Source organism: Bubalus kerabau, chromosome 2, assembly GCF_029407905.1.
Source record: "Bubalus kerabau isolate K-KA32 ecotype Philippines breed swamp buffalo chromosome 2, PCC_UOA_SB_1v2, whole genome shotgun sequence".
Lineage (NCBI taxonomy): Eukaryota > Metazoa > Chordata > Mammalia > Artiodactyla > Bovidae > Bubalus > Bubalus kerabau.
The window spans coordinates 37,354,786-37,643,143 of NC_073625.1; the positions used below are offsets into that span (position 1 = coordinate 37,354,786).

General features: G+C 38.3%; 1 protein-coding gene and 1 long non-coding RNA gene across 5 annotated transcripts; one reads left to right on the forward strand and one right to left on the reverse strand.

Annotated features, from left to right (window-relative positions):
* Positions 1–46,518: 46,518 nt before the first annotated feature.
* LOC129643219 (uncharacterized) lies at positions 46,519–142,413 on the reverse strand. Of its 3 annotated transcripts, XR_008710165.1 has the most exons (6): positions 142,252–142,413; positions 141,159–141,272; positions 139,308–139,441; positions 83,471–83,547; positions 50,502–50,585; positions 46,519–46,965 (listed from the first exon to the last, which is right to left on the reverse strand). It is a non-coding gene; the product is annotated as an uncharacterized LOC129643219 (long non-coding RNA). The 3 variants fall into 3 exon arrangements; XR_008710164.1 differs by lacking the exon at positions 142,252–142,413 and having other exon boundaries at positions 141,159–142,140; XR_008710166.1 differs by lacking the exons at positions 83,471–83,547; positions 142,252–142,413 and having other exon boundaries at positions 141,159–142,121.
* Positions 142,414–143,058: 645 nt separating this feature from the next.
* Positions 143,059–230,295, forward strand: VEGFC (vascular endothelial growth factor C). Of its 2 annotated transcripts, none has more exons than XM_055567468.1 (7): positions 143,059–143,622; positions 200,645–200,858; positions 202,404–202,594; positions 217,739–217,890; positions 225,983–226,089; positions 226,376–226,709; positions 229,941–230,295. In XM_055567468.1, exons 1-7 carry the CDS (start codon positions 143,476–143,478, stop codon positions 230,014–230,016), a joined length of 1,221 nt encoding a protein of 406 aa, XP_055423443.1. In that variant the 5' UTR covers positions 143,059–143,475; the 3' UTR covers positions 230,017–230,295. The 2 variants fall into 2 exon arrangements, with proteins under 2 accessions (XP_055423443.1, XP_055423442.1); XM_055567467.1 differs by having other exon boundaries at positions 143,062–143,622; positions 229,809–230,295.
* The last annotated feature ends 58,063 nt before the right edge of the window (positions 230,296–288,358 follow it).

The window sequence follows — 288,358 nt, forward strand, 5'->3', positions numbered from 1 at the left end:
ATTTATATGATTAGTCACATCAGCACTTTTACGCCTTACCCCTTTGTGTTTCATTTATAACCTGATTTTACTCAGCTTCCTTCTCAAATCTCACAAAAAGTCCTGAGTATTTCTTGGTCTCCCATGATGCTGTGCATCTGCCCTGGCAATTCTCAGGTGGATGACTGGAGTCCAGGGAGATTGGCTGACTAGCCAGAGATCACACTCAAGCTACTGAAATTTAGGAGTAGAGTCTGAGAATCTTTTGACCCTGAATTTCCTCTCCCCCAACAACCATTAAGATTAATTACTTCAAAAAAAGGTAAAACAACCACAAAACCTAGTATTAGTTCATTCTTCTCATGACTGAGGACCTGCATTACAGACCCAACAGATTTCAAGGATCACAGTTCAATAATCAAAGGAACGAAAGGCACACAGCACTTTGCCTTGAAAATGTAGAACTGAAATAGAGGCTTAGATGGGAAAACTAATGTTTTACCTTAGTGTCTTCAGTCTTTCCCATCTTGTTCTTCATATTCCAGAGAGACTACTCTTCATTTTGTACTTTTCCTAAAACATGGTATCCTTGAAAGAAAAAATGAAAAAGTATACTGTGATATGTTTCTTTTACTTTAAGTTACTCTAATTTAATTTGATGTAGTACCTGTAATTAAGCATGTAGGAAGCTTTTCTTTAACAAGCAATAGTTAAGTCCCAAATTTTTAAGAATATCTACAAAAGAGCCTCACACCAACCTTCTGGCAAAGAGTAAATAAAGGACCAAAGTGAAAGGGAAAGTGAAAGTTGCTCAGTTGTATCCAACTCTTTGCAACCCCGTGGACTATACTGTCCATAGAATTCTCCAAGCCAGAATACTGCAGTGGGTAGCCTTTCCCTTCTCCAGGGCATCTTCCCAACCCAGGGATTGAACCCAGGTCTCTGGCATTGTAGGAAGATTCTTTACCAGCTGAGCCACCTGGGAAGCCCAAGAATACTGGAATGGGTAGCCTATTCCTTCTCCAGGGGATCCTTACTACCCAGGAATTGAAGTGGGGTCTCCTGCATTGCAGGTGGATTCTTGACCAACTTAGCTATCAGGGAAGCCCCAAATAAAGGACCAAACCAACTATCCAATACTTAGACAATGGAATGCTTGACTGAAAAGACATGCGTGTATAAGAAAGAGAAAGGATAACTTCAAATTACTTGGAGTACACATGTCACATGGTTACAGGGGAATTTTACCCACTTACATATCATTAATTAACAAGTGGTCTAGACAAACATTTCACATGTGCTCAATTATGACCCACTGATATAATACCAGGGAACGTGATATTTTTAATTTAGCCTAGAATGGGCATTTTACAATGACAGTGGAACATATATTTTACAGAAATATCAAATTTTGTTTACACATTTGTTCACTGCTGTTGTTTAGTCTCTAAGTCATGTCTGACTCATTAAGACCCCATGGACTGTCCCCACCAGGCTCCTCTGTCCATAGGATTTCACAGGCAAGATTACTGGAATGGGTTGCCATTTCTCCCCCACAGAAGGGACAGAACCCACATTTCCTGAACTGACAGGTGGATTTTTTTTTACCAATGAGCCAACAGGGAAGCCCTTATACATATATAGACAATTTATAATTTACTAACAATTTAAGAATACAAACAAAAACTTTTGAAACCTTTAATTTATAAAGTAAAATGATTGGAATTATCATTTTCATTTCTTTCAAGGAGGACACAGGTTATGGTAAATGTGAGATGTTTTCTGTGAGTCTGATTCCTGTACCACATCAATGCAAACTCTTTTTCAGTCATAAAGGATGTGAGTCAGGTATATTAGTATTTTTGTCATTGTTTTTTCTTGCAGTTGAGGGAAAGGGAGGATAAGATAAGGATTTTCATCAAATACATTAGTTTGAAGGAAAATATAAAGAGAATCTAAATATTTTAGGTATTCAAAAATTTTCCAGCTTGGCATTACAATTTGTTTTAATTTTCTCTCACTTCTCTCCTTTCCCCCCCTTGCTATGTATATTATCTTGTACAAATTGAAAACAATTGTATTGAAAGAATTTCAAGTTCCAAAAAAATTTGTGACTGACTTTAGTTGAGAATATACAATAGATTACTGACTTAGTCATATTCCAGGAAGCCTGTCTAAAATGACAGTTTAAAGAAATTTAAATACATTGTTACCACTTTTTTCACTACATCTTGAATAGTGTAGAGATCTCTATCCCAGTTATCTTAAATGCTTCTTAACTTTTTCACCCATATCAAAATATCTTCTCTCATTTCCCTTTCCACAAATAGAAAAACAGGAAATGAAAATCAGAAGTTCTTAACATTATACATATTTTCAAAACAAAGCTTTTAACTATGCTGATAAAGCAGTCAAATAATAAAACTATTAACTCCAATTTAAAAATAAATATTATATTCAGAGCATATATTTATTATGTCTAAGCAGACAATTGATGTAATGTTTTTGATTAAATGTGGTATTATATTTATAATAAAAACTTCTGTTTGCATTTTAAAGGACACACTTTGGGATGTACATTTTTATAGTAAAAATAATTAACATGTTTAAATTTTATTTTTTAATATACTGTCAAATGTAAGTTTTATATTAATTTAAACTTTAAAAAGGTACAGTTTTAAAAAGCATATTACAATCTTTTCATATACAGTCATGAAAATAACTTTCTTTGAATGGTCAAAAAGACTGATATTTAGTGTCTTTTTATTTCAGGTTGAAACTTTGATTATTTTTCTATAGGCTTCTCCATTTTTTTCTTCATTTTTTAAAAGGTATGCACCTTGGTAAAACTGCAACATTTTAATGGATGACCATTAGATAAAGTATATATTTGATAATTATATGTTTTAAAATATACTATCATGTCATTTAAGCTTTTAATCATGTCTAACATACTTTTTTTTTATTGTCCTTAAAAGTCCCCATGTCTCTCCTTTATAGTTTAGCCTTTTAAGTACAAGAAATTTCCATGTATCCTCTCAGCCTGTGGTGGAATATGTGACTCAGCCTGAATTCAATAATTGTTTTGCGGTTGTTGAATAAGTGGAGTCCAAATGGTTTACTATGTACATAAACTACATTGTACATATTATTTCTATTCATTTCTTTCAGAACATATTTAATCATGTCTTCAATGTTGTTCATTTGTTAATTTATTCAACAAATATTTCTAAAATATTTGGATAAGGAATCAACTCTTCCTTAATGAAGTAACAACAGCTGTCCAATCTTCTGTGTCTATGTTCATCTTCCTAAATATGGCTAAGCCCTTGCATTCCTGAATTTTAAGCATATGTCAGATCCACTCACTGGGATCTGAGCTGTGGTCTTTCTTGAGCTTGTACTATCATCTTGTCATCATGCTCTGGTATGACAAAGTTCATAATGAAGTGGAAAGAAAATTTTATTAATTAAATAATACATAAATGTTGGCTTTCAGAGTGGCTTACGTTATGAGGCAGCAGATACCAGAAGCATCTGTCACAGAGCCTGGAGACATGAGTCTCATTTACTTTGATTTGTACGTGCAAGCTGTTTAAGCTCTGTTTTACTCATCTGCAAAAAGCAAATATGAGTAGCTAGGTAACCCAAGACTGCTGTGTTTAATTCATTTGTGAATATGTGAAAGCACTGAAAAACTATAAAATGATATTCATACATGGACTGGTAAGCTATCACCCATGGGCCAGTCACCTGCTATTTTATTGATCCAATAAAATAAAATTTTATTGGATCACAGGCATACCTCTGTTGATTTGTTTTTTCTATGGTAGACTTCAGCTATAACAGCAGAATTGAGTAGTTGCAATAAAGGCCTTGGGTTTGCAAAGCCTGAAATATTTACTGTTTGGTCCTTTATGGAAAAACGTTGACCCCTCCTAATGATATTAACACTTACCACTAATAATAATATCAACAAAAGTCAATTTGTACAAGTCTAATGAAAAATATTTAAAATATTTCAAGTGGTGATGTACTGTTTATTTCTTTAGGAAACTAGTATAGTTGATTTGTTAACTGATCAATAATATCTAACAGTAAATTTTTATATCAATATGCCCAAGCTTAAATTTAACATTCACATATATGTTAATCTCTATAATGACGAGTTTATTAAACTCTTAATATCACACTTATGCATTTAATATTTATACTAAATACCATATAATACTGATTATAAAAACTAGAATGCTGACACTAGTGTATAATCATAAATACATTTATGATATTTAAATTGTGGTACACTGAACAAATATCATCTACATTTACTTAATTAAAAGACTATAGATTAACATTCCCTAGTTTTATTTTTTTAATTTAAATTTATTTATTTTAATCGGAGGCTAATTACTTTACAATATTGTATTGGTTCTGCCACACATCAACATGAATCTGCCACGGGGTACATGTGTTCCCCATCCTGAACCCCCCTCCCACCTCCCTCCCCGTACCATCCCTCCGGGTCATCCCAGTGGACCAGCCCCAAGGATCCTGTATCGAACCTGGACTGGCGATTCGTTTCTTATATGATATTATATATGTTTCCATGACATTCCCCCAAATAATCCCAACCTCTCCCTCTCCCACAGAGTCCAAAAGACTGTTCTATACATCTGTGTCTCTTGTGCTGTCTCGCATACAGGGTTATCGTTACCATCTTTCTAAATTCCATATATATGCGTTAGTATACTGTATTGGTGTTTTTCTTTCTGGCTTACTTCACTCTGTATAATAGGCTCTAGTTTCATCCACCTCATTAGAACTGATTCAAATGTATTCTTTTTAAAGGCTGAGTAATACTCCATTGTGTATATGTACCACAGCTTTCTTATCCATTCATCTGCTGATGGACATCTAGGTTGCTTCCATGACCTGGCTATTATAAACAGTGCTGCGATGAACATTGGGGTACATGTGTCTAGTTTTAAAATATCAAAAGTGAAAATCAATCAGACCACTTGATCTAAGGTAATTAGAGAAATATATTCACTTTATTAAAACTTTGGATTAGAGGCAATTGAAGCCATCAGTGACCAAGCAAGAAACCATATAAAAAACAATCTGTTGGACATCAATAATACTATAAAATCATCCTTTGTAAAATGAAGAGGCAGAAGACACTTTACTATATATAAAAGTTAGTCATATAACTGATAAGTACAGAAATGCAATGGACTTATCTGAGCGGGAAGGGAGGCAGTGCAGTACAGCTTAGAAGATGATGTACTTGGTCTTGATACTGTTTGTTATTTGAAGAGACTTATTCTTTAAAGGCATTTCATTTGCTGATAGATCAGTTGTGATATATCACAGTTTGAATATGATATTTATTTGAATAAATTAATATGTTATTTCCTTTTGGGGCATATGACAAAAAGACAGACTTTTAAAGATTCTAACAGTAACTATAGCTTATAGTCATTAATTGAAATAATAAAACTAACTCTACATGATGTTTAGAAATAAAACATAACCTATAAAACAGATACCCAAATGACAGAGGACTTAACATACAGGTTACCTAGTTTTAGAAGCTTATATGTAAATCATCTTGGTCTTTTGATACAACTCAAAAATGGTCCCTCCTTGGATCTGCACTCAGTGTAGAATGAATCTACTGTAATTCTAGTCTGTTTTCATGAAGTTGACATGTATTGATGAGCTATCAGAAAGAGTCTCCTCAGAAGGAAAAACCATCCATATTCTTTGATTAGAAATTCAATTATTTCTTAAGATGCCATATGACCATACAACAGGGATCTAACTTCTAAACTAGTGTCCTACAGACACAGCCTTAGCATCAAGCCAGGGTAAACAGGTATTACTTAGTAATGGAGTACTATCACTACACACAAAAATTACAAAACACTGATTATCTTTGAAGCATACAGCATATATGAGACTGCAAAATCTGTGCTGCAAATCTGTTGAACTGTAATCTTCCGCTTTCTCAGCTATGTGGTTGCTTCAAAATATTCAGTCTACAATTTTCTCTTTCATTTTCCTTTCAGACACTGACTAAGTGTGACAAATAGCTTTATGTCATATCTCATTTCATTTCCATGATGTGATCTTCAAAACCACAAATGCATCAAGAGCAGAAATGACTTTATACCACTAATTCTGGTTGTTTTCATAGGCCTAATCCTAGAGGCAGGAGCTGCTTGACCGGCAAGTCATGGCCTTGTTAGCCCACAAGAATATTTTGCTTAACCAGCATAGTATTTTAGAAATTGGGAAATTTTGTGAATCACTCCTAATCTTTGACTTCTCTTGAAAATAAAAAAAAAAACTTTCAATATGGGTCCACAGCTCCATACAGTAACAAGCAGTTGGATGTGATTCGTGTCTGCCACAGCCTAGACCAATTCTACTGCTTCACATCTGGGGCTTTTCATTGATTCAAAATGCCTGCAGAGTATCTACATTTTCTGACTTTCTGAGTTTTTCAGTGATTTGGCCCCTAGCACAATTAGAACATAGCAATTAACCTTTCCCTGCATATTTGATTGGCATTTCCTATTCACTTACCAATTTTGAATCAACTAACTAGATTCATACAGCATGTGGTATTGAAGAGTACAGGACTATAAAGGAGGAGAATGAAATCTCACTTGATGAATAACAGAAACTGAAAAAGCTAGAGTTTAAGTTAGGATGTGCCCTCTGGTCACTTGTCCCTGAAGCCTGACACTTCCAGTATGCCTCTGGATCAGTCCACGTACAACCTGACCTATGTAGATAATTTATTGGACAAAACTGACTCAGACTTTTCTGCAATCTTAAATTATAAGTACTAAATCCCTCTGAACTTCTTCAATGTCCAGAGTTTAAGTTGAAGTATCATCACTAGAAATTACAATAATCAGTTCAAATCCTATAATAATACCTTTCAATGGACACTAAATTATTATCTTAAGCTTTTTAAATGCATATAATGCTAAAACTGGCATTTATCTGAAGATGGTAAAACTTCTTATAATAAATATATACAATATGTGAAAATAACATATGCCTGCCTTTCTTACCTCTACTATCCTTAATCTACTCCTGTTCACTTTTTATATTTCTTATATTATTTGAGATGACAAACAGAAACAGTGCTGTAAGATTATTTGTCTAAATTTTACAAAACCAAAGAACTGTAACAAGCTTGACTGCACTCTCCTTAGCATACAATAGTTTCTTTTATCACATGGCATGATAATTAAATGCATTAAAAAATGCTTTTTGGTCTGTGTTTTTTAATTTATTACTTTAGTTTTCTTAGTTGAGCATAAATGAGCTTTATTTCATTTTTAAATTTCATTTCTGACACATTATCCATCATTCAATCATGTTGCGACTGTATGGAAATCATTTCAATAATGAGTAGATGTAAATCTTAAAGAAAAATTAAAATTTTTAAAGAATTATTAAGAAATATAAATTTATCATAAAAATCCAAACCAGACACAATTATGTGTAAGTTGCTTTTCCCCAAACGAACACATAAACAAACACATACTCACATGCAAACTCCATTTTTCAAAGATAATATTTGTAATTTTTTATATTCTCACTACATATATTAAAGTGTTTTTGACACTCAATAATATGTCTTATCCATCTCTCTCTCCATACTAAAATATGTAGATCTAGGTTATACTTCATGACTATGGAGCATTTAATTACATTATAAACCTAAATTTATAAAACTACCTCTGGTAAAATGTGGGTTATTTGTTGCTTTCTTGTTTTTTTGACTATTAAAAAATTTAATAAATATATTTTTATATGCATCTTTTCACATCTACATTAGCTAAAACAAGGATACATTTTTAGATGTAGAATGGCTGGATCATACTGTCAGCAAATAAGCAATTTTAAAATGACCTCTGAAAATACTACCTTAGGTACAACTTTTATCTCAGCACTAACAACAGAGAATGTTTGTCTCTCCATACTTTTGTGGACACTGAGTATTATCAATTATTTAAAATTTTGGGACCTTATTTAATCAGCCAATTTGTATCATTTGTATTTTTATCTATAAAATCTTTTTAGATTTTAGTAGATTTTTTTTCTCATATAGGACATACTAAAATAAACAAATGTGAGCATCATTACTAAACACAACATCTTAAAAGGCAATAAATACTAATAAAGAAAAATGCTACTGTCTAATTTAACTATTCTGACCAAATCATTGCCTATTTTATCTCATTTCATAACTCATTCCCCACCACTTTAGATGTGATAGTTTAAGTGTCCTTTCAAACACACTGGTTGATACTAGTATGTGAAGACCATTTTGAATAAACTCAAATGGTGTCAAGGACCTGGGAGAGTTTGTTTCCTGTGACTTCACAAAATACATGATTAACTTCCATTTTTCAGTCGCTCTCTTGCAATCCACCAGAAATGTTAGTCATTTATGTGTGTGGTTTCTGGTGAAAAAAAATGGAATTTCCTTTTTTGTTCATGGATAATTGATTTTCTCATTTTTTAGGAGAGGTTTTATCTATTGAATATTATATATTTTTATATTTACACCAAATCTAAATGAACTAGAACTATATAGTGAATAATTTTCTATATTCTTTTTAAGGACTTTACAGTAAAAACCTCTCTTAGATATAGAATCTTGGTAAATGAATTCTTTACAATTACTTCAGAAGGCTTTCCATACCAAAAATGATGATATTAAAAATGTTTGATGACATAAAGAAAATAACTACAAAACAAAATCAAAAGCTGCTAAACATGGCATTTACCCTTGGGGTCAAGATGTGTTAAGTAGCATCAGGCATTGGGGAAAAACTGTTTAAGCAGAAAGCACTGTTTCACAGAGCAATTTCTAGACATGGAAATAATTCAGTGATACAGGAGCCTGAAGAAGAATCAGACAGAAAAACAGAACATGACTTTGAAATAAAGTCAGGGAATTGGTATAGGACTTCTGATCCTCATGTCCCTAAATATAGATTATGTGTCTTAAATTGGTGTGCATTCTTTGACACATCATCCCAAATGTTTTTCATCATATTAATGTAGGTTTTCCTCAAATCATCTTTGTCTCTTGATTGTTGTTAATATTTGCTCCTAAATATATATCACTTTAAAAAATCCTTAAGTCACCTTTTAGTAAAAAAAAAAAAATTATTTACAAGCATAATTAATTAAACTTTGCTTCTTTTTTCTAACATCTGTGAGTTTTTCAAATCTAAACTATTTAACAGGAAAAATGAGATACTTTTTGTGAATAATTGAAGGCCAACTTTTCATAAATTACAAGTTCTTTCAAAAATCATTTTATGACACATTGCAGAGAATTTCTGAAGCCACATCAGAAGTGCTAAGAAACATAAAAAAAAATACTATGCAAGAAGACAAAGAAGGAAACTTATTGCCACTATATACATTTCCATAAAATAGAATAGTTTATTTACTACAGCAGATATAAATTTCTTATTACGCAGAATAATTTCATAAAAACTTCTCAATCACCTCATCTTTCAACAAAAACATTTATTTTCAGAAGTAACTATTTTTCCAAATAAAAATGACTGAATAAAAATAGGGGTTCAACATATGCAACAATGGATAAGTTCAATTAAGTCACCAGTCGTGTCTGACTGTTTGCAACCCCATGGACTGCAGCACACCAGGCTTCCCTGTCCATCACCAACTCCCGGAGCTTGCTCAAACTCATGTCCATTGAGTTGGTGATGCCATCCAACCATCTCATCCTTTGTTGTCCCCTTCTCTTCCTACCTTCAATCTTTCCCAGCATCAGGGTCTTTTCAAATGAGTCAGTTCTTCACATGAGGTGGCCAAAATATTGGAGTTTCAGCTTCAACATCAGTCCTTTCAAGAATATTCAGGACTAATCTCCTTTAGGATGGACTGCTTGGATCTCCTTGCAGTCCAAGGGACTCTCAAGAGTCTTCTCCAACACCACAGTTCAAAAGCATCAATTCTTCGGTGCTCAGCTTTCTTTATTATCCAACTCTCACATCCATACAGGACTACAGGAAAAACCATAGCTCTGACTAGACAGACCTTTGCTAGCAAAGTAATGTCTCTGCTTTTTAATATGCTGTCTAGGTTGGTCAGAGCTTTTCTTCCAAAGAGCAAGTGTCGTTTAATTTCATTGCCACAGTCACCATCTGCAGTGATTTTGGAGCCCAGGAAAATAAAGTCTCTCACTGTTTCCCCATCTATTTGCCATGAAGTGATGGGACCAGATGCCATGATCTTCATTTTCTGAATGTTGAGTTTTAAGCTAACTTTTTCACTCTCCTTTTTTACTTTCAAGAGGCTCTTTAGTTCTTCTTCACTTTCTGCCATTAGGGTGGTGTCATCTGCATATCTGAGGTTACTGATATTTCTCCCAGCAATTTGATTCCAGCTTCATCCAGCCTGGCATTTCGCATGATGTACTCTGCACAGAAGTTAAATAAGCAGGGTGACAATATACAGCCTTGCCATACTCCTTTCCCATTTGGAACCAGTCTATTATTCCATGTACAGTTCTAACTGTTGCTTCTTGACCTGCATAAAGGTTTCTCAGGATAGACCTCAATTTTTCCCTATTTTTAATATTATGTTATTCTTCCCCTGTTAAAAACTCCTGGGGACATTCTCAACAAATGTTGAGTATATGTTCAAACGTGTTATGTAAATGCCAGAGCATATCCTTACAAATCAAACTCCAAATCATCAAGATACTGAGTAATGGACACCCCAGGGCTTCCCTGGTAGCTCAGTTGGTAAAGAATCTGCCCGCAATGCAGGAGACCCCGGTTCAATTCCTGGGTTAGAAGATCCCCTGGAGAAGGAATAGTCTACCCACTCCAGTATTCTTGGGCTTCCCTTGTGGCTCAGCTGGGAAAGAATCCACCTGCAATGAGGGAGACCTGGGTTCAATCCCTGGGCTGGGAAGATCCCCTGGAGAAGGGAAAGGCTACCCACTCCAGTATTCTGGCCTGGAGAATTTCATGGACTGTATGTATAGTCCATGGGGTCACAAAGAGTCAGATGCAACTGAGTGACTTTCACTTTCACAGTGCTTTCTGAGTCATCCAAAGAGGGTAATGGATGTTTTCTTGGAACAATACCTACCATGAAGCCACCCCCATCCTACACTTGGCTTTGCTTCTCTCATTTATACCCTTACTCACTTTAGGTGGGTGTTTATGTTTCGTTTTAGCATTTGGTTCTTGGCAAACACTCAGGATTTCAGCTGAGGTTAAATAAATTTCACTGATACAATCACAGAAAATTCAGCAGGGTGGGTAAAAGCCCAGGCTCAACTCAAACAGATCTAAATTTACATTCTAGGCATGTTATTTACTATACAATCTTTGGCACTATATACAGTTGATCTGAGTAAAGCTTCTTCATGTAGACTATGTTTCATGATAGAATGGTTTAAATATTAAATGAGAAACACATGTGAACTGATTGGCTTAGTGCTGAGAATATGTTAAGTGCTCAATAAATATGGCTATTCTATTAGTCTTGTTGTTTTTATGATCTATCCTGAGTAGAAGACCTTAACTGTGGCTCCACTGGACCCCATATCTCAGGTGGAGCCCCCTTGCTTGCACAGGACATTTCATTCTCTCCCCACTCTCTGAATGAGGAGAGAAGGAATCAAGTCTTACAAACCTTTTGTGTATTCCACAGATCCAGCACTATTTGGCACACATAATAGGCACTCATCTAATATGTATAAAGTGAGGATCATGATATTCCTTCATTAATTGACTTTGAATGTGCTCTTGGAAGGAATAACAAAAATTATTCCCTTGGCACTTTATTTAGTTCCTTCAAAATACAAACCATTGGATAAATTGTATGCAGGGTCATCTTTCTACCACACAAATAAATGGCATGAGTTCATACAGGAGGCCACGTTTTCCTTCAAGAACGTCTGTAGTTGGCTGTAAACTATAGAAGAATATGTCATGAGTGCTAATTCCTGGCTACAAGCACAAAAGAAAATCCAGAATGTTTCATACTGCTGCTCGGTAATCTTAAAAGTCATTGTCTACACTTCAGAGTAAAGTAAAAAAAGTTAAGCCAACCCAATACATTGACACTAGATAATTCATCTTCCAAAGGATTTGAAAAAAAAATTTTAGTCTCTGACTTAATATGGGCAATGACTAACAGTTTTTAAGACACAGAGAATGACTGTCTTATATTTTCAGAGAGTTCAGATTGCCTTTGACTGACTTCTAAAAATAAATCTTGGACCTTTTGGAAAAAGGAAAAGTTGGATCAATTCCTGACCTCATGTACCACAATAAATTCCAAGTAGATAAAATAATTACATGTAAAAAATACAACTTAAAATATACCAGGAGTAACAACATGTGTGAAAATCTCTGTAACTTATGAATGGCCTATCTATGATTCAAAAATCAACCAAGATTTATACTTTGATGCTATAAAAATAACAGTATTTATTTGGCATGCCAAATACAACCATACATAAAACAAAAAGACAAACATAAAACTGAAAAAATTTTGCAATGTGTGTAACAGACGATGCTAATATGCCTAATACATAAAGATCCTGTGGTAAGAAGAGAAAAAATAATCAATGTCTTTATAACAATTAACCAGAATATAATTAGTTCACAATAAAAATGCAAATTGTTCTAAGACATTAAAAATTATATAGGCATGAATCTTTTGACTAAAATATTCCATTTTTGTAAAACTACTGCAACTATACATGGGAAAATAAGAGATTTATATTTATGACTAGTTACTAAATGAAAAATTTTAATAGCAGAAGATGATAACAATCCAACTATCCATCAGCAGGAGAGTGAATAAACTATGGATTATTTAATCCCAGAAGGAATAATCCTGTGGGATTATTTTAAACAGGAAGCAATAGAGAAATAGATATATAATAATAAGCTACCATTTCTCTAAGTGAGGGGAAAACATGACTGGATGTGTGTCTGGATTTTTAATTAAACAAATAATGAAAGAATAGATAATAACTTTTTTAAATGCTTAGCTTTTAAATTCTCTGGCTTTAGTCAGAGGCAAAGACTAGAGAAGATATGACAAGGTGAGATACTAGACTTTTTTGACCATATCTTGTTTTATAGATTTGACTTTGTAATGATACAAAGTTTTCTAAAAAGCCATATGACAATTAAAACAAAAACTCTAAAATAATCTAAAATAAAATGAGACAAAGAAAACTAAATACGTATTTAGTTAATGGCAGATGATAATAAATGATGTTAAAACACATGATCTGACTGGACGCTGACCAAGGTATATAACCTAAAGACTTAAAGCAAAAAAGGGAAAAAACATTTAAACTACTTTAAGCAATTAATTTTTGCAAGTGGTGTTGGTATTGTTAAGATTTTTGTACATACACTGTAGAATAAAAAAGATGTGTACTTATGTGGTATGATAAGGATAAAAGATCAAGTATTATTGAGAACTAGAATTCTTTGAGAAAAAAGAAAATGCAAAATAGGAGTTAAACAAAATTCTCATGGTCTTTGTTTTGACTGCAGATATCAATATACACTACAGATGTATTTTATATTAAAATTATAAGCTCCTTCCACAGGGAAAAAAAAATCTCAAAACAATGACCCATTTACTTACAAGGAGCCCTGGTAGCACCGATATTTAATTTCAAGCTCTAAGATCTGTTTTTACTAAAAGGAACTAGAAATACAAACTGAATGATTCCAGGTCTTAGTCAAGAAATAATTAAGAAATCCTAGGACATCTTTCAGGACCGTTATGAAGAAAATTACGAAAGTGTGAAAGGGTCATGCCAAAAGGCCTCAGCAATTATTTTAAAGAGGTTCCCCTGGCCCATTATGGGAAATTAAATATAAAAGCCATGAAATTAAAAGACATTTGTTCCTTGGAAGAAAAGCTATGACAAACCTAGACAGCATATTAAAAAGCAAAGACATTACTTTGCCAACGAAGGTCCATCTAGTCAGAGCTATGGTTTTTCCAGTAGTCCGATATGGATGTGAGAGTTGAACGATAAAGAAAGCTGAGATCCGAAGATTGATGCTTTTGAACTGTGGTGTTGGTGAAGACTCTTGAGAGTCCCTTGGACTGCAAGGAGATCCAACCAGTCCATCCTAAAGGAAATCAGTCCTGAATATTCATTGGAAGAACTGATGCTGAAGCTGAAGCTCCAGTACTTTGGCCATGTGAAACAAAGAACTGACTCATTTGTAAAGACCCTGATGCTGGGAAAGATTGAAGGTGGGAGAATACGGGGACGACAGAGGATGAGGTGGTTGGATGGCATCACCAACTCGATGGACATGAGTTTGAGGAAGCTCCAGGAGTTGTTGATGGATAAGGAAGCCTGGCATGCTACAGTCCATTGGGTTGCAAAGAGTCAGATATCACTAAGTGACTGAACTGAACTGAGCTATGCACTCAGTGAACATCGACATTTTAGGAATCAGTGAACTAAAATGGACTAGAATGGGTGAATTTAACTGAGATGACCGTTATATCTACTACTGTGGGCAAGAATCCCTTAGAAGAAATGGAGTGGCCATCATAGTCAACAAGAGTCCAAAATACAGTACTTGTATGCGAGCTCAAAAACAACAGAATGATCTCTGTTCATTTCCAAGGCAAACCATTCAATATCACAGTAATTCAAATCTATGCCCCAACCAGGAATGCTGAAGAAGCTAAAGTTGAAAAGTTCTATGAAGACCTACAAGACCTTCTAGAACTAACTCCCCCAAAAGATATCCTTTTCATTATAGGGGACAGGAATGTAAAAGTAGGAAGTCAAGAAATATCTGGAGTAACAGGTAAATTTGGCCTTGGAGCACAAAACAAAGCAGGTCAAAGGTTACCAGAGGTTTGTCAAGAGAACACACTGGTCATAGCAAACACCCTCTTCCAACACACAAGAGAAGACTCTACACATGGACATCACAAGATGGCCAACACAGAAACAGATTGATTATATTCTTTGCAGCCAAAGATGGAGAAGCTCTATACAGCCAGCAAAAACAAGACTGGGAGCTGACTACGGCTCAGATCATGAACTCCTTATTGCCAAATTCAGACTTAAATTGAAGAAAGTAGGGAAAATCACTAGACCATACAGGTATGATCTAAATCATATCTCTTTCCATTATACAGTGGAAGTGAGAAATAGATTCAAGAGATTAGATCTGATAGACCGAGTGCCTGAAGAACTACTGACAGAAGTTCATGACATTGTACAGGAGGCAGGGACCAAGACCATCCCAAGGAAAAGAAATGCAAAAAGGCAAAATGGTTGTCTGAGGAGGCCTTACAAATAGCTGAGAAAAGAAGAGAATCTAAAGGAAATGGAGAAAAAGAAAGATATATCCATCTGAATTGAACTGAAGCATAAATTGATCAAAAATATTAAACACATATTCAAATGTTTATAAGTGACTTAAAGTAACATACAACAAACTAACCTAATTGGTCACCTCCAGATGACAGGGAATAGCTGATACATAAATGTCTGATGTAACTGAACATTTATCCAGCCTTTCCTACACATACTGTGCCACCAGATAACCAAATAACAAATTTGGTGAAGCTTCTATTTTTAGAAGTATTTCAATTAATAAATGAAGAAAGAATAATAGAATGAAAATAGTTTCACTATACAATATTAATACATGTTGAAACATTTCGGCATTGAGAATAAATATTTCTAAAATCACAAAATAATTAATTTATAAGCCTCATGGGACTCTTGAAAAATCACATTACCACCTGGCATTATGAAAGAATGGAAAAAACACATCTAAGTGTGATCCCTCTCTAGATCAGTGGATTGGAAGCCATGTTAAACTATAGCATAGGGATATGATCAGCAATGGGAAGCTTTGCAGGATAACCTCCTGGCTTCTTCAGCAATAAATTATGTGACTGGGGGGAAAAAGGCTGAGAGAGACAGAGAGATGAAAGAGAACTTACAGATTAAAAGAGACTTCAGAGACATTTGAATCATTATGAAATATTGACAGCATTTGAAACATCCTCCAAACAAATGTAGAAAAATTACTATATTCATGAGGTACTGGAAATTTGAATGTTGACCTGAAATGTAATAAAAAGTAATTATTACACATTTTAATTAAATTAATTATATTGTGATAGATGCAAAAATAATTCTTATCTTTTAGAGCTGCATATGGAAATATGTATGGGTGTGATTATATAATCTGGGCTTTGCTTTAAATAATAGGGCTATGAGGAACTAATGGGTGGAATAGATGAAACAAGACTGGTTGTAAATTCATCATTGTTGAAGCTGGATGAAGAGTACATGTGTCATGGTGAACTGCTGACTAATCTAAGAGACACAGTTTGATCTTACTGACGCTTCATTAATAATACAGGAGTAGTGGTAAGTGACTGAAAGAGAGGGTCATCTGGCAACTGTTTCTGGGAAGATGTCACATGGTTCTGCCTCCTGGTGTCTAATTTTAGAGAATTTACATTTGCATTACAAAGCTGTTTTAAGGGGTGAAAATACATACTGTAGTTTATAAAACTGGATATACAAATAATGTCATCATGTCTTTGGTGTATCTATGCATTTGCCATACATGCAGCATGATAAACTGAAAATGAAAATTACATAACTCAAGTTTTCTTTGACAGCAAACAAATTACTATGGTAACAATAATCAAAGTTCATCATATTCCAAATAATAATATAACTTGATGAACTAGCTGAAAATTGTTTACATGCAAATTATAAGTGACAAATTAAAAACAAATCACATTGCACAAAGGAGAAAATTTAATAGAAATAAACATATACTGAAATTATGCACCAACAATATATTAGATAAAGTGATCCAAAACCTTTAAGTACAGATTCAAACCTTAATTTTTTAGGATAAACTTAATTTGAAGTGTGACATTTTTTGGCTATTGTGTGAGGAAGGAGTCTGGAGGCTTGAAACTTGCTTCTTGATTATAGAAGCTGTCAATCTAATTTAAACCGGCAGATGTGCTTTTATTGCTGAAGCCATATTGAGATCGTCATATTTGGGCCTTTGCGAGAAATACAGTACATAAAACAGCAAGCACCTTTGTGAGGTTGCTTTGCAGCAAAGACAGATAAAAGTTACAGTATTGTCTTAACACACTTCTAGAATTCACCGCTCCTCTTCCCTTAACCCCAATAAACCACATTGATTTTATGAGTGACTATGTCATTAAAGTTAACAAGAAAGGAAATAAAAAAAACAGAGTTTTTTCACATAGCCTATCTCATGCTATAGGAAATTTTTAAAACTTTACTTTGCAAGTTAACTTATAAAATTAATTATTATTATAAAAATATCCAATGACATAAATCATTCTGCAATTTAAGATACTTTAACACAAACTCTCAACTTAAAACACTGAAAGATTTTCTTCAACTTTTCGTATTTACAGACTAGGTACCTGGAGACCATATTAGTGAATGTGAGTACAGTAAATGTACAGATTTAATCAGAAATTTAAAGTTTAAAATGTTTTATCAACTATCCAGCTTTATCAACTGGAGTTTGATATTTCATTTTTATGTTTTCTTTTTTTTCTTTTTTATATTTTATTTTATTTTTTATATTTTATTTTATTTTTTAACTTGTCAATATTGTATTGGATTTTTATTTTTTCTGATAGATTTCTATTGATCATTGTCGACTTTTTAGAAAATTCATGAGGATCTCTGAGTCATTTCTAAATGATGTATATATTCCCTTCCCTATGACCATCATTCACAGAAAGGTACATGATAAAGCATGCTACTGTCCTCTCTATGAATTAGCACTGCAGTCTCCTGAGATAATACCCAGATAACATCCCAAGGTTTGTTTGGAGAAAAGGTGAACTGAGGTCACTTTTAACCTGAAAGGTTAAAGTTTAGGAATTTCCTGGAAAGATTGTGCTTTGTCTAGCATTTCTTTAAAGTTATCAAAGGACTCAATTAGCGATAGTAAAACTGTCTTAATCAAAGATGTTAAAAAGATGTGAGTTTAACAAAATACACTGAGAATTAGAAAGGAAGGAAAAGGAATAGTAGTGGTGAGAGTGGGCACCCTTGTCTTGTTCCTGACTTTAGGGGACATGCTTTCAATTTTTCACCATTGAAGATAATGTTTGCTGTGGGTTTGTCATATACAGCTTCTATTATGTTCTATTCCTGCTTTCTGGAGGGTTTTTGTCATAAATGGATGTTGAATTTTGTCAAAGGCTTTCTCTCCATCTATTGAGATAATCATATGGTTTTTATTTTTCAATTTGTTAAAAGGAAGACAGCAATTAGGAATCATAAGCAAAGGAAAAATGCTTAGACAGAGAAAGACAAATATCATATGATATTGCTTATATGTGGAAAGTAAAACAAAGGTACATATAAACTCATCTACAAAACAGAAATAGAGCCACAGATGTAGAAAACAAACTTATGGTTACCACGGGGCAAGGGGATGGACAGATAAATTGGGAGACTAAGATTGACATATGCACATTACTTATATTAAACAGATAACTACTGTATTGCACAGGAAATTCTATTCAATACTCTGTAATGGCGTCTATGGAAAAAGAATCTAAAAAAGTGAATATATGGAATATATGTATACATATAACTGATTCACTTTGCTGTACACATGAAACTACACAAAACTGAAAATCAGCTATACTTCAATAGAAATTGCTTTTTAAAAAGAAAGAAAAATGCTTACGTTTATGCAAAACAAAAGTCATATATATGGAATTTAGAAAGATGGTAACAATAACCCTGTGTACGAGACAGCAAAAGAGACACTGATGTATAGAACAGTCTTATGGACTCTGTGGGAGAGGGAGAGGGTGGGAAGATTTGGGAGAATGGCATTGAAACATGTAAAATATCATGTATGAAACGAGTTGCCAGGCCAGGTTCGATGCACGATACTGGATGCTTGGGGCTGGTGCACTGGGACGACCCAGAGGGATGGAATGGGGAGGGAGGAGGGAGGAGGGTTCAGGATGGAGAACACATGTATACCTGTGGCGGATTCATTTTGATATTTGGCAAAACTAATACAATTATGTAAAGTTTAAAAATAACATAAAATTAAAAAAAAAGTCAAGCAGTTTATGTGGTTCTGTTTATTGTACTGCTTCTTTTTATTTGCGATAATTTATTTTTCAATTATATTACAATGGCTTTGGGTAAAATATACATAAATGATATTCCTGCCACAAACTAACACTTCTCTCCTGAATTTACTGTAACTGCACAAAATGGAATCAAGATTGCTGGGAGAAGTATCAATAATCTCAGATATGCAGATGACACCACCCTAATGGCAGAAAATGAAGAGGAACTAAAGAGTCTCTTGATGAGGGTGAAAGAGGAGAGTGAAAATGCTGGCTTAAAACTCAATGTTCAGAAAACTAAGATTATGGCATCATTTCATGGCAAATAGATGTGGAAACAATGGAAACAGTGATAGACTTTATTTTTGGAGGCTCCAAAATCACTGCAGATGGCAACTGCAGCCATGAAATTAAAAGACACTTGCTCCTTGGAAGAAAAGCTACGACCAACCTAGACAGCATATTAAAAAGCAGAGACATTACCAAAGAGACCAAAGAGACCTTTGCCAACAAATGTCCAACTAGTCAAGGCTATGGTATTTCCAGTAGTCATGTATGGATGTGAGAGTTGGACCATAAAGAAAGTTGAGTGCCGAAGAATTGATGCTTTTGAACTGTGGTGCTAGATAAGACTCTTGAGAGTCCCTTGAACTTCAAGGAGATCAGGCCAGTCAGTCCTAAAGGAAATCAGTCCTGAATATTCATTGGAAGGACTGATGCTGAAGCTCCAATACTTTGGCCACCTGATGTGAAGAGGTGACTCCCTGATGTTGGTAAAGATTGAGGTCAGGAGGAGAAGGGGCCAACAGAGGATGAGATGGTTGGATGGTATCATCAACTCAGTAGACATGAGTTTGAACAAACTCATGAGATACTGAAGGACAAGGAAGCCTGGCATGCTACAGTCCATGGGGTGACAAAGTGTTGGACACAACTGAGCGACTTAACAGCAACAACAAATTGGTAATATCTGTGCTTGATAATACTTGTGTATATCACATATCAGTTGGTACTGGTGATTCAGTCGCTAAGTCATGTCCAACTCTTGTTGATACCATGGACTATAGCCAAGGAGGTTCCTCTGTCCATGGGATTCTCCAGGCAAGAATACTAGAGTGGGTTGCCATTTCCATCTCTAGGGGATCTTCCCGACCCAGGAATCAAACCCAGGTCTCTTGCATTGCAGGCAGATTCTTTACTGACTGAGTTCCAAGGCTTGGTAATACTTGTCTATATCATCAGTTGAGTGAATTCAAATCCCCCAATCCAATATAATGCCATAGCAATGCCACAGCAAGGTTTCCACTGCAAGCACTTTTTTCTTTTTCAGTAGTAATTTCTATGTGTTGAAACAGACCTGCCTGGGGATGACTGTCTGACCAAATTATCTCTTTAGCTCCCTTCTAATCTTACATTTTAATCAATAACTAAACTGCACAATGTAGAATATAAAACATAAATAGTTTTTATTAGCAATTTCTATATCCAATATAAGTACTTGAACAAATCATGTGTGCAAAATACATATTCAAATTAAGTCCATTTTCTGCAAACATACTCTAGAAACTGCCCTGAATTTTTCGACTCTGTGTTCCAAAATCTCAGGTGATGGGTCAAACTCATCACTCAACTAAACTATTTGTATAACGAGGACTTTGTTCCAACTGAGCCTCATATTCATGTTACTCTTGGATATATACCATGAAATTTAAGATAATACATACTCCCAGTTTTTATTGGGGTCATGATGAATCTGGCAAGCAATACCACTGTGAGTACTTAATCACTGAATTGTACTGTGAAGTTAAAATGCCTGTGAATACACAATAGATGTTCTAAATGGGTGCATGATGATAATAAAGGTCAAGAAATGTCAAGTGGACCAGGTAGAAACAATATCATTATGGCTTTTGGAGGGAATTAGCTAAATATTCTTGTTTTAAATGCTACATATACCTTAAAAATATGAATAATTTGCTATAATTTCTAAAAACACAAGGTCAAATACTTTAGTCAAATATGAATTGTACTTACATATTCTGAAAAAATTTAAAACTCCAGTCATTAAAGAAAAGTGTTTTGGGTCACTTATATGAAGGTCAGGCATGAAGGTAAGGCTATAAATAATAAATCATGTTGCCAGACACTTTAAGGCTTAGTTTTATAGTATTGGATCTATGGTTTTTTGTATAAGGGAAATATACTTTCTAAAGAAGGTCTTTTCTCCATACTCTGTAACAGAGAAATGGGCCAACAAAATGGAAATATTGCCTATATTGGACAAATAATGCCAGAATGCATGTAAGGACGATGGGGGCAAGTAGGGTGTAAAGAAGTCTTCCATTCCTCCACTAGAGTCTTCTCTCTTTTTCCTATTTTCCCTCTTACCAGTACCTGAAGTATGACGAAGACTGTAAATCTCATAAATGAGGTTTTATCTTTAAATGGTTGTTAGGGATAGAACAGAAGCAAAATCATAGCCCAGTTCTAATAAGTACTTAAAGCAGCACTTTTTTTGTACTTGAACACCATCTTATTTCCCTATTCAAATCTCCCTGTAACCAAATTTCATAATCCATCTTACTTGAAGTACTATTGAGGTGGCAGATAAATAGATGACTGAGAAATAGATGGCAGATTAATATTTATACCCTCAGGAAGACTGTGTAGCATCTAGACTGCATGTAAAGTCAGGATAGGAGGGACAGAAGGAGCAACAGCAATCTTAGGGTGATGGAAAGAGGTTTTTCCTTCCATCTCTTCCTTCTTCCTCCCCTTTATGTGTCTTCTCCTAATCCAATATCACACAGTGAAAAACAGAGGGGTCTAGAGGTGAAGGAAGATGAACAAACTAACACTGAGAGAAGCTAGGAGAAAAATACTTAACAGGAACAGTAAATGTAGGTATATAAGTCAAAAATTGTGTGTATGTTACACAGATTTTCCTTGACTATTTATATAAACAACATATAATATATACTGATTATATATTATGTATAATGCATACACATAAACACTTCAAAAGTTCAGAAAGCAAAACATTTTTATGATACTAGGACAGGGAAAATAAAGCCAGGAAAGGGCTTTCTGGACATCTTTCAAACCTAATCTTGATTAGTTGGCATATACGTTATAAATAATTTGTATCTCTCCCCAAAGCATTTGAGTCTTAAATTAATTCTGTGCCTTATAGGTAAAAATGAGGCATAACCAATGACATTCTTTTCCAGCCTCAAGCTCAGATTCTTGTTTGGGTAATTAATAGGACTTATTTATAGAAAAATTTAAATTTCTCTTTATTTTTTGGAGCTCCAAATTCACTGCAGATGGTGATTGCAGCCATGAAATTAAAAGACACTTACTCCTTGGAAGGAAAGTTATGACCAACCTAGATGGCATATTGAAAAGCAGAGACACTACTTTGCCAACAAAGGTCCATCTAGTCAAGGCTATGGTTTTTCCAGTGGTCATGTATGGATATGAGAGTTGGACTGTGAAAAAGGCTGAGCGCCGAAGAATTGATGCTTTTGAACTGTGGTGTTGGAGAAGACTCTTGAGAGTCCCTTGGACTGCAAGGAGATCCAACCAGTCCATTCTGAAGGAGATCAGCCCTGGGATTTCTTTGGAAGGAATGATGCTAAAGCTGAAACTGCAGTACTTTGGCCACCTCATGCGAAGAGTTGACTCATTGGAAAAGACTCTGATGCTGGGAGGGATTGGGGGCAGGAGGAGAAGGGGACGACAGAGGATGAGATGGCTGGATGGCATCACCGACTTGATGGATGTGAGTTTGAGTGAACTCCAGGAGCTGGTGATGGCCAGGGAGGCCTGGCGTGCTGTGATTCATGGGGTCACAAAGAGTCTGAAACGACTGAGTGACTGAACTGAACTGAACTGATGATAAACTTTATAATAAAAATTTAAACTTTATGATAAAATTTAAACTCTATGACAAAATAGAGAAAGGTCTATTGGTAGTAATTATTATATTTTAGCATTAATCTGGAATTTGATACATTATAGACAAACAAATCCACCAGATATTCCAAGGAAAAAAATTAGGAATGCAATTCTTGGCAATATAGCCTGAATTTAAAACTATAAAAGTCTCAGTACAAATTACCATCAAATATCACAATTAAAATGATTAAAATTCAATAATTATTTTCCTTAAAAGCAAATAGGCTATTGTTTAATAAATCAAGATTGAAATCATTGATCTGAAGGATGATTTTACTTGAATGCTTTTGGTAAACCAAGTCATAGAAAAGAGTAGGAAAATCCAGGTTACTCAAAATTAGTTTTCAAAATTATTGTAAAATTAATGACTACAAAATACAGTTTTCATTTGGATTATTCATTTATTACATCTTTCTAGACTTGGCTCTAATATTATAAGATCTAATTTAAAGATGTTATCACTTAGTGAACTTTACTAGACTCAGTAAGAATCTTTCAAAAGTCTAGTTTTGTGTTGAAAATTACAGGAATACAGAATTAGAAAACACAACTTCTGCCCGTCTTACTTTTAGTGACAATTATGATGCTTTGAATGCATAGGCTAATCCAATATAAGTTGTAATCAAAACAATTTAGGTTAAATAATATGTACTAATCAGCTTCTCTCTGGCAATCAATCTGTAGTTAAATAATCAATTCACAAAGACACATATTATTATTAGAATCTCTTCAAACATAAAGGTAATAAATCAGGATGGGGAATTTCCATAGAATAAAATAGATAAGTAAGAGGGAGAGCTTCAAGTCCAGTGATCTTTGTACTACATTTATATTGCCTTCAAGAGCAGAAAAAAATTAATTTACATATGGGTTTAATGTTAAAAAGAGTTGGCACTGATATTTGTAACATAATTTCCTTATTCCTTTGCCTAGGATCTATGGCAGTGCTCACAATACTCACTAAAACATAAACGCTATTCCTTTTCTGCAAAAGAAAATGTAAGATACTTGCCTCAATGTGGGTAGAGATTCCCCAAAAGAACTAAATGCAAGCAGAGCTTAGAGTGACAGTGACAAGTTTCTGACATGACAATTTGCTGAGGATCTGCACTGTACCTTTCAACTTCCCTGCTTAAAAATACTCTTATTCGTAATGATGAAATTTAATTTAATAAAATAAATATACATCAGGAACTGTTAGTATAGCCCAAATATAATTTTAAACTTGCCTGTATAAACCCATTGATTTATTTTACAAAACAAACGTCATAATTCAAATAAAACTTTAAAATTAAACTAATATTTAAAAAAAATACTCAACCAATAAGCAGTTAAGCATATTCCTTGGGAATGTAAGAATTCAGGCAGGATAACTAATGTTTTCTTAGTGAAGCTAAAACAGCACCAGGCACAAGCAGGATTTTAAAGGACAGTAACAGAATGGAGGCTTTTCCCAGCCTGACAGCTCTTTTCTGCTGAATGCCAATTTTTTTTGTGGTTTAGATCTAATTCTCTAAGTCTATCTGTCAAAGCCTATATTAAAGATGTGTTGGTTTGTTTTACATGTAAAAAGAGAAAAACCAGGGGACAGGCTGCGTCCTACTCCATTCATCATTGATCAGAAGAGGGGTCTTTCCACACATCACAAGAATTTGAGGTAATCATAGTAAAACTAATCTTTTTTACATACTGCATGAAATTGTCCTTTCTCGTAGAATCAGGATCCAAAATGTTCTTACTCCAGGGAATTGAACTAAACAAAATGATGAGCTTTCATCCGGTGTCTCTCATCATGGACACTAGTCATTTCTGAAAGCATGAGGCATAATACCTTATTGCATTATTTATATCCTGAAGCACATGGCGGTTAAAATTTCCCACAAGTCATTATTCAGTACACTTCATAAAAGAGAATTACAATCAATGAGATCATAACAAAGAAAATATAATTGTTTCACTTTCTTCCACTGTGGCTTTTACAAGATTGAAGCATCTTGAGTCTCCAGTAAGGACAATTGAGACATGAAGCTCGTGTTAACAGTGTCTTTTCTTAAATATCCCCAAAGTATGTATGTATGTTCTACAGCCAATTATCTTTGCGGGATTCTATATTAGCAGCAAGTCTACAGTTGCTGCTGTTGTTCAGCCATTCAGTCATGTCCGATTCTTTACGACCCCATGAACTGCAGCACGCCAGGCTTCCCTGTCCATCACCAACTCCCGGAGCTTGTTCAAACTCATATCCATTGAGTTGATAATGCCACACAACCATCTCATCCTCTGTTGCCCCCTTCTTCTGCCTTCAATCTTTCCCAGCATCAGGGTGTTTTCTAATGAGTCAGCTCTTCGCATCAGGTGCCCAAAGTATTAGAGCTTCAGCTTCAGCATCAGTCCTTCAATCTACAGTTAGGGAAATACATTTTCCCATAAATAACCTAAAGTAGATTCTTATGCCTTTTGGTGTAAAACTAAATTAATGGGGTGCAATAAATGAAAGAAAGTAAATCTATATTTCCTTCCTTTATAGCATTTCTGATTTTCACCTAAGGACTTGTTCAATATCAATTTCCTCCATTCTCCTCTGAATAACTGATTTTTTTTGTTCTGTTTTCTTTACATCCAATTTTTTAGCAGAGCCTGAAACCTAGACAGTATAAAAATACATTCTGACAAATGACAAATGAATACGATCTCACTTACACTCAGTCCTCTGAGTTGTATCTTATTGTAAGAAAACTGCCTAAACATGTGACATAACATAATCCTGTGAGAGCACTGACTGAGGAACTACAAGTCAGGCATGATGGTGAGCCTTCCATTCACTCTTGCACAAGTGAGATGCTGAGCCTTCCATTCACTCTTGTACTTAGTTTTGCCCAACCATTCTATGAGACCACTGCTATAATTGCCTCATTTAGTAGATGAAAAAAGAAAGAACTGAGAAGTTAATGGCCTCCAACTCGCAGGGTGTATCAGAGCCAATGCTCATACCTAAGTACGAATTGTCTAAAACCCACTTTTGCTTGAGTAGGGAACAGTCTTTCTACCATCAAAATAAAATTATGTTTGATGTGAAGACTAGTTTTACTACTAACCACCCAATGGCATCAAAGTAGGCAAACTCGATAATCTTTCTCAGAAATTCATTAAATTTGCAAATTAAATTATTTAATTATAAAATAACACAAATTAGTTTACAACTTCATAAATCCTCACAAATGATGAACTAGTCTGAGATTTTAGAAGACATAATTCAGAAACTGGAAATTTCTAATAGTAGAGAAATTAGAAACTTCTAATGGTAGGTATCTCACTCAATTTCTGAACACAGAACATTCTGTGAAATAGATATTATTATTACTATTATTATTATACTTTATGTATGAAACCATATGTTATAATCAAGAGCACAACCACTTTCAATTCAGATGTGTTCAAAGGATGGTATGAAATAGAAACTGGAGAGAAAATTTACATAATCAGATACTAAATATAGATTCTAGCTCGTGAGGGATGTCAGATCTATTTCTATATCGTGTAAACAAATCTAGGCACCCTACCTCAGGTCCCTGTTGTGTCCTAAACACAATGCTCCTGCTGCAAATGGAGGGCACATTGGCTTAAACACGCTGGTGAGATTAAGGTTTACAAGGAGCTGTAACTGCGCTGCCCATCATCTGGGGCAGCCCCGAGCACCATGGCCAGTCTTTCTTGCTGTGTCCTTATCCCAGGACATACAAGCTGTGAATATCATAGGAATCACTCCCTTTGACGGCAGATTAAAAGGAAGAGGAATATAGTAACTGCTGAATGCAGCCATTCAAGGTGCTGTTGTGAAGCTGCCATCTTGCCCTCTTCCACGTCAGAGGATTGTTCACTCTCTCTAAATCATGAAACTCTTAATCACTAAATCATTACATCGTTTGGGTTTGAAAACATTCTAGTTTTTGCTAAACATCATAAATCCACTTATAACAACTGCTATAACTTCTCCTGGGGTTGTGAGGAAAGAGATACTCAACTGGAAGAAATTATTCCAAGTGCTATTTAACAGACTTGTGTTACAGTGCCATAAATTACATGATTTCATGTAAAGTCAAGTCTTTTTTAAATGCTCTTTTAGAGGCTTAGCATTGAAAACATTGACCTAAGTGTGAGATCATATCACATGCTTTCTTGGTAACAAGTGTTTAGGATATCTTCTTGAATAATGTAAAAACTAATTTATATGACATTTCTGAGAAAATTAGCTCATTTCCCATGAATCTGTAAAATAGCCTCCAGTTGATCAACAATTATCTATACTGTGCACCTTGCATGTGCCACCCACCCACAGACCCAGCACTGGACTTGACACAGAATGAATTAATCTTAATTTAAGAAAGGATAAAGTCTGGAGAAACTTTCTTCTCCATCTAAATAAATGCTTAATAAGTATCTAGGAACTTCTTGGAATGCACATAGGAATACCAAAGGGACATCTAAAGAAATATCCAAAGGAACAAGAGGCCTGTTTTAGAAACATAATTTGGCTGGACCCGCAAGAGATAAAGTGCTGAAATGCAAGGTACTTACAGACAGAAGAAAAACAACAATATATTATTGCTCTGTCAACCTGAACAGAATAAGCTACGCCTTATTTCCATGTTGATTTTGGCATAAACCACAATACTGTTGAATATTTTGAAAGATAGTAATAGGAGAATTTGTATTGGCAACAAGCCAAATAAAAGCTAAGGATATAAAGCAGTAGCCAGAACTGTTCCCTATTGTCTATAGAGGCTTTGCTATCCGAGAGCAACAGGCAATTCACATTGGAAAAAAAAAATACTCTGTTAACAAGTGGCAAAAGCTAGAAAAATCTAGGGAAAGCATGAAGTGGTAACATAGCTTCACACACAAAATTTAAAAGCAAGATTGGAGATAAACCCTTCTGGGTGGTTCCTTCTTTGGCTTCAGGGACACCTGCCATATGGAATCTGCACAGCCTTTGATGACTGGCTTGGGAAGCAAATGTTTTTAAGGGTGCTTTCCAAAGGAGTCCACAAGTGTGGCTTCAAGAGAGGGTTTCTCTCCAAGCTGAGACTTTGCTCTCTTACATCTAAATTCAGTCTCAGTGAAACTGAGACTTTTCTTAGTGATTCAGAGGCCATCATGTTAATATTAAGAATAAATATACATTCTCCAGGGCTTCCCTTGTGGCTCAGCTGGTAAAGAATCTGCCCGCAATGTGGGAGACCTAGGTTTGATCTCTGGGTTGGGAAGATCCCCTAGAAAAGGGAAAGGCTACCCACTCCAGTATTCTGGCCTGGAGAATTCCATGGACTGTATAGTCCACAAGGTTGCAAAGAGTCGGACATGACTGAACGACTTTCATACTCACTCATACATTCTCCTACATAATCATGACTGACAACAATCCATTCCAAAAGGATCACTGCATGCTGCTGCTGCTGCTGCTAAGTCGCTTCAGTCGTGTCCGACTCTGCGCGACCCCATAGACGGCAGCCCACCAGGCTCCCCCGTCCCTGGGATTCTCCAGGCAAGAATACTGGAGTGGGTTGCCATTTCCTTCTCCAATGCATGAAAGTGAAAAGTGAAAGTGAAGTTGCTCAGTCGTGTCCGACTCTTCGCGACCCCATGGACTGCAGCCTACCAGGCTCCTCCATCCATGGGATTTTCCAGGCACAACATTCCATTCCAAAAGGATCACTGCATGAGTGCATGCTAAATCACTTCAGTCATGTCTGACTCTTTGTAACCCCACAGACTGTAGCCCACCAGGCACCTCTGTTCATGGGATTCTCCAGGCAAGAATACTAGAGTGAGTTGCTGTGTCCTTCTCCAGGGGATCTTCCCAACCCAGGAATTGAATCCTAGGTCTCTTACATCTCCTGCATTGGCAGGTGAGTTCTTTACCACTAGCACCAGCTGCAAAGCCCAAAGTATCATTAGATAATACTTATAACACCTAAAAGAAAGCAGTCACCTCCAAAACAGACAGACCTCTCTGTCACCTCCCTGACAGACCTCTCAAGCAGCCTACCTCCGTGAGAAAGAGGCCTGCTGGACATAATCATTACCAATCTGAAGAAAACCACTAACCACCAATGAAATTTTCAATTCTCTGTCAAAGGATAAGAAAAACAAAAATAATTACAGTAATCCAACCCAGAGATCGAACCCAGGTCTTCCACATTGCAGGCAGATTTATTTACCAGCTGAGCCACAAGGGAAGCCTAAGAATACTGGAGTGGGTAGCCTATCCCTTCTTCAAGGGATCTTCAAACCCAGGAATCAAACTTGGGTCTCCTGCATTGCAGGCAGATTCTTTATCAACTGAGCTATCAGGGAGTTACTTTGTTATGACCGCCCTCGGAAACTTACACACTAGGTAACACATTCAAAAAAGCACAAAAAGCATAAATGTACAGCTTGGTGTATTAGTGAAGAGCAGGTACCTACATGAATACACTAGAAATGGCCCACATTGGGTGGGAGGCTTCCCAGGTGGCTCAAGTGCTAAAGAATCTGCCTGTCAATGTAGGAGGCACAGAAGACATGGTTCAATCCCTAGGCTGGGAAGATACCTTGGAGGAGGAAATGGCAAACCACTCCAGCATTCTTGCCTGGGAAACCCCATGGACACAGTAGCCTGCTGCAGTCCATTGGGTTGCAAACAGTTGGACAGGACTGAGCACACACGCACTTAATCCCCATCTCTTTCTTCTTTCCCAAAGGTAACTACTATCAAGGCTTCCAACCCTCTAGCTTCTGTTGAAAATACATTCATAAATAGACCCAGACAGTATGCATTCTCGTGTGTATGGCTCCTTTCGTTCAATATTATGTTTCGAGCCTGGCAGGCTGCAGTCCGTGGGGTGGCTAAGAGTCGGACCCGACTGAGCAACTTCACTTTCACTTTTCACTTTCATGCATTGGAGAAGGAAATGGCAACCCACTCCAGTGTTCTTGCCTGGAGAATCCCAGGGACGGGGGAGCCTGGTGGGCTGCTGTCTATGGGGTCGCACAGAGTCGGACACGACTGAAGTGACTTAGCAGCAGCAGCAGCAGCAGCATACCACATTTTATGCATCTATTGATCCTTGATATTTGGCATTGTTTGCAAATAATGCTCCAATAACCTGCTGGTGTATGTCTTTGGTATATATGCACCCACTGCTGGTTATTTAACTGGGAGTGAATTGCTCAGTCACAAAGTAGGCATGTTCACAGCTTTCCCAAACAAGTACAAGTAACTTTATAAAATATTTGCATCAATATGGGGCTTGTACCAAACGAGGGGCTTCCCTCAAACAAGAGGCTTCCCTTGTGCTCAGCAGTAAAGAGCCTGCCTGCCAGTGTAGGAGATGTGGGTTGGGAGGATCCCCTGGAGAAGGAAATAGCAACATACTCCAGTATTCTTGCCTGGCAAATCCCAAGGACAAAGGAGCCTTGTGGGCTACATTACATGGGGTCACAAAAAAGTCAGACATGACATAGCAACTGAACAACACACACACCAAGAGGCAGTAAGTGAAAACTCATATTCTTGGTACTGACAGTCTTTTTGAATCATTATCATTCTTGAGGGAGTGTAGTAGCATCTTATTATCTTTTATTTTGCACTTCCTTGACAGTAATTAGTACTTTTTCATGTTTTTATTGGCCATTTTGATATCTATTTTGTGAGTGCACAGTGGTAAAACTGCACAGGTAAAGAATTTGAAAGAATAAGTAATTTGACAACAAGAAAAGTATAAAATATAATATTATTAGAAAATAATATCACTGGTAACACACATTAGTAAATGGTTTTTGCAATATTTACTGAGATTAATAAAATGCATTGCTACGTATAAGCAAAATAAATCTTTAGAAATGAGGTGAGACACACACTACCTCATCTGTCTATAAGAAGTAGCTTTGTGAAGCACATTTTTTCAAAATATGTAAAGGCCCATTGAAAATAGGCTGTTTATTACCTAATATAACAATTTCAGAGCAGCATGATTCCAGTACTCATTAAGTCAGTGTTCACTGAACATTACTGGACCATTCTCTACGTTCAGCTCCACAACAAAATAACTCAGCAGGGTGATGGGAGTGGCTCTCCGTGGGTACAGACAGTAAGGAGGTGTCTTTCAAATTTATAGGGAAAAGTTGGTATAATAACATTGGCTATTCTCTCCTGTCCAATAATCTAACTGATTTGTTATCTGATGATATGCTTTTACAGTTGGAAAACTAAGTCAATGTCCTGAACCAGATTTCCTGATTACAGTGTAATAAGTGAGGAGGAAATCAAAATAATAAGCATTTTGCATTAATGCCCAATTAAATGAAAATTCTAAGTTTAAATTCCAGATGTAACAGTGAGCAAGTTTTCCTCAAACCCAAGTGGGTTGTTACACAAATCTGTAATCGAATGATCATGCTTAAAATGTTATTCTATACCTTAATATATGACACTGATTAATGCTATGGTCGCACAGGGACGATCTTATTTCAAACTAGAAATACTCCTTGAAATGAGAGTTCAATTCAGTATGAGAAAAATTCCAAGATGACAGAAAGGTTTATTAAAATATTTTTGGTGAAAGCTATATGGAAATATCTAGAAACTGACTTTTTTCATTAGAATTTAACAATTTTTTTTAATAAGATGCAAAATAAAGCCTTCACCTGCAAAGATTTTTTGTGCCAGAATTTACTCCCAGGTAAAGTTCCCCCTGGGCTCACAAATATTAATTATCACCCACACCAGGATTTTAAACCCACAGTTGGAAGCTTCTGTGGACACACCCAAACACACTAAGAAAATAAGTAAAAGCATGTATAACACACACAGACACACACACACACACACACACACACACACACACACCCCACACACTCTTACAAAAACAATCTCCCCAGAGATTCACTTGGCAGCTGAACTTCCCTTTTCTCTTCAAGTTAGCTTGATGAATGCTTCATTTCCCTGACTTCATCTCTTGCTTTCCTTAAATCTAGATATTCCTCTCGTTTGGATGTTCCACTCAACTGCTGCCTCACTGGGAGCATCTTTCGTCTCCCAGTGATTCTCTGGCCCTCACTTGGGCGGCAGGATCTCCCCCAGTGCCTATTTGGGGAGAAGGGAGTGACAAAGCGCGGGTGCAAGTAACAGCGCCTCAGAACCAGCACTTAGCACAGAACTCCCCGCACCTTTCACAACTGCCTCATGCTCTTCTTTCTCCCAAAAGATGGCAACTCAAAGATGTGGCTGTGTCATCCACCCTGGTCCTGTTACTCAGTCACAGATGAAGATTCGCTCAGTTAACTGGAGGTTAAGACTGACTGGCAGTTAACATCTCACTGGAAGCCCAGAAATGATCCATCCTAAACTAAACAAGTGTGTTTCACCCCTCTATCTAGGATGCTTATCACATGGCCAAAACAGCAGCTTTAGATCCATGAGAAGGAACACTGATAAGAGCTCCTGTGTGGGAAAGAAGACACTTGATAAATCTTAGTTCTGAGCCAAACCGGCCAGGTCTACTACAGTTCTTGCTGTGCTGAACTGAAGAAGCCAGCCGTATCATCACTCCTCCTCCACAGACAAAGAAGCAGAACTCTGTCGAGTGTGTCTGCATAAATTTAGGATTCAAATTCTCTTGTGCTTGTGGGGTCTGCCTCTAACATTTTTAAAGATGCAGGTGAAGAATACAAGTTAAGTTTCACGTAACATACATCTAAATATCTAACAAATTAAGTTAACCAATTTTAAATTAAATTGCTCTTACTCTAACAAATACTGCTTCAGAGAACCCAGATGATCAGGTTCAAATTTGGATCTCTAGATATCCTGGTTACCCTCAGGGACAAAGCCTACCTCTTCTCACTGCTGACTCTGTCCTGTGTCACAAGCAGTCACATGCATCCATCCCTGGGGGTCCCAGCTGTCACATCCACCACACTGTCTACACACACCACAGTCACCCTTGGCTAGTTCAGAGCTTGAAGAGCTCACAGCAGTGGTGTGACCCATGCTAAAAGGACTGGGTTGAAGAAGAAACCAAACTGGGTCCCAGTAGCAGGTTAAGAGCTGTTAAGAGTATAGAATTTAGGGTCCGGGTGTACAAAGTCACACAAAGAGAGGATTTGGCTCCTTCCTTGAAGCTACGGCCACCTTGCCTCCAGAAAGCATCTCAGCCCCTGGGTAGCATCTAAGAGCCAGAGTGGGACTTTCTAAAGCAGTGCTTCTCACACTTTAATTTTATTTGGATCATAAAAGCCTGGAGCCGTGAGCAGAGAGCCTATTCCTGACGTCTGATGGCAGTTGATTCCTGCCAGATTCTAAAGGTTAAACTTCTATCTCTACTGCTACCCACTGCCCAAAAAAGTTCAAAAGGAAAATAATACACAAAAGATAAACTAATTAAGGCTATACAAGCATACTTAGAAAAAACAATACATATAGAAGTTTCCTGGGAAGCAGCTCAAATTATGAGGTCAATCTAAGAGAGTTTGTTTCTTTCTCCAAAACTATCCAAGCCCAGTTTTCTCTCTGCAGAGTACACTGCTTTATCGCCTTATGTAAATCATTATTTGTTGGCTCTCAATGACATGGAGTGAGTGGAAATACTAAAAATACTTTGCAACTTGGCTCTAAAGAACTATGGAGAAAATTCTGGCTTGTAAGCTGGGTTTTGGCTCTAGTTATATTGCTAAGAAGCCACTGTGGGTAAGTCACTCAACCTCCCATTTGATTGTCCTTGTCTAGAAGAGCATGGCAACAGGGAAGGCACTGCAGATCCCCCAAAATGAAATATGAATCAAATATAACAATAAATATAAAATATGTATTTTGGAAAGCATACAATGGATTTATCTAGAAACCTACACATATGTAAGATGACAAAATTTACTGTTCATGTAAAGAAAAACAATCTTTTTAACTTTTAAATACTGAAAATATTATGTTTGAGGGCATTATTTACAAAAAAAACATTTCCAGGATTTATGAAGTAAGAAACAAAGAGAAGTACTTTAGAAAAACCATTTTTTGGGGGGAAACATTAATGTTAGTTTCTGTCTTGCAAAGTTTTATGCTAAAGCCATGACTTGAAATAACTAGGTAACGTTATAAGAGGCAAATTCAAAACTGAATTACAGGCAATTTCTACCACGGAAAATTCAAAACAGCTAGTTGAAAAATTTCTGCCATTCAATAGTTAAAGCACATTACGTGTGAGAGAACTGAAAATAACTTGCTTATCACAAACTTGCCCAGAAATATATTTTTAAAAGTCAACATACAAGATATCATTTATTAAGGATTTGATTATATATTTTCCAAATTTAAAGGCAGAATGAAATATTTTCCCTTCTAACAAAGTTAATCATCAAACAGCTTCTTCTAAACAGAACAATATAAAATAAACGTACAATTTTACATTTAAGACATCATCTTTTACTGTCCCCTTGAAGTTAGTTCCCCCCGCAAAAAATGAAACAGCTGTAGACCTTCTGAATAATTACATCAAATAATGCACATTCTCTACAATTTTCTTTTGTAGAGAAGATATATCTTGCTTCACTATCACCTGACATTTATCACCTATATTAACATCTTCTGCATCAAGTCATATGGGCAATATGTCTTAAAGTAATGAAATTTATATAAAATTAAAACATTTCTTTAAAAATGTAAATGATTTTGTACAGAAAAAGTAATCCTTCATTCACTGAACTGTGAGCATATTATAGGTCCTTAATAAATATATCTAATTCTTCCAACTTTGAATTCTTAGTATTGATATTGCATTTTTACTTGGGCTTTAGAATCTCACCCAGACATCCATATGGGCCAGCACCTTCCAATCCTGTAACCAAGAGCTGCATGTAGTGAGTGAGCTGATGAAATGTGGCTAGGACAACTAAACAGATCATGAACTAAACAGCTCAGATCATGAACTCCTTATTACCAAATTCAGACTTAAATTGAAGAAAGAAGGGAAAACCACTAGACCATTCAGGTATGACCTAAATCAAATCCCTTACCATTATACAGTGGAAGTGACGAATAGATTCAAGGGATTAGATCTGATAGACAGAGTACCTGAAGAACTATGGATGGAGGTTCGTGACATTGTACAGGAGACAGGGATCAAGACCATCCCCAAGAAAAAGAAATACAAAAAGGCAGAATGGTTGTCTGAGGAGGAGAAAAAAAGAGAAGCTAAAGGAAAAGGAAAAAGTAAAGATATACCCAACTGAATGCAGAGTTCTGAAGGATAGCAAGGAGAGAGAGATAAGAAAGCTTTCCTCAATGATCAGTGCAAAGAAATAGAGGAAAACAATAGAATGAGAAAGACTAGAGATCTTTTCAAGAAAATTAGAGATACCAAGGGAACATTTCATGCAAAGATGGGCACAATAAAGGACAGAAATGGTATGGACCTAACAGAAGCAGAAGACATTAAGAAGACATGGCAAGAATACACAGAAGAACTATACAAAAAAGATCTTCATGACCCAGATAACCACAATGATGTGATCACTCATCTAGAGCCAGATATCCTAGAATGCGAACTCAAGTGGGCCTTAGGAAGCATCACTACGAACAAAGCTAGTGGAGGTGATGGAATTCCAGATGAGCTATTTCAAATCCTGAAAGATGATGCTGTGAAAGTGCTGCACTCAATATGCCAGCAAATTTGGAAAACTCAGCAGTAGCCCCAGGACTGGGAAAGGACAAGGTTTCATTCCAATCTCAAAGAAAGGCAATGCAAAGAATGTTTAAACTACTGCACAATTGCTCTCATCTCACACACTAGCAAACTAATGCTCAAAATTCTCCAAGCCAGGCTTCAACAATACATGAAACATGAACTTCCAGATGTTAAAGCTGGATTTAGAAAAGTCAGAAGAACCAGAGATCAAATTGCCAACATCCCTTGGATCATGGAAAAAGCAAGAGAGCTCCAGAAAAACATCTACTTCTGCTTTATTGACTATGCCAAAGCCTCTGACTGTGTGGATCACAACAAAATGGAAAATTCTTCAAGAGATGGGAATACCAGACCACCTGACCTGCCTCCTGAGAAATCTGTATGCAGGTCAAGAAGCAACAGTTAGAACTGAAAATGAAACAACAGACTGGTTCCAAATCGGGAAAGGAGTACATCAAGGCTGTATATAGTCACCCTGCTTATTTAACTTATGCGTCATATTTAACTTGTACGTCATGTGAAATGTCAGGATGGATAAAGCTCAAGCTGGAATCGACATTGCTGGGAGAAATATCAATAACCTCAGATATGTAGATGACACCAACCTTTGGAAGAAAGTGAAGAAGAACTAGAGCCTCTTGATGAAAGAAAAAGAGGAGAGTGAAAAAGTTGGCTTAAAGCTCAACATTCACAAAATGAAGATCATGGCATCCAGTCCCATCACTTCATGGCAAATAGATGGGGAAACAGTGGAAACAGTGACAGACTTTATTTTGGGGGGCTCCAAAATCACTGCAGATGGTGACTGCAGCCATGAAATTAAAAGATGTTTGCTCCTTGGAAGAAAAGCTATGACAAACCTAGATAGCATAGTAAAAAGCAGAGACGTTACTTTGCCAACAAAGGTTCGTCTAGTCAAGGCTATGGTTTTTCCAGTAGTTATGTATGGATATGAGAGTTGAACTATAAAGAAAACTGAGCACCGAGGAATTGATGCTTTTGAACTGTGGTGTTGGAGAAGACTCTTGAGAGTCCCTTGGACTGCAAGGAGACCCAACCAGTCCACCCTAAATGAAATCAGTCCTGAAAATTCATTGAAAGGACTGATGTTAAAGCTGAAACTCCAATACTTTGGCTAGCTGATATGAATAACTGACTCACTAGAAAAGACCCTGATGCTGAGAAAGATTGAAGGCGGAAGGAGAAGGGGACGACAGAGGATGAGATGGTTGGATGGCATCACCAACTCAACGGAAGTGAGTTTGAGAAAGCCTCAGGAGTTGGTGATGGACAGGGAAGACTGGCGAGCTGCATTCCATGGGGTCGCCAAGAGTCAGACATGACTGAGCAACTGAACTGAACTGATATATCGAAATGATAGTATTTTGGAATATATAGACTAAATAAAATATATTACTGAAAGCAATTTCACTTATTCTATTTATTTTAATGTGACTACCAGACCTTTTAAATTACATACATGCTTACATTGTTTTATCCTGGATAGCATTGACATGAAGTATACATGGCTGACCTTAGAGAAAATCTAATCTGTCTATCAAGTTGGCTATTTGCATTAAGGATAGGCTGGCTCTCAGTACACGAATCATTTTCATTAATTATTTCTCTTTGGCTTAAATAGAAACACTGAATATGATTAAATTTTAGTGTGAACTAAGAACATCTCTGTGGCATATATTTTTATTCTATGTTATTTTCAGTGCCACTGGCATGTTTTTAAGCTATATTAAGTAGTCCGAAACTGTTTTGGTTTTGTGGTTCTTAGATGTATTTCTTGCTTTTTATAAAATTTTTTTCTCATTTTTCCCCTTGTTCTCAGGCTATGAATTTTTCTCCCTTCCCCAGCCGCACTATAGACATGTCTCTCTAGCAGACCCTTCTTCCCTAGTCTCCTTAAACGCCTTTGGAGTTCATTTTCTGTGGACTAGGAGGTCAACTGAAGGGTCCCTTAGCATCAGTTATAAAGTATCATCAGTTCGGCACCTGCAAAACATGTGCTGTTATCCAAACCATGTGTTCAAAAGATTCTCACAGAAAAGCAGGAAGATGCAATAAAATGGCTTTCTAATGAATATTTTGTCTGCTTACAGAATTCTTTTTTCTGTTTAAGTTCCATTTTTGGCATTGTTCTAAATATCTCATTTGGCTAAATAAGTGAATAGAGGTGTTATTATTTCCACATTTTCATTTCAAGTGTTATTTGGCTCAAAGGTGACTGCACATTAATTAATTCCATAGCTGCCACTCTCTACTAAAAATGGTAAAGAAATCATAGCAACAAAACTCCTGAAATATGGTATATTAAATAAAGAATGAAAATATTCTTTCTGCCAAATCATTTACTTCTCAATGAAAATCCATTAGAGAACGTTCAGAAAAAGAGCTCTGAGGGCTCATCATTATAAATGACTTCAAGACAGTACCAAGGTGGGTGAATTTCTTTTTCATGTATTTCTATTTTGTAAGACTGTTGTTCATATTACAAAACAAGGTAGCTTTAGATTATGGCATGCACTCCAAGGTCCACTTAAAGGGTTAACCTGTGGTTCTCACACTGGTTATTAGTAGTCAAGATTAATACACTATTTTATCAATGACATTTGTTCTTTAAATATTTTAAGTTCTTTGTATTCTATGTATGTGTTTATTTCCATGTCAGAATATCCATCAATCCCAATGGTTAAGAAACAAAATTTCCACAGCTAAATTTATTCATGAAGTTTTGAGTTTTAAAAGCCTTAGATTATAAAGAAATGAAATAAAATAAAAATTATACAGAACTTGCAAAGAGTATAGTCAAATTTAGTGCTTAAAAAAAAAAAAAACCTGGATTGTTAAAAGTGACTAATTTTATAAAAGACTGAAAACACAGAGGTCTTCAAAGACAGCATCTCAAGCCTGTCTACTGAATGTGAAGTCACTCAGTCATGTCCGACTCTTTGTGACCCCATGGACTGTAGCCTACCAGGCTTCTCTGTCCATAGGATTCTCCAGGCAAGAGTACTGGAGTGGGTTGCCATTTCCTTCTCCAGGGGATCTTCCCAACCCAGGGATCGAACCCAGGTCTCTCACACTGCGGGCAGACACTTTAACCTCTGAGCCACCAGGGAAGTCTACTGAAGCAGCTAGCTCATTGTTATGAAAGCTAGTAAGCAGCAGGCTCAGGGGACAGTCCACGCTGTACTGCTGTGAAATATACAAGTTCCAGTGCTCTAGTCACTGGGTTCAGAGATTTCTAAAACTGGGATTTTTTTCTTTTAATGATGTGAGTCAGACATAACTGTCTTCCAAAAGAGCAAAACAGCATAAAGTTAGAATGCGTTTTCCAAAAAGAATACCTATTTGAAGTTGTGCTTATCATGTGCAATTTTTGATGAAATTCTGAAAACACTGGCAATAAATATCTACATAGCAGAAGACTCCCCTGAGTGCAAAGCACATAACAAATATCCATGTTAAAGCAGGATGGACCAATCATGCAGAGACATAGGCATTATGTTTCTGTCCTATCCACTTTTTGATCTCTGGGTCAGGACTTAAACTCTCCATTCAAGCTCAAGCTGTCCCCCTACCCTTCAATGTGGGCATTGTTAAGATGAATCAAGCAACGTTTTTTAGACCCTGGAGCATTTTGTAGAGTATATTATTTTTCAAAACAATTTCTCACATTCTACCATATTTACTGGGGATGCTCTCCTAAAATCAACTAAAGAAAAACTTAAGCCCTTTTTAAAAATGAAAAACAAAGTGGTTACACACAAAATACCAGGGCTTATGTTGTGCTCACCTTCATGTGGAATCTAATCTTTTATTCCCCACGCTTCTTTCAAAATATATCTGCTGTTGAAATTCAGTAAGGATCGGATTCTTAGCCTTTTTTTAACCCTTATCCTCAATGTCTACTGAATATAAAACTGACTTTCTAAAGCTTCCAGGGGCCTATACCTGGAAGAAATGTAGAATTTAAAATGGCTTATGTTTTAGAGTTTAGGGTTTTCTTTAAGAGTATGAAGAAACTATGTAGGCCTTCTGTGCTGAAAAAATGCCATTAAACACAAAATATTGCATACAATTTCAATGAATTCATCGATTTATTGAAAAGGATCTCCCAGTGGTGGTAGATTTTAAGTAAAAAATCATGAGTTGTACTATTCTCATGAGTATACTTCACTAGTACTGCACAACTTTCACCTACTGTGTAAAGTGTATCAGTTGGGAATGGACCATCAGTGTCTGCATGGATATCTATTTTATGCACAATATTTTTCCCCAATATTGAAGATTTAGAATTTTCCCCTCAAATTTACCTGTTTTATAAATATTAAGCCAAGTATTTAGATTTAATTATATCATTAATAGTTATTGGAAAAGAAATTTTAAAAATCATGTTAATAAATAAACAGAAGGCAATTAATTACTATATAAATTCAAGGATAATTCATTCTGATTACTAATTAGGAATTTGAAGAAAGACATCAACAGGGATAATACCCAGAAATTCACCATACCCATGATGAGAAAGAAAATAAGTAATATCAATAAGTAAGTCAAGGGAGATAAGGAAATAATATCTGTGTACCTTACCCCTCATCTTTCCAAATTCTGGACAGTGGAGTACCCCAGGATTAATTTCTTACCTCTTCTCGTATCCATCCATATTTAGGCTCTAGGTGATTGTATCCAGTTTCAGTTTCAAATGCTACCTGTACATTTGGCACCTCATAAGTTGTTATCTGAAGTCCTTGTATCTCTTCTGAATTCTAGAATCATATAAGTATCTACTAGACTTCTCCACTTAAAAGTCTAAAAGACATCTCCTGTCTGAAATCCAAACCTTATTTTCTCTCTCAAACCCTGTTGCTCCCAAGGTTTTCTCCATCTCAGTAAATAGGCATTTCCAGTTGCTCAGACCAAGAGCCTTGCTGTTCCACTACACTTCTCCTAGAAAATATATACTCACTCAGACAAGTTGTATCCCTACCACATTAGCCATGTAGTCAAAACCACCATTATCCCTCATTTGGATTATGGCCTGATGCTTTACCCTTTCCCTTTATTCTTCATACAGCACTCCACTCTCCACTCTCCATTTTGTAAAGTCAAAATGCATTACAATGACTTATAAGAACCCACATGACATGTCCCCCAAATCCTTCTCTAAGTCTGTCTTCTGCTAGAGGTACTATACCCTCTGCCCACTCTGCTCCAACCACAACCACCTCCTTCAGTCCCCTCACCCAGCTGCTTCCACCTCCAGGCCTCTGCTCTGGATGCTCTTCTGCCTGGATGGTTCTTTCCCCAAGTATTTGCATAACTAACTCCTCCTATTCTTTCAGGATAAAATATAACCTCATGAATTAATCCTTTCTTCATTTTCCTGGATAAAATAATAGGTTTTTATTCCACTTCACCCTTTCACACTTAATTTTCTCTGTCTTACTTTATTTTTAATCACTATCTGAAATACTACATATCTATTTGTATGTCTGTTCACTATCTGAGCCCTGCAAAAGATAACTGGAAAGAGAGCAGAGATTTGGGACTTGTTTTGTTCTGTATGCTGCTTTCTATGCAGTGTTTAGGACACTGCCTAAGGCCTGGTAAATTCTTGATAAATAGTTAGTTAGTGATGGAGACTTTGTCTTTAGTTTGAAGAATATAATTCAGGGAGGTGAAAGCACAAGAAATGGCTGAGGAAGTGCTCGTGGTGATGGATAACAGCTGCTTGGACTGGTGTGGCAGAAAGGATATCGGAATTTCCAATAATTAAGATGCACATTTGAAATAGAATCAATTGCATTTTCTCATAGATTAGATTTAGAAGTAAAAGGAAGAAAGCAAATCTCATCTGATTTCTAGATTAATGACTAGAGTTAAGTGTGTAAACATCCACTGGATCATCAAAAAAGCAAGAGAGTTCCAGAAAAACATCTATTTCTGCTTTATTGACTATGCCAAAGCCTTTGACTGTGTGGATCACAACAAACTGTGGAAAATTCTGAAAGAGATGGGAATACCAGACCACCTGACCTGCCTCTTGAGAAATCTGTATGCAGGTCAGGATGCAACAGTTAGAACTAGACATGGAACAACAGACTGGTTCCAAATAGGAAAAGGGGTAGGTCAAGGCTGTATATTGCCACCCTGCTTATTTAACTTATATGCAGAGTACATCATGAGAAATGCTGGGCTGGATGAAGCACAAGCTGGAATCAAGATTGCTGGGAGAAATATCAATAACCTCAGATATGTAGATGACACCACCCTTATGGCAGAAAGTGAAGAACAGCTAAAGAGCCTCTTGATGAAAGTGAAAGTGGAGAGTGAAAAAGTTGGCTTAAAGCTCAACATTCAGAAAACTAAGATCATGGCATCTGGTCCTATCACTTCATGGAAAATAGATGGTGAAACTGTGGAAACAGTGGAAACAGTGGCTGACTTTATTTTTCTGGGCTCCAAAACCACTGCAGATGGTGAGTGCAGCCATGAACTTAAAAGATGCTTACTCCTTGGAAGGAAAGTTATGACCAACCTAGATGGCATATTCAAAAGCAGAGACATTACTTTGCCAACAAAGGTCTGTCTAGTCAAGGCTATGGTTTTTCCAGTGGTCATGGATGGATGTGAGAGTTGGACTATAAAGAAAGCTGAGCGCCGAAGGATTGATGCTTTTGAACTGTGGTGTTGGAGAAGACTCTTCAGAGTCCCTTAGATCTCCAGGAGATCCAACCAGTCCACCCTAAAGGAGATCAGTCCTGGGTGTTCCTTGGAAGGACTGATGTTGAAGCTGAAACTCCAATACTTTGGCAACCTGATGCGAAGAACTGACTCATTTGAAAAGACCCTGATGCTGGGAAAGATTGAGGGCAGGAGGAGAAGGGGACAACAGAGGGTGAGATAACTGGATGGCATCACCAACTCAATGGACATGAGTTTGGGTAAACTCCAGGAGTTGGTGATGGACAGGGAGGCCTGGCATGCTGTGGTTCACGGGGTTGCAAAGAGTCGGACACGACTGAGCAACTGAACTGAACTGAAGTGTGTAAATGATGATGCCATAAATACAGCTGAGTAATTAACAGAGGAAGAAGCATCTGTCAGGAGTTGGTGGGGTCACAACTCCTGTTTTGGATGTTTTAGATGTTGGTCATACATTGAAATGGAAGTGTCAAGTACGCAGTCTGATATCTAAGCCTGGACTTGAAGTAGTACTGAGGGCTGGAGATTTCACTGGGTATAAATCCACACACACTGATTTTAAAGCCATGGATGAGATTTTCTAAGAAATAAGTTTATCTAGAGAAAGAGGACCAAGAATGCACCATGGGGCCATCCAATATTTATCACTAGGGCAGTAGAAAAGAAGGCAACCAAATGGATGAAGAGTGAGTGAGGGAGGAGGTGATTTTACAAAAGCTAAGGGAACACTGTCTCAAGAAGATGAAACCGTCAAAAAAAAAAAACAAAAACAGAATTAATGTCTCTAACTTCATAAAGTTGAAGGCAGATGCAGGCTGATTAGCAGATTTGGTGTTGGGGATACTAGAAAATAATTGTCTGATAGCCTCTGTTTTCCCAGGAAAATATGAACTGTGATCAACAGCAAGGACTTGCGGGGGTGAATAGAAGCTACTGGGGGAAATAAAACATTCTTATTACAGGAAATGAAAAAGAAAATGTACTAGCAAAACAGAAAATGTCATATCTCTTCTAGTTCTAGAATTCAATTTACTCATTTTCCAAGGAATTCCATAAATACTAAATCATAAAAAAGATGAACAAAGGGCACAGAGGATTTTTAGGGCAGTGAAAACACTCTGTATGATATTATAATGATGGATATATGCAATTATACATTTATTCAAACCATAGACCATACAACTCCAAGAGTGAACCCTAAGGCAAGCTATGGACTTTGAGTGATTGTGGTGTGTCAATGTAGGTTCATCCTTGTTAAAAAAAAAAAAAGTACCGTCTGGAAAGTGATGCTGATAATGGAGGAGGTTGTGCTTGTATGGGAGCAGGGAGCACATGGAAAATCTCTGTTACTTCCTCTCAATTCTGTTATAAACCTCAGACAACTGTTGAAAAATAAAAACTCTAAAAAGAGATTAATAAAAGGAGGAAACGCTTTGAGGAGACTAGGGAAATCTTTATGACAGAGTGAGGATCCAAGGGGTTCTTTGTGGTTTAGTTAGGACTTGAGAGAGAGGAAATGAGAAAAGAATATGCATGGAATAGAGACACAGGTGTCCGCAAAGAGGCGAAGGTAGAAACGTACAAGGTGTCAATGTTTGAGTCGCCTGCTAAAACATTCCACAAGCTACAAAACCACTTTATAGAGATATACAAATTGCCAAACTTTCTCACTTGTATCATTCCACCACTTGCTCTTTCTAACAAGAAGTCTTACTAACTCAAAGGATTATATTGCAAAGCAGATTCACTTCCCCTCCATAAATCAGCTTCTGTCCCCTACATTGCCCTAAAATCTAGAAATGAGACCACAATCACTTCGTCCCGCAGCGTCATAACACGTGTGACCTCAGGTGGGTCCTTCATCTACCACAGGCGGCCTCGCGCTCAGTGGCTCATCTGCTCCTTCTTTCTCCCTCTCACTGTCATCATCCATCATCTAAAGCTCACACGATGGCAAGCATCTTCCACCTAATCTAGATTTCTCACGTGTCTCACAGTCCAAATGGATCTTATTAGTACTCGTGAATCACAACTCTCTTCATATTCTCCCCTCAAATCTAAAACCTCTGATTTCTCCTTAGTATCTCTTAATTAAAATCTGAACTCTTCCACCTTGTATTTAAGGCAGTATGGAATCTAAACCGAATTTTTCTTTAAAACTCAATTCATCAATACAAGCTCAGTATTCCCTAGTACAAGCTGTAGATTGTGTCTCTGCAAAGTTGCCATGTCTATTACCCACTCACTCGCTTATGCTGTTCCTTTTAGTTTGAGTGTGCCTCCATCAAAAAAAAAAAAAAAAAGACACACACACACACATGCACACATAGGTACTGTTCTTGCCACTTGAAATCCTACTCATCAATTTAAATACTGCCACTTTCTTCACAAACTCCCCTCATAGGTACATCACAAAATATTCTCTTGCTTCTCTGAAGTCAAACAATATTCCTTTATTATTCCAATGTTATTCTAAACTTACAGTGAGAAAATCCACACTTATATGCATTCCCTGTCCATTAATAATTACATGACCTTGGACAACTCATTTGACCTCTCTGTGCCTCAGTTTTCACATCTGTAAAATGTAAGAGCTTTAAAATTAGTAAAATATCGCACAAGCTAAGTCTCCATTCATGTAACTGGTACTTGGTGAATCATTGCTAATTTATAAAATAAAGTATTTCTCTATAAGAGGCAGAAGACAGACTTTATTTATTTAGGAATCTGGAAAGCAATTTTAACATATATAATCCAGCATTTTAAAGTTTATAATGGATAAAAGCAGCAAAAAGGCATATCATTATTACCTTAATAAATAGTAAGTATCTATTATGTGCTACACTGGAGAAGGAAATGGCAACCCACTCCAGTGTTCTTGCCTGGAGAATCCCAGGGACGGGGGAGCCTGGTGGGCTGCCGTCTATGGGGTCGCACAGAGTCGGACATGACTGAAGTGACTTAGCAGCAGCATTATGTGCTAAGCTACTTGAAAACAGTTATAAGAAATAGAAGCACTACAAGCACATTGTACAACATCTAAAGAAATTCTGTAAAAGCTAGAACATTGCTACATTGCTTAAAATGTCTTTTGTTATAGCAAAAGTAAACATTACACATATCTTTGATATAAATATTACACCCAGCATCTTGACTAAAAAATGAAAAGGCCCATCAATAAATTATTTTGTTTTCATGACATGAACAAATCCATCAGAGGAATTCTTTAATGGATTGACCAGTTGGTTGGCAACGTGAAAACACAGGCTTGCCTAGATCATAAAATAATTTGCCAAATCAATCAACTTAGTAGAAACAAAATCAAACAACGCTAGCAAAAATTTCCAAATGGATGGGTGGAACTCCCACTTTTCAATCTGTTGTTTTGGAACTACAGGCGCATACTGTAAAACTTTTAACATTCTGAAGGATTTCTTACTTCCACTTAATTAGGGAATACTTTAGAGAAGGCAGATTTTACTTTTATGATGGAATTTTCTTTGATGCACTAAACTTAGAGGAAAAGAAAAGTGTGCAGCAGATATGAGGATGACTGGAAAACTGGAAAGACAGAAAGGAATTGAAGGAAATAATTTTTTGTTGTAAAGTATACCTAATTGATATTCAGTGGGAGCAGAAGCAGCAGCTAAGCATATAAGCATAAACCAAAGATGGAAAGAAAGTTCGAGATGAGATTGTTAGGTTTATTGGGTAGGCTGAATAGGGATCAAGGAAGAGTCCTGAGGGGAGAGAGGTGGTCAGATTTTTCAATAATGATTTAATCTACTGGACAAGCCTAAGTCACGCTCAGAAGTTAATTTTCTACCCCTTTTCTTAGCTTAGTATCTAAAAAGTGCCACTTCTCAAGTTATAAGCTTTGCCAATTCCTTTTTACACTGTTGCTAAAAACTTTACAAACAACAAAAAGAAGCTTGGTTAAAATGGATTTATTATAGTTAAAGATCCAATTATTTAGATGAAAAGAAAATCAAAGTAGAGACTAGTGAAGAGAGTGTAAGACAAACATAACCTGAACTGTCAGTAATTCTAGAAAAACTCATGAGGAGAGACCAAACAAAAGAGATTAAAAGAAACTAGATCTCCCTGTGAAAAGGTCTTTCTCTTTTAACTAATAAAAACAGTCTTTCAAACAACCTTATTTAAAACTTGAGCTTCCAGGGCTGAGCAGTTTGCCTTTACATCACCTTACAGTCATTAACTTTATAAGATCTGGGGAAAGGCATGCCAAGGAAACAGTTTACACACCACTAAACAGAAGGTGGATGAGCTAACACAATCTCAGTCACTGAAAACAGATCTTGGGCTAAAGTTGATTGTTGTTTTCTTCTGTTTTTCTGTGACAAACTTTTTTTTTTTCCTGAAAAAAAATTCATAAAAAGTATGAATTTTATAGTTTTCCAAAATCTACACACTTGGCATGTTCATAAAGGACACTGGATTTATTTCCCTGTTAAAACTAACAGTAAATAGTGATTTCAAAATCTCAAGGAATTAGGATCGTTCTCTAAAGTGCTGAATGAATCTACCGAGGGAGACTTCAATTTCAAGCCAATTTCAATTTACTTTTTGCCTTGGGCAGGTCTCTGCTAATTTTTCTATACTTATAAGCACTGTTGACTTCATATAAGACACCAGTTTTTTGACAATGTTTGAAGATTTATGAAAAGTGATCTGGCATCATTATACAGAATACCCTTTCAAAATACACTTGTGGAAATAAGCTATGATTCCTAATCAGGAGGTTCACTTAGTTTAAGATGAACTGAAACCCAGGATTCCACATCTGTTTACGGTAATTCACTGACACATGCCTTAGAACTCAGTTACTGAGACACCATTCCTGATCCCAGGGGAACGCTGAACCTATTCCTGCAGCCACCATAAACAGAATTCTTGGTACATGAGGGAAAATAAACTACTACTTCTTTAAGCCACAGTAATTTAACTTTTTCTTACCTGAAGAAGAAATCATCTAACTGGTATTTCTTACCGGGGGAATGAACTAAGTTATATAAACAAACAAACAAAACAAATAGAAGAAAAATAAGCCACTTGCTCAAACAGTTGTCACAATAGATTTATGGACTCTAAGGTCACTTGGGTGTTCGATACAGCCCAGCAATCCTGACCCTCCTCTTCTCAGCATGTTTTCAGGTCTCCAGAAGGGCTATTTCCATCCTCCATTCTGTTAACCCTGTCACTTAGTAATTTCCCTTCCTAATGTGTAGAGAAAACAGATCTCAGTCTCTCACCCACCACAGCCCATCTTCTGTTCCTACCACTCTGTCCATCCCAATCTCACCAACCATGTTTGTGGACTCTTCTTGTTTGACCTTCATAAAGTTCCTCAAGTCCTCCTTTTTCACATTTTCTTCAACCTCTCCTCCCTTTAATCTCAGAGTCCTTTTCCAGAACACTCCTCAAAGTCTCCACATCCTGTGTTTACCCCTGTAATGTCAGTATTTTCCAGGAGTCTGTCATTTGCCCTCTATGAACTCACTCTTCCACCCAGATTTTTCTTCTCATGTGTATCTGATTGCTTACTAGAAATTCCCACTTTGATGTCTCAAAGACACCATGTTCAAATTTGAAATCATGTCCTTTTGCCCCACAAACCTCCTACTCATCACAGAAGTCTCAGTGGAAGACGTCATCAGTAGTAACTCAGGCCAGAGATCTGGCATTATCTTCTGTCCCTTAACCTCCTTCAAACTCCATCATCATCTCATCTTATCTGTTCTTCCACCAGATAGGTTCCAGACACTTTTCTCCGAACTCCTTGACACTTTTCTCCAATACACCATCATCTGTCTCCTAGAATATGACCACAGACTCTTAACTGGGCATCATCCCTGCTCAGCTCACCTCTACCCCACCTCCCACCATCAGCTCTCCTCTGGCAACCAGCCACATGTTCTCTGTATCAGTAAGTCTGCTTTCATTTTGCTTTGTTTGCCCCCTTGCTTGTTTTTAGATCTCACATATATGTGAGATCACACCACATTTGTTTTTCCTTAACTTGTTTCACTTAGCACAACACCCTCCAAGTCCATCCATGTTATAAATTTTGATAGTTTTTACTTGCTATATAGTAAGATTTATTATCCCATTTAGATACCATGCATGATGTAAGAGATCCAACATTAAGATTTAAGCACTGAAACAGTGTGAAAGAGAGGGAAGTATTTGCATAAACTTAAAAAGTAATAAATCTGGAGTCTACCACTGCCCCCAGCCTCCCTCCTCACCTACTCCTCAGGTTTAAATCATTCAAAGAGATTCTATACATCTATGTATCAGAAAGCTTGATTCTTTATCTCTTATGTTTTCACATTTTGAGCTTAGCAAGAAAGGAGGTTAGGAAATAGGAGACAAAATACAATTTCTCAAAAATACCAACCACAGTCACTTTCAAAATGAGAAATTTCTAAATGACCTGGAGTAAAATGATATAATGTCATTTAAGGCAGAAAATGTGAAGCCTTGGAAGCTATGCTTTAATGCATTCAGCTGCATTCTATTATCTCATGCTTGCGAGTCAGCCCCATGAACTCCTCCATTATATTCTTCATTAAATCTATCATTAAAGCCTTGAAAAGAAGCATCCTTGCTATGCTTTTAAATGAATACATTAAATATGTTCAATGACCCACGGAAAGTGTTCAGGAATGTCTGGAGTAGAATGGAATTAATCTTTCACTTAAATAGCACTAGCAACTCTTCAAAGTATCTGTATGTTTCAGTAGAGGCTGATTCATTGGTTGTAGGTTTATATACTAAATAAACCAATAAGTAGGTCTTGACTGATGTATGCTCAGCACTATTTGGCACAGGAAACTATACAAGAAAAGTAATCAATATAGTGCCTAGTTTTGGAGAAAGAATGAGACTCACGTGACACTACTAGAGAATGACCCAGGCCACATATATTTAAGTCTAAAATGATCCAAGATTACAAATATTTATAGTGCTTCTCTGAAAACCTCAGAGAAGGGAGAGGTCATTCCAAGTATATGCACAGAATCAGAAAACTTTAGGGCTTAGAGATAATCTATTAATAATTTGACTTGCTTATTTTACAGATAAAATGAGGCCAACAGAAATAAAAGAATAGAAGAAAAGAAAGGAAATAACTGTTTTACAAAAAAATATTACATATTCTTTGTATGTGTTATTTCAGTTACTCCTGGCACCAAGTCTACAAATATGGTGCTACTATACCCATTTTCATAGGAAGTCTATGATGTTGAGAGACAGGTTGTTTTTGTGTAAGTTTTCAAAACTCAATTCATATTTGGTTTCCTTAATTCTAAATCTTATTTTTCATAGCATGAAAAATAAGCAGATTTTATGTGCAAGGTGCATTCATATATTTTACCTGAATTAATTTTAAAATAATATAATACCTCCAATAATATAAAATTCCCTCCTGCCCCGTTCTGTGATGACTTTTGGGTGAAATTTTATGCAAGTCAGAAAGATCTAAAATAAATATTAAGTAGTTCTGAAATAGCAAATATTTTTTATCACCCATTTTATAGTTGTTTTGCATATATTTACTCATTTAATTAGCCATCATAACAATGCTGGAAAGCCTGTCACTTGAGCCCGTGTAGGTAGTCACTGTGTACTGCTACCATTCACTGAGAAGGAAGGAAATAAGAGATTTAGCAAGAGAGTCAAGGGATTTGGCTGCTGCACCAACAATAATAAAGGGTGCCCTGGTGAGCAAAAGGACTGAGATTCTGGAGGAAAGAAACAGCCGAAGAAGAGCAGGCATGAGCAGCTTTACAAGGATCAGGCATCCGTAAGAGCAGAGTAGAGCTCTTGGCAATTTTCTCATTGAAATATTTCCCTTTCTCTTTACAAGAACAGTGACTAGTATATACTTACTTGTGTTCTAATTATGTTGAAGATGAAGATTGGGTTAATGATGATACATTTCTCTGTAGCATTACCACAACAAAGCTTTCTGCCCTGTTTGAAAAAAAGTCTTTTAAAATATTTACAGCAGAAAATTTAAGATTATTGCCTTCACTTGGATTGCTTATTTTTTCTTACTCTCTTCTTGAATTTCCTATTTCACACAATCACTTGGGAAAAAATTACCAATAAAACTTGGATACAGCAATGGAGCAAAGGAATAATTAAACTGGATCTTGTGGTTAAAAACTGAATTTCTATCCATATTTCCCTTCACTATATACCAGTTAATTGCCAGTGTATTTTGCTATTTATTTGACTATTTGAATAATTAATTTAATAATAGTGTTTAATTATTAAAACAATTTAATAATTAAAGTTCTTAATGATTAATTTGTATATAAAATTAGCAGCTTTCATAATCCTTACTTATTATGGATGTTACTTCAATAACGTTATACATATATCACTTAAAATTCCAATATATAAGCTGCTCTTAAGCTACATTTAGAATGAGTACCTAAATTTGAAAGTGTGTAGTCAGATATTGGGAGAAGGCGATGGCATCCCACTCCAGTACTCTTGCCTGGCAAATCCCATGGACAGAGGAGCCTGGTGGGCTGCAGTCCATGGGGTCACTAGGAGTCGGACATGACTGAGCGACTTCCCTTTCATTTTTCACTTTCATGCATTGGAGAAGGAAATGGCAACCCACTCCAGTGTTCTTGCTGGAGAATCCCAGAGACAGGGGAGCCTGGTGGGCTGCCGTCTATGGGGTCACCCAGAGTCAGACACGACTGAAGTGACTTAGCAGCAGCAGCAGCAGCAGTTAGATATTAATGATAAATCTGCATGACATGCCTTGTTCTTGTTCCTTAGATTTAATCTAATGGCACATGTAATAGCTCACAATCATTGATCACGTGGAGTAAGTTCAGCTAAATAAGGGGGAAAAGGACACTTAAAAAGGCATTTGGCTTATCAGTTCCAAATGTCAAGCGAAAGTCAAAGGCAAATAGTTTTCACCTCTTAACTAGACTAAGCCACATTTTGGTACAGACCAAGCTATTACATTTCTTTTTACTCTGAAGAGTCTAAGAATCTGTTCAGGAGAAAGAAAAATAGAAAATCCAGGGGTTGAACCAAAAAAAGCATTATTTTTATGAACAATGTTTTAAAGTTAAAATTGAAATGCAATAAATGGCATCTGTTAGGTGCATGATATGACACATTAGTATAAATATATGACCAAGAGGAAAATAAGCCATGTGTCACTTAGCAAATCTTCCTGCGCCTCGTGAATTCATACCTCCTGCCCATCTCCACTCCACCACTACCCCTCCCTGGCCCCAGAAAACCTCTAATCTGTTGTTTCTCACTATACGTTACCTTGCATTTCCTAGGATTTAATATTAATTAAATTTTAAAATGTGTACGTTTTGTGGACAAGGTTCTTTCACTCAGGATAATTATTTTGAGATTAATTTGTTAGAGGGGTTTATCAACAGTTCATTCTTTTTGTTGCTAAGAAGTAATCTGTTGTATGGAGTGATAACTGTGGATTTAAGCATTCACAAGATGATGGACATTTGGGTTGTAGCCAGTTTGGGGTTATTATATAAAGTTGCTAGAAACATTCATGTGCAATTCTTAGTAAGAAGATATGCTTTACTTTGTCTCCAGTAAATACTTAGGGATGAAATTGTTGGATCACATAATAGCTATTCAGTTCAGTTCAGTTGTGTCCAACTCTTTGAAACCCCATAGACTGCAGTTCACCAGGATTCCCTATGCATCACCATTGAGTCGGTGATGCCATCCAACCATCTCATCCTCTGTCATCCCCTTCTCCTCCCACCTTGAATCATTCCCAGCATCAGGGTCTTTTCAAATGAGTTAGTTCTTCCCATCAGGTGGCCAAAGTATTGGAGTTTCAGCTTCAGCATCAGTCCTTCCCAGGGATATTCAGGACCGATTTCCTTTAGGATGCACTGATTGGATCTCCTTGAAGTCCAAGGGACTCTCAAGAGTCTTCTCCAACACCACATTTCAAAAGCATCAATTCTTCATTTCTCAGTTTTCTTTATACTGCTCAATCTGATTAGAGTTTTATCAATTTTCTTGATCTTGTAAAAAAACTTTTAGTTCCAATAATTTTCTCTTTTCTGAAGGGACAGAGAAGAATGTGATTTATGTAACTCCTTTTACATCAGTCCAACTCTCACATCCATACATGACTACTGGAAAAACAATAGCTTTGACTAGATGGATCTTTGTTGGCAAAGTAATGTCTCTGCTTTTTAATATGCTGTCTATGTTGGTAATAGGTTTTCTTCCAAAAAGCATGCATGGCTGCAGTCACCATCTGTAGTGATTTTGGAGCCCCCCAAAATAAAGTCTGTCACTGTTTCCATTGTTTCCCCATCTTTTTGCTCTGAAGTGATGGGACCCGATGCCATGATATTAGTTTTCTGAATGTTGAGTTTTAAGCCATCTTTTAATGTTGAGTTTTAAGCCAACTTTTAAGTATCACTGTAAAGTGTTTCACAAACATGTTGTACCATTTCACATCCTCACCAAGGGCACGTAAGAGTATCAACTCCTGTTTGAAAAACACTATTTCTTGAAGCTGTAGAACTGAAGACAATCCTCCAGCTATTTTTCAGCCAGAAAATTCTCAGCTCAAGGAGAATACCAGTAGGTCTCTGTCACATGGCTCCCTCCACTGACTCACCGCTACATGTCAACTTACCTTCCCATGGCCAGCAGTGTAATCCTTCTCACGTTTTGAACCTCAGACTAAGGTTGGACTAAGGTTGGACTATTGTTTTTAAGTCTCACCTGATTAGGTCACACCTATCCAGGGTAATTTCCTTATGATTACCTCAAAGTCACCTGATTTGAGATCTTAACTACATCTGTAAAATGTCTTCACCTATGTCATATAATGCAAACTAGTAAAAGGAGTTACATAAATCACATTCTTCTCTGTCCCTTCAGAAAAGAGAAAATCATTGGAACTAAAAGTTTTTTGACAAGATCAATAAAATTGATAAAACTCTAATCAGATTGATCAGTAAAAAAGATAGGAAAGAGACAAAATTACAAATGTCAAGAATGAGAGAGATAATATCATTGCATAGCCTACTTATAATACAGCATTAGAATGGTAGAGAAATATTATGAATAACAGGTCTAGCTTTTTAATCCAATCTGACAAATTCTGACTTTGTAGTATTAGACCAATTGTAGTCAGTGTGACTATTAATATGATTAAATTTAAATCTATCATCTTGCTATCTTTTTTCTATTTGTCCTTTATTCCTTCTTCCTGTCTTTCTTGCCTTCTTTCAGGTTAAATATTTGTTTTATGATACCATTTTACCTCTCATGTTTGGTTACTTTAGGGATCGTTTTAGGATTTATAGTGTACAACTGTAACGTATCATAGTCTACTTTATCAGATATTATACCACTTCACATTTAGCTTAAAGATCTTAGTATTTTCTCGTTTAACTTTTGTGCTATTGTAGGCATATGTTTTAATTCTTTGTGTGTATCAGTATTTTTATCTATTCATTTGTTGACAGATACTTAGAATGTTTCCATATCTTGGCTATTATGAATAATGCTGCAACAAACATGGAAATGATGATATTTCTTTGAGATGTTGATTTCTTTTTGACACATACCCAAGAGTGAGACTGCAAGATCATATGGTAGCTCTGTTCTTATGAAGGACTTTCAAACTATTTTCCATACTTGGGGCTAAGCCAAATTCTTGGGTATATGAGTTTATAGTTTTATCAAATTTGGAAGATTTTCAACCAGTAATTCTTCAAATAGTTTTTTGCCCCACACTCTTCTTTAGGAACTCTAATCATGTTTATATGAAATTGTCCTACAGCTACTGATGCTGCTTTTTTTTTCTTTTTTAGCTCTCTTTCTCTATGTATTTGTTTTGGGTAGTTTCTATAGCTATGCCTTCAAGTTTACTAATCTTTCATTCTGAAAAGTTTAATCTGCCCTTAATCCTCTGCAGAGTAATTCTGATCTCATTGTAGCTTTCTGTATCTTCTATTTTTATACTTAACTTTCAAATACAGTATATATGAATATACTGTACAAATATAAACAAAACTGTTTGATATCCTTGTACTAATTATATAACATCTCTGTCAGTTCTCAGTCATTTTTGATCAAGTGATTCTTCTCTTGTGTTACACTTTCCTACACTGAACACACCAGGTAATTTTTTTTATTGCCAGAGATTGTGATTTTATCTTACTGGGATCTGGACACTTTTGTAATCCTGTAAATATACTTATGCTTTGTTATGGAACACAGCTAGTTACTTGGAAACAGTTTGATCATTTTAGGTTTTCAGGATTTCTTTCTAGTGGAATAGAGCTGTGCTTAGTTCAGGACTAAATTATTCACCACACAGGTGCAAGGCTCCTTATTCTTCCCAGTGCCCCATAAAGTTTTCAGTTTGCTTGGTGCACCAGTTTCTATTCCAGCCCCTGTAGTTCTTCCTTCTCCCAGACTCCAGAAATCTGGTCACATGGAGGCACACTCGGATCAGTAGTCTGTTGAATACTCAAGGAAGAACTACCCAGGTTTCCAGAGTTCTTTATCTGCTTAGTCCTCTTCTTCCTATAAATACTCTGTCTGGAAACTCAAGTTGCCTTGGTTTCCATGGTCTCTCAGCTTGGTCTCCTCATTGCAGGGTCTCCACAGTGTTCTGCCTGGGTTTCCCCTCTCTGCACTGCAGCTGGAAACTCAATCACAGCTATACACTGAGTTAACTACAAGACTGTTTTGTTTGCTTCCTGTCTCTCAGAAATTGCTGTTTCTTGTCTGATGGCCAGTAACTTGCAAAGCATTTTTTCATACATTTTCTCCATTTAATGGTTGTTTTTGGCAGGAGGGAAAATTCAGTCCTTGCTATTACATCTTGGCCAGAAGTGGAACTCAACAATTTGCAAGTGTTATTGTTTTTAAAGAAATGAGCATCCCAGTAGGAGCCAAGCAAAATGGTCCATCATCAACCATTTTCTTCAAATAGAAAAAGGAGTATATGGTGTCTAACTTAGTTTTAATTTCTATAGACTGCATCTAGAAGGAATAAAAAATATGTATGTGTTTGCATTTATTAATTTTATATCCCCAGTGTCATATAAATATGGTCTACATATTCTAACTCCCCAGGGAAATCTCTGGGAAACGTAATAATTGGCAGGATACAATTATCCTGAAACCCTGGCCACCACTGTTTAAATGCCTTTGAAATCCCATTTCACAAATCTTACATTATAACATGCATTTTTTTATCCCTCCTAATTATTCTGAAGAGCACGGGAGGCTGCAACGGCACACAGACCCCACAATTGCACTCATCTCACACGCTAGTGAAGTAACGCTCAAAATTCTCCAAGCCAGGCTTCAGCAATACATGAACCGTGAACTTCCTGATGTTCAAGCTGGTTTTAGAAAAGGCAGAGGAACCAGAGATCAAATTGCCAACATCTGCTGGATCATGGAAAAAGCAAGAGAGTTCCAGAGAAACATCTATTTCTGCTTTATTGACTATGCCAAAGCCTTTGACTGTGTGGATCACAGCAAAGTCTGGAAACTTCTGAAAGAGATGGGAATATCAGACCACCTGACCTGCCTCTTGAGAAACTTATATGCAAGTCAGGAAGCAACAGTTAGATCTGGACATGGAACAACAGACTGGTTCCAAATAGGAAAAGGAGTATGTCAAGGCTGTATATTGTCACCCTGCTTATTTAACTTATATACAGAGTACATCATGAGAAACGCTGGGCTGGAAGAAGCACAAGCTGGAATCAAGATTGCCGGGAGAAATATCAATAAACTCAGATATGCAGATGACACCACCCTTATGGAAGAAAGTGAAGAGGAACTAAAAAGCCTCTTGATGAAAGTGAAAGTGGAGAGTGAAAAAGTTGGTTTAAAGCTCAACATTCAGAAAACGAAGATCACGGCATCTGGTCCTATCACTTCATGGGAAATAGATGGGGAAACAGTGGAAACAGTGTCAGACTTTATTTTTCTGGGCTCCAAAATCACTGCAGATGGTGACTGCAGCCATGAAATTAAAAGACACTTACTCCTTGGAAGAAAAGTTATGACCAACCTAGATAGCATATTCAGAAGCAGAGACATTACTTTGCCAACAAAGGTCCATCTAGTCAAGCCTATGGTTTTTCCAGTGGTCATGTATGGATGTGAGAGTTGGACTGTGAAGAAGGCTGAGTGCCGAAGAATTGATGCTTTTGAACTGTGGTGTTGGAGAAGACTCTTGAGAGTCTCTTGGACTGCAAGGAGATCCAACCAGTCCATTCTGAAGGAGATCAGTCCTGGGATTTCTTTGGAAGGAATGATGCTGAAGCTGAAACTCCAGTACTTTGGCCACCTCATGCAAAGAGTTGACTCACTGGAAAAAACTCTGATGCTGGGAGGGATTGGGGGCAGGAGGAGAAGGGGACGACAGAGAATGAGATGGCTGGATGGCATCACTGACTCCATGGACGTGAGTCTGAGTGAACTCCGGGACTTGGTGATGGACAGGGAGGCCTGGCGTGCTGTGATTCATGGGGTCGCAAAGAGTCGGACACAACTGAACGACTGAACTGAACTGAATTATTCTGAGTGGAAGAACAAAGAGAAGTGAAAAGTAAGCTAAGGAGGGAAAGATACATCCAATTAAAAGCAGAGTTCCAAAGAACAGTTAGAAGAGACAATAAGGCTTTCTTCAATGAACCATGCTTAATAATAGAAGAAAACAACAAAAGGGGAAAGACTATAGATTTCTTCCAGAAAATTGGAAACATCAAGGAAGCATTCCACCCAAAGATGGGCACAATAAAGGATAAAAATGGTAAAGACCTAGAAGATGCTGAAGAGATAAAGAAGAGACAGAAAGAATATATGGAAGAACTATATAAAAAAAAATCTTAATGAACTGGATTACTACAATGGTGTGGTTAGTCACCCAGAACCAGGCATTTTGGAGTGTGAAATCAAGTGGGCCTTAAGAAGCTCTGCTGTTAATAAAGGTAGTGGATGAGATGAAACACCAGCAGAACTATTCAAACAGTTCATCATCCCTAAAGGATGATGCCATGCCATAAAAGTTTTGCATTCACTGTGTCAGCAAAACAGGAAGACTTAGCAGTGGCCATAGAACTGGAAAAGGTCAATCATCATCCCAATTCCCAAGAAGGGTAGTACTAAAGAGTATGCTAACCATTGAACAATCATACTCATCTCCTATGCAAGTGAGGTCATGCTTAAAATCTTGCATTCTAGGCCTTAGCATTATGTGAACCAAGAGCTTCCAGATGCCCAAGATGGGTTTAGAAAAGGAAGAGGAACTAGAGATCAAATTGCCAATTCACTGGATTATAGAGAAAGTAAGGGAATTTTGGAAAAACATTTATTTTTGTTTCATCAACTATGCTAAAGCCTCTGACTGTATATGACAAACTGTAGAAAGCTCTTAGAGAGATGGGAATACCAGACCATCTGACCTGTCTCCTGAGGAGCCTGTAAGTGGGTCAAGAAGCAACAGTTAGAACCCTGTATGGAACAGCTGATTGGTTCAAGATCGAGAAAGGAGTACGACAGGGCTGTCTGCTGTCACCCTGTTGGTTTAACCTATACATTGAGCACATGATGAGATATGCCAGGCTGGATGAGTTACAAGCTGGAATCAAAATAGGTGGGAGAAATATCAACAACCTCAGACATGTGGATGACACCACTCTAATGGAAGAAAACAAAGAGGAATTAAAGAGCCTCTTGATGAGGGTGAAGGAGGACAGTGAAAGAGCCAGCTTAAAACTACATATTAAAAACACTAAGATCATGGCATCCAGCCCCATTACTGCATGGCAAATAAAAGTGGAAAAGGTGGAAGTAGTGACAGATTTCCTCTTCTTGGGCTCCAAAATCACTGTGGATGGTGACTGCAGCCATAAAATCAGAACACGATTGCTTCCTGGCAGGAAAGTGATGACAGATCTAGACAGTGTGTTGAAAAGCAGATACATTACTCTGCCGACAAAGGTCCATATAGTCAAGACTGTAGTCTTCCCAGTGGTCATGTATGGTTTTGAGAGCTGATCACAAGGAAGACAGAAGGCCAAAGAATTGATGCCTTCAAACTGTGGTGCTGGAGAAGACTCCTGAAAGTCCCTTGGACTTTCAAACCAGTCAATCTTAAGGGAGATCAACTCTGAATATTCACTAGAAAGACTGATGCTGATGCTGAAGCTGAAGCTTCAGTATTTTGGTCACCTGATGCAAGCAGACAACTCTTTGGAAAAGTCCCTGATGATGGAAAAGATTGCGGGCAGAAGGAGAAGAGGGTGTGAGTGAATGAGATGGCTGGACGGCATCCCAGATGCAATGAACATGAACTCAGGCAAACTCCAAGAAATGGTGAGGGACAGGGAGGCCTTGCGTGCTGCAGCCCATGGGGTTGCAAAGAGTCGGATATGACTGGCTGACTGAACAACAACAACAATTATTCTGAGAGTTTGAATTCCACCTTTACACGTATGTATATGAGATGACATGTTTCTTAATCTCTTTAATTCTCACTTCACTCACTTATAAAAAATAGCAAACACATAGCAGTATAACATGTTATGCATTCAGTGATACAGTAAAATGTCACATACATTGTGTGAAATTGATATGACAACTATTTAATACTATTATTTCCTGATTGTAATTTACCCCAAGAACAAATTGTTAATATTAGCAGAAGTCACAATATTTATGCCTATTTTGTTCCCTATACCAGGAAAGCTTTTAGATTCAATTTTATTAAGGTTTCACACCCTTGCTTTTGTCGATTTTCAATATAACTTATGATGGTTTCTAGTTTGTTGCCTGCAACTCAAACAATGTTGCATGGAGATTCAGCTTAATTATCTTTTAGGGTAATTAGAAAAGACATATAAAATAAAATTATGTGTGCAAAGCATTTTAAATAAATTACATCCTAAATACCAAGATGGAATAATCTATGTTTAACACAACTGATAACAAGTAGATCATAAAATTCTGATGGCATGTGTTTAACAAATACATATTTCACTTTGCAAATAAACTACTGAGAAGATTCTATAGGGCAAAGTAGCTCTATGTTAACTTCAACATTTCTAAGTATCTGATTACTAATATTTATCTTCCTCTCATGCTAGACTACAATTAGGATAAAGCCTTCATATGATACTTAGGTCTTGACTGGTTAAAATCTGATTCACTGGCATGGTCTCTAATTAATATCTTAATGGGAATTAAAACTTACACCCTGAGAACACTTTATCTCTTGTTCTCTCAAGTTAGAAGTCTTTTTCTCTCATATTCACATATCATAGGATCTGAAGGTGTGGAAGATACCTCCTGGCTGCTTGTTGCCCTGCAGACTCTCTAGCATCCTTCCTGTATTAAAAGTCTCAATGGTTTTGCAGCAATTCTGCCACACTGTGTCACTCAATTCTCCTTTCCATGGATAGCTGCAGATATTGATCATCACTGTCTCTGCTTTATCATATCATTGATAACTTCAGTTTGGAGAATATCAATACATGTAGATGATTCACCAAAATTTCTGGCCTCTGTCTCACGCGACTTCCTCAGTTTTGATGACCATTTTCCCAGTTGATATTTCACAGACCGCTATAATTATTTGTATGCATAACCACCAAATTTTACCTTATCACCCTCAGTCATAATCATCTAGAAAACTGCTACCTTGCACGAATTCAAAACACTTCTCCACTTGTTCTGTGCCTAGATCCAAAACCCAAAACCAAATGTACTGACTGATTAATGATCACAGATCTTAACTGGATTCAGCACTGTCTGAAATTCACTTTCCTTAGTTAATTAATTCTTTCACTCTCTAAGATGACCCTATCATACCTTCTCTTTTTCCCCCTCAAACATTTAATATCCCTCCTCATACTAATAGTTGTAGATCTTCATCCTTGAACAAACAGCACTATTTATAAAGTAAGTGCTTTGGTTTCATACTAACTCTTTCTGTAATCAGTCTCCAAATTCTCTCCTGTTATTCTACCTGGCAAAATATACTCTGGCAACATGCAATACTTATATAGCATTTAATGCATATTAATACTGATTCAAGTATTTTACATACATTCCTTTACTTAAGCCTACAACAATAGTATGAGCTGATTGATATAATTATACTTATTGTACAGATAAGGAAACTGAGGAACATAGGGATTAAGTAACCTGCCCAAGGTTACACAGTTAATGAGCCAAGGAACTGGAATTTAAAATAATTAACAATTTTTAGAGCAGTTTTAGGCTTATAGAAAATTAAGCAGAAAGTACAGAAAGCACCCACATTCCTCCTTCCCCTTTAACTCTCTCTCTCTCTCTCTCTTTCACACACACACACACACACACACAGAGTCCCCTAATAATTTTCATTCAAACTTATGAGCCAATTCAGTTCAGTTCAGTTGCTCAGTTGTGTCTGACTCTTTGCAACCCCATGAACTTCAGCACACCAGGCCTCCCTGTCCATCACCACCTCCCGGAGTCCACCCAAACCCATGTCCATGGAGTCGATGATGCCATCCAACCATCTCATCCTCTGTCATCCCCTTCTCCTCCTGCCCTCAATCTTTCCCAGCATCAGGGTCTTTTCAAATGAGTCAGCTCTTCACATCAGGTGGCCAAAATATTGGAGTTTCAGCTTCAACATCAGTCCTTCCAAGGAACACCCAGGACTGATCTCCTTTAGGGTGGACTGGTTGGATCTCCTGGAGATCTAAGGGACTCTGAAGAGTCTTCTCCAACACCACAGTTCAAAAGCATCAATTTTTCGGTGCTCAGCTTTCTTCACAGTCCAACTCTCACATCCATACATGACCACAGGAAAACCATAGCCTTGACTAGACAGACCTTTGTTGGCAAAGCAATGTCTCTGCTTTTGAATATGCTCTCTAGACTGGTCATAACTTTCCTTCCAAGGAGTAAACGTCTTTTAATTTCATGGCTGCAGCCACCATCTGCAGTGATTTTGGAGCCCAGAAAAATAGTCTGACACTGTTTCCACTGTTTCCCCATCTATGAAGTGACGGGACCAGATGCCATGATCTTAGTTTTCTGAATGTTGAGCTCTAAGCCAACTTCTTCACTCTCCACTTTCACTTTCATCAAGAGGCTCTTTAGTTCTTCTTCACTTTCTGCCATAAGGGTGGTGTCATCTGCATATCTGAGGTTATTGATATTTCTCCCAGCAATCTTGATTCCAGATTGTGCTTCTTCCAGCCCAGTGTTTTTCATGATGTACTCTGCATATAAGTTAAATAAGCAGGGTGACAATATACAGCCTTGACATACTCCTTTTCCTATTTGGAACCAGTCTCTTGTTTCATGCCCATTCTAATTGTTGCTTCCTGACCATACAGATTTCTCAAGAGGCAGATCAGGTGATCTGGTATTCCCATCTCTTTCAGAATTTTCCACAGTTTATTGTGATCCACACAGTCAATATTGATATATTATTATCAACTGCACAGTGGATAAACAAACTCTGTAGTTTAGAGTAATTGTGTTATATGGTTCTATGTGTGTACCTGCTAAGTCATTTCAGTTGTGTTCAGCTCTGCAACCCTGTGGACTGTAGTCTACTAGGCTCCTCTGTCCAAGGATTCTCCAGGCGAGAATACTGGAGTGGGTTGCCATGCCCTCCTTCAGGGGATCTTTATAACCCATGGATCGAACCCACATTTCTTATGTCTCCTGCATTGAAAGGAGGGTTCTTTACCACTAGTGCCACCTGGGAAGCCCATATACAGTTGAATAGGCTTTGACAAATGAATAATGACATATATTCACTATTTCTGTATCCTACAGAATAGTTTCACTGCCCTAAAAATTCCTTATTCTGTACCTATTCATCCCTCCCTCCCCATGCCCCAAATCCCCTTCATCTCTGTAGTTTTGCCCTCTCCAGGATGTCATATAGTTGCAATCACAGTATATAGACTTTCAAACTGGTTTCTTTTACTTAACAATATGCTTTCAAGGTTCTGCTATATCTTTTCATGGCTTGGTAGTTCAATACCTTCTTTTCTGAATAATATTCAATATTGTACTATATAAACATAGCACAGTTTATTTTCTCATTCAGCTGCTGAAGAGTGTCTTGGTTGCTTCCAAGTTTTGGCAATTCTGAATAAAACTACCACAAAAATCTGTGTACATAAAACTTTTGCTTTTATGCAGACATAAGCTTTCAACTCCTTTGGGTAAATACTAAGGACTTTGACTGCCAGACTGCACATCAAGAGTTCACTTAGTTTTGTAAAAAATTACCAGACTGTCCTTCAAAGAGGCTGCATCATTTTGCCTTCCCACCAACAATGAATGAGATGTTCCACATCCTCGCCAGCATTTGGTATTGTCAGTGCTTTGGATTTTAGCCATTCTAGTAGAAAAGTACTGGTACCTCATTGTTGTTTTAAGAAACTGGGATTTTAAAGTAGGCCATCTGATACCAGAATCTGTGGTTTTTAGCTACACTCTACCATTCCCAGTTAAGATCCAATCCCTAACCTGCGGACTAGATCCCGTGCTTTCCAGTCAAATCAAGGACTTTGCTTCACCCTGCAGCATCATTTTCTCCCTTTTTATTGGAACAGTCCCTTCTGAATATAAACCTGCCTTAACTTCTTTTATCTTAAAAAGAAAACCCTTAAGCTCATTATCTTCATGGCAACCATCTCAAAATATTTACTCTTCTTTGCTATTTATATCTCTTCACTCAATTCTCTTGATATTCTGTATCCCATTTGTATCATTTCTCTGTTAATGCTCTTGATTTCCATTTAAATCTCAACATAATCTGACATACTGGATTCCCCATATATCCTGTAACACTTTTCCATTTGCTTTCTGGGATGCCATACTTTATAATTCATTCCTACTATGTTGGTCTATCGCAACCAAATTTTTAAAAAATATATTTATTTATTTGACTGAGCTGGGTCTTATTTGCAGCACATGGGTTCTACAATCTTTGTTGAGGTACACGGGATCTTTAGTTGGGGCATGGGAACTCTTAGTTGAGGCTTGTGGGATCAAATTCCCTGACCAGGGATTGAACCTGGGCCCCCAGCATTGGGAGCACAGAGCCACTGGACCACCTGGGAAGTCCTAACTTGCTTTTATTAATTTTTCTCATGTCTTATATTTAACTGTTTGAGAGTCCCGAGCCACGACCCTTGGCTCAGTCTTCATTTGTATGCTCTACCACCTAGGTGATGATATCCATTTCCATGGCTTTAAATACTACCTGTAATCTGATAATTCACAAGTATATATTTCCAACCTTTCCACGGGCCCTCAGATCAGAGTCTTACATCAAACCGAACAGTTGGCATGTTTACCTGGACTGAATCTAATACTTTCTAAGCCCCAAACTGAATTTTATTTCTTGTCCCTGTCAAAACTTGCTTCTCGTATAGTGTTCCTCATTTCAATGCATGAACCACCTTTCACCCTGATGCTTCTGCCAAACGTACATCATCCTTTATTCCTCTCTTTCTTTTTCTCACATTCAGAATCCAAGTTGAAACAAATTCTGTTGGCTTAGCCTTCAAAATATGTCTTATATCCAACAACGTCTCACCATACCTACTACTTTTGCCTCAGATGTGGTATGCGCCATGACTTCCAGGACACCATTCACCGGAATACAGTGAAAAATTTCCCCTAGAGTTTATGCAATGCAATGGCATTGGCAGCTCATGCCACCCTCACTCTTGGGTTGATAGTGCAATAGTTTCTCCATAATGTTTGCTTCTTGAGGGAATTACATTGCAGAGTAAGAAGAAATGGCAAACCCCTCCAGTGTTCTTGCCTGGGGAATTATTTAATCTATATTATTGGGCTTCTCAGGTGTCTCTATTTGTAAATAACCCGCCTGCAAACACAGGAGATGAGATGCAAGGTCGATCCATGGGTGAGAAGATCCCCTGGAGGAGAGCATGGCAACCCACTTCAGTATCCTTGCCTGGAGAAGCCCATGCACAGAGGAGCCTGGTGGTCTACAGCACACAGGGTCACAAAGAGTCAGACACAACTTACACAACTTAGCAACTGAACAACAAGAAGCTTAGGAAATACTGTTATTATATTACAGTTAATACCCTAGTATCAGATATTACGTTTCATCATAAATTTAATTCACTATTAACTACTTTTCTCTGACATGTTAACATTTAAACTCTGTATTCAAAGAAGAAAATGATGTGTTCCTGATTAAAAGACTCTCAAGCAGTTTGGTATAATAAATAAGAGAATGAAGGCCAGAACATGGAATTTAAACAATATTGCCAAAAACACAGGTGATTCATGCTAGTTCTGATTTCAAACATATCTTAGTCTTCAGGAACTAGTGATAGTTTTGTAGCATCCTAGGGGAGAAGAGAGAACATGATAAATTGTACTTGCCCAAAAGATTAACATTAGCAAAGAAAAAGCAAAAAAAAAAAAACCCTTCCTTCACCTAAGTAAGATGCAATCAACATAAATTCCTGTACACATCTATTTAGAAAATTGTGTATTAGATAATTAAAATGGGATTTGGAGTTGTAAGTGTGGAATGTTACAGTCAATTCTATTTTCATTCAGAAATTTTCAATTAAGCCTTTAAATATAAGGCTGAAGACATAAATCTTCATGTCTTCTTCCTGCCCCAAACTGGAATACGGAATGAAGCAGGGCAAAGGATAATAGAGTTTTGCCAAGAGAATGCACTGGTCATAGCAAACACCCTCTTCCAAGAACACAAGAGAAGACTCTACACATGGATATCACCAGATGGTCAACACTGAAATCAGATTGATTACATTCTTTGCAGCCAAAGATGGAGAAGCTCTATACAGTCAGCAAAAACAAGACCGGGAGCTGACTGTGGCTCAGATCATGAGCTCCTTATTGCCAAATTCAGACTTAAATTGAAGAAAGTAGGGAAAACCACTAGACCATTCAGGTATGACCTAAATCAAATCCCTTATGACTATACAGTGGAAGTGAGAAATAGATTTAAGGGACTAGATCTGATAGATAGAGTGCCTGATGAACTGTGGACGGAGGTTCGTGACATTGTACAGGAAACTGAAAGACCTACACCACTTAAAATACTACTTTCTTTTCTACTCTAGAAAAAGAAGTTTAGTCATTTGCAGTACAAGTGAATCACATTGTATAAATTATTTGCTGCTTAAAATACCTGCATTTTAAAAATAATAATTAAATTATTCTCTTCCCTTCTGCTATGTTAGTTATAGTATCTTCATTGTAATTCTTGGTTGAATCAAGTAATGTAGTCCTCATGTGATTTTCTCAGACTTTCTAACAAGATCCTGTTAGTCCTTATTTTCAGATATCCTGGGACTCTGAGTAACAGGGAGTTTGGTCGCACCCAGCCTTATCTTTCCCATCCATTCACTGTGCAACTTCTAGTAAGCCGTCACAAATCTAGTTGGGTCAATGGGTTCATCAATAAAATTGTAATACTATTCTCTCATAATCTCTTATGAGATATTTAGGTGTCACAGGTTAATTGAGGAAGGTGTGTGAGATGAGACGCTCAACATAGTAGCTTCTTTCTTTCTTCCCTTTCCTGCCCGCCTCATCAAATGCAATATTAAAACAAAGTATACATCTCTCCTGATTGTTCCTTGATGGACTCATCCTATCTTTTTCTAAGTCTTCTCTTTTTATGACAAAACAACAATAAAGGAAACATTTTTTTCTAATAGTTTTCTTTTCCTTTACATCAATAATTCACCCATTATGAGTTGAAAGAATACTCTTAGTTCCCATTCAATTAAAATTTGAAAGAGACACGTGTACCCCAGTGTTCATCACAGCACTGTTTACAATAGCTAGGATATGGAAGCAACCTAGATGTCCATCAGCTAATGAATGGGTAAGAAAGCTGTGGTACATATACATAATGGAATATTACTCAGCCATTAAAAAGAATACATTTGAATCAGTTCTAATGAGGTGGATGAAACTGGAGCCTATTATACAGAGTGAAGTAAGTCAGAAAGAAAAACACCAATACAGTATACTAACACATATATATGGAATTTAGAAATATGGTAACAATGACCGTATATGCAAGACAGCAAAAGAGATACAGATGTCAATAACAGACTTTTGGACTCTGTGGGAGAAGGCGAGGGTGGGATGATTTGAGAGAATAGCATTGAAACATGTATATTATCATATGTGAAATAGACTGCCAGTCCAGGTTCAATGTATGAGACAAGGTGCTCAGGGCCGGTGCACTGGGATGACCCTGAAGGATGGGATGGGAAGGGAGGCGGGAGGGGGCTTCAGGATGGGGACACATGTACACCCATGGCTGATTCATGTCAATGTAGGTAAAAACCACTACAATACTGTAAAGTAATTAGCCTCCAATTAAAAAAATAAATTTATTAAAATAAATAAATAAAATTTCTTTAAAAAGTATAGCTGATTGATCCTGAATTTTAAGCACAATATTTCTGGTGATTTTATCACTGAGAATTGTATATTGACTGCATTTTAATAAAATGGCTCTTAAATTAGGGAAAGAACTTGAAAACAGGAATTTCACTAAAACATTTTTGGTGTTCTTTGTGCTACGGTTTTAGCACATGAGATGCAGATGACTTCTTAAGCATTATCTGAACTGGTAAATAAAGTTTCCCTTAAAGTTCAATTCCCATTTAAATCAAACCCAGAACAACATCATGTTACCTTATTTGTAAGGTATGGTAGGAACTTTAAAGCTTTTGGTGTCTATAGTATCTCCTCTGTAAGTCATTTGCCTGAAGGAGTTATCTATCGCCTAGAACACAAAAGTCCTGAGGCCTCTTAACCCAGGAAAAAAGAAATATTTTCCCCAAGAAATAATTTAATGCTCACGTGGGCAATTAATGTACACAAAGGAAGCAAGAATATACAATGGAAGAAAGACAGTCTCTTCAATAGATAATGTTGGAAAACTGGACAGCTACATGCAAAGGAATCAAACTGGATCACTTTCTCCATTATACACAAAAATTAACTCAAAATGGATTAAAGATTTATATGTAAGACCTGAAACCATAAAATTCTTAGGAGAAAATATAGGCAGTAATTTATCTGACATTGGTCTTAGCAATATTTTGGAGGATATGTCTCCTTGGGCAAAGGCAACAAAAGCAAAAATGAACAAGTACGACATCATCAAACTAAAAACCTTTTGCACAGCAGAGGAAACGATCAACAAAATGGGAAGGCAAACTACTTAATGGGAGATGTTTATACTTGGTATATCCAATAAAAGGTTTATATCCAAAATATATAGCAAATATATACAACTTGATATTAAAAAAAAAAACCTGATTAAAAAAGGACTATAAAAAGAGGAACTAAATATACATTTTTCCAAAGAAGACATACAGATGGTCACAGATGCTTGAAAAGATGTTCAATATCACAAATCATCAGAGAAATGCAAGTTAAAAGCACAATGAAATAACAACTCACACTTGTCAGAACGCCTATTATCAAAGAGACAGGAAACACCAAGTGTTGGTGAAGATGTGGAAAAAAGGGAAGCCTCGTACACTGTTGGTAGGAATATAAACTGGCAGAGCCACTATGGAGAACAGTATGAAGTTCCCCAAAAAATTACAAATAGAATTATACAATCCAGCAATTCTACTTCAGGGTATTTATTCAAAGAACATGAAAACACTAATTCAAAAAGATATCTGTACCCCTATGTTCACTGCAACACTATTTACACTAGTCAAGATGTGGAAAAAAGCTAAATGCCCACCAATAGATGAATGGATAAACAAAATGTGGTATATACATACAATGGAATATTAGCCACAAAAATGAATGAAATTTCCATTTGTATAAACATGGATGTGCCTGGAAATTATGCTCAGTGTAATAAGTTAGAGAAAAACAAATATTGTATGATTTAACTTATATGTGTGACCCATAAAACAAAACACAATGGGAACAGACTCACAGATACAGAACAAACACAGATGGTTGCCAGAGGGGAGAGAAGGAGGGACAGACTAAATAGGTGAAGGGGATTAAGAGGTCACAAACTTTCAGCTGTAAAATAAATATGTCATAGGACTGTAATGTACAACATGGGAATACAGTCAATAATACTGTAACAACTTTGTATGGTGACAGATGGTAACTAGACTGATTGTGGTAATTTTTTCATAATGTATAGAATTATAGAATCACTAAATTGTAACATAAAACTAATATAATATTGTGTGTTCATTATACTTCAATAAAAAATAAATGTTTTCTTTTCTATTACATAAAATGTGGTATCAATAAATTTTAATAATAAAATAATGATTTCAGCTATTACTATGTTTTATTTCATATATTTTTGATTTTTTTCTTCCCCTTAAAATATCTTGGTTATTTTTTATGTTAAATCAAAATATTCGACATTGAAGATTTAACACCAGAGATTTAGCAGTAAATATAATATTTTTGGTTTAAGATTTGGAATTCCTTCACCAAAAGAAAATTTTCCTTATCTAAGTTTGGCTAGTGTACATAGAAACATGAGAAAAAGGTGGCTGGGAAAGTTTTAATCAAATTAGGACTGAATTTGAAGACAGCTAAGGCTGGAGGAATATATAAGGAACGAGAATGAGCAGGAAATGATAAAACCATTTCATGAAGTTATTGGCTGGTGCATATCTTAAGATAAATAAATGTGCTCATTAGTATCAATTTAGTCATACTAAGTACTCTTCATTAAGAAGACATTTTCTAAAAAAAAAAAGGGGAATACTGCCATTGCTGATATGATTAACAAGGTTGTTTTGCAGCTCACAAGAATAATGTTTTGGTATATATTCACATATATAATGCTGTGCATGTGTGCTCAATTGTGTCCAACTCTTTGTGACCTCATGGGCTGTAGCCTGCCAGGTTCTTCTGTCCATGGGATTTCCTAAACAAGAATACTGAAATGGGCTGCCATTTCCTCCTTCAGGAGATTTTCCCAACCCAGGGATCAAACCTGCATCTCCTGCATTGGCAGGTGAATTCTTCACCTGCTAAGCCATCAGGAGGGCCATACATACACTGTATATGTATATATAGTAACATTATGTATTAGGACATCTGTGAATACATGGTATGTGACCACTGCAGAGATTACACAAAATGTACTCTACTCATTAGTATACACAAGTGATCTTTGTTTAACGCCAGCGTTGTCCACTTCTTTCAAATATTAAAAATCTAGAGCTTTTTTGTAATGAAATACAAAGCAAGAAAAAGCTATGATGATTAAGTTTTAATTTAATAATCTTGAGCTACATTTCAAGCACCCTGAATCAGGAAACAAAAATAATAACAAGTGAATAAAACAAAATAAAGATCAGGAAAAAAAGTTCAGCACAAGTCAGTGTGATGTCACTATCTGAGAGGAAGATTAAAAGTAGACACAGTAGACAAATCTGTACCAGAATAACATTTCCCTGGTAGCTCAGACAGTAAAGCGTCTGCCTGCAATCCGGGAGACCCAGGTTCGATTCCTGGGTCGGGAAGATCCCCTGGAGAAGGAAATAGCAATCCACTCCAGCACTCTTGCCTGGAAAATCCCATGGATAGAGGAGCCTGATAGGCTACAGTCCATGGGGTCCCAAAGAGTCGGACACGACTGAGCGACTTTACTTTCACTTTCAAGAAGCACAGGCATTTTGCCTTAAAGATGATACAGACTTGTTCCCACGACAGATGATTCCACAGAACTCACTAGCCTTGCATCCATTGATCTTAAATACAGATGTAAAACTAGCAAATCACAGTAATTAGGGTAAGAAACTAGGTTAAAAGTTACTGTTATTAAGTACTGATCACATATCTTATCTCATCAATTCTCACAACCACACCTTGAGAGAGGTGCCATTAGCCCCATTTTATAGATGAGGAAACTGAGACTCAAAGTGACCAACCAATCACCTTCAGTTCAGTTCAGTCACTCAGTCGTGTCCGACTCTTTGCGACCCCATGAATCACAGCACGCCAGGCCTCCCTGTCCATCACCAACTCCCAGAGTTCACTCAAACTCACGTCCATCGAGTCAGTGATGCCATCCAGCCATCTCATCCTCTGTCGTCCCCTTCTCCTCCTGCCCCCAATCCTTCCCAGCATCAGAGTCTTTTCCAATGAGTCAACTCTTCGCATGAGGTGGCCAAAGTACTGGAGTTTCAGCTTTAGCATCATTCCTTCCAAAGAAACCCCAGGGCTGATCTCCTCCAGAATGGATTGGTTGGATCTCCAATCACCTTAGTTTACCCAAATGGAAAGCAGCAACATGGAATTCAAACCCAAACTCATTCAATTTCAAAACATTGTCTCATGCTCATATACAGAGCAACCAAGAAAGGCAGCCTATATGGTATTTTATGATTTGTGTTGAACTCTAAAGAACAGTCAAGCTAAATAGAAGACTTTTGGAAACTAGGCTACTTGAAAAAATGTGTTTCGCTCTTCTTTGCCTAGAACTAATTATAACAATGTTTACATCATTTGGATGCTGGGCCAGTGCAATGCTACATACCTGCACTGACTGTTTCACTTTATATAGATGTGTGGCATTATATACATACAACCAGCAACTCGAGTTTCCAGTTTCTGTCTCCATTTAAAAAGGAGCAAATGTAACTAAAGCAATGTTCTGTATTTGGCAGATAAATTTTAATTGAACAAGTCCCAAATAATCATATTCAGCCATCAAAATGAGTAATACATCAACTTTTTTTTTAGGTCCCTGTAGCACAGCACCTGGAGAAGGCAATGGCACCCCACTCCAGTACTCGTGCCTGGAGAATCCCATGGATGGAGGAGCCTGGTAGGCTGCAGTCCATGGGGTCGCTAAGAGTCGGACACGACTGAGCGACTTCCCTTTCACTTTTCACTTTCATGCATTGGAGAAGGAAATGGCAACCCACTCCAGTGTTCTTGCCTGAGGAATCCCAGGGATGGGGAAGCCTGGTGGGCTGCCGTCTATGGAGTCGCACAGAGTCGGACATGACTGAAGCGACTTAGCAGCAGTAGCAGCAACAGCACAGCACCACTGACTCACTGGACACGAAACTGAGCAAATTCCAGGAGACAGTAGAGGACAGAGGAGCCTGGTGTGCTACGCTACACCATCCATGAGGTTGCAAAGAGTTGGACACAACTTGGTGACTGAACAACAATTGCTTTTTCAATACAAATATAAGGTATTAATCTACAATTATGGAAGACTGAGAATGGTTCAATAGCCATTTGAACTGTCTATACATTTCCCAAATAGGACATATAATACAGTGATTGCAGTGATATGAGCCAGGGTTCTCCAGGAGAAACAGAATTAAAGAATTGGCTCATGGAATCATGAGGGCTTGCTTGCAGAAGTGAAATTTGCAGGGCAAGACAGTATGCTGGAAACTCAGGCAAGAGCTGTTGCTGCAGGACTGAGGTAGAATTTCTTCTTCATGAAAGAAAGTTCAATTTTTACTCTCAAGGTTTTCAACTGTTTGAATGAAGATTTCCCAAATTATCTAGTCATCTTCTTTACTTAAAGATAGTAGATGCTAACCACATGGGCAAAATACTTTTGGAGCAACACCTAGATTAGCATCTGATTTAATCACTGAGCACCACGGTCTAGCCAAGTTGACACATAAAACTAACCATCACACTGATACAGCACAATATTTCTCAAAAGTACATGTTAAGACATTCCTAGGAGGCTATAAGGAAACTTTTTAGGAGTCTGTGAGTCACCAAGTTAAGGAAATGATGGATATTAATTACAACTCTCTTTTTTTTTTTTTTTTGGTAAAATCTCTCTTCAGATAGACTGACGTCCTCTATTTTGCTTATTTGTGTTGATTTATTCCCACAAACATTTGACGTTCATTCTCTTTTTATACCAGTCCAATATCCTCATAAACAACAATGTACTTCGTGTTTTCTACTCTCTAGAGTGATACAGTAAGATGTCCTGACAAGAACGGAAACACTCAGAGCACAGGTAGTGACATTCTTTCCCAGGATGTAAAATGCCATTGTCTGATTTTCACCATATTCAGTTCAGTTCAGTACAGTTGCTCAGTTGTGTCCGACTCTGCAACCACGTGAACTGCAGCACACGAGGCCTCCCTGTCCATCACCAACTCCTGTAGTCCACCCAAACCCATGTCCATTGAGTCAGTGATGCCATCCAATCATCTCATCCTCTTGTCATACCCTTCTCCTTCTGCCATCAATCTTTCCCAGCATCAGGGTCTTTTCTAATGAGTCAGCTCTTCACATCAGGTGGCCAAAGTATTGGAGTTTCAGCTCCAGCATCAGTCTTTCCAATGAACACCCAGGACTGTTCTCCTTTAGGATGGACTGGTTGGATCTCCTTGCAGTCCAAGGGACTCTCAAGAGTCTTCTCCAACACCACAGTTCAAAAGCATCAATTCTTCGGTACTCAGCTTTCTTTATAGTCCAACTCTCACATCCATACATGACTGATGAAAAAAACCATAGCCTTGACTAGATGGACCTTTGTTGGCAAAGTAATGTCTCTGCTTTTGAATATGCTGTCCAGGTTGGTCATAACTTTCCTTCCAAGGAGTAAGTGTCTTTTAATTTCATGGCTGCACTCACCATCTGCAGTGATTCTGGAGCCCAGAAAAATAAAGTCTGACACTGTTTCCACTGTTTCCCCATCTATTTGCCATGAAGTGATAGGACTGGACACCATGATCTTAGTTTTCTGAATGTTGAGCTTTAAGCCAACTTCTTCACTCTCCTCTTTCACTTTCATTAAGAGGCTCTTTAGTTCTTCTTCACTTTCTGCCATAGGGTGGTGTCATCTGCATATCTGAGGTTATTGATATTTCTCCTGGCAATCTTGATTCCAGCTTGTGTTTCCTCCAGCCCAGCGTTTCTCATGATGTACTCTGCATATAAGTTAAATAAGTAGGGTGACAATATACAGCCTTGACATATTCCTTTTCCTATTTGGAACCAGTCTGTTGTTCCATGTCCAGTTTTAACTGTTGCTTCTTGACCTGCATGCAGATTTCTCAAGAGGCAGGTCAGGTGGTCTGGTATTCCCATCTCTTTAAGAATTTTCCACAGTTTAGTGTGATCCACACAGTCAAAAACTTGTTAATATTCCTCTGGTTGAATTATTTGTTCAAGTCAATGTTGCTAAAAGAGAGGGAGATCTTTTTAACACTTGAATATAATCTTTAACGAAAGTCTCATGTATCAAACATAATATTTCATCTCCTTTCTGGGGAAAGATAAAAAATCTACATGCCCCATTTCTTGACAGTATGAATTTTTCTACATTGATTTTTCTGGTCCTCTTCTTGAATGTTTGTTAGCCAAACACTAATACTACTGACATGATTGCTATATTCCATAGTGTATTTGAAGATACAGACTTCTCAGAAAATACTTTTAAATTTCCTTGCTAAGTTTATCTGTACATTTTTAACCTATCACTCAGTAACCCCAATGATGAAGAAAACATTGCTCACTAACTGCTATTACTGCTTCATTATGTAGCTTCAGAAAAATTGGTTCTGACTTCAGCATTTAGAGCCTCATATGAATAAGGCAATAGCCAAGACATACTTGGAAAATGGTCACTTTCGCAAACAAAATGATAAATGGTCTTATTGTCACTTTGAACTGGTAGACTAGAATAACACTTCTTTGAGTATTTAGTACTAAGTAGTCTTCTTACTGATCTTGGTTTAGATGTTGTCCAAATACATGTCCTTTGCCTATTCTCTTTATCAATTCTTTAAAATCAAACAGACAGCTGGAATATTTAGGCATTCCTTCTAAATAATTTCTCCTATTTTTACTGGGTTTCTTTTTTTTTGGAATTATTTCCAGTTATTTCCCACTGGTCTTCCTATATACATTGGTCAAAATACAAGGCATATTCTGAGTATCCAGTAAGGCAAGGCAGTAAGAAATCATCCCTGGCATAAACATTTTAAAATTAATTTTTAATTAGGGGATAATTGCTTTACAATGTTGTGTTGGCTTCTGCTGTATGGCAACGTAAATCAGCTGTAAGCATTCATATATCTCTCCTTCTTGAACCTCCCTCCCACCCTCCCCTCATCCTACCCCTTTAGGTTGTCATAGAGCACTGAGCTGAGTGCACTGTGTTATATATGCAGCAACTACCCATTAGCTATCTATTTCACAAATGGTACTGTATTAATATATGTTTCAATGCTACTCTCAATTTGTCCTACACAGCCATAAAGTTTTTAAAAATTATAATATTGTGGTAGAAGCATTCTAAAATTAATGACTATAGTTCCTTTGCTACATTTTACAGATCTGAACTGGAATTACCCTTTTGTAATGAGGTCATCACAATTTTATTGGGGGGATAAGGAGAGAAATGAATTGTCTCATGTGAATGTAATTTTGCAGAAGATATGTTTCTGTGAAGGAAGAGGGGAAAGTATCTGTAGCATACCTACTTTGTCCAGGCATTATTAATCAGTATTCATTGGTTTTTTTTTACTCAGCATATCAACACACACAGTTGTTATTGCAAGTACATAATCCCTTATAATGAAGTCATTCAGGCTAAATATGTCTCAAAGTTAAGAATTATTCAAGTTTTAGAATCTGAGGTATCTCCTAGCAATCAATAATATTAATTTTACCTCAGTGAAATGTATAAATTACTGCACAGAATGAAATAAGGAAGAACCATAAATAACCTCTTGTCAGTTCTGGTCAGATTTGCTGAAAATGGGCTCAGGTCAGGCCTGGTTTTGCTGCCAGAAAAAAAAATTATTTTCAATGATGTTTGGATTCCAGAATTATGAATAAGGGCTGCCTGTATATGGGCTTCACAGGTGGCACTAGTGGTAAAGAACCCTCCTGTCAATGGAGGAGATCTAAGAGACTGGGTTCAATCCTCAGGTCAGGAAGATCTCCTGGAGAAGGGCATGGCAATCCACTCTAGTATTCTTGCCTGGAGAAACCCATGGTCAGAGGAGCCTGGCGGGCTACAGAAGATCTCTTTTGTATAGTTCTTCTGTGTATAGTTCTTCTGCCACCTCTTCTTAATATCTTCTGCTTCTGTTAGGTCCATACCATTTCTGTAATTTGTTGTTCCCATCTTTGCATGAAATATTCCTTTGGTATCTCTAATTTTCTTGAAGAGATCCCTAGTCTTTTCCAATCTATTGTTTTCCTCTATTTCTTTGCATTGATCACTGAGGAAGTCTTTCTTATCTCTCCTTGCTATTCTTTGGAACTCTGCATTCAGATGGATATATCTTTCCTTTTCTCCTTTGCCTTTCACTTCTCTTCTTTTCTCAGCTACTAGTAAGGCCTCCCCAGACAACCATTTTGCTTTTTTGCATTTCTTCTTGGGGACGGTTTTCATCATCACCTCCTATACAATGTTCTGAACCTCAGTCCATAGTTCTTCATGCATTTGTCTTTCAGATATAATTCCTTGAATCTATTTGTAACTTCTACTGTAAAGTCATAAAAGATTTGATTTAGGTCATACCTGAATGGTCTAGTGGTTTTCCCCACTTTCTTCAATTTAAGTCTGAATTTGGCAATAAGGAGTTCATGATCTGAGCCACAGTCAGCTCCCAATCTTGTTTTTGCTGACTGTATAGAGGTTCTCCATCTTTGTCTGAAAAGAATATAATCAATCTGATTTCAGTATTGACCATCTAGTAATGTCCAAGTGTAGAATCTTCTCCTGTATTGTTGGAAGAGGGTGTTTGCTATGACCAGTGTGTTCTCTTGACAAAACTCTGTTATCCTTTTCCCTGCTTCGTTTTGTACTCCAAGGCCAAACTTGCCTGTTACTCCAGGTATCTCTTGACTTCCTACTTTTGCATTCCAGTCCCCTACAATGAAAAGGACATCTTTTTTGGTGTTAGGTCTAGAAGGTCTTATAGGTCTTCATAGAACCATTCAACTTCAGCTTCTTCGGCATTAGTGGTTGGGGTATAGACTTGGATTACTGTGATATTGAATGGTTTGCCTTGGAAACAAACAGAGATCATTATTTTGTTTTTTAAGATTGCACCCAGGTACTGCATTCTGGACTCTTTTGTTGACTGTGAGGGTACTCCATTTCTTCTAAGGGATTCTTGCCCACAGTAGTAGATATAATGGTCATCTGAATTAAATTCGCCCATTCCAGTCCATTTTAATTCACTGATTCCTAAAGTGTTGATGTTCACTCTTGCCATCTCCTCTTTGACCACTTCCAATTTATTTATTCATGGACCTAACATTCCAGGTTCCTATGCAATATTGTTCTTATAGCACTGTACTTTACTTCCATCAACAGTCACACCCACAACTGGGCATTGTGTTCACTTTGGCTCAGCCTTTTCATTCTTTCTGGAGCTATTTCTCCACTCTTCTCCAGTAGCATATTGGGCACCTACCAACCTGGGGAGTTCATCTTTCAGTGTCATATCGTTTTGCCTTTTCATACTGTTCATGGAGTTTTCAAGGCAAGAATATGAAGCGGTTTGTCATTCCCTTCTCCAGTGGACCACGTTTTTTCAGAACTCTCCACCATTACCCATCCCATCTTGGGTGGCCCTATACCACATAGCTCATAATTTCATTGAGTAAGACAAGGCTGTGACCCAAGTGATCAGTTTGGCTAGCTTTATGTAATTGTGGTTTCCATTGTGTCTGCCCTCTGATGGGTAAGGATAAGAGGTTTGTGGAAGCTTCCTGATGCGTGGGACTGGCTCTGGGGTAATCTGGGTCCTTCTCTGATGGCCGGGGCCATGTTCAGTAAAGTTAGGGATACAGAATTTAAACATAGACCTGTCTTGATTCAGAGAACATTTTTGTTGTTGTTGCACCTAAATTAAAGATTTACGTATGTATAGTCTTTAAGAATCAGTGCAAAATTGGATTCTCCAATGGGCACAAAAAATAAAGCTTTCAAAGATTATCCATCACTGAATCAGTATTTTAAATATGAGTGAACAGTTTTCCATTGTGATCACCAATCACAACACCATGGGGAAAGCTATTTTTTCCAAGTTTTAGTAGTTAATTTGTATTCAATAAAAGGAAAGCTTATGTGTGCTCCTTACTCATCTAATTTCAGATTAACTCATGGGCTATCAAGAGGCTGTTCTGATGCTGAAAGTTTGATGTTAGATTAGATTTGAAGGCCCCATGAAGCTATTATTTTCATGGCAATACATGTGGGCTGTTTAATTAATTATGGTCTATGTTCACATCTATTCCCAAGCTACAAAAAAGGCCTCACTTTTTCAAGCCTACAAGAGTATGTAGGCTATGAACAGGTATTAACTGGATACCACTGGTGTGTTGACAGTGCAGATTTGCCTGGGCAAGAAAAGCTGGCAGTGTACTGCAAATACTCTAGGATGCTACTCAGCCAGAACTTTGACAAGGGTTTTTAGAAAAACATGATGTTATCCTGAATACCAGATGCTGCATGCTAAAACTTTTGGACCAAGTAATCCTTTACTGGAAGGCCAAATGTTGTCCCCAAGTGTTGCAATCAGCCAGAATTTTCTACACTTACCACTCTACCTTAGGTGAACTTCCCATGATTACACCACAAACAAAGAAACAGAGTAATTCTAGTGGAATGTGTTAAGCTGGGTTTAAGTGACATGATTATTACAAGTGAAAGCTTAGGTTCAATTCATAAGTTCTAAGACATGGGTTCTAAAAATCATTGTCATTGCTGTTGTTTTTGGTTATGGGAAGCCATATTACAAGATAACCCTTTATAACAAAATTTTACACTATGGTCAAGTTAATTAGAGATTTGGCAAGCAAAGTTTTATTGCATCCACAATTTTGATATTAGTATTTTAATGACTAAAAACAAACTTTAATTAATTATATTTAAATCTTTACTAATAAATTTTGGAAACACAAGTAATAAAGCAATTAGAAATGCAACATTGTGATCGACATTCAGAAAGGTAGAGTTATTATGAAAAGATGTCAAATGTATCAGGTCTATTTTCTTTTTTTTCTAATGTAGAAAGTTACAATTGGCAATGATGCAAAGGTAATTTAAAACTGAGTTGAATTTATCTACATGAGAGAACTAGCAGATAAAAAAATTAAGCAGTCAATAATATAGATTTACTTTTGATCTCTTTTTGAGCTATTTGTAATATACACAGTATGGTGGACTAAAATTATAACACGTTGGTATACTTAAGCTTGCAAAATTCCACAATGAGTTTGAAATGAAAATAAACAATCCTCTCCTTATATTGGTGATTCAAGCTTCTAAAATGATATCATTCCTTAGATCCAATGGTTTTTTTTTAATGTGCTGGAAAAATTTCTTTAGTCACAAATCATTGGAGGCCTTCTCTTATGAACAATGCAATTGTATTCATACAACTCAGCATAGTTTACCCTTGACTCCTTTTCTAAAATCTGGAATAATCTATATTTCTACTATTGTTAAACAATCCCTGATATTCTCCAGAAAGGTGTTCAGTATCTTTAACACTATGTTTTCATGGCCATTTATGGATACTTACATAAATACCTGTAGTCTGTTTAGATCATTTTCTCACTAAGCAACAATAATTTCATTTATAATATCACAAAATGCATTCACAGGGAAACTGTTTCATTGACTTTAGATATGGATGTCCTTCAAACTGCTCATGTTTATAGCTGAGATGGAAAATACATAATTATATTGTCCATTATGATAGTTATTCAGGTATAGGAATCAAAATATTCCCAGAAAAGAAATCAAAATACACAAAAAGAAATTGGAAAATGACAACTGTCTTTTTGTTTGTTTCTGACTAAAGATAAAAATAAAGAGAACTGAATAAAATAAAAACAGATTAACTATACTAGCATTTCATTTCCTTTCAATTTAATCATGACATAAAACAACTGGATAGCCCAGAAAAGGAAATCTCAACATACAGTAAAATATGATCAAAGTAGATTGAGATAAAGATTTGTTGCTTCTCTTTATTGAGTCATATCCTAACTAAAAGACCAAATTAGAGCGGTAAGAAATGACATGTAGAAAGGAGGAAGAGTTGGCCCTTTTTTTAATACCATTCCAGTGGTTTGTGACACATTTATACCTATTCTTTCAAAGTATATAAATTCATAAAATGGCTTTTTCCTCTATGTTTGACTCATAATTTATTGAACATTATTTATTTGAGGCAATTTGAAAGCCTCAAATATCAAAGATCCAAGGGCCAGGTTGTAAAACAGATAAACATTATACATTAGCAATAGTTATGAACTAACAAGCAGAATACTTGCATTAATATATTAGTCAAGGTTCTCCATAGAAACAGAACCAATAAAGTAAACTTCCACATTTATTTATTATAGGAATTGGCTGAAGCCTGGCATGCTGCAGTCCACGGGGTCACAAACAGTCAGACACGACTGAGCGACTGAAGAACAACAAAAACAACATGTATTATGGAGGCTGAGGAACCCCAGCATCTGCTGGCTGCAGCTAGAGACCCAGGGAAGCCAGTGTTCTGATTCAGCCTGAGCTTTAAGACCTGGGAACTAGGAGCTCCTCCATTTGAGGGCAGTAGAAGATGGACTTACCAGCTCAAGGAGAGAGAGAAAGAAATTTGCTCTTCCTCTGCCTTTTTGCTCTACTGGAGTCCCCAGTTGGTTGGATGATGTCCACCCAGATTGGTGAGGGTAGATCTTCTTTACCCATTCTACAGATTCAAACACTAATATCATATGGAAACACCCTCAGACGACACCGAGAAATAATGTTTTACCAGCTGCATGCACACCTCTTAGCCCAGTCAAGTATACACAAAAATTTAATCATTAGTATTGTAAGAAAAAAAATCTGGTTAGAAACATCTCCATTAGAAGACTTGTTAACTATTATAGAGAAGATAGAGGAATTTCAATTCACTATTTTTGGAGTATTTAAATCTTGGCAAGTTTAACATGGAGTCAGTATCCAGTCCTTGGTTTTGCAGGGTGAGAACCTGATTACTTGAGTTACTCTGGTTTGACAGGTGGAGGGGATCCAGCGCTGGAAAACCTATTTATACTATTCAAACAATCTCACTTCAAAGAGAAGACAGAGACAAGAAGGTCAATTTGTTATTTTTCCAAAGGAAAATTACAGAGAGAGAATAGCTCTAATTGACCAATTATACATTAGACTGTCATTTCCTTAGTCAGTGATTCTCTATACTCCTAAATGAGCTTATTCAATGTTTCTATCATCACTAACTTACTTAAGGCTAGACAACACATTTTACTTCTTTATCAAGGGCTGAAACCATTCAATATGCCAGCAAATTTGGAAAACTCAGCAGTGGCCACAGGACTAGAAAAGGTCAGTTTTCATTCCAATCCCAAAGAAAGGCAATGCCAAAGAATGCTTAAACTACCGCACAATTGCACTCATCTCACACACTAGTAAAGTAATGCTCAAAATTCTCCAAGCCAGGCTTCAGCAATATGTGAACCATGAACTTCCAGTTGTTCAAGCTGGTTTTAGAAAAGGCAGAGGAACCAGAGATCAAATTGCCAACATCCGCTGGATCATGGAAAAAGCAAGAGAGTTCCAGAAAAACATCTATTTCTGCTTTATTGACTATGCCAAAGCCTTTGACTGTGTGGATCACAATAAACTGTGGAAAATTCTTAAAGAGATAGCAATACCAGACCACCTGACCTGCCTCTTGAGAAACCTATATGCAGTTCATGAAGCAACAGTTAGAACTGGACATGGAACAACAGACTGGTTCCAAATAGGAAAAGGAGTACGTCAAGGCTGTCTATTGTCACCCTGCTTATTTAACTTCTATGCAGAGTACATCATGAGAAATGCTGGACTGGAAGAAACACAAGCTGGAATCAAGATTGCCGGGAGAAATATCAATAACCTCAGATGACACCACCCTTATGACAGAAAGTAAAGAGGAACTACAAAACCTCTTGATGAAAGTGGATAGTGAAAAAGTTGGCTTAAAGCTCAACATTCAGAAAACGAAGATCATGGCATCTGGTCCCATCACTTCATGGCAAATAGATGGGGAAACAGTGGAAACAGTGTCAGACTTTATTTTTCTGGGCTCCAAAATCACTACACATGGTGACTGCAGCCATGAAATTAAAAGATGCTTACTCCTTGGAAGGAAAGTTATGACCAACCTAGATAGCATATTCAAAAGCAGAGACATTACTTTGCCAACAAAGGTTCATCTAGTTGGGGCTATGGTTTTTCCTGTGGTCATGTATGGATGTGAGAGTTGGACTGTGAAGAAGGCTGAGCACTGAAGAATTGATGCTTTTGAACTGTGGTGTTGGAGAAGACTCTTGAGAGTCCCTTGGACTGCAAGGAGATCCAACCAGTCCATTCTGAAGGAGATCAGCCCTGGCATTTCTTTGGAAGGAATGATGCTAAAGCTGAAACTCCAGTACTTTGGCCACCTCATGCGAAGAGTTGACTCATTGGAAAAGACTCTGATGCTGGGAGGGATTGGGGGCAAGAGGAGAAGGGGACGACAGAGGATGAGATGGCTGGATGGCATCATTGACTTGATGGACGTGAGTCTGAGTGAACTCCAGGAGTTGGTGATGGACAGGGAGGCCTGGCGTGCTGCGATCCATGGGTTGGCAAAGAGTCGGACATGACTGAGTGACTGATCTGATCTGATCTGAAACCCTTGGAAATGACTCAAACATCTTTGTTCACTGGATTCACCAAATCCAAATTACTCTTTCCTACCTGATTAACTCCATTGCCTGGGGCATATACTTGTTCAGTAAGAAGTCTGACACAATACAGTCTATGCTTAACTTAAATGATTTCTGCTGCTGCTGCTAAGTCACGTCAGTCGTGTCCGACTCTGTGTGACCTCACAGACGGCAGCCTACCAGGCTCCGCCGTCCCTGGGATTCTCCAGGCAAGAACACTGGAGTGGGTTGCCATTTCCTTCTCCAGTGCATGAAAGTGAAAAGTGAAAGTACCTTGGGCGTTTTCCTGCAGTTTAATTCAAATAAATACGTTTGCTGCAACTCCATTATGCACAGCAAAAGAATATAATCTGGTGTGTCATTCCTAAATGTAGTGGAAAGAGCAGTGAGTTTTTAAATGAGCCTTTCTAGGCTGTTTCTACTCCTCAGTGTCTGTCAGACCTTGCACAGTTTACTCACTCTCTACATCTTTTTTTCAGCTATACATTGGATAGTTATATGTTACAGATTTTTTTAAAATGTACATTCACCACATTTATAGATATGTTGCAACTAAAGGTAAACTACCTTATTAAAATATAATGGGAAACCAGTGCAATTCCTGGAACTCATTAGGTGATTAATAAAGTTTAATTAACTCATTCTTCTTATCCTCAATTTTTTCAATTAAATTTTTTTAATTGGAGGATAATTACTTGAGAAAATCATAATTCAAAAAAACACATGTACACCAACGTTCACTGCAGCACTACACTATTTACAATAGCCAGGACATGGAAGCAACCTAGACATCCATCAACAGATGAATGAATAAAGAAGTTGTGGTACCTACACACACATGTGTTTTAAGGAAAAGGTCATATGATAAAATTGTATTCAAATGCTTTTTAAAATATAAATTGTTTCAATGAAAGATACTGTAAGAAAAGACACAGGCAGAGCTTGATCTGAACACCCATCTAAGAGACTCTGAGCATCTGCCAGAGGCAATTTTTTTCTGGATGTCCTGAGCCCTTCTTCAGAATGGTCACAGGAAATGGAGATCTGCTACTCACACATCATGTAGCCAGCTGTGCTCATCAGTGGGAAGGCACCTCATCAAATGTGAAACTAGGGAATTAGAGGCTTCCTCCTAATAGTAAAATAGGAAAGTGGAAAAATAAGAAAATGATTTCAATTTCTTTAATGGCAAATTATGAGCTCTGTATTAGTTTGCTAGGGCAGTCAAAACAAAATACACATCCAGGGTGGCATAAGCAACAGGAATGTGCTGTCGTAGTTCTGGAGGCTGGAAGCCCAAGAGGAAGGTGAGGGCAGGTGCGGTTTCTCCTGCGGCCTCTGCCCTTGGCTTGCAGACAGCCCCCTCTCACCATTTCCTCACACAGCCTTTTCTCTGGGTATGTGCTTCCCTGATGTCTCCTTCTCTTTTTATAAGGATACATGTCACACTGGATTAGATCAATATGGTCTCATGATCTCACTTAAACTTTAACTCTTTAAATATCCTACTTCCAAATGTAGTCACTTTGGGAATCAGAGCTTTAACACACAGATTTTGTGGAGATAAAATTCAGTTTATAACAAGGATCCATACAAATAAAGTGGTGATGGAAATAAAGTAAAATAACATCTGAAAGACATTTCTGAGATAGAATCAAGAGCATCATTTGATCAGCTGAATGTAGGAAGTGAGAAGAATAAGAAAAGAGTTAAAAAGGCTTCACCAGGCATTTGGTCCATGTCAGATGTTTTGCTAATGTGCTGAAGTTACAAGGATGAACACGAAAGACACAATCCTGCCCTCAAAAACCATGCTAATTTTGAAGTGGCAAAATGAAATCCTACATTCTAATACTACATTAGCTACTCTGCTTCATACATAAGCCTCAAAATATATAAATTCAAAGATTTATTTTTGAGAGAATATAGGCATTGGGATTTGGTAGACTTTGTTTTAATTTATGAAATTATAATTCACCAGCTTTGTAATCCTGAAGAAGCTAATCTATCTGAACCTCAGTTTCTTCATGTGCAACATGTGAATAATAGTATATACGTTACATGGCTGATATAAGAATAAAAGGAAAGGATGTATGTAGGGTGTGTAGTACATGGCCAGGTCTACAATAGACATTCTAGAAATATTTTAATTAAAAAATTCAGATAACTTTCGATAATAAAAATAATGTTTGTTTGTTTTCCATGTGGGAGAAAGAAGGAAGATAGACAAGGAGTAGGGGTGTGACATATGAGGACAGAAGCTGAGGTGAATGAGAAATCAAAGAAGCTCTGCTTCTTCACAATTATGATTAGGATCAGTCCTTTCCTTCTCCTCAAATTTATTGCAGCCCAGAGACCCCAGCCATAATTTAGTACAGTGGTTTCCAGCATCTTTTTTGGTATGAAGATTCCTACTTAAAATCCAAAAGGATCCAAATAGTCTGGCAATTATTTTATGTTTAGTAATTACTTTTTAAGAAATACATAATAATACAAATGTACTTTAAATCCAATAAAATTTTAAAATAAATTTGTATTTTATTTATCATATTGAAAAATACTCATAAAGATATCACTGTAATATGTATTTAATGTACAGATATGTATGTGTGGACATGAGCCTCTTTGAAATAAGTTTAAAGGACTCCAAACATCTGTGGCCCATACATTTATATCTACTGGCTATTCATAGATCACAAACAGCAAAATCAGCAGATATCTACAACTAACCTAGTAAACTTGATCAAGTAATTCATTTAACCTCTTAGAAACTCCATTGAAATATCACTGATATTACCTGCTATACCTCTATCATTAAGCAATTGTGAAGTACAAATGAGAAGCATTTAAAAGTTCACAAGGAAATGTCTGTTTCTCTTTCGTTACCACACTGGAAGTAACAGAAGCTATGGAAAGAGAAACTGCCACGAAAATGCGACACTATACTAGCAGTAGTGGTAGCAGTGCTATTTAATAGTAGGTGCAATCTTCCAGGGAGATTACCAGGTTATTTTTCTTCCAGGTATTAATCTTCCAGGGAGATTACCAGGTTATTTTTCTATACTCTAGTTTCTTTAGGACCTACACTCTGCACAGCATATGTGATATCTCCAAAATTCATGTATTCTTCAGCTACTAAATGGAAAAAAAAATTCTTAAATTAGTGAAAAACTTCTATCATACTACATGACATTTTTTATTAGGGGAAATCACACAATAATATTGGCTAAATGAAGTTTTATATAGACTTTCTCACCTTCTTGCTTCCCTGGTGGCTCAGACAGTAAAGCGTTTGCCTGCAATGTGGGAGACCCAGGTTCGATCCCTGGGTCAGGAAGAGTCTCTGGAGAAGGAAATGGCAACCCACTCCAGCACTCTTGTCTGGAAAATCCCATGGACAGAGGAGTCTGATACGCTACAGTCCATGGGGTCACAAAGAGTCAGACACGACTGAGCAACTTCACTTCACTCTCACCTTCTTACAGAAAAATAAAACCCACAAGTGTTTTCTAGAGGAAGATTGTCTGATAATGTGAAGTTACTGCTAATACTGCCCCTTTGGTAGCATCAGGAAAACAACTCAACATTTGATGGTGGCAAAGGATGGAAAGGAATAGGTATGAGAAATAAATTTAGAGGATTGCTTAGAATGAACCAGTGAATCTATCTGGAATGGGAATTCCACTTGCATTTATACATAAGTTAATGACCAGTAAGTAATTCATGTCCTCTCAAGGAGTTGAAGAATATAGATATAGAGAGCCAAGAGATTTAAAGTTGGATGAGAAGCTATAGAAAAATAAACAAGTCTTGTCACTTATTTTCTATTATAAATTTTACCCTAAGCAAAAAAATTCTATCTTGGGTAAATGTATTCTCCAAGGACAAAAATCAATGCTCAGTAAGGCACAGCCTTGCAAAGCTTTCCAATAATGAAGACTATTTATTCAAAAGTTAATAGCTTTTCAAATTAAAGGATCTAAAGCAGCTACAGAAGCTATTTGAAACTGTCCACAGGAAGTGCCAGAAGATTAAAAGACTATAAACTATTAGACACCTTATAACAGAAGAGCAAGTGGAAGAGACAGCCTGACTGATCCCAAAGAGAGATAAGAAGACCAGGGACACACTCCCAGCAGGACAGAAGAGTTGGGGGTGGGAGGGAGGCAATGATAAGACTGCAGGGGGAGAGGAAACCAGAGGAGACTCCATGAATGCAAACATCTTTCTCAATACCTTCACTTGCTCGGTCCAAAGCCTAAGCTGACACATCCAAGTGAATTTCATATCTGATTTGCCTACTTTCTAGCTTGATATTATATTTCGCTTACAACATCTTATCAAAATTATCTTTTCAATCAATCTAGAGAGCTTTGTTTTCTAAAGATTTACTCAGTATTTTCCTCAGAGACACATTTCCAGATGACCTGTTTCTCATTAGCTGGAATAAATGGGAGTGTGTTTACAGCACAGCACCAGACTTAAAAGAGTTCTTTCCTGGGGAAGCTGGTCAAGGATCAACAGCTCTGTCACCTAAAGGAGCTAATTTCAGTGCTCCGCTATAACATAAAACAGAGTATTGGTTCATTAACATAGTCTTCAAAAAGCAAACTGCAAAACTCTTCATGATATACAGTTTTGCTTTGAACACAATTTAAGCAGTTCTAACATACTAAAATCTATTTATGCCAAACAGACATAATATGTAGTGACCATAAAGTATTTAACCTGTGTTCAGCATACAGTGATGGCCCGCTGAGGACAACATGGAGACTATGAAGATAAGACATTCTTAAATTGTTTACACTGTGGTAACTAATCCAACTTTCTGTATAAATAAAACCTTCAGAAATCAATCTTTGATACCATGGGCATGCCGAGAAAAAAATGTCAGTTTAGTCAATTACAAATAATAGGGATTTTCAGTGGAAGTCAACAATATTATCAGAAGATGTAATTAAGAATATTTACAAATATATTGATGTAAGAGAATATTTGCACATATTTTTATCATTGTAAACTATTTCTCAAATGTCTTAGCCAGCAAAACCAATAATCATAAGCAAGACAAAACCCACTTACATGAAGTCACTCTATTATCTGACCTATCTTCTTGTCATGGAGCTAATTTCACTGCCACGGTGGTCCAGGCTTACTAAGACCATTAGTACAGTGAGAGTGAGAAACTCAGACCAAAGATAATGTAGATAATTTACACATAAGTAATTGCAAGTGTGGTATCTGATAAAGAGCCAGTAGAATACTATTCAGAACTGAATACATATATTTTGCTCTCTTTGGGTTTACACATAACTATTAATATAATATTCCTATAATAGCAGTAGTAAGAATAAAATATTAGAAATAAGCATGCAACTCAGTCCTTTAAATAAAAAAACATATACAGAATGTATGTTTTTTTAAAGAATGTAGTTTTATTACTGTTTAATATTAAGCAAAAATTTAGCCTCAGATGTTTTCAGCAAAATTCTAGGATGCTTCTCCTTCAGTTATTAAAAGGTGATATTAAATTACTACCAGAAGAGAATATTCAGTTTAAAGACATTATTTATTTCTCAAACAGCTCATTAATTACTTGACTATAGGCTAGTAGCCATATGACATTCACATATATAGTCGCATGACATTTAATTTTGTTATTCTTACTACTACAATATAAATTAAACTTCAAAAAATTTTTTCATAAAATTATTTTGTAAAGAAATTTACATTAACACTATATTTTTCTTGGTAAGGTAAAGTAAGTCCAAGTTCAATTTTATAAAATATAATCTGATTCTTGAGGTCTCAATAAATTTCTTTGTTGGATACAAAACACAATATACTTTTTAAGAGGGCCATATGTAGGGTAAAAATAATTCCAATGGCTGTTTGGTATAAAGAGAAAAAAGTATGTATATGGTGATCAAAATATTTTACACTAATTATTATAATCATTACTTCTAACTATTGAGAAAAATATATTATGAATGTACACTATTCATAAATCTCTACTTCAAATAGTGTTAATTGTGTCTCAAGATAGAAAAAATTCTGCAGAATATTTTCACATATTCCCAAGAGGGTATAAAGAGACTAGATAAATAAAAGTGAGAAGCGAAAGATTAACATAGTAATTCACTCCATTAGAATGGGAGCTAAAACAGATTCAGCTCAGTGAACTGGAGATATGATCATCTGAAAGTCACCCAGGGTAAATTGCTCAGAGAACCACAGTGAAGTCACAGGACAGGTTCTACTGTGACCACCCACTGGGAATGCAGCTTTTGCCTAGAGGCCCCAGAGGATGACAAGATCCCATTGACACTGCAGAGGAAGGTGTTCTGGAGAAGGCATCAACACACTCATTTTGTGACTGTTTGTCAACTGAAGTCCTTTGATCAGAAATTGGAAACAAAACAGTGTTGTTGTTGTTTTTTTTTTTAATAAAAGAAACTTTGAGGTTATGGTGCAGAACTGGCTAGTCTGGCAACTTCCACAAAGGTAATTTATACTGATCCAAATTTAGTTCATGATTTTGCCACACTTAGCTAACAATGGGCTTCCCTTGTGGCTCAGCTGGTAAAGAATCCACCTGTAATGCAGGAGACCTGGGTTCGATCCCTGGGATGGGAAGATGCCCTGGAGAAGGGAAAGGCTACCCACTCCAGTATTCTGGCCTGGAGAATTCCATGGACTACAGTCCATGGGGTCGCAAAGAGTCGGACACGACTGAGCAACTTTCACTTTGACTTTTCACTTAACCAACAATAAGGTAATGTAAGATAATGATCTTACAGCTATTTTTTCAGAATTATTCAAATTTACTTCATTTTCATAAATTGTACCTCAAACTGATTCAAAGAAAAACAGGAAACCTATACCCTTGAATTTTAGCAGAATGACTTTTGGAAAAAGAATTTGTCTCTCAGAAGTTATTCACAGGAAAATGTAAAATATTGAGAGGAGGAGTCTGTGGGGGCCTTGAACCTAGGAAGAAGATGGAAGGCCTGAAGTAAAGGTTTTCCTTCCAAGCAACCTAGATGTCCATCAGCAGACGAGTGGATAAGAAAGCTGTGGTACATATACACAATGGAATCAGTTCAGTTCAGTTCAGTCGCTCAGTCGCGTCTGACTCTTTGCGACCCCATGAATTGCAGCACTCTAGGCATCCCTGTCCATCACCAACTCCCGGAGTTCACTCAAACTCACGTTCATCGAGTCAGTGATGCCATCCAGCCATCTCATCCTCTGTCGTCCCCTTTTCCTCCTGCCCCCAATCCCTCCCAGCATCAGAGTCTTTTCCAATGAGTCAACTCTTCGCATGAGGTGGCCAAAGTACTGGAGTTTCAGCTTTAGCATCATTCCTTCCAAAGAACACTCAGGACTGATCTCCTTTAGAATGGACTGGTTGGATCTCCTTGCAGTCCAAGCGACTCTCAAGAGTCTTCTCCAACACCACAGTTCAAAAGCATCAATTCTTTGGTGCTCAGCTTTCTTCACAGTCCAACTCTCACATCCATACATGACTACTGGAAAAACCATAGCCTTGACTAGATGGACAATGGAATATTACTCAGCTATTAAAAAGAATTCATTTGAATCAGTTCTAATGAGGTGGATGAAACTGGAGCCTATCCTACAGAGTGAAGTAAGCAGAAAGAAAAACATGAATACAGTATATTAATGCATATATATGGAATTTAGAAAGATGGTAACGATGACCCTATATGCGAGACAGCGAAAGAGATACAGATGTAAAGAAAAGACTTTTGGACTCTATGGGAGAAGGTGAGGGTGGGATGATTTAAGAGAATAGCATTGAAACGTGTATATTATCATATGTGAAATAGACTGCCAGTCCAGGTTTGATGCATGAGACAGGGTGCTCAGGGCTGGTGCACTGGGATGACCCTGAGGGATGGGATGGGGAGGGAGGAAGGTAGGGGGTTCAGGATGGGGACACATGTACACCCGTGGCTGATTCATGTCAATGTATGGCAAAAACCACTACAATACTGTAAAGTAATTAGCCTCCAATTCAAATTTAAAAAATAAAAATTAAAAATTAAAAAAAAGGTTTTTTTTTCCAAGCAGAATAATTTAGTTTTATTTTTAAATTGAGATAAAATTCACATAGCTTAAACTTACCATTTTAACACATACCATTTCAGCAGCTTATATAGTATATTCAAAATGTTGTACAAACATCACCACTACCCAATTCTGGATAATTTCCATCATCCAAAAAAGAAACCACATATCCATTAAGCTGCCATTCCTCATTCCCTCCTCCCCTGGCACTGAGCAACCACTTTTTGTCTCATGACTTCCTTGTCTCTAAATTTCCTCATTCTGGATGTTTCACACAAACAAAATCTAATACACGAGGTCTGGTGTACCTGCCTTCTTTCACTTATTAAAAGTAAAAGCTTTCAGGTTTGCCCATATTTTATCATGTAGCAGTAATTCAATCTTTTTTGATGGCTAAATATATTTCATTGCATGGATATTACACATTTTTTGATCCATACATCAACTGATAAAATTTGGGTTGTTTCTACCTTTTGGAGATCGTTAGTAATATTGCTATAAATCCTCATATATAACTATTTGCTTGAACATGTTTTCACTTCTCTTGGGTATATACCTAGTTTTGAGGAACAGCCAAATTGTTCCCCACCGTGGTAGCATTTTACCTCCCACCAGAAATATATGAGGGCTCCAAATTCTCAATATCCTCAACAATACTTATTAATTTTTTTTTACTACACCCATCATATTGGTGTGAAATAGTACCTCAATGTGGGTTTGATCTGTATTTCCCTAAAGACTACTAATGTTAAGCATCTTTCATATGCTATTGGCTATTTGTAAAACTTCTTAAGGGAAATGTCTGTTTGAATCCTTTGCTCATTTTGTAATTTTGTTGTTGAGTTGTAAGAGTTCTTTATGTAGTTTGGATACTGAATCCTTAGAAGATATGCTTCAGTCCAGCCATTACATGACAATGGCTGTGGGCCTTTCAGGAATGCCCTTTGTCAGGTTGAGAAGGTTCAGTCTGAAGGACTTTTTATTTCTGCACTTTCTGTAGGGTAGGCCTACTAGCAATGAACTCTTATGTATCTGGAAATGTATTACTTTCTCCTTCAATTTAAAAGGCAATTTTTTCCTTTCAGAAATTCAAATGTGTCAGCCCACTGTCTCCTGGCCTCACAGTTTCCAAGGCATTACCAGATGTTATTCTCTTATTGAGGATTCCTTCCTTGTATGTGACAAGATGCTCCTGTTTTCAGGATTGCCTTTGGTTTTTGAGAATTTGAGTATGATGTGTCTTTGCTTTTATTACCTCTTCAAATATTTATTCTGCCCCCTTTCTCTCTCCCCTTCTGAGCCTCCCATTATACCTATATCAATAAGCTTGATGGTACCTCACATGACTTTTAGTCTCTGTTCATTTTTCTTAATTCTTTTTTTATATTTCTATTATTCAAACTTGACAGTCTCAATTGACCCATTGTCAGGCTCACTGATTCTTTCCTCTCCATATTCAATTCTGCAGTTGAGCCCTTCTATTGAATTTTTCATTCCAGTTTTTGTAGTTTTCAGTGCCAGAATTTCTGTTTGGTTTCATTTCATAATTTTAATCTCTTCATTGATATTCTTTATTTGGTAAAACATAATTCTCATGTCCTCCTTTAGTTCTTTGGCCATGGTTTCCTTTATCTGTTTGAGCTGATTTTAAATAGCTGATTTAAAGTCTTTAGGTGTTAAACTCCATATCTTGGCTCCCATAGAGACAGTTTTTATTAACTATACTCTATCTTCTTCTATAGATGTCTTTCTTCTGAAAATTGGATATTTAAAATACTATAACATGGCTACTCTATAAATCTATTCTTTCCCTTTCCCAGGGCTTGTTTTCTGCTACTTAGATTTGTTTGCCCAGCTATTTTTCTGAATTTATTTTGTAAAATCTGTATCTTCTGTCATATTTAGCCACTAAAATCTGTTAGCTTACTGTCAGCTAGTGATTGGATGGTGTTTGTAGACCCACACTGTGTGTTTGAGGCATGCCTTTACCACTCAACTAGTTTGAACTCTGCCTTAGCTCTCACTTCCTGTTTGTGCAGAACTTGAAGGTCAGCCTGAAGTGAAAGAGTAGGGCCTTCTCATGTCTTTCCTGAACAAGTGCACAGCCTGGGGCGTCACCATGACCTTGAAGATATCCAGGAATATGTCAGAGATTTTTAAAGTTCTTATTCCCTCAAAAATCTCAATCCCCAGACGTTCTTCCTAAGCTTTTTCGGTTAGTCTATTTTTTGCTCCAACTTTCATCTGCTGCCCCAGGCAGCAGCAACTAATATGTTGTCTGTAAATGCTTTTAACAAACATTGCCCTTTTGTCCAGGTACTACACTAATCAAAACCAAAGAACAACAATCCTTTGCAAATGAGATCCAATCTGCTGCCTCCAGAACTGGCATCTGTAGAGGGAATGTGGGCTATTATCTTCAAGGCCACTACCAAAGTGGCGAGTAGGAAATGGGACCTGACTAAGTTAAAACACCACCACACTCTGCAGTCTTACTGAGATTCAGCTTCACCCCCTCTTTTTTAAATAAAAGCATTTCACTGGTTGCTGCAAGCCATTAGTTAGATTCCAGATTTCCAACAATGCTGATCCTGGCAGTGTTTTCCTGGATTGTGTTGCTTTTATGGAGGGATTGATGTAAAGGTTTCAGTGAGCTAGTTAAGGCTCTTTTCTTCCTTTTTTTTTTTTTTTGGATAACATTTTTTTGTTTACTTTTTATTTAATCAGGAGAGGATGCTGAAATGATTTTACAGAACACTTTACAGAAAATAAAAATTGGTAGAGCAATTCACCTATTTTTTTCTAAAATCAGTCACCTACATATTCTGAAAATTATTAAAAATATATGATGTAAAATATATTATTCTAGTATTAATGCATGTGAATTATGCAACTGACTCTTGTCTCAAAAACATGCCAAAGATAGTTAATGGCCCAGTTACATTACTGATCAGATTGCTGACTACAGTAGCTCATCATGGACAAACTCTTTTGGGTAGAATATAAACGAAATATGTTGGTATGAAAGCATAAAAGTGATTTTCAAGCCAATTTTAGAATTCTAATAATTCAGTTCTTATTTTTCCATTATGTCATTATATAGTAAGCTATAAAATTATTTGTAATGAAGGAGTTTAAAACTATGATCAGACCCAGTATTAGAGGTATTCTTTTTTTTTTTTTTTTTTTCATTTTTTTGAAAATTGTACATTGTGAAACTTACTTTAGTGGTTCTCTGCCTCTGGATGTTTGGTTCACAGCTTTGACTATAAGCATTTTTGGTAAAGGTTTAAGCACATTTTGGTACAGAATGTGACAAAATTAAAAACACTAAATTCACAGTAACATACACTAAGTGAGTTTCCTAAAGGCTAAATCAACTATTTCATTGCATTTGCACTATGTACTTGGTCCATTATAGAAGTGTCTTTTGACACAATAATAATAATATATTGCCTTCTATGGTCTATACTCATGAAACAAATTGTTTACACTTTCTAGTAAGAATTACTTTTCCTTTATGAGACCTTGAACTGTCAAATTAACTATGTCTCATATCTGTAGCTGGATATGACTTAGTCTAGACATTGTTACAGAACCTGAAGTCTCACTTTCTGTTGACATTCTCCTGGCTAAATATCACACTAAAATTATACACATATATAATTTATATATACAATGTTTACAATAGAAAACATATCCTATACACATATTGATCAAGATACATGTGTTCATGCCTTGGCAGAATGCACCTTGAGAAACATTACCCTCCTATGCCTATACAATTGGCAGAATTTTGCCATTTTCTCCAAGTCCTGAGCCTGATTTCTTGAGCTCTAACAAACACCCACTGATTTTCACTATCTTCTTTCAAGTCTAGAAATTCCTTAATTACACCGAAATTGGCCTACTTTTCCTCTTGTTTCTTTTCAAACTAAGCTACCAGACCAAAGTTTCAGCAGAATTTGAGCTCATTTCACATGCCAGAAAGATGTTGCTCAAAATCCTTTAAGCCAGGCTTCAGCAATACATGAACTGAGAACTTTCAGATGTGTAAGCTGGACTTAAAAGGCAGAGGAATCAGAGATCAGATTGCCAACATACGATGGATCATAGAAAAGGCTAGGGGATTCCAAAAATCATCAACTTCTGCTTCACTGACTATGCTAAAGACTTTGACTGTGTGGATGACAATAAGCTGTGTAATATTTTTATAGAGATGGTAATATCAGACAACCTTACCTGCTTCCTGAGAAACCTGTACGCAGGTCAAGAAGCAACAGTTAGAACCAGACATCGAACAATGGACTGGTTCCAAATTGGGAAATTAGTACATCAAGGCTGTATATTGTCACCCTGGTTATTTAACTTATATGCAGAGTTCAGTTCAGTTGCTCAGTCATGTCCAACGCTTTGTGACCCCATGAACTGCAGCACACCAGGCTTCCCTGTCCATCACCAACTCCCAGAGCTTACTCAAACTCATGTTCATCTAGTTGGGGATGCCATCCAACTATCTCATCCTCTGTCATCCCCTTCTCCTCCTGCTTTCAATCTTTCCCAGCATCAGGGTATTTTTTTAATGAGTCTGTTCTTCACGTCAGGTGGCCAAAGTATTGAAGCTTCAGCTTCAGCATCAGTCATTACAATTAATATTCAGGTCTGATTCCCATTAGGATTGACAGGTTTGATCTCCTTGCTGTCCAAGGGACTCTCAAGAGTCTTCTCCAACATCACAGATCAAAAGCATCAACTCATCAGCCCTCAGCTTTCTTTATGGTCCAACTCTCACATCCATATATAACTACTGGAAAGTCCATAGCTTTGACTAGACAGACCTTTGTCCGTAAAGTAACGTCTTTTTTTTTTCCTAATATGCTATCTAGGTTTGTCATAGCTTTTCTCCCAAGGAGCAAGCGTCTTTTAATTTCATGGCTGCAGTCACCATCTGCAGTGATTTTGGAGCCCTCCAAATAAAGTCTGTCACTGTTACCATTGTTTCACCATCTATTTGCCATGAAGTAATGGGACCATATGCAGATGCATCCTAAGTACGTCATGTGAAATGCTAGGCTAATGAATCACAAGCTGGAATCAAGACTGTCAAGAAAAATATCAACAACCTCAGATATGCAGATGATACCACTTTAATGGCAGAAAGTGAAGAGGAACTAAAGAGCTTCTTGATGAAAGTGAAAGAAGAGAATGAAAAAGCTGGCTTAAAACTCAACATTCACAAAACTAAGATCACAGCATCCAGTCCTATCACTTCATGGCAAATAGATAGGAAAAATGTGGAAACAGTGTCAGATTTCATTTTCTTGGGCTCCAAAATCACTACAGATGGTGACTGCAGCCACAAAATTAAAAGACATTTCTTTCTTGGAAGAACAGCTATGTCAAACCTAGATAGTGTTTTAAAAAAGAGACATCACATTGCCAACAAAGGTCCATATAGTCAAAGCTATCATTTTTACAGTAGTCGTGTATGGATGTGAGAGCTGGACCATAAAGAAGGCTGAGTGCCAAAGAAGTGATGCTTTGAACTGTGGTGTTGGAGAAGACTCTTGAGAGTCCCTTGGACAGCAAGGAGATCAAACTAGTCAATTATAAAGGAAAATCAACCCTGAAATTCATTGGAAGGACTGATGCTGAAGCTGAAGCTCCAATACTTTGGCCACCTGATGCGAAGAGCTAACTCATTGGAAAAGACTGTTGCTGGGAAGTATTGAGGGCAAGAGGAGAAGGGGATGACAGAGAATGAGATAGCTGGATGGCATCACTGACTCAGTGGAAATGAATTTGAGGAAATTCATGGAGATAGTGATGGACAGAGAAGTCTGGCGTGCTGCAGTACATGGGGTCACAAAGAATCTGACATGACTTAGTGACTGAACAGCAGCAGCAACAACCTTCTTCACTGTAAGTTTAATTTGTAATCTGTTTATTCCTAAAAGGAGAGAACATGTTGCAACGTTAACAGATGCGAGAAGTAACTGAGAGTGGAAGTACTTACTTAATCTATTCTCTGAAACCTGCAAACTCTACTTTGTTTTTTGTTAGTGGGAAAGAAACATGAATATTGCTCTCTCCCCATAAACATTCACATTCAATAAGGAGCACACATACACCACAGCACTCTCACCATAGAGCCTTTCGAAAGAAAAAGGGTGTAAACTTTCAGCGGCATCAAAGAAGAAAGAAAATTCTGTAAATTCATTTTCTCACTAAGGTTATAACCTTATGTTTCCACCCCAGACCTCTAATCTATCCATATACCTTAAATCTAAGCCCCTAAATTATTTTTCCTCCTTTATATAAGTGTGTATTTTACTTCTATTATTTTTGTTAATTTATATTGAATAAAGTACATCTAATTCTGAAAGTTATAATTTCTCTGAGAATAAGTTGTTCCTAAAAGTTCAAGGCAGTTAATCTTCAACAGACTTTCCCTGTAGTTTTAGCCTTTAAAGACAGTAATTATCTATAAATCAGCATATGGTACTGTACATAGGATACCCCCAGATAACACTGATAAATCTAATACCTACTAAAAAAAGAAATATTCTACAGGTGGTCTACTTGGTCCATGATAAGTTACTTAGCTTTCTATGTCTCAGGCTAATCACCTGCAAAATAGAGTGGTGTAGGGGCAGAGTGTTAATTATCTAACCCAGAACTTATTTCACTTTGTGCCTGAGTAACAGAAACAGTTTTATTTGGATTAGTCATGCACCCAAATACAGATTACTGTTCCAAGTCTCTTGGCAACAGCTGACTCCTCAAATATCACTGACACAAAAATCAAAGATACATAGAACAATGTTGAGTCTATTGCTTATGTGGTGAGGGGGAATACCACCTTAATAAACTTTGGCAGTGAGAGCTGAAAGTTTGATTTAAGGCAGGTCTTGAAAAGCAGGAGTTTGATTAAGACTGGTTACAAATCAAGACACAATCATACAGGATTGGTGAAAACAATAAAGCCAGGATTTTTAAAGAGAAAGATCCAAATAATCTTAAGGTGTAAACTGTCTCTGGATGCTTCCACTGAAAAACTGAAAGGTTTTTAGGAAAGTCCCTGTAAAAACAATCAAGCTATTTGTTCGAGGAATTCTAGGAAAGTAAAGAAGTGCTAATGAAGACAATCGCATAGAAAAATCCTGTTAACATAGTCAGCAAAAAAATTTCTGTTGCCATTGTTCAGGCTGAGTGTGTCAATAGATTAGATTGTCATTCCTTTGTGACAGCTATGGTGGTGTAACTATTCTTTTGTATAACAGAGGTACTCAAAGTGCTCTATGCACCCTCAGAGAATTTTTTTTTTTAATGGAGAAATCACTATATCTTCCTACCTGATGCCTAGAATTCAGCGGTAATGTCTGAAACTGGAGCAGCCACCTTGGCCTGCATGGTGAAGCACAATGCGAAGAATATGTTGTCTGCTGCTGCTAAGTCGCTTCAGTCATGTCCGACTCTGTGCAACCCCATAGACGTCAGCCCACCAGGCTCTCCCGCCCCTGGGATTCTCCAGGCAAGAACACTGGAGTGGGTTGCCATTTCCTTCTCCAAGGCATGAAAGTGGAAAGTGAAAGTGAAGTCGCTCAGTCGTGTCTGACTCTTCGCAACCCCATGGACTATGTTGTCTACCCAAGAGTTACTCACTCTCCCAGTTTTAGATGACCTACCTCTGCATCTTCTATATGAAAAAATAAACTCTCATATGTATAGGTCATTCTTATTACTGTTAATTAGTTTCATTTTAATTTTCTGATGTATATATCAAACCTGATGGTAACTGATACAGGGGTGGTAACACACTTATATCTTTGCACAGTTGTGATGATTAACAGATGGATATATGTGGGGCCCTTAGAATGGCATCTAATTTTCAGTAAGTGTAACACTATTGTGTTATCTAATTCCCTCCTTAGTTTCGGAGTTTAGGAGTTAGGAAACAAGTTAGATTTAACTCTTAAGAAACCTAGAAGAGAAAGGATAAGTCAGAAAGAAAGGAAATTATTAACAGATATAAACAAGAAAAAACCATTAAATGTTGAACTCATTTTTTCAGAAACTCAAGAGATTTTTAATTGTATGGTTGTTTGCATTGCTAAACTGTGTCCTACTCTTTGTGACCCCATGGACTGTCACCCACCAGACTCCTCTGTCCATGCGATTTCCCAGGCATGGGAGTGGGTTACATTTACTTCTCCAGGGGATCATCCTAGCCCAGGGATTGAACCCACATCTACCCACATCTCCTGCACTGCATGTAGATTCTTTCCCGCTGAGCTACTGGGCATGTACATCATGTGAAATGCCAGGCCGGATGAACTACAAGCTGGAATCAAGATTACAGAGAGAAGTAACAACCTCAGATATGCAGATGATACCACTCTATCGGAAGAGTGTGTAATTTCCTTGGTTCTGTCTCGCTGCAACAAAGATTTGAAAGAGCGGACCAGTGTTACAGCTTGGTTACAGCTTGTTTACAAGGCATGAGGCCAGGCTGACCTCAATGGAGAGGCCCCGAACAATCCTGGCTCCCTCTTTTTATAAGTTTTGCCTCCTCCCCACTGAGCCAACCCTATGCAAATTAGGGCTGGCCAGGTAGGGGCGTGTTTGTTTCACCTGAGTTTCTCACTCCAACAGGCAGATTTTTCCTTTATTCCCTTTTCTTGGGCTTTTCCCTTTCTTTGTTTTTTAGCCACTGCCATTTTGGACTCCTTTTTTCTACTCTAACTGCCTAACAACTCTAATGGCAGAAAGTGAAGAGGAACTAAAGAGTCTCTTGAGGGTGAAAGAGGAGAGTCAAAGAGCTGGCTTAAAACTCAACATTAAAAAAACTAAGAAATAGCATCAGGTCCCATTACTTCATGGCAAATAGAAGGGAAAAAGTGAAAGCAGGGACAGATTTTATTTTCTTGGGCTCCAAAATCACTGCAGACAGTGATGGCACCCATGAAATTAAGAGGCTTGTTCCTTGGAAGGAAAGCTATGATAAACCTGCTGCTGCTGCTGCTAAGTCACTTCAGTCGTGTCCAACTCTGTGTGACCCCATAGATGGCAACTCACCAGGCTCCCCAGTCCCTGGGATTCTCCAGGCAAGAACACTGGAGTGGGTTGCCATTTCCTTCTCCAATGCATGAAAGTGAAAAGTGAAAGTGAATTCGCTCAGTCGTGTCCGACTCTTAGCGACCCCACGGACTACAGCCTACCAGGCTCCTCTGTCCATGGGGTTTTCCAGGCAAGAGTACTGGAGTGGGGTGCCATTGTGGAGTGTCTGTTATTCAAGCTGGGTCTCTCAGCCCATACCCTTAGGCCATATTTGATAGTTGACACTAACAAGGTGACTCATGATGGACACTTAAGACAGTTCATGTTAATAAGATGCCTCAGGAACAAAGAGCCAAAAAGATCCACCTCATGGTTAGAAGGTTGAGGTATTGTAATGGGGTCGCAAAGAGTTGGACACAACTGCATGACTGGGCAGGCAGACAGACAGACAGACAAACACATATCACACACACTCATGCAGACACACTGTGATTTCCACCTCACGGGGGAAGGGAGGAAGGCTGGAGACTGATTCCATCAGTCATGTCCAGGTAAGGCAGCCCCAGTAGGAGGTGTGGGTGCTGAGCTTAGGTGAACCTCCCTAGGTAGCACCCTCTTGAGTACTGTCACCAGTTAACAGGAGGTTATGCCATCGGGGCCCCACAGAGAGATGAGGAGGCGTCATGTTTGCTCACCCTCACCTCCCAGATTTCACCGTGACTCTCCCCCTTTGGCGGGCTCTGATTTGTAATTCTGCTCTAATAAAACTGTAATAGTAAGTACAGCACTTTCCCAAGTTCTATGAGTCATTCTAGTGAATCATTAAGTCTAAAAGGCCAGTGGAAACCCCCAAATTGGTTGCCATCTTGTTAGAAGTGAGGACAGTATAGTGGCTGGTGTCCAAAGTGAGAGTGGCTCTGTGGAGGGCTGTGTTCTTAACCTGTGGAGTGTGACTCAGAAGTCACTGCAAAGACAGAGGAAGCTGAACTGCCCATTAGGCAATTTTGGGAGGATGAGTTTTGCTCTGGACTCAAGTCCTTCCTGTCCTTGGCCCCACTGCGCCCAGCTGGCCCCATACCTGTGCATCTCTTCATCTCTCAGGCATTGTGGACTCACACTAAACAAGATAATTGTAATAAATACCAAGAATTTAACATTTAAAACTGAAGAGGAAATACAGCAGTACTTAATGTGACTTGGGATTATACTACTTTACAGAAGATAAAGATAACAAGCTCCTTATTTTAAAGAGCCAACATCTAAAACAGCAATGTGAATTATCAATGAAAATTCTTAATCAGAATAGAAATCGTGCCAATTTGGAAATAGTTCTTTTTGTAACATAGCTCAAAACATCTGAATCAAGAGTAATTTTAACCAAAGGAAAAAAGTAACTTGTATTACTTTTTAACCAAATTTTGGCTAAGGACTTAATTTAGGTCTATTTTACTGGAGAATAAAATCCTTACAAGGAACTAAGACACTTGTTTGTGGGTTTTAGTTTTGACACAGTAAATAGCAATCAGCTAAGTTATTTTTCACAGATGGTCATTTTAATTAATTATATTTTCCATTTTCATGTATCCATTTTCTCTGACAGTACGTCTCCATGAGAACTTTCTGCGACTTTCAGAAAATAAAATTATTTACATAGGAATTTAGCAAATGTTTATTAAACTGATGGCAAAAAATAACTAAGCAGTGTGTCTCCCAGCATGTCAGTATTTATATACTCTACTCCAGACAGCCTGTTCATCAGCCATCCTATTTTATTTCCAAATATTCTCAAACATGCTTAACACAAAAACTCGTTGTTCTGACAAAATTTTGGCAAAAGTAAGATAGACAAGTTCCCTAGAGGTGAGGTGTCATCAGTGATGCTGAGCAGGCATAGACCAACTCCCTAATCCAAGAAATTTGGGATTCTTCTTAAATTTTCCCTTATTCCATGGGTCCAGGCCAGCAAACTTGATAGTGTGGTTGGTGTCCGATCCACAGGTGAGGGGTCATTTAAATCAAACAGGAAATCACAGGAGTGAGGAGCAGGGTGTGAAGTGTGAGCTGCAGACTAAGTCAGACCAAACGCAGTGGTTCCTGAGCTATGATGGGACTTTCTCCCTGCTCCGTTAACCTAGGCTCAGATGATGGTCAGTAGTATGCATGGTCTGAAAAAACATCTGGTGAAAGTTATACACTCTTTCCCTTCCTTAGTTTCAGTGGTACCACTCTGCATCTTTCCTGATCCTAAATTTCTCACTAATCAGCTCAAAACTGTCCCCAAAACCAACCCTACCTCTCTATACTACACTCAGAGTTTGGGGTTAACCCACTTACAACACTGCTCTGATCACAATCATATCATTTCAGACACAGTGCTAAAACAGCATCATTAAGATTTGGGAGAATGGCATTGAAACATGTAAAATATCATGTATGAAACGAGTTGCCAGTCCAGGTTTGATGCACGATACTGGAGGCTTGGGGCTGGTGCACTGGGACGACCCAGAGGGATGGAATGGGGAGGGAAGAGGGAGGAGGGTTCAGGATGGGAAACACATATATACCTGTGGTGGATTCATTTTGATATTTGGCAAAACTAATACAATTATGTAAAGTTTAAAAATGAAATAAAATTTAAAAAAAAATTTAAAAAAATAAGATTTAAGTGTACTACTTGGCTGATTTCTAGACACTCCAAAGTTGATTTTTTTTTTTGGTGGTGGGGGGGGGGTTATCTAACACTTATAAAGTTCCTACTATGTGCCAGGCATTATATTAAGTGTTTTACAATTAATAACACATAAGATTATTTTCACATAATCATTCCTAATTTACAGATGAGACAACTGGTGCACAAAAATGGTTAAATACTTGTTCCATGTGATCCAGCAGCAACTGGTAGAGTAGGAATTCAAAACCGGCTTCCAAGCCCCAGACTTCTGAGTTGGTTTCTTCTGCTATGTAATCATCCTGGACTTGAACAGATTGGGCTTTTTTAAGGCAAGGAATATGGGTCTACTAGTTATCTTGGTAACAGTAACTTCAGTTCAGTTCAGTTCAGTCGCTCAGTCATGTCCAACTCTTTGTGACCCCATGAACCGCAGCACGCCAGGCCTCCCTGTCCATCACCAACTCCTGGAGTTTACTCAAACTCACGTCCACTGAGTCGGTGATGCCATCCAACCATCTCATCCTCTGTCGTCCCCTTCTCCTTCTGCCCTCAATCTTTCCCAGCATCAGGGTCTTTTCAAATGAGCCAGTTCTTCGTATCTTTGGCATTGGCCAAAGTATTGGAGTTTTGGCTTCAACATCAGTCCTTCCAAGAATATTCAGGACTGATTTCTTTTAGGATGGACTGATTGGATCTCCTTGCAGTCCAAGGCACTCTCAAGAGTCTTCTCCAACACCACAGTTCAAAAGCATCAATTCTTCGGTGCTCAGCTTTCTTTATAGTCCAACTCTCACATCCATACATGACCACTGGAAAAACCATACCCTTGACTAGGTGGACTTTGTTGACAAAGTAACATCTCTTTTTAATATGCTGTCTAGGTTGGTCATAACTTTCCTTCCGAGGAGTAAGCATCTTTTAATTTCATGGCTGCATTCACCATCTGCAGTGATTGACCATCTTTACACTTACACAAACTATTTTTAAACAGTAGTTTTATAAACTATAGAATTATTATGCCAAGTAAAATGTTTTATCTGACAGAGCATTATTAACTATTTTAATGTTGAAAAAAAAATAACAACAGCACACTAGCATTGCACATGATCACTGGTCAACAGTGATTGATGTCTGAGTCTCTATCTTTGGAAGAATAAGTAGATTTTTTTTTCTTGTGGGATTCATTTGGTAAGAAATAATAGAAGTATAAATGAATTCTTAAAACCATATTTTTCTTATATGTCACAATGTATGTGTATTCCTATATATTCCTATACTGAGATATAATCTATGTATAAATGTATCACCAATTCTCAAGCTCACCTTACTTTTTTGGTCTCTTAAAATTTCACACACATTGTACTATCACCAGAAGAATACCAATACCTATCCTTAAAACTTAAATCTTGCTTCATAAAAGCATTTTTCTGGTTAACTCAGCCTCAAATGTATGTCCCCTATAACATTATGCTCTGCCCATTTACTCTGATTTCAAGGCAGGTACGAAAACCATAATTTGAAATTTAATTTGTCATTTAAATTTTTACACTTTTGTTACTATTGTTATTGACTTCTCATTATATTGCAAATTTCTGAACTTAGGGACTTTATGGCAGAGTTTTCCACTTCCTAAAACAACATTTCATTTTGTTTATAGTAGATATTCAATCAATGACATGAGAGAAAAGGATTTACCTTTACTGAAGACTAACCTTGAATGTGGCAATGCCAGGCACCGGAGCACATACTGTTTGATATAAAAAGTCCCTGCCCTCACACAGGTTGGTAGGTGCAGAATATGCTACTGGATCAGTGGAGAAATAGCTCCAGAAAGAATGAAGAGATGGAGCCAAAGCAACAACAATACCCAGCTGTGGATGTGACTGGTGATAGAAGTAAAGTCTGATGGTGTAAAGAGCAACATTGCATAGGAACCTGAAATGTTAGGTCCATGAATCAAGGCAAATTGGCAGTGGTCAAATAGGAGATGGCAAGAGTGAACATCCACATTTTAGGAATTAGTGAAATAAAATGGACTGGAATGGGTGCATTTAAATCAGAAGACCATTGTATCTACTACTGTGGGCAAGAATCCCTTAGAAGGAATGGAGTAGCCATCATAGTCAACAAAAGAATCTGAAATGCAGTACTTGGATGCAACCTCGAAAATGACAGAATGATCTCTATTCATTTCCAAGGCAAACCATTCCATATCACAGTAATCAAGTCTATGCCCGACCAGTAATGCTGAAGAAGCTGAACTTGAGTGGTTCTATGAAGACCTACAAGACCTTCTAGAAATAACATCCAAAAAAGATGTCCTTTTCATTATAGGGGACTGGAATGCAAAAATAGGAAGTCAAGAAACACCTGGAGTAACAGGCAAATTTGACCTTGAGTACAGAATGAAACAGGGTAACGACTAACAGAGTTTTGCCAAGAGAACGTACTGGTCATAGCAAACACCCTCTTCCAACAACACAAGAGAAGACTATACACATGGACATCACCAGATAGTCAATACCAAAATCAGATTGATTATATTATTTCCAGCCAAAGATGCAGAAGCTCTATATAGTCAGCAAAAGCAAGACTGGGAGCTGACTGTGGCTCAGATCATTAACTCCTTATTGCCAAATTCTGACTTAAATTGAAAAATGTGGAGAAAGCCACTAGACCATTCAGGTACGACCTAAATCAAATCCCTTACCATTATAAAGTGGAAGTGAGAAATAGATTCAAGGCATTAGATCTGATAGGCAGAGTGCTTGAAGAACTATGGATGGAGGTTCGTGACATTTTACAGGAGGCAGGGATCAAGACCATCCCCAATAAAGAGAAATGCAAAGAGGCAAAATGGTTGTCGAAGGAGGCCTTAAAAATCTCAAAATTTAAAAAAAAACAAAAAAAAAAACAGAGAGAGAGAAGTGAAAAGCAAAGGAGAAAACGAAAGATATATCCATCTGAATGCAGAGTTCCAAAGAATAGCAAGAAGAGATAAGAAAGCCTTCCGCAGTGATCATACAAAGAAATAGAGGAAAACAATAGAATGGGAAGGATTAGAGATCTCTTCAAGAAAATTAGAGATACCAAGGGAACATTTCATGCAAAGATGGGCTCAATAAAGGACAGAAATGGTATGACCTAACAGCAGCAGAAGATATTAAGAAGAGGTGGCAAGAATACACAGAAGAACTGTACAAAAAAGATCTTCATAACCCATATCATCATGATGGTATGATAATGCCAAAGAATGTTCAAACTACTGCACAATTACACTCATCTCACATGCTAGTAAAGTAATGCTCAAAATTCTCCAAGCCAGGCTTCAACAGTACATCAACTTCCAGTTGTTCAAGCTGGATTTAGAAAAGGCAGAGGAACCAGAGATCAAACTGTCAATATCCACTGGATCATGGAAAAAGCAAGAGAGTTCCAGAAAAACATCTATTTCTGCTTTATTGACTATGCCAAAGCCTTTGACTATGTGGATCACAACAAACTGGAAAATTCTAAAAGAGATTGGAATACCAGACCACCTGACCTGCCTCCTTAAAAATCTATATGCACGTTAAGAAGCAACAGTTAAGAACCGAATATGGAACAACAGACTGGTTCCAAATTGGGAAAGGAGTACATCAAGGCTGTATATAGTCACCCTGCTTATTTAACTTATATTCAGAGTACATTATGAGAAATGCTGGGCTGGATGAAGCACAAGCTGGAATCAAGAGTGCCAGGAGAAATATCAATAACCTCAGATATGCAGATGACACCACCTTTATGGCAGAAAGTGAAAAACTAAAGAGCCTCTTGATGAAAGAAAAAGAGGAGAGTGAAAAAGTTGGCTTAAAACTCAACATTCAGAAAACTAAGATCATGGCATCTGGTCCGATCACTTCATGGCAAATATATGGAGAAACAATGGAAACAGTGACAGACTTCATTGGGGGGGGGGGGGGCTCCAAATTCACTGCAGATGGTGCCTACAGCCATGAAATTAAAAGACATTTGGTCTTTGGAAGAAAAGTTATGACCAACCTAGAGAGCATATTAAAAACCAGAGACATTACTTTGCCATCAAAGGTCCATCTAGTCAAAGCTATGGTTTTTCCAGTAGTCATGTATGGATGTGAGAGTTGGACTATAAAGAAAGCTGAGCACCAAAGAATTGATGCTTTTGAACTGTGGTGTTGGAGAAGACTCTTGAGAGTCCCTTGAACTGCAAGGAGATCAACCAGTTCATCCTAAATGAAATTAGTCCTGAATACTCATTGGAAGTACTCATGGTGAGGCTGAAACTCCAATCCTTTGGCCACCTGATGCAAAGAACTAACTCATTTGAAAAGACCCTGATGCTAGGAAAGATTGAAGGCGGGAGGAGAAGGGGATGACAGAGGATGAGATGGTTGAATAACATCACCAATTCAATGGGCATGAGTTTGAGTATACTCCAGGAGTTGGTGATGTACAGGGAGGCCTCGCATGCTGCATTCCAGGGTGTTGCAGAGTCGGACATGACTGAGCGACTGAACTGAACTCTCACATAGGCTTTCCTGGTGGCTCAGCAATAAAGAAGTCACCTGCAAGGCAGGAGATGTTTGTTCGATCCCTGAGTTAGAAAGATCATCTGGAGGAGGGCATGGCAACCCACTCCAGTATTCTTACCTGGAAAATCCCATGGACAGAGGAGCCTTGTGGATACGGTCCATGGGCTCACAAAAAGAACATGACTGAAGTGACTGAGTATGCAGGTTCTCACACAGCTTACAGTTTAGTGGCAAGGGACAGTTAGTGATCTTTGTATTAACCCTATAGTTGAAACTGAATTTCAACTAGACAGTGCAGGTTGTATTGCCATGGAGATCCAGGTTGGTTTAGCTGTCACTGTGGCCCTAGAAGGGCAGCAGGAGGACTTGAGAAGTAGGATACAAGAAGGCAGCAGACACACAGGAAGCCTCTGAAGGGAGCTCCTCAACCAGGCAAGGCGGCATGGGCCTTGTTTAGCTGCCGAGTGATGCAAAGAGGTCAGAAATCTAGGGCCTGATCCATGAGCGGGAGAGGGATGGACAAGGAGTCTAGATGGTACTGAGTCAGATCAGAGGGTTCTGGGGATCCAGAAAGAGTTTCAATAGTTTCTAAGTGTGACGGGGTATTTTAAACAAGCCAATACCAATGTCATTTTCCTTATAAATGCACCTTGGCTGCAATGTGTCGAAAATCTTGCATGTGGTTTTCTTAGACCTGTCGGGTAAATAAGTTCCGGAGACTGGAAAGTCCAGGGTGCAGACACAGTACCTGGTGATGCACACCTTCCTAGCTCACAGGTGGCTTCTCTTCTCTTTGTCCTCACATGGAGGAAGAGGCCAGATCTCTGTGGGGTCTCTTTTATAATAACATTCATCCCACTCACAAGGGCTTCACTTTCATGACCGAATCACCTCCCCAACATCATCTTCCCATCATCACCCTGAGGAACAGAATCCCAACACACAATCTTTGAGGGCAGACATTCAGTCCACACCAGTGGTGATTTACACTGGCCTCAAAGTGTAGTGTTTTCCTTCCATTTTCTCAAGAGAGGAAACAAATAACACCCTTAAATTCACAGAACCAGTGACAGGCAGAGCTCTGATTCAAGTTCAGGGATGTATAATCCAAAGCATCTAATCTGTGATGAGAGAGGTCTCAATACTCTCTTAAACTTATCACTTACCTCCATGTTATCAGTCAACTTTAAGGGAAGATGGGGTTTATTTTTAAAATGCTCTTAATCCACACTGTGTAGACAGACACAAGGCTCAGAGGAGAAAATGTAGCTCTGTAAAGTGTGAGCTCCAGGCTGGGCTAACTGACCTTTCAGAAGCCTCCTGGCAGGTACCTGGCAGCTCAGAAGCAGAAGCCCCCAATCTATGACCCCCAATGAGGTGCTTACCCCTGGATCATATATTTAACTAAAGCGAAAGTGAGCCAAACCTAAATTTCAATAGAGTATCTCTAATGCTTCTAAAAGAAAAGACTACATTTCCTATTTTATTCTTGACATATCTTATCATATTTCCATTTAACATGGCTGTTCTGTGATAGTTCCTATAGATAAAATATCAGTGAGTTTGTCACCAAAATTATGTGCCTTAGGCCACTTGGGGGAAAGGCATTCAGTGCATGCTGTGTAGTGTTGAACTCGTCTCAACTTCTGAACACAATTACTGTGACACTGATGTATCCGAGACTATTGTGTCTGTATCACTCAAGAGTCCCTTTAAAATACAATTTTCTCTTTAAGAGACTCTAAGGCAAAATGGGAAGTAAAGATCCTCAGTAAAATGAGAGCTAAGAGTCTAGAAAATAAGATTAGCCTTCCTCACGTAATATTCAGTGAAGAGAACTGAGCTGTTATGGTGCTGACAGGTTTAGGGAATTCCACTTTTTCTTTGCCTTTACAAACTCGAGGATCACAGTCCACCAGGATTTCTGCTCCTTCCTTGTCTTATGATTCCACTGTATTTCTACTTCTGTGCAAAGTGACCTAATGTGACTGTAACTGGTAAACCCAGCATCACTAATCTTGATCAAGGTTCAGGGGGAAATGCCCTATATTCTTTCCTGGAGCCATTAGATAAAATCCATCCTTACGATTAACCTCAGGTAACATTTTATCCAATTCTTCAGTGTACATAAGCATGAAAAGTAAAATGTAATAGTCATTTAGAAGGCAAGTACATCACATTGACATATTTTGCTGTTTGAATTATCCCATGGCATGGGTACTAATGGCTGGTGTAATGTGTCCAAACAGTTACAGGAAGATTTAGGGGCCAACATTAAAACTATTGCTGCTTTCTCAGTCCCACAGTTACTTTGAAAAGCAAGGTGTAGTCGATGCTTTTGTTAGGATTCATTTCCTGTAAGATAAGACCTCATTTCTTATTTTAGAATATTTATTTAAGATCAATATGAAAAACCAAAAGTGAAAGTATTAGTCTCTCAGTCGTGTCAAGACTCTTTGCAACCCCATGGACTGTAGCCCATCAGGCTCCTCTGTCCATGGAATTCTCCAGGCCAGAATACTGGAATGGGTAGCCATTCCCGTCTCCAGGGGATCTTCCTGACCCAGGGATTGAACAGGGGGCTCCTGCATTGCAGCCTGATTCTTTACCTTCTGAGACAGCAGAGAAGCCCAAGAAAAACCAAATGTCGTACTTAATACTCAAACTTTTTTAATAGAAAAGCACTGCCCGCCTACAGACTAAAAAGTATACACTATATAGTACATAGTCTCCAAGCATCATGCGTCAATAAATTATTTTAATCAGTTGCAGTTAAATGAACATTGTTAAATAATTTTTTGAATTTCCTATATCATTCCCTAATCATTAATAAAATTTATCCTTAAACATGATATAGATTTAATTATTAATCATATTTGTCAGCTCAAGTTTGGATTTAATCTGTCTATGTAAATGAAAAAACTATATCTGGTATTTCTCTTTAGCATGTCCAACTGGGTAAAGCAGGTTCGCTCTTCTTTGATAAATTCATAATAAACATCATGGCCCCACACAGGGATAAAGCCCATAATATAAGAACATGTACATAAACCTTTATGCTCTGCTTCATCACATGGAAAGCCAAAAAGATCATAATTCTTTCACTAATGAAAATAACATGATTGCACTTTCTAGGATAATCCCACTAACTTGGGAGTGATCATCATATAATTCAGACACCACTGCTCCTGAATTAGAAGTGTTAGAATTCAGGAACACCATGTTGATGCTGGAGGACATTATGGAACTATCAGGTGCTTGTTGGTTACTTTGGATCAGATACTGCCAAACTAGACACCAGAAGACGATTGTTGCCAAGTCCAGCTTTCGGTTCCGCTTACTCACAGCAAGGAAGCCTTAAGAAGCTCCTGACATTGCCACAGAAATCTGATGCACAGAGCAGTACTGGTTACACAGTCCTCAGGAGAAAGATCTGGAGAAAGAGTCACCATTGCAGTACCAAGTATTGCATGTGGATACCCCGCAATGCTGTGCAGTTACGGTCATCTCCCTGCTGGTCTAGAAAGACCTCTGAAAGGTAACTCTGGGAGAAGAGAGAGGTAAGTGGATCCCCTTGCTCTGCCCCCTTCCAAAGTTACACTTGGCGATGATCATGCTATATTTTTAGATATCTGGAGTCCTACCTTTATATTTTAAAAAAATAATAATTTGTTCATGGCTGTTAAGCACAAAGCAAACTCTTAACCTCAGGCAGGTAGATAAAGACTGGACCCAGAGAGATTTCTAACTTCAGGACTACTGATTCCACAATCTGCCTTTCCCCACAACAATCTAGGTCTTGAATCTGTGCCAGTTTGCCAGGTTCAACTCCCTCTCTATCAGGCTGGGATCACCAATGAGAAAACTCAAAGCGCTCTTTCCTGTCTACTAGTCTCTGAGGCTATTTCCTTAAAAGCAAGAAGAAATAGGATCTTGATTCCAGCTTGTGTTTCTTCCAGTCCAGCGTTTCTCATGATATACTCTGCATAGAAGTTAAATAAGCAGGGTGACAATAGACAGCCTTGACGAACTCCTTTTCCTATTTGGAACTAGTCTGTTGTTCATGTCCAGTTCTAGCTGTTGCTTCCTGACCTGCATACAGATTTCTCAAGAGGCAGGTCAGGTGGTCTGGTATTCCCATCTCTTTCAGAATTTCCCACAGTTTATTGTGATCCACACAGTCAAAGGCTTTGGCATAGTCAATAAAGCAGAAACAGATGTTTTTCTGGAACTCTCTTGCTTTTTTGATGATCCAGCGGATGTTGGCAATTTGATCTCTGGTTCTTCTGCCTTTTCTAAAACCAGCTTGAACATCAGGAAGTTCATGATTCACATATTGCTGAAGCCTGGCTTGGAGAATTTTGAGCGTTACTTTACTAGCATGTGAGATGAGTGCAATTGTGCAGTAGTTTGAGCATTCTTTGGCATTGCCTTTCTTTGGGATTGGGATGAAAACTGACCTTTTCCAGTCCTGTGGCCACTGCTGAGTTTTCCAAATTTGCTGGCATATTGAGTGCAGCACTTTCACAGCATCATCTTTCAGGATTTGAAATAGCTCATCTGGAATTCCATCACCTCCACTAGCTTTGTTCGAAGTGATGCTTTATAAGGCCCACTTGACTTCACATTCCAGGATGTCTGGCTCTAGGTCAGTGATCACACCATCGTGATTATCTGGGATGTGATGCTTCTCAAAATCTTTTCAAAGTCTAAACAAACCTGAAATATTCTTAAACTATGAGGAGATAAAATAATTTCAATATTTACTAAAAATAAGTATGAATTATTTTTTTTAAAGTTTAACATTACACGTGTTTCACCAATACTTTCCTAGGATAGCAGGATGGCCTCCTGAGGGTGGGGTCAGAATTCCTTCAGGATCTGCTTCTTACAGGGTAAGCTTTCATAGCCCTCTTAGCTCCCAGCAGTTCATTTAGGAGATTCATATTTTCCTTTTAAACGAAAAAATTACAGAAGACCTAAAATTACATTTCCAGGAAAAGTAGGCTCAATTGTCCTGCATTCATCCCTCTGAGTGAAATTTCCTTCACTGATTCTAGGGTCCCTGTATTTCCCTCTTTCCAAAGCATCAGTGGAAGTTTTCAGTGAATCACAGTCATTTTCAGGTACAATCCTTCTGAAAAAAATGGAACAAGGCTAGATTCTGACAAATTCAGTCTCTCATGAGGCTCCTTGATAAATTTATTTTCCTTTGTATATTGAGAATAACTGCTAATTTCTAAAAATGTTTCTAAAATGTGTTCTACTTTAAAATAATGCCTGTGAAAATTTTATATAGGCAATGGAGAGCTAATAAACTGCTTCCACCATGAGGATAACAGAATCAGTTTTATAATTTACAAAGAGGTGTGTTCACGGCAGCCTGGCAAGTGGTCTGTCATCTGGACCCACAACAACCAGTACTGATGTCATTTGTAATAGTCTACAGGTCAGGACCTGAACCAAGACACTGCCTATGAATGGAGAGAACAGAGGAAAAATTCAAGAGAGATTTCTGAAGTAGAAGTACCAGAACTTGGTGACTGATAGGTCACTTCATTTAAGAGCTGTCTTACTGTTGTCATAGCTGTAATCTGCCCACAGGAGCAAACTGCGGGTGTTGACAGAGGTTGCTGGCTGCCCACTCTTTGGTATCCAGAGCAAGCTGACATTTTCTGGGAAAGAGCTGGGACACTCTGCTAAAGAGCAAGGAGCTGCCTGTGAAAGAAACAATCAAGATTCTATTTCCTCTTCCTTTAGAGGAAATCCCCAGAGATTAGTAGGCAAGACCGATCACTGAGATTTCCTCTTGGGAGATCCCAGACTGAAAGTCAGAGAGTTGAAACTAGCAAGGAGGCATAAGATCAAGGGTGAAGGGACACAGTTGTCAAAGGATAACTCCCAGTTTTCTATTTGGGGAGCCTGATAGGAAAGACATTAAGCCAGAGAGAAAATGCAAGACAAGGAACAGAAAGAAGGCAATAATAACTAGAAAAATCAAGGAGGACACAAAACTATGTGGGCTAAATAAATAAGATAGGACTGGAAACAATGACACTCGAGCTAGCAGAAAGTGTGATATTTAAAACCTTGGAGCTGATGAAATCACCCCGAAAGGGTTATGGAGGCATGTGGCAGCTTGAAAGGAAGCTGAGCTAATCCTAGCATGTGGAGATATCTGAGCACCTTTGAAGTAAAACAGTGTAGACAGGTCTATTAAGGGTCTGTCAGTAAAGAGGAAACAAGAGAATACAGGCAAAGCACACATTCTGAGGGAATGCCACATTAAGAGAGGCAATTCTCAGTCCTGTGAGACATCTGTTCCTTAGACCATCCTCAGACCTGGCTCTTTGAACTTGGACCACCCAGGCTCAATAAATAAATGTGATGAGGCAGAAGAGAGGGACTAAAAGGAGGAACTGGAGGGTTTGAGGGGCTGTATTCTTCATGTGGTCAAAGAACAAAGACAAGGCACCAGCCAAGTGGAAAAGATGGGCCTGAGAAGAGCATAGCCAAGCGTGACCTCAGAGGAGTGAAGTCTCAGTGAATGTAGTCCACCACACAGCCCTCAGGGAGAACTGAAAAGCTGAGGAGAGATGAAATGAGTGGATTTGAAGAAACCAAGGAACTGAAAATTGGAATGTGAGTTGCTCAAGAACAGAAACATTGAAATCTTGTAGCTACTTCAGAGTTAAAGTGAGGGATGAAAAATGTGAATTGGGTTAGGGGAGCCACATGGCTACTGAATACTTGAAACGCAGCCACTCCAAATTGAGATGTGCTGTAACTGTAAAATACACACCAGATGCTGAAGACTTAGTACAATACAAGGAGAAGGAAATGGCACCCCACTCCAGTACTATTGCCTGGAAAACCCCATGGACAGAGGAGCCTGGTAGGCTACAGTCCATGGGGTCACAAAGAGTCAGACATGACTGAGCAACTCCACTTCACTTCAGTGTGATACAAAGCCTGTAAAATAAGCATCTGATTTATAACTTTTTAAAGATTTCAGGTTGAAATGAGAATATTTTAGATGTGTTGAATAAAGTAAAATGTATTATTAAAATTAATTTCACATACTTTGGCTTTTTTAATAAGATGGCTATGAGAAAAATCTAAAATTATCCTTGTGGCTTACATTATATTTCTAAGGACAAGGGTTGATATAGAATTTTAATGACTTATGGTAATCATTTTATTCTTTATTCTCACTGAGTGCTGATACGTGAAAAAGCCAGGGTTAGTTTATTTACACAATTTTGATATGTAGCCTTACAATTTATTAAGAAAATAAAAAGTTATTAAAAGTAGATGAGGGCTGGCTAGGACAGCATGTTGGGGATAAATTTCAGGCCCACTCTGTCCCAGATTCAGGGTTTGGATTGGAGTAGTATTATAAAATCAGAGAGTAAAACTATAATTAACATTATTGTACCGATTCCTGTTCCTGCTTCTCCATTCCCAAATAAGGTCCTACTTCGATTATTTCTTACCTAGAAAGAGGATGTCAACCTGGGTCATACAACATGTTACAGATAATTTTAATATTGATATATCCATTAAAAAAAACTAAACTTTTAAGTACTATATATTACTAAGTATCAGATCAGATCAGATCAGTCGCTCAGTCGTGTCCAACTCTTTGCGACCCAATGAATCACAGCTCACCAGGCCTCCCTGTCCATCACCAAGTCCCAGAGTTCACTCAGACTCACGTCCATCGAGTCAGTGATGCCATCCAGCCATCTCATCCTCTGTCATCCCCTTCTCCTCTTGCCCTAATCCCTCCCAGCATCAGAGTCTTTTCCAATGAGTCAACTCGTCGCATGAGGTGGCCAAAGTACTGGAGTTTCAGCTTTAGCATCATTCCTTCCAAAGAAATGCCAGGGCTGATCTCCTTCAGAATGGACTGGTTGGATCTCCTTGCAGTCCAAGGGACTCTCAAGAGTCTTCTCCAACACCACAGTTCAAAAGCATCAATTCTTCGGCACTCAGCCTTCTCCACAGTCCAACTCTCACATCCATACATGACCACAGGAAAAACCATAGCCCTGACTAGACGAACCTTTGTTGGCAAAGTAACGTCTCTGCTTTTGAATATGCTATCTAGGTTGGTCATAACTTTCCTTCCAAGGAGTAAGCGTCTTTTAATTTCATGGCTGCAGTCACCATCTGTAGTGATTTTGGAGCCCAGAAATATAAAGTCTGACACTGTTTCCACTGTTTCCCCATCTATTTCCCATGAAGTGGTGGGACTGGATGCCATGATCTTCGTTTTCTGAATGTTGAGCTTTAAGCCAACTTTTTCACTCTCCACTTTCACTTTCATCAAGAGGCTTTTGAGTTCCTCTTCAATACATCCCCTAATTAATCTGATGCAATAGAATTCCCATGTGTCTGATTTGTGATATGAGCTGATTTTTTAAGTTTGCTATCTCCAATACAACCAGTGTTTTAAAACAACTCCTACAATTACTATGCTGTACTGTGCTTAGCCACTCACTTGTGTCTGAATCTTTGCATCCCCATGGACTGCAGCCCGCCAGGCTCCTCTGTGCATGAGGATTCTCCAGGCAAGAATACTGGAGTGCATTGCCATGCCCTCCTCCAAGGGCTCTTCCCAACCCAGGGGTTGAACCCTGGGATCAAATCCACATTGCAGACAGATTTTTTACCATCTGAGCCACCCAAGTCACAAAGGATAGAAACTGTTCCCTTTTTTAACTGCACAAACTTCTTTTTTTGTTGCGTATCTTTTCCCATTTTAGAAACAAAAGTATCAGATCAGATCAGATCAGTCCTTCAGTCGTGTCCGACTCTTTGCGACCCCATGAATCGCAGCATGCCAGGCCTCCCTGTCCATCACCAACTCCCGGAGTTCACTCAGACTCACGTCCATTGAGTCAGTGATGCCATCCAGCCATCTCATCCTCTGTCATCCCCTTCTCCTCTTGCCCCCAATCCCTCCCAGCATCAGAGTCTTTTCCAATGAGTCAACTCGTCGCATGAGGTGGCCAAAGTACTGGAGTGTCAGCTTTAGCAACATTCCTTCCAAAGAAATCCCAGGGCTGATCTCCTTCAGAATGGATTGGTTGGATGTCCTTGCAGTCCAAGGGACTCTCAAGAGTCTTCTCCAACACCACAGTTCAAAAGCATCAATTCTTCGGTGCTCAGCCTTCTTCACAGTCCAACTCTCACATCCATACATGACCACAGGAAAAACCATAGTCTTGACTAGACGAACCTTTGTTGGCAAAGTAATGTCTCTGCTTTTAAATATGCTATCTAGGTTGGTCATAACTTTCCTTCCAAGGAGTAAGTGTCTTTTTTTTTTTATTTTATTTTATTTTTAAACTTTACATGGCTGCAGTCACCATCTGTAGTGATTTTGGAGCCCAGAAAAATAAAGTCTGACACCGTTTCCCCATCTATTTCCCATGAAGTGGTGGGACCGGATGCCATGATCTTCGTTTTCTGAATGTTGAGCTTTAAGCCAATTTCTTCACTCTACTCTTTCACTTTCATCAAGAGGCTTTTTAGTCCCTCTTCACTTTCTGCCATAAGGGTGGTGTCATCTGCATATCTGAGGTTATTGGTATTTCTCCCAGCAATCTTGAGTCCAGCTTGCGTTTCTTCCAGTCCAGCATTCCTCATGATGTACTCTGCATAGAAGTTAAATAAGCAGGGTGACAATAGACAGCCTTGACGAACTCCTTTTCCTATTTGGAACCAGTCTGTTGTTCCATGTCCAGTTCTAACTGTTGCTTCCTACCTGCATACAAATTTCTCAAGAGGCAGATCAGGTGGTCTGGTATTCCCATCTCTTTCAGAATTTCCCACAGTTTATTGTGATCCACACAGTCAAAGGCTTTGGCATAGTCAATAAAGCAGAAATAGATGTTTTTCTGGAACTCTCTTGCTTTTTCCATGATCCAGCAGATGTTGGCAATTTGATCTCTGGTTCCTCTGCCTTTTCTAAAACCAGCTTGAACATCAGGAAGTTCACAGTTTACATATTGCTGAAGCCCGGCTTGGAGAATTTTGAGCATTACTTTACTAGCATGTGAGATTAGTGCAATTGTGCGGTAGTTTGAGCATTCTTTGGCATTGCCTTTCTTTGGGATTGGGATGAAAACTGACCTTTTCTAGTTCTGTGGCCACTGCCGAGTTTTCCAAATTTGCTGGCATATTGAATGCAGCACTTTCACAGCATCATCTTTCAGGATTTGGAATAGCTCAACTGGAATTCCATCACCTCCACTAGCTTTGTTCGTAGTGATGCTTTCTAAGGCCCACTTGACTTCACATTCCAGGATGTCTGGCTCTAGGTCAATGTTCACACCATTGTGATTATCTAGGTCATGATGATCTTTTTTGTACAGTTCTTCTGTGTATTCTTGCCATCTCTTCTTAATATCTTCTGCTTCTGTTAGGTCCATACCATTTCTGTCCTTTATCGAGCCCATCTTGCATGAAGTATAGTTTGTAAAAATAATAATTTCACAGAATATTTTCTTAGAAGCAGTCACCTTTTAAAAAAAAAAACTTTTAGACATAATTACTCTTTAGAGACAAATATTGACAAAAATAAGACATGGTAAAAATCTAAAGTAACATATAGTGTGACTTTGAGAGCAGGTCAAGAAGGACCAGTGACCACAGAGAAAAACAATAATAATGAAATAATATGCAGTTAAGGAAAAGCTGAGTCAATACTACTTAATTTACTTCATCATTGCGGGAGGTAGACCAAACATTTGGCAATGAGCTTTATGGTAGACAGAGAAAAGGGAGAAAGATAATCTGATGAACTAGTCATAGTGACCAAAGGATAAGAATGAGCCAGTTACTTTGGCAAACCATGTCTGTTAGTAAGAGTGAGCCTGAAGAAAACTTCCGGCTGTGATTCTCTAAAAGGAACATACTATGTGATGTCGTTTATTGAGTCCAAGAGGAAATTTAGTTTTTAAAAATTCTGTAATGGAATCTCTGTATTTATGTGTACACACAGACACACACACGTCTCCCTTAACCTTTTCCTTATCTTACCTGGCCCCATAGATAATTCTCTGATGGTTCAGGTTTCTCTACTACATATCAGAGTTGGGCCAGTCTTATCATGGTTTTTCCTATTAAAAATTAACTTTCTAAACTAATTTTTCAGCACCCTGATCTCTCTAAGAGGTGAATCTGAAAAACTGACTATTTCCTGGAAGCAATAAGGGATAATAGGTTAATATGTTACCTCTCATGAGAACTCTATGTAATTTAACAGCTTTTGGTTACTTGCCACACTAGAGGTTTTTAACCTTTTCTTTTATTTAGCAGAAACTGGTATTTTTCCCCCCAAAAAAGCATAAGTGGAACTCTAATATATCAGATGGGCACAGAAGGAGCTGCCCAGGGTGAAGCAGGGAGCCGCCTGCCTCAGCTGTGCCTGTGACCCTCAGTAGGACACCAGCACCTACAGAGCACGGTTTCAACACCACTGTTTAAATATAAGGGATGCCAAGCTCCTATAATGGTAGTGGGGACATCTGGGGCTTATTAACCCCTCAATCCCCTCCACTTGAGAGCTGTTCCTCTGCCTCTGACTAGAAGCACCCCTAATTCCAATGCTGTATAAAGTATCTCAGACATATGAACTCAATGCCATCACTGGAAGGTATCATGTTGGTGAGGATACATAAGGATGATGAAGGGGAGAGAGGGGTGTGCGTCACAGGGGAGCCAGGCACCTCATCAAGAGCTCTCACGATTCTCTAGGGGGCTTTTAAGAAACAGTTAACAAGGTATGAATCACCTGGGGGATCTGGTTAAAATGCAGATTTAGACTGAGTGAGTCTGCAGTTGGGCCCTGGACCCCAAAATTCTAGTAAGTTTCCAGTGATGCTCAGGTTATTGGTTGGAAGACCACCCTTTGACTAGCAAGGCACCTCCTGATAATGCCTTATCTAGTGGTAAGAAGTTTACTGAAACATACTCTTATAATACAATCTATAATCACACTTCTTGGTATTTACCCAAAGGAGCTGAAAACTTATATCTACACAGATATTTGCACACAGATCTTCATAGTACCTTTATTCATAATTTCCAAACCTGGGAAGCAACTAAGATGCCCTTCAGTAGGTGAATGAATAAATAAACTGTGGTCCATCCAGGCAGTGGAATATTATTCAGTGTGAAAAAGAAGTGGGCTATCAAGCTAAGGAGATGTGGAGGCATTTTAAATACATAACATTAAATGAAAGAAGCCAATCTGAGAAGGTAACATACTGTATGATTCCAGCTATATGACACTCTGGGAAAATGCAAAGCTAAGAAGACAGTAAAAAGTTCAGCGGTTGTCAGGAGTAGGGAGGGGATAAGGATGAACAGGCAGAGCACAGAGGGTTTTTAAGTCAGTGAAAATACTCTGTACAGCATTACAATGATGGACATACGCTATTATATATTTTGCCTAAACCCATAAAGTGTACAACACCAAAACTGAACCTTAAAGTAAACTATGGACTTTGGGTGACTATGATGTGTCAATTGAGTTCATTCATCCTTAGTAAAAAAAAAAAAAAAATTACCACTCTGATGAATGAGGTTAATAACGGGAGATGCTGTACATGTGTGGAGGCAGGATGTATATGGGGAATATATCTATCTACTTCCTCTCAATTTTACTACATACCCCAAAAATACTCTTTTTTAAAAATAAAGTACTTTTTCAAAAAGAAAAAGTTTATTAAAGGATACTGCAACACATGGAGGCAGAACCAAAACGGGCTCAGGATTTGCGGGAATAAAAGTTTAGGTTATAAAGATTGAAGGCGGGAGGAAAAGGGGATGACAGAGGATGATATGGTTGGGTGGCATCACCAACTCAATGGATATGAGTTTGAGTAAACTCCAGGAGTTGGTGATGGACAGGGAGGCCTGGTGTGCTGCAGTCCATGGGGTCACAAAGAGTCAGACACCATTGAGAGACTGAACTGAACTGAACAAATTCTGACCAGCTGGCATGCTACGTGAGGGCAAAAGAAATACAAAGTGCAGAGAAAAGGGGAAAGTGACAAATAACGATCATGACTCATTGTATCATGAAATGAAGACCCATTGGTCTTCCCTGGTACTACTTCATGCCAAATTATTTTTTGATTCCATCCTGTGCCTAAGGTGGGTCATTGACAGGTAACTTTACAATTCAGTCCCTGAGTTAAAAGGTATCAAATAGTGATTGTGGCTAAAACACTAGAAATCAAAAACCATAAAATATACTCTCAAATTTTAGAAACAGAAATTATAGATTCAATTTTATATGATCTTTAATAGAATTATATACTGGGCAGCAATCATTATAAATTGTGAGGAACAACAAAGTCAGTGTAATCTAATTCACTTTTATAATAGAATGAAGCCCCCAGCTTGACTGATGGATATAAATTCAGTAATTCTTACATAACCATTCACAATGTAATGTTTCTGTATCATATACTAGTCTCCACAAAAATGGGAAAAAAGTTTACTCCAGAACATCCCCAAGGGTCAGATTAACTTTATAAAATGTTGAGTGAAGCAAAGATGGATCTATATACAATATGTATGTGGTCTATTCTGGACTGTATCAACATAATAATTATGGACAGCTAATCCTTAGGTTATTAATTTTATTTTTTATTGTTACCACTGAGAATTTTACTTCAAATCCCTAGTAACAAAACAGCTTCCTGAAACAAAACAGAAAAATATTCAGAGAAGAAATTTAGAGAAAAAGGACCATTAATGTTTCCTCGTGTTGATTTTGAGAATACCTTTCTCATGATCTAATTACTGAATGGTGTTCAAAATGTCTGAGATGATCATTGTTTATGTTTTCTCTTACTTTAAATTACAGAAAATATCATATGCATACAAAAAAATGTAGTGAATTTCCATCTTCCATTACTCAGCTGCAATAATTATAGAACTGTCTTTCTTACATCTATACCTTGATTGATTTCCTACTTTCCACTCATACTATCAACAATAATAATGATAATGACAATCACTTTGTGGGTATGAATAAGGACTATTCATATTCATAGTATTATTATGGGTCTAATTTGGGCATAAGATACACAAAAAGGCACTGGAATCTTCGCAGCAAGATTTGACAAATGAATACAGCTATGCAACCCAGACCCAACATGATACAGAACATTCCATTTGTCAATAAAATGTTATTTCCTTGCCCCCACTGCCAAGGACATTGTTCTAAAATTTTTCTGCTTAGTTTTACTTGTTCTAGAATTTCATATAAATTAAATATAATTTTTTTCAAAATTATTTCACACTAGGTTCCTTCATTCAAAGAGTGCTCAAGATAATGACTTCAGATAATGATTCAGTTCAGTTCAGTTGCTCAATCGCTCTTTGCGACCCCTGGCAGCATGCCAGGCCTCCCTGTCCATCAACAACTCCCAGAGTTCACCCAAAACAATGTCCATTGAGTCAGTGATGCCATCCAACCATCTCATCCTCTGTCGTCCCCTTCTCCTCCTGCTCTCAATCTTTCCCAGAACCAGGGTCTTTTCAAAAGAATCAGCTCTTCGCATCAGGTGGCCAAAGTATTGGGGTTTCAGCTTCAACATCAGTCCTTCCAGTGAACACCCAGGACTGATCTCCTTTAGGATGGACTGATTTTGATCTCTCAAGGGACTCTCAAGAGTCTTCTCCAACATCACAGTTCAAAAGCATCAATTCTTCAGCACTCAGCTTTCTTTATAGTCCAACTCTCACATCCATACATGACCACTGGAAAAACCATAGCCTTGACTAGACGAACCTTTGTTGACAAAGTAATGTCTCTACTTTTTAATATGCTGTCTAGGTTGGTCATAACTTTCCTTTCAAGGAGTAAGCATCTTTTTAATTTCATGGCTGCAACCATCATCTGCAGTGATTTTGGAGCCCAGAAAAATAAAGTCAGCCACTGTTTTCACTGTTTCCCCATCTATTTGCCATGAAGTGACGGGACCGGATGCCATGATCTTAGTTTTCTGAATGTTGAGCTTTAAGCCAACTTCTTCACTCTCCTCTTTCACTTTCATCAAGACGCTTTTTAGTTCCTGTTGGCTTCCTGCCATAAGGGTGGTGTCATCTGCATATCTGAGGTTATTTTGATATTTCTCCTGGCAATCTTGATTCCAGCTTGTGCTTCATCCAGCCCAGCGTTTCTCATGATGTACTCTGCATATAAGTTAAATAAACAGGGTGACAATAGACAGCCTTGACGAACTCCTTTTCATATTTGGAACCAGTCTGTTGTTCCATGTCCAGTTCTAACTGTTGCTTCCTGACCTGCATACAGGTTTCTCAAGAGGCAGGTCAGGTGGTCTGGTATTCCCATCTCTCTCAGAATTTTCCACAGTAATGATGCATACTGTTCCATTTATCAGTAGTTCATTTTTAATAAGTAGAATGTCATCATACAAACATTCTAAAAAATTTTTTTATCCATTCTCCTAACAACAAATAATTTCCTAATTACTCCTTTAATTTTCTCTTTGACTCATGAGTTATTCTGAAATGTATTCCTTCTAAAATAACCAGATAGTTTGGCTTTTTTTACTTTAAGATATCAGACTGTTAATGATGTCTAATCTAATTCTATCACAGCCAAAAAATATACCCTGGAAGGTTTCAATTTTTGAGAATTAACTGAAATGTATTAGGGCAAATTTTAGGGCTCAGCATATACACACACACACACACACACATATATGATTAATAAACATGATTAGTAGCATCAATTAGGCCAATATGAGTAATGGTGTAATTCACATCCTATATATCATTATGGAATTTTTTTGTCTCCTTGTTCTACTGAAAAGGTGGTATTGGAGTTCCCAAAAATAGCTGTGGATTTATCTATTTGTATTTCATCTTGTTAGTTTTTCCTTCATGTATTTTGAATCTCTGTTATTAGTATCACATATATGTATAACATATGTTTTCCTGATATATCGCTAATTTTATCAATATCCCTCTTTACCTTTGGCAAAACTTGTTGTTTAGAAGTGTTTTTCTCCCACATTTAATACAATACAATCACTCTGGATTTCTTATTACTGGATTCTGCATGGCATTTTTTCTTTTAAATTCTAATTTTAACCTGTTTGTGTTTTTATAATTAAAGTATGTCTCTTATAGACAACATATAGTTGGGTCTTGCTTCTTTAATCAGTCAGAAAATTGTTGCCTTTTAACTGGAATATTTAATCATTTACTTTTAATATAATTATTATTCTGATTTGATTTAGATCTGCCATTTTACTATTTGTTTTCTTTTGATCTTATTTGATTTCTGCTCCTCAGTTCCTCATTTTCTGGCTTCTTTTGTGATAATTAAATTATTTTTTAGTATTTCATTTTGATTTCTACATTGGTATTTAAGTGCACCTTTGCATCTGGTCCCATCACTTCATGGGAAATAGATGGAGAAACAGTGGAAACAGTGTCAGACTTTATTTTTTGGGGCTCCAAAATCACTGCAGATGGTGACTGCAGTCATGAAATTAAAAGACACTTACTCCTTGGAAGGAAAGTTATGATCAACCTAGATAGCATGTTCAAAAGCAGAGACATTACTTTGCCAACAAAGGTTCGTCTAGTCAAGGCTATGGTTTTTCCTGTGGTCATGTATGGATGTGAGAGTTGGACTGTGAAGAAAGCTGAGCGCCGAAGAATTGATGCTTTTGAACTGTGGTGTTGGAGAAGACTCTTGAGAGTCCCTTGGACTGCAAGGAGATCCAACCAGTCCATTCTGAAGGAGATCAGCCCTGGCATTTCTTTGGAAGGAATGATGCTAAAGCTGAAACTCCAGTACTTTGGCCACCTCATGCAAAGAGTTGACTCATTGGAAAAGACTCTGATGCTGGAAGGGATTGGGGGCAGGAGGAGAAGGGGACGACAGAGGATGAGATGGCTGGATGGCATCACTGACTCGATGGACGTGAGTCTGAGTGATTTCCAGGAGTTGGTGATGGACAGGGAAGCCTGGTGTGCTGCAATTCATGGGGTCGCAAAGAGTCGGACACGACTGAGCGACTGAACTGAACTTGCATTTTTAAAAGTAGTTGCTCTTGAGTTTACAGTATACATCTTTAAATGAACACAATCTACCTAGTGTTAATACTGTACTACTTCATATAAAATAAAGGAAGCTTGCTATAGTACAGTTATATTTTCATTTGCTCTTTGTGTTTTCCTTGTTAAATATGCTACAACTATCCACATTATAAATGCCTCAATATATTACAATTATTGCTTTGTCTAAGAATAAGAATATGGGTGAGCATTTACAGATTTTTAATTTTAAAAAAATACTTAATTACATATTTATAGTTCTGGTGATTGCCATTCATTCCTAGAGCCAAGTTCTATCTGTTGTTTAATTTCCTTCTAGCCTAACAAGCTTCTATTAGTATTTCTTATAGTGTAGGTTTGTTTCATTTTGTCTTTGGAAAGTAGATACTCCTCCAGTTTCCACTTTATTTTGGCAGTGTGCTCAGTGACTTCAAATAGTTGGAAGTTTTGAGGGAGTAAGGGAATGAGACAGATTGTATAATTGTTATCTGCAGCTGGCTTAATCCATAGTTACCAGAAGCTAAAACCCCCAATGTTTATATTGTAATACACTAAATGGTGGCCTTACTCATTCATTAAAGAAATACCTATTAGAAATAAAAAATGTGCTATACATTATCAAAGGCAAAGCTTATTCAAAGAATTGCAAGTGATTTAATATCCTTAGAAGACTGGCCATGCTGGAGAGCAATCTATGGAAAAACAGATACACATGCATTTTTATCTCTGATGAAGAGCTGCTGACGGGATTTAAGCAAAACAGAAACATAAGCCAATATGAATTTTTGAAAGACTAATAGTATGGATAAAGGAATTTATAGAGTAAAACCTACGGGTAAAAAGATAAGCAGGAATAGAATTCATACAGGTTTTGGAAAGGAGAAGAGGAAATCAGAGAAGTAGGAGGTAGAATCTGGGGACTGATTTGGGTATCAAAAGCAAAAGTGATCTGATGACAGGTACTGATCCCAAAGTGATCATTAAAATTAACAGGTTCTGAGTATTTTCTCCTTCTAAGCTTTACTGTTTCAACTGTCTGAACATGCTAGTACATTTCCTTGACCTATATAACAAGAGCTCCTGTCATTCACTGGGTACAGAGGATATTGAGCAAACAGGAACACAGATACATCATATGATCAGAAGTGCAGTATTTCAGACTTAGGGAATTACCTCCCGGAGTAGTGATTCTTAATCAAAGCTGCACATAAATGACAAGGGAGTATTTTAAGGAACACTGATATTCAATCCCCACCCCTAGAGTTTCTGATATAACTGGTCTGGGGTTTATCTTGAATGTTGGGATTTTTAAATCAGTGGTTTTCAAACTTCACTGTCCATCAGATTCACCTCTGAGATTTGTTCAAGACTGCTGGGCCCCACTCCAGGAGTTGCTGAGTTAGTAGACTTCTGGAGCTGGGCTGAGAGCATCTACTTCTAAGAAGAAATCTTTTCTAAGAAGATTTCAGGTGATGCTGTTGCTGTTGGTCTGGGGACTCTACTTTGAAATCCACTGTCCTAGAGAGACTTAAAGTCTCAACAGAGTTACTGTCTTATTAGAAATAAAAGTTGCTCTGGTCAGTATGAAAATAGTAGGATCAGTTTTGAATTAACTTGTAAAAGTTTAAGTGATATAAGCCATAAATACAAAAAATAAAAAATAAAGACCCAATAAAGATATAGAAGGATCAACTAAAATAATTCATTCAAGAGACTATAATTAACAAGAAGCTGAATATAAGCTATCCTGGCAATTAAGAGTAAGTTGAGTAAACTTTCTTTAAAGGAGTGTCTATGAATGAAGATTCAAGGTGAAATTTACTTTGAGATGTTGATAAACTATTTTAGACAAATGTAAGAAACAATTTTTCTCAAAGATGGTGATGAAAAAAGCTTATCAAGGTTGTTTCTGAGGCAAAGTATTTATGTATCTTAATTTCAAAATGATTTGAATATAGGCTTTCCCAGACTCTGTGCCTGTGACATCTATAGTTTCCACCTGTACTTCTGTCCACAACGTGTTCTTTCATTCTATCTAGATGAATTTAGGAGCTCAGATTATACATGGAAAAGAAGTGAAAAGGCACAAGCTTAAAAGATTAATTCAAAATTAAGAAACTCATGCCATATTTTCTGCCAATCAATAATCTGAAAGGGATTTTCATTTGCCAGCATGACTTGCTTAAACTAGTTTACAGATATTCCGAATGCAGAATTATTAATGTCTTCTTAGATATGATCATTTTTAAACATGACAATGTTATGTGAATTTCTCTCAAAATAAATGTTATTTTACTAAACAATAGATTACTGTAGGAAAAATAAAGTACACTGTAATTGTTCATGTACGCTGTCAACTCTAAAGGACCTATTCAACGCAAATGGCAAGTGATGTTATCTGTAGTATTTTACAGTGTTCGTTCAGAAAAGAGGCATTTCCTGTTATTTCCTTTGCAGCTTATCTGTATCCTAAAACATAACAACTATGGATGAAATCATTCCAATTCTAAAACAACTATATATTTGTGTGCATGCCATTTTGTTATATTGAAATTCCTAAAATAATCTTGTTTTCTTTAAAACAAAACCCCAAAAATAACCTGTGAAAAAATGGTTAAATATATTCTGTAATGAATTTAAGGTTGTATTTATACATAAACAGCCACTTGACTATTTGACTGACTACAAATAATGATCACTGACAGTAATTCAGCTATATGTGACATTTATTCACATATTTTTATTCTTTACTCTTTAGTCCTTCTTCATTATATTTTCCTAAGCTTATTAATCTGTTAATTGACTTAAACCTATATACTGTTGCACTACTACAAACTGACATAAATTCTGTAGCAAAAAAGAGAAATGAAAACAAAATTTTCTTTATATTGGAGCATAGTTGATTAACAATGTTGTTTTAGTTTCAGGTGTACAGCACAGTGATTCACTTATACATATAAACATTTCCTTCCTTTTTAAAATTTTTTTCTCATTCAGGTTATTACGGAATATAGAGCAGAGTTCCCTGTATTCTACAGTAGGTCCTTGTTGATTATCTATTTTCAATATTGTATATTAGTATGCACATATCAACCCCAAACTCCCAATCTATCCCCTACCCTTTCCCCTGGGAGAAAACCAGATAATAGATGGATAGATGAATGTTTATCTAAATGTGTGGCATACGGAGATAGATAAGAGACTAGTTATAGAAGAAAGAAGATAAGAAGGAGGAAGGGAGGGAAAAGGAAAGATGAAAAGAAAGAAGGAATTTTCATTAATAATTTTGGGTAATAAAATCTTGGGACTGGATTCAAGAAATGCCATTTAAAAATTGCAGTCATTCCCGAGTAGCTGAAGGAGATTGGTTCCAGGAAGCTGAGGTCCCAAAATCCATGGATGCTCCAGACTGTTATATATTAAATAAAGGAACTTCATATTTGCACATAGCCTACACACACCTTCCCATATACTAGTCATCTCCACGTTAGTTACACAGTCCTCACCCTTGAACGATGTGGTGGTTGGGATGCCAGCCTGCAGAGCAGCCCTGTAACTTTACGGTCGGCCCTTTCTATCTGAGGTTCCTCCGCATGTGAGGCCCTGCCTCTTTAGACTCAACAAACTGTTGATTGTGTGGTATATGACTGTATATATGACAGTCTTATTTTATTTCTATTTTATCCTGAAAATTTGTCCATGAAAATTCCAGATTCACTGACAACATGATTCTAACACATACATAATATTTCATTAAAGACTAATGTAGCAAAATTTGACCTTAGCTCCTACTCTGGTTACCCCTGAACTCTCTCTTACCCTTCCTCTGCACATTTTTCAAAACATCTTCTACACTCACTGTGTCTATCTCCTTGTTTCCTTCTGTCTTCTCAACCTACTGGAACAAGCCTTGGACTTCCAACTTTACACCAAAATGTTTCCATCAGTCAGCAGAGTGTTCCAGTGCACAATGCTCAGAGCCCACCTTACTTACTCTCCTGCCAGCCTTTGACTGCTAGTGGATACCTCTATCTTAATACACTCTCTTCTGTTGACCTTTGTGACAACCCCATCTCCTAGCTCTCCATCTAACTTAGAGGCCACTCCCTGTGCTCCTTTGTAGGCTCTTCCTCCTCTTGATTTTTTACCATAGCGTCCACCTGCACTTTTTGAACTGTGGTGTTGGAGAAGCCTCTTGAGAGTCACTTGGACTGCAAGGAGATCCAACCAGTCCATTCTGAAGGAGATCAGCCCTGGGATTTCTTTGGAAGGAATGATGCTAAAGCTGAAACTCCAATACTTTGGCCACCTCATGCCAAGAGTTGACTCATTGGAAAAGACTCTGATGCTGGGAGGGATTGGGGGCAGGAGGAGAAGGGGATGACAGAGGATGAGATGGCTGGATGGCATCACTGACTCGATGGACGTGAGTCTCAGGGAACTCCAGGAGTTGGTGATCGACAGGGAGGCCTGGCATGCTGCGATTCATGGGGTTGCAAAGAGTCGGACACGACTGAGCGACTGATCTGATCTGACCACCTGCACTTGGTCGCAGACTTTTCCATTCACACGTAATACTTTCTCTGGAGGTGGTCACTTTCACCTCCCAGTGTTAATGATCACACACTGCTGACTCACAAATGTATATTTCCAGCCCAGGCTTCTCTTCTGGGATCTCATCTCGCATTCTCACTAATATTCATCATTTCCACGTGGATGAATCACGGGTAACCAAAATTCCATGGATCCAACATGGAACTTGTAATCTTCCTGCATATACCAGACCCTACTCAGCTTTCATATTTTGCTGTATGTACCATCATCAATCCAATCATAAAAGCCCAAACCTGAGATTTAGCTCTAAAACTTTCTTGTTGCTCATTCTTATGTCCAAGAAAATACAAAGTTCTATAAACTTTAACTTTTTTGAATGAATCCAGCTATTTCCATTTCTGTTTCTACCATCACAGTTCGACTTATAGCCTATCTTGACTGAACTCTCATTATCGTATCCTGACTCTTATTTGCTCATAAACTCTTCCATTCCATTTTCAGCACTGTAGTACAGATTTAAAAGCAGAAATATAATGCTGTTATTGCATCACTGTGAATTCCTACGGGGCACTACAGGATCTGGCTGAGAACTAAGTTAAAGCTGTCAGCTGGAAAGGTAATAAATTCATGCAGTTCAGGCAAACTGCAGGTGTAACACCTGCATCGGTACAAGGGATCTGCTCTGCACATCGGCCAAGCTCAGAGAATACTGCAGGTAGGCTATCAGGCTAGTAAAAATCAAGAGCTGATTTTCTTCCTTCGCTCCCCATACCCCTCTTCTTTTCCTTTCCCTTTCCCTACCTTGACTTCAAAGTATCAAAAACTGCAGCTAGCAAGACAGGGGCTGAGGAGCAGCAACATAGAGCAACTCTATCCACCCCTTTCCTGCCACTGGTAGTGAGACTGCAACAGGACCAGTAGTGGAGGAAGGCTGCAATTTTAACAAAGACAGGAACTCTTTTTCAGATATGATTATGAAACTGAATTAGAGTAATAAATTACAAAATTCAGACTGTTTCTATGTCTAGAAGAAATTAGAAGACTATTGTCTAACAATGATCAGAAAACTCGTTGACACTGGCTTAATTTTCATGCAACTGCCAGCAATAAGTTTAAGCAGATACTAGTAAAAAAAATAATAGGGATTTCTAATTATACACTGTGAATCTTTCTTGTTCAGTGCACTAGTTTGGGTAAAGAAAATATGCAGAACTTTGTAATTTAATGACCAGTGAGAATGAGAAATCCAGGGCTTTGAGCATGAAATTCAAGCTCTTATCTTAAGAGCAAAAGGACAACCTTGAGATAGGAGCCTTGAGACAGAGAGCAAAGCAGAGAGACCGAGCAGCTCTGACCTTGGTGGAAGTGCAGCCACCACATGAGTCCAGTACTTCTCACCTACAGACTCATATTACATCAGAAAAAACAGATCTCTGCCACTTTTTAAGTAGATTGAATAAATGTACCAGTATTTCCAGGACAATTGAGATTTATGTCTATTGTTACAGTGTAATTATTATCAGAGCCCCTTTTCACTCTCAAAAAGATCCTTTTTTTGAATAAAATATAACATACACAAGAGAGATTAAAAATATATGAAAAAAACTGATGCAACTGCAAAGGAGAAATGGACAAACCCATCTGGAGGTACTAGTGCTCCTCTCTCAATAACTGATAGAACATGTAGACCAAAAATCAGAAGTGATACAGAACAACTGAACAACACCATCAATCAACTTGACTGAATTGACATTTATAGACAATTCCACCCTACCACAAAAAATTATATATGTATTCTTTTAAAGTGCATATGGAGCATTTACCTGAGTAGATCACATTCTGAGCCAGAGAAACAAGGCTTATTAAATTTAAAAAGATTCAAGTCATAGTATGTTCTCTGTTCATAATGTAAGTTAGATATAATAGAAGGAACTCCAGAACATCTGAAAATATTTGGAAATTATAAAACACAATTATAAATAACATGTGTCAAAGAAGAAATCAAAAGACAAATTAGAAAGTAACTTTCATTGTAAGAAAGTTAAAGCACTACCTATTAAAATTTGTGGTAGATGGTTAACATAGTACTTAGAAAATTACAGCACTAAAATTTTATATTATGAAAGACAAATCTCAAATCAAGGACATCTGTTACCTTAGGAAATTTTTTTTAATGCATTAAACCCAACCTAGATGGAAGAAAATAATGAAGAGTAGTTATCTATGGAATAGAATACAAAAAATTGAGAGAAATCAATGAAATAAAATGTTGGTTCTTTGAAACAATCAATGAAATTGATTAGCCTCTAGCCAGCCGGATCAGGAAAAAGAAAAGAAAAGTGTAAGCTATTAATATCAGGAATGAGTCCATCATGATAGATGATACATATTTAAAAAGGAAAAATATGACATGAAAAATGTTATGTCAGTGAATGTGTTACAACTTAAGTGAAATGAAAGAAATCCTTGAAAGGTAAAAACTACCAAAACTCATTCAAAAATAAATCAATAATCTGAATAGACCTACATCTACTAAAGAAATTGAATTCATAGTTAAAAATCGTACCACAAAGAACACTCAAGGTCCAGATGCTTCAACTGTTAATTCTACCAAACATTAAAGAAAGAAAAAAAAAACCAATTCTATACAAACTCTTGGGGTTATTCAGCAGCAAAAAGTGAGTTTAACACCTAAAAACTAATCAGTGTTACTCACCATATTAAGCAGCTAAAAAAGAAAAACCATATTGATCATCTCATGAGAGCTTTGTCCTCTTGTCATACTAAGATCTGAATATGAATGTTCGTAAAAACTTTCCTTGTAACAGCCAAAAACTGGAACACAAATGTTCATCAGCAGGTGAAGGGACAAAGGAGTGGTGTCTCTGTCCACACCACAGAATACTAATCAGCAATGAAAGGAGTGAACTTTACATGTATTCAACAACATGGATGAATCTCAAAATAACCATGCTGAGATCAGACCCCAAAGAGTACATACTGCATGGTTTCTATTACGTGCATAGTTTAGATGTGCCATTTATAGTATGTTACTTATATTTCAAAAAACCTGTCAAAATAATAAATGAATCAATCAATAGATAAACAGATAAATTTTTGTTTAAAATTACTTGCTTAATTTTAATTACATTCAACACACCACTGCACTAATGCTACAAGGAAGAAAATGATGAGTGAGATTCAGTTCCTACATTTAAACTGGTTAAAGTTAAACACAAGGACTAAGTAAGACAGGGGCAAATATAATTTTTATCAGAGTGTGATTTGGAGAAGAAGGTGGAGAATAATGATGGGAAGGAGGAGCAAAGAAGAAAGACAATGAGAAGAAACAACTGTGCTTTTGTTAATCAGAGAAATAAGAGACATACTCATTGTTCAAGCATTTATGAAATGTTTATAATAGCCCAGGCCATATGCTCATCAGTGAGAAAATACCCCTAAGAAGTAAGCACACAAAGAGATAAACATGCATGTAGGTGACGAAATACAAAACAAAAGTTAAAATTTATATTTGAGTGCTCAGAGACAAAAGGAGAAAAGAATTCATTGATGGATTAGAAAGGAACATTTGACCATGACCTTAACAAAAGAATTGTTCCTACCATGGAAATGGCATTAAAAAAAAATTCCCATATCTGAGATAGTTTATCTATTGTGATTGGAGAATGAAAATTCTTAAAGCAGTCTAGGCAAATAGGACACATAAAAGGAAAGTAACTGGAAATAAAGCTTGAAAGGTGGGGCGGTGATAATATTGTGAAAGAAACTGCTTCCCACAGGAAGCAGTTTGAAACCAATTACATAAGAACATGGATATTTTAAAACAGTAGCATGACCAACAACTGTTCTAATCAGTTGTGGGTTTAATAATTATTGGGTTTAATAATAATAATGTAATTATTTAAATAATATTATAATAATTAATAAAATTAATTATTTAATAATTAAACCCAATAATGTGCTAATTATAATGATTACATTATTCATGCTTATAAACTATGTTTTTAAAAAGTCAATCAAAATGTTCTCTATCATAACATCATATTCAATAACTGATTTTCCAATATTCGCTAGTGAGTGTGAAAGTAGGATGTATACAATCACAATTGGTGAGAGGTAGAATTTCAAAATACTTTAATAAGCACAGAAAAATGTCAAAAAAGTGAATTATAAAACGTATACTATGGCAGAAAAATTATGTATGTATATATACATAGAAACAGAAGAATCATTGATATAAACAATGAGACGTGTTTCAAATCATATGAAAAGTTCTAGAATGCACAAGGACAGGGATTCCAGGATGAATAGGTGGAATGAATACAAGAAAAGTTAACACATATGAAAATAAAGGTAAAAATGTCAATGTCTATAGACAATAAGTTCTAGAAAAATATAAGGAGACAATGTATCAGTTTTCATAAGGTATTTGAAGACATGTGACCTATAATTTCACAGATATATCACACACAATACTTTGGCCATGGGATGCAAAGAGCCAACTCACTGAAGAAGACCCTGATGCTGGGCAAGACTGAAGGCAGGAGGAGAAGGGGACAACAGAGGATGAGATGGCTGGATGGCATCACCAACTCAACAGACATGAGTTTGAGCAAGCTCCAGGAGATGGTGAAGGACAGGGAAACCTGGAGTGCTACAGTCCAAAAGGTCTAAAAGAGTTGGACACGACTAAGTCACTGAATAACATCAACAATCACACACAAACACACATAAGCAAACATGAACTCAGACTGAAAGATCCCAAAGTGTGCAAAGAAGTGATAAATAAATCACAATGGATATATTATTGCAAAATTCTAGTCATATCAACCCGATAAACAGTATGAAAAGGCAAAAAGATATGACACTAAAAGATGAACTCCCCAGGTCAGTAAGTACCCACTCTGCTACTGAAGAGTGGAGAAATAGCTCCAGAAAGAATGAAGAGACAGAGCCAAAGGAAAAACAACACCTATTGTGGATGTGACTGGTGATGGAAGTAAACTCCGATGCTGTAAAGAACAATGCTACATAGGAACCTGGAATGTTAGGTCCATTAATCAAGGTAAACTGGAAGTAATCAAACAGGAGATGGCAAGAGTGAACATCCACATTTTAGGAATCAGTGAACTAAAAAAAACCTGAATGGGTGAATTTAATTCAGATGACCATTATATCTACTACTGCGGGCAAGAAACCCTTAGAAGAAATGGAGTAGGCCTCATAGTCACCAAGAGTCTGAAATGCAGTACTTGGGTGCAATCCCAAAACTGACAGAATGATCTCTGTTCGTTTCCAAGGCAAACAAGTCAATATCACAGTAATTCAAGTCTATGCCCAAGGTCTACACATGGACATCACTAGATGGTCACTACTGAAATCAGACGGATTATATTCTTTGCAGCTGAAGATGGAGAAGCTCTATATAGTCAGCAAAAAGAAAACCGGGGTCTGACTGTGGCTCAGATCATTAACTCCTTCTTGCAAAATTCAGACTTAAATTGAAGAAAGAAGGGAAAACCATTAGACCATTCAGGTATGACCAAATTAAATCCCTTATGACTATACAGTGGAAGTGAGAAATAGATTCAAGGGATTAGATCTGATAGACAGAGTGCCTGAAGAACTATGCATGGAGCTTTGTGACACTGTACAGGAGGCAGTGATCAAGATCATTCCCAAGAAAAAGAAATGCAAAAAGGCAAAATGGTTGTCTGAGGACGCCTTAAAAATAGCTGAGAAAAGAAGAGAAGCTAAAGGCAAAGAAGAAAGGGAAAGATATAAGCATCTAAATGCAGAGTTCCAAAGAATAGCAAGAGGAGATAAGAAAGCCTTCCTCAGTGATCAATGCAAAGAAATAGAAGAAAACAATTGAATGGGAAAGACTAGAGATCTCTTCAAGAAAATCAGAGATACCAAGGGAACATTTCATGCAAAGATGGGCTCGATAAAGGACAGAAATGGTATGGACCTAACAGAAGCAGAAGATATTAAGAAGAGGCGGCAAGAATACACAGAAGAACTGTACAAAAAAAGAGCTTCATGACCCAGATAATCACGATGGTGTGATCACTCACCTAGAGCCAGATATCCTGAAATGGAAAGTCAAGTGGGCCTTAGGAAGCATCATTAGGAACAAAGCTAGTGGAGGTGATGGAATTCCAGATGAGCTATTTCAAATCCTGAAAGATGATGCTGTGAAAGTGCTGCACTCAATATGCCAGCAAATTTGGAAAACTCAGCAGTGGTCACAGGACTGAAAAAGGTCAGTTTTCATTCCAATCCCAAAGAAAGGCAATGCCAAAGAATGTTCAAACTATAACACAATTTCCATCATCTTACACACTAGCAAAGTAGCGCTCAAAATTCTCCAAGCCAGGCTTCAACAGTATGTGAACTGAGAACTTCCAGATGTTCAAGTTGGATTTAGAAAAGGCAGAGGAACCAGAGATCAAATTGCCAGCAACTACTGGATCACTGTAAAATCAACTGAGTTCCAGAAAAACATCTACTTCTGCTTTATTGACTATGCCAAAGGCTTTGACTTGGTGGATTACAACAAACTGGAAAATTCTTCAAGATATGGGAATACCAGACCACCTGACCTGCCTCCTCAGAAATCTGTATGCAAGTCAAGAAGCAACAGTTAGAACTGAACACAGAACAGACTGGTTCCAAATTGGGAAAGGATTATGTCAAGGCTATATACTGTCACCCTGCTTATTTAACTTATATACAGAGTACATTATCAGAAATGCTGGACTGGATGAAGCACAAGCTAGAATCAGGATTGCTGGGAGAAATATCAATAACCTCAGATATGCAGATGACACCACCCTTATGGCAGAAAGTGAAGAGGAACTAAAGAGCCTCTTGTTGAATGTTAAAGAGCAGAGTGAAAAAGCTGGCTTAAAACTCAACATTCAAAAAGCAAAGATCATGGCATCTGGTCCCATCACTTCATGGCAAACAGATGAGGAAACAATGGAAACAGTGACAGACTTTATTTTCTTGGGCTCCAAAACCACTGCAGATGGTGACCTGCAGCCATGAAATTAAAAGATGCTTGCCCCTTGGAACAAAAGCTATGACCAATCTAGAGAGCATATTAAGAAGCAGAGACATTACTTTGCTGACAAGGGTCTCTCTAGTCAGAGCTATGGTTTTTCCAGTAGTCACGTATAGATGTGAGAGTTGGACTATATATAAAGAAAGCTGAGCACAGAAGAAATGATGCTTTTGAACTGTGGTGCTGGAGAAGACTCTTGAGAGTCCTTTGGACTGCAAGGAGATCCAACCAGTCCATCCAAAAGAAATCAGTCCTGAATATTCATTGGAAGGACTGATGCTGAAGCTGAAGCTCCAATACTTTGGCCACCTGATGCAAAGAACTTAGAATCATTGCAAAAGACCCTGATGCTGGGAAAGATTGAAGGCGGGAAGAGAAGGGCATGCCAGAGGATGAGGTGGTTGAATGGCATCACCAACTCGATGGACATGAGTTTGAGCAAGCTCCAGGAGTTGATGATGGACAGGGAGGCCTGGTGTGCTCAGTCCATGGGCTTGCAAAGAGTCAGACACAACTGAGTGATAAACTGAACTGGACTGAGTCACATCAAAGACAAAGAAAGCATTTTAAAATTTCACAAGAATAAATGGCAGATCATGTTACCAGTCAAAACATCGAACAACATTCTTTAGGAGGCAGTAGGATGTAGTGCTCGATATTCTAGATGCTAGAGCCACAGGTCTTTGAATCCAGGGTCTGGCCAACACTAGCTCTAGCTCTAAAATTAGACAAGATATGTAACTTCTCCACAGCTCAGTTTCCTCATCTATATAAATATCATAATAATAATTTCTATGTAATAAGATTATTAGAAGTACTAAATATACTAAAATATGTGAGACACATAAAAATACAGTCAGGCATGTTAATAGGCATTTTACAGCTATAAAAAATTATTATTCTCAGACTTCTTGGTAGCAACATTTGATGGAGGAGTACCACAGAAGAACATTTTCAAATTGCTTAAGAAACAATGGTGCTTGTTAGAATTTTATATCTATTTTAACAATCATCTTAACACATGAGTGGAAGAACAGAAAAAATATAATAAATATAAAAAGAAATCAAGATAAATATATCAGACATGACATAATAATTTATACATTAATTTGTAACTATTATTCATGCTCCATCCAAAATTTAGTGAGGGATTATTAAATGCCAACTATTACTAAGTTCTTTATGCGTACATGCATGCTAAGTTGCTTCAGTCATGTCTGACTCCTCTCATGTCTACTGCCTTGCTCAGTGGAGTCCTTACCATTAGTGCCACCTGGGAAGCCCCTCTTTATATATGTATTAACTAATATACTATTCATATTAGCGCCATGTGGAAAAGAGAGATTCACCAAGGGTCACTCAGGGTAGACTGTCAGGCAGTCAAGGGTTACCTCCACAGTAAGCCTTCTGTGTAAGATCTGTAAATGTGAGGCAGGTCTTAAATATAAACCATCTGTTACTGATTCCCTTTCTGAGTCTTTCTTCCATGAAAGTTTGTTTATAGACGTTATCTCTGAGAAATGGACCCTGAGCGTGCTTTCAATGGAGGCAGAAACCTTTCTTTCTAAGGAGTTTTTAATTTTGGTTACCTGTGCTGTAGTGTTCTCTTTCACACAAAAAGCAAATTTGTGGTTGAGTACAATTATGGATAAAACCAAATACTTCCTAACAAAAGACTGCCACTAGCTGGCTGGCCCTCACAGGGAAATGTATGCAAAGCACAGAGCTTTAGTAACTAATAAGGACCTATTGTATAGCACCAGGAACTCTACTCAGTACTCTGTAATGGCCTAAATGGAAAAAGAAAGTTCAAAAGAGTAAGTATATGTATAACTGATTCACTTTGTTGTCCAGCAGAAACTAACATAGCATTGTAAATCAACTATGTTGTTGCTTAGTCGCTTAGTCATGTCCAACTCTTTGCAACTCCATGGACTGTAGCCTGCCAGGTTTCTCTGTTCATGGGATTTCCTAGGCAAAAATACTGGAGCAGGATGCCATTTCCTTCTCCAGGGGATCTTCCTGACCTAGGGATCGAACTCAGGTCTCCTGCACTACAGGTAGATTCTTTACTGTTGAGCCCCCAGAAAAGTTTTTTAAAAAACAAAGAATTTTATTTTTGTTGTTGTTGTTTTGGACAAAACATGCATGCACGTTCTCCAGTATGTGAGTCATAGCAAGGAAGAACTAAAGAGAGAGGAAATAATATTAAAGTTAGAGACTCTGATATTCCACTGGTCATCCACATTACAGGCAGATTCTTTACTATCTGAGCCACCAGGGAAGCCCTAAGAAATAACAGTGGCTGGTTAACTACTCAGAACCTTAAGGCTACAATCGTGTAAGAAAATAGTTAAGGAAAAACAGGTTAAGAAAGCAAGCATGCAGATGCAAACAGAGCCACAGTCATCGAATTCTAATTCTATAGGCTTGGGTGGAAGCTGGTCATATCTTGCAAACTCCGTCCTGACACAAAGCTCAGTGGTGGAAGTTCTTTCCATCCAGAGACCACCTGTTTCTAAAAAGTTCTTAAGAATTTCTCATTTTAAATGTCCTAAAGGTATGTTAATTCTGTTGTCAGTGAGTTAAACCCTGTGTCTTTTATAGCTGGGGCACACGAATGTAGGTTTTCACTTTCTCAAGTTTATCTACTATTGTAGCAGTCAAAATTACCTGACAGTTCCCTTCCATTGTGGGTCCTAGGCCTTTTTTTTTCTTTTCATGGTGTCTTTTCCAGATGACAAAGTCTCTGTTTCTTAGGGCATGTAGAAGCTACTTCGAGAATATGAAGGAAATGCAACTCATACCTGATGGTGATAAAACTAGTTATACTGCAGGAAGCCCTTGCAGAGTTTTGTCACATCTTCAAGGTGGAGCCCCAAAACTGGGGGAGAAATACACAACCTTAAACAAAGACCTGTGACGTGCTTTTATGATGAGAGTCAGTGAGTCCTCATTTGAACTTAAAAATACCACTGACTTTCTCTGCTTTTCATGAGGATTGGAACTGACAAGGACGATAGGACTTCTGAGTAAACATCAAGGATGCACAAAGTCCTCCAGGAACTATCCCAGGACAATGAGTGCCTCCGTTCATGGAAAGGGAGGTTGAAATTCTCCAGGTTGGAAACACAAAGTCACACAACTTTTTGCTACCCTCAGAACCCTACTGTCCTGCTGTTCATTCCCAACTACGCCAACTGTCTAGCTGTATTTCACTGTGCAAACTGTTTGCTGAACCCAAGACAGACAAGCAGTCAAGCTGGAATAAAATGCGGAGAGCAGTTAAGAACGCAAATATTCGTCATTCGCAGCAGCAAGGCAGACATGCTTTACTCTCTACTGGCTGACACAGCAGCAATGATGGCTATGCAACTCAACTCAACCCACCTCGACTGGACTGGACTGAACTCGACTCAACCCCGACTCCCACCAAGAACTTTTGAGGTGATGCTTATACAGGGCAATTTTCTCAACAATGCTGATATAGCACAGTGTTCAGTTTGTCCTCCTTGGGGTGGAACACACGGTCTGAACGTGAACTGCCTGCTATCAACCAACAACAGGAAATAATGAAGAGCAGTGACAAAAAGCAATGTTGTTAGTAACAGGCAGCTTTCCACCAGGGATACACTGCTTTCAAATTTGATCAAAGCATTCCTGAAAAGGGATATAAAGGGACACAATACACTTAGCATCTGGAAGCCTAATGAAGAGAAATTGGAACTGAGATTCACTGTGAGACTTACCCCATCACCAAAGGCCTCAGTTGTTTTCCCTGTTTCTGAATTAAAGGTCCTGGGCTTCAGGAGCCACAGAAGTATCAACAGGATCTTGGTAGGACATCCAGGTTGTTGAACTTCTCAAAATATCATCAGCAAACCTTTAAACAAACAAAAGTTACATTTCATTTAGTAGAACTTACAGCACTAGGAAAGAACACTATCTGACAGAGCCTAAAAAGGTGTCTCAAGAGAGTTAAGTCAGAAACAGAATAATTGTAGGATTTGGGGACTCAAGTAGGATAAAGTAGGTCTGCAAAAGTGGAGAACTAAGTAGGACTGGCAAAGTTCATGAGTCAGTAGTTTAGGGTTGGCTGACATAGGGGAGTGAGGGTCTTGATCGGCAAACTGTTATTGATAAGCAGGCTGTTTGGCAGTGTGAGATTACTGTCTTCAATATATAGATTTGTGGGCATTTCCTGAAGTAAGAGTGGACTTAATTATTAGTTTACCATCTTATCTTTCCCAGGCTAAAGCTTTAAAGCTTTCTAGAAGGAACAATTAAATTACATTGATGTAAGTCCATCATTTTATCTAAGTCATAATCACAGATGGTCTCAATTCTCAAAGACTAAGATTTTAATATTAGAGAAAGCAGAATTTCAAATAAAATCATTAGAAGTTACAAAACTGGACATTATACACTAAAGGAAAATTAGATTTAAAAATATGTCATCATGAACATCTCAGACTAGCAATACAGCATCAAATTATATAAAGAAATAACTGAAAGAATTACAGTCAGAAACAGAAAATAAAGTCAATAATTGTAATGAGATTTTAACAACTCACTTCCAACCAAGATTTGAATACTAAAATTAATAAGCTCAAACTTGATATCCAAGAAAAGAGAGCACACAAAGAATTAGCTCCAGTAATCAACCATGTACAAAGACACAAAGAAAGCTTAAGTGAGTTTCTAAAATCAATATCATTTATAGTACAATTAAATAAAATTAAAATTAATAACAAAAATTCCATAAGCCTATAAAGTACAAAAATGAAATAATTTTTAAGGTAAAGAAAAAGAGTCATAGGGAAATTAAGATAAATTTACAACTGCTCAACAAAGAAAGCACAACAAAAGTGGCAAATATATATGTAAAGCAAAATTTAGATGGAAACGTTTTTTAAATAAGTTCATCAGAAAATAGACAAAAGACAAACTTTAGTCTAAGCATTCAGCTAAAGACATTTGAAATAGATCAGCAAAGTAAAATTAAAGAAGCAAAAATGAAGAAAAACTGAAATTAGAAATAAAGATGGTCAGAATGGATACTGGAGAATACAGAATGAAGATACTATAATCATTATATGCCTTCAAACAAAACAGAAACCCAATATTTAAATCAGACAAGAGGTGTCACTCCAGCTGGGGTCTGGGGAGAGGGCAACAGGAACACTGCTCCCTAACTCCCCTTCTCAATTTCTTCCCCCTGGGGGGCACTTTTTGAAAAATCATTATTTAGAAGCCCTGTTATTAAACAGGTGCTGTCTGAAGCTAATAAAGGACTCACAAGCCAGGAAAAATGCACTTCTTACACTTCAAAGTGGGCTGGTGGTAGAAAGTATTTTCCATACGGTAAGCAAGCAAAACCGAAACATACAAACAGGGAAACAGATAAGCCCTGAAACGACTAATGTGGGATTGTTTTCTGAAATCATGGATTTTTTTTTCTTTTTCTCTCAAGTATACATTTTGCCAGCATTTCCTGTACTTAATAACCATAGCAGGAAGATAGTATTTTCGAGGGGGGGGGGGGCGGGGAAATCCGGTGATTATTGCCCTATTTCAAATAAAACAAATAATATACTTACTATATTTCAATTCTGTTGATTTCACCCCTGAGGGGGGTAAGCCAGGCTCCAGTTGGAGATGCCAGAGATTCTCAACTTGGTTGCCTAACAGGATCCTGAGGCTCACATCTTAACCTAGATCAATTAAGTAGAGTCTCATGATGGTGCACACAGGTGCAAACACACTCAGGTGTGGTTTTGCAATCTTTTGGTATTCCAGGTGCAGTCAAAGTTAAGAATCACTAGAATGGTTAAAAAGAAGCTCCAGTATCTACTTAAATCCCACCCAGGTCTGTCCTTAGCTCTTCCCTTTCAGATATTTTATCTGAAGACAAACATAGCAAATTAATCAAAAAGGCAAAGAGCGGGAACATAATGAAAGAACTACTACCGCCGTGGGCTCAGCTTTCCCAAATATCTCAACAAGCTACAATGATGGACTAACTCTGAGAGGGCAGCGTCTAATAAGAGAAACAACAAAGCTCAAATCTTGGGCACCGTCTACCGACTTCACAAATGTAGGGAACCGTGAAACATGACTACACAGCAGTACATGGATAAAAAATAAAAAAAAAAAAAACTTGAGAAATTTAGTTGATTTTCAGTGTAACGTGACTCAACACTGATTTGACTGCCAGAAAGTAAACTCCATCCAAGGCGGCATCAACACACGTAGGATATCTGGGCAAGGAAGGCCATTTTCTCAAGCTTGCTGGAATACTTTTAAGTACTGAGTCACGTTCTGGGGAGTATACTAGCTGAAGAACACGCAAAATGAGGTTGCGGTTGAAGAGGGAACTTTGAGGGGTCTTTAAAAAAAGGCGCGCAGTGGGGGGTTACTATGACAGACATTTATCAGTGGTTTGAAGAGCTCACAGAAGGAAGTTAGACTTGATTTATGGAGCCAAGTCCAGAAGTCAAAGCAATGAATAGGTGGAAGAAAACACTTGTCAGTGACGTTGAATCAAAATGTTAACGACGATGGGCGGCCACGCAGGGCGGGGTGGTGGTGGGGTGGGTCACTCCTGGTCACTGAGAGTTGAGGCTTCAAGTAAATCAGGGATTTACTTGAGGGGAGTTTCAGAACTTATGGGTGGACTCAAAGTCTCATCACCTGAGATTTTATGATCTGTGTATTGCAACGTCGCCCCAGGTAAAAGTGGGGCTTTCCCACTTTGGGGGAGCTAAGGAAACCCTGAGCGCCGGGGGCGTCTGCACTCAGGCCACGTGAGCTAAGGTGAGCGCCGGCCGGCAGGGCGCTCTGCCCCGTGCTGACTTTTCCGACCGGGAGAAGCCGTTGGCTTCTGCAGACTTCACGTCCGACAACGTGCTTCACACGTGTCTCCCGCGTCCTGCTTCCTCCTTCAAACCCACTCCCCACAGGCGCTGCTCCTGAGGCGCGCCCCACCGGCCACAGGCCCGGGCTTCCAACCGCTCCAGAGCCTCCGCCCACATTCCCATCCCCCGGGGGCCGCGGGGGGTGGGGAGCCCCGAGTCGCCCGCCGAGGGGAGACAGGGGGCCCGGCGGGCTCTCCGCCCCGGACCGACTTTCTCGCACCTTCTAGAATCTGGAGCTCCCCTGCCCCTCGAGCGGGGACGCTGGGGGCCAGTCTAAGGGGGACTTGGACCGGAGCCGGGGCGCCCGCGCCCCCGGAGCCCGGCGCCTCGGAGCCCGCGCGCCGGCCGCGCCCCCCCCCCCAACCCCGCGGGGGGCTCGCGCCGCGGGGGGCGGGGGAGAGGCGGCGCGGGCGCCGGGAGACGCCGCCAAGGCCGGCGCACGGGGAGGGCGGCCGGGCTCGGCACGCGCCCTCCCTCGGCCGCTTTCTCTCACATAAGCGCAGGCAGAGGGCGCGTCAGCCATGCCCTGCCCCTGCGCCCGCCGCCGCCGCCGCGCAGCCCCGCGTTCCCCGGCCTCGCCGCCCGGCGCCGCCGCCGCTCTCGCCGCCCGGCCACCCGGCTCGCCCCGCCGCGGGGAGGGGGAGGCGGGGGCTCGCGGGCCCCGGGGGCGCCGCAGGGCGCGAGCCTCGCGGGGCGTCTGGGTTCGGCTATCCCTCGCTCCCCCAGCAGCCGAGCGGGGCGCCGTCCTCCCGCGCCCTCGTCTCACCTCGCGGGCCACGGTCGCGGGCGCTCGGATGTCCGGTTTCCTGTGAGGCGCTGCCCTGACCCCTCGGCTCGCGGGCGCAGGCGGTAGAGCGGCTCGCAGCGTCGCGAGCACCGAGCCCGGACCCGCTGCCGCCGCCCCGGCTCCGCGGGGTCCCGGGCGGCCCTCGGGGACAGGGCCGAGCCGCGAGGCAGCCTCGCCGGGGCGCCCGGCCCCCGCGCCCGTGGCCCGGCCACCATGCACTTGCTGGGCTTCTGCTCTCTGGCGTGTTCCCTGCTGGCCGCTGCGCTGCTCCCCGGTCCGCGCCGGGCGCCCGCCGCCGCCGCCGCCTTCGAGTCGGGACTGGGCTTCTCGGACACGGAGCCGGACGCGGGCGAGAACAAGGTAGGTGCGCTCTGCGGGGACCGTGGAGGCCTCCGGGACCGTGGGGACCCCGGGGAGGAGGTGGGGTTCGGGTCTCAGAGGACCCAGAACCTGTGCAAAGGATGGGCTTGTGTTTCACCTTGTATGCGTTGGATCCAAAGTTGCTGAGCTGAGTGTAGAGTTTCTGAGAGAAAAGTTTTCTCCTTTTTTTCCACAGAAAGTTGTTACTAAATAGGAAAGCAATTGACGCCGAGTGCAGGAGTCGGAAGGTGGCTGGTGACCGCGCTCCAATAACCTACGGGCTGGAGAGCGGTCCCCGCCGGGGAGCCGAGCTGTGCTGGAGCCCGGGTTAACCCGCCGGGAGGGTTCTTTTCTTCCCTAGCAAGTGAGTTGGGATCTCAGCAGCTCCGAGGGCTTGGATGACCAGTAATCCGAGGCTGCTTTTTCTGGAGTGTTCCTCTTCTGTGGGATTAGTAATTGGGCTTGAGGGCATCAGACTTCAGATTCACCTGGAGAAGTTGGTTAAACTTGAGATGCAACAGGATCTCAAATCACCATCAGGCATGGCTTTTCGACTTAGTAAACGCTGCATTTCTGAAATGTGGTCAAGAACTGTGAAAAGTAAGGTGGATTTTCTTGTTTGTTTGTCAATGAGATGTTTAACTCTTTGCCTGAAAAATGTTGCCAAGATGCTTTGGGGACATTCTGATTCCCAAATGTCATATATTATTTGTGTCTGCTCTTCTAAAAAAAATGTATGTTTACCTTAAAAGCTCAGATCTGACAGAAGGATGGAGAATATGCTTAATAAAGTTCTTGAATTCATGAAAAAGTTTCATATTCCACATAAGATGGGAAGTCTCACTTCACACACTTTGCTGTACCCCCTGGCTGGAACTGCTGCTTGCTGCTATTGCTAAGTCGCTTCAGTCGTGTCCGACTCGGTGCGACCCCATGGACTGCAGCCTACCAGGCTCCTCCGTCCATGGATTTTCCAGGCGAGAGTACTGGAGTGGGGTGCCATTGCCTTCTCCGTGGCTGGAACTACATTGCAGCAATTTATTTCATCTGATGGCAGGAGTAGTGCTGGGCTTGTGTAACTGCTAACCTTGAGTTTACTTTACTGTTTAGCATATATTGAATGTGTACAAATTAAATTGCCTCCCCAGTTTTATTTTGAAACACACTTTTAAGATTGAGAAGACTGATTAAAAAAAATACCTTTGTACTTAAATTTGGGGGAAAATATTAAATGTTGGAATTTGTCATTCAGTGGGGTCAAGGAAAAAACTATGGAGTAAAAACATATACACTAAAGTGCAGAAAAGGGTGTTTTATGTGACTTGTAAAATAATTTTCAACACAGATCTTTACATTGGTAAAATTACTGCCATAAGAATGTCTTCCTGTCCTCAAATGCCACAAAAAAATGTAGTCTTAGACCCACTAATGCTTCCTGCAGCTTAAATGCCTTGGATTTCATGATATTGATTCACTTTCTGTTTCCTCAGAGTTAAACTAGTTCTTATAAGTATGACTTAGGAAGAGAATTCCTCTCTACTGCCTAGGATAACTTACTTTGGTTTACAGTTAAGAAACTGTGAAATAGCAGGTCCAGTTAGAAGCCTATCCTGATAAGCCAAGAGCCTGTGTAAGAGTCACTAACTCTGTTGGATGGATCCTGAGTGGAGGGGACCATATGTGTGCATGTGCATGTGTTTATATACTTCTCTGTTGGTTGGAGTTAATTTATTCTTAATTTTCAAAACTGTCTTCACTGGTGATTTAATTAAATTTTCCCTTTGCTGTGAAAACCTTTATGAGTTTTGTTGGCTTTTCATGGTTGACCATCCATAAAGCAGAGTATTATTCCCTCACTGAAGTGTTCCCCAGCGGTTGAGTAGAAGCTTGAGAGAGCCTTCAGCGGAGCTGCTGTATCCTTGCCATGAAAATGCCAAGAGACATGGTCCAAAGACTCCATGTCTCTCCCTAGTGGACAAAACAAGTGCCTTATTTGGATGTAAACCCTGATAACAATCAGGAGCTAACTGTTAATTTTCTGTGCTCTACATAAACCTTAAGAAGAGAATTCAGAAGGTTAATAGAAGACTCTACATATACATAATCCCCAAGAAATGCAGATTTTTGTTAATTTACCCTTCAGAATTATTTTTTTAATATTAAAATAGAAGACAGCTCACAAGGTGTGAATCATGTTTAACTATCCCATCCTTCACCTCACCCCCAAAGCCCCAAAGTGAAAGTTACTCAGTCATGTCGAAGTCTTTGCGACCCCATGGCCTATATAGTCCATGCAGTTCTCCAGGCCAGAATACTGGAGTGGGTAGCCTTTCCCTTCTCCAGGGGATCTTTACAAAAAATTGGGAGGTAAAATCACAAATGGAAACAAGATCTCCTTGTTCCTAGACTTAGGTTCCTTTTCTAATTATTTATGGTTGTGAGTGAAGTGATAGTCTCTCAGTCATGTCTGACTCTTTGTGACTCCATGGACTATACATGGAATTCTCCAGGCCAGAATACTGGAGTGGGTAGCCTTTCCCTTTTCCAGGGGATCTTCCCAACCCAGGGATCGAACCCAGGTCTCTGGCACTGCAGGTGGATTCTTTACCAGCTGAGCTACAAGGGAAGCCCATGTATGGTTGTATGATTTACTAAAAACTTCTAAATTGTTTTTCCCAAGGATGTGAGTACAAGCAAGTCAATGTCAGAAAAGTAAGGCAGGTAGTTTTACCTAATTATGTAACTTAAATTAACTAGACATGTTGGGGTAAAATAAGGAAATATTTAAAATTACGAGCAAACTAAAAAAAAAAACCTGCAAAACCTAAAAAAAGCACTGGATTACTAACTACAATTATTTGCCAACATGAGATTAGATAAGAGTTCACTGTGGTTGAAGTTGAGTTTGTTTTTAAAAATTGATTTATGATTAACAAAAGGAAGAATTACTTCATATCATGAAATTCCACTTTCATTTCAAAAAATATTTTATTGGGTTAGACAGAGTTTAAATACCTAGATCCTTATATATATTTTTGAGTTCAGTAAATGCAGGTGTGAGAGAATGAGGACTTGCTGTGTCTCAGCACTGCTGTCTTTTTTGGTGACCATAGAGGTCTTCACAAGTTCAGATCACCCCCTGGATACCATGCATACCTACACTGAGAGTAGGTGTTTAAATAACACGTGTTTAGGTTATATCTGCAATGTTGTGATTACCTATACATTTATTTCATTTTGTTTTCCACTACATCTTCGTGAGATGGGTGTTATATTTTTTATTAAAGATGATGAATCTAAGACTCAAATGATTTAACCAGGAGCAAGAATAGAGCTTTTTCCTTTAAAAAAAAAAAAAAACAAAAACAAAACTTTTGCAGCATATAGTTTAGAAAAGCATGGTAATGGGTTAGAGCCTTCAAGGGTTGCTAAAGGCCTATTACTCTCTTCCTCTTGTAAGTGGACCAGTATGCAAGGAGGCAGAGGAAGTATTGCTCTGCAGCCAGGATCCCCTCTTACATTCCCCACAATGGAACAATCTGAAAGAAACTGGGACTTTCTTCCAGGGTTCATCCCAAGATGATCTCTGATTAAAGGTGGATCATAACTGGCCTAATCCATAGTACTGTTACAAGAATGGCTGCAGAGCTAGAGGCCTAACAACAATACTATTTCTAAGTTGCACTAACTGTACAACTTAGAAATAATTCCTGTTTCTAAGTTCCACTAATATAACTTCAGTGAAATACAGGGATCTTACCTATGTGACCTTTCAGGAATAATAGGGTTTGAAAGAACAGACTTTAGTTGCAGAGGAATGATATCTCCTCCAACTTCTAAACATTACATTGTAGCCCCTTTTACCTGTTACATTATTCCTGCTGCATTCTCTAAATACTTCAAAGGTCTGCTTTTTGTTGCAGAACACCAATTTGTCACCTCAGATTTGTAATAGTTGTGAATTAAGGTATCGTTGATTTTTCACATTGGAAGTATTAATGTAGCAGAGAACTTTAAACAATAAGAGATAATGATTGATTTATATTGCTAAAATTTACTGTAAATATTTTAGATTTGTCAGTGTCATCCTTTCTTCTGAAATTTACTCAAATGCAAATTATTCAGGAGGCTCCTATCCACAATTGATTTACTTAATTTGTAGTTTAACTGTTAGAGAAAAATTGCATTCATTTAATTTGCTTTATTGGGCATCCATCACAGAATCAAATAGGTGCCTTAAAATACCTTTTGCTGGTGGGCTCTCACCCCTTCCTGGTACTGATTGCACTCCAGTGGCTGTCAAGTGTTAGAAGGGATCCCTGATGATTCCTTTTCTGCGTTTCTGAAACCCCAGAGCTCATTTTCATACATTTATTTCGTTCTATAACCTTGACCTGATCTGACATAAAGCTACATATAGTCTTTACTTACCCTCTAAGTTTGAATATATCTAAGCTTCATTGAAGAAACAGTAATATATTTATTTATGAGATGCTGCCGCAGACCGTGCTGGGTGTGGAGGAAGAATTAAAATACATATGTACTGGGTTTCTTGAAAAATTTTGGAATCTGCATTTATGTAATCTGCAGGGCTTGTGGTAAGAGATTGGAATGGAGAACTATTCTCTTCCAAAGGGCTTTCTTCCTCAGTCACCTGTTGCCTCTTAACAGCCTAGAAGGAAAATTGAAAGACTCAAGAAGAAGGCCCTATGGACACCCCTACCTCTTACTTTACCCATTAGAACCAGGTTTATATACTTTTTACTCCAAAGTCTCATATTTAAATCTACTTCAATTCAGGGATGTTTTAATTAATCCTCACTAGTGGCAGCTTCAGTTATAAACAGGAAATTACTATGCAGTGAGTGATGCAAAAAATGTAGAGTGAGTGATTCCTGTCTATAACAAGTATATCATTGTTTTTAAGAAACCAGAAACTTACTCATTAAAAATACCAGAAATGAGTTAATCTATAAATGTAGACAATTATGAGACATTTTGTAAGAGTCTCTTGCTTTACCAGAAGTCAGTGGCTAGGCTTCTGGGGGATGCATTGGCAGTCACGGGAAAGATGGGGTGATGTTGAGTCAGCTATGAAAAATGGTTAAATGCTGGTTACAGAAAGGAGAGTGGGAGGGATATTTTGGATATTGAAGTGTGAGAGCAGAGGACAGAGGCTAGTAATGCCAATGCAGTCAGTGGGTGTTTGGGCAACTGGGAGCAGACCCATTTGGCTGGAGAGTCCAGAACTTCATGAGAAACAGAAATATTGTAGAAACTTCAGAATTCCTCAAAGTACCTGCTGTCCTCATTTGTTGACCACCCATACATGTTGTCTGAGTTCCTCTATATGCTCTGGACTTCTGATGATGATAGTGATGACCACTTAACTTATGTAAGCACCCATCACTGTTCTACTCAGAAGCATTTATAAAATACACTAATAACAGTCATCTTGGCTCTTCTGGCTTAGATTCCAAGCAGAACAAGCAGTGTAAACAGTGGTCATGCTTAGATACACAGACACACACACACACAGACGTACACATTCACCTCTTAATGGTTCTTCAAGCTGCCATCAATGGCTTACATGTTCTTTCTTACCAAGTTAAATATTTTTAGACAGTCTGTTGAAATAATATATAAAAAACTTATATAAGATTGGATTTTCCATTGTTTATACACTTATTCTCAAATAAGCTAGCAATTAAAAGAGAGAGAGAGAGAGAATCCTAAAGTGTCCTAGCAATTCCTTCATTTCAATCTGTTTACAAGTATCCCTATTAAAAGTAAGACCAGAATAGGGGCAGAGATGAACTATCACGTAAATAACACAATTACTTTGTACTTGCTGTTTTAATTTTTTAGTGCAGCAGAAAATTTACTCAAACCCAAAAGTCAGTTATTATAAAGTGGATGTAATGAAAGAAGAGGTATTCAGATGCATACCCTTGTGTAAATAGCAATGCTTTGGAGTTTAAAAGTCAGACTTCTCAGCAAGGTCAACTTCAGTACTGTCCTGGTTTGGATAGATCGGGAGGAGATGAATATTTTAGAGTAAACCAGGAAGATGTAATTTACCATTTCTATACTTGTAAAGATTGTAATTAGCAATTTATTTTGTAATTTATTTCACCTTAAAACTTGGTCCTCAAAATACCTTGGCATATGAAGAAACAGTGATATTCTTCAGCATGATTCTTCAGCTCTTTCCCACCTAATTTATTACATGTTTTCTTTTTATAAGCTTACCAGCAATTGTCCTGATTTCTGTAGTGTGGGAACAGGATGTTATATGGATGTTTGATTTTGAGGCAGTTGGGGGAAATCCAAGATATTTGATCATTCAGTGTAGGAAGACTATGTATTGTAGACCTGCTTATAATACACTTCCCCCTGTGTGCCAAGTTTGTGTCTGTCCCTGGAGGGGACATATCTAGCCGTAGACCACCAAGGCATGATGGTCGTTCCCTAAACTCCATACCTAAGTCACTGGGTAAAATGCCATATAATATCACATGAACTCATCCTGAATACTTTCAAAGCTCAAATACTTTGATGTTTATTAAAGAAACAGACTATTGTTGCTCCTTTAATGTTCAGACATCTCATCTTTATGTTATTAATTTGCACAAGGTAGAAATATGCATTCTGCATGATAGTGAAATCATCCCAGAATAGCTAAAAGATGAAAATATACTTTCACCAAATTAATGAAAAGACAATGGTAGAAGCTTGTGTGCAAGAGTTAAGGGGCTTCCCTGGTGGTCTAGTAGTTAAGACTTCACCTTCCAGTGTGTGGGATGCAAGTTTGATCCCTGATCAAGGAGCTAAGAACCTTCATACATCATAGCTAAAACAAGCAAACTAACACCCCGCAAAAGCAACATTGCAACAAATTAAATAAAGACTTTAAAAATGGTATACATAAAAAAGCATTAAAAAGAGTTAAATTGTGTAAATTTGTTCAGAAAGTATGATTGCCTTGCCTCTTTGGGAGTGCTTTTCTGAAATGACAACCACAAAGCATCCAGTCTGTGCTGTCACTGAGATGAATCTCGGAGTAAATACCTTCCTTCTCCTAGCGTGAGGCTGGGTTCTCAGTTCCCTGATTGGCTCAAGAGCGTGGATTTTGTCTGATGATTCTGTCTGCCAGTTCCAGACACTGAGGAAACTATGAATTTCTTGGCACTGAACACTTGATGGTGATGGGGGTGCCACTGGAAGTGGTAAGCAGATGGAAAGAGGAAATTCAGAGTAAGTGGTGGATACAGCTCCCAGCTCTTCAAGAGATAGTAACATGTTTTTACTTAATAACATTTTGAAAGTATCCACTTCCTTAGGATTCCAGTACAGATGTTAGTTGGAATATTTTAGGAACTTTTGATCAGATACCATATTTCAAAGCAGAGGAAGTTTTGCTGACTAAATCTGGAAGGAAGGATTTAACACTAAATAGATAACTCAACCAATATGTACATGAATAAAGAATTAGAGAATACATTATCTAAACACATCTACACATATCCAGGTACATTATCCATACAAATCTACATGCAGGTACTGAGATGATCTATTTTTAAAGTGATTTTCATATTTCTATCTCAGGACTCGAAAAACTGTAATTATAGAAAATGAAGCTATATTTAAGTGCTGATATATTTCTTCAGTTATAGGATGCAATTTTAAATTTTAATGTAATTTTCTTCACAGCAGTTTTCCATTCTCATTCTAATTTATTTTTCTAGTAAAAGGGCTATGCTTATTTTATGGGGTCAGAAACAAGATTAAAATAACATTACTTTTTAGATATTCTTTTATAAGGAGAGGCAGTGTTCATGAAATTAATAATTTTTTGCTTCCAGTCTGCTTAAATACTTGAAATGGGTGAAAAATTTCTTAAAAAAAAAAAAAAAGCAGACGCCAACATGGTGTTTTAGAAAGATTCTCCAATATGAGTTGGTTCCACTTGGAGACGGGCAATGCTTACTCCCTCCTGGGACTGACTGGGAGAAGGACAAGTAGGCCATTTATCACCTCTTCAGCCAACTGGCGCTCAGAGGTTTAATACCTTTTTCGGAGATGACAAAAATAATTACCTTATTTAAAAAGAAGTGTTGGTTATAGCCCTGTAACCTTTCCTCAAGAAAATAGTGCATTTTTTCTCTTCCTTGCTTATGTTTAAATGGAGTCTTTTCTTCCTCCCAATATCAAACCATCTCCTCTGCAAGTCCGAACAAAAATGGATGAGATTGGCAAATTACATTAGACCAAAATAGTAAAGAAAAGGATCTTGATTTTCTTTTAATTGGAATGACCACCCAGGTGCCATGAATTCTATGATTAAATTCCTATAATCTGTAAAAGAGATTATTTCCTCTTACTCAAAGTTCCTTGGAAATCGTTAATATCAAATACCAAATGTGAAGCTGTTTCAAACCACTGTGGTTTACTTTACTACAATAGCATTGCCCACATGGAATATTTTTAATTCCTTCTTTTTTGTTTGTGTCTGTTGTTTGTATTTAGTTACTTTATCCTTTTGAAAGTCGTCTTCCCAGTTTATGTTTGGAAAAATGGAGCACTTATTTAGATACATGTTTGCTTATGGGTCATGACATTTATGACTTCACTAAAAAACAAACTAATTCTTGTGTCTCAGAGCCAAAATTTTAGTTTTGGGCTGATAGTGATTCACTGTTTGTTCTCTTTGAATCCTAAGTCTTTTAATTTGGATGTCCATCCATTCCAAATTAGAATTTTATCAAGGTCAAGATTATTTATGAGTCATAACCACTACACTAAAAGTTGGGTAATTGGAAGCTGCTTTAGATACACAGATTAAGCAAATAATGATGTCATAAATTAGTGCAAATGATTTTTCTCCCTAAACATTGGTAGCAGTGAGGCCTACTTGTTGGAGACCTATTCAGTGTTACTTTAGGAAAACAGGCTCTTGGGTCACAGGGCCATGAGCATAGCATACAGTTGGACCCCTGCATCTGACCCCCGGCGTCTGAATCACCGTTGGAGGAGTCAGTCCCATAGGTGGTTGGATACAGGAGAGCCGACTGTTCTATGCTGTTTAAAGAATAAGGACTTGAGCACCTGTGGATTTTGGTGTTTGTGGGGGAGCTGGAGCCACGCCCCCGGATACCAGGGGACGGCTATGGGTAGTTACATTACTGTCACATGGCATACCATGGCATGTAACTTACTGAATTCAGGATAAAGGCATTTGGAATCGGGGTTACCTTTTTGTGTCATGCTTCTTGACAGTACAGACTCTTCTGTAATCAATGGGGATAGTCACACTAGGGACCCTCAAGCTTCCTCTATCAGAAAACACCTGAGATTTTGATTTTGCCTTCATATGTCAGTTTTTTAAAACTACAGTTTCCCTTAATGTTGATGTTCACTTTCTGACACCTCTGTAGTGACAAGAGGGAGGAGATTCATGTACCTGATTTGCTCTACTCCTCTTAGGGCTGGATGTGGGTTTCCTCCTCCCAGGACTGAAACTCAGACTGGCATAAATTTAATTTTCTCTTCAACATTGGAATAGTAACTCATAAACTAAGAGATGTGCTAGTGAAGTGAAAGGGGCTCAGTCATGTCTGACTCTTTGCAACCCCATGGACTATACAGTCCATGGAAATCACCAGGTCAGAATACTAGAGTGGGTAGCCTTTACTTTCTCCAGGGGATTTTCCCAACCCAGGAATTGAACCCAGGCCTCCCTCATTGCAGGCAAATTCTTTACCATCTGAGCCACAAGGGAAACCCAAGAATACTGGAGTGGGTAGCCTATCCCTTCTCCAGCAGATCTTCCCAACCCAAGAATCGAACATGGGTCTCCTGCATTGCAGGCAGATTCTTTACCAACTGCACTGTCAGGGAAGTCAAGGGATGTGCTAACGTGATAGTAAATCAAACATTAAATCTGTGACACTCAGATGAAGCGTATGCTCCACCATGTGCATTGCTGTGTGGCATGTGCTTAGTGAATGGGTTATAATTGAGTTTTAATAGGCAGCTCCGAAAACTGCCAGCCTGTCAGGTGCCATTAGTCTGCACATCAAATAAAAGCCAAAATAAACAAATGGGACCTAATTAACCTTAAAAGCTTCTGCACATCAAAGGAAACTATTAGCAAGGTGAAAAGACAGCCTTCAATGGGAGAAGATAATAGCAAATGAAGCAACTGACAAACAACTAATCTCGAGAATATACAAGCAACTCCTACAGCTCAACTCCAGAAAAATAAATGACCCAATCAAAAAATGGGCCAAAGAACTAAACAGACATTTCTCCAAAGAAGACATACAGATGGCTAACAAACACATGAAAAGATGCTCAACATCACTCATTATCAGAGAAATGCAAATCAAAACCACTATGAGGTACCATTTCACACCAGTCAGAATGGCTGCGATCCAAAAGTCTACAAGTAATAAATGCTGGAGAGGGTGTGGAGAAAAGGGAACCCTCTTACACTGTTGGTGGGAATGCAAACTAGTACAGCCACTATGGAGAACAGTGTGGAGATTCCTTAAAAAACTGGAAATAGACCTGCCTTATGATCCAGCAATCCCACTGCTGGGCATACACACTGAGGAAACCAGAAGGGAAAGAGACACGTGTACCCCAGTGTTCATCGCAGCACTGTTGATAATAGCCAGGACATGGAAGCAACCTAGATGTCCATCAGCAGATGAATGGATAGGAAAGCACTGGTACATATACACAATGGAGTATTACTCAGCCATTAAAAAGAATACATTTGAATCAGTTCTAATGAAGTGGATGAAACTGGAGCCTATTATACAGAGTGAAGTAAGTCAGAAAGAAAAACACCAATACAGTATACTAACACATATATATGGAATTTAGAAAGATGGTAACAATAACCCTGTGTACGAGACAGCAAAAGAGACACTGATGTATAGATCAGTCTTATGGACTCTGTGGGAGAGGGAGAGGGTGGGAAGATTTGGGAGAATGGCATTGAAACATGTAAAATATCATGTATGAAATGAGTTGCCAGTCCAGGTTCGATGCACCATACTGGATGCTTGGGGCTGGTGCACTGGGACGACCCAGAGGGATGGTATGGGGAGGGAGGAGGGAGGAGGGTTCAGGATGGGGAACACATGTATACCTGTGGCGGATTCATTTTGATATTTGGCAAAACTAATGCAATTATGTAAAGTTTAAAAATAAAATTAAATTAAATAAAAAATAAATTTAAAAAGTCTTAATAAAAACAAGTATGCTATGAAAAAAAAAAGAGTTCCCATTAAATATACTTATGTTTAAAACTTTTCAGTTTTTAATAAATTATCACCGAGACATGAATATGGATTTCAGTGTGTGCTACTATGAGTTTCATTGGGACCTAATGGTATATAAATCTCTGAAGCTATATGATTTTTACCATAGTTCACTGGAACATTGCAATCTAATCATATTTAGGTTCAGTCTTTTTTTCAGAACAGTTTCTGTTTTGCTAAAACTAAACTATTATCACTTTGTTCATTAAATCCATTTTTTAAAACCATCTAGGTGCTTTCCTTTCCCAAGGATGTGATCTGTTGTGTCCTATGTACAGTAGAAAAAAATGTACAGTAACTCCACGATCGTGATCTTGAAAGTCAAAGAGACTTCTGATCTAGAAATCAGTATTCACTCCAAAGCATCCAGTTTGATGACATGCCCTTGGGTGCTGATAGATATGGTAACATTAAAGTTTCAGACTTGCGTTACATACCCTTCAATGTAAATTACACATTCTTTTTTTTCCATTTCTTCCATGTTTTTACTCATATGATATTTTGCACGTAAATATTTTTGAACACACTACAAACAACTATTGCTCATTACAAAAATAAATGCCCACCACTGTCAGGAGTTATTCATCGTTTATACCACTCTGTGGTGGTGGTGATAGTGTTGTTCAGTCACCAAGTTGTGTCCGACTCTGCCATCCCATGGACTGCGGCTTGCCAGGCTTCCCTGTCCCTCACCATCTCCCAGGGTTTGCCCAAGTTCATGTCCATTGAATTGGTGATGCCATCCAACCATCCCATCCTCTGTGATATATCCACCTTCTGGTACAGTATATAAATTTCATGCTACAAAGAACAGTGATGTCAGATTTTCTTAGAGTAGATTTAAATTTTTTTTTTCAAAATCAGATTCTACAGTCTCGGTTGTCATTTTACCTCATTACATCTTCCCACTATTTTGATGCATAAATTATGCTTTTATATTATGGTGGTTTCAATTTTAATATAATATTGCTAGCTTATGTCTTGATAAACATATTGCATCCATAAATATAGAAATTCACAGTGTGTGTGTATGTGTGTGGTGTGTGTGTATATCTATGGCAGTTAGTGTGAAGAACCAGAATTTTTTCCATACTCATCAGTTTTTTTGTTTACATTTCTGGTGGTAGGGAAGGAAGTCAGTCTTTGCCAACATGTAAAATGTATAATAATTTTGTCAAGCTAACTCATTTCATTGCTACAATTTGAAATCAGGACGTTGTGGGGGATCCATCTAGAGTTTATAAGGAGAAAGAATATGTGAAAATGAGGTACTCTCGGGGAATTGATAAGGTGAGTTACTGTGTGTGTAGAGAAGAGGGTGTTTTGGATCAGAGAAAAATTTTGCAGCAGAGAGTTGAAGCATGGTTAAAATACATTTGAGTTATGTTTAGTTATCAAAACCTGACTGCAGTGAGACTGATAATTAAAAGATGGACATAGTTTATAATAGCCCTTGTAAATCTTTAGATGTTCAACAAAATAACTTGCTCTTGAAGCCAGATGATTTAATCAAAATTATTTAATGAGGTAATTTCTGCTTAATCAACATTTGATTATAATAAATGTCATAGGACTAAATAATTCAGGATTGCAGGTTCTTATTGTTGGAGAAAGAATACAGTTTTTCATTTATTAGGCCATCTTAAGGGACAGTTTTCCCTCCAGTAGCATTTTTGTCTCTTGAATAATAGAATAACAGAAGAGGGTCTTATTATATTATTTTTTTCCTAAATATATTTTTTCTTTACTTTTGGCATTATCTTTATTGCTTCCAATTATGATTGTGAGCAAATTGCAATAGAAATGCTTTGTAACTTCTAGCTTGGTTTAGTCATCAATGCTCACCAGCAAACGCATGTATTGTGAGAAAACTGAGTTAGGCACAAATAGACTATCAGCGGCACCCCACTCCAGTACGCTTGCCTGGAAGATCCCATGGACGGAGGAGCCTGGTAGGCTGTGGTCCATGGGGTCGCGAAGAGTCAGACACGACTGAGCAACTTCACTTTCATTTTTCACTTTCCTGCATTGGAGAAGGAAATGGCAACCCACTCCAGTGTTCTTGCCTGGGGAATCCCAGGGACAGTGGAGCCTGGTGGGCTGCCGTCTATGGGGTCGCACAGAGTTGGACACGACTGAAGCGACTTAGCAGCAGCAGCAGCAGCAGCAGACCATCAACATGTGAAGACACAATGTCTTCTGTTCCCCAGGCACCATTTGGTGCCTATTCATGCATTATTCTGTTTAAAGTTCAATATTTTGCTGATTATAATTGTAGACAAAGTGAAAATCTATTTCATTTTGAATTACAAATAGAAAAGACATCAAGTTCTTAGATCTAAAGACTTATATAGACTATGATTATAACTTAAAGCAAGATGAGCTAAAGAACTAGATTTCTGGGCACATGTTGACTACAAAATGTATATACTTTGTGTATACCAAGAGTAGCTTTTATATCTGTATCTGTCACTTTCTAAGATTCATTAATTTGTTCATCAAGCAGTTATTGCTTTCTGTGTATTAAATAAAGTCTAAGGAAAACAATTCTATAAAATTTCAAAGTTAAACTATTTCATATCATTGCAAGTTTTATGTGTATATAATAGTGACTTGTTTTTTGACAAATATAGACAAGAAATTAGACTTCTGTGAAAACTGACAACTAGTTATCTATTACAGTGCCCATATAGTGCCTTTTAAAATTCAGTGAATTTAAAACACCTCCTGTCCAGTAATGCCAAATAATAAGTAGCAAAGTATGGCATATTTTTTAATGAAATGAACAATACTGTGCTGTCCATAGTTAAAGAGACTAATTAAAGTACATAATCTGATAATTCCAAATAATAACACTTTATGAAACTTTTATAACAACAAATCCAAGTTGTTCACTTTGATACATTAAAAAAGAGACAAAGTCAAACAAAATATGATAAAACCCAGATAAAAATAACCTAATGACAGTACTAATCACTGGATCATAGCATCAAGTTTTACTTACTACCAGTCCTTTAGCCAGGGCTTGGTTCAGGGGCTCAGGATCAGACAGGTGTGATCTTCTCTGTCTTGCTTCTTTCCTTTCCCTCTTGCTGCAGCTCTTGGAAGACTGGTCTGTACATGGCCTCCACAGTATCTATGAAACATGGCAGGGAGCATAAGTACAGCTCTTTTTCTCCTCTCAGACTTGATCATTTATGCCTAGACCCTGCTGCTGCTTATTCATTTTCTTCGTGTCATTCAAATGCTTAATTGGAAATTTTAAATGTAGTTGCGACCCAACTGCGTTTGAGGTCTCCTGTATCCTGTTTAAAAAAGTTTTTTTCCCCAGCTCTCTTTGCAGCTGGCACACCCTAGCCAATTGGCCAATGAAATCCAGAAGACAGAAGCTAGTGCGGATTTAAGGGAAAACTTTCGCTTTTGTAATAAGGTACTGCCTGTCTTCCCATTTTATTTTCTCCCCTGGAAATCAGAAAATCCCTTATAATTAAAAAATTACTTTATATTTATCAAAAGAACACTTTCAAGTGGACTGAAATTTTTATAATTATTAATATGAGCTTGTGGCTATGGAGGGACTTTATAAATTTCTTGTTGTTTAGTTGCTGTTATCAACTTGTGTTCTTAATCTGTTGATTCAAAATAATCTGTATTTTGTATCTAACAATCTTTCCCTTGCTGATGGATTCTTTTAAAATGTTATGCTTATATTTTGTACATAGTTTAAGAAGCCATATTTATTAACCACATTCCAAATAAAAAAACGTTCTGTTAAGAAGGCTTTATCTTTTGTCCCTTCTTGCTGTTAGAAGTGTAATACGTTGAGAATGACCACAGACCAACACTAAGTGTTTGGATAGTGGTAACCGGAGGAAACAGGGAAAGAGAGGATTCTCAAAAGATCTAGAGAGAGAGGAAGTTATAGATGAGAAGTCTCAGAACTGACAGAAAAAAATGTGCAACCAAGAATATATTTTCCTGTCTTCAGATTAATGAATAAACACCTAGACTATTTAAAAGTTGTATTTAATTCTAGGCTTTTACAAGCCTGAATTTGTCATCATAGCATCAAGATGGGAAATTAAGAAAGAATGCTAATTTAAATTTAAAACAGCTGGAAATACATACATGGTATGTATGATAATCTTCTCATCTATCAACAAGTGCTTACTAATGCCACATGAGCTATTTTAACTGCAATTATAAATCTCAGTGGAATGTGTAGAGGTGATTGGCTAACAGAGTACTGGTTCTTAAATACTCTGTCCAACACAAACTTTAATTGATGCAGCCCCTTTAATACTAATGAAGAGTTTCACGTTAACCTTCGGGAGGAAAATTCACCATCAAATAATAAATAAGGCATATATAACCTTATTTTAGGAGAAGGCAATGGCACCCCACTCCAGTACTCTTGCCTGGAGAATCCCATGGACGGAGGAGCCTGGTGGGCTGCAGTCCATGGGGTTGCTGCGAGTTGGACACGACTGAGCGACTTCCCTTTCACTTTTCACTTTCATGCATTGGAGAAGGAAATGGCAACCCACTCCAGTGTTCTTGCCTGGAGAATCCCAGGGACAGAGGAGCCTGGTGGGCTGCCTTCTATAGGGTTGCACAGAGTCGTACACGACTAAAGTGACTTAGCAGCAGCAGCAACAGCAACCTTATTTTAAGTTGCTTATCTTAATAGTTTATTTATAAACACAGTTTTCTTTCAGTTAGATATATCTTTTTTCCTCAGCTACAAGATTTTGGAGCTGTAGTAATCTGGAATGATTAAAGATTTTATACTTAACAAGTCTTCTCCCTGAGGGTTACTTGCTTCCCTCAGAGCTGTGGATTTATCATGCTCAACCCCAGGATAAATGTCTTAAATTCCCTTCTGCCACGTTATTTTCCATATGGTTGATTGTTAGACTCTCTGTTGGTGAACAGTATTCCTACAGTACACTCCTCCTGCCCAAGGCTCTTTGACCATCAGTCAGTCAATCAATCAGTTCAGTCGCTCAGTCGTGTCCAAATCTTTGCAACCCCATGGACTGCAACGCTCCAGGCCTCCCTGTCCATTGCCAACTCCAGAAGTTTACTCAAACTCATGTCCATTGAGTCTGTGATGCCTTCAAACCATCTCATACTCTGTCATCCCCTTTTCCTCCTGCCTTCAATCTTTCCCATCATCAGGGTCTTCTCCAGTGAGTCAGCTCTTTGCATCAGGTGGCCAAAGTATTGGAGTTTCAGATTCAGCATCAGTCTTTCAAGTGAACACCCAGGACTGATCTTTAGGATGGACTGGTTGGATCTCCTTGAGATCCCAGGGACTTTCAAGAGTCTTCTAGAGCACCACAGTTCAAAAGCATCAATTCTTTGGCTCTCAGCTTTCTTTATGGTTCAACTCTCACATCCATACATGACCACTGGAAAAACCATAGCTTTGACTAGATGAACTTTTGTTGGCAAAGTAATGTCTCTGCTTTTTAATATGCTGTCTAGGTTGGTCATAACTTTTCTTCCAAAGAGCAAGCATCTTTCATGGCTGCAGTCACCATCTACAGGATTTTGGAGCCCCCAAAAATAAAGTCTGTCACTGTTTCTACTGTTTCCTCATCTATTTGCTATGAAGTGATGGGACCAGATGCCTTGAGCTTAGTTTTCTGAATGTTGAGTTTTAAGCCAGCTTTTTAACTCTCCTCTTTAACTTTCATCAAGAGGCTCTTTAGTTCTTCTTCACTTTCTGTTGTAAGGGTGATGTCATCTGCATAGCTGAGGTTATCTTTGACCATATCGGTTCTTGAAACCCGATCAATCATGGTTTGGTACTGAGGCACTGAGCAATCTAGAGAATACAAATCAAGACATGTCATGTGCAAGAAGCAATGTTAAGTAAAGCAATATGTCCTAATGTATTCCTTTAAGACATAATCTGGACCGTGAAGTATATATAATTTTATATACAGCATTTATGTGAGATCATTTTGATTTCTAGAACTGGTCATATTTTTTTCATTTTTAGACTCTGATATTTAAATTTTCTGTTTCATATTGTGTTTTACATGCTGTAGCCATTTTACATAAGCAAAGATAATTTTTTTGCAATGAAAGTAAGTGTTCCGTAAACTCCTCACATGTAGACTACTGGGTATAACCAAATACAGTTAAGTCATAAGCACTCTTCTGAAATAAAAATTCTTTGACTTCAGCTTCTAAAGTTATTAGTACCTATGTATAATTTTCTATCATATTTAAAAATCTAACACACAGACACATATATATATACAATGAAATATTACCCAGAGATAAAAGGAATGACATAATGCCATTTGCAGCAACATGGATGTACCTAGAGATTATGAAATGAAGTAAGCCAGAGAAAGACAAATAGCATGATATAACTTATATGTGGAATCTAAAAAGATGATATAAATTAACTGATTTACAAAACAGAAACAGACTCACAGACTTTGAAAACAAACTTACGGTTACCAAATGGGAAAGGTGGTAGAGGGGAAGGATAAATTAGGAATTTGGGATTACCATACACACACTCCTAGATATAAAACAGATAAACAAACAAGGACCTACTGTTTAGCAGAGGGAACTCTATTCAATATTCTGTAATAACCTATATGGGAAAAGAATCTGAAAAATAATGGATATATATGTGTGTGTGTAACTGAACCACTTTGTTGTACATCTGAAACTAACACAACATTGTAAATCAACTATACCTGAATATAAAATTTAAAAATAAAATCTAACATGCATTTAGCTAATTTTTCACAATTATTGCTGTTTGATAATTCAAAATATCAGAATTGTTACTTAATATGCAATTTCATTCTATTCAAACCTATATGCTAAGTTATCCAAGAATTGCAAGTAATGGCATGTCTTAAATCACCTGTGTATAATATGTGTTATCAATTTTATTTTAAAAGGCACTGACATTTATTCAGTAGTCCAAATAAATTATGTCTTCATAAGTGAATTTTCTGGACTCCTGAAAGTAAGCATTTATAAGTATAGTAAGTCAAGTTTATTGTGTTGATAAAATTATACATAACTTCATCTTAATGACTAATTTATAATCAAACAAAATTTATTGCATGTTGCCTCTTCTCTTCCTGCCACCATTGTTTACCACCTCTGCTATGAGCAATTGCTTTTGCACTTTTTACAAATTTGCATTTATTCTCTCTTTTGTCCCCTTTCCCCGAGGCTTCTCCTATACTTTTGTCCTTTGATGCTAGAGAAATGTTTTTGTTTTTTATAGCTATGGCCTCATCATAAAATAATGTCATTTCAGCGTTGGTGATCTCACCAACTACTTAGAGAATATCATTTAAAATGGTATTTAACTGTATGAAACAAGAATCTAACCTCAGTGCTTAAGCAAGTTTGAGTTTATTTTTCATGCCAGTGGGCAGTTAAGGGCTGGTGCCACGTGCAGCTCTCTTAGGTTATCAGTATCCCAGTCTCGCACATTTTCTCCCCCAAAGTTGCAACAAGACTGATTTCTCTATCACATTATGTCAGATCTTGAGGAAGGAGGAACTAGGAGATAGAAGTCTGGTGCCTTAATAGCGAAGCTTTCTTAAATCTAGAAGATTTGCACTTACCCTTATTGGACAAAACTGCCTTATGGGCATCCCTAGCTGCAAGAGAAACCAAGAAGTAAAACATAGGCAACTTCAAACAAGATTGAAATCCCATTTTATGGAAGAAAAGGAAAATGGATTTTGAGTAGCATTGTTTGGTTTGTAACATTGTATCAGCATAATTTCTAATTTTGATTTCTTTTTCCCATAATATCTCACTTTTTTTCTCATGCTTGCAAACTTGGTGGCTTCCTTGTACATACTCATGTGAATGATTACTGTTTTTGAAGGATTGAATTTTAAGTTATATGAGTGTTATCATATAAGACCTTTTGACGGTGCAAAAGATTTAAAGTTTAATTTGGAAAAAGACTTCTTACACGAAACATTTATAGAAATGAGAATTTAAACTTGCTAATTTTCTTGTATCAAAAGTAGATGTAGTAACAGAAAGGGAAAACTTGAGAAAATTAGCAAGTTTAAAATGTCTTCACATTATCAATAAAACACCAGGCACAGATTCAGCTGTGTTGTCCTCACAAAGGAACACAGGGATCACTTCTCCCTGGTGGAGTGTCCACAGTGTCATGACCAAGGTACAAGAATCTTCATGTGTGGTCTAGTTTCTGCCTGCCCTTCTTCATGTGTCTTACACATTTACTGAGAAGGAGAACAGGAGACATAAGCTCATAAGCACGTATTTAGTGCATTTCTGATGCTAATGGAAACCTTGGGTGCATTTCTCTGTTTTTTTCTCTTTAGCTTTAATAGTTCACCCCACTGATTTTGTTATTCAAATTTGTAATTCTTTAAGTGTTAAACACATTTTTTTTTTCGTAAGCAGACCATGTATCAAATGTAATGGGAATTTGACATGAAAAGATATTTCAAACAGAGAAGAAAACAACTATTATAAGAATGTTTGAAGTTTGAGTATTTACCTTGTTTAATTTCCATAAATCATCATCTGATACACTGATAATAAGATACATCTGACACATCTGATAATAAGATTGGACAAGTTTGTATTATTTTAAACTTTTCCCCTGCAACTGGATTACTTATCCTTAATGTTTTGAATTATTCTTCTTAATCTGCCTTAGGGGCAATCATCATACATGATGATGCTTCAAAGTAGTCCATATTAGAATTTAATTGTTTCATTCCAAGCACTGATTCTTGTTTTTTGGGTTTTTTTTAATAAATTTCCTTGAGAGAAGTAAGTTTTGCAAATTCCTTGGTTATTTGCACTTTCATTTGGATGAAAGATGAAAGTGTGTTGCACTAGAGCAGAGGGGATGAAGGAAGGGATATTCTCATGGGTGCCTCAGAAGCCCATCACCCTCAGCCACTCTGAGGGTGGAGGAGGGGTGTGGAGAAGATGCTCATCATTTAAAAAAGCCAATGTTCATTGCAGCACTGTTTATAATAGCCAGGACATGGAAGCAACCTAGATGTCCATCAGCAGATGAATGGATAAGAAAGCTGTGGTACATATACACAATGGAGTATTAAGCTGTGGTACATATACACAATGGAGTATTACTCAGCCATTAAGAAGAATACATTTGAATCAGTTCTAATGAGGTGGATGAAACTGGAGCCTATTATACAGAGTGAAGTAAGCCAGAAAGAAAAACACCAATACAGTATACTAACGCATACATATGGAATTTAGAAAGGATTAGGGTTACGTGAGACAGCAAAAGAGACACAGATGTATAGAAGTCTTTTGGACTCTGTGGGAGAGGGAGAGGGTGGGATGATTTGGGAGAATGGCATTGAAACGTGTATAATATCATATATGAAATGAATCGCCAGTCCAGGTTCAATGCATGATACAGGATTCTTGGGGCTGGTGCACTGGGACGACCTAGAGGGATGGTACGGGGAGGGGGGTTCAGGATGATCACTTTAAACCAACTCAGGGAGCATCTCTTGCTAAAAGAGGAACTCAGTTATTTTTCAGGGGCCATGGGCCAGAAAGCACGATAATAGAAATAGATAATGTCAACATTGATTATATATTAGATACTATTTTATCCTCTTTTTGGAAAGCCTACATTGAGACTTTATTCCATTCTGTTTCCTCAGGGAAACAGCCTGTTCAGGTCATTGGAAATAATATGTCAGATTTGAAAAGACACTTCATTTGTAGCCAAAAAACTGCTAAATATATTTAGAAAATCTAGTGACTAATACTTTAAACTGTTTGCACAATAACAATGTTGGTCATGTTAGGATTTACCATTTTGCATTGGAAATGACTTGTCAAGTCTGAAAAGAGACTCTGTGGGCAGCCAAATGTACCTGCTAAGTGTGTTTAGAACAGATTTTTACTAATATAAAGTTTTTTTTAAACATAGCATATTAATTTTAAGCAATACTACTGATCAAAATCATTAGGTAGCTTTGGTAGCTGTAAGAGAAGTTAATTTGATGTTGTTCATGTTAACATTTCTAACCATTTCCAGTTTAATGGGAGAAGAGGAATAAGATTCACCTACAAATATTGGAACTTTCAATCTTTAGGGTTATCATGAAACAGTATTTCCAGGGAGCGTAGGGCCCATATTTTCTTCCCAGATGGTATGCCTGCTTTGATTATCCTACTTTATTTTATCTTTAGAGAGAGCATAGGGTAGTTGAACCATCATGGACTTCGGGGTCAGTATAGGATTTGAACTAGCACAGCACTAGGAGGTGTACGATGCCAACACTTCTGAGTCAGTTTCTCACCTATAAACTGGGGGAAAGAGTGTGTACCATCTAGCTTTGTAAACTCAGGTGAAACACTGCCTCATATTAGCTACTGATAAAGTATTAGTTCTCTATCTGGGGCCTGTCAAAATTATTAAATCCATCAGTGTGATCCCCACTCTTAACTTCAGGGTCTTCAACTGAGGTTTGGTGACTCATGTCTGCAGATGGAATAAAGTTCATCTGAATATCCATTTATTAATGTACTATCTGCTAGCTCAATACATATTTAATTACATATGAATAACACATTGTTCTTTTCAACATAGCACTGACCTCCCCATTGCCAAAGCCAGCGTACAGTGATCAGAATTCCACATTCCATGTTGGTTTACACAATGGTCCATCAGGTGTGGGGCACAAGAGGAGTCACGTGAGAGGCACAGGAAAACAAAGTCTGTCCTACCCGTAGGAAGGGGTCCTGGGGAGGTTCTGGTGAAGAGGCAGAAAGCAGGGGTGAGGGGAAAGCTGAGACCGCAGCCTTTACTGGGACAGAAATGCCATTATTTCTTCAGATATCTCTTCTGCCCTCCAGTCTCTACCCTCCAACTGAATGTCCATTGGTCCTCTCCACTGTCCCCTCTGTGCCCTGTTCTGTGTGGTCTGTGTCTGTCGTACTTTTTCTCTAGTTTTCTCAGGATGTTCTCTACTGACCTACATACCAGTTCACTAATCCTCTCTTTTCCCCTAATACTATCAATCCAATCTGTTGAGCTCTACTTTCAGTTATTACATCTTACAGTTTTAAAATGTCAGTTTTTTCAGTAAATTCAGTTTTTTTTTATAACATTCTTCATCTTGTCATCCGTTTTCTTAAGCATTCTAGTCACCATGTTTTACAGTACCTGTTTCAATATCTGGCTTATCTGTGTTTTGATTTGTACTGTCTTTTTTTTTTTCTAGGTTTCTTTCTTCTTAGTCTTGTTTATAGTATGGTTGAAATTTTTACTAAGTATCTCACATTGTCCATGAAAAGTTTTAACTGTCATAAAATAGTGTTTTTATCCCACAGAGGGTTTACTGCATCCTCTGATCATCAGGTTGGCTTCCCTTGTGGCTCAGCTGGTAAAGAATCCTTCTGCGATGCGGGAGACCTGGGTTCGATCCCTGGGCTGGGAAGACCCCCTGGAGAAGGGAACTGCTACCCACTCCAGTGTTCTGGCCTGGAGAATTCCATGGACTGTACAGTCCATGGGGTCACCAAGAGTCGGACTCAACTGAGAGACTTTCACTGGGCTTCACTGATCATCAGATAGGTTAGGGACAGATGACTCCAGTCAGAGTGTGATGTGGCTGGAGGCTTGTCTCTAGTCTTTGCAGGGGTCATTCTGCTCCCATTTCTCCACATCCAAGGGAGCTGTCATGCAGAAGAACCATGTGAGAGCCCATGGGTTTATGCACTCCCTCTTCCTGGCCAAGTCCTAAGCTTTGATTTTGGTTTCCTCAGCACAGTGATACTGATGAAAACATTCTTATTCTTTTCAGATTTTTACATGGCTACTTTGCTTCTTTCCACAGGCAGTTCAAAAATTAAGCCAGTGCCTCAAGAGAAAAGACCATAAGTTTCAGACTTACGTCTCTTATCTCACCTTCTCTCCAGGATCTGAGCTCCTCAAGTCCTGACTGCAGCCTCAAATGTCACTGTTCTGTCTCTCTAGTCAGAGTAGATAGTGTACCAGACAGACAGAATGCCACAAGTCTCACTTTTTTTTTTTAATAATGTTTTTGTTCTTTGCCTGGATTCTCAAACTTTTTCCCATTCATGGACCGCATGTTACCTGAGGGAGAAAGTAGCCCTTAAAATGTCAGTTCACCTCTCTCAGCTATTTTTCCCCCCTGAAGATCTTGGCCACTAAAGCCCAAGTGCCTTCACAGTTTTATCTTCAAGTAGGTATATGTAGTTTTAAATTTTATCTCACATTTTCTAGTTTTCAACAGGAGTATCATTTTGTCACAAGCTGTTCCACCATGGTTAGAAGTGGAATTCACTCAGTAAGCCATCTTAATAATTATCATGAGGTTAGTATGGCTTAATGACTAAGGGAACAAGGTTTTTGATAGGTTCATGGTTTAAATTCTACTTACTGTGTTTGAGATGTTTACCCATTGAAAGTTCAGTTTTATCATCTGTAATTAAAAAAAACAACCTTTTTAGTAAGATTTTTGTGAGACTAAATTGGGAAAAAATGGACATAATTTGTTGTCCAAGGTGAGTACGACTTGTGTGCTTATGTAGTCTCTGATTTCCCTCTTTAATTTCAATTTTTGCTTCCTGAAAACACTCAGTTTCTTACTAGATCTTTACTATTTAAGGAGGCACATACATATACACATATATGTATATGTGTATGTATGTGAAGACAGAAAGATGGATGGATCTACTTTTTCAGAAATAATTTGTTCTACCAATCTGTCAGAAACATAAGTAACCAATTTACAAGAGATTTTAGGATTGTTCCTATGATCTGCTGACTTTAAGACCCAGAGTCTGCCTCTGACATCAACTGTAGTGTGCAGATGCCAACTGCACAGCTTTGAGCATCTTTAATCATAGACACTGTGAAATAGAAGATTATCACTTCCTCTCTGAGCTTGGTTGGCCCAAATGCACAGGAAATGTGGGAGATTGCTTAGTTGTGGTGAATAAATTTATGCTAAATAAAACTAATAAACAGGTCAGAGACAGCTGAGTCTACTTCCTATCACTTTCTCAACTTTATCTTTCTCTGACCAGATTTTCTTCCCAGACAATTATTTCTTCCAATTTGGACTGAATTCTAGTACCCACAGTCATCTTATTTTATACTCCATGCCCTTCTGCTTCGATCTTCTTATCTGTCCAAGAGGATCCTGCAAGTTCTTCCTTTTGTGTCCTGTAATATATAAGTAACATTGGTGCTAAGTATGTTTATTTTTTTACTGATACATATGCTGTATATAATGTTCATGGGGGATCTGATTGACCAAGGCAGAGACTGCATGCACACATACAGCAATTTTCATTATTGTCCTTGATGCAATATTCAACATTACAAATCCTGAAATCTTCATAAATCTATGAGAGTTTTGGGGGTTGCTTTTTCATTTTTTAGTTAACACCTGTAGAAACTGAGTATTTGTTTCCCAGAAAACTAACATATGCATATGTTACTAAAGAGTTTATATGATATCATCATATTCACTGACAGTAGATTAAAGATATTTACATTAGAATGTCCACTGATATTTGAGGGAAGAGGTATAACAAGAAGTAAATATGTTTGCTTATCAATTGTATTAATTTGCAAGCAATTATAGGACAATTCCATAGGTCAGTAGTCATAACACTTCTTTCTTTATTGTTTTTAATTGTCATTTGCTTTTGTTAGATCAATAGCAGGATACTTTCACTTTAGGGAACAAATCATTCTAAATTCCTAGGATCCCTGACCTTGCTCATTGGGCTGGACTTACACAATTCCAACCTTGTTTATACTGACTTTGAGTGATTTTTGTCAAATGCAAACCACTGGTACTGGTAATGGTCCTGTGAATAATATTAAGCTTAGTTGACATCTCAACCAAGATGGATGCTGCTTGCAGCTGCCTCAATGTAGCATTTGTTCAATGCTGTAAAATATAACTCTAGGGTGAGGGTGTGATGATTTGGGAAAACAGCATTGAAACGTATATTATTATCATGTGTGAAACGGATCGCCAGTCCAGGTTCGATGCATGGGACAGGATGCTAGGGTCTAGTGCACTGGGATGACCCAGAGGGATGGGATGGAGAGGGAGGTGCGAGGGGGATTCAAGATGGGGACACATGTACTCCTATGGCAGATTCATGTCAATGTATGGCAAAACCACTGCAATATTGTAAAGTAATTAGCCTCCAATTAAAATGAATAAATTTATTTAAAAATAAATATATAATAAAATACAATTCTTTGTTTTGAAATCAGCAGATTATTAATGAATGGCATGTTTCTAGGTAATAAATAGAATTTTTTGAAATCTCATGCATGGGAAAAATGTTGTCCAGAGAAAGGAGTATTTCTTTCATTCCATATTCATCCAGAAACTTTAGGTTATATGGAAAAACTTCCAAAGTAGACTTGTTTTCAAGTGCTGGATAAGAAAAGGACACAGTAAAACTTGCTATAGAGTGGAATTCTTGTTACAGCTCCTTCTGACCCACTACTCTGAGTACCCTTTAAAAGTGCATTGGCTTATAAATGTTTATCAAAAATGTATAGACAGTGTAACCTATAATCATCAGAAGACAGTTAGCTAGTTTTAGTCAGATTAATCCTACCAGGCATTAAAAGATGGTTTTGTCTGGAGAAATTTTTTCTTTGGAAGTAGCTATTGGAGAAAAGCCCAGTGCTTAGTAACTTAGTTGAAATGTCAGCATACAATTCAATTAAAAATAGCCTTCACTTTAAATTTTTTCCTAAATATAGAAAATATATAAGGTCTTTGTAGGTAATTTTTTAAAAGCAGAAATATATTAAAATAACTACCTGTAACATTACCATTAGCGCCTACATATTCTCGGGCTGTATTTAGAGAAAATAAACTCATGCTTAAAGTATTAATTCATAGCCCACTTTTAAAGTATAATATTCACTATTATCCGTATCCTGAACTATTTCTTAAGAATAAGAATTTTAATGACTGCATTACCTCATTTCTACTTAAATGTTTTGTTTATGATATTATTATTAACTTTAATATTAGTTCTTCAAATGATGCCTCATCTCCAACTCCTCTTTTTCTATGGAATTCCCAATTCTCCTAGAATTGTTTATAATATTTCTATTTTTTTCCTTATTTTTATAATCTCACCATTTTCCTCTAAATTTTGAAAGACTTTGCAAGGATTATTTTTACTTCACTGATTTTTTTTCCCCCCACAGAATGCCTCTTTAGTGATTTTGAATTAAGCAGTTTGACAATTATCTTACTTTGGGCCCTTTTTGTGGAGACGGTGTGATATTTTGAAATAATCTCCTGTGTTGTATAGCTTTATAAAAAAGTCATTTAGTCTGATTTTCAAAATGAATTTTTTGAAGCTGTAATTTCACAGCTGATCATTTTCTCTAATCTCGAGCCTATAAATGAATGAAAATTAACCCATAAGGTAAGTTGAGGTGGCTTTTGTTAGAGGATATATGAGTTCCTGTTAAACAGAACATTTTAGGCCCTGTTAAACAAGAACATAGCTGTTAAGAGTTTTAAATTCTTTCAGCTTCTGTCCCTTGTTTTCTACAATTAAAACTCCTTCTCTCTATATTTACAGTGAGAATCTTAGAGGAATGGAGTTAAAAATATATACTCAAGTCACATCTGTATATGTCATATATAAGATTATAATGTGAAAATAAAACATCTATGTGTATGAACTGTTTCAAACGCTTCACTCATTTTAAAATAAAATTTCCTAGTGGTTAGATTTTTCCACAATATCTTTTATTCCCTTACTCTACTAAGTGAATTGGCTCAACCCCCAAAATACCAGATGTAATAAATCTTCCCAAAGAGAAGCCTATTAAATTTAATGTCTAAATATAAATTGAGAAATATTTATCCTGACAGTTCTAAAATTCAAAAAACATTATAGTTATTGAGTTTTTACTTTGATGAGACATTATTTTAGCTTTTCTGTGTTTATAAATTTTTTCAGTTCAGCTGTAAACTGTGAACTGGCTTTCTATTTCAGAAAGGTGGATAATTTTCATAACATTGAAAACTGTCCTTTCAGAGGGAGTTCCTTAGCATTTCAGAAAGCCTCTTAATCATTTCAATAGGAAATTCTTCTAGCGAATTTAAAATACAATTCGGTAACAATGAATTTGAACAGGAGTTATCTTGGTTCTCCTATCACTGGGTTTGGACAGCTGTGGGATGACCTTACAAAGGTTGGGACAGCACCCAGAAAATGCCAGTCAAGACTAATGCATGCAAGACCCAGGGTCTCTTCTAGCAATGGGCATGTGATAGTGCCAAGACGTGGAATACATAATTTCAGATATATGAAATATAGACAATGTCCAGGGAAATTAAGCTTTCACTTTTATGGATTTTTCATAGATACATGACTATGAATATGTGTATATCCATGGAATCACATTATTTCTAACTGTCTTAATTTGGGCTTCCAGAGAAGTAGACTTTGAGATGGGGATTTGGGGCAAGGAGTTTATTTGGGAGATCATCCCAGGGCACACTGATAGGGAAATGATAAGAAGAGACAGGATAGGAGAGGGTCCAATAAATGGCCCTTTATCAAGGAAGCTACTGCTATGAGCGTCTGGGGTTTAACTCCATTGGGGAACTCTGGAAAACAGTGTAGAACATGCATTAAAATAAGCAGTGATTTACTCCAGCAGCAACAGGAAAATCACGTGCTACCTAATCTAACACATGGCTGTTTGTGTCACCTTGAGTAAAGAAAATTTGACCTGCATTTCAAAAATCAGATCAATTTCCAAATATATCTGTGGTGGTAAATACTGAGTTTTGAACATTGGAAAGAATTTGGATTTTAAGAAAGCAGAACTGGTTTGGAATTCTGCCTAATTACTCTCTTATTTGATCTCCGTTAATGTTTAATATCTCTTCACTTTAAGTTCATCATCTGGAAACTGGTGACAATAATATTCTTGCGTCTCTCAGGAGTTTGTTGTAAGAATCACTTTAGACAATTGACATGAAAGTACGTACTAGACCACAAAATAGTGCATGCAGTCTTAATTGTCTTTACTCCAAATGGTAGTGCCAAAGAGAATCTCAGAAATCAAAAATACAAAAGATGTAAGTTAAGATACATGATTTTAGTGTTTCTGAACAAATATGGCAAGTATTTGTTATATTTACACTGAATAAGCAATGACTATGTTAAAAGATTGGCTATTTAAGGAGAGTGAAAAATCACGTATTTTTCTATCATACATTTTAAAATTGCATTTTTTCTATCCCTTCATTAGAAACATTTCAGACCAAGTCATTAATGTAGGAATAAAAGCATCTCAGCAGTCTATCAGACACTGAGCTCTGCATCATCTACTTTGGAGGGGTTATAAGACTGGGTTCTGATTCATAGCTTTTCTAAAACTTTGGCAAAATCAGATTCTGAGTCTTCCTTTGCATCTATCCTAATATTAGCAGAGATTCTTTGGGGGCACAGAAAGAACAAACTGTCTTTGATGAAAGGGTCATCCTCGCTGCCAGACCAACAGAGCTGCCTGCTGAGCAGCTTTGCACAGACTCCAGACAGACAGGGACCCAGAGGTGAGGAACACACACACACCAGCGGACAGCAGAGGGGCAGTTGCTGGCTTCTCGCTTCTTAAGTCCTAGACAGAGAGCATTGGTGCTCAGCTTTTCTCACCCTGTAGGCGACGCATCATTATTCTTTGACATGTCCTGCCTTTTCCCACCCCTACCAAAAGCACGCCCAAAACAAAACAATAATAAACAACTTGCTGTTTGAGTTTTAGACAGCAGGACCATCAAACAGCCCTTAGTGACCCACAGCTTCACACCTGTCACTTAGTGTTTCAGCAGGATCGGCTGGAGGCAGCAGCAAGAGGCAGAGAAGGCCAGGGTATGTAGAAAATTTTCCTTATGGATTTGAGTTCATTGCAGTCAGTATCAGTCAGCTGTGTTGGACCTGTTTCCATGTGTTTAGTCCCGGCCCTTCATCAATAAATGTAACTAACCCATTCACTGAACAGGCTGGCAGAAAGTTTTTGAAGGAAGACTGGGTTATGATATTTCTTTAAAAAATGGTGGATTTGTTTTTAGCTAATTTATCTCTCCTTTTATTTTTGCTGTCATTAATTATTGAAAATAAGACTGTTGTCATCATTCCTGTGTATGTCACTCAAATCAGTCTATTTTAGTGCACTGCCCTCATGAAGATCCTATTCAACTCAAAACTTCAATTTGAATCCATCTTGATTAGTTTTTAAAAAGTGCATCACATGTCCCTATGCTTCCACTTTCAAAGCATAGACAACCATGGTGTCGAATTTCACACACACTCACAGGATACAGTCCCATGATACATTTTCATGATGCCAAAGCCTTGAATTATGAACCGGGAACCATAAGGCAGAAGCATATGCCTTACTCTGCATGCAGTGCTGTGCAGCGTGCTGCACGGGGAAGTGATGCCGTGTGTCCCCCATCTACATGTTCTGAAAGTGCATGTCTGCCTGGAAGCTAAGCGCTCAAGCAGAGAGTAAATGTCTGCGTCTGGTTCATAAATTAAGCAAACAGGAGCTTGTCAGCATCTGGTGTCTGCCTTACTTTACTGACTTTATATGAATAACTGATGCCTGGTGACCTTTAATAATTGAGGGATTGCTCAGAATTTCAGTAGTGGATCCATAGTGTTGGTGTGCTGTTGTGGATTTTGATATTGTAATCAGCATTCTCTTGGTACTTTACTCATGCTGGAAATCACAGCATCTGTGAAGCCTTCAGTTTTAACACAGATACTCTACCTTGCACAACTTTCCAAAATATTAGCACCAAGAGGGAAAACAAGTCAATGAAATATAAGAATGATGAGGAGAGAGAGGTTTTCAAAAGGATATCATTCAACAAGTAACAGAAACTGAATCTTACTAACTACTAACTTAAATTTAGTTAAAAGGGATTTTTCCCCCCCTTAAAAAACCTGTTACTGGTGTACTGCAGAGAACCAAGTAAAAACTGCACGATAAAGATTCTGGAAGGTTCCTGCCTGCTTTTCGGTCTCAGCAGTAGAATGTCATGTCTTTCTCTGACATATTTACATTCCAGTTGTTCAGTTCCAAAGACTGTCCTCCTCCATATTTTCTTTATAAGTTTGGAATTCCTAGAAGGGTGAACGTACGGGTGGATCATGGGTTAGCTGACTTCATTGCTCTGATGCTGGTATCACTGCTGTCTCAAATTAAGAGACATTCACCACCTGCCATTTCTAGCACCTGGCCCCATTCTTGCCAAATAAATATTTATTGGAACAAATTTTAATGTTTGGCCCTTCACATCTTTATAGGCAAAACTCATGCTGCCTATCATGGAAGAATTTGAATAGAACTTCCTAAGAGTAGAGTTGTTTTTAAAATTTTGCAACAATAATTAGTGCCAAGAAAATGCATGAGGATGATGACACGCAGTTATGGAACACACTGAGCATTTAATCTTCAGAACAGCCCAGACAATAGTTATTATGAAACATTTAGACATAATAAAACTGTAAGACTCAGGATGGTTATTAATAGTGATTTGGAGATAAATCAAAAAGTAAGTAGGAAAACTGGTATTTGAACTGAGATATATCTGATCCCAAACTCATGATCTTCCCCTAAATTATGCACTTAAAGATAAGGAAGAAAGAGAAGAAAACAGAAGGAACACTTCACTAAATAAGAGAATCAATTTGATCCTACATCATGTATAGATTTTGTTCCTAAATATGGTGGTTTTATGTCAAGGAAAAACATAATAATCACTCTGGCTCACCTTTTTTTCCCATTATGGAGATCTTGGGTACAGTCCATAATTTTTGTCCTCTAATGATGCTGGGAGGGATTGGGGGCAGGAGGAAAAGGGGACAACAGAGGATGAGATGGCTGGATGGCATCACCGACTTGATGGACGTGAGTTTGAGTGAACTCCAGGAGTTGGTGATGGACAGGGAGGCCTGGCGTGCTGCGATTCATGGGGTCACAAAGAGTCGGACACGACTAAGCGCCTGAACTGAACTGAACTGAATGAACAGTATGATCAGTAACAGTTGCACCAAACATTTCAGTTTAAAATACACATTGAACAACTTTTCAAGTAAAGGTTACACTTTATCTTTTTTATTCTTCACAGCATAGTGTGTTTTAAGATGTCTGGGACAGTGCACATTCTTATTAGTTTAAAATTAGGAGCTAGAGGTCTAAGTCATCACATGCACAGCATAATTCAGTAGCAATTTGGCAGTTTCCCAATTTGCTGTGATACTAAAGATAACCATGCCAGATAAATCAAGCCCCAGAGTAGACAGCCTGGATTTCTCACATTTTTTTGTGCCTGCAGAGGGTCCCAGTATGATCTTCATCCGCACTGATTGTTCAGCTGGTGCAGTCCTGGGCACTAAAGTGATTTACATAAACTAAGTCATTATTCCAACAATTAAAACAGCTGGACTTAGTATTAGAATTTTTTCTGTTTCTTATATTACGAATGCTTTCATGCTACAGATTTAGGATTGAAGTCAAATGAATACATCCTTCCCTATGTTCTATAACTTTCCAATTTACTGTAAGATGATGATTTGACATAGATAGTACAACATAACGAAGATTCTGGTCTAAAAATGAATACTTAAGACTTTTCCATGTGTCAAAAACATCAAATTATGAAAGATATTGGATAGTAACAGTGAAAAATTAAGAATGAAAAACAAAATATTTATTAGCTCTTTGTATGTTTTTGGTTTATCTGCCAAATTCAGGGAGTTCTGATTGAGATTAATTAATAGATTAATAACTGGATACAGCAAACATTTGTTGAGCACTTGCTGTTCAGTTATCAGTCATTGAGTTATTTAAATGAGTAAGTCCTACTTAAATGAGACCCTGCTGTATATAAAGAACTATATAAGGGGCAGTAAAAAAAATTACCTGCAGTTGGAACAAATGAAATGTTTTGTTTTTCTTAAGGCATTTTTGGAACATTTGCTTTTGAAAATGTCTCCAATACCTATAGCAGTTTATTTCTTTTCAGTAATCTAAATGATGCCATATACAATAACTGCCAGGTTATTTGGAGCCAAGGGTGTTAAATACTGTGGGTATGCCAATTACTACTGGTTTGATCAAAGTACCTCTGTAACTATAAAATGATGAGATAATTTTTTCATTTGCGTTCTGAAAACATTTTCACATCGATGGTTGTCGCTTGTTCCTAGGCCTTTTCAGACTCTGAGGGAAATCCCCCAGACAAATTATAAGAGCAGGAACACTCAGTTCAGTTCAGTCGCTCATTGTGTCTGACTCTTTGCAACCCTGTGGACTGCAGCATGCCAGACTTTCCTGTCCATCAGCAACTCCCATAGCTTCCTCACACTCATGTACATCGAGTTGATGAAGCCAACAAACTATTTCATGCCCTGTGTCCCCTTTTCCTCCAGCCTTCAATCTTTCCCAGCATCAGGGTCTTTTCCAATGAGCCAGTTCTTTGCATCAGGTGGCCAAAGTATTGGAGCTTCAGCTTCAGCATCAGTCCTTCCAATGAATATTCAGGACTGATCTCATTTAGGATGGATTGGTTGGATCTCCTTGCAGTTCAAGGGACTCTCAAGCCTCTTCCCAACACCATAGCTGAGAAACATCATTCTATGGTGCTCAGCTTTCTTTATGGTCCAACTCTCACATCCATACATGGCAACTGAAAAACAATATAGCATTGACTAGATGAAACTTTGTCAGCAAAGTAACATCTCTGCTTTTTAATATGTTGTCTAGCTTGGTCATAGCTTTTCTTCCAGCGAGCGTCTTTAATTTCATGACTGTAGGCACCATCTGCAGTGATTTTGGAGCCCAAGAAATTAAAGTACATCACTGTTTCCATTGTTTGCTCATCTATTTGCCATGAAATGATGGGAGTGGATGCCATGATCTTAATTTTTTGAATGTTGAGTTTTAAGACAGCTTTTTCACTCTCTTTCACTTTCATCAATAGGCTCTTTAGTTCCTCTTCACTTTCTGCCATAAGGGTGGTGTCATCTGCATATCTGAGGTTATTGAGATTTCTCCCAGCAATCTTGATTCCAGCTTATGCTTCATCCAGCCCAGTATTTCGCATGATGTACTCTGCATATAAGTTAAATAAGCAAGGTGACAATATACACCCTTGACGTACTCCTTTCTGAATTTGGAACCAGTCCATTGTTCCATGTCCAGTTCTAACTGTTGCTCCTTGACTTTCATACAGATTTCTCAAGAGGCAGGTCAGGTGATCTGGTATTCCCATCTCTTGAAGAATTTTCCACAGTTTGTTGTGATCCACACAGTCAAAGGCTTTAGAGTAGTCAACGAAGCAAAAGTAGATGTTTTTCTAGAACTCTCTTGCTTTTTCTATAATCCAGTGGATGTTGGCAATTTGATCTCTCATTCCTCTGCCTTTTCTGAATCCAGCTTGGACATCTGGAAATTCTTGGTTCACGTACTGTTGAAGCCAAACTTGGAGGATTTTGAACATTACTTTACTAGCATGTGAGATGAGTGCAATTGTGCAGTAGTTTGAACATTTTTTGGCATTGCCTTTCTTTGGGATTGGAATGAAAACTGACCTTTTCCAGTCCTGGGGCCACTGCTGAGTTTTCCAAATTTGTTGGCATATTGAGTGCAGCACTTTCAAGTATCATCTTTTGGGATTTGAAATAGCTCAGCTGGAGTTCCATCACCTCCACTAGCTTTGTTCTTAGCAATGGCTTCTTAAGGCCCACTTAACTTCGGCCTCCAGGATGTCTGGCTCTAGGTGAGTGATCACACCATCATGGTTAAATGGGTCATGAAGATCGTTTTTGTATAGTTCTTCTGCGTATTCTTGTCACCTCCTCTTAATATCTTCTGCTTCTGTTAGGTCCATACTATTTCTGTCCTTTATTGAGCCCATCTTTGCATGAAATGTTCCCTTGGTATCTCTAATTTTCTTGTGGAGGAACACTATTCCTAGCCTAAAGCTTTCTTACATTTTCTTGCACAAGATTAAGGGACCGTGGGGTTAATTTATTTGAGGACCTGATTCATCATCATCAAGCTATAAACAAATGGATAGTGTTATAAATCGGTGTGGAAACTACCAAGTCATCATGTAGTTAATTGTGCTATTGGAAAAGACTCTGATGCTGGGAGGGATTGGGGGCAGGAGGAGAAGGGGACGACAGAGAATGAGATGGCCAGATGGCATCACTGACTCCATGGACATGAGTCTCAGTGAACTCCAGGAGTTGGCGATGGACAGGGAGGCCTGGCGTGCTGCGATTCATGGGGTTGCAAAGAGTTGGACACAACTGAGCTACTGAACTGAACTGAACTGATGAAAACTCCTGTGAAACTAGCATCTTATTCTGTCAAGTGCAAGTGGACATTAGAGAGACTTTTGTTCAATTTGTTATCATCCTCATAACCAAGAAACTTACTCAGCAACGACAGAATATGGAACAGATTCAAAGTTTGCAAAACATTCTGCTCATTTTTTGCTTTATGCATCTGCAGCTCATAAAGATACAGAAATGTATTTTGAACTAAATTTGGTAAAAGGCTCTAATTTCATATCATGAGAAATATGGATTATTTTTATATAGTCACTAAGAAATAAAATGTGAAAAAATAAATTATGAGGATTTGGTATGATTTTCTAGAGTGTGTTTTATTGGGGAAAAAAAGTGAAGTTATCCTGCAAAAGTTTTATAACCAAACTATCTTTATGATTATTCTGTTTAGAACACTAATTTATATTGCTACTTGTGGTCTTTTTTTATGAGGTAAAAAAAGACATTACTCCTTTTCAAATATTTTTTAATTATTAGCATTACATGAATACTAAAAGATTTTTTAATTCGAATAAATCCTGAATTAATCTATATGTTAGTGATCTGAAAAACATTTGAAATTTAACATTTTTGTGTTACACTAACAATCACAGAGTATTTTCAAACACATTTCTTTTATAATAATTCCCAACTTCTTAGTGCTTTTTTTAGGTTCATTTATATTTGTTTTTCTATGTTAATTACATTTTATGTAAGGGTGTTTACTAGTTAATAGGACAAAGTGGGTGGTCTTTTAATTAATACTATTACATTTGCAAATAGTGCATGTTTTGTGTAACTAGAATTTGTATACTGATACATTAGATATTTTTTAAAAAGTTTTTTTAAGAAACAATTATCATTTGTTGAGCTAGAAGAATCATTTTAAAATGCATCTTTAAAAATAAAATGAGTTATGCTTCACTATGTAGTTCATTGATAAATATTTAGTCTATAGTTTTCTTCTATCTCTATGTGTTTAGCTAAGAATTGTTTTTAACTTGGTGAACATTACCCTATTTAGGAATATGAAAAATGCTGACGCAATTTCAAACTACTTTGAGGCACAGAAAGACTAAATAATGTAGATGCAACTAAGTTTTTAATTTTTGAGGCTAGATCTAAAACTCTAGGCTTTTATATATTGAGTGAATAGATAGACTAATGGTTATTGGCAGTTATAATTCAAGAAAAACACCAGAAAATCTAACTATTGGCTCATTAAACAAAATATAGTCACTTTATTTGAAAAGTTTGCTTGAGATATGGGTGAACGTTAACAAATAATAAAAGCTATCCATTGTCCAAAAGCATGCAACCTTTTATTTTTGTATTAGCAATTTAGGTGCAAATTATTCCAATAGTTTTCTTCTTATTCAAGAAATGATTTTCAGCGTTGGACCCCTTAGAAAATTCTCTGCTTACAAAAATAAAGGCATAAATCTTCTTTGGGGAGATACTGCTTGGGGTAGAGCTAGTGCCTCTTCTCTAGCAGAAAATAAGTAAAGCAAATTCATTTTTGAATAAACAAGTACACCTTTTTCAAATAAGGCCAATTAGTTTCCAAAGCTTTTGCTATTTTAGATATTACAGAAAGCTATTTAAATGTGCCAGTTTATATAAGATAGATTTCAAAAGATTATGAGAAAGAGTTTTACATACCTCACAGAAACAATTTTATAGTCCTTTCAAATAATTTTGGAACTGAGCCAAATGGCAAGCAGCTCCTGAAGAGTACCTGTGATGCTAGTTGATCCAAGGTCCCTTCACACTTTCAGGTCAGTATTAGGTCCTCCAAGATTAAACCTTGCAGTATTCTATTCAAACCATCAGCAGTTGTAAGAAAGCATTTACAAGCTCTTATATGTTTCACAATCTCTTGCTCCATTGAGTTCCTATGCACTGAATAGGCAAAGATAAGAATTTAGTTTCTTGGAAGATTTCCTCTAAGCGCCTCTGTCCAATGCAACCAGTGCTGACAAAAAGAAAAGGTGGTGGTGGTTCAGTTCAGTTCAGTCGCTTAGTCATGTCCAGCTCTTTGCAACCCCATGGATGCAGCATGCCAGGCCTCCCTGTCCCTCACCAGTGCCCACAGCTTGCTCACACTCATGTCCATTGAGTCAGTGAAGCCAGCTATCTCATGCTCTGTTGTCCCCTTTTCCTCCCGCCTTCAATCTTTCCCAGCATCAGGGTCTTTTCCAATGAGTCAGTTCCTTGCATCAGGTGGCCAAAGTATTGGAGCTTCAGCTTCAGCATCAGTCCTTCCAATTAATATTCAGGACTGGTCTCCTTTAGGATGGATTGGTTGGTCTCCTTGCAGTCCAAGGCACTCTAAAGAGTCTTCTCCAACACCACAGCTGAGAAACATCATTCTTTGGTGCTCAGCTTTCTTTATGGTCCAACTCTTACATCCATACATGACTACTGAAAAACCATATAGCGTTGACTAGATGAAACTTTGTCAGCAAAGTAATGTCTCTGCTTTTTAATATGTTGTCTAGGTTGGTCATAGCTTTTCTTCCAAGGAGCAAGTGTCTTTTAATTTCATGGCTGCACACACCATCTGCAGTGATTTTGGAGCCCAAAAAATTAAAGTATGTCAGTGTTTCCATTGTTTTCTCATCTATTTGCCATGAAGTGATGGGACCGGATGCCATGATCTTAAGTTTTTTGAATGTTGAGTTTTAAGCCAGCTTTTTCACTCTCCTCTTTCACTTTCATCAACAGGCTTTTTAGTTCCCCTTCACCTCTGCCATAAGGGTGGTGTCATCTGCATATCTGAGATTATTCATATTTCTCCCAGCAACCATGATTCCAGCTTGTGCTTCATCCAGTCTGGCATTTCACATGATGTACTCTCCATATACGTTAAATAAGTGGGGTGACAATATACAGCCTCAATGTACTCCTTTCTCAATTTGGAATCAGTTCATTGTTCCATGTCTGGTTCTAACTGTTGCTTCTTGATTTGCATACAGATTTCTCAGGAGGCAGGTCAGGTGGTCTGGTAATCCCATCTCTTGAAGAATTTTCCACAGTTTGTTGTGATCCACATATTCAAAGGCTTTAGAGTAGTCAATGAAGCAAAAGTAGATGTTTTTCTAGAACTCTCTTGCTTTTTTTCTATGATCCAAGGAATGTTGATCTCTCGTTCCTCTGCCTTTTCTGAATCCAGCTTGAACATCTGGAAATTCTTGGTTCACATACTGTTGAAGCCTAACTTGGGGAATTTTGAGCATTACTTGACTAGCGTGTGAGATGAGTGCAGTTGTGCATTAGTTTGAGCATTCTTTAGCATTGCCTTTCTTTGGGATTGGAATGAAAACTAAGCTTTTCCAGTCCTGGGGCCACTACTGAATTTTCCAAATTTGCTGGCATATTGAGTACAGCACTTTACAGCATCATCTTTTAGGATTTGAAATAGCTCAACTGGAATTCCATCACCTCCACTAGCATTATTCATAGCAATGCTTCCTAAAGGCCCACTTAACTTCAGCCTCCAGGATGTCTGGCTCTAGGTGAGTGATCACACCATAGTGGTTATATGGGTCACGAAGATCTTTTTTGTATAGTTCTTCTGTGTATTCTTGTCACCTCCTCTTAATATCTTCTGCTTCTGTTAGGTCCATACCATTTCTGTCCTTTATTGAGCCCATCTTTGCATGAAATGTTCTCTTGGTATCTCTAATTTTCTTGAAGAGATCTCTAGTCTTTCTCATTCTATTGTTTTCCTCTATTTCTTTGCACTGATCACTGAGGAAGGCTTTCTTATCTCTCTGTGCTATTCTTTGGTACTCTGCATTCAAATGGGTATAATTTTCCTTTTCTCCTTTGGTTTTAGCTTCTCCTCTTTTTTCAGCTATTTGTAAGGCCTCCTCAGACGATCATTGTGCCTTTCTGCATTTCTTTTTCTTGGGGGTAGTCTTGATCACTGCCTCCTGTACAATGTCATGAACCTAAGTCTACAGTTCTTCAGGACTGAATCAGATCTAGTCCCTTGAATCTATTTGTCACTTCCACTGTATAATCATAAGGGATTTGATTTAGGTCTTATATATATATCAACGAATATCTTTTTTCTTTTTCTTTTCCTTTCTGTATTATAATATGTAAAAAATAGAACTGGGTCGAATACCTGTGAGTCAGAATTCTCTTTTTATCCCCCAAATCTGGACAGATTTACACTGTTCTGAATAATGTAAGTTATTCTATAATGTTGAAATTTAAATTGTTAACATAAAACATGCAATCACCTATTTTACCAAGGTTCCTTTATATTTTGGAAGCAAGTTTTATCAGATATGTTTTAAGTTAGCTGTTCATGCCTTTTTCATCCACTTTCATGGATTCCGCTAAAAGGCCAGATGGTTTTGAAATCTATTCTCAATAACTGGAGAGTCTCAGATCTTGGATTTTGTGATTGTTATTAGTCATTCGCTCCCTTGAAAACCTCCTGCTGCTGTGTTTTTAGTAGTCTCTTTCTAGTCAGGATTCCTCAAACCTATGTCTTTGAAACCCCCAAACCCAAGTTCATTCTTTCGGCAAATTAGCAAGAACCGGTTAGGAAAACCCTCATCTCCCGGGTAAGTCGCCGTCGGTGAGTCACCACCTTTCTGTTACCTGCACTGCCCCTCCTGGGTCAGTCACCGCTCTTGCTCAGGTGCCCAGTGACCAGACTTTCCACTTTCATTTTACAGGGTGTGCAGAAGAACTAGACTTCAAACCACTCCTTCCTTTCAGAAACACTCTGTTACCTGCAGATTTCATGACAATGCCTGTTTCTGCCTCTCGCTTGGCTGTGTCGCTGGTTCACTCCCTGGACTCTGAGTGTCAGGTTTTATAGTTCCCCAGCCTAGGTTCTGTGCTGCCCTCTGCTCACACTGTGCCTTCTTAACTGCACACGTGGCTTCATTTTCCAACCAGACACACAGACAACTGTCAAGTAGGTTTTTCCTGATCAGTAGAACCACATATCCTGCTTCCTCACTTCCACATGGATGCCTTAAATGCCCCCAACTCACATGTCTAAAATAAATCATTTTCCCCTAGTCAAAACGCATCCCCCCATAGTGTTCTCTAGTCATCCTGTGTCACGCACACCAGAAACTGGTATTCACAGGGACATTTTCCCCTCTTTCTCACTGTGCAAATATAAACCAAATACTCTAGGTCTTAGTACCCAGTAGCCCTCAAACTTTTTTGAGGTTTGCCTCAGTTTACCAGACTCCACGTCCACACACAGAACAGTCTGTCACACACAAGGCGACATTAAGTACTTGTTGAACGATGATGACTACAATTTGATCCCTTGTTAAAAGTGAATAAGCAAGAGCCAAGTGATGAACTTAAAAATATTGCTTAAATAGCTAAAGAAAACAAAAATGCCTCTAAGAAATTGCTTGTATGTGTTTAATCTCACTTTGGTATCAGTAATAATGGTCTCATTGAATAAAGTAGGTCATGTATTTTTCATACTATATTTTTTAAAAATTAACACTATTTCTTCAAAGTGCTTGTGTATGTTTGGTATTATTTCTTCTGATGTTAATGTTTCATAAGTGTAATTCTTCTCTAACAATTTCTAATAATATTGTAGGGTTTTTCTCTAATAAGAGTTTTACTTCCCATATTTCCTGTTTTTGTTAGATTCTGTTTGTTTGATTTCTCTCTCTTTCAGAGATTTTCCTCAAATTTCTTATCATCCTTTGTTGTTGTTTTTGTTTATACTTAAGGTTGAATCAATCAATAGAAGTTCATTCTGGGTTGTAGAACTAGTCAATAGATAGGATTTAATACAGAGCGAGTGGACAGAGATCTGGTTTTGTTTTTTTGTTTTTTTGTTTTTTTTTAATTTCCCACCGGAGGAGACATCTCTGTATATATATATAATATATATCTTTTCCCTGTGGCCACAAAGACTCTACAGAGAAAAAGCATTCTATGACTCGGGGAGGGAAGTAGGTGTGCGTGAGTAGTGGTGGAGGGCCGTTGAGGTCCCAGTTAGCATGGTACCAAGCAAAGTAAGAAATGTGAAAATTTACTTTTATCAGTGCAGGCTTTTTCTTCGTCCCCTTATGCTATCATAAGTCTTGTCCTGCTCTTTGCTGTACTTGGTGACCCTGGAATGAGCCTCTGGATCAGGCTAGGGTTTCAAAGGTTAGTTGCTTGACTGGATACACTTGGTAAATGGAGAATCTGAGGGTTAAATTTGGTCTTTATGTTTAAACCCCGTCTGTCCATTTTATCTGTTTCTTTGCCTCCATTTTGCAGAGTACCCGTGAGTAGCTCTATGTGAGGATCTGAGGCATAAAATGACTTGCTTCTTCTAGCCATCCCCAGCTATTCCCAGCATGGTTTTCAGCTCTGTCTCCTCTGATAACACCTCTATGTATTTCTTAAAAAAAAAAAAAAAAAAAAAAAAAAAAAAACAGTATCTTTCTTTCATCTCTTATTCTCTCCTATCCTGTTCTTTTTACCTCTGTGGCAATGATACATTACCCCTATTTTAGCGAAGTTCTGGGAGGAAGCAGAGCTATACACTTGATTTAAATTTGCCAAATTTAACTGAAGTTGAAAGATTAATTTTTCATTCATGACTGACTTGGTTGTAGCTCTGTTTCCAATGAATATTGTTAATAAACTGAAAAAATGCATGTAGAAGCATCTGTTCTATAGGAAAAAGTAAAAGCAACTAGACACCTGATTTTTATATTGTTAGTATCTGATACATTTGGAGAAGGAAATGGTGGCCCACTCCAGCATTCTTGCCTGGAGAATCCTGTGGATGGAGGAGCCTGGTGGGCTGCTGTCCATAGGGTTGCACAGAGTCAGACACAACTGAGGTGACTTAGCATGCATGCATGCACTGGAGAAGGAAATGGAAACCCACTCCAGTATTCTTGCCTAGAGAATCCCAGGGATGGAGGACCCTGGTGGGCTGCCGTCTATGGGGTCACACGGAATCGGATACGACTGAAGCGACTTAGCAGCAGCAGCAGCAGCAGCATACATTTGTCATGACCCATGATTGCTTTTGCTCATCAACTGATCTAAAAATTGACACACTAGAAATGTTATATCCATCATGATGTATCATCACAAGGGGAAGGATGATAAATTAAATTTTTAATTCTCACTGATATTGAACTCATGATTGTTACCCCCAAATTTTCTGTGAACCCTGTGGTTGTTGATTTTGCTTTCTCTTTTGGTACCCTTTTGCTTTGAGTTTTTTGTAGCCACCTCTATGTTTATGTCCTTTTCACCTTTATTTTGTGGTGTGGCAAGACTTCCATTCTGATGAAATGGGGATAGTTACTTTTTCTAGCTAATAAGAGGTTGGGGCCAGACAGGAAACGTGACAGTCCAGTCAGGCTCTGTGTACTAGAGACATCGAGGCAGGGAAAGGAGATGATTCTCCAAGATCCTGGACTTTTAATTCCTGAGTTTCAGGAAAATGCAATCAATCAATGGTAGTCTTACAGAGTCTGCATTTGATAACCTTTATGATGTGGGAAGCAACAGTTAGAACTGGACATGGAACAACAGACTGGTTCCAAATAGGAAAAGGGGTACATCAAGGCTGTATATTGTCACCCTGCTTATTTAACTTATATGCAGAATACATCATGAGAAACGCTGGGCTGGAGGAAGCACAAGCTGGAATCAAGATTGCCGGGAGAAATCTCAATAACCTCAGATATGCAGATGACACCACCCTTATGGCAGAAAGTGAAGAAGAACTAAAGAGCCTTTTGATGAAAGTGAAAGAGGAGAGTGAAAAAGTTGGCTTAAAGCTCAACATTCAGAAAACGAAGATCATGGCATCTGGTCCCATCATTCATGGGTAATAGATGGGGAAACAGCGGAAACAGTGTCAGACTTTATTTTTTGGGGCTTGAAAATCACTGCAGATGGTGATTGCAGCCATGAAATTAAAAGACGCTTACTCCTTGGAAGAAAAGTTATGACCAACCTAGATAGCATATTCAAAAGCAGAGACATTACTTTGCCAACAAAGGTCTGTCTAGTCAGGCTATGGTTTTTCCTGTGGTCATGTATGGATGTGAGAGTTGGACTGTAAAGAAAGTTGAGCGCTGAAGAATTGATGCTTTTGAACTGTGGTGTTGGAGAATACTCTTGAGAGTCCCTTGGACTGCAAGGAGATCCAACCAGTCCATTCTAAAGGAGATTGGTCCTGGGTGTTCTTTGGAAGGAATGATGCTAAAGCTGAAACTGCAGTACTTTGGCCACCTCATGCGAAGAGTTGACTCATCGGAAAAGACTCTGATGCTGGGAGGGATTGGGGGCAGGAGGAGAGGGGGACAACAGAGGATGAGATGGCTGGATGGCATCACCGACTCGATGGATGTGAGTTTGAATGAACTCCGGGAGTTGGTGATGGACAGGGAGGCCTGGCGTGCTGCAATTCATGGGGTTGCAAAGAGTCAGACACTACTGAGCGACTGAACTGATAATGTGGGGGAAAATAGGAGCTAAAGGTGTAATATTTCAGTTGCAACATAATTCTGTCTTTCCTATTCATGCCCCAAGCTACTGACTTCAGTATTTTTGAGGCTATGTGGTTTAATTCACCTTACATCACCTCAAGGGAGAAATGCAATCAAGTGCTAAAAAACTTTCCACTTAAAATATAAAATGAATGGGATCTTCATTAATCCAATTTTCACTTATTAATCTTTGAATGAATAATCACTTCTTTTGTAACTTTTAATGAGATCTGTGTGAATCAGACTTTCTTTTTTCTTTCTTTCTTTCTTTTTTATTTTGGGATTTTTACATTTTTCCCTAAGCACTGATTGTCTGTATTTGATTTTTGAATGTGAAAATAAAATAGAGGGAAATAATTCAGATTAAAAGGATATGGATTTCTTATATTTACTGTCTACCATTGACTTAACCTTGTCAGCATGTTTAAATAGTTAAAATGTACTGTTTTTCAATATTACTTTTAAAAAGAAAATTGTCCCTCTGGGTCGTCCCAGCGCACCAGCCCCAAGCATCCAGTATCATGCATCGAACCTGGACTGGCGACTCGTTTCATACATGATATTATACATGGTTCAATGCCATTCTCCCAATTCTCCCCACGGGAGGAGGGAGGAGGGTTCAGGATGGGGAACACAGATATACCTGTGGCGGATTCATTTCGATATTTGGCAAAACTAATACAATATTGTAAAGTTTAAAAATAAAATAAAATTTAAAAAAAAAAAAGAAAAGAAAATTGTGTTTTCTTCTTATTCCTTGATTTAGACTAAACAGGAACATTTTCCTAAATGATACCTTAGTCACTTAAGAAAAAAAATATATCATTGTCAATAATTACATTGGGACTATTTTAATAAGATTTGAATTGAATTACCTTTAAATATTTTTCTAATGTTTCTCTTTGGTTTTAGGAAAGCCTTATTTGTAGAGTTCTTCCATGACATGAAAAATGATAGGAAACTGCTTTTATTCCATCCTCCTCTTTCATTTATTCTTTGACTAAATACCATATACCAGATTATCTGCAAAAGGTAAGCAATAAAATAGGCATGATAGGGAGTAAATAAGAATAAATATGCTAGTGTTTACAATGTCTGAAATAAATATGAAGGAAACAAAAAGGTGCTGAAAAAGCATATGTCAATTAGGTTATTTAACTACAATGGATAGAAAGCTGCAGTGATTATGTGACCTTTCAGCTGATGCCTTAATGAAGAGAAAGCACCAGCTGTGTATAGTGCCGAGACATACAATTCTAGGAATGGAATAAAATTGTCTAAGGTTTTAAACTTGAACACATCATGACATTGTGAAGATATCAATGTTCTATGACTTAAGGTGGTAAGGGTATAAGATTGGAGCATTGATGGGAGTCATATCATTCATCGCCTTAGACTGGATTTTATCTGAAGGAGAGTTGGATTTTTTTTTTTTAAAACTTTACACAATTGTATTAGAGAGTTGGATTTTATTTGAAGTCTAAGCCACTGAAACACAGGTGAATGGGATCATTCAATCAATAGGTGTTTATCGAGGATTCTTGTGATTTGTGGGTGAAGAGTCAATTGGAGGGGTAAACAGAGGAGCTGAACAGATCAGTTATGAAGGTAATGCAATAAATCAGGTGAGAGATATTGGCAGCTTAAATTTGGAGGTCAGCAGTGAACATGGAGAAAAACTACTGTATTTTAGAGGAGAGATTATTAGTACTTGTTGATAGACCATATTTAATATGATCTAAGTAAGGGAAGGAATGAAAATAAGGGTTAATTCCCAGACTCCTAACTAAGCAACAGGTTAGTAAGTTTTAATGAACTGGGAAAAGCCCAAGAGGAAATGCATTTGGAGAGGAAATTCATCAGTTCCGTTTTGCATGTGTGCTCAGTCATTCAGTCTTGTCCAACTCTTTGTGACTCCATGGACTGTAGCCTGCCAGGATGCTCTGTCCATTGGATTTTCCCAGCAAGAATACTGGAGTGGGTTGCCATTTCCTCCTCCAGGGGATCTTCCCAATTCAGGGATCAAACCCACGCCTCCTGCCTTTGCAGGCAGATTCTTTATTACTGAGCCACCAGGGAAGCCCAGTTCCATTTTACTTATGTTAAGAATGAGACCTTGAGAAATCTGATCATGTTTTTCAGGGCTGGGGAGAGATGAGGATACTTGGAAAGAAGTATAAGGAGAATGTCAGGAAAACTATTTCTGAGCCCTGAGAATTCAGACATTCAGGATGATGTACAAGATAAGTCAGCAAAGGTCACTGATAATAACTGCCAGTAAGGGAGAAGGATAGGAGAAGAGCATGGCTCAGGGAGGAGAAGAACACATTTGATGGAATAAGAGCAGGTGATCCCCAGGACAGAAGTGAAGTGTGACAGGTCACAAGGGCTCACACAGAAGTTGTGGGGACTCAGTTCCAGTGTAGTGACTGTGAAGGCCTTGACAGTTGAGAAACACTGGGCTGGATGAAGCACAAGGTGGAATCAAGATTGCTGGGAGAAATATCAATTACCTCAAATATGCAGATGACACCACTCTTATGGCAGAAAGTGAAGAGGAACTAAAAAGCCTCTTGATGAAAGTGAAAGAGGGGAGTGGAAAAGTTGGCTTAAAACTCAACATTCAGAAAACTAAGATCATGGCATCCGGTCCCATCTCTTCATGGCAAATAGATGCGGAAACAGTGGAAATAGTGGCTGACTTTATTTTGGGGGGCTCCAAAATCATTGCAGATGGTGACTGCAGCCATGAAATTAAAAGATGCTTACTCCTCGGAAGGAAATTTTTGACCAACCTAGACAGCATATTAAAAAGCAGAGACATTACTTTGCTAACAAAGGTCCATCTAGTCAAGGCTATGGTTTTCTCCAGTAGTCATGTATGGATATGAGAGTTGAACCATAAAGAAAGCTGAGCACCGAAGAATTGATGCTTTTGAACTCTGGTTTTGGAGAAGACTCTTGAGAGTCCCTTGGACTGCAAGGAGATCCAACCAGTCCCTCCTAAAGGAGACCAGTCCTGGGTGTTCATTGGAAGGACTGATGCTGAATCTGAAACTCCAACACTTTGGCCACTTGATGCGAAGAGCTGACTCATTTGAAAAGACCCTGATGTTGGGAAAGATTGAAGGTGGGAGGAGAAGGGGACGACAGAGGATGAGATGATTGGATGGATGGCATCACTGACTCCATGGACATGAGTTTGGGTAAACTCTGGGAGCTGATGATGGACAAGGAGGCCTGGCGTGCTGTGGTCCATGGGGTGGCAAAGAATCAGACACGACTGAGCAACTGAACTGAACTGAACTGACAGGTGAGACGAAGAATAGCACAGATATAGAGAGCACTCTCCAACGTGGAAGCTGTGAGGGAGGGCAGAAAAATGACAGCAGCTAGGCAGGGATGTGGGCCTACAAAGCATTTTCTTCTACTTTTGATAGTTTTCTTTGTATACAGTTGCCTAAGCTAATAGGAACACTACAGGAGAGAGAGACAGAGGAAGACTTAACATGAGGAGACGCGTTCCTAGACAAAGATGAACCCAAGGCCCTGCAGAGTTACTGGCTTTGCAGAGGATGAGGAGAAGCGCTTTATTCATTTTGTATATAAATTGCTGTTTGTCCACTGGATGCGAGATTGAGAAAACGGTTTGAAATTAGCATGGAAATAAATTGGCATGTGATAAATGGACCGGTGGTGAGCATTGATAAAGAAAAAATTATTCTCACACTTGTTAAAATGCATAGGAAGGAAGATTATTCTTCAGGACTTGATCAGGGTCAAGCCAAGTTGTTCCTGAACTAAGCAGTGAGGGATCTGTAAGTCTTGATAAGAAGTGGCTGTAGTTTCCCCAAAGCTCAGAGATACTGCCTTCAGAAAAACGTTCCAAATCCTACTATTGCATTAGACTTGGCAACAGACTGTCATCATTTCTCTAGCTTGGTTATTTACTGAGTGTATATCCTTTGCATACTCTTACACCCACCACACACACATACATGTACCCCCTTCCAGAGCCAGAATTCAATTGTGATCCAAAATCAGTACCAAAGGAGATAAGTATTTGAGTAAATGAATTTATAAATAAAAGAATGCATAGAATTTATGCTTTTGCTATTAAAAAAAATCCTTGAATAGGTTTTAATTATAAAGAATTTAGCAGCTCAAGGGTTAGTGAAAATGCAAAATGAAATTTTTGTGTTTTTCAGACACAGTACTTCTGGTTAAATAATTCAACTTTACTTTACTCAACATTGTTTCATAGCAACAAATTCCCTTCTCTGACACTTTGGTAAATAATCTGGAATCTTTTAGACATAGAAGTACATAAGGAACAAGAAATTCGTCTGGAATTAATTGCAACATACAAAATAGGTACGCTTTAACATTAGCAAATTCTTTGGGCAAAAACAAATTTGAGAATCTTACAATTAATATGCTCATCTCTTAAAAATTATAATCTCTAGCATGTAGACTCAAAAAAAGAAGAAATCTTGGTTATAAATAGCATGCCTAGAACAGTTCTTTGGCACATAGGAGTCATTCAATAAAAGTTTTTAAAATCAAAAATTTTCTCTTCTTTGCTATTTATATAAAATATTTTATTAGGGACAAGCAACTGCTTAGTATACCAGCCTTCTTCCTTTGTGCTTCACCTTTCTAAGTACTGTCTTCTTAACACAGAGAAGCTTTGCACAACACATTTTATTATCTACATTTATAAATGAGAAACCACAGGCTTGGGATATTATTAATATCATTTTCTACACTTATTAAAAACTTACTATAAACAAACACTGGCCTATTTACCAAAACCTGAAGAAATCTTCAGGCTTTGCCAAATAACGCTGGGGTAGGGGAGATCATTCCTGGCTGAAAGCTACTCTCTTTGTGATCCACTGGCCTACCGGCCAGGAACCTGCCAGGCTCCTCTGTCCATGGGATTCTCCAGGCAAGAATACTGGAGTGGGTTGCCATGACCTCCTCCTTGGGATCTTCCCAACCCAGGGATTGAACTCATGTCTCCTGTGTCTCCTGCATTGCAGGTGGATTCTTTACCTCTGAGCCACCGGGGAAGCCCTATTTGAATAGTAAGTTTTAGTTTTTTGGCATTTCTTTAGTAGTCAGTAAATGCATTCACTATTTATGGCTTCACGTGAACTACCTGTTGCTATTTTTGCAATCATATCTGGAAAAGGGTTGGAATTAATATTTTTGCAATCTTTTCACCATCCTAAGGGGAAAAAAGTCAATTTGAGAACAAAAGACAAGCAAGAGGTTTTCAGTGTTCAGTGCAAGGATCTGTGTACAGAGTATCATGTCCATTGCGCTGATAATGCAGACATGTCAGATAGTCTACACTAACATGAGAAAGTTGTCTCAAAAATAACGTAATTAAAAATGAATGTTTAAAATATTTTCTAAGAGTCTAACTTAGATTTTAATGAAACAAATATTTGACTTTTTATTTAATTCATATATTTGGTAAACCAGAAAAGTAATTTTTATTTTTAAAAAAAGCTTATGCTACTTGTAATGGATTTTAAAGAATCCATTCTTTATTATTGGAGAAGGAAATGGCAACCCACTCCAGTATTCTTGCCTGGAAAACTCCATGGACAGAGGAACCTGGCAGGCTACAGTCCGTGGAGTTTCAAAAGAGTCGGACATGACTGAGCAGACACACACGCATTCTTTTTATGGCACTATTTTTCAGCACTTAAAATAAAAAGGTCAGAGGATTAGGCAAAAGTTAAAACTTCCAATTAGCAACTTCCAGTATTAAACTCAAATTTAAATACCTGCTTCCAGGGTTACCTATCTGTGGCACATCAGGTTGGTGTAGACAAGGATGATGGGTGACCCGTGGGAGAGAGAATCCCGACCCTGACACCTTCACTGAGACATTAGGTAACATGATTTGCTAAGGTTATGTAAAACATCTACAAACATTTATTCCTTAGAAGGATGCCATTTGATTTTCCAGAATTATTTGTGATTTTTACCAAAGGATGATTTTTAAAGTGATTTATATAACTATGTATTGGACAATTTCTCAAATCTAAACCCTCTCCAGGATGCCACTTAGCCCAAATTTTGTTTTTAAAGCCTTTAAATAATTAGAACATACTTTTACAATTTATAAATTTGACCACAGTGGGTGGTTACATGAAGGAAACAGAATGATCCACACGCTCACCTGTCCTAATAAATGCCATAATTAGATAAGAAAGATTGCATAAGCAAGTTCCTTTGCTATTTTAGGGGCAGAATAAATAACTTCAGTAACAGATTATTCTAGAGCTTTCCAGATGGCACTAGTCATAAAGAACCCACCTGCCACTGCAGGAGACATAAGAGACTCCAGTTTGATCCCTGGGTCGGGAAGATTCCCTGGAGGAAGGCATGGCAACGCCCTCTAGTATTCTTGCCTGGAGAATTCCATGGACAGAGGAGCCTAGCAGGCTACAGTCCATGGGGTCCCAAAAAGTCAGACACGACTGAAATGACTTAGCATGCACCATGCAAGCACTTATTCAACTGATTCGATTATACCCTATTTTCAAAGAAGAAAGGAAGAAAACCGAATAATAGTGTAAAGCTCTGTATCTTGATAACTGCTTTATGTTAGTTTGCTATTTTGGTTTCATAGGACAAACATGACTATATGATTACTAATATGACAAATAATTCCTTTCCAAACTTTTTAGTTGGTTTCTTATTAAACTGATAATTTAATCATATCATCCTCCCTTTGCTTTTATCTTATGAATCTGTCTATGAAAACATACACTTATTTCAAATATGAAATTTTACTTGAGCCAGACTTTTTAAAATGACATATGGACAGTTTAAGAAAAAATAGTGTTCCTTATTTTCTAGTTTGAACATTAAGGAATTTTTCTCCCTGTCTCCCCAATATAGATATATTAAACAGCTAATCAGATTTACCTATGATCCTTTTATGGTCACTTCATGAAAATCCTGTAGTATGGTCAAACCTTTCTTTGATGGACTCTTGCCATTCTTTTTATTCTGATTGTGAATATCTGATAAGAGTATATGCTTTTAGGTGAAAGGAAATTTTCCATAATTTAATTATGTGCATTTCCCCATGAATTTTTAACTTCATAAAAGTATTAAATGAATGCCTACTTTGTATACAGCATAGTAATTAACTTAAGATTGTTGTTCAAAGGGACTGTAGTTTTATTAACAGCTAATTTCTACTCACTGGCAAATCTAGGACCACTGCCAACAATCCTGGATGAATGCTATGGCTTTCACCTCTCATTGACTCTCTGGAATCACTCAGGTCTTGGAGGAAGGGCAACCTACATGCACCTGGGTCTTCTTCCTACCTCTGAACAACTCCTAGTGATCACAGAGCAGCAAGAGGAAAACTAGTTTTTACCAACTATGTGTATATAGTTGATCAGAGCCTACTTTCAGTATCATCTCAGGTGTTCACTTCATGTTATGATTCTTATGTTACAGAGAATTGTAGAGTGTAGGTAAAATCCCAAAGCTCTTTCTCATTATGTAACTTCTAGAATCAGAGATCTTGCTTCATCTGGCTCTTGGCAGAGTAAGAAGGAGGTGTGTTTTGGCTGTAGGAATCACCAAAGAAGGAGTTTATGCTTGGTTGTAGCTCTGCTTTCAACACTGCACTCTCAGCTCTTATTGCCACAGCATCTCAAAATCTTCCAAAAACTGTCACATGGATTATAGTTTGCAAATGTATACTTGCTGATGATACAAAGGAGTAATTACAGTATTCTCCTAATTGATCCCTCCAAGACAGAATGCAAAGTTGGATTCATTCTTAGATTATGTTAGGCTTTCCATTACAGTTGAATATCCATTAGTAAGACACTATTTTAAGACACACCAAATCCCTTTGGAAAATAAAAGGAATATATTAATATTCAAGAAAATGACCTCAGCATTCTGGAAAACACTGGTGAAATAAAGACTCAAGAAAGCATTGACAAAGGACCAGCTTTTCATATGGATAGAACTTCTTCTTGAAGGAATTTAGTGTTTCCTTGGTTCAGAACTCATTCTAGGTTGCTGCGGCCTCTTTTACTTATTGAAAATAAACTATCAATGTGAATGTGCCATGGTTAGCAGGTAATACCTATTCTCAAGATTTTGTTCTTCCTGGATTTACAGAATGCACTATAATGCTTAACAACTCAGTATCTAGGTCGCTGCTCATTTAGAACAAAATTGCAGAAGGCAGATCTAAAGAAGAGCTGGCACAATACTCAGAGTTACAGTTTGAGACTCAGTTTATCTAAAACCATAGTCTCTGTACTGTGCTTCTGCTCCCCAAAGATGGTAAAATGACAAGTAATCCCACTCCCAACTATGAAATGTATAATATACATTCATATTAAAGGTATATTTGAATCATCACAAAAACTCCATGAGGAAGATACCATTATTGGCATTTACGGGGTCAAATGAGGTTCAGAGGAATTAAATCTGATGTTACTCAATTAAAGTCTATTGACTATACTACAAAGCTACAATCATCAAGACAATATGGTACTGGAACAAAAACAGAAGTATAGACCAATGGAAAAAATAGAAAGCCTAGAGATAAACACACACACCTATGGGCATCTTATCTGTGACAAAAAAGGCAAGAATATACAGTGGGTAAAAGATAGTGTCTTCAATGAGTGGTGCTGGAAGAACTGGACAACCACATGTAAAAGAATGAAATTAGAACACTTCCTAACACCATGCACAAAGATAAACCCAAAATGGACTAAAGACCTAAATGTAAGACCAGAAAATATAAAACTCTTTTAGAAGAAAACATAGGCAGAACACTGTATGACATAAATCATAGCAAGATCCTTTGTGACCCACCTCCTAGAATAATGTAAATAAAAACAAAAGTAAGTGGGACCTAATTAAACTTAAAAGCTTTTGCAAAACAAAGGAAAATATAAACAAGGTGAAAAGACTACCCTCAGAATGGGAGAAAAGAATAGTAAATGAAACAACTGACAAAGAAGTAATTTCCAAAATATACAAGCAGCTCATATAACTAAATAGTGAAAAACAAGCAACCCAATCAAAAAGTGGGAAGAAGACCTAAACAGACATTTCTCCAAAGAAAACAGATGGATGGCTAATAAACACATGGAGAGGTGATCAACATCACTCATTAGAGAAATGCAAATCAAAACTACAATGAGATATCACTTTACACTGGTTAGAATGGCCATCATCAAAAATTCCACAAACAATAAATTCTGGAGAGGGTGTGGAGAAAAGGGAACGCTCTTGCACTGTTGGTGGGAATGTAAATTGATATAGTCACTATGGAAAACAGTATGGAGATTCTTAAAAAAAAAGAAAGAAACTAGGAATAAAACCACCATATGACCCAGCAATACCACTTCTAGGCATATACCCTGAAGAAACCAAAATTGAAAAAGACACATGTACCCCAGTGTTCATTGCAGCACTATTTATAATAGCTAGGACATGGAAGCAACCTAGATGTCCATTGACAGATGACTGGATAAAGAAGCTGTGTTACATATACACAATGAAATACTACTCAGCCAAAAAAAGGAACACATTTGAGGCAGTTCTAATGAGGTGGATGAACCTAGAACCTATTATACAGAATGAAGTAAGTCAGAAAGAGAAAAACAAATACCATGTATTAATGGATATATATGAAATCTACAAAGATGGTACTGATGAACCTATTTGCAGAACAGCAGTGGAGATGCAGACATAGGGAACTGACTGATGGACAGTGGTAGGGGAGCGGAGAGAGAGGGTAAGCTGAATGGATAAAGCAGCATGGAAGCATATACACTAACATATGTAAAGAGGTAGTCAATGGAAATTTACTGTATGACTCAGGGAACTCAAACTGGGGCTCTGTAATAGCCCAGAGAGGTGGGAAAGGGCAGGAGGTGGGAGGGAGATTCAAGAAGGAGGGGACATATGTACACCTATGGTTAATTTATGTTATGTATGACAGAAAGCAAACCAACATTGTAAAGCAGTCATCAGTCAATTAACTATATATATATATATATATATTATTTTTTTTTAAAAACTTAAAATTAAAAGGTCTGTAGCCAACATGAATATCTGGATCTTTTGATACTACAGCTTATTTTTCTTCCATGCAAATATGGTAACTAAAATCTAGTGGGAATAAGTAAGTAAATTACTCAGTATCAAGCTTTTTTATAACATTTGCCTGTGATAGCTTCTGCTTTTGCCAATGGTTTTTTGGTCTTATAAAGTTATATTATTTATTGAGGGGCTCTAGTCCCAAAATTGGATTTGTTTTAAGTCAAATAGTATATCAAAGGCATGGTCTGTGCAGATATAAGAAAAGTGAAGTAAATGAAAGGCTGAAATGAGAGCAAATACTATAGCCTTCCAACATGCTTAGAAATGATTACTGTTACATTTTTATTCAGGTAATAAGGCTTTACATTTAAAATTTAAATTTTAAGATATAGAAATATTTTTGTTGTTGTTTAGTCCCTAAATCATGTCTGACTCTTTGTGACCCCACAGACTCTAGCCCCCAGACTCCTCTGACCATGAGATTTCCCAGGCAAGAATACTGGAGTGGATTGCCGTTTTCTACTTCAGGGGATCTTCCCGACCCACGGATTGAACTCATGTCTCTTGCATTGCAGGTGTATTCTTTACCACCGAGCCACCTGGGAAGCCATAGAAATATATAAAGAACATAATAATTAGCTTAATCTTACAACTTGAAGATGATAACTTTTTTGCCACATATATTTTACTCTTGAGAACACATACATACATGCATGCAATCTGTCTAGATATATTGTTTTCTGAAATAAAAATTGTACATATATGAACAGTGTGTATAGGGGTGTATTATATATAAGCTGTGTTTTCTCCATTTTCATAGACTGTATTATGAGCCTCTGTTCACATCTAGATTACATATTCATATCACTTTATAGTGACATTACTCTCTGCGCTAGTTTCTGTTTGTATTGTACGTTATTCAGTCAATTCCTAATTATTGAATGTAAAGCTGTTTTTTATATTCGCTATCATAGACAGCCTCATGATAAATATGTACATATTTCTGGCATAATTATATTATCACTCCTGTTAGATAGGGAATTTAATTCCAAAGTGCATTCGCTGTCTAAAATGGAGCTTCATTCTAAGGCCTTTTAAGTTGAAATAGCACTTTTTCCTTGAATAACTATACAAATTTATACTCTCACCAGGACTGAAAGGGACGCTAGTTTCCTTCATTTCTGCTGTCACCAAGTACACATGAATTGTATTTACTCTCTGTGAATATGCAGTTCAAGTACTTTGTCCATTTTTCTATTGAAGTGTCTGCTTATATTTTCTTAGTATGTTCATATAATATTTTAAGAATATTAGCCCTTTTCTCTCTGTCATGTGTATTGCCAATGATTTTTCTACTTTATTGTCTGTCTTTTGTTTACAGTGTTTTCTACCATAAAAATAGTTTACATTTTGTTTTCCTGTTCACTTCTAGAAAGGCCTTTTTTCAATCTAAGAGTATAAATAGGGTAAATAGGGTAACTTTTATTTTCTAGTATCTTTTTCATTTTTTATACTGCATTTTCTCTGTTGTGAGTTTATATGCTTATGTTTTTCTTCTGTTTCTCTATTGGGTAATCAATTGTTTTCTCTTAGAGATGTAATTATTGTTAGAGTTATTTTCCTTTTTAAATTTTAAAGTACAAAACTGATTTGCCATGAAACTTCACATAATACTTAGCTGAAAGCCCTCTTCACCAACAGCCTTCTCAAGCAATAGTTTGGTGTGTACCTTTCACCGTGTCACACAATGTTGGTGTTGTATTGCAGCTCCTTTTGGTAAAGAGAACATTCCTGCCTGTTTCTTGTGAGACTCATGTGATCAGGTTAGGTCACAACCTGGCTTTGATTCCAGCTGAGTCATGGGGGAAAGTACCCCGGGGCCCAGAGACCCACCAATTACACAGTAATTGGTAATGTAATGTGAGAACATTACTCTGGGTGTTCAAGGGCTAGTCATGCAAACAGGCAAACAGAACCCCACCCATGACATGTTCCTCTAGGTGGCAGTGACATTGATATACCCATGCATTTTGCCATCTTTCTCTTCAGTAGTAATCCTTTCAGATTCTGAGATGTTGATGATTCTTGAATCTTGTGTCTCATGTGCCATTTTCCTGAGAAAGATATTTCATACACATTTAATTGGAAGACTGTGAGAGGATATTTTATCACTTTTGTGTAAGCTAAGGTCTCCTGTCCACCTGACTCTTGATGTATTCAGTAGAGTAGTATTTTGTATAACTGACTGGTGTATCATCCTGTAATCTTTAAGAAAGCCATGGATTAAAAAAAAAAAAGAAAGCCATGGATTACTATCAATACCAGGCTTGAAGTGATGAATCCATATGCTCAATTCACACAACAGTGAGGAAGAGGAAAATGCTGAACTGCACAGCCAGTTTTATTATCTAATAGGAAGGAACCCATTTCATAAGCTACTGCCTAGGAGGCTCTGTGATAATGTAAGAAAACTATCTTAGATTATGTTTCTCAAAATGTAGTACAAAAATCACCTACATCAGAATGACTTGGAGTGTGGTGGAAAGACTTTCAGTTTAACTGTATTTTGATTTTTAAAGCAAATAAATTAATTTTGTACTTCAGAAATTAGAAAGGGAAATCTGTAAATTGTTGGAATGTAGATTCCTGATGTCATACAAGATACCTGGCAGGGGAGGTGGGAGGCAAGTAGCTACATTTTTAACACCTCTTTGAGACTTAATGTCCTAAGTATTTAATTATATAATTAGACTTAAGATGGGATAATCATGGCAATATAAAAATAAACATTTGATGATGTATTTCACTTTGTATATAAAGTTAAACAATGTCCCATTTTCCATAGTTTCGAGGTATAATTTAGAAAAAAAATTATTTTTTTTTAGATATGGTAACTACTTCAATATAACTTGGAATGTTCTACTTAATTGAATACACCAATATAGACCGTTAACTAATTAGCAGAATTCATGTTCTCTGAGCTATTGCAGCATGTCTTTTTACTGGCAGAATAAATCTTGATGATCAGACTTTTTGGAAATACTGGAAGGTTCCACCAAAATGTAAACCTTATTGTGATTCTGTTATTAAAATCTATGGGATCTTTTGTTCTAAAATAGTTTTCATAAACTAAAATTCCTAATTTCAAGCATCCTGCTTAATTATATTTTATTGATGTTAATTACTAAAAGTGAAACAAAGAATTATCATAGACTGAATTCTTATCTAATCTTATTTATGTTGGAGGGTAATAGAAGCTTAGATAACTTTTAAACTTACACATTCATCAACTTTGTAAAACAATGAGAAATAAAATAGGCTACTTTAGAAATTATTTTAAAAATTGTGTCTCAAAATTTTCTATCCTAATGACCAAATGTGTATTTTATATTTTAATTGTGATATTTAATTTAATTTAACTTGTGTTATTGATTCAAATTAAAAGATGAATATAATTCTACCAAGAAAAGTTAAGCAATTTGGGGAAAATAAATAATATTTTAATAGAAATCTATCATGTATTTTATATATATATATATATATGCTCATATACATATTTATATCAAACAAGCCTGAAGGTTTTCTAGTGCATCTGTTTCCTTAATCTGAGAAGTACTATGTTGCATTCTTCTTCCACAGGCTTATGCAGGCAAAGAAATGGAGGAGCAGCTGCGGTCAGTGTCCAGTGTGGATGAACTCATGACTGTGCTCTACCCCGAATATTGGAAAATGTACAAGTGTCAGTTAAGGAAAGAAGGCTGGCAACATAGTACAGAACAGGCTAACACCAACATAAGGACAGGAGAGACTCTAAAATTTGCTGCAGCACATTATAATACAGAGATCTTAAGAAGTAAGTATGGGAAAAGAAAATATATAATAAGCTTCATATGTCAACCTGGCGCAAATTGCCATTCTGATCCTTTAATTTCAGCATTTGTAATACTATTGAATACCTTTAAGGCCAAAAGTAAAACAGAAAATAAAGAATTATTTTCCAAATACAGAACTTTAAGATTTCACTGTGAGTGGTTAAAGTGGTTTCTTGAAAAATAAAGACAGGTGCATGCATATCAGCACACTGTGATTTTTTTTTTAATTGAGATGATACCCCATCAGAAAAATTTTAAAACATACAAACAAATTTTATACACTGTAACACTTCAATCACTTAAACATTCTATATCACAAAAAAATAATTGCACATAACTTTTCTTTTGCTTTGGATATAGAAATGTTTACTTTCTACATCATCCAAAATCATCTTGTCAACTGCTATTTGCTTCTTGTTGCTTTGGATGGAACTTAACTTGAGAGCTAGACTTTGGTAAAGTTAGTGAGAGATCTCTAAGCAGCAGTCACAAAAAATTATGGTGTTGCACAAAGTGGCATAGACCCCCTGGTGATCTATTGTTGGACTACTTAAAAAATAACTCCTTTCAGTTGTTAGATATTAACTGATATAACGGTTTGAGATTGCAAATTATTTTGAGAACAAAAGCAAACAAACAAAATGGCTTCATGACTGAATAACCCACAGTTTATATCTTTTTTTCCTAGAAACTTTATTTTAGGGGAAATAGGAGAAAAATAAACTAGAACATGTAAGAAGTACATCATCTATAATGAGGTCTTTAAAGAGTCAACAGTGCCGTAGGTAAAACACCAACTCACTGGAAACAGAATTCCAAGAGAAAAAGCATGAAAGGAATAGGAAGTTTTGACTTTCCTGAAAAAAAACTTTGTTCAGGATACATGTCCCAGTTGCTAGAAAATACCTTCTCATTTCAAGTAGCTATCACCAAGACATGGTCACCAGCCTAAAAATGAGTTTCCAAACCAAAGCCATCATCTCATTCACAACTCAGTTTAAAAAGAGAAATTAAACATGTTGTTTATATTTGTTTTGCAACATTAAAAATACTAGATATAATAACAAATGAGCATGATTCTATCTCCATGGGTTTTATAAGCATCTACATGTTAAATTTTCAGGGATCTCCCAGGTGACTCAGTGGTAAAGAATCCACCTGCCAGTGCAGGAGCCAAGAGACAAGGGTTCAATCCCTGAGTTGGGAGGATCCCTGGAGGAGGAAATAGCAACCCACTCCAGTATTCTTGCCTGGGAAAAAAACCCATGGACAGAGGAGCCTGGAGGCTAAGTCCATGGATTCACAAAGAGTCGGACATGACTGAGCACACATGGACAAGTAAAGTACTGTAGAATCTATTCTAATTGTCTTGTTGAATCTACTATATTTGTACGGTAGAATCTATTCTAATTGTAAGGAAGCATAACACTAATAACTCTGCAATCCATTGTGAGTGACTTCCAACTGCTGTGGGTTTTTCCACTTTGGCATCTGTGTAACTTACGGCCTTCCCTGTGACCCGACAGGTATTGATAATGAGTGGAGAAAGACTCAATGCATGCCACGGGAGGTGTGTATAGATGTGGGGAAGGAGTTTGGAGCAGCAACAAACACCTTCTTTAAACCTCCATGTGTGTCCGTCTACAGATGTGGGGGCTGCTGCAACAGCGAGGGGCAACAGTGCATGAACACCAGCACAAGTTACCTCAGCAAGACGGTAGGTGTGCGGCTCCGGCAGGGCGCTCCCCGGCCCGGCTTCACCTCTGCTCCCCTTCAAGGAGCCTGGTTCAGGGACTTCCCGGAAGTCCAGTGGTTGCAACTCTCCACCTTCCAATACTGGGTGCGCTGGTTCTGTCCCTGGTCGAAGACCTAAGACCCTACATGCCTTGCAGCCAAAGAACTAAAACATAAAAAAAAAGCAATATTGTTACAAACTCAATTAAGACTTTAAAAATGGTCCACATCAAAAGAAAAAAATTTTTTTAATAAATTAGCTAAATTCAGAGCTGCCTCTATTGTCTGTGAAGAATGAAGTTAATTTTTCAATAGTTGTGTTTTTTATGAGAGACTATCACCAAAAAGGAACTGATACTTTGTGAACTCTGTTTATATAGTGGCATCAAAACCACGTTTTAAAAATCAAATGGAAAAACTTAATGACAGTATCATATTCTCCAAAAGGTAGTATTGATTTTTAAAAGATACTTAAGATTAAAAATAAGCCTGTTTTTATATTCAAGTTAAACTCTTATTTAAAAGGAATTTTGGTCTTCTGAGTCTGATGAAAAAAACATGTTGACTTTTTTTAAAGTTACAGAAAATAAACGAGGAATTTAGGAATTATTGTAAAATACATTTTTTTAATATCTTTAGTTGTGTATATTTTAAAATATTTCAGTCAAGTGGTATGATATGCATCCTAGACAATATTGTTTATTACTGTGGTACTTCGTTTAAATGAAATATCAACTTGCATTGATTTTTTTTAAAGGCATAGATATACCAGTTGAGTTTTCCAAAGAATAAAGGGCTATGTCTCTTTTAAAATTAGGGTGATATGCAATACACTCAAATGATAGGTTTTTGAAAAATTATTTTACCAAATAAAACAAAATGTATCTATTAAGAGCTCATAATTTATCATTTTAGAACTGCCTTATTGGATTTAGTTGATGAAATTTTATTTTTTAAGTGCTTATATCGTATAGATTTGAATGACAGCTGTTGTAGTATTGGAATTTTAGTGTTCATTTCTGGAAATTCCTGTTTTTTTCAATAGTTCACTTATTTACTTGGCGATATTAAGTTAACAGTTGACAACATCCAAAGATATTTTTCATTACTCAGTTCAGTTCAGTCACTCAGTCGTGTCCGACTCTTTGCAACCCCGTGGACTACAGCATGCCAGGCCTCCCTGTCCATCACCAACTCCCGGAGCTTACTCAAACTCATGTCCATTGAGTCGGTGATGCCATCTAACCATCTCAGCCTCTGTCATCCCCTTCTCCTCCCACCTTCAATCTTTCCCAGCATCAGGGTCTTTTCAAATGAGTCAGTTCTTTGCATCAGGTGGCCAAAGTATTGGAGTTTCAGCTTCAGCATCAGTCCTTCCAATGAATATTCAGGACTGATTTCCTTTAGGATGGATTGGTTGGATCTCCTTGCAGTCCAAGGGACTCTCAAGAGTCTTCTCCAACACAACAGTTCAAAAGCATCAATACTTTGGCACTCAGCTTTCTTTATAGTCCAACTCTCACATCCATACATGACTACTGGAAAAACCATATAGCTTTGACTAGACGGACCTTTGTTGGCAAAGAAATGTCTCTGCTTTTTAATATGCTGTCTAGGTTGGTCATAGCTTTTCTTCCAAGGAGTAAGTGTCTTTTAATTTCATGGCTGCAGTCTCCATCTGCAGTGACTTTGGAGCCCAAGAAAATAAAACCTCTCACTGTTTCCATTGTTTCCTCATCTATTTGCCAGGAAGTGATGGGACTGGATGCCATTATCTTAGTTTTCTGAATGTTGAGTTTTAAGCCAACTTTTTGACTTTCCTCTTTCAGTTTCATCAAGAGTCTCTTTAGTTCCTCTTCACTTTCTGGCATAAGGGTGATGTCATCTGCATATCTGAGGTTATTGCTATTTCTCCCAGCAATCTTGATTCCAGCTTGTGTTTCATCCAGCCCAGCATTTCTCATGATGTACTCCACATATATAAGCTAAATAAGCAGGGTGACAATATACAATCTTGACATACTCCTTTCCCCATTTGGAACCAGTCTGTTGTTCCATATTATTGTTTCATTACTAATTCCCCACAAATTCTTCTACTGTGTGTTAATTAGAGAGTGTTTTAAATGAATCTGGTTTTACAATGTCTCAAGCTTTATAGAGTAACATTAATGATTACTTTAATATTTACATTAAGTAATTCAAAATATATCTTTTAGATACCGATGCCCAACATTTTGTGTAAAGTTCCTCAGTCAGGCTTTTTCTCTGAGACATCAAACAAACCCCAAACAACAACAGTGCCATAAAAAGCACCTTCTAGTTTTCCCTCTCACTGCATGACGTCATCTCTAGTCAGAAAGAAGAAAATCGTCTCTGACGGGACTGTCACCAAATCAGATGTTAATTTGTTAATTTTATCCCGTAAGTGTCTCGAATCCCCATGTCCAGCACCATGTCTGTCATCCAAAACACTTCTGATGCACTTTCCGACTTAGGAAACACCATCCCCCTTGCTCTCCCAGCTTCCCCGTCCCTGCTTCATAACCATCCTCTACACCGCCCCCGAGGATATTTTCAAACACATAAGACTGATGCTATCAGTTTCCAGAGTAAGAGGGCTTCAGCGATTCCCAGTTGCTCCTAGAATGAGACCAAATTCTCTATCACTGCCTCTGCCTTCCTCCACCGCATCCTCTTAACACGTATCTCCCTTGACCTCCCTCTTTCTAGTCCCTGTGTTCTCAGCTTCCTTCAGTTCCCCCTCCGCCCCAGACCTTTGCACACACCTCTGAGCCGTCCTGGCCTTCTAGTCTCCTCCCGCTAAGATCCAGCTCCTCAGACCTCAACTCAAGTATGGCGTGGTTCCAGGAAGTCCTGGGGGAGATTTTTATGACTGGTTTACACTCAGTATTCTTGAAAATTCTTTGTGGTTTCTAATACTTTTCTTTCAAAGCAACAACTATACCTTATAATAATTGAGTTCATAATATAGGGTCATTATTATTTGATTAATGTCTATCACCTCCACAAAGGGAAGAACAGGTCTGTTTCATGCACTGATCATCTGGGTGCCCACCACAAAGGGAGTGCATACCCCCTTATCAGATCAGATCAGATCAGTCGCTCAGTCATGTCCGACTCTTTGCGACCCCATGAATCGCAGCACGCCAGGCCTCCCTGTCCATCACCAACTCCCGGAGATCACTCAGACTCACGTCCATCGAGTCAGTGATGCCATCCAGCCATCTCATCCTCTGTCGTCCCCTTCTCCTCCTGCCCCCAATCCCTCCCAGCATCAGACTCTTTTCCAATGAGTCAACTCTTCGCATGAGGTGGCCAAAGTAGTGGAGTTTCAGCTTTAGCATCATTCCTTCCAAAGAAATCCCAGGGCTGATCTCCTTCAGAATGGACTGGTTGGATCTCCTTGCAGTCCAAGGGACTCTCAAGAGTCTTCTCCAACACCACAGTTCAAAAGCATCAATTCTTCGGCGCTCAGCCTTCTTCACAGTCCAACACTCACATCCATACATGACCACAGGAAAAACCATGGCCTTGACTAGACGAACCTTTGTTGGCAAAGTAATGTCTCTGCTTTTGAATATGCTATCTAGGTTGGTCATAACTTTCCTTCCAAGGAGTAAGCGTCTTTTAATTTCATGACTGCAGTCACCATCTGTAGTGATTTTGGAGCCCGGAAAAATAAAATCTGACACTGTTTCCCCATCTATTACCCGTGAAGTGGTGGGACCAGATGCCATGATCTTCGTTTTCTGAATGTTGAGCTTTAAGCCAACTTTTTCACTCTCCACTTTCACTTTCATCAAGAGGCTTTTTAGTTCCTCTTCACTTTCTGCCATAAGGGTGGTGTCATCTGCATATCTGAGGTTATTGGTATTTCTCCAGGCAGTCTTGATCCCAGCTTGTGTTTCTTCCAGTCCAGCGTTTCTCATGATGTACTCTGCATATAAGTTAAATAAACAGGGTGACAATACACAGCCTTGACGAACTCCTTTTCCTATTTGGAACCAGTCTGTTGTTCCATGTCCAGTTCTAGCTGTTGCTTCCTGACCTGCATACATATTTCTCAAGAGGCAGATCAGGTGGTCTGGTATTCCCATCTCTTTCAGAATTTTCCACAGTTGATTGTGATCCACACAGTCAAAACCGTGGACCCTCTCACCAGAAAAAAGATGAAGATATAGACACATCCACAGCACTGATCATCCAGGTGCCCACCACAGAAGGAATGCACATCCCCTTATAGGAGCCCCAAAAAACCATGGACCCTCTCACCAGAAAAGAAATGAAAATACAGACACACCCACAGCATTTGCCCTACAGTTTTAGGGAGTTGGTTCTCTGACCCTTAATCCTTAAGTGTTCAATCAGACTTTAAAACAATTCTTAATGTTTAATAATATTAAAACAGTTGATTAACTCACTTGTGTAATTTTTAAGTGATTCTTTTACCAACCGAAAGTGTATACTATAAATTTCAGCTCCATCTTTTTATTTTCCCCGCAGCTCCATCTTTTAAAAAGGTCTATTTCTTTAACAAATTGAAAAGAATTTTTTCCTTTTTTTCCCATTTATATTTAATACAAGCAAAAGTCAACATTCTATTTCTCTTACTATCAGCTTACTAAATATGTGTTTACATGTGTGCTAAGTTGGAGTCCCTTAGGTAAAAGTCTGAATTTGAGAAACAGAAAATCAGTTCTTTGTTAGTAAGCAAAACAAATATATTTAGTCTTCAACAAACCATTAGTAGTTTTCTGTGACCACTGCATATTTATTCTCTAATTAGGTCACTGGTCCAGTTGGGTCACATATTCACCTAATTGGTATCAGAATGAAGATTTTTATGTACAGACAAGTATTAACACAGCATACAAACTGCTCTGCCACACTGGGGGCCTTAAAGGGGTTTGCTGCTAAGTCACTTCAGTCGTGTCTGACTCTGTGCGATCCCGTAGACGGCAGCCCACCAGGCTCCTCCCTCCCTGGGATTCTCCAGGCAAGAACACTGGAGTGGGTTGCCATTTCCTTGTCCAATGCATGAAAGTGAAAAGTGAAAGTGAAGTCGCTCAGTCGTGTCTAACTCTTCGCGACCCCATGGACTGCAGCCCACCAGGCTCCTCCATCCATGGGGTTTTCCAGGCAAGAGTACTGGAGTGTGGTGCCATTGCTAAAGGGGTTTAGGCTTCAGAAATTCTAAGTCTCCAGGGCTAAGAGCATTTAGTGCTAAGTTTAAGTGCTGCTGCTGCTAAGTCACTTCAGTCGTGTCTGACTCTGTGCGACCCCATAGATGGCAGCCCACCAGGCTCCTCTGTCCATGGGATTTTCCAGGCAAGAACACTGGAGTGGGGTGCCATTGCCTTCTCCAGTTTAAGTGCTGTGTTTAAGTAAAACAGAATTTGATCCAGTAGCCTCAGTACTTAAACATCAAACGTGGTATCTTTTTCCTGTAAGAAAATTAAGTCTACCTTATATCATATGGAAATAGTTCTGGCTGTATTTCACCTTCTTTCACCACAAGACCACAGAATTTAGGATTATTTTATAATACATTTATGATGTTGCTACTATTCGTTTTACCTGCTTCCTCCCTATTATCTGCTCACAAGAAAAACAATCGGAATTTGCTGCACCATTTTTGAAGTCTGTCTGGTTTATTGTTGTTGGTTTATGTTGTTTTCCCATTTTGTTTGGATCCTTTTCAATAGACTTGATACTTACAATAATCACTTTTCACAATTCTTATAAATTCTGATCTGAAAGCAGCAGTTTTTAACTGTGTAACTATAAATAGTAGGGTAGTTTTCATTTTAGTACTTGAATTTTTAAAAGATTTTCAGGAGTTTGCAATTAAAAATTTAAAGTCAGTTGGGAAGGAGGCACTTAGTCTTCTGGGCCCTGCCCCAGGTACCCTCCTCTGATTGCACATGCTCTCCTTCCTCAACTTCTCTCTCTGCTCTTCTGGGGATCCCTCCCCCAAGTCTTCATCTCCACCTCAGACTTCTCTCGTGGTTTCCCCACAACCTACTCAATCTCGTGACTGGGCTTCCCCCAGACAGTCAGAGTCAGTCTGTGTCACACCAGATCCCATCCCTCACACACCAGATCCCATCCTATCCCTGCCCCCAATCACATCCTCACAAATAAGTCAATAAATCTTTTTATTTTTTCAGTATTCTCAGTCTTAGTAAATTATGCCGTTCTTTTATTAGTCCATTGATCTGATTTTTCTTCCTTTCACTAAAAGCCCAATACCTTTCCAACATCTCTGGGATCCGTCAGTGGCTTTAATCTGCTGACCTCACCCTGGTCTGGACCACATCCATCCATTACCAGGACCATTATGCATGGACCAGCTGCAAACTGATGTCAGAGCACCCTTCCTTCTTCCCTTCAATCCCTTTGCCACATTATAGCAGTGTTTCTTCTTTCTAAATGATAAATCTGACACTGCTCAAAACTCTCCAGTAACATTGCCTATTGACACTGAGCCAGCATACAGCAAATGTCTGGGTAAACTGGTCTTTGTGTTTGAAACATCTCCTTACACACCACTCCATATCCCCACTTGTCTAGCTAATTTCTACTCGTCCTCAAGCCTGGACATAAATGTCATCTTCACAGCATCCTGTCCTATGCTTCAGTAGCAGCCTTTATTGCTCATCCAGCATAGCATCATCACCTTACCAGTCAGATCATTTTACTTCCCATGCTCTAAACCCCAAGAAAGCAAAGACTGTGTTTGGTTATCACTATGGGGCATAACAGTGCAGTGGTTGGTACACAGTAAACACTGGGCACTAAATAGAATGAATCCTTAGATAAAAAGGAACAGATTTGAGGTCAAAGGTAGAGTTTTAAATAGGCTGATTTTGAAGCATCTGAGTGGTAAGTAGGTGGAGATACCAGAGGAATGCTGCCAAGTCACTTCAGTCGTGTCCGACTCTGTGTGACCCCATGGACTGCAGCCTACCAGGCTTCTCCGTCCATGGGATTCTCCAGGCAAGAACACTGAAGTGGGTTGCCATTTCCTTCCCCAACCAGAGGAATATTGGGCACATAATTTTAGAATCCTGCAGCAGTGATTGGATCTTCAGCTATAGATCTGGGAAGAAACCTCACATTGATGAATGGTTTTTTGGAGCCTTGATGTGGTTGTTACTGCTTAGAGAATTCTCATATCAGGAGGGACGATTGAAAGCCAATGCTGAGGGATGGCCAACATTCAGTTGTTGATAGTCCCATCTGTTTTCTTTCTTTGGTTTTGTAACTTCGTGCCCTTCTCCAACCTGAAGAATCCACTCAGATTTTTTTTTATAGGAAAAGGGACAATTTGAATTTGAATTCAATTAAGCAAGTGTGGTAAAGCACCTACTATGCGGTGCCTATCAGGAAGGTTCACAAACCAAGGAGAGCAAGACATGAAACTGCTGAAGGCACTGTTTCTGTCTTTGACATGTGACCTAATATAATTATCTGTTTTATTTTATTTTCAGAGTAGTATAAATGGGAGCACGTGATGATTGTTTTCAAACATAAAAGGAAGTTTCTTACTGATATTTTCTTCTGAAGAAGAAAAAAAAAAAAAAGGTTTTGTTTCGTTACAGGAATTCCAGACATCTTTTGGCACCAAATCACCAACTAGAATCATATAAACTGTAAGGACAATGTACCTTAAGTAATGTACAACCCAAGTTTTTAGTAGAAACTTACAGAGCATTTTTATGGTGCTTCATGAAGGGGGCAGGTTATCAGCATGTGTGAGGAAGCCAACCGTGAGCTGCAAAGTAAAACCACATGCACTAAGCATTCCAGAGTGAGCTAATCGACAACAACTGCTTCAAAGTCCTCCCCAAACAATATCTAAGCAACTTTGAAAAGTTACACAGATCGGATGTCCTCCTGACCTCGTTCCTAAACATATGCTTCAAGTGTATTTTCTCATGAGAAGTTGTATGTTTAAGACAGATAACCAAAAAGCAGAAAGCAGGTTTTGAGAAATGTAAATTAGTTGATGGCAGAAGCAGAAGGCATCTGCTTTCGAGCCAACATTTGAATAAAAAGTTATTTAAATGTTGGTATTGCCATTAAGCAGCTTCACTGAAGATGGGAATGAAAAAAGAATTGCTAAATCCATGGGTTTCCCGTGGACATCTTGGAGTTAGAACCAAAGAAACAGTGCGTGTTCATTCGTGCCGACAGAAAAAGCGGCTCAGTCTGGGTGCTAAACTTCCTTTCCTCATTCTCGTGTACAAGAACCACATTATTTAAAATTCCGTATTGCCATCTTAAAAAGAAACAGCCATTCTATTTTTTTGTTATTTTATAAGGAAATTAAACATACAGATTAGCAAAACCGCCACAGATATATTGGAGTTCAAGTAAATGTTTCCTAAAATTGTCTTTCACTGCAAAAGGCACTTAATCCTAAGTAAACTGCAGCAGTGGAGTGAAACTTAGGAGGATTATTTTGCACTGCTGACAGGGATAGTTCTTCCATTAATTAAACAGAACACTAGCAGTCTGAAGGATTCATTTATTACATTCATATGCATTTAACAAGTGGAACACAATTTGTTTTGAATCTTTAGCTAAGTAGTATTTGGCAAGAACAGTTGTTGGAAATCAGGTTTTTTCCAGATGTGGGAAAAGAACTCTAGACCAATACCAGTTATCAGAAGTTTCTTTAAGAATAACATTTGCCTTCAGAAGAAAATTAATGCATCTATTAGACATAACACTTTTTTCCAACTTAAGGTAGTGATCATGTCCACAAGTTTTATTCAGTAATTCTAAAACTCCTGAATTGGCATTTTTATTTTAACTGTATTACTGTATGTACATTTTATGTATAAAAACATGTAAAATGAATTCAATATCAGATGTCTTAATAAGGACCTGCTGTCTTCCCAGACCTAACTTAAGTTCCATAACCTCTTGATACCTGGCCATATGGTTAATATACTCAGTTGAAAGGTTAAAAATAAACCCTCAATTTTCCTCTTTCCGATTTGGAGGATGATTTGTTTAAATGTTGTGTAGTTTTTCTATTGGATTTTGCAGTTACTAGTCTTTAAGCCGTGTTGGTGGCTCAGGCGGTAAAGCATCTGCGTACAATGTGGGAGACCTAGGTTTGATCCCTGGGTCGGGAAGATCCCCTGGAGAAGGAAATGGCAACCCACTCCAGTACTCTTGCCTGGGGAATCCCATGGACAAAGGAGCCTGGTGGGCTACGGTTCATGGGTCACAAAGAGTCGGACGTGACTGAGCAACTTCATTTCACTTTCTCTGCAGTTATTAGCCATGCTTTCTGGGGCTACACATTGTGTCTACGTTTAATTAACAGGCTCAAAGTTGGAATATTTAAATTAAATCTGGTAGTGAGATACTAGTCTCTGAAGAGAAACTGGTCATATTTTGAGATAAAAGGATGTTGTAAAGGAAGGCATTTTGTGTGTATGTCATATTTGTAGCCAAATATTCAAACATTCTTTAGAATTTGGTACTAACCTGTAATCCAGGATCTTCTCAAAAAAGGAAATCCTATACAATGGCACCCCACTCCAGTACTCTTGCCTGGAAAATCCCATGGACGGAGGAGCCTGGTAGGCTGCAGTCCATGGGGTCACTAAGAGTCAGACACGACTGAGCGACTTCCCTTTCACTTTTCACTTTCATGCATTGGAGAAGGAAATGGCAACCCACTCCAGTGTTCCTGCCTGGAGAATCCAGTGTTCTTGCCAGGGACGGGGGAGCCTAGTAGGCTGCCATCTATGGGGTCACACAGAGTTGGACACAACTGAAGCGACTTAGCAGCAGCAGCATACCTTTATCTTACATAGCCTGCAAGAGAAGTAGAAAAAGGAATTGTTGCTTTACAACTGTTGCTACGCTGGGGTAAACAACCTATTGTTTCAAGCTTTATTTGAAGTCCATTCTTGTTGGTGGGAATGGACCATTAAATATTCTTATTAAAGAATTCCAGTTGATAGCAAACGAGGACCTCTCAGTTGGAAATGTTTGTCATTTCCTCTTATTACAGTTTTACTGAATACACAATCAAAAAAGTTTTTTAAATTTCCATCCATGTTTAAATGCCATCTTTATGTAAATTCTTTTCATCTTCTCAAACCCGTGACTCTTAATGAAAGGCATATACTGATAGTATAGCATCAATCCCCATGGTGAGTTTTATTATTATTTAGATGCCAAATTATATACAAGCTAAACATCCATTGTTCAAGAACAATTCACTGTATGACATCAAACTATTTTGGGAAACTCCAAAATATCAAATTATAATTATCATCATCAATTAGTATTTACTAGGCATATGTATATTCATAGAATTATTAGCTAAAACTGAACACAGTGCATAAACTTTGCACTCTATGAGTTTAAATTTAAAGTAGAAAGTACTGCTGTGCACACATTAAAGCACAAAACAATCTGACAATAGTACAAAGATTTTTATTGTATTAAAGTATAAAGAATCTATTGTTTCAAACACTAGTGTGTTTGGCTACACCTTAACTCTTTTGAAAGAAAATTATAGTCACTGTGTTGGTTTCAGCCCTTATATAAATAGCAGGCAAAGATTCCATAAAGGGATTAAACTGAAGGTTCTTGTTTACCAGCAGCAGTTGTGGTAAATTATTTGGTATGTTCATAATTCTAACCTAATCTCATTATACACATACAGAGATTTATTTTCGAAATTCGCTCTTATTGTTAGTTTTGCTTAACTATGGTTTTCAGTCATTGATTGATGAAACTGTTGTCTTCAGCTGGCATAGGTACAATTACTCATTAATGCCCACACCTACAGCACATCTCAGTGAATGTTTCTAATTTTTCTAAAGTTGATGGATGATTAAAACTAATTATCAAAAATCTTTCTCCATTTAGTATTGGTCAGAGCCATCTTTCTCCGGGCCCTTAAATTTTTTCCACACTGGCACAGTCAAGTAGAGAATTAAAGAAACCACCTGAAAACTCTCAGGTCAAAATTTGGAGGTGGAAAATGTGTTTCAAGAGAAGAAAAGGTGTTTTACTTTAATTTTCAGCCTATTTCTTCCTTTTGATCAAATTAACTTAATTCAACTGGCCAATTACCTATGTAGACTCAAACAAGAAACATTCCTATAACATCAATAATTAAATTTTTATTTTCCTTAATTATAAATAATTTCTTCTCCTAAACTCCTCCACAGTTCTAATGCTTATGAAAATTTTTAATTTACAGGAAATACACAGTTCTCTGTAGTGACTTTTTTTTTTTTTTTTAGTGCCCCTTCACCTGTCCTTTTATCCTTATAGCTAGTCTATTCACCCACCAGAATCCCTTCCACCCTTTGAAAGTATAGGGCCAGGCTTACTTCACTGGGAAGATGCCTCTCAATGTGCATTTCACTTATCTCTGTGTCACCAGAACAGTCTTCTGTTCCCTGGTACACACCTGGTGCTTTGGGGTGGGTCCTGATTGTGGACATTATCCACCCAGGAATGGCTGAAGTCTGTACGTGATCACTGATAATGCTCCTTTACTGTGCTCTCTCCCCTTTGGAGGTCATGCCAGGGTGGAACCTGGTTTTGCAACAATCATTGAATGGAGAAAGGATGCGGCTGAGGTCTGGGGGTGGGAAACCATCATTCACTCTTCCCCAATAGCTGTTATCTCAAAGGGTGCCTTATCCTTCAGTATCAGGCCTTGTTCTGCCTTGTGTCACTTGAGATAATGCCAGATCTTGCAGTGTTTTTTATATGCATTTTCTAAGCAGAAATGCCCTTGTGATCTGAAATGTCTGATCCCTTCCTCCCTAATCATATGAGGCAACCTTTATTGTTTCTCCATCCCCACCTGCTCCTGCCCTTTGACCCCTGCCTGCTACAGCCCACAGAGCTGCCTTGGTACCCAGTTATCTCCACTCAGTCCTTATCACACTTGAGGACGTTTGACCCTGTGGCCACACAGGGTTCCCTCTCTTTCTTTTACTTCCTTCCACTCAACAGTACCCTATCCTGGTTCTCCACGTCAGGTCATTATTCTTCCCAGGCATGTTTACTAGTTCATGTATCTTTTTTCATCTTTTACATGTTCCCTGTTGCCCAGGTTTCTATTATTAGACATGTTCTGTTTTCATTCAGAATAATCTCACCAAATGATGTCATCAGTGTCCAAGACTTTAATTCCAGTCTTAATACCAATGGCCTTTAAGTGGCTCTCCTAAGCTCTGGGTACATATATCTGGGTACAGAAGAATTAGACATAAATTCTTAGGTTTTTGTGAGCTGGCCTATGCATCTTCCTATCATTTCCACTATGACAGGGTTTAATTAATTTGTAAATATAAAAATTAAATAAAATTAAATGAGTTTAGAAAATGCTTATTTTCTAAACCACTTTATATTTTTTCTATAATACTGGTTCCTAATGTAGGATCCAGAGAAGTTATAAGAAGTAGAAAAACCATAGTATATATAGATAGTACAGAATTATATTCTCTTAAAATAATTAGGCATAGTGCAAAAGATTTCTGCCAATGTGGTATTTTACCAAAAAAAAAAAAAGAGGTTTCCTCCAAACTATATAAACAAATGTCTTTTTAGAGAAGAAACTGGTCAAAATTATAATACTAGGATATGTTGAGATCGTATGTTGAGATTTCTATGCAGAATAGAAAGTACTCTGGAAAATATCTAAATTTTTGAGAATGTATGGAAATAACTCACATCTACAGAGCAATCAAAATACATATCACAGTCATGTACATGAGCCTATATAATTTTTAAAACAGTCCCATGAATTAATGGGTGACATGTCCTGAATTGACAGATTTTAAAAGAAATATTCAGCTTCGAGAAGCGTAAATGACTTTTCCAAGATCATACAACTTACAAGTGTGGCTCCTGATAAAGTGCCTTCTCTGTATGTGAGCCTGTTAAACTCCTCCCAAGGCACTGACGCTAGAAAGTAGCTGAAGTTCTACATGAATATATAATAAGTACATTTCAAGTGAAGAAAATGTACACTTATTATTTAGGTATTTCCACATTTCATTCTTCAAACTTCATTTCAATAAATCTCCCTCTAGGCATGAACAAAATGGACAACTAATTCTATTCCCTAAATATTTGCCATGATCTTTAATGGTTGCCATGAAATTACAGCAGAAGATGGGTTCACAAGGCTCTAGAGTGTTGTCTTTTTTAGCACTACTCAAACATCCATAAAGATACCAAGTAACACATGGAGTAACTGTACTTAAATTACTATAAACTGATAGTTTCAAGCAGGTAATGGCCAGGATTTCGCTTTTACCATTATTCAGTTCAGTTCAGTCCCTCAGTTGTGTCCAACTCTTTGCAACCCCATGAATTGCAGCACACCAGGCCTCCCTGTCCATCACCAACTCCCAGAGTTCACCCAAACTCATGTCCATTGACTCGGTGATGCCATTCAGCCATCTCATCCTCTGTCGTCCCTTTCTCCTCCTGCCCCCAATCCCTCCCAGCATCAGAGTCTTTTCCAATGAGTCAACTCTTCACATGAGGTGGCCAAAGTACTGGAGTTTCAGCATTGGCATCATTCCTTCCAAAGAACACCCATGACTGATCTCCTTCGGAATGGACTGGTTGGATCTCCTTGCAGTCCAAGGGACTCTCAAGAGTCTTCTCCAACACCACAGTTCAAAAGCATCAATCCTTCTGTGCTCAGCTTTCTTCACAGTCCAACTCTCGCATCCATACATGACCACTGGAAAAACCATAGCCTTGACTAGACAGACCTTTGTTGGCAAAGTAATGTCTCTGCTTTTCAATATGCTGTCTAGGTTGGTCATAACTTTTCTTCCAAGGAGTAAGTGTCTCTTAATTTCATGGCTGCAGTCACCATCTGCAGTGCTTTTGGAGCCCAAAAAAATAAAGTCTGACACTGTTGCCACTGTTTCCCCATCTATTTCCCATATAGTGATGGGACCAGATGCCATGATCTTCGTTTTCTGAATGTTGAGCTTTAAGCCAACTTTTTCACTCTCCTCTTTCACTTTCATCAAGAGGCTCTTTAGTTCCTCTTCACTTTCTGCCATAAGGGTGGTGTCATCTGCATATCTGAGGTTATTGATATTTCTCCCAGCAATCTTGATTCCAGCTGGTGCTTCTTCCAGCCCAGCGTTTCTCATGATGTACTCTGCCTAGAAGTTAAATAAGCAGGGTGACAATAGACAGCCTTGACGTACTTCTTTTCCTATTTGGAACCAGTCTGTATTATTACTGATCATAATTTAGATTTTAAGAAACTTTGGGATTTAAATCCTCAGTTTTAATTAATCACTAATTTACTTGTATATTCAACTTAAAACATTGTTTTTGTGGAAGGAAGAGAAAAACTGAACTTCTCCATTAATAAGGCATTCAGAATAAGATTTTAAACCAAATTTGAGACTCTAATCCACCCTCATGTATTATGTCCTACCCTATTCTATGCTTATATTTTCATAATACTTTTGTAAAACAGCAGAAATGATGCTTTATCTGTTAATGAATGTATCTTTCTTTTAAACATAATAAACTCATAAGATATATCAGAAAATATAAAGCTACTTTGAAGTTGAAATTTCACTTGGAATGAAAATCAATTTTACATCTAGGTATTTTATGTGTGTGTACTCAGGTTATAGAAAATAAGACTTAACCAAACATTTCCAGATTTTGTGGCCAATAGCTTTGCTCTTACACCACAAAGATATTTATATCTGTGCCATTTTTTAACCCCCTGGAATAATCAAAGACTGAAACGATCCTTTTCTTCCTTAAACACATTGGTCTGTCACATCTCTGTAATCATTAGTTGGTTATCAAAATTCTAATATGCTTAATAATAGGGGCATGAGATAAGCACATGGACTGTTTACTGTTCTGATAAAGGATATTGATTCAACACAAAACAGTTTTTACTTGTAATCATAAAAAAGTTTAGCATCCTGCATACATTACATGGCACTCCCTAATCATGAAGAGTTAAGCTCACTCTTTTTGGGCTCCAACATTTACCACAGAAATGCTTTACAGAATCTATATAATTTTTCTTCTTTTTGTCCCTTCTTTGTAGTTATTTGAAATTACAGTGCCTCTCTCTCAAGGCCCCAAACCAGTAACAATCAGTTTTGCCAATCACACCTCCTGCCGATGCATGTCTAAGCTGGATGTTTACAGACAAGTCCATTCAATTATTAGACGCTCCCTGCCAGCAGCACTACCACAGTGAGTATGACTTTGATCTGCTTTTTTCTGCATCCTCTACTAACATAAAATTACTTCCAAGTAAACACAGTTGATTAAAAGAATTTTTGTGAAATGTGCTATATTTCTCTATCAAATAAAACAGAAGACAAATTTGAAAATCCACTGTGAACATAAAATTAAACTGAAACAGGAAAACCTATGTTAATAGACAAAATAGCTTACCATATAAAGTAAGTATTTGTCTGTGGAAAGACACACATGCCACCAACATTTAACACTCATACAATCAGGTGTGCAAATTCATAGATGGATGTCAAAACTAAAAACATTTGAGTCTTAAGATTTTTGGCCCAAAACAAAAAGTAAACATGAATGTATTATTTTATATCTTTTATAGCATTCAGTTGCCTTTCTTCCATCTCAATTAGTTTTTCTCAACATACCAATTCATATTTTTTTATTTCAGCAAGGATTGGATATTGAAATATTAATACTTTAAAACATTTTTCTTAATATTATTTCATATTCACTGTCAAAGAAACATTTGTTATTCAACATAATTTCCCATCCTATTTTTTAGTTGGTTTTATGGTTTAGCATATACGGCACCTTATGCTTCATTAGATCTTATAAAGAGCCTGGATAGAGCATAACGGATTGACTCTGTGAACAGTTTATAACAAATTGTTATGCATTGCCACCTGAGGCCTAGGAACTTTCTATCCCCAAATGAGAACCCAGAACTTTGTTCTTTAGGACGGCCAGGGCATATAGCACAGGCATGTAAAGAAACCTTGTATAACTCCAACATTTATAATAAAAGTATAAATAAATTGATGAGTAAACATACGCATCACCAAAAACTTTTCTAGGAACCTTCCCTTTTAGGGGACTTGACCATAAACATGATGTGCTAATGGCATCCCCTGCTGCATCTCTTTGTGCTGCTTTACTTAGTGTGAGAGGTGGGAGTCCTTACCTTTCCAGAGACACTTTAGGTAAAACTCTTGGGTAGCCTACTTTGACTGACAGAAAGGGAAAGATCTTACAGGCATCTGTGAATAAATTCACGCTGATGCAAGTACAGACAATGGCTCCCTGAAGTAGTAGAGAGACTTCATTCACACAGTCCTGGGAATTCTAGTCACTTGTATCCCTTGGCAAGTCATCTAATCTAAGCACTTCAGTCATAATCTCTGTGCTAATGGTTTCCAGAATTACAGTGCAAGATCTGAGCATTTTGCTGATTATATTAATTATAATTAATATTTTATCAAAGTCCCTTTTATATGCACGCATGCACTTCAGTCCTGTCTGACTCTGCAACCCCATGGACTATAGCCCACCAGGCCCCTCTGTCCATGGGATTCTCCAGGCAAGAGTACTAGAGTGGGTTGTCATTTCCTCTTCAGGGGATCTTCCACATCCAAGGATTGAACCCACATCTCATACATCCCCTGCACTGGCAGGCAGGTTCTTTACCACTGCTGCTGCTGCTGCTGCAAAGTCGCTTCAGTCGTGTCTGACTCTGTGCAACCCCATAGACGGCAGCCCACTAGGCTCCTCTGTCCCTGGGATTCTCCAGGCAAGAATACTGGAGTGGGTTTCCATTTCCTTCTCCAGTGCCACCCTTTTATATAACTGTGTTTATTTATAATCATATTAGATGTAATAGGTACAGAATCAAAGATTTATTATGTCTGTTTATTTACCTCTACATTATTCATAGTAATGATCTTTCACATTCTTTGAGGCCTTGGAATCACACAGTTGTCACTAATTTCTTCTTTTCCTTGTATCATACCCAAATGCTATGGATTATTTTGGGGGAGAGGGGAGACAGCCACTCCAGCCTAAACTGACCATTTCATTTCCATCATTGCCATCCCATCTACTTCATTCTGCATGGATTTCTGATTTAATGAAGTGGTTTCAGTACTGTCTTTCTTGTACCAAATATGTCTCAAGTTCCTGAGTAATGTCACAAGTTAGCTTTAAAAGGCATCATTTCATTCACCTGACCAGAATCCTTTGGTGACTTTCAACTTCCCAAAGAACTGGACACCAATTTTCCACCTCTGTCATCAGGCATCAGCCTTCCTTTCTTGATTTGCTTCCCATTCTCCAAGTCTGTGTTTCACAAAGTCTGATTCCCTGAAGACCAAGCTCATTTCCTGCTCTGTATCTTGTTTCTATTCTGGCCTAGCTTAAAATAAATGTCCTTTCTTTTCTGCCTTTCCAAAGTCCTATCCGTTTCTCAGAGTTCAGGTGGAGGTCCTTCTCCTGCCCCTGTCTTGTCCAAGCATCACAGGTACCTTTTACTTCTTGAATACCCACAGCACTGACTGTATTTACTCTGTCCTTGCACAGATTTCTAGGGCTCTGTAAAAGTTGCATGTGAAACTGGTTTGTGAGATTATTTTAGGCAGGTTTATGTGTTCTATAATGTCCAGCTCATAACACTTAAGAATCACTGAGCCATGCCTACTTCAGGTCCGAGCAGACATTGTCTCGCTTAATGCTCACCAAAACATCTATGAAGCTGGTGGTAGGATTAGCCTTATGTTACCAATGAAGCAGATAATCACACTCCAAACTTGGGGACTGGAAACACATATACTACGCTCATCAACAAATGCTTACTAAATAACTTACTCATCTGTATATATCTCATAGCATTTGTGTATTTTACTCATGTTTTCATCATTACTTCCACACTGCATGCTGGTCGGGGTCAAGAAGAGGCAAAAAGAGCAAAAAGATCTTGGGACTTGGGGTAAACCAGAGCTGAATGAGGTCTGCCACTAATTAGCGTTTTAAGATTGGGCATTTCATGTCTCTGAACTTCAGTTTGCTTGTATATAAAATGTAAAGATATAAAAAGGGTTGAAGGAAATGTGGCATACTTCTACTGTGCTGAGAATGGTGTCCATCATCTGAGAGATAGTCATTAAAGGGCAGATTTATTATTATCATGAAGATTCGTGTTGAATTCATTTCCTTGTCTCTGTGTTTTTCAGTGAGTTTTACTGCATAAAATTAAGAATTGTATTTTATATTCTAAAAACACACAAAACTGTGTGTATAGCAATATCTAACTATGTATATGGCATCACCGACTAGGTAGACATGAGTTCGCTCTGGGAGTTGGTGATAGACAGGGAGGCCTGGCGTGCTGCAGTCCATGGGGTCGCAAGGAGTCAGACACGACTGAGAGACTGAACTGAACTGAGCTATGTATATATGTTTGTGATATTCATAATATATATAAAATTTTAAAGTAGATGTCTATATTACTTTACCTGTAGTTATGCAGCCATATAAAACTATAAAAATAAAACAAAGTTTTGTTTTAAATTATTTCCTTTATTATTCAACCTTTTTTTTTTTTCATTATCATCCCTTAAGGATCCTTTTATAGACATTTTTTCCTAATCACCTACCCCATGAAATTTTAATGCCACAGAAATATTTACATCTCTTTATATATCTTAAATATGTCTGGCCTTTATACATTAAAGAGGAAATATAAAGCTTTGTTTTTTATTCAGTATAGGATTAAAAAGGACAAAATAAAAATTTTATAGTGAAAAGTTAAATAACAATGTAAAATCTGTTAATACTAAATATAACTTTATAATTGCATGCTGGGAAACATATAAAGTAATGTATTTACTTATACATGGTAATATATCAAATTACATATGGAAAGTAGCAACTGATATAAATATATAATACAAATAAAAATTTTCAAACATTTAAAATAATCATTTTTCAGCAAAAGTAAAATATTTTTTAAGTAAGTTTTAAAACATTTTTTGAGAAATTAACTTTTTTGAACTTCTGCTTTCTATGAGAAAACAATAATTAACCTGTATAACTACTAGATACTCATGTAGAGGGTGTCAACAATTTTTCTTCTTGGCATCTGACATGCTAATGTTTTGATTAACTTTTGTAGAATTAACTAATAAATGTAAACTCTTTAATTCTCAAAGCTCAGGTTTCACACAAAACGGATCAAGCAGAAGCCACAGGGCATCCCACAGGTACCACTCAGGGTATGACTTTGGGATAAGGTCAAGAGGAATTCTTTCAATTACAGCCATTTACTCACGTACTTTTGTAGCCTTATTTTGTATACACTTTATGTATTACCCATGCCAAGGCTTGTGTGGTAGCCAATAAAACCTAATAGAAATTAAATAATAAGGAATGAGACTTTGTTGGTTTTGGAGAGCCAGAAACCGTTGTCAGATTCAAGATTCCTCCTCCTCAATACCTAATTTTTACCCTCTTACAGATGATATTTTTCTGATTATGAATGCATGTCTTACTACGTGTGGTGCATTTACATACTTTTTTCCTATTGTTCTCTTTTTTAAATGTTAGTCTCAACCTCTTATGAGTTGTGACCCACAATTTAATTGGAAAACTACCACAATGATCATGGATATATGATGAATACATAACTACATTTTGAAATCATTGCCTTTGTTAATAAGAGTTAAGAGGAACCACCACCACAATGGCTAAAATAAAAAGGCAGAGAAAACCAAGTGTTTGAGTTGATGTAGTACAATGGGAATCACCGATGAGAATGTAAATTGTGCAACTGCTTTGTAAAATATATTGGCTGATGCTTATGAGCTTAAATACACACACAGTGTGATTGATAACTTCCCCTTCTAGGTATTTACCCAAGAGAAATATAAACATATTTCCATATCATAACTTGTAGACAAATGTTCATATAAGCTCTGTAACCAATAACCGGGAACAAACCAACATCAATCAAAGGTGAATGAACAAACAAATTGCATTATATCCATACAGTAGAATATTACTGAGCAGTCTAAAAAGAATGACCTGTGGATGCACATAACATAAACGGATCTCAAAAACATTCAACTGGGTGAAAGAAGCTAGGCTAAAAAGAATGCATACTGTAGGATTCATTTTACATGAAACCCTAGAAAAAACGAATATAATCTAGACTCAGAGGAAGGAATATCGTTGTTTAGTCACTAAGTCATGTCCAACTCTTTGCAACTCCATGGACTGCAGCCTACCAGGCTCCTCTGTCCATGGGATTTCCCAGGCAAGAATACTGGAGCAGGTTGCCATTTCTTTCTCCAGAGGATCTTTCTAGGGATCAAACCCACGTCTCCTATGTCTCCTGCATTAGCAGGCAGATTCTTTACCACTGGGAAACCCTAGTGAGAGTTACACAGGTGTATAAATTTGGGAAAAGGCAATGAATTTAAAATAGGAACTATCGGAGAAGGCAATGGCACCCCACTCCAGTACTCTTGCCTGGAAACTCCCATGGACAGAGGAGCCTGGTGGGCTGCAGTCCATGGGGTCGCTAGGAGTCGGATGCAACTGAGCGACTTCACTTTCACTTTTCACTTTCATGCATTGGAGAATGAGGTGGCAGCCCACTCCAGTATTCTTGCCTGGAGAATCCCAGGGACGGGGGAGCCTGGTGGGCTGCCGTCTATGGGGTCACACAGAGTCGGACACGACTGACGTGACTTGGCAGCAGTAGCAGCATGTAGGCATTTTATTGTGGGCAAATTATTCCTCAGTAAAATTGATTCTTTATAATGCCAAGTGAAAAAGACCCTTTCATTAACTATAATTTTGAAATTAGTGGTAGATGTCTTCAAACCTTTCTGGTGACACTTTAAGTCAAGATTATATGATTCCTTCCAGGCAGGGCTTCCCAGCACTCCTTTCTGTAGAAGACTCTCTGTAGAGACTGAAATTTCGCTCAGATGCAACAATGTCCTGTTTCTGCTCCACCCTGGGTCCCACCCACCACTGGCCAGCAAGATAACAAGTCTTGTCTTTCCTAAATGTTTGGTGTTACATTTACGTTATTATGATGTTAACTAAGTAGCAGATCATTTTTTTTTACATTATTTATGAACAAGTATAACTAATTAAAAGAATCTTTTGCAAAATGAGTCATTCATAACATAATTATGGAGTCTCTGGAATGGACAAAGAATGTTTCTTCTGGGTACTGTGAGAGAAGGACAAAGATGAGCTTGACTGCCTTTAACCTCTGAGCATTCAGAGCCAAAGGACAATGCATGTTACAGTGATATTTTTTTAATTTTACTAAATGTTACCATGCACCATGTATCTGCCACCCATGGCCCATGCTCGTAACTCCTGACGCCAGGCGGCTGCCATGATGGCAGACACCAAAGAAGAGGGTGTTTCCTGCAGGTGGCTTCCTGGTTTGAAAATTCATTCTCTGCTCACTAGCTCTCTGAGTTTTGCTAAGTTCTGTAAACTTTTGTGACAGATTTTCCTCACTTTTAAAATTAAATTGAAATGTTCATATAGCATAACATTTATGATCAAATCCTCACAATCTATTCAACAACATGATACTATATTGCATGTTAATCTAAGACTATAATAGCATAGCATACTAAAATAACAATGATGATAATGATGACAGATCTACCTCATAGATGTGTGGTGATGTTTATAATCAGTATTTGCATTAAATATTGGCCCAATTCCTGACATACAGTAAGCATTCGATAAACACTGGCTTCTATTTTTACTAACATTTTACAAGTGGAAAAATCGAGTCTGGGAAATGTTAATTCGCATATACAAAGCTAAACAGCTTTAAAAAAAGTGCCAGAGAGAGATAAAAAGCCAAGTGTCTCTTTTTCTTACCTCTATGCTTTCCTCAATAGTGTGCATCATTTCTAGCATTTACAAAAAGATTTCAAGTCTCAATATCAGCAGCACCAAAAAATATCATAAATTCCACAGGTAGAAGAGATTATCTCTAACAGAAATGGTTAAATATCAATATTTATATTGATGTTTTCATATTCTCTTTTTTCCAATTATTTCCTCTTATATTTTCCTTCAGGTTGAATTCCATGAATTTCTAGGGTCCCTTTAATGATAGACACTGTCTTTTAATGGAGGAGCCATTTATGATTAAAAAGTGATACCCTAGATTTTTCTACTCAGTGTTTATTCATTTATGAATATTTATGTTGAGTCTTCTATGTGCATAGCATTGTGCTAGGAAATGTAGGATATTTTTAATAGATTATATAATTCCTCAACTAAAGCAACTCATGTACCAGAGTGGAAATAAAGACATATATATCTAGTATAAGAAGCATATAATATACTATGTTCTCCTTCATTCAGTCATTTAATGAAAAGTTACTGTGTGCCTTCTAGGTACCACTGTAGTGCTAGGCTATGGAGATAGAAAGAAAGAACGGCCTCGTGGCAATATAGTAGGTGGATCAGAGAAGCAAAACAGGAGTTGGAAAAAGTGGAGAGGAAGCTTCTGAAAAAATCCAAGAGAGAAACCATGAGTGGGAACCAAGACAGTAGAAATGGGTGTTGAAAGATATTTTAAGAAATATAAGAAAGCGTGTGACTTGGGGACTGTGTGGGGGATGACAAAGTTGAGGATGAAACTGCATGGATGATATTCAAAAAGGGAATACCTGTTTACAGGTAACAGTAAAAACCATGATCTTTGATTCCTTTCTGGGGAGTGTGGAGTGGGAACTCTGTGTTAATGGACCCTTTACAGTTATGGGCATCTGTGCTTCAGAAATAAGTCAGTAAAGTGCATGTATAAGGACGTTTCCTGTAGAATTGTTTAGAAACCCAAAATCTGGAAGAAACCCCAATGGCTACCAACAGGAGATTAATAAGTAATAGTATACCCACTTGTGGACTAATAAAGATAATGGAGCAAATTTTATGAAGTGACATATAAAGATGTCCATAATAGATTGTTTGATGGAAAAAGGAAATTTCAGAATGGTCTGAAAGGCTTTATCCCATTTTCTCATCAACTAAAACTGTATGTGATCATACAAATGTATTTGCCTTAAAAAAAAGAATCTGAAATTATATAAAACCATTAGGATTGGACAGCACCTGTGGATGGGAGTAGTTTGAGAGGGAATGTTTGCATTTTATTTTATGTATTCTTATATCATCTTAATGCTTTTTCATAAGCATCACTGATTCTGTAATACACAGGTAAGAAAAGAGATGATCCCTTCCATGTACCACTTATTGTTAACCTTTCTCTCCACAGGTGCCAGGCTGCAAACAAGACTTGCCCTGCAGATTACATTTGGAATAACCACGTCTGCAGATGCCTGGCTCAGCAGGATTTTATTTTTTCCCCCAGTGCTGGAGATGGTAAGCCAAATGATGCTTTAAGACTAAATGCCAAGGGTCTCTCTGTTGATTAACAAATACCTAATATTAAAATCACATGTACAATATTCATCCTCAAGCTTTGAAATAAGTCACTACAAAATAGGACACTTTCTGCTTCACTTTCTGCTTCTGGTATTGTTTTGAACTTCTCTGTAAAGGAAGCTACCTGTGGAAAGGAAGACACTTCTAAGTGCTCTTCATTGTTTCACTCCACACCCAGAACCGAGTAAGGGATAGTAAAGCTGTCCTGATTGTGTTTGTCTAGACTCTGCAGACGGATTCCATGACATCTGTGGGCCCAACAAGGAGCTGGATGAAGAGACCTGTCAATGCGTCTGCAAAGGGGGGCTTCGGGCTTCCAGCTGTGGACCCCACAAAGAACTAGACAGAGACTCATGCCAGTGTGTCTGTAAAAACAAACTTTTCCCCAACTCATGTGGGGCCAACAGAGAATTTGATGAAAACACATGCCAGTGCATATGTAAAAAAACCTGCCCAAGAAATCAGCCCTTAAACCCTGGAAAATGTGCCTGTGAATGTACAGAAAATCCACAGAAATGCTTCTTAAAAGGAAAGAAGTTTCAGCATCAAACATGCAGGTAAGAAACCTTCATAAAGAGTATTAATTTATCTTATATTGGAGATAGTTTTCTCAATTCAAAGCAATTTTCTCAGCCAAAATACTGGTTTGTTAGAATGGGGCCATTTAAGTTATGTAAGATGAATTATGATATTTTGTAAACAATGCTGAATTTGGGGGAGACTGTTTGCTCCTGAAAAAGCAAGATGAGATCCCTGGAAACCAAAACAAGATCCAAGCTCAGACTGCACTAAGTCCTTGTCCCAGAGGCTAAGAGAGCAGCTCGCAACAGGAGTTAGATGACAGATGCATAGGACAGTCATTTCTGGAGCATCTTCAACATACACCCAGGCAGCACACACCTGCCCCCACCAAAAATGACAGTGCAGTCACATGTAATTTTGGACAGCTGTTCTAAGTGCAGAAAATGTGCAAAGTTCACAAAGGGCAGGATAATACCATTTACTGTGGAATTGTATCTAGAAATGAAAATAGTGAAGCTAAGTATTTAATGACTATTAGAGAAATATATTAACACATTGTTAAAGGTTACTCAAGGCATTCCTTAACCCTGATTTGGCTTCCTTCATCACAGAAAAAAAAAAAGAGTCTCCTGGACTCAGCCCCTTTCAATGTTCATCCCTGACCTTCTTCCTCTGATCCAAGAATAAGCCAGCTCTAGGAGGCAATGGCACCCCACTCCAGTACCCTTGCCTGGAAAATCCCATGGATGGAGGAGCCTGGTAGGCTGCAGTCCATGGGGTCGCTAGGAGTCGGACACAACTGAGCGACTTCACTTTCACTTTTTCACTTTCATGCATTGGAGAAGGAAATGGCAACCCACTCCAGTGTTCTTGCCTGGAGAATCCCAGGGGCAGGAGAGCCTGGTAGGCTGCCATCTGTGGGGTCACACAGAGTCGGACACGACTGAAGTGACTTAGCAGCAGCAGCAGGTGTTTGACACGGCCTCCAACCTTGCTTCAGCATCGCTCCACCAATCACACCCCTTCTCTTCCACACCTTTAATGTCCTCAACTCTGTTGTTTTCTCCCTCCAATTTAAAAAAGTTCTCAAGTTTCTTTATTGGCATCTTACTGCAATGTTGAACTTTCTTTAGCAATAAGCTCTGTCCTTGTCTTCTGAGTTGCTCCATGATGGGTCATTTGCATTTATCTGTTCACCTCTTTCATCTCTTGTATTAACCCAGCTGTAATCCTATTATGCCCTGAGGACTCCATGATTCAGCTTTGTTTAAGTTTTCAGTAGCCCTTACATTGTCAGATTTCACAAACAATCCGGTCTTACTGCAGTTTCTCTTTGGGCTTTCTGTTTGGGCTGAGAGAACGCTGTGCTTTCCTGATGGTCCTTTTAGTCTTCTCTCCACCTGTTCTCCGTCACCATCACTGGGTTCTCTTCTTCCACCAACTTTTTACAGACGGTGAAAACCCCCACAGGACTTAACACTTACCTTCCATTATTTACAATATAGTGTTTATATGAATGTTAATTGTTACTTTTGTCTTCAGTAAACAGTGTCCTTCTTTTGATTCTCAAGAGCTTGTGTTACCGTTTCAGTTTATCTTTCTGATGATCCAGCCACACTAACATGTTAGCTACTGCATGAGGAGACTTCCATGAACCTAGGTGTCTCTTCTTCCATTACTATTTCAGAAAACCTTATAGGAATCCTTGTTTCCTCTTTAGAGTATTTTTTAGCAATGATATTCCAATTTTACTTGCATATCCTAGTCTAATTACCAAAAGGATATACCAAAACTATAGAAAAATATAGATACTAAATCTTTTTAAAGATCATTAAACCATTTTGCACATTGAATCCAAGTGAACCCAGTTTACAGTGAAAAGCCTGAAATTTTTGTTTACATAAAACTAACCAGTTACTATATTTTTCTACACAGTTCTTATATTAACTTAGAAAAAACGTCCCTATCATTGTATTTCTCCTCACAGAATACATTGTTTCTTAATGGCTTTCTATTTACTGAATTTCTTTCTATGTTCATTTTTCTAAGCATGTAATTCCGGATTTTATGCATATAATGAAACAAAAAAAAGATAGTTTGATATTTTGAAAAAATACATACTCCTCACTTTCTCATCATATTTATTCCAAAAGTGTAGTGGGCAGCGTACCTATTCTGTGATTCATTACCTTAGTCAGCAACTTTCATTGATTACTGAAAATCATATCTTTTTAGTAAAGGATTACCAGTATCCCTATACTAATGCATTTGTATTTAGAAATAAAAGTAAATAAATAAAATTTTAACTAGATATGCTTTCAGGAGCAAAAGAAATGATATTTCAAAACCCTCATTGTAGTTTTTCTGTGATACATTTCTGATTTCCAGGTGCCCCTGCATTTTTCTCCATGGTACATTATGTATACTCATCCCTCAGAAAGTCCTTCAAAGATGCTCCGTTCCCTGGAGCAACAGGGCTGTGGGTGTTCTTGACTGCTGAGCCATCTGTCCTGTCACCACCGCTAGAAACTGGACATTGAGGGTGGGGGAGTGAATACTGTCCCTCCCCGCCCCTTCCCCCGGCCCGCACTGCTTTTGCATGGCATCCAGGTGGACGAGGGAGGCTGGCCACCCTTGTGCAGCAGCCAGCTGCCAGCCCAAGTTAAGAGTAAGGGTGGGGCCCTCCTGTGGACCACAGCCCTGCCAGAATGGCTGGGTTTAATCTCCCTGAAGTCTGGGTTCCAATCAAGTCCCAGATTCTTGAGAATTCTGCCATGCTTATGTGATCATGCTAAATCGGCAGACCGTAAATATTCACTTTCAAAATTTCTGTTTTATGTTACTTTCAACTACAAAGCACAGACACTTCAAAAGAATGAGTGCTAACAACACCCCATTCTTCCATTTGTTATTTCTGCAAGCAAGACTTTTTTTTTTTAGGCCTTTTCCATCCCTCTTAAATTTGGAAATTCCAGGTACAAACTTTAGCAATTTATAAACTGGACAACCGTTTTATGATAAAATGAGTAACTTTGTTCCAGTCTGAAACTTAGAAAAACACGAAAGTGCGTTTGTAGCATAACATATTCATCTCTTGGTCTTTAACAGAAGTCTGTCCTTCTTTGTTCCTCTAGTTGTTACAGACGACCATGTACAAATCGAGTCAAGCATTGTGAACAGGGACTTTCATTTAGTGAAGAAGTATGTCGCTGTGTCCCTTCATATTGGAAAAGACCACATGTGAACTAAGATTGTATCTTTTCTAGTTCGTCATTGTTCTTTCATGGGAAACCATGCTGCCATGTTAGAACTATGAACACAGAGACTTTGTGGACCGGGTAACAAAGACAAAAGTCAGTTTCCTGAACCACGTGGAGAATGTTACAGAAATGGACTGGAGCTCATCTGCAAAAGACCTCTTTAAAAGACTGGTTTTCTGCCAATGACCAAACAGCTGAGGTTTTTCTCTTGTGATTGTTTTTTAAAAAGAATAATGACTATATAATTTATTTCCACTAAAAATATTGTTTCTGCATTCATTTTTATAGCAATAACAACTGGTAAAGCTCACTGTGATCAATATTTTTATATCATGCAAAATATGTTTAAAATAAAATGAAAACTGTATTATAAGCTGGTAAGTTGAATCTGTTACCATCTTATGCTATCAGCAAAACCTGATATTGTGAAAAGTCATCTCCCCCTGTCCTCCTTGTTTTTTTTTGTCTCTGGGTATCAGATTATGATTGCTGAGAAAAAGTATGCTCCTGTAAAAGAAAGTTTAAGATGGATAGCAGTTGCTATTACATTTTATTTTTAATCTCAATATATTTAATGAGTATAAATGTTTCTAGCACATGGTACTTTTGAATTTATAGCCAAATGAATCAACAGAAAACATATCTTATTAGATAGTCTGCTTAGCATGGTTATATCACTGAAAGGTATTCAGTGCCCCAGGAGCATTCAGACTTAACCTGGTATAATAGCTATCAGTATGTATTAATATTAAAATGGCTTTAAAATATTTTACTCAAAAATAATCTTTTCCAAATATTCAATTTCTTGTGACTAAATACTTTTTATAAGCTGAAGTGCTTCTACCCAACACATATAAGTTGGAAGTGACATTTAAATGCTCATATGTTAAAAAGCAACAGTCACACACAGTACTTATTTCATTTTTTTTAAAGGCAACATACTAAGATATTTTTTTCTGAGAACAAATATTTGCCTACATAAATACAACCACATAAGTGGTTTGCTTGTTGATAGAGAATTGATTATTTGCTTGTATGACACGGTTCCTAGCAAAAATAAAAAACCACATAACTACTAGCAAATACATAAAAATAAGTAGTCCTGAAAGGAGAAAAAAGAATCTATAGAGTTATGTAAACATAAAAATAAGTCTTTTAAAACTTGCAAATATAATACAATGAAAAGGTATAGGTGACTACTCAATACAATAAAAACATTAGTATCTATATGTTTTGCTACAAAATAATTTATTTTTTATAATACTTTATTAAAATGATGTCCTAAATATATTGAAACACTATTTTCAATACTGACTTTTAAAACACTATTATATCCAAAATTTATTGAATTACATGTACATATTCTGGACAACTCTAACATCTCGTTCATAAAGTCAAGTCTTTTTTTTATCTATTGGGAAGAAAAGGCAGTCTTGTGAAATTCTCTTATGATATACTTATGGATCATCTTTATATTTTTTAAGTAAAGATGGATCTGAAGCCTGTAGACAGAAAATACGTGCTCTGTACGTCTATGAAGCAGCTAAGATGTAGGTAATTTTCAAAGTTGAGAACAGCAACCAAACTAATAATAATAGTAAAACAGAAGTAAAATATAAGTAAATTTGACAACAGTTATAGTTTTATCAAAACTTCCCCAAGAGAACAAATTCAGGGGTCATTACCAAAAGGAAATGTGGAATCACAATAAATAACATCTTCCACCTGAAAGGGAGTCACACTCCTTGGTGCATAAGATGGTCACTGTCTATACAATTCAGCCGAGATTCAGTTTCAATAATTTTTCATCACATTTCAGCCAAGAATATAAGCAAACAAACATGATATAATCTGTTATGTTGATGTGGTATTCATCATTTTTAGTCCTGATATATTTAAATATGTTAATTTATTTAGCTAATTAAAAAAACAAAAAACCTAAGTTTCCAATGAATCCCTTGAAGCCATGGAGAGAATCTTAGAATCTGATACAATGATCCTTACAAGTTATCAGTTTAAAAAAATCTAAACTATGTGTTGACAATTAGTTCCTCAGAATATATGAGTATGTCAAAAAAAAAAAAAATCACTAGACCAAAATATAAAGCATAAGGCATGCCAGAAAAAATAACATTTAATTTGTCCCTGGAGATGTAATAATTTTGATGAAAAGCAAAAACAACATCAACAAAACAATACTTAGCCAGAGATTCTTGCAAACAATTTTATGTAGACCATAAAAATCTCACTTCATTACATTATAATAATTGAGATTTTGTGGTGATGGTTAAGTGGACTAGAGATCAAGCTAAACAGTCATTTAAAATATTAATATTAGCAAACAGGATTCAGTAAGAAGCTAAAATATACAGTGAAGATGTTCATAAATTCTACAAGAGTCTCCAACTACCAATCAGTCAACTCTTAAGAATAAAGATGAGTGAACACTGGAAGCTTAAAGCAACAAATACTATATCCAAATCTTGGAAAGTTTATAAACAGAACTTCATGTCTAGAAACCTACACTGTATGCTGCTGCTGCTGCTGCTGCTAAGTCGCTTCAGTCATGTCCGAGTCTATGCGACCCCATAGACGGCAGCCCACCAGGCTCCCCCGTCCCTGGGATTCTCCAGGCAAGAACACTGGAGTGGGTTGCCATGTCCTTCTCCAATGCGTGAAAGTGAAAAGTGAAAGTGAAGTCGCTCAGTCGTGTCTGACTCTTCATGACCCCGTGGACTGCAGCCCACCAGGCTCCTCCGTCCGTGGGGTTTTCCAGGCAAGAGTACTGGGGTGGGGTGCTGTCACCTTCTCTGTAACACTGTATATGCTCTGTTTAAAAGACTCAAGGAACAAAGTATTTTGGTGAGCAGTTATAAGATTTAGCTTCCACATATTTTTTTTTTTTAGAAGGAGGTTTTGACCTTTTGACATTTGCTAACTTCTTGGGGGAAACAGATTCCATTATTAGGATTTCTAAAAATCAACTCTGCCCTCCACTTCCGCACTGCTCAAAGCAGAAGTGAGCATTAGTGGTGAGCCCTGTGTGCACTTCTTTCAGAGAAGGGAGAAATCACTCACTGACCACACAGTCCAGGCTTCCTCCAGGGCCACCCTGCTCAGCAGGAATTTTACTCGGTGAAGGAGAGAGAAGAAGCAGATTCAACAGGTGAGAGAGGTCATATCGCTGCACTTGTTTTGGTATTTTGTTAAGGTTGACACATCTCCTTAAGTAATCAAATTTCTATATTCACCTTCCCAGGAAATGCTGGGGCAAAGCACTGAACCAAGCTCCCTTGACTCCACTTCATCTACAATTCTATGCCATCCCCCAAGGTCTCAGCTCCCAATAGCAGGCTTTTCAAAGGATGGTTTTTAGCAATTTTACCTTTAGAACAGAGTATAACATAAAAATAGTATTTCCCTTCACTGCAGTAGAAGAGTGTGTTGATGTGTCTGATTTTTTAGATGAACTGTAGAAAGTTGTGAATAAATGCAATGTTTGTATCCTAAAGAAGCATAGAGTCCACCCAGAGAACTGCTTAGGGAAGTCCATGGCACATATGTTATAAAGTAAGTACTGCTTTATCTGTTTGTGTTTGAATTTTTAAGATATTGGCTATTTTGTAGGCAGAGAATAGCTATCTGTTAACTTATAGACATGTACTAATAAGTGGAGTTTGATTGTTTGAAACAAAAAAAAAAGTTATCACATGCCCTTTTTTCTTCATTCTATAGCCAACAACCCATTGCTTAAAAAAAAAAAAAAAATGTCATAGTATAACAGAAAGAGGACTGGACTGGGAATTGTGAGCCAGGTTTTTAATCCTGATTTTCTGCTTTGTCCTTGAGCAAATCACCAAAATCTGAGTCTCAGTTTCTTAATCTGTGAAAGTAGTTAAGTTGAATGAAATTGTGCATTATGTCCAACTCTAGGGTTACAGACACTGTACTAAGCTATCTTCAGAGGGGAGGTAAAAAGAACAACTTTTAAGAACTTCAGGGAAGCACCACACCTGTGATTAGTGAGACAACCATTTCTATCAATTCAAAACATTGACAGTTGCCTCTGTAGACAGTCCGTGGGCAGCACCAAATGTTTTGACTTCTGGACTTACGAACATGTAGATGCCAGATCCTGACACTACAGGCCCAGTTCCTAATCAAATCCTATCATCAGAATCCCAGATGGAAACACTGTCAGAAGTCAGTTTCGCTTCAACAGCCTTGCCTGGATGAAATACAGTATGTGTGCCTCTGACTGAGGTTTGGAAGCAGTGCACAGGAAATCTCAATTTTTGCTTTCTTGTGAAAGTTGCTTGGTTTTGTTTTGGGTTTTGTTTTGTTTTGTTTTGTTTGAGATATTTACTTTTCCAAAAGTTGAAAGAAAATTTCCAGAGTCTCCATGTGTGATCCCCTTTGATATGAAGAAATCAGGAAATGTGGCGCTTTAAGTTGTCTAAAGTAGTTGTAAGTTAAGAATTAGAATTATAGTATAAAAGACAGATTTTCATTTACAATTTCTGACATGAAACATTTCAAACAATCACATGAGAATTTTGTTGTGATTTTATTAAAGATTAATAGTTACTCTTAATGAGGTCACTAATCAGAGGAATGGGGCTTCCCTGAAGTTTTTTAATTTAAAAAAAAAATACATTTGGCTGGAAATAACTTCCATCTCTGTTTATGGGCATGGATGCTGAAAGTCACATCATTCACCAGCGATCATATCGTGACGAATTTGCTTTCAAGAAGACAGTGAAGAAACAGAATCTCTTCATCTCTGGATTTAAAGCAGATGGTTTTGCACGTAATGTCCTATCACCTGAGAATTCCATCGCGATTGTTTCATAACAAGTTACATGACAGGTGTGTGCTGTGTGAGGAAATGACAAGCTCTGTGACCCCTGTCTCATGAGAGTAGGCAGTGACAGGGCTGGCGGGAAAGAGAATTTTACTTCATCCGTACCGCGTGGTAAGGACCCACATCACCTGTGCTGGGGGTACCCAGAGCTTCAAGGAGCTGAGGAGGTCCTGGAGGTTGCAGAGTTCTCTTGAGTCCATGTGAAAGCACAGGGCAAATGACCATTAGTGTACCAGTTTTCTCACTTCTACGGTGGCAATCAGTGTGTGCTCCACAACTACGACTTTGTAGGCTGGACACCAGACCCCCAGGCCCCACTGCACAGAGCAGCTCTGCTTCTATCTGTTTTATGTCAAGACATTTGGGAATTTTAATTTTTATAAAAGTCCTTGCAAATTCTTTCTTCAAATTACTGCTCTGAAATATGACATTTACCTTATTGAATTACTTTAACAACTTCTTGCTCTCTGCAAAAGACATCACCTTCCAGAGGAGCAGCTGTGGCCAAAGTTTTGGTCAAAACCCTGTAGCTCTGAAAACCCTCTTCAACCAACAGATTGCTGACACCAAGCAAGGTCACTGTGCTCTTATCAGGAGAGGAAAAGGGTTCGCAACCTCCATGCAAAGTGCCCCAGCTTGAATAAAGCTTACAAGAGAGAATTTATGAGAAAAACTGGGTAGGCTTTCATTCAGGCTTTTAAAATAATTACACCTATTGGACAGCCTTTGACCAAAGGTAGGCTGGAGCATCCCCGGGTTGGATTTATAATCAATGCCCCCCTCCACGCACACACCTTCAGCTGTGAGGCATTATTCTTTGCCCAGGTCCACATGCTTGATTCTCTCTTACCTTATGAAGAGTTGTTGTACCAATGACTTTGAATCTGTAAACAAAAATATGGAGCATCCCTCATCTGACATGCTCAATTTTTGTCAGAAGGTTGGTATGAACTCAGCTCATTTTTTACACTTTGCCCTCTCTTAATCTGGTCAGCTGCCATAACAGAATACCACAGGCTGGGTGGCTTAAATGACAGAAAGTTATTTCTCACCATTCTGGAGGCTAGAAGTCCGAGATCAAGGGGCCAGCAGAGTTGGTTCTGGTGCAATCTCTCTCCCTAGCTCCTCACTGCCACATGAGTCGTCACTGTATTCCTATGTGGTCTTTTCTCCGGGCACCTGTGAAAGGAATGAACTCCCTGGTCTCTTCATATAAGGACACCAAACCAAGCAGATCAGCACTCCAGCCTTAGGATCTCATTTAACCCCGATTTCCTCCCTAACAGCCCTATTTTCTGATGTAATCACATTGGGGCTTAGGATTTTGACATAGGAATTTGGAGGGGACACAGTGCAGTCCATAGCAGCCTCTCTTGCAAATTTTAATTGGCAAGAAAAAGTTGGATGTGAATCAAACATTTTGACACCAAAGAAATTTATTTCAAGGCAGATAGAGTGCCTTAATGGTGTTGGGAGCTGGTGTGAGAGCAAAGGAGATCGGCAGAGAAAATAACTAATTCAAGAACCCTCAAGCTACACCTAAAACTCAACCTGAGAGAGTTTGTGAAAAATAGCCTACCTAACTGAGGTGTAAGTAAAAAAAATGAAATCAGCTGGATTTTGCTCCCAACTTGGGTCTTAAATTGACCTGCCTCTGGAGTTGATAACATCAAGATACCTTGTACTGTAATGGGTTTGTTCTGAACAACTGTGTGCTGCTTTCAGGAATCACCATGCATTCTTAATTTGTCAGATGAAATCTGGAGGTAACGGTGACAAATCCAGAAAAGGTGTTTCCAAACAAGACACAAACTGATGATCATGATTTCAAGGGGAAATGCCTTCATTCCTTGGTTCCAGCTGATGGCAAAATCATCAGCTATGTTTATGTTTAGAATAGCACAGTAAGCCCTCAATAAGTAATTTATATAGTCTTCGGTAGTTTTCAATGTCAAAGTCTCTTTTTAACCAGTATTAAAATATCCAAGACTTCAACCTTATTTTAAAATCGCAGCAAAGTTCTGAAACAGTAAACACTTGAGAGAATGTCAGGATTCAGCCAAGCATAAACTTTGGGGATCTGAATTTATCACGACTTGTAACTGTGACAAAAGAATGTTGTAATACGGAATTCAGTCATACGTTTTGTCAAATTAGGTTATTAAACTTTGTACTTTAAATATATCAATTCCAACCCTTCACTCTTTAATAGGTGAAAGAGTTTACTGGAGGCTAGCTTTGAGAGATCAAGATAAATGTTCTGAGAAATGGTCATTTTTAATTTAAAAATGTGGGAGTTTTTGTAAAACATACAGATAGAAAGAAAAAGGAAACAAATGAGAAGAAATAATTCAAAGTCATCTGAATATTAATGACATTACATTGGAAATACATTTTATACTCAAATGTCTACTTGATTAAGCATTTTCTGTATCATTGAGATAGGAATTTCCTTCATTTTTAATAAAATGCACTTTCGTGGAAGGAGAATGAAAAAACTGGCTTGAAACTCAACATTAAAAAGCTAAGATCATGACATCCAGTCATATCACTTCATAGCAAATAGAAGGGGAAAAGTGAAAGCAGTTACAGAGATTTTATTTTCTTGGGCTCCAAAGTCACTGCAGACCATGACTGCAGACATGAAATTAAAAGTTGTCTGCTCCTTGGAAGAAAAGCTATGACAAACCTAGACAGCATGTTAAAAAGCAGAGACATCACTTTGCCAACAAAGGTCCATATAGTCAAAGCTATGGTTTCCTTGTTAGTCATGTACAGATATGAGAATTGGACCATAAAGAAGGCTGAGCACCAAAGAATCAGATGCTTTCAAATTGTAGTGCTGGAGAAGGCTCTTGAGAGTCCCTTGGACTACAAAGAGATCAAACCAGCCAATCCTAAAGGAAATCAACTCTGAAGGGCTAAAGCTTAAGCTCCAATTCTTTGGCTACCTGATGCAAAGAGTTGACTCACTGTAAAAGACCCTGATGCTGGGACAGATTGAAGGCAAAAGGAGAAGGGGGAAGCAGAGGATGAGGTGGTTGGATGGCATCATCAATTCAACGGTCATGAAACTGAGCAAACTCTGGGCGATAGTGGGGGGCAGAGGAACCTGGAGTGCTGCAGTTCAGGGGGTCACAAACAGTTGCTGCTGCTGCTGCTGCTAAGTCGCTTCAGTCGTGTCCAACTCTGTGTGACCCCATAGACGGCCTCCTACCAGGCTCCTCTGTCCCTGGGATTCTCCAGGCAAGAACATTGGAGTGTGTTGCCATTTCTTTCTCCAATGCATGAAAGTGAAAAAATAAAGTGAAGTCACTCAGTCGTGTCTGACTTTTAGCAACCTCATGGACTGCAGCCTACCAGGCTCCTCCATCCATGGGATTTTCCAGGCAAGAGTACGGGAGTGGGGTGCCATTGCCTTCTCCCACAATAGTTAGACATGACATGGTGACTGAACAACAACAACCTTAGTCATAAACCTTAGAAACTCAGTTTAAATCAGCACTTCTCAAACATTAACTAGAGAATTCTTACTGCATTGTTAAAGGGAACATGCTCTGGAAAATGTCACTGAGAAATGCATAATATTCCTGTCCTTTAAACTGAACAAAGGAGGCAAAACTGTGTCCTTAATATATAACTTGCTTATAAGATTGAATGTAGCTATTAAACAGTTGTTGGAGAAAAAAATACCATAACTCAGAAACAACTATATTGGGAGTTCTCATCCATTTCTAGCAGATTGGAATTTTTTTTTTACTTTTTCCTTCCTTAAAAGAAAATAAATTTATAGAGATCTATGGAAATCCCAAGTACCTCTTCTAAAAGATGAACAACAGAAATCTCAAACAAGGTTGTTGAAAGCATAGTTTGCTGAAAAGGGTGAAAGGTTAAAGTGTAGAATTATGAGAGTTTGGAGGAAGGGAGGTAATAATTTTAAAATAAAACTATAAAAATCACCAGACCAAAAAGAGTGTGTGATATATAATTTTACCAGAGGGATGGTATGGGGAGGGAGGTGGGAGGGGGGTTCAGGATGGGTAATACGTGTACACCCGTGGCGGATGCATGTTGATGTATGGCAAAACCAATACAATATTGTAAAGTAAAAAAAATAATAAAAAAAAAAGTTAAGATTAAAAAAAAAAATACTAATAGACAAATTAAAAGGTAAAAATGTGCTCAGTCACTTCAGTCCTGTCTGACTCTCTGCGACCCCATGGACCATGGCCCTCCAGGCAGCTCTGTCCATGGGATTCTCCAGGCAAGAATACTGGAGTGGGTTGCCATTTCCTTTTCTGGTGATAAAAGGTAAAATAGGACTCTGCTGCTGCTGCTGTTGCATCGCTTCAGTCATGTCCGACTCTGTGCGACCCCATAGACGGCAGCCCACCAGGCTCCCCCATCCCTGGGATTCTCCAGGCAAGAACACTGGAGTGGGTTGCCATTTCCTTCTCCAATGTATGAAAGTGAAAAAATAAAGTGAAGTCGCTCAGTCGTGTCTGACTCCTAGAGACTCCAGGGACTGCAGCCTACCAGGCCCTTCTGTCCATGGGATTTTCCAGGCAAGAGTACTGTAGTGGGGTGCCATTGCCTTCTCCTACTATAATATTAATAAAAATATAGATCATCCTCCATGTATTCAATACTGCAAATCTTCAGAAAACCTAAATGTTATCAATAAGATTCAACTTTTGGATGATACTTTTATTTTACTGTAGCCATATAAAACTGTTCTAGTCTGCACACATCAGGGAACTAAGCTGGACTTGAAATAAAACACTCATCTAAAAATTTTTGATTAGACAACCACAAAAACTTGCAGATAATATTTCAGTTTGAAGGTGGCTGGGTAATGGTGAGGTGGGATATACTTTCCTATGTTAACAAATAATTTCTCTGTGACAATCCTCTTCAGTCTTCATCAATTTTTATCAGGTTCCTCTACTTATCAAATTGTATGAACTTTTAAAGAGTTATTTAAATTTTGATGTTTCTACTTGTTCACGTATATCTCTCCTTGTTTGCTGTTGGACTGGTCATGGAGTTTATGTTGTCTCTCTGTCCAAAAATATTATGGAGTCAAACCATTTTTTCTATCTGCTCTTTTCATTTCATTTATGTTAAGCCTCCTTCCCTTTACAGTAGTCAGAAGATTTTTCAGGATTATGAAGATGATGGAGAAAATGGTATCACTAAGGAACATCTACAACAATGAACCTGGGACATGAACTAGGTCATTACTTCTCAGAGAGGGGAAACTTGCTACAGGTAAGTCTAACTTCAAGTCTCTTTTCCTTCCATGGTTTTACAAGGAAGGCATTTGACTGCTCTGGTCAAGCAATCAGATGCTTCTTTGAATTGTAATCCCAATGATAATTTCACTGAACCTCCTTTGTTCCTAAGATATAAAATCCCTAGAGTTCTAGAATATCTGTATAAGGAAATAAAACCATTCAAAGGAGAAAAACAACTTACAAATAAATTTGCCAGAGAATCTGTGACATAAAATGTTAATTATTTCATGTTAGAAAAAAGAATGTCCTATAAAAAACTAAATGGTTCCTTAATGGTAGAATTTGCAAAATTTAACTTTTTAAGTCATCAAAAACTTATTTTACTGTTTGGCTTTTTTTTTTTTTCTTTTTTCTTTTTTTTTTTCTTTTAGTCAATTGCTGTACTGATATTTTTGTTTTTGTTTTTGTTTTTGTTTTTTTGAAAGTATGAGATGTATATATTTTTTTAATTTTATTTTATTTTTAAACTTTACATAATTGTATTAGTTTTGCCAAATATCAAAATGAATCCGCCACAGGTATACATGTGTTCCCCATCCTGAACCCTCCTCCCTCCTCCCTCCCCATACCATCCCTCTGGGTCATCCCAGTGCACCAGCCCCAAGCATCCAGTATCGCACATCGAACCTGGACTGGCAACTTGTTTCATACATGATATTTTACATGTTTCAATGCCATTCTCCCAAATCTTCCCACCCTCTCCCTCTCCCACAGAGTCCATAAGACTGTTCTATACATCAGTGTCTCTTTTGCTGTCTCGTACACAGGGTTATTGTTACCATCTTTCTAAATTCCATATATATGCGTTAGTATACTGTATTGGTGTTTTTCTTTCTGGCTTACTTCACTCTGTATAATAGGCTCCAGTTTCATCCACCTCATTAGAACTGATTCAAATGTATTCTTTTTAATGGCTGAGTAATACTCCATTGTGTATATGTACCACTGCCTTCTTATCCATTCATCTGCTGATGGACATCTAGGTTGCTTCCATGTCCTGGCTATTATCAACAGTGCTGCAATGAGCATTGGGGTACACGTGTATCTTTCCCTTCTGGTTTCCTCAGTGTGTATGCCCAGCAGTGGGATTGCTGGATCATAAGGCAGTTCTATTTCCAGTTTTTTAAGGAATCTCCACACTGTTCTCCATAGTGGCTGTACTAGTTTGCATTCCCACCAACAGTGTAAGAGGGTTCCCTTTTCTCCACACCCTCTCCAGCATTTATTACGTGTAGACTTTTGGATCGCAGCCATTCTGACTGGCGTGAAATGGTACCTCATAGTGGTTTTGATTTGCATTTCTCTGATAATGAGTGATGTTGAGCATCTTTTCATGTGTTTGTTAGCCATCTGTATGTCTTCTTTGGAGAAATGTCTATTTAGTTATTTGGCCCATTTTTTGATTGGGTCATTTATTTTTCTGGAGTTGAGCTGTAGGAGTTGCTTGTATATTCTCGAGATTAGTTGTTTATCAGTTCCTTCATTTGCTATTATCTTCTCCCATTCTGAAGGCTGTCTTTTCACCTTGCTAATAGTTTCCTTTGATGTGCAGAAGCTTTTAAGGTTAATTAGGTCCCATTTGTTTATTTTTGCTTTTATTTCCAATATTCTGGGAGGTGGGTCATAGAGGATCCTGCTGTGATGTATGTCAGAGAGTGTTTTGCCTATGTTCTCCTCTAGGAGTTTTATAGTTTCTGGTCTTACCTTTAGATCTTTAATCCATTTTGAGTTTATTTTTGTGTATGGTGTTAGAAAGTGTTCTAGTTTCATTCTTTTACAAGTGGTTGACCAGATTCCCCAGCACCACTTGTTAAAGAGATTGTCTTTAATCCATTGTATATTCTTGCCTCCTTTGTCAAAGATAAGGTGTCCATATGTGCGTGGATTTATCTCTGGGCATTCTATTTTGTTCCATTATCTATATTTCTGTCTTTGTGCCAGTACCATACTGTCTTGATAACTGTGGCTTTGTAGTAGAGCCTGAATTCAGGTAGGTTGATTCCTCCAGTTCCATTCTTCTTTCTCAAGATCGCTTTGGCTAGTCGAGGTTTTTTGTATTTCCATACAAATTGTGAAGTTATTTGTTCTAGCTCTGTGAAGAATACTGCTGGTAGCTTGATAGGGATTGCATTGAATCTATAGATTGCTTTGGGTAGTATACTCATTTTCACTATATTGATTCTTCCAATCCATGAACATGGTCTATTTCTCCATCTGTTAGTGTCCTCTTTGATTTCTTTCACCAGTGTTTTATAGTTTTCTATATATAGGTCTTTAGTTTCTTTAGGTAGATATATTCCTAAGTATTTTATTCTTTCCGTTGCAATGGTGAATGGAATTGTTTCCTTAATTTCTCTTTCTGTTTTCTCATTATTAGTGTATAGGAATGCAAGGGATTTCTGTGTGTTGACTTTATATCCTGCAATTTTACTATAGTCATTGATTAGTTCTAGTAATTTTCTGGTGGAGTCTTTAGGGTTTTCTATGTAGAGGATCATGTCATCTGCAAATAGTGAGAGCTTTACTTCTTCTTTTCCAATTTGGATTCCTTTTATTTCTTTTTCTGCTCTGATTGCTGTGGCCAAAACTTCCAAAACTATGTTGAATAGCAATGGTGAAAGTGGGCACCCTTGTCTTGTTCCTGACTTTAGAGGAAATGCTTTCAATTTTTCACCATTGAGGATAATGTTTGCTGTGGGTCTGTCATATATAGCTTTTATTATGTTGAGGTATGTTCCTTCTATTCCTGCTTTCTGGAGAGTTTTTATCATAAATGGATGTTGAATTTTGTCAAAGGCTTTCTCTGCATCTATTGAGATAATCATATGGTTTTTATTTTTCAATTTGTTAATGTGGTGTATTACATTGATTGATTTGCGGATATTGAAGAATCCTTGCATCCCTGGGATAAAGCCCACTTGGTCATGGTGTATGATCTTTTTAATGTGTTGTTGGATTCTGATTGCTAGAATTTTGTTAAGGATTTTTGCATCTATGTTCATCAGTGATATTGGCCTGTAGTTTTCTTTTTTTTGTGAGATCTTTGTCAGGTTTTGGTATTAGGGTGATGGTGGCCTCATAGAATGAGTTTGGAAGTTTACCATCCTCTGCAATTTTCTGGAAGAGTTTGAGCAGGATAGGTGTTAGCTCTTCTCTAAATTTTTGGTAGAATTCAGCTGTGAAGCCGTCTGGACCTGGGCTTTTGTTTGCTGGAAGATTTTTGATTACAGTTTCAATTTCCGTGCTTGTGATGGGTCTGTTAAGATTTTCTATTTCTTCCTGGTCCAGTTTTGGAAAATTGTACTTTTCTAAGAATTTGTCCATTTCTTCCACGTTGTCCATTTTATCAGCATATAATTGTTGATAGTAGTCTCTTATGATCCTTTGTATTTCTGTGTTGTCTGTTGTAATCTCTCCATTTTCATTTCTAATTTTATTGATTTGATTTTTCTCCCTTTGTTTCTTGATGAGTCTGGCTAATGGTTTGTCAATTTTATTTATCCTTTCAAAAAACCAGCTTTTGGTTTTGTTGATTTTTGCTATGATCTCTTTTGTTTCCTTTGCATTTATTTCTGCTCTAAGTTTTAAGATTTCTTTCCTTCTACTAACCCTGGGGTTCTTCATTTCTTCCTTTTCTAGTTGCTTTAGGTGTAAAGTTAGGTTATTTATTTGACTTTTTTCTTGTTTCTTGAGGTGTGCCTTTATTGCTATGAACTTTCCCCTTAGGACTGCTTTTACCGTGTCCCACAGGTTTTGGGTTGTTGTGTTTTCATTTTCATTCGTTTCTATGCATATTTTGATTTCTTTTTTGATTTCTTCTGTGATTTGTTGGTTATTCAGCAGCGTGTTGTTCAGCCTCTATTTGATGGGATTTTTAATAGTTTTTCTCCTATAATTGAGATCTAATCTTACTGCATTGTGGTCAGAAAAGATGCTTGGAATGATTTCTATTTTTTTGAATTTACCAAGGCTAGCTTTATGGCCCAGGATGTGATCTATCCTGGAGAAGGTTCCATGTGCGCTTGAGAAAAAGGTGAAATTGGGATGAAATGTCCTATAGATATCAATTAGGTCTAACTGGTTTATTGTATCGTTTAAAGCTTGTGTTTCCTTGTTAATTTTCTGTTTAGTTGATCTATCCATAGGTGTGAGTGGGGTATTAAAGTCTCCCACTATTATTGTGTTATTGTTAATTTCTCCTTTCATACTTGTTAGCATTTGTCTTACATACTGCGGTGCTCCCGTGTTGGGTGCATATATATTTATAATTGTTATATCTTCTTCTTGGATTAATCCTTTGATCATTATGTAGTGACCTTCTTTGTCTCTTTTCACAGCCTTTGTTTTAAAGTCTATTTTATCTGATATGAGTATTGCTACTCCTGCTTTCTTTTGGTCCCTATTTGCATGGAAAATCTTTTTCCAGCCCTTCACTTTCAGTCTGTATGTGTCCCCTGTTTTGAGGTGGGTCCCTTGTAGACAACATATGTAGGGGTCTTGTTTTTGTATCCATTCAGCCAGTCTTTGTCTTTTGGTTGGGGCATTCAAAACATTTACGTTTAAGGTAATTACTGATAAGTATGATCCCGTTGCCATTTACTTTATTGTTTTGGGTTCGAATTTATACACCGTTTTTGTGTATCCTGTCTAGAGAATATCCTTTAGTATTTTTTGGAGAGCTGGTTTGGTGGTGCAGAATTCTCTCAGCTTTTGCTTGTCTGAAAAGCTTTTGATTTCTCCTTCATACTTGAATGAGATCCTTGCTGGGTACAATAATCTGGGCTGTAGGTTATTTTCTTTCATCATTTTAAGTATGTCTTGCCATGTACCAATATTTTTGAATAATTATTTCCTCAGGTGGAATGAATGAGTGTGTGTGTATGTGTTCTTATTCTATGTATCAATTATGTTTTTTTTTTGGCGGGGGGGGGGGGGGGGGCGGCATGCAGCATGTGGGATCCTAGTTCCCCGACCAGGGATGGAACCCAACCGCCTGCATTGGAAGCACAGTGTCCTAACCACTGGATTGCCGGGTAAGTCCTTGTATTATTTTCTTATGTACTGTTGGTTGCTTCCAAGGCTGTCTACTTTTTTACCCACTTATTTTTGATTCTTTCATCAGTGCTGTGAAATTTTAGCCTGAAACATTTTTAATCTCTGTTAGGTACAACAATTGGAGAAGGCAGTGGCACCCCACTCCAGTACTCCTGACTGGAAAATCCCACAGACGGAGGAGCCTGGCAGGCTGCAGTCCATGGGGTCACTAAGAGTCGGACAGGACTGAGCGACTTCCCTTTCACATTTCACTTTCATGCATTGGAGAAGGAAATGGCAACCCACTCCAGTGTTCTTGCCTGGAGAATCCCAGGGACAGGGGAGCCTGGTGGGCTGCCATCTCTGGGGTCGCACAGAGTCAGACACGACTAAAGCGACTTAGCAGCAGCAGCAGAAGCAGGTACAACAATGTTCCTTCTTTCTCTTCTTTTGCCTAATTTTCTTAGCTCCTGAAAACCACAGGGATTCTGTCTCCTAAGACATACTATCAGTCATCCCACAACCTCCCTGACTGGCATTTCCTGGAAATTATAATCTCAGAAGGATGTATGAAGGTGGAGCAAGGGGAGAATATTGGCCTAGTCACTTCAAAATTAGCATCAAGATGGAAGAGGAGAGTTACCTGGTGCCTTGGCAACCTCTCAAACCAACTGTCACTCTATGGAGGAATTACAGCATGACTTTCTGTTTTATTTAGGTCCACCTGCCTGTGTTATCTCAGAAGGTGAAAGACTGGGCCCATCACCAGCTTTTTAAAAAAATCTAACTATTCAACCCTCTAGTTGGGGTAACTTCTTCCCAGACACTGCCTATCATGTGTCGTTCATTAGTGGTCTTCATAGGAACTTGATTACAAAGTTGAGAAGAGTGATGGACTCCGAGAGGACAGGTGACATTTAAACCCCAAGTCCCGCTGCCTCTTCAGACCATGTTTACGGAACACGATTATTGGAGAAAGTCACATCTTACAATCTGTCTTCTTGTCATGCTGAGGATGAGCACACTTGAATTTGGAGATGGCCTTACAACTTCTGAATGGGAGGGACACTCAGAGATGGTTGCAGGACCAGTACCAGCACTTGTCATCACCAATCAGGTAATAGTCAAGGAATCCTTGTGAACACATTTTCTCCTAAGAAATGTGTAAGATTACTTCTTCCTCTCTAATGGCATTTTGGGTTATCGATCTTTAGATAAATATATAAAATCTTTATGCTAAAGCAAAAAACAATTTGGGTGGGAGGAGAATTAGAGTGAGAAAAATGGCACCCTCTGGATGAATTGGGCTTCCCTGGTGGCTCAGCTGGTAAACAATCCTTCTGCAATTCAGGAGACCTGGGTTCAATCCCTGCATTGAGAAGATCCCCTGTAGAAGGGAAAGGCTACCCACTCCATGGAGAATTCAAGCACTGACCCTATGGGGTCACAAAGAATCAGACACGACTGAGCAAATTTCACTTCACTGGATGAAAATGTTAACAGAATCTCAATGGAGACTTTTTTGTCAAATTATACACCCTCCCTGGCATTAACTTTAGCAATAGGTATGGAATTCATGAGGTGCTTAATTTTTATTATACAAATTAAAGACATTAAATAGGAAGTTTTTTAGATTCTGCCTGTGGTGTAATTTGTGCCTCAAGGTTGAAATCTATTGGAAGGAAGGATTTGACCACAGTTAATCATAACTCACAGTTGGTGGTTGGCTAACCTACAAAATTAAAATGAGGATAATTAAGTATAATATAATCATGCCTTAAATATAATTTCATTTTTTTATATGCATGTACATGGATTCACTAGGCTTTTGGTGTAAAAACAAGAGCTTGTCTTTGGAGTTGGATATCAGTTTTATATACAAATCCTTAAATGCTTTGTATGTTTGGCAGTTTTTATTTCATTAAAAGGAATTGAGAAAGTCAATTGCAAAGCAATCTGAAAAAAAAATTTCTTCTGTTACATTTGCCCTAAACATTGACTTTGTTGGCATTCCCAGACCTAAATGGACACATTGTTTTTTTACTGACTCTCCTTGGATGAGCCTTTCCAAAGCATTCAGTTTTTTGTTTAATAATTCATAACAATTTTTCCCTATATTATGGTTTTTAATTGGAAACACTGAATAAACTTATTCATTCATTTCATGGAGTAATTCACCATAAGGAGATGACCAAGTTTAGATCATATAATTCCATAAACTTGAGAAAAGCCATTCCCTTTATAACTAAAATAGACACTTGTGTGATTAAAAGATTTCGAACTATGGACTGTGAAGCTTCAAATAATTACTCTTTCAGTCTTCAAAAAGATTGCCCCTAAGGAAATACAAACAAAAACATCAAGTCAAGCACCTGTTAGCAGAGAACATAAAAGTAACATTTTAAATTTGAAAGTGCTAGTGGTCTTTCCGTATTTTCTCATTTTACATCTTTCTGGTGACTTGCTAGTGCCCGGAGCATGCCCTGGATTAACATGTTTACTTTCTCTGAAACCTCTAGTTCCCAAGTCTTTTATGTCATGCACCCCTACTCTCTCACCTCAACTCCTAAGTGGCAGCTCTAAGCTTATCAAACCTAGGAGACTTCAAAATAAAGTGCCTGCTTAAAAGCTGAGTGATGGCTGTTAAAAGCTAATGCTACCCAGGATAAAAAATAATAAAGGAACAGGAATGTAACCTCTGACCTCTCTGAACCAGGAAATGGTTTTTCCAGTAACAATGAATATACCTTTTCCAAACAGAGGTCAAATAAGTTGTAAGTAACAGAGTAAATGTAAAACCTTATACATGGTAGACTGACATGTGTTTTTCTTCACATAATGTTATAAACAATGGCCATATTTGAAAGGAAGAAACTTAGCACAAATCATCTCAAATTTTGATTTTCTCTCTTGCCCGCCTGTCTTCCTCTTTTTTCATTTTCACCTTCTGAGAAAACTTCAGAAGCAGCCACCTCAGAGTGCGTCCATTTGCTGGGGCGCCATTGCTTAAAGTAGTCTTAAACTTGATTTCAAAGACAAGCTTGATTTCAGATACAATTTTTAATAAATCTCTAATCATTATTTTATTTTTGTGTTTGTCCTGTAAACTGAAATATCCAAAGGTTAATTTTATCTATTCAATTAAAAAATATTTAGTACATTTTGCCAATTTTTCCTTTACACCAAAGGAATGTGATTATTCATTCTGTCTGTAAGTTTATTGCAGATGAAATGCCATTTCAGTATTTCAGACAGCACCTTTTCCATCTTGTGTCCTGTCAGGCCCGGCAAGGATATTTCCAGACTGTCAATCCTCACATTTTCCTGGCTGACTTTGTTCTTTCCTGTGTGCAGTCTGACCAAGCCTGCTTTTCTAGAATAACTTTCGGCCCCCATGGTCTCATGAGCTTTGTTGCCACAAAGGTCTATTTATATTTATATTAAACCGGACATGTCCATGTAACTGCATATTCTCTGTAATGTTTTCTCCATAGCAAGAAAACTCAATAAGTTAACTTTTGAGATAATATCTAAAATGAAAATCTCAGCTGTTTGACTAAAGGATGGATTTCATTGAAATGTTTCACATTTCCAGTACATTGCTTGATAGAGCTATTGCATGTAACAGATTCTGATTTAGCTAGAAATGAAATTCTCACAACTGAATATCAGCTCAAGCCACAGAAAAGAATATAAGAAAGTTCAACTACTGGAAAAAGAGAGTGGATACCATTCTTATTTGGGAGGTGTGAATATCTTGCATTGATGTGTAGCATCTTTTATCACTGGAGTGACAAGTTAGTTTAGGAATTATAGATAATTTAACACAATATTGTTACTTATTGTATTTTCACCATTTTACATTTTCTTCTTTACAGTTCCTATTAGTCACATGTTTGGCTCCATAAGTTTATCCTTTCAAGTCCTTATCCTTTCTATCCTGATTTTCAACTTTTTAATATTTTCTTTCTTCTGGGTCTTGAAATATTTTTGCACTTGATCTTCCAATCAAAGAATTCAAGCTTCAAAGGTGGTTTTCCTCTCTTGCAGTTTTATGCACTGAATTGTTTAATTGGGAAATCTTGAAATGGGAACAATTATAACCTAAATGTTAGGAATTGGGAGAAATTATTTTTTTAATTTTGTAAAATACCTAGTGTAATGCCTAGGATGTAACAGGTGCCTCATTTTTTAAAAAGCTATTAAAAACTTTATTGAGATGAAAAGGTCTCCGGATTGAGTATTTTCCATATCATGGAATTTACATGAAATAATTGACTTGCCCCTTACATGTTAGGCTTTGAAAAGCCAACAAAATTCCAGTTTTAATCTCTTTAATTCAGAATTGCTTTCAGCAGGAATTAGACTGCTATCCTTTATGTGGAGATGCTGTGATACCAATAGGTTAGTGCCTTTTGCTGAGCAATATTTTGCATATTTTATAACTTTCTTTTTCCAAGATTGAAGGGTCAGATATTTTTTTTTTCTCTAACATCTAGCTGCAAAATTGATGATCTAAAATCACTCTTCTCTGTTTCCAACTCAAAGTTCTTTGCCTCTACTGAACTGAAAACAGTGATCTACATGAAATAGAATGGAATTAAGGCTTTGGCTCTCTGGAGGTTCTGGCAGAGAGAAATGGTAGAGAGGTGGGGTTCTCACTTAACTACTCATGAAATTGGAGAGTAGCATCCTACTTTGGAGACAAATACTGAAAAACAGAGTGTGTTGAGAATAGCCTGGATTTCTGGGCTCTATGGAGGCCTGTGGGGCAGTCTGCCCGAGTCCTGTATTACTGATCTGACCCAAAGTGAAAAAAAGAAAAGCTGAATCTTCCTTGAGTCCAGGGAAGGTAGAATTCCTCCAGGTGTTTTTACAGAAACAGACAACTTCCTACCTACCAATAATGTGCCATAGAAATGAAAAAAAAAAAAAAAAAAATGAGGCAATTTCTTAAAGCTCAGAAATATGTATTCCTTTTTACATATTCACACATTTCACTGCTTTGAGTGCAAGAACACTCTAAAATCAAGATGACAAAACAGTATTTTGCTCAAAGGGGGCTTTTTTTTCTTCTAATCATTTAAAACCCAGTTCAAGAACCTGCCAAATCCAAAATAATTATGTGAGATATCTAATCTTCCTCCCATGTTGTTATAAATCATGAAAAACAATGTTCCGTTTCAGCTCCATGGCATTTTGGCCACAAAGTACACGAATAGCATTTTGAGAGTCACATACCACCCAGCAGAACTAGGGCTATCAGGATACTCAGACATGTCAATGGAAGGAAACAAACCAAGATGCTAAGAGAGTCTGGCTGCATGAAGAAAGCACACAGGTGAAACAAACAAGTGACCCACAGGGAGAGCGATGCCAGATGAAATAGAGATGTGACAAGTGCCAAAGCTTGAGGCCAGCTTCCTATGAAATGAAAAATTTAATCTAAGTCTTCAGAAAGTGTAAAGCCTTGCATTTGGAAATTCTGAAAATGGCTCTTCCCAATATTTCCCCCTCTGCACTTTTTTCTTCAATTCCATTAATATAATAGTTTTCACAGTATCATAATTTTCACTCTATTTTTAGAGTGGTTGGAAGCCTTGTTCTAGTTTGCTTCCATGACAAGAGTATTCCTTCCTATTTGCAAAGAGAAACAATATGCCAAGTGACGGAAGAAGCCCCTCTTCTCTCGGCCAGCAACTACTCACAGGGGAAATAAAGACAGAGGACGCTATCCAAACCCTCTCTAAAAGTTGCAATTGAAAAACACCAGGTTGAAATAATTCTACTCATCAAAGTCATTAAAGAGTTAACCCTGAGGAATAAACGAAGTGGAAGGAATTCTTCCAGGCATCTTGGGGAGTTGTTTCTGCCTCCCAAACAGTCTAGCTTCCAGAGAATTATTGAGACAAAAAAATAAAAAATACTTCTGACTCAGGTATTTTTAAAATATTTCCTTTTTGTTCCTCAGTGGCTTTTCAAGTCACCCTCTTATGAATGCTCAGCCCTCACACATTTCTACCTGGCAGCACCAAGCTGTTCCTCAGATCTTTGTTTCATAAGGAATTGATGAGACAGTGATTCAAGGTTTCACATACTGTGTGTGTGTGTCTGTGGATGTGGATGTGCGTCCTCTTAGCCATGGAGTAGATAAGTTTAAAATTGAGTTAATAACATAACCTGTGTATTCAGTACTTGCTATTTCTTATTTTGTCCTGTGTGCATTTTTCACAGACGGCCGCGGGAATCTCTCTTCCCCCGCGTGCTCCATACCGTGCTGTGCGATCGCCCCCGTTGAGGGTCCCACCCGCTTCTGCCTGGTTGGGCTGTGACTGTGTTGAATCAGTGAAGCACAGTGAGCTGAACAGCACCCCAGGGCTCTCACGCTGCGGGAAACCTGAGCGACACGGGGAAGCCTCTCACGTGTGATCCGTCCGCTTTCCCGCTGAGCCCGCCTTCACTGCGCCCAGCCCAGCGGCGGACACATGCCTGATTCCAAACGGCGGTCCTTCGGTCCAGCCCCAGCAGGGGCCCCCGATACCACCGAGTAGAAATTAGGCGTCTACTGGGAATTTTTTGGGGGGGGGGTGCAAAGTCTTAGGTGCTGCGTTTAGGCAATAATAGTAATTTAAATAGAACTGGATGTCATGAAATGAAACACTGTCAAAAACCAACCCTAAAGTGAAAGTGAAGTCTCTCTGTCCTGTCCGACTCTTTGCAACCCCATGGGCTGCAGCCCGCCAGGCTCCTCCGTCCATGGGATTTTCCAGGCAAGAGTACTGGAGTGGATTGCCATTTCCTTCTCCAAGAACTCTGAAAAGCCTGCGGTAAACTAAAAAATGAGCACCAAGAGACACCCACATCCCCATTCCTGAGGAGACACCTGTCAATATAACCTTGTGTAATCTTGCAGAAGAAAAGATGAAAGATCTTGTGACCGGTCATTTACAGCTTATCCAGGCCTGTCACAGTGTCCTATTAGAGGGAGAAGGAGGAAGGCTGGATACAGAGAGAGGAAGCCATGTGCAACCCGAGCAGAGATGCGAGTGAGGCAGGCAGGGCCACAGAAGAGAGAGAGGCAAAGAGAAGATTCTCCACAAGAGATTTCAGAGGGAACTGAGCCCCACTGACACCTTGGTTTTGCCAGTAAAACCCAGTTTTAGATTGGTTCTCCAGAACCGTGAAAGAATGGACCTCTGTTGTTTTAAATACTCAGCTTGTGGTATTTTGTTAGCCCAGTCATCGGAATGCAGGTGGCCCTCAGACAATCCATGAAGGCCTGGGGAGATTGCTGTTGGAAGCTAGAGGAAAGGAAACAGTCCTGGGGGAAATCAGGAACACACTGATGAACTCAGCGAGCCGGGTAACGAGGCTTTGGAAGAGGAGCTGGTGCCTGTGGCTTCTCTCGCAGCTTGTGGTAGAAGGTGACAGCAGAGTGATGACCTGAAAAACTAACTATATTCGGTTTTCAAGAGCAACTGTAGAGACCGTAGGAAAGCAGTTCACAACAGAAAAACCTTAAATAAGAAAGGATCTTCGGTTCAAATATCAAACACAGAGTGCTAACAGAAAAACACTGTCACAGAGTCAAGTTGTCAAGATTAAATTTTATGTATGACTGGGAAGTCTTCATGAAGGTCTCAAAAAGATTTACGTTCATAATCTGCGGACACATTCAGATGGGCAGCTTCCTAACGCTCTTCAGGGTCTGCCTCCGTTAAGGGGAAAAGTAGGATTTTTTTTTAAGTCTTAAGGATTCCACAGAAGTTGCACAAGTGGCCCAGTGCAGAAATAGGCTTATTTAGAAGAGATGTGTGGATATAGATTTTCCTCTAAAGGGTTAGGTTCGTAAGTTGACATATAGCAAACCCACAGGGTTTTAAGGAAATGTGTTCACTGAAACTGAAAGCAACAGAGATAGCACAAAATGAAGAGTCTTTGACTCCCCAAGCTTCTACAGACAAAATACAGGATGAAAGCAAAATAAACAAACATCTGCTCAGCTATAAATGTGGGCTACTGCTTATGAAAAAGAAGAATGTCCTGGGAGAGGAATGAAGGGCCCAGGAGGAATCCAAAAGCCACAGAGAGCATCTCTTAGGTTGTGGGTCTGAGCCTTCATCAAGGAACCAGTAACATGGCCCTGCTGGATTTCAGAATTGCTAGGGACAGGAGATTCTGTTTTTGAATAGGACAGCCTATTAGTGTTATCCTAAATCTGTTTGACCATCACATGTTTGCTCTCTGGAGTCAGATAACCTGACTCTTTCGCTCTCAGATCAGATTGAGAGAAACCACACTTGAGGAATTGCATCCAAGGTGTCTTATCTACATGTCACCTGATTTAGACGACAAGAATCTGGAGCTTGAGCCCGAGCTAGAAGCCAAAATAGAGTGAGGCTTTGGAGTCTCAGAAGAGAGTGACTGTATTTTGCAGACTGTGAGATTTGAACTCTTGTAGCCCGATGGTGAATTTAGCATATTCTATTGGGCACCAAATGTATCCCACACAGAATGTGTTTCTGAAATGTGCTTTGTGACACTCCCATCAAGAAATGCAGTCTAAGTACATCCCTCATGGTCCAGTGGCTAAGACTCCAAACTCCCAACGCAGGGCACCCAGGTTCCATCCCTTGTTGGGGTCCTAGACACCACACGCCACAACTAAGAGTTCCCATGCCACAACAAGAGAGTCCACGTGCCATAACTAAGCCAAGTCAAAAAAGAAAAAGAAAACAGAAGTGCAATCTGTTCTTCTTCCTTCGGTCTAGATGGGCCTGTGCTGGTTTCAGTCCATCAAGTACAGCACAGGTGAGGCCACCTGACCTTAAGGCTGGCTCATTCATCCGGCTTCTCTTGTGGTCCAGGTCATTCGAGACTCATTCTCTGGATTCTGCCTCCACGGTGTCCTCCTCCAGAACCTCCCCACTGTGCCGTGTGTCTCCCACCCCACATGGAGGGGGAGCGGGTGGATGCCCCTCATCAAGAGTCCCAGCTGAGTCCAGCCTTTGAGTCACCCCAGGCCAGACACCAGACATCTGAGTGAGGAACCCTCCAGATGACTCTGGCCCTCAGATATTTGAAACTCCCTCAGCGGAGGCCCCAGACGTTATGTGGCAGTCACAAGCCATCCCTGCTCTGCGCCATCTGAATTCCTGACCGGTAGAATCAGTGACCTTAATACAAGTATTGTAGTTTTACAGTAATAAATACATATATTTTATTACACAGTAACCAAAACAAGAATAGATCAAAGAGGACAAAATCAAGGAAGAAGTGACTAAAGAAATGCTGGAGAGGTAAACAAATATTAATACTACAACTGAGTTTGTTTACATGCCTCAACAACATCAGCAAGTGGGCTTTCGTGACATATAAAAGCCCTGGAAATGGATAAATGAGGCCATTAGTGCTCCATGCAATATACACAGTTCATGATTAACATGCGAAAACCAAACACATGCACAACAGCGGCATGGAGGAAGCATGCCCTCCAATGTTTCTGTGTCATTATTAGAGAGATGCTTGGCAAAATGTTAAGCAAGTTTGTTTTTAAGTCTGCCTGATTTGCCAAAATACCAGTGATTTTTAAGAGAGGGGGTTGGAGGCGGGGAGAGGGGAGAATGGAAAGGAATCTTAAACTATCAAAGAAAGGTTCAGCCCAAACCATTTTAATGAAAACAAGACTCCATAGCAAAGTTGCCAGATATTCCAGTGGACTCACAGCATTTTAAATTCCTAACAGCACACAAGATGCTTTTCCTGTGATAATATGTTTCCTTCACAAACACATGGATGCCCTTTGCAGACAGTGTGCTACTACTGGCTAGGTCTTCGCATCTCTTGCTGCAAACTTGGTGCACTCTTTGTGCATAAGAAATACAAGGTCTTAGACCAAACTATATCCTCTTTATAAACAGCATTTTAAAAGGTGACAGAATCAGTGTATTATTCTGATTTGACACACGTGTACCTGCTCAAATTAAGGGGAACAAGATTTCCAGGTGAGCAAGCCTCCTTATCCTAAGGAATAATAACAAATGGATGCAATTATCCAAGGAGGCAGCCAGGTTCATAATAAGGAATTGTATTGAGAGGAACACTAGCATGTCACCAAATGCACACTGGGTCTCTGTTACTTAAAGACAAATTACCAGAATGCAAGCAGCTTCAAACAACATCCACTTATTAACTTACACTCCAAAGGCCAGAAGTCCAGAGGGGCTGAGTCCCCTGCCCAGGGTCCCACAGGTTGGATGCCCAAGGCTGGCTGGGCTGGACTCCATCGGGGCTTCTGGGGAAGAATCTGCTTCTTAGCCTGTTCATGTTGCTAGCAGCATTTGCTTCCTTCTAGAGGACTCTCCTCTCAGGGGTGGTGAACTCCCCTCACACAGCATCCCTTTCACATTTAGAATCACTGTGACTTTCTCTTTTACAACCAGTTGGAGAAGGTTTAGAAAGCTTATGTGACTATTCAGCCACCTTCACCATCTCCCTATCTCCAGGTGAACTGATTAGTCATCCTAACATCAGTGGAACCACATTGCTGAAAAAAGGAAGAGGTCTCAAACTGACTTTCAGCCCTCCCTGTACGACGATCAATATCAGCTCTTAGGCACTGTGACCTGTCAACAGGCTCTGAGTTTCAGAGTCAAAGCATACTTTGAGTTCCACTCCTGTCTCTGACCAACTCTGCAGTGGCAGATGTATCCATTTATCACACTCCATTTGGGGGGGAAAGGAGGAAATACTACATATTCCATAGGGTTTGTGTGAGAATTAAGTGAGCTGATAAGTGTAAAATGGATCTCATCCTATGCTTTTTCCCTAACAAGCACTCAAAAGAAATCCCCAAGCTCTGTCTGCCCTTCTTCTATAAAACTACACGTGAGCTATGACTATACTTATAGAACAATCTTATTTTTTGGAAAGTAGACTCTGGTTTTAATCACAAAGTGTTTTGCTCAGTTGTGTCTGACTCTTTGCAATCCCATGGAGTGGAGCCCACCAGGCTCCTCTGTCCATGGGATTCTTCAGGCAAGAATACTGGAGTGGGTAGCCATTCCTTCACCAGGTATCTTCCTGACCTAGGGATAAAACCCAGGTCTCCTGCTTGGCAGGCAGAGTCTTTACCATCTGAGCCACCAAGTAAGTTACTAATTCCTGTATTTTTCGTAGTTCAGAAAATTTCAATGATGTACATAAGTCTAATTACTCACATTTTGTTGATGAAATTAAGAGAATGATTTAAGTAGCTTCTCCAGGATTACTAAATAAGTTGATGGCAGGATCTGAAAAATTTCAGAAGAGTCATCTCCTATTGTAGAGCAAGCCCCAAGGCATACACAAATCCATGAGCCATAATGCTACCTTCAGGGTCAGTCTCACCTCTTCCAAAATTTTCTACCCTAAAATGCATGGAGATTTTGTTGAAATGAGATAGGAACCAAACAAATTCAAATAGCAAGTTAACCTAGATCACAATTTGGTTTAAGAACTGAGAGCTGCTTGCCAATCCAAAGTGCATATCTTATGGGTTCAGAAATATTATCTTCCTGTTTATTTTTTCCTGTTTTTCTGTACAGAGCATCCTAGAGAAATCACCCACTTTACACTCAGTTGTTGGTAATAACTAAGGAATGGATATGGAAAGTCACAGAGATTTGAAGGAAAACAGATGTTTCTAGATTTGGGTTTTTTGGGGTTTTTTTCCACAGATACTGAAAAAAAAAAAAAAGCTTAGAAAAACATGCCTTGCTTAAGTGCAATTTTCTCCAAAAAAAAAAAAAGCTACATTTCTCCTGTAAATGGATTCAAAAACACCAGCTATGAAAAACTACCACCAAAATTATCATACTAGACCAGACCAGAAAGTTGGCATTTATAGCGACTCATCTGCAACTATTCCAGAAATTTGGAAGCACAGAGCTAGTTTCTGTCATTGGAGTTTGGAAAGGAAAAAAAAAAAAGAAGCTGAAAGGATTTGGAAGTAGATTACTGAGGAAAACTAAAATTTGATTTCCCAATTAAAGTTTTTTTTTAATTTTTGGAAATTTTCTAACTTTTGGAAACATAGGTGAATTAAAAAATTAGAGTTATGATTATGAATAAATAAATGATTGAGGATTCACACATGTTAAGATAAAATTTAAAATCAGCTTTTAAGAGATAAATGCAAATTATTTTCCTATTTAGATGTTTTGTCTAAATTCTCTTTGATTCTTTGCTCATTCCTTTTCATTGGCCAGTTTATTTCCAGTAAAAGAACTCAAGCTACATAAGACCTGCTGGTCTGACAGCTGTATTTCAATTTCCAAGTCACTAGTAATCCAAAGTAACTGTCACAAATGCTTTGTCAATTAAGAAGTTAAGACGGAAGTTTTACTAGTTTTTTATAACTAGTTCTACCTGACAAAGCCTTTATTAAGGAAAACTGAGAGTATAGAAACTAACTCCTATGTAAGTAAGGTGGTCTTCCTAGGGTCTACAGAAAAACAGGCATGGGTTTCCCAGGTGGCTCAGTGGTAAAGAACCCGCCTGCCCGTGCAGGAGCCACAGAGACAGGGGTCCGATCCCTGGGTCTGGCAGGTACCCTGGAAGCAACCCACTCCAGTATTCTTGTTGGGATGATTCCGTGAACAGAGAAGGCTGGCAGGCTACAGTCTATGGGGTCTCAAAGAGTCAGACATGACTGAGCACACACGTGCATACAGAGAAACAGGCAAGTCTCTAATTCAGGAAGAATATAGTATAATTAGATGTTACATGTTATATTATTTGTCTTCCTTACCCTCCTTACTTCTGCTTCATTGACTACACTAAAGCCTTTGGCTATGTGAATCAGAACAAACTGTGGAAAATTCTTAAAGAGATGGGAATACCAGACCACCTTACCTGCCTCCTGAGAAACCTATATGCAGGTCAAGAAGCAACAGTTAATTGGACATGGAACAACAGACTGGTTCCAAATAGGAAAAGGAGTACATCAAGGCTGTGTATTGTCACCCTGCTTGTTTAACTTCTATGCAGAGTACATCATGTGAAGTGCCAGGATGGCTGAACCACAAGCCAGAATCAAGATTGCTGGGAGAAATATCAATAACCTCAGATATGCAGATGACACCACCCTTATGGCAGAAAGAGATGAGGAACTAAAGAGCCTCTTGATGAAGGTAAAAGAGGAGAGTGAAAAAGCTGACTTAAAACTCAACATTCAAAAAAAGAAGATGATGGCATCCAGTTCTATCACTTCATGGCAAATAGATGGGGAAACAGTGGAAACAGTGAGAGACTTTATTTTCTTGGGCTCCAAAATCACTGCAGATGGTGACTGCAGCCACAAAATGAAAATGTGCATGCTCTTTGGAAGGAAAGCTATGACAGAGCTAGACAGCATATTAAAAAGCAGAGACATTACTTTGCCAACAAAGGTCCATATAGTTAAAACTATGGTTTTTCCAGTAGTCATGTATGGATGTAAGATTTGGACTATAAAGAAGGCTGAACACTGAAGAATTGATGCTTTTGAGCTGTGGTGTTGTAGAAGACCCTTAAGAGTCCCTTGGACTGCAAGGAGTCAAACCAGTCAATCTAAAGGAAATCAGTCCTGAATATTCATTGGAAGGACTGATCCTGAAGCTCCAATACTTTGGCCACCTGATGCAAATAGCTGACTCATCAGTAAAGACCCTGATGCTGGGAAAGAGTGAAGGCAGGAGGAGAAGGAGACTTCAGCAGATAAGATGGTTGGATGGCATCACTGACTCAAAGGACATGAGTTTGAGCAAACTCTGGGAGATGGTGAAGGACATGGAAGCCTGGTGTGCTGCAGTCCATGGGGTCACAAATAGTCAGAAACGACAAAGCAACTGAACACAACAAAACCCTCTGTAAAACTGATCTGACTCTCAAATTAGTTTTTGCACATAATTAAATATCTTTTCTCCTTATAAGAAAAGAACAAATAACTTAGCATCATTTGATCCAGTCTCCTCTCCCACATTTTTCACTGTATTTCATACCATGTTTTAGGACTGATATTCCTAAAACCCTACTCTTAATATATTACCTGCTAAGCATTTACAATGTTGCCTACCAGATCAGAAGCAGAATCATTTCTTTAGCATTCGGAGTGCTCCACAAAAATCCCCAGAGCATTTTTCTGCTACTTTCCAGATTTTGATAAGTTTGAACTGGACCTCAACTCTCCTCAGTGTCCTTCACTTTTCCCACCATTACACATTCCTGTTTGGGGATTCTTGCTTACCTTAGTGATAGCTTATCTTTAAGGGCAGCCCAGTCCAGTATTCTTGCCTGGAAAATCCCATGGACTGAGGAGCCTGGTAGGCTACAGTCCATGGGGTCACAAAGAGTCGGACACGACCAAGGGACGTCACTATCTTTCCTAGCAACACCACAACTTCTCAAAAACTATTTTCACATCAAACCAGATTATAACAAGACTATAACTGCATTCTAAAACACTCAGAAATACATGAACATGGGAGCCTGGAGAATCCCATGGACAGAGGAGCCTGGCAGGCTACAATCCATAGGGTTGCAAAAAAGTTGGACATGACTTAGCAACTAAACAACAAAATATAAGGTAATGAAATTATTCCCAATGTTATGGTATAATAATACATTTTAATTCTGAGACTGAGTTAAATGTTTATACAGTTTTCTCACTATGGAAGTTATGAAATGGTTCTTAACAAATCAGGAAAATCTATTCTTATCTTTAATCTATTCTAGTTAGTTTAACATTAAGCTCACTAAGACATTGATATATTCACTTTAGTTTTACTCAGAATTCTTCACTTTAATTAATTCTGCATAGATTTTTTTTTTTAATTAAAATTTTTATTCAAAGCTCAGTTTCTCAACCTAAGGCTAAACCACCAAAGGCTACTCTGGAGAAAGTCCTGGGCTCCTCTTCTCTCTCCAATTTTTCTTCCTTTTTCCAGCACATGGAATCTTAAATATGATCAAAAAATCATATTTTGGGGGAAAATCCCCAGCTCTTATTGCATATTCTTTGCTGTTGTCTAGATAGGGAATCTTGGCTCTTGCTATTCAATGGATACAGACTGAGAAGTGAAGTTGCTCAGTCATGTCCGACTCTGCGACCCCATGGACTGTAGCCCACCAGGCTTCTATGTCCATGGGGTCCTTCAGGCAAGAATACTGGAGTGGGTTGCCATTTCCTTCTCCAGGAGATCTTCCCAACCTAGGGATTGAACCTGGTTCTCCTGCATTGGGAAGCCCAAATTAATACAGAGTAAAACTAAAAAAAAAAAAAGCCTTTTCTCAAGGACACGTACTCTGCCTTGAGGTTCCAAAGTCTATTTAAAAGAAAAAAAGACAGAACAGTTAATCAGATTGCTTGTATCACTACTATAAGAATTTCTACCCAAGGGCAGTGAGATAAATCACCATTTCCCCACTGCTCCCTGAATTTGAGAAGGAGGTGGAGGAAGGGTGGAGATACTAGACATGCCAGAACTGAAAAACACATTTTGTTGCTGTTTAGTCACTAAGTTGTGTCTACCTCTTTGCGACCCCATGGACTACAGCATGCCATTCTCCTCTGCCCTCCGTTATCTCCTAGAGTTTGCTTAAATTCATGTCCATTGAGTCTCAGTGATGCTATCTAATTTTCTCATCCTCTGTGCCCCCTTCTCCTTTGCCTTCAATCTTTCCCATTATCAGGGTCTTTTCCAATGAGTCGACTCTTCAATATCAGGTGACCAAAGTATTGGAGCTTCAGCTAAATCTTTCAAATTTCATTCTACCACACATGTAAAGTGCTCAGAACAGTACCAACTATACAAGCACTGACATATTTCATATCTGCAGATGAGCAAAGCACACGTTATCAGGTCTACACGATAAAGAAACTGAAACACAAAGGTCTACTTAACACCTGCCATTCTCAGGCAAATGGGAGAGGCTAAAAGAACTTCCCTGAGCCTTCTCTGTTTTCTTTTCAGGATGCTGTGTGGCCTCAGGGAGTTGGTTAAAAGTAAGATATGCTAAATAAACTTGTTCTTCTTATGTGCCAAGGCAGCAGTTCATAAAGCTGTCTTCTTTTAAGTAAAAATTTAACAAGTCTAAGATCAAAATATAGTTTTTGAGATATTTTGCAAGTTGTAATCCTTTCCCTAATACTATTTCAATTTTTTAAAGTGGATTTCTCTACGAACAGAACATGTACATTCCATGAAGGCTCAAGAATTTGAACTCAGTGTTTCAGTGGGCTGAAGAGTAATGCTTTGGGAATCTTTTGTACACATTATGTATATACATAACTCCATAAGTTTAAGAAAATAGGGCTTGAAAAGAGTATAGGTTTGTTAAGTGCATGAATATTAAAAAAAAAAAAAGTGTGTTCCTTCACCTCAAAGTCAACTTTAAGGATGAGGAATCAAGTAATTAAAGAAACACTACAATAATATTTTTGCTAGACAAAATTGTGAGGGCAAACTTTAGACATTTTTGTTAGAGCCTTAAAATATATCCTTAAAATATATCCTTTCGTCATATTATTTACAAAGCATCAAGAAAAAATACACTAAGTAAGGATAATAAGTAGTTTTACACAGACTTACGCTGGTTTTTGTAGAGCATAAAGGAATATTTGATTCAACTTGGGCAAAATAGATGGCAAAAACTTCACATTCCCAACTTCCCAGAAATTTTGTCAATATATGGGATACACTTGTACAATTCATTTTCATAAAGAGGGATGAAAAATGTCAGTGGTGAGAACAATGGAAAATTAATTTAATGATGTACTTTTGTCTAAAAAAAATACCACTTAACTCATCTCTTTTCCTTTCCTTCCCATCTCACTGTTACTGGAATGACTTGTATGGTGAAAAGGAGAGAGATAGAGGTAGTGGTGGTGGAGGGCTTATTTAAGAAATTAAATATTAAATATTTTCTTCTATAATATATTTAATATAGCTAATTACTGATTAATAAGAGAGCTCCATAGAAACACACATGTAAAATAACCATTTTCTCTGTGGTTACATTTAAATTGTTGAATACTAAAAGACTTTTTGAAATTGCTACTTTTGTCAACATCATGAGAAAATCTTGTCTTGAATCTTGAGCAAATAATATATCATAACGTGTTAAGATGTTCTATAACAGCTTGAGAAGCCACAACATTAAGTTTTATACATGGTGCCCTTAAAAGAAAAGGCTTCAAATAAACTTTGGAAGCACGCTAATGAATCAGGAGGAAATGTGTTTTGTTAAACCCAGCAAATGTGGCCAAACAAGTGAGAAGCCATTTTTTCTGTTTCATCATGAGTGGCTTTTCAAGTTCAGTTCAGTTCAGTCACTCAGTCGTGTCCAACTCTTTGCAACCCCATGAATTGCAGCACACCAGGCCTCCCTGTCCATCACCAACTCCCGGAGTTCACTCAGACTCAAGTCCATCGAGTCAGTGATGCCATCCAGCCATCTCATCCTCTGTCGTCCCCTTCTCCTCCTGCCCCCAATCCCTTCCAGCAGCAGAGTCTTTTCCAATGAGTCAATTCTTCACATGAGATGGCCAAAGTACTGGAGTTTCAGCTTTAGCATCATTCCTTCCAAAGAAATGCCGGGGCTGATCTCCTTCAGAATGGAGTGGCTTTTACTTAATTTTTTTTTTCTTTTACCTTTTTTTTTTTTTTTTTTTTTTTGGAGGAAAAAATAGAGATACTCTTGGAGTTCATTTATGTGTAACTATGGCATATGTATATGTGGTTATGTGGTGTGACCATTGAGACTATGCTTTGAGTATCAAATCTAAGATTTCTTTGCTTAGTCTAGGTTTCAAAGACTTTCTCTGTTTTTTTTCTAAAAGTTATACAGTTTTTATCTGTTACACTCAAGTCCTTTGTTTCATTCTGAGTTAATTTTGTACACTGTGTGAGGTTTGGACAGAGGCTTCTTTTTCTTTCTCCCCCTCCATTGGCTCTAGCACCATTTGTTGGGAAGTCTAACCTTGCTCTATTGACTTGCTCTTGCATTATAACTTCATCAGAAGTCTCTTGGGCTTATTTGTTTGGATCTGTTTCTGGAATTGCTATTCTGTCCCAGTGATACAGCATGGTTTTGATTACTATAACTACATAGTTATAGTATGTTATAGTTATGTGTTATAACTACATATTATAGTATGGGCAGTGTAGTCCAACTTATTATTTGCATGCTTTGCTGTATTAAATGTTTTAAGCTATTATCTGTTCAAGTTCTTTTCAGCCCCACCCTTCTTTTTCCTGTCTCCCCAAGACTTCTATGACACCAGTGTAAGACATTTTGAGATAGTCTCAAGAATCGTTTAAGTGGTATTCATTTTTTTGTCACATCTATTTTCTCTCTGATTTTCAGATTGGCTAATTTCTCTTGTTCTATTTTCCAGTTCACTGATTTTTCGTCTGTATTCTCTACTTTGCTCTCAATCCTATATACTGGCCTTTTTATTCCACTTTTAATATTATTCAGTTCCAAAATTTCTATTTGGTTCTTTATATCTTCTATTTGTTGATACTTTGTATTCATGGCAAGGCTTTCTTTTTCATTTATTTTGAATACGTTTATAGTTTAGTGAGGCATTTTTATTGTGGCTGGGTTAAAATATGTCAGAGTATTCTAATACATCTGCTGTCGTGGTGGTAGAATCTATTGTTTTTTAATTCAAATCATAGTTTTCCTAGATCTTGGTATGATATGTGATTTTTTATTAAAACCTGAACAATTTGTATTAAGTTATGAGTCTCTGGATCTTATTTAAACCTCTGTTAGCTGTTTTGGGGAAGTGAGGATTTCTGCCTTGTGACTTGTAGCCAGGTGGGGTAGAAATCTTCTTGGCTTTTGATGGTGACAGGGGCGACAGGGAGATGGGAGGGGTGAGGGTCCACATAGGTGGCGGGTGTATCTTCCCTTTGGGTCTCCACTGATACCACTCTGGATGGGGGAGGATAGGAATTCCTCTTTGTGCATGCGTGCTTAGTGGCTTCAGTTATGTCTGACTCTTTGTGACCCCGTGGACTGTAGCCCACCAAGCTCCCCTGTCCATGGGATTCTCCAGGCAAGAATACTGAAGTGGGTTGCCATGCTTGTAGGGGATCTTCCAAACCCAGGAATCAAACCCACTTCTCCTGCATCTACTGCATTGCAGATGGATTCTTTACTACTGAGCCACCAAGGAAGCAGGAAATCCTCTTTACTGCTCCCCCTTTGACCTCCACTGACACCAGGAAATTGGTCTCATTGCCCCGGGCTGGGCTGAAAATCCACTGACTTCACCTCAGCAGAAAGTGGGAGAATGCCTAATTACTGACTGACGGGACTGGAATTCCTGGATCCTCAAATTTCTTCATCTACACTGAGAGGGGAAGGGGTGCGTCACATCTGCCTGGCAGAGATGAAAGTTCTAGCTCCTAACCTGACCTTCTCTGACATCACCTTGGCAGGTGGGTGGGCTCACTCATTACAGTCCAATGAGAGTGGAGGTCTGCCCTACCCACTCCCCTTTACTGGCATGAGTGGTACTGGGGCCACCATTGCCTCTGTGGTTTTCGGCTGGAGTACAGTGGTCATTGCCTAAAAGTTTTCTTGCTAAGCTGCCTTCCTCCTGTCCTTTGACTAGAGAGAGTAGGCTTTCACTGGGGCTCTTTTTGTCTGCACCTGTTGGTGGGTCTGGATCTTTGTACCTACTTCTTCATCTCCAAGTCCAGGATTTATGAGACTGAAAGAAAGCCAGTGGGTGGGTGGGGGTGGGGGTGCTGCATCCCTGTTTTAATCCTTGGGTCCCAAGGTTCCTAGCTAGTCCTCTTCTTCTCTTTACTTTTAGAGTTTGTTTTGTATGTAATAGTTGTGCTTTTTAGTTGTCCTTAGAGGGGAAAATAGGGAAAAGTTTTCTTACTCCTTCTTCCTAGAAGCAAAGTCTTTTGGTATGATTTTTTAATGGTGCTCTCTCAAAGGCATGAGTGGAAAATTTCACATTTATGAAACACCATTAGCCCCAAATTTAAACTACTATTGGTGACTCTTCATGAGGACTTACTATTGGAAACCTATGTATAGAAAATACTATTAAAGAGTATTCTTATGATTAAAGGCATACTAACATATATAGTAATCTCATATGTCAGTGTATTTCCAATTACCTAACATTTACTTGAAGAACAGAACATTGTTGGCAGAATACTCCAAAATGATAATTCTCTCTTATCTTTTTGATGGGAAAGAGGAAACCCATATAACATGAGAAATGCCTTTGTATCATTGACCGGAACTAAGTGACTTTTCCCACAGTTTGTTCAGCTTGTGAATATCATTATCATCTGACTTCATCAACTCAGTCATCAAGGTGAAAGTCATCTAGAAAACTACCTTCAGGGAATAAAGATGCTAAGCAGAGCACTGAGGTTCATAAAGAACAACTTGAATCCCAGAGGAGAAAATCATTTTAATCCGTGTTATTTTTCACTTAGGCAGTTACCACATCATAAAAGCAATAGATGCAGAAAACTCAATGAGAAATGGCCACAAGAATACAAATGTTCTGAAGGTCAGCACTTCATTGTAGAGGCTCTGGTATTTAGTGTAAGTCTGAAAAGTCATAATCTATCTCAAAGTATCTTTTTGTGTTATATTTACTAGAGTCTAAGGTTCTGAAAGAAAAATAATTGTACAATCAATCATGTGGTTGTTTCTAATTATTGTGATTTTGACTATATAGAAACATAATCTTGAATTTAGCATTAATTTTTTGGTATGTAACACAGTGTAAATAAAAATGCATACAAAAGAGGAAACTAGGGACTGGTGAGGGGAAGGGATGATATTCAAAGAGCTCAAGTGTTTTCTAAAAATATGAACTTATTTTTCGAAATAAGTCTGAAAAGGACTCAATGTGCTTTGGTTTCAACTATGAACAGGGGTGTTCTCATGCTTTTCGCACCATCTGTTTGCGGTCACAAATCCAATTGTGAGAAAAATTCCACTCTTATGACATCTTTATATTAATTTATTTGTGCCCTTTTTTGCAGCAGACTGACATTTCAGGGTCAAAAAATGAGTAATTTAATCAAGACACAAAGAGGAAGACATGATGGGTCTTTGGCTGATGTTGACATCCTACCAATCTAAGCAAACATACAGGTCCTCAGTATATACTAACTCACTTAGAAACTGTCCCTAATAACTTGATTAGCTTAATAAATGGCATTGCTGAGTTTCTTTTAATAGCAGTTCACTGTGGATTCTCCCCCCAAAATGTTGACTGTGTAGAGTTCTTAATAGTATCAACCATTACCTACTGTCTGGAGCCATTCCTGACATGTTCAAATAAAGTTCACTCTTTCATCCACTGTGCTCTCCTGACTTCTTACATAAATCTACATAAGTGGTTCTCAAATGGAGGTGATTTTGTCCCCCAAAGAACACCCGACAATATGTAGAGACATCATCAGTTATCACAAGCGAGTGAGTGCTCCTAGAAACAAGTGGTTAGAGATGCTGCTAAATATTCTACAACTCACAGAAAAGCCCCAACAATAGAAAGCTACTCAGCAAAAAAAGTCAATCATGACAAGATGGAGAAGCCATCACGGTCTATGTTAAGTTACCTTGATTCCACACATGACCCTGGAGGTTCAGTTAATGATGATGCAACTTTATGTCGAACCCCACCTGTGCACCCTACATCGCAACAACCAGTTCATCCACTCATTTCCAGCCACAGTGGCTGAGTCCAGAGGAAACCTGAGAGCTCTTTTTCTGATCCCAGAAAATTTGGTATGTTTTCCTAACTCAGGACTTAGATCAAGTTCTTTTCTCAGGTTGTGGCTGCAGCACGTTTCCATTCATAAACAAGAGTGAGCAAGGGAATGACTATCAAAGATGCCCTCATAGATGAGGTTTCAGAGATAGTCTTTCAGCCCACCTAGTTTAACAGCAGCCCTAACTCCACCTAATAAACAGAGTCAGCTGCCAAAGCCTGGATGGTGACTCCTTCTCTCCTTTTTGTTTCTCTCTGGCATGAGAGACCCAAAAGTCACCAAGAAATAGCCATAACATAATTAAATCCTTGGGCTTACAACTGTCTTGTTTTTACTGCCCTGTGGATGCAGGAGGTGAAGGTCTCTTTATTTGCAGCCAAAGAGCCTCTCTGATTATCAAACTTCTGTTTCAATTGGTGATTCATACCCTTTCATTTTTTATTTTCTTTCCCTAGTTCATCATGGTACTCATCCGATGCCACTGTTCTTATATCACGACTTGTCCCACTCTTCCAAATCCCTGTGGTATGGGACTACTCTGTGTACTACAGCATTGCTTTCTATCCACATTCCATCACAGTTCACCAGGAATGAAGTCTTAACAACTGCAGAGGTGCAACAGGCAATTACCCCTCCACCTACTAACTGGATGGAGGACACATTGCCTGCAACCAGTTAGTGGTGAGTAATCAAGTTCCAAATTGCATGTGAGAGACTTTCTACTAGAGGGCTAAGCTAGCCACACTACAGCACAAGAAGCAACTGTACACACCTTTTCCCAACTCTGCATTTGGTAAGATCTCCCAAGATGGACGAATTTATACCAAGGAAATTGGCAAGAGCCATAAATCAAGATATATTTCTTCCCAGAGACCAAGTGCTCTAACAGTAACCAACACACCACTGGTTTCCTCTCCAGTCCCCTTCTGGCACCATCTGTCTTAGGCTGGGTTCCTGGATAACAGATTTTGAGATGGAGATTTGTCTGCAGGAAGTGTATTGGGCTACTAAGAACAATACCTGTAAGGAAATGAAGGAAACAACATAGACCAGAGGAGAAGCGAAAATATAATGCAGTCTTGTAAAAGGTCCCAGACAATCTCATGAAGAGCTCCAGTTGGGATTCCCCAGCAGAGTGACTCAGAATTGAAACAGGGAGCTGTGTCTTTGTACACCTGCATTAATGAGTCAGCCCCCCAGAAGGGTGTGGACCTCAGGGAGTCAATTCCTGGAGGAACCCAGATGTGAGCCATAAATGGCCAAAAACATTACTGAAACACCTGGGGACTGGTCCTCAAAGTGAGATGCTGAACACTGTGAGCACCCGTCTGTACCAATAAATATTCATTTCACCTATTTCTAAAGTACATCATTTACTAAATAAACCTACTTTCTTTATTAAGATTGCCTAGAGAATCTTCTTGTAGATAGATATTTGTATACATTGATATTTATTTTACAAGAAAATTGCTAAGAAATATGGTTTTCTAATGGGCTGTGTTAATTTATGCTTCCATCAGCCAGGAGTCCCCTTTCCTTGCACTTTCACCAACAGCATGTATTATAAATATTTGCAAATATAACAACTGAAGGATGCATTTAAATTTTGGTTACACTGGAATTTTTTTTGATAATCAAATTAAACATGTCTCATATACTTGACTTTTTCTAAAATTGTAACCGTCTTCTCATGTTCTACTCCCTTTTCCACTGTGCATATTTTTTGCTATTGATTTGAAAGGCTTTTAAAACTATAATTAGGGTTTTAGCTTTTTCACTGTTACACATTGAGGACATTTTCACCAATGGCTTTGTTAATTTTTTTGCAATTAGAAATTGTTTTTATTACATATATAACTCATTCATCTTGTTATACATAAAAATATATCTACTTCTTTTGAGGAGCAAGTATAATGGTAAATATATAGGAAACTTTCAACAAATGTCATCAGTTGATGGATATATTGAAAAGGACTGTAAGGAAGAGAAGCACTTTGATTTATATAAAATTGGGCATAAAACTAAATTATCATGAAAGCAAAGACAATAAATTGATGGGAGCAGATTATAAAACCTCATCCTTAAAAAGCTAACAGTTATCTATATTAAACATCATCATCTGAGGAATATGCTGGCTCACTAATTAATTTTAAGTATTAAATTTCATTGCAATTAACTAGCATATATTCATTTAAAAACTGTATTATAATACTTTATCAAATTGAAATGAATACATGAATGCCAAGCTGAATGAATGATTCCTTAAATCTCATGTAATATCAAGCTCTTTGGAATTTCCTAATTTCATATCTTTACATTCTTGTCATTTATCTGCTTGTCCTATTCACTGTATACTCACTGAAGGCAAGAATTAGATCCTATTCAACTTTCTATACACACTGAGTTATTTAACCAAGTTATTTATCTTCTTGCACGTTACTATTATCATCACTATCAATATGGTTAAATGTATTGAATAAATGTGCACTATTTTGACAGTGAAAGTCACTCAGTCGTGTCTGACTCTTTGCCACCCCATGGACTATACAATCCATGGAATTCTCCAGGCCAGAATACTGGAGTGGGTAGCCATTTCCTTCCCCAGGGGAGCTTCCCAGCCCAGCAATTGAACTCAGGTATCCCATATTGCAGGCAGATTCTTTACCAGCTGAGCCATCAGGGAAGCCCAAGAATACTGGAGTGGGTAGCCTATCCCTTTCCAGCAGATCTTCCTGACCCAGGAATCAAACTGGGGTCCCTGCATTGTAGGTGGGTTCTTCACCAACTGAGCTACCAGGGAAGCCCAGCGCACTATTCTAAGTGCTTTCAGTTTTTAAGTCACATAATGATTACAACAGCCTCATGAAGTATGTGTACTACTACTCACATTTCATCAGATGGAAAAATAATTCGCCAAAGCTTACACAGCTGTGATTGACAAAACCAATAGTTTGACCCAGGGAGTCTAACTCTCAAGCCTGCATCCAGAATAAATTATATATGTAAATTATCACTAATAATCTCATATCAGATACACTTAATAGCTAAGGCTATGCCACTGCTACGTGTAGTGAATATAAGTAGAATTTAAAACAATTGAACTAGAGTATACACTCTAGTGTATTTCATGATAAATTTACAGTGTGATGGTATTGAGTTGAAACTTCAGGATTTTTCATTTTCTAATTTATCTATATTTTCTAGAAAATCTAGAATATTCTTGAATGATTTGGTAATGGAAAAGGAGTAAAATAGCAATTGGTTTGGAGTGAAAAGAGGGGAAATATGGCATTTACCAAACGGTCAATCTTTAATATCTAAATCAGCTCAAATTTTGAACAGGAAAGGAATAGGAAGAAAACTTTTTCCCCCCTAGCCCTTTCTTTTGCTGTTCCTCTCTTTACTTATGAAAATAAGTGTTTTATAAATTCATATTAATAATTCCAATAATACTACTGTTTAGATGGACCCACTGAATTCTCAAGATTTTTTATACTTAATTGTTTTCTTGTGCTATTGCGATCACTTTTTAATTATATGATTAAATAACTGGAATTAGGGTGTTAGGAAAGTTTAGTGAAGTACTGGGACCGACGATTTGGGGTTCTTTTACAAAATGAGCAGCGCATGGTTATTGAAAGCAATATCAATTTAAGTGACTGTCTTCTTTCAGGCCTGGAAGCAATTGAGTCTTGCACATTCCACACTTCTGAGGAATCTTCCTTTGCATAATCACTTAATCATTTTGAGTGGGCAGCAGGACAGCTTTTAGATCTTTGCTCATTTGTTTTTCATACGCACTTGAATCTAATTGTAATGCATATCACCAAAGAGAGGCAATCAGCTTTCAGAAATCTCCCTTATCTTGGCAAGACTTATTTGATGAAGAGCTGATGAAGAGCTGCCGGCCTGTGTCAGGCGGGACTCTGCACTTTGTGCTGGACATCACGTCACCCTCATGCTCTTCAGAGGTAACCAGGTCTAATCTTCTGCAGATGACACTGTGCAAGGCATGTCTTCCAAAAGAGCATTTGAACAGGTTTTAAGCCTCTTTGACCATTTTCTGTAGTAACTTGATTTGGTGGTTTCTTTATCTTCAGAGTAATTCCAATACAGACACTCCCAGCTCTGACGCTGATATTATAAGTGGCCTTCCCTGGGTTTTCTACGTGACAGTGCCGTAAGGCAATGACGCAGTGGTCATTCAGTCATTATAAGAGGGCCTGGAGTATCCCTGGGGAGCTCTTTGAACAATCTGCCCCTCCTTCAGGAAATGAGAGGAAGTGCCAACCCAGTGGAAATTTATTTATTACCTGTTTGAAGGTTGCTGAAATAACAAAACCTCCTTAACAGATGAGCCAGGGCTGCACAAAAAACTTGAGGACATTCTCATGTTGGGCCCTGAGCATCATTCAGGCCAGTGAGTGGAGTATTTTGTTATGGGCACACCCAAAGAAGGAAGAAGGCAACGTGGTCGTATAAAATAAATTAAAAATAAATCAAGCATCAGTGAAAAACTTTCCTTGACCCAACTCATTGCAGGAAATCTGCTTGAAGCAGAATCTTGGGGCCACGCAGGTCAACAGCTCCTGCGTCATAGCTCCACTGGGCTGGGAAGCCCCAGTGATCAGGTTCAAGGAGTTGAAACCAGGCCTGCCTCCGGAGTGGCCGCTCCCCGTGTCAGGGGAGACGGCTTTATTCTTTTTTTTAAAAAAAACTTTACAATATTGTATTGGTTCTGCCATATATCGAAATGAATCCGCCACAGGCATACATGTGTTCCCCATCCTGAACCCTCCTCCCTCCTCCCTCCCCATACCATCCCTCTGGGTCATCCCAGTGCACCAGCCCCAAGCAACCAGTATCGTGCATCGAACCTGGACTGGCGACTCGTTTCATATATGATATTATACATATTTCAATGCCATTCTCCCAAATCATCCCACCCTCTCCCTCTCCCACAGAGTCCAAAAGACTGTTCTATACATACATCACAGCAGGATCCTCTATGACCCACCTCCCAGAATATTGGAAATAAAAGCAAAAATAAACAAATGGGACCTAATTAAACTTAAGACGGCTTTATTCTTCAGCATGCAGGAACCCTCAAGATTGAAAATGGAAGTCATTCTCTCTGGCTTCTGGAGGCAGAGCTCTGCATTCTAGAGACTCTGTGTGCAGGCCCTGGGGCCTGCCCTCACTGACATTTTCAGCATTGGGTCGGTAGGAGAGCACTGATCTCTCCCTTTGATCTTTCTGAGTCCCTCTGTAGGTGGCCCCTCTGCATTGTAAGCCTCTGCCAATCCCTGAAAAGGAGGGTCTTTTCTCCCAGCTTCCTCTACCTGTACTTTTTTGTGATAGAGTGTATTCTTGATCTTTTTTAGAAAATCTGCCTCCTCTCCAATACACAGAAGTAAAATTACACATGAAAAATAGGAAAAAGAAGTTCAAAGACTGTAACCTAGAAATCTTGTTCAGGTTACAATCCTGCCAGCTTGCTCTATAGATTTCAGACTCAAGACTGTAAACTCAACTCTGATTCAGATTTCCAGCCTGTCCAACTTGCCAGTCTGCAAAATCATCAGTAACTCCAGCCATGGGCTGGTGGTTCCCCATGACAATGTGAGGAACAGGCCTTGGGCCCTGCAGGCCCCTTCGAGCAGCTGCAGCTCCAGGCCCCCTCGGACTCTGGCTGGAGTCTGTGGTCTGGCTGCTGGAAGGCCCTGGAAGAGGAGCATCTGGCATTTCTGGGCAACCTCCTCTCCAGCTGGGCCGACCACATCCTTTCCTGGGCTTCTTTTCCTGTCAGCAGTGGGACGAGTCATTGACACCAGGAAACACCCAGTGCACGTTCGAGACTACAGAAGCTGGTAGTCACGTTTCATCGAGGAAGAACTGGGCCGTGAACCCTGCCCTGATTCTCAGAGGCGGCTTTCTGACCCAGAAGAGAACACGGCCAGAGAGTCTTGGAAGCAGTCCTGGGGACCAGTCATACGTGACAGAGCCTGGGAAGGGGCTCTGAGCCTGAATCTGGAGAAGGAGATTTGAAGAAATAAAAGTTGGCAAATTTAGCCCAAAGAAGGGCCTACTCTCTGCACAGAGGCGCACTCCTGAAATGACTCAGGAATTGGAGACCTTTCCCAGGGCCACCTTGGGAGGCACATGAAGATGGATGAGCCAAGTGGAAGAGGGAGCCTGGGGCCCTGAGCTCCCCCGGAGGAGCATCACCCCATCCAGGAACAGCAGGACTGAACAGGAACAAACGAGCTCCACTGAAAACCCATAAAAGGTCAAGACCTTCCAGTGTCAACTGATCTCACCTGAGTTCTTGTGAGTGCAGTCTCTCAGCCTGGTGGCACCCGTGAGCCCCCTGAGTGACAAGCACAAAGGAGAGCAGGTACCTTCAGGGGAGGAAGACCCCTGTGACCTTTCAGGGAGAAGCCAGCTTTCCTGCTCCATAAGGAAACTAAATTGAGGGACTGAGCCTCGCCAGGGAGGGACATGGGTTCAGGGGTCCTCAGGGCAGCCCTCCATGGAGCCTGGACACACCCACGTGTGGGAAGTGGATGGTGCAGGGCAGGACTTGCATCCTCCAGGTGGGGCCTGGGGCCCAGTGGGGCCTCAAGTGGCCCGAGTTCCAGGGTGGTCTCTGGCTGCGCTCAGTCAGCCCCCATCAAGTGCACCATCTGGAACAGCATTCTCTGGGGTGCAGCCCGCCGCAGAAGAGACTCCTGTTTTACAGAAACTGGCTGCCTCCCCTCTGCCAGCCCAACTGATCATCTGTCCTGCTTGCCAGGCACTGGTTTTCTTTAGAGACAGAGCATCCCCCAGGGCTCTGTGCATCCATGGTGCCCTCTGGAGCCAGGGAAGGGTGCTGACCTCCCAGGAATTCCTCCCTACCCCCTGGCCCTGGGGCATCTGTGGGGTCTCTGCTGAAGCCGACCAAATGCCTGAGACAAGGTGTCCCCAGGAGATCCTGGTTATTTACTCCCATGGCTATTTTCACAATAAAAAGCCCACACGCTTTAAGGAGAGGTAGAGTCAGCTGAAAGATTACCTGCCTGAGTTGAAGAATGTCACAGAGTTCATGGCACAAGCCTGTGAAACCCTCAAGTCCCCAGGGGTGGAAGCCAGTCCTCTCCAGTGACATGCTCCAGAGTTTGGCAGTGCTTAATAAAAGCTGGCATAGGGCTGTGCTTGAGGACACAGCGCACACTCTCGGACAAGAACAGCAAAGGGAGCCCCCAGGTCATCAAGCAGGTGCTCTCACCACCTCCACAGGCCCCCAAAAGCCTCCCCACCCCACACTCTGGGCCTCATGTCACCCAGACTTTGAGGGCCACGAAGACACCCCACAGGCCACCACCCATGTCCCGGGGCCCACAGCCTCCAGGACCAGACACCCACCCTGAAGGACTCAGGTCCACATTCATCAGCTTGGGCCACTGCCCACTCACCCTAACCCCATGGCCTCGATCTCAGACCCTGGAGTCACCCTGAGGGGGCTTGGCTTACCAAGACCCCAGGCACCCCAATTCCAGCCCTGCTGTCCCCCAAGCCAAGAGACTGGCCAGGGGGACCCAGTGAGCTCAGTAAAGAGGGAGGCTGGGGGACCCTCATCCAGAAAGTCCTAGGTTTCTAGAGATGGCTGCTCAAAGTCTCTCCAGGTGAGTGGCCCCAGTGGCCCTGGCATCCCCATGGCCCCAGCCCACTGACCTGCCAGAGACGGACAAGAAGCTTAGGCACTCCCATGCTCTCTGTTCGTCCCCAGAAGCCTGGGCCAGCACAAGCCATGGGGATGCTGAATGCTGTTGGCCATCAAGCAGGGTGATTTCCACCTTCCATCCAGGGTGATGGATGTGGTACCAGCAAAGGCACCGTCAGCACCGGGCACCAGGCACCAAGTGCTAGCTGGCGACAGGACCACAAATGTGCAGCGAGAACTTCCTGGCCAGGAAGTGGAGTTCCACCCTGGCCCCTACATCCACCCTCTGTCCCAGAATCTGCCACTGTCCTGAGACTCACCTGCGTCAGAAATGAACCAGGCACTCTCTTGGCCAACAAAGTAAATACTAAATAATTCATGGGCTGATGGTGAGGCTCACCTTCAGCAACAGACACAGTCATCCAAGAGGCACGAATATCCTTCCAATCCCCAGTGACTAATGCAGAAGGATGGCTTAGGCTCTCAGAAGAATGCAGAGTGACTTCAGAAGAAAACAATGCATGAGATTTGAAAGAAAACGCTCAACTTCAGGAGAGTCTAAAACTGCTTGCCTAAGAAACTGCAGCATGAAAGCAGAGTACCTACAAGCTGAAGGAACAGAAAAACGTGCTTGAAAACTCAGACACACAAATGCAACAGGTTGTGAAGGATAGAGAGCCAGTTAAGATCTCCACCTGAAACTGTACTGAAGGTTGCAAATTTGACTGATTGGAGATTACAGGAACGACAGCATCTTAGAATTAGAGAAAAAGAGTGAATTAGAAAAGGGAGATCAACCAGTCTATCAGTCAGAAGTTGATGTGAAAAAACGCTTTGATGTTATTAACATAAATGCTACTTTCAAAAGGCTTGAAGGAGAAAAGAAATACTTAAGAAATTGAAGGCAAGACAATCAAGTGAATGAAGAATTTACAGGGCAAGTTAAACAATCAAAAAAACAAACAAACAAAAAAACCAACTTCAAATTGAGTGGGCCTTTTTGCACACTGAAAATTCAGAGCCTGAGAGAGAATCAGAAGCTTCAGCTGAAGCTTCAAATACTGCCTCAAGTACAGTACATGGAGAACGTGTAACAACTCCAGAGAGCATAGATAGAGGAAACGTGCTACTTAGAGAATGTAGTGTGCTCCCAAATGTGCTCCCCAAAGTGTATGGAAACATAAACTACATATATCAGAATTCAATTTCTACAGGGAGAATGTGAAGCTGCGGACAAAGAATTGAAAAGAACTACTTTCTTCTATCAAAACCAGATTTTCCGCTGTGGGAAAATAACTTATGGAAGTTGAATGGCAGCTCTGTCAGCCTAGAGAAAGGCCAAACAAGCTAAGAAAATGACCACCGCAGACAAAGGGCAGCTAAAATGCAGTTCAAGTTCCGGACTTCTCTGTGCAGGAGCCCTTTGGTTCCTGCTGTTCCACCTGCAGCCACAAAGGTCTTCAAGTTTCAGGGGGTCTCCTTGCATCACAAGGTTGCCAAGGAAACAGGAGGTTTAAGCTGTGAGGGCTCAGAAATGCTGAGTCACATACAGGCTTGATTCAGCTTTCACAGCAGCAAACCCCTGAACATCCACAACCACAGCAAAACAGTTGCCTGTTTTCTCTCTTTAAAAGTAATTTTGCCTAAGCTCTTTTTAGTTTAAATGTTGGTATTTAATTGATGCTACAGTTAAATTTATATCATTATAAATTTTAGGATAATGTTTTTCAAATATGGATTTAATATAACTCTCATGAGTCCAATTTCCACTTCACTGGACCCCCTAGAATTAGACAGTAGACACATAACATTGAATTTTGATTTTAAATAAAAAGGCCACTATTACTTAAAACATCTTTGAAGTTTGATATGAATAGAGATGTTAGAAACAATAAAGGTTATTTCTGTATGCTATAAATATAGTCTAGGAATTTCCCTGGTGGCTCAGTGGTACAGATCTGCCTCCCAGTGCAGGAGACACGGGTTGGATCTCTGGTCCAGGAAGATCCCACGTGCCGAGGAGCAACTAAGCCTATGAACCATAACTACTGAGCCTGTGCTTTCGAGCCTGGGAGCCGCAACTACCGAAGCCCATGCATCCTGGAGCCTGTGTTCCACAACTTGAGGCCACTATGGTGAGGAACCTGCACCCCAGACATAGAGGGTCCTCGCAGCAAGAGGACCCAGCACACCCAAAATAAATGAAACAAAATTATTAACAAGGTAAAAAATATAGTCTATATTTCACACAAAATGTGGTTGGAGTTGTGATACATCCCGTCTACCTCTACCTTCAAAAGCTTTTTTAATATTCTGAGCTTTTGGTCCACAACACTTGACTGAATTTTATTGAGAAAAGGAGAGGTATAATAAGAATTCATCTCTGCTGAGAGAAACACAACTGAGGAAGGAAAAAGAAGACCATTTTTGCTTTCCACACAGGTTAAGCATTTAGTAATTGATTTTAGGGTTCCCAGATGACTTGGTGGTAAAGAAACTGCCTGAGTTGCAAGAGATACTGGGTTCAACTCCTGGGTTGTGAAGATTCCCTGGAGGAGCCTGGCAGGCTATAGTCCATGGGGTTGCAAAAGAGTCAGACACGACTTAGCGACTAAACAACAATAATTGTTTTTAACCCGTCTGCTGTTCCACACACACTGACTGAGCAGCTTTGGCTCATCAGACCCCCTGCTGGGGAAGCTGGGCTAAAGGCACCACTGCTCCTAGTCCACATGCTCTGGGGGTCTCAGCGGGCAGAGAGAGGCCAAGAAAGCAGCAGTGGGGGATGACAGGACACAAATCCTTCCCCACATGGAGAAGGCAGTACCTGAGGGAGAACAGGAATTGGTCAGCGAGGCAGAGCGAAGAGCAGGCTAACTGCAGGAAAGAGGAAGAGCAAACACAAGAACAAGAGCCATCGGGACAGTCAGAGCAAGACAGCGGTGTACAGCCAGTGTGGGTGAAGAGCGGGAGCAAAGCTGGTCTGCTAGAAAATGTCTCAGCTCCCATCCTAAGGGGTCTGGCTTTACCTCACACTTTGATGAGAGGATCTGAGTGGGACCTGGTACAGAGTTTCACGTTAGAGGGAAAATGCTGGCCACTCTTTAGAAAGCAAGCCTAACGTCAGAAACGGGAGGCAAGCCAGAGCTCACTTCCTGATCCATAAGGTGAAGGATGGGTGACCTCAGGAGACATCTAGAAGGTGGAACTCAAAGAACACGGAACAACCTTTTTTTTCCCTTGGGAACATAAATCAGGTTTATCGTTATTGATATACACAAGGCCCCTTTGCCCTCCTTCCCTCTCTCCTTCTTCTTCTTCTTCCCTTTTTTCTAATAACGTAATTAGCACCTGCAAATCTCTACTGTGCAAAGCTAAAAGGATGCCAGCAATTTACATCCAAGCTTGTGGTTCCTCTATCTGCATCCCACCCCTGCCTCTACACGGCCTAAGGTTATCACCACGCAGAATCACTTGCTTTCAGTTTTATGTGGCTTCATGGCATATATATCCTAAAGCAGAAAGCAAACGTTTTACCTGTTTAACATGATATTGCCACAACTGAGCCTTAGTGTCACACACCACTCAGTGCCTCGCTGTGTGTGCTGCAGAATCTCTTCACGTGAACCTGCCTTTGTTCATTTATCTCCTCTCCTGCTGAAGCGCACTGGGTGGTTTCCAGGTCTAAGCCTCTGTCTCCACTTTTGCACACGCTTCTTTTCCAGTTTACAGGATGATAACAGGCTAAGGTTCCTCATTTTTTTCAGATGTGGAGGATACCCTGAACCCTCTTTACGCATTTCATCCCACACAGGGTTTCAAACCCTTATTTCAGCCTAAGTGATCTATCTTTTCACACTTGATCCTGACTCCATGAAGTCTGTTTACGTAACACCAAAATGACAAGCTATATTGCCTAATTTAGGCTACTGGTTAACTCGGTGGAAAATAAATCATTCACACGTTATTTGAACTAACCAGTTCAGCTGAGTGCATACAGAAGCCCCATAAATCCTCACTGATGGAAGTTTGATTGTTTTCTCTAATTGGCAGATTAAAACTTGGAATGAAATGCACTCCTAACCCTTAAGACTCCAGCTCTCAATCGAAGTGGAGACCGGTCACTGGGCAGATAGGCGGCCAAAGCAGAATCAAAGAAGCACGAAATGGCAGAGAGAAACGCCCGTCACGTTTCAGAGCTCCGAGGAGCAGCAGCACCACTGCTTTGCCGTCAGGGCTGCTCCTCCCTCGCGCCTCCCAGAAGTCCTAGCGGTGGGGCCTCGCCCCAGCCTTAGCTCCCCGGGGCCGGACGTGTCTGCAGATACAACTGGACAGGACGGGGGACTTGGCGCTTTAAGAAGATCCCACAGCCTAGGCTAACGATGCAGGGTCAAAGGCTGTTGTACTATAAAGACATTTGTATTTTGGCCTGACTTCCCCACCCAACCTTTCTAGAACATCTGTCTCAACCAAGTTTGAACATATTCAAAAAAGTTTCTTACCCTCTACTCTTTCCATTTCCTATAATTTCTCTGGAAATTGGAACTTTTTCTCTCTTTCCTAACAGAGTACATAGCACTTACTCATTTCCTTCACTCATTCAACAAATATGTATGGAGTTAGAATTATGAGCCATATATACTGCTAGAACCCAGAGATTATAATATTGGGGAAAAAAAAAACAGAAAAATTGTCCTCAAGAATTAACTAATTGCACTCTGACCCGTGAAGATTGCAACAAGGAGGTGGCAATGGCCCCTGATCTATTCTGGGCAGCATGTGAGTGAAAAATACTTCTTAAGGGAGTGAAATTGGGTGAAGCTGGGGTCTCATAGACTAGCCGGGATGTAGAGAAAATGCAGTTACTGTTGCTGCATCTGTCTGTCCCTCCTGCCTCCACTCTCATCTGAGCCACAACCGCCCCCAGCTCCTCCACCCCTGCCAACCGCTGCACCCCCCAGTAAGACACTGGCCTTCCCATTTCCATCCTGCCCAGACTAATCGGCTCTTCTGTCTGTAGCCTAGGAAATTCTTTAAATACGTGAACTAGGCCATGTTAATCCATTGCTTAAAGTCCTTGCACAAGGCTACACCGATCTCTTTACCATGGTTCCCACCCCCTCCCAACCTCCCCACCACCTTCTTTCTGACTTCACTTCCTGCTGGCTCCGCTGAGACCGCAGTGACTCACCAGAACTCTTCCTTTCCACTTCCTTAGCATGTCGACATCCCTGTTGGGTTTTCAAGAGGCTGTCTGTCTGTAATTCCCCTCCTGTTGTTGCATATATGATTAAAACTTTCTCCAATTTCAGCTTGGCTGACACCTTCTCAGAAGACTAGAACCTGTAGAAATCATAAATTCGGTTTATTACTTCTACATTGTTTCTCTCCAATACTAGCCTATCTCCACTAAGATAAGAACCATTTTCTCACTTATGTACCAGAGACAAGCACAGTGCCTGATACATAATACAACCTACAAGCATTTTCACTGAACAAATGAATGGATGGTATTAGATACACATTTTTTTTTGTCAGATAAAATCTTTACTAGAAAGATTAATTCCACAAGGAAGAAACAAAAATTAATTGGAAAAAATTTTAATAATATTAAAATAAATTGTTCAATTCTGTATTATATTAGTCAAGGTTCTCTAGAAAAACAAACTCAACAAAATATAATGTGCAGAAATAAAACACACATACACATATTCACTCATGCAGTGATATAAGTTAACAAGTCCCAAGATCTTCAAAGTGAGCAGGAAGCTGGATCCAAGAGAGCTGATGACTTAGTTCAAATCCAAAGGCCATGACCCAAAAGAGTCAAAGGTATATTTCTGGTCTGAAGGTCCACAGCCTCAAGAGCCAATGTTTCAGTTTGAGTCCAAAGGCAAGAAAAAAACCAATGCCCAGTTTGTAAGTAGTTAGGCAGGAGGAATTTCCTCTTAAGAGTCCTTTCAGTTCTATTCAGGCCTTCATCTGATTGAATGAGGACTGCCCATCACACAGAGTGCAATCTGCTTTACTCAGTCGATGGAATCAAATTTTGATCTTGCCCAGAAACACTCACAGATTCGCTCAGAATAATGTTTGACCAAATGTCTGAGCATCTTGTAGCCCAGTCAACTTACAATTAACCATCAATTACAATTGATGCTTACGATTGACCATCACAATCTCCCAGTAATACCACAACGGTATTTCCTCTGCATATTATTGAACTTCAAGGCATCCAACTGAGCTCAAGTTCCATGGTCAGGGGCTCCAGAATACATTATGTGTGATTTCAAGGTAGAAGACCTAGTATACTCTTGTCTGTTGCTAGACCTGTTGTCCCTCTTAAGCTGGGATTCTCCATTACAGGTGGATACAAGTAAATGTAACTAAAGTCAAAGCAAGAACCCAGAACCACAACGTTACCATTGCCACTAAGTGACAGAAGAGGAGAAATGGAATTCCTAATGCTTATTTATAATAATAAATATTTGTCATACTACTAAATAAGCATCATTTATTTACTGCTTGCCAAATACTATTCTGAGTACTTTACCTACAGTAATTCATTTAATCATCATAACGACCCTACTTATTGCTAATTCTCTTCTTATACAGTAGGAGAGCAAACTGAGCACAGAGAAGTTAAGAAACTCATCTGACAGAGAGAAGGAAGCAGATCCAGGATCCACACCCACGCATTTCTGCTCTAGAATCTGCACTCTTAGCTAGTGCACTTGACAGCCCCTGAGAGACATAATTGTGCACCAGGTGATTACATATGTTATATCTTTAATCCTAACATCAACTCTGAGAAGACAAAGATTATTTGCAATAAAGAAACTAAGGTTAATTGATGAAGTGACAGGCCCAAGCCCGTGATGCAAGTTAGTGGAAGAAACAGTTTTTCAAACTACTTCTGTTTGACTCTTAAACCAGGTTTCTTTCCAATATTTCTCAACTACTGCCTTTCTGTGGATTGAATCCAAGTGGATCCATTCATTTCCAAAGCAAAGTTCCCAATCACACGTGAAACATAATCTCATATTTATAGCATAATCAGGATCATGGAATTTTAGTTAGGTCACATTTTTTTCTATTCAGATTGTATATATATACAATGAAACTGAGTTAAGTATCATTTTATGAAAAAATCGTTTTATATTTCTGACTTCCCTTTGCTTTGATTATTTTTGATGGTAAGAATCCATCAGTTGGAATGACTAATGCCAGCTCCTTATTTATAGTTCAGAACACTCACGTGGTGTTTTGATGAATAAAATATACGTCTAACCCAATTATATAGGATACTAGACACTGCAAGAAGAGGACTGGGTCACTTATTGCTGAGATTCCAGCTTTAGCTAGATAAGGACTGAGGAGACACCTAGAAGCTTGACAAGGTTTATCGTCAGCTAAAATCCATTCCACTGTTCTCTGTACTTCCAGAATTTTGCTTTTGGAATGGAGAGGTAATACTGTCATGAGCTTGGATAAGCAGTCAAGAGTTCTGAGTCCACCCGTACATGCCTTCAAGGCAACTTGAACAGGAATAACATCTCCTCTGGTGCATGCTTCCTCAAGTACTATGAGATCATGGGCTTGATCCACTTGGATTAGCAAAATGAAGCAATGCCAACAGTCCTTCCAGCCAAGCCCCATGCTTTGAGCAGGACAGCTACAAACACTGACCCTACCCACCTGCCCACCATTTTCACTTTGTACAATGCCTCCTAAAATTAACTCATATTCTGTAGGTCGCTTTGATAATAAATTCTAAATATCCCAACCCACTGTTCAAATGTTTGAAAATACATGCACTTCATTGTTTTGAAAATAGTTCCTTAAGAGTGATTGTTCACTTTAAAAATGTTTCTTCCATATAACTGTATGTAATTATGATGATGGGCTTGTGTTTAGATACCGTCTATGCAAATAATATCCAATACATTACAAACAGACCACATTAGCTAAATGGGCAGCTGAGAAGTGTGTTCCTAGCAGATACTTCTTAATAACCTAGCTTCTCATCTAGAAGCTGACTAGAATTAAGACAAGAAAAAAAAAAAAGAAAGAAACATTTTTCCCCCTTAAGTATATTTCTTCTGTTTTGCATAGTCTACACAAACAGTCTACTAGGACAGATGGATGTTTTCCCCATTTTTTTTTTTTGCTTTCATCAGCAAAGTAAAGGCTGAGACAGCTATGGCAAGGGGAAACAATACTGATTTTCTAAGTGTAAGTTTTCACTTCAAAGTCTTGGATAGCTTGAGATTTGGCTGACAAAGTTCTGAGGCTCCATGTCGGGAGGAGCTCCCATCCTCTTCCTGCTGGTGACACAGGCTAAAACCTTGTGTGGCCAATTCAGAAATAACCAGCCCACACCCTAGGATGAGCTATAAAGTGTGACACTGACGTACTGAGCATGTGCATTGGAAATACCCTTGAGGGACACGTCTTGGCTGTTGGCACAACCCACAGTCCATTAGCGGCCAAAGGAAAAGGTCAGGCGGTATTATTTACAGCCACAATTCGCTGTTGTGTTCATGTGGGGGTGCCCATACAAGCTCAAAGAAAACAATTCATTCTAGGGTGAGTCCCAACAATCTTCTAATCTCTGACAGTACTGACTTAACAGATAGAAGCCTTTCTACTGAAATGTGCTTTCACTTTCAGTCCCATCATCTTTACAGAGGTTCTATAAAAAGATACAGCACAGTGTGCCAAGGGATATAGCTCAGTGATTGTAACTCAACAAGGCATCTGTTCCATTTCCCTGTGGGATGTTCTGCAAATCTTTCTCTCCCTTAAGAAACTGATGTAGTTGTACCTGTCAAGAACAACATGCTGCTAGTCTTGGCATTTCCCCAAGTTGTGTTAGGAAGACCTTGAACTTGACTTTGTTATCTTAGCTTGAAATATTTCAACCCTACCATGAAATGGGACAAACCAGACAAAGGAGTGGGGAAAGAAGTGTTACGGGTTTTGGAAGAAAAGTGGTGTCTTATCTTCTGCAATGTATCACTGGCTAAGGTTTTTAATTTAAATGTACAAGTTCAAGTTCACACCAGACTTTACTTCTTCAAAGTATGACTTGCTGAGGTATGGGAAATGCAGATAGCTTATAGAAATAAACTTGCTTTTTTTTTTTTTTTTGGCTCCCTCCTGGGTCTTCTAGTTAGACACATTAGGTTTCCAAATTCCCCCATCACATGTGTTATTAAAATATACCCAGATTCCTTCCCAGGTCATTAAAAGAAGTATATTATAGAAATAAAAGTCAATTCCCTTGTTAAATGATAAAGGCATCTTTTAAATGTTTTCTCAGTTTAAATATGTATGCAGGAGTTGTGTTTTTAAGAAAATGCTTACCTGAAATGACTGCTGTAAGACTGCTTCCCACTGCATGGAAGAGTTCATGATAGTCAGCTGTTTTTGAGAAGCCAGTTTATTCATTGTGAGCAGCAATCCCAACTGTATACCAATGGCCAACATGCTGTAACTGACAAGACCTCAGCTCAGAGCATTCTGGAGCAAACTGAGTACAGCAAACTGAAATGTAACCAGGGAAGATTTAATTACCAATTGGTGGGTCAGCAAATATTAAATTATAACAATCAGAAATAAGGATTAAAATAGATAGTTTGGGAGAAATTCTGCAGGAAGTTTAGCACAGGATAAATTAAAGCAGTACTGTCAATGACTAGGTTGAGAATATCAGGTCAACCCCATGAAAAATATTTCAAATCATTCAAATTCAGTTTAAACTTGGATTTTCAAATGGCAAATAAATTATCTGCAGGCTTTGCAGCAGATTGAACTTTGATACTAATTAGAATTACAGTTGGCAGTTTTCAATTGCCATCTGTTCCTCTTTCCTGAAACATCTTTGGATTCTACACAGCACTTACATCTGAGATTTATTTTTATGTCAAGTAGTGTTTGGACTTTCTGGATATTCTACAGCATGCCTGAACTTTAAATTTGACAGTAAAATATGTAGATGCATATAGGTATACACGTATTATACCCTTAAAATATATACTTAAAAATTAAAGCTTTTGTGTTATCTTAAAGTATTGAGGTTTTTCATGAAACTACTGTCCTCATTTAAAAAGCATCATTCACATTTTATACCATTTTTCACTCCCAAGTTATTAGCCCTAGATCTTAGCCTGGGAAAAAGTCTGCCGTTGCTGTTTTGGATGAACTGTTGCTCAGAAGCAACTTTCTCATCATCGTCCTTCACATTTCACAGAAAACTAAGAAAAACAGAAGGCAGTGGGTTGATAGTCATCTTCAGAACAGCCACACGACGGCCACGCACAGTGGCCAGACAGAGGAAGGCAGCCCTTTGCTGATGGGCACTAGCTTTCTCAAGCTTCATGGCCACTCAGAGTTCAGCAGCCTCTGGATGATGCTTTTTCTGAGTCCTTGTTCTCAGCATCCTCAAAACAAGGGCTGCAGAGGAAGGTAAAGGACTGGGTGCTGCCCCAGGAGGAGGAGCTTGAGGTTGCTGTCAGGACAGAGAATGTGACAAGTCATTAAACCCCAGGTGCACAAAGACGACAGGGAAAAAGGCAACAATTGAGGAAGCTGGGATCACTGAGGCCAGCAGGGAGCTGGGAAACTTCTCTGAATTCAAGTAGAGCAGACTTATAATTCATAAATCAGCACTGCATCCAACTTTTTGTACTCTCACACCATTTTTTTTAATGTGCATTTTTTTCTTTTTTCTTTTTTTAATTAATTAATTTATTTATTTATTTTTACTTTACAATATTGTATTGGTTTTGCCATACATCAACATGCATCCGCCATGGGTGTACACGTGTTCCCCATCCTGAACCCCCCTCCCACCTCCCTCCCCATACCATCCCTCTGGGTCATTCCAGTGCACCAGCCCCAAGCTTCCTGTATCCTGCATCGAACCTGGACTGGCAATTCATTTCTTATATGATATTATACATGTTTTAACGTCATTCTCCCAAATCATCCCCCTGCCCCACAGAGTCCAAAAGACTGTTCTATACATCTGTGTCTCTTTTGCTGTCTCGCATACAGGGTTGTCATTACTATCTTTCTAAATTCCATATATATGCATTAATATACTGTATTGGTGTTTTTCTTTCTGGCTTAATTCACTCTGTATAATAGGCTCCAGTTTCATCCATCTCATTAGAACTGATTCAAATGTATTCTTTTTAATGGCTGAGTAATACTCCATTGTGTATATGTACCACAGTTTTCTTATCCACTCATCTGCTGATGGACATCTAGGTTGCTTCCATGTCCTGGCTATTATAAACAGTGCTGTGATGAACATTGGGGTACACGTGTCTCTTTCAATTCTCACACCACTTTTGTTTCTATCCCTTTCTCCCTCCCTACATAAAACGGCTGTGGGTACCGAGTTACTTGAGTTGCCAAAACGAGATCTGATTGCTCTGAATAAACTGGTCGTCTCTGAAGCCTATTGAAGAACTGAACTGTGAATTGAGCTGATGCTTGTTTAGCATGCAATGAGCCACATGTGGTGAGCTGTTTTATTCAGTCCTCATAAAAAACCCAGTGAGACATGTCCCATGATCCTATTTTCACAATAATGAAATAAAGGATAAGAAAGATTAAGCAATTGGCCCAAAGACATACAACCATTAATTCTCAAAACGTGTGGCTCCAAACCTCTTTCTTTCTTCTCCTCTTTCCATTATGGAACTTCAGAAGGAATGTGCAGGCAAACTCAGTCTCTTCTGAATTTCTGTCTGCCTTCAGTGATTCCAAACTAGTCAGCCCTGAAATCTGCTGAGAGCGCAGAATGACTGTGTGTGAATTATGCTGTAGCTACAAATATAAAAATAGCTACAGATAACTAAAACTAGGGACATATCATATCAAAGCATCATTTCTAGCTTATCTTGAAAACCTCCTATACTTACTCACAGACTGTTAAGCCTTTATTGGAAGTCCACATATCGGAGGATCTGCCTACATCAGTCATTCAGTCATGTCGACTTTTTGCAACCCCACAGACTGTAGTCTGCCAGACTCCTCTGTCCATGGGATTTCCCAGCAAGAATACTGGAGTGGGTTGCCATTTCCTCCTCCAGGGGATCTTTCCAAACCAGGAATCAAACTCACATCTCCTGTGTCTCCTGCATTGCAGGCGGATTGTTTACCTGTTGAGCCAAATAAGGTCCATCTAATATTGTAAATATTGTAAATATGAAATCAAATTATTTAGAAATATGTAGCTGCCCAGAGGAGAAATTATAGCAACTAAACAAATGTTCATGATTTTCCCTGTCATTGTCATTTTTACCACCATTCTTGGTAGACCATATGCACTATGTACAGAGGGAGAGTAGACCTGACCATTCCTTAAATGCAACTCAAACTCGGAAGTGGCTTAGGATCCACTTCATCTTCACCTGACAGATACAAGCTGAAGCGGTAACTGCCGCTAAGCAGTTGTTGCTGAAGGATGCTCTTTAGAGGCTCTGCGTAATAGCTTTCATTACTTCTTCTGCCCTGGCAAGAAAATCCACCTGCGTCTCAAAGGTCTTTTCTATCCAAGATCTATGAGCCAAGATCTCAGCTTCTTACTGAGACAAAATGCCCACCAAGCACTCCTGCACTCAGCAGAAGCTTTGATATGCAATTCCCTCGTTCCCAAAATGTCCAAATGCTAGAATTATTGGATGATTAAGAAGCTTGTCTCTGTGTCAAAGGAAGGTTCATTTCCCACAAGTAAACTCTTGGTGGGCAGCAGGGTATCATTTATAATCCTACATTTAAACACACAAAATTGAATAGACGTTGTGGGAGTTTCTGTTTAACTAAAAATAAAGATGTTTCCTTTAATCTGATAAGTGTTAGCAGTTGTCTATAAACCTGCCTCTGATCCCATGCTCCACCCCTTTTCCCTTGTTTATTTCTTATATTTTTCATATCCTGAACCTGACTTTCTTCAAGAACCCTTCCCATTACACTTCACAAAGTCCTCACTTCCTCCAATAGGATGCTATCCTCTGGAGTCCAGGCATTTTCTTTCTCCTCTTCCACTTAGTTATCCAAAGCAGCCTGATGTCCTGTGTAAGAGCACTGGGTCTGACAAAGCAGAGCTGCAATTGTTTACTCTTAGTTGGATAAATGTGGATCCATAGCTTCAATATACCTGAGGTCCCTGAGTCTGTAAAATGGGATAGCACTTACTTCAGGCATTCCTTGAGAAAATCAAATGAGATAACCCATAGAAACCGTTTACCATAGTCCCTGGCAACTGGTACTCAGTATATTTTCTTTGTAGAACTATCAAGGAGACGGTGACTTCTCCCACCTGAGCTGATAAAGAATAAAAATTATCTTTGTTACTCATCTTACACCAAAAACGTTCTCATTTCCTATCTAAATACAATAATGCTAAAAACACACCTCAGAAAAAAGGACACATTTTGGAACATGATATTTAGGCTTGTGCACTGTTTCTGCCTTTTTCCCCCAAGCCATAAACTTTTTTTAAGTAGGATGGAAATCGAGGCTTACCTTGAAGACTCTTTAAGAATCCAAGTTAAATAAAATATATTGTGGATTAACATATTTAATTCAATGGGATTTTTTTTTCCCTAACATCACAGGAAAGCCTTTGGTGAAAGAGTCTATATTTGAGAAAATATCTGAAAAAGAAAAAAGAAGTTAACATTACATGTTCTACGTGCTCTGATTGAATAATTGAACCAAAT

Excerpts from the sequence above, each read along its gene's own strand:
- VEGFC (XM_055567467.1), top strand. The coding sequence starts at position 143,476 with ATGCACTTGCTGGGCTTCTGCTCTCTGGCGTGTTCCCTGCTGGCCGCT. Across the intron at positions 202,595-217,738 it reads CAAGTTACCTCAGCAAGACG|TTATTTGAAATTACAGTGCC; the intron begins GTAGGTGTGCGG and ends CCTTCTTTGTAG. Across the intron at positions 226,090-226,375 it reads TTCCCCCAGTGCTGGAGATG|ACTCTGCAGACGGATTCCAT; the intron begins GTAAGCCAAATG and ends GTGTTTGTCTAG.